Source organism: Mesoplodon bidens (assembly GCF_964165515.1).
Source record: "Mesoplodon bidens genome assembly, chromosome: 19".
Classification (NCBI taxonomy): Eukaryota; Metazoa; Chordata; class Mammalia; order Artiodactyla; family Ziphiidae; genus Mesoplodon; species Mesoplodon bidens.
In genome coordinates, this window is record NC_138179.1 from 47,491,195 (window position 1) to 47,779,552 (window position 288,358).

Below are 288,358 nucleotides of genomic sequence, written 5' to 3' on the forward strand. Positions count from 1 at the left end.
CTCAAGTTGAAAATATCTCCATGCTGTACCCCAAATTCCTAAAGCCTCAGGTTCCTCCGTTCACAAATGGAGCCCCAAGCCCTGATCATTCTATGAGAAAATGGGTCTTTATTTTTAACCGAACTTTAAGGTTGACTGAAGATAAAAGATCTGTCCAGGAGCCAATACTGAGAAACATCTAAGAAGGGACAATGCATATTTTAACAATAAGGTGTATAGAGAGCTTGATGGAATTTGAGGCAATCGGGTAAACATTCTGACAGGCCAAACCCCCAGTAAGGTGTGGCAGGGTTTGACGCAGCTACCCTGAGACCGTTACAGGTTTACACCAGTCAATGCTGGGCTTTGGGAAACTATATGAAGTATTTACGCACGCAAGCAGGAGTGCCTCCTGTGAGGTCTGGGTGGGGAGAGATGCAACAGAACAGACATCGACCTGCACCATCAATTCAACATCACTGTAGCCCAGGGACCTGCCGGTGGGGCTTCTCATGGCCCGAGGTGCCCTAAGGACCAAGTCTCATTTATTAAAAGACAGTGATGAAAAGGGCTATCTCCCCCGCTCTATAACTGGCTAAATATTGCCAGAACCTATCAGAGGTTGAGTCACACTGGATAGGACACAGGGTCTTTCTAAGCCTTTGGCTCTTTAGGCAGTTTGACCAACCATTAACTATGTGCTACGTTGTGAGGACACAGGAAAAATGCACGATGCCCATCTTCTTGGAGCTCAGTCTTACTGGAGCAGCAGGACATATACAGAAGAAGTCAAACTGAGATGACAGGAGCCCACGTGTGCCACTTAAAGGCACTTCCCAGGAGCTGAGCCTGGGGATAAGCATTTTATATTTATCTTTAATCCGCACAATAAGCCTATGAGGCAGATATTAGTAACCCCGTGTTACATGGGAGGAAACGCTATTAGGGTTCTCCAGAGAAACAGAGCTAATAGGATATAGAGAGAGATATAAAAGATATTTATTATGACAGATTGGCTCACATGATTATGGAGTCCGAGGAGTCCCACAATCTGCCATCTGCAAGCTGAGGACCCAGGGAAGCCAGTGATGTGGTTCCAGTTCAAACCTGGGCCTGAGAACCAGGGGAGCCAAGAGTATGAATCCTGGTCCAAGTCCCAAGGCCCGAGAACCAGAAGTGCTGAGGGCAGGAGAAGATGGATGGCCTAGCTCAACAGAGAAAGTAGGCCCTTACTCTCCCTTTTTGTTCTGTTCAGGCCCTTGATGCCCACCCTCACTGGGGAGGGCGATCTTCTTTACTCAGTTTATTGATTCAAATGCTAATCTCCCGAAACACCCTCACAGACCCAACCAGAAATAATGATTTACCAGCTATCTGGGCATCATTTAGCCCAGTCAAGTTGACACAGAAATTAAACCATCATGAAACCTAACCTCAGGGAAGTTAAGTGATGCCCCCAAGTTTATAGGGTGAAGTCAGTCTACTGGCCAAGGCCATGCTCCCGGCCTGCCCAAAAGAGAGGGCAACATCTCTGACCAGCCCAGGAAGTCAGGGGAATAGGTGGTCCCCAGAGCCAAGGGGTGCAGAAAAGGGCCTTGAAGGATGGTGGAGCCCAGGCAAGCAGAGGGGTGGTGGAGAGAAGGGAAACAGGGAGCCCCCACAGATGAAGGGCATGGCGGGAGCAACCAGCTAGAATGGGGTTGCTGGGCAGGGGAGCTGGGGAGCCCCCAGGCCAGGTCAGGGAGCTGAGGGTCCACACATAGGCAGCAGGGAGCCACCAAAAGCCACCAACCCAGGCAGGTGAGATGAAGAAGAGCCGGCAGGAGGAGAGGAGAGGAGAGCACGCTGTTGCTGCAGTGCCTTGGGGTGAGTTGACTCCCACTGGGGAGGTGAGTGGGAGCTTTAAAATATCCATAATAGTGTAAATGTCTAGTATATGCACCAAGGCCCCACTTCATTTCTATACATACTACACACTTCTCCATTTTTTTGGCTGCACCACGCTGCACGTCAGTCCCCGACCAGGGTTCGAACCTGTGCCCCCTGCGGTGGAAGCGTAGAGTCTCAACCACTGGACCGCCAGGGAAGTCCCCATTCTCTGCAAGGCTATGCATAGTATCCCGCAGTCCGACCCCAGCCCAGGGAACCCAGGTGTCCCTCCCCCACTGCCTCGGGAAGGGAGGCCCCAGAAGAAGGAAAGGAAAGAGGCCACTCAGCCCTTGTACTCAAAATAGGCTTCTGAAACTCGGCAGAGATGTCTCAGATTGAGACAAAGTTCTTGAGCCTCAGAGGCTGACTGTAAGATCACAGTGGGGTTCTCTCCAGTTGCCCGCTCCCCAACCTTTTTATAGAGCAGGGAGGGTGGAGGAGAAGTGGCATGGCAGGTCCTTCCCCTCTCTGTGCCTCTGTTTTCTCTTCTGTAAAGGGGGACAGTAGCACCCAGCTGATGATGTGTTCAGAGGATAAAATGAGTTAATTCATGGTAAGAATTAGTTAGAACAAGTCCCAGAGAGAGATACAGACGGGCCTCCTGCATAAGCTAGCAGGGCCATGCAATGACTGAGGGCCAGATCCCCAGACACCCCACAAGACCTCAGAACTTAGAGGTGCTGGGCAGGAAAGAAAAAAAAGCCGACTGGACTAGAAAACCTGAGCTGACCAGGATTTCCCTGAAATGGCTAAAACTACAGTCCTGCCATCAGCCAATATCAGAAGCCAGTTAATTTTTTTGCATTGACTGCCAACAATGAATCCACTTCAAGGGGGAAACGCCTGCTTGCTGCTTCGCCCCTTTCCTTTCTCCAGGGCTGGCACCCCGCCTGCTTTTCTGGACAAGGATTGAGATCTGCAGCTGCAGCAGGTCGATGCTCAGGGAGAGTCAAGTCTGAAGTCAGCCTTCCCTGGGCTTCTTGGCAGCCCTGACCCATGAGATAAAGGCCTGAACATCTGGGCACTTTCATCTCATGCTGGTCTTGCTTGAGGCCCCTCCATGTTCCCTCCATCTCCTTTCCCTTTCCCTTTCCTCCCCCTTCCTGCTTGCCTTTCTTGGGGTTCTCCCTCCAGATGCAATTCTTTACCTTGTCCCTGCAACAGACTCCAGCCCTAGTGCTCAAGGCGGCTTGGCAGGGCCCGGCCAGCCCCGTTCCCCGAGAGCCATGTGATGTGGCTGGCCGACTCACCCCGCGGCCTTGCAGCACTGCCCGCTGCGCCAGGCCAGCTCTGCCAGGACACCTGGGAGGAAGCCAACTCTGGCTTGACAAGGAGAGGTTGTGAGAATGCCTGACACCGTTCTCTGGAGAGCGGCCCGTTCGCCCATTCATTCATGGATTCAGCGAGCTGTCATGGCATCCAGGTGGCCAGAGCTGAGCTGGTTTAGCCCCGCAAGTGCAGGTTGGGCTCAGTGCCTGGGACACAGTGCCCTTTGCCCAGGCCTCTGGGGCTGGGTCTCAAGGCATCAAAGATGGAATGCAGAGGAGGTGCTTAACGCTTATTACATCGAAATGAGCAAAAAGAAAGGAGTTTCTGCCACGTACTCTACCAGAACCAGCACTGGCCTGGGGCCAGAGGCAGATGGCCCAGGGCCCAGAGCCTTCCTCCTGTCCTACAGACAGAGAGCTGCCCGGAGTCTCCCTGCCCTCCTCTGGGCAGGCAGGAGCCCGCAAGCAGAACAAGGTCTACGGGGAGCCCCCAGGTGCATGCGAAACGGTTTAAAATGCTTTTGGGTGGGGTTCAGGGCTCTGGTGAGGACTAAAGCCACCCGAGGGAAGGAGAGAGGAGTGAGGACAGGTATTTCTGGCGTGATTTAACCTCTGGACACACACCAGCTACTGCCCTCACTATTTGGGTTCTCACTCTCTCAGCTGCTCCTCCCACCCAGAGCCCGTGCCCCTGCCTTCACCCCTGGGCTTTTCTTCTCTCTCAGGGCAAAGGTCAGCTGCCAGCTTCCCAGGGGGCTTCTGCCCAGCGTGGCTCCCTGCAGCCTGGTCAGGCGACCTTTGAGCTGTAGCTAATGGCAGGGCACTTAACTCACAAAGGGAGCTGTTCCCCAGTTTGGAGAACTAAACACTTCAGGGTGAAGTGGATTAATCATTCAGGACCCAGGGGCTTCCCTGGTGGTCCAGTGGTTAGGACTTCACCTTCCAATGCAGGGGGTGCAGGTTCAATCCCTGGTGGGGGAGCTAGGATCCCACATGCCTTGTAGCCAAAAAACCAAAACATAAAACAGAAGCAATATTGTAACAAATTCAATAAAGACTTTAAAAATGGTCCACATTAAAAAAAAAAAAAATCACTGGGGCTTCCCTGGTGGCAGAGTGGTTGAGAATCCGCCTGCTAATTCAGGGGACACGGGTTTGAGCCCTGGTCCGGGAAGATCCCACATGCCACGGAGCAACTAAGCCCGCGAGCCACAACTACTGAGCCCGCATGCTGCAACTATGGAAGCCCGTGCACCTCGAGCCCGTGCTCCGCAATGAGAAGCCACTGCAATGAGAAGCCCGCGCACTGCAACGAAGGGTAGACCCCGCTTGCCTTAACTAGAGAAAGCCCGCACGCAGCAGCGAAAACCCAACAGCCCCCCACAAAATAAATGTTATTAAAAAAAAATCATTAAGGACCCGCCACAGGATTGGGGCTCCCGCCCTGAAGCTGACCAGGCCCCTCCATGTTTCCTGCTGCTGCTGCAGAGACAGAAGAGCTGGATGGAGGAGGGCCTCGGGCTTGGCCTCAGAAAACTCAGGAGCTCACAAACCCTCCCTCAGGGCTCCCCGACTCAGTAAATGGCACCCCGTTTACCCTGCTGTCCAGGCCAAAAGCTTTGGACTTCTCAATGTGTGTCTTTTATATCATTTGGGTTAGGCTTTGAACAATGTGACAGTATTACCTATTCAGAAAATTATAAACTTTAAAAAAAAAATCACGAACAAGGCAAAAATGCACATGCACACGTATGCACAGAATCTTACCATTTGCTGCAGTCCCGATCCAAAGCACCATCTGAAAAGGTCAGACTAGCTGTTCCCACTGACTTCCTGCTCTGCTTAACATCCACACTCCCTACCACTGCCCTCAAGGCCTCGGGCAATCAGGCCCCGCCCCGCTCCCCTGCCCCCCCCCCACCTCCTTCAGGTGCCAGTCTCACTGCCTCTGGTGAGATCCTCCCCAGCCACCCCGTCCAAACTGGCCCTCACGTAGCCCCCTTGGCCCGTGTTAGGCCTCCTCACGGCACGTAGTGGGACCTGGCATGGTTGACCGACCTGGGCTGGCAGGGCCTTCTCTCTGTTCATGGCTGTCTCCAGCTCAAACGCCCTGAATCATTGGGTAGATGAGTGAAGGTGGGCAGGGGGGAGGTCCTGTGATCCACTGCCCCGCCGCCTGCCGGTTCCAGAGCCCATGCTCCCCCGGGACGAAGGTGCACTCGCTTTCTCGAAGCTCAAATGCAGGTCTGACGGCTGCCTTGGAAGGATGGTGCTGTGCGTCCCCCACCCCTGGCTGACCTGGGCGCCTCACACGCTCCCCTGCGAGCTGCAGCCCAGAAACAGCAGTAACAGCTGACGCTTATGGGGCAATTACTGCACGAGCACGAAGGCACCGACTGCTTTGCACAGGTGATCTCATTTAACCCTCAGACAACCTTAAAGGAACCCTAGGAGATGCGTCCTGTTCTCCCGTCTTACACATTGAAAGGTGAGCCAAGTTGCACAAACTCACACTGCTGTCCGGCAGCTCCAGAGCCCTCAACCCTCACACATATCCCCAGGAACAGAGAGAAGGGTGTGGTCCTGGGGCCCCGAGATAGAGGCAAAATGGATGCAAGCCCCCCAAAATGATTTATCTTGAAAAGATATGAAGGACAAGGCTCACAGCAGGACAGAGCAGGAACCCTTCTCTCTCAAGCCTCTTAAAGGTGTTTTATTTGTTTGCTTTTCTTTTTTCTCTTTTTTAAAACAATAATGGCACATTAAAAAAATTAAGAACTACAAAAAAGGACCATGTCTTCGAGTCCATGTTCACATTGTCCTGGGTCGCAGCACCAGGACTGGTGATTCCTGCTGGGATTCGGCCTCTTGGAAAGGTGCTGGGTGGCTTGGCTCCACCCGCATGGGGCCACTCGGGGGACTCAGGCGCTCTTCTTCTGGGCCCCACTAGAGGGCATCCCTGGGCTCTCGCTTCTGAAGCCCCCAGGACCCTGGCCAAACACCACCTCTCTCTCCAAACTAGAGCCAGGAGCTGGAAACGTTAGGGAACTTATTTTGGTCCCCACAGGGGACTCTTTAGGGACACAGCCCTCCCCCGACCGGCAGGAGATGACACCCCAGCTCAGCCTGGTCACCCCCAGGAGGTCCGGGTGTCTCTCCCCTGTCCTGTCTCCAGCCCAGCTGACGCCACAGTGATGCTCTTGTTCTCCATCCGGCCCAGGCCCTCCTGCCATGTCCCATGGCCACCCCAGCAGGCACAGGAGTGACAAATGCTCGGCCCCCTCAGCTGACCCCCACCAAGAGCAAGAGGGCTCCCCAAACCCCAGGGCCCTGGCTCAGAAGGGAGGGCTGGGTGACAAGGGGGGCAGGGAGGGAAAGGAGCTGGCGTGAGGGGCTCAGAGCTGAGGCTGCCAGGGAAGGAGAGAAGCAACAGAGGCCGGCTGAGGGCTCAGGGGAGGTTCCTCAGACTCTGCAGCGAGCAGCAGGGCCTGGGGCCTGGGGCACAGGCCTGGGCAGGCGGGCCTGGGGAGGAAGAGGCAGAAAGAGGCTCCCGTCCTGCCTCTCGTTACCATGGGGGCACAGGCCTGGGTGACAAGACCTTAAGACCCCCACCCCAAAGGGAAACGCCACGCTGCACTCAGCCAGGTCTCAGCCCAGCCCTCGTGGGAGGGAGGGACCCCACCAGCCCCGGCCCTGCCAGCCCCAGCTCCCCACAGCAGCTCCCAAGGGCACCCCTCCACGGGCCGACGGGACTGTAGCTGTGGGCGCCCCGGGGACCCAGCTCCTCCTGCCCCGGCCCCGCCCACGCCCTTGGCACTACTCCTGCTGCTCGTTCATCTCCATGTCAGACACCAGGATGTTCTTCTCAGTGGCCTCGCCGGGGCCGGAGGAGCTGCGGCTGTAGCGGGCGCCCTCGAAAGCCCCACGCTCGACGCTCTGTCGCCGCCGGTAGAAGATCAGGGCCGCCGTCAGCAGGGCCAGGAGCAGGAGCACCGCCATCAGCACCACCACCAGGGCCGCAGGGCTCCCCGGGAGGGCTGCTGCAGCAAGAAGAACCCCCGCTCAGAAGCCCCGCTATGGCACCCACCGCCTGGAACGAGGTGGGTAGGGGGGAGGAGGAGAGGGCTAGTCTCAGCCCTGCCTGTGACTCACCTGATGGGGAGAAGCTGCTCTCCTCAGCTGCGACAGAGGAGGGACCAGTTAATGACAGTAGCAGTGATAATATAATAATAATAAGCAAACATGTAAGAACATTTTCTGCAGGCCCAGACACTTCATTTGCTCATTTAATCCTCTTATAGGTACTCTTATTACCCCATTTTACATATGTGTAAACTGAAGCCACAGAGTTTGAATGACTTACCCAAGGTCACAGAGTTGGCAAATGGTTTGGCCTGGGCTTGAACCCCATCCCTACCTTTAACCACTACAAAATGACGGGTTTGCTGTCTAGTTTGGAAATGTGCAGTGAGGCCCAGTCCTACAGACTAATTAATCCCAGGGGAAGGTCCTGGCGGGCCCCAGGCCTGTCTGTCTATTCTCTCCCACCCACTGCATTGTCTGCAAAACGAGAAGCAGTCGGGGCCCCAGCCAGCACCAGATGCCTGGGGGTGGCAGGAAGCCACGGGTGTGCCTGCCAGGCGCTCACCTCGAGGGAGCTTGCAGACGACACCCATGGTGATGTTGGTGCAGGCGCCTGGGCGCCACAGCCCGCTACTGCTCTGGATCCAGTAGCAGCTGTTGTGGCTCAGCATGCTGGGACCCAGGCCCGGGGGCCCCCAGTTGGAGTAGTTCACAGCTGTGTTGTCCTGCCAGACCAGGGTACCTCCTGTGGGAAGAAGGCACTGAGGGAGCATTGCGGGGGCGGGTGACAAACTGGAGCAGGTGGGAGAGAGCAGGCCTGTTCTAGAACCAACTCCCACCCTCCTCTGGCCCTCACCTCCACCAGGCCCCGGTGGAGGGCATCGCCCCTGCAGCCTGAGGCCTCCCCATCCTGATCCTACACACAGGGACCCACCTTTGGGGTTGAAGTTCATGCCCAGCCAGGCACCCCGACTCTGGCCCTCAGAGCTCTGCAGATGCTCCCAGACAAACACGTTCTCCATCTCATCCAGGATGGACAGGACCACTCCACCCTCTGGACACAAAGGAGGCTCACGTCAGGGCAGACGGGTCTCCCCGGGGTAGCAGAGCCCCCCAGAGAGGCCCCCACCCTCTTCCCTGGCAGCCAGAGGCGAGGATGGCGTGGAGCCGTGCGTGGATGGAAGGGGGTTACAGTCACACACGTTATGTCACGGGTGGTCTGTGCGTGTTGCAACGTGAGGGGCACTTATGTGTGAGTGCTGCCGACAGGTAGACCGCAGCACGGGGACTGCATTCACAGGGGCTTTGAGTGTCCACGAGAGGGGTCGCCACCTGGAATGCCCACATATGGCCCGCCCGGCCCACCTCTCTGGCAGCGCTGCAGCGCCTCCTTGTGGCCCAGCAGCAGCTCCATGTGGAAGGAGTAGCAGTGCTCCCGGAAGGGAATCCACGCCGAGTCCGCCAGCCCCTGGGGACAGCTGCCATGGTAGCTTATTCTTCGGGGAGGAGAGGGCCCTATGGGGGTGCAGGATTGAGAAAGTGGACCAGGGTCGGCCTACCCCCGGCCCACCCCTCGGCCCCAGCGGGTGGGCACTCACCTCTGTTAACTCCACACACAGCCCCCTGCAACTTGGTGTCACAGCTGGTGGTGCGCCAGGCCCCATCCATGTCCACGTAGGCGCAGCCCCCCGGGTACTGGGGCTCCCAGTCCTGCCAGCTCACATAGCTCAGCGGCTCCTCCGAGACCCAGGAGTACCGCCGGGAGCCCTGGGCACAGACAGCCATCAGGGTGGGAGGAAGGGGACCAGCCGGGGTGGGGGGAGCAGGTAAGGCACGGGGTTAGGGGGACGCAGGGAGGGAAATCAGGGGAGTGGGCCCAGCCCGGTGCCCACCTCCTCACTGGCCAGCCCGATCCAGAGTGGTGTGCGCAGCCCTCGGGCAGCCTGCGTGAGGAAGGCCTGGGTGTAGGGGTCGGGCACATGCGCCAGGCTGGCGTTGCGGCTCTCACACAGCAGGAGGGCGTCGTGCCAGCGCAGCGGCTTCTGCAGCAGCCGGAAGGTGCCGTTGAGGTAGGAGAGCTCAGTGCCCGGGGCAGGGAGCGATGCTGCTGGGCATGGGCTCAGGGAGGGGTCTACAGGGAAGGGGGCAGGGCTCAGGCCGGGCTCTGCCCCCATCACCCCATCCCCAGGCATGAGGCCGGGAGGGGGGAGCGCCGAGCATCAGGCAGAGACCAACTCTCCTCTGGGCACAGTGCTTGGCTCAGTGTCGGTCACTGCTGCTATTAACAACAATACGTTCTTACTAATAAAGGGATGAGCAACCTAGAGCTCGACCACGAATCCAGGGCAGAGGGACCCCTGCACGGAGCTGCAGGGGCCTCAGACACAGAACCTCAGGGCCACTGTCACCAGGCATGCCCAGTGTCTAGCTCTCCCTGGGCAGCCCTCCAAACCCCAAACCTTCCTCCTGAGACCCCTTGGTGCTCACTGCCTTTCCCTCTGATTGGCACCTGGCCTTTCTGCCCATCTGCTTCCCAAGCAGACTAGACTCTGGGGGTGGCCCCAGGGGCCCTCTGAGGTCAGGGACCATGTCTCATTCCTCCTGGCATGGCCCACGGAACCTAGTCCCGGGCTGGGGTTTCCAGGTTCCCCGGTGACACGTACCCGTGCCCTTCTGGCAGATGAAGCCGTGTGCCTCCTCCGCGCAGGTCCGATCGTCCCAGCGGCCAGTGAAGTGAGCTGAGGGGCTGTGCAGGACCACCGCACAGCTGGTCTGGGGGGAAGGAGCTGCTCAGGGGAGCCCCGGCAGCTGCCCGCTTGTGCCACTGCCCCCAGAAGGCTATACTATGAGCAAAGAAGCTGGAAGGGGGTCCCCAGGCAAGCACTGCAGGGCAGGGTGGGGGTGGAGGGCAAAAGAGAGAGTGGGGAGGGGCTTCCTCACCGGTATGTTGCCGCTGGGGGCAGGGCTAGGGCCAGAGGGCTCCCCAGGGGCCCAGTTGGTGTACCGCAGAGGCTCCTGCTCTACCCACTGGAAGTCCCTCTGTGAGGCATGGAGGCCAATCCAAAGGTCAAAGGTCACATTGGGCAGGCTGGCTGTGATGAACGCTACAGTCCCCCAGAAGAGAGAGTGATGAGCGACAGGGCAGCCCCCTCCTCACTCTGCTCTAGCCCTCTGGGGGCACGGTGTCAGAGGATCATGGGGCCTCCCCATGGGCTGGCCCTACCTTGCTCTAAGGACGTTGCAATGGTGACCAGCTGGGCCTCTTGCTGTTCACAGGAGAACTGTGCCTCTGACCACTTCACCCGGTCCTGGGGGTCCTGGCCCTGGATTCGGTAACACTGTGGGGCGGAGGGGGAGGCATGGCATCCTGCTCCACCTCCCTGTCCCACACACCCAGAAACTCCGCTGCGGAGCCGCCGCAGGCCCTGGGGAGGCTTGGGGGCTGTGAGAGAAAAACATGAGAACCAGGACATCTGGGTCTCCTTGACCAAGGCTCCGGCACCCTCTCAACCAGGCACAGCGGATTCACATACACTTGCCCACACTCTGGGGAATTTTTAAGTGGGAAGATTTCTCCGGGCCACCAAATGCTCTACTACTTATGTCGGCACCGCCTGGGCCATGCCTGGGGACAAGGTCTGGCTGGCTCTCAGCTTCGCATACTCCCAAGGCTTTTGACAGCGTTACTGTATCATTACAATGACGCTAACAAATTAAGAAAGGGACCGATTACATATATAAAATATATTTTGTTTTAAATTAGGTGGAAGAAGTCATAATAAGCTTTTGGAAAAATTTAACGACACGGGGAAATCCTGAAAATATAATACTGAGAAAGAAAAACCGGCTACAAAATTGTGTTATTTAGTATAATCTCAATTACATGGAAAAAGTCAGGAAGTGAGTAACAAATATTGATAGTGGTCACCTCTGGAGAGTATGGATGAGTTTTAGTTTCATTTTTTCTGTTTTTTTCCCCAAGATGTTAATAATACATGTCTTACTCTTTTTTTTTTTAACGCAGAAAAGGTGTAATATTCGCTTGGATATTCTGAAGACAGTGAGCGCTCCAGGACACTATGAGCAGGCTGCAAGCCAATGTATGACAAAGATTTATGGATTATGTTATCTAGTGTTAACTAATTTAATCCTCACAATAGGGGTTAAGTGGTCTTACAATGTCCTGCAAAGAAGGCATGGATCGAAGCTTATACTAATGATGCCAGCGCAAACCACAAGGAAATAGCGCCCTTCTCTTTCTGGGGTAAGCGCTTTCAGCCACTAGGTAAAAACAATGAAGGTCTAATCAGGTCTGATGAATGAGCCCCAGGGTCAGGAAGTAACCACTTTTGGAAAGAAACTCACACTCTAGAGGGAACATTTTGAAAACCTATTTAGATGCATATCCATTCTAATTCATTTTATTGTCTCAAACTTTCCTAGCTGCACATTCAAAACACTTGGGAAGAGAATTTTCTAAATGTTGTTTTTAAAAAATCTGCCAAGGATTTTTTTTAAACTCTCTTGATCAGCTCTTCTGATTAGTTTATAAGGCAGATTCGTTTAAATGCAGAAACTGACCGATTTTTAAACAAAAACCTTTGTTTAATTGGTAGAAGGACTGGAAAATAGGGAGAAGGACTTAGAAAGCCCAGCCAATGATGGATGACCTTTTTTCATCTTCATCTATTTGTCTTCGTGAGGTAATCTTTCCGTCTACAACAACCCTTCAATCCGTGTTTTAAAATAATTTGAGGGCTTCCCTGGTGGCGCAGTGGTTGAGAGTCCGCCTGCCGATGCAGGGGACGCGGGTTCGTGCCCCGGTCTGGGAAGATCCCACATGCTGCGGAGCAGCTGGGCCCGTGAGCCATGGCCGCTGAGCCTGCGCATCCGGAGCCTGTGCTCCGCAACGGGAGAGGCCACAACAGTGAGAGGCCCGCGTACCGCAAAAAAAAAAAATAATAATAATAATTTGAACTTCAGGGAATTTCCTGGCGGTCCAGTGGTTAAGATTCTGTGCTTCCAATGCAGGGGACGTGGGTTCGATCCCTTGTCAGGAAACTAAGATCCCACATGCCACATGGCCGGAAAAAAAAAAAAAAAATTGAACTTCAAACAAGACCCATGAAGTCTGAATCACAAAGCATCAAACCAAGATTTTTTCAAATAATGAAGTATATGCAATCACTTTGCTCTTATCAAAATTATTGAAATAGTAATAATTATTATAATTGATAAATTTTGAGTGAGCACAAAAGTTTTTTCATACCACTAAAAGGAAAATTTTGAAAACTTAAAAATACTATTTAAAAATCTCGGGCTTCCCTGGTGGCGCAGTGGTTGAGAGTCCGTCTGCCGATGCAGGGGACATGGGTTCGTGCCCCAGTCCGGGAAGATCCCATGTGCCGCGGAGCAGCTGGGCCCGTGAGCCATGGCTGCTGAGCCTGCACGTCCGGAGCCTGTGCTCCGCAACGGGAGGGGCCACAACAGTGAGAGGCCCGCGTACCGCAAAAAAAAAAATCTCTAGCTCATGCTTTATGTTGTTTTGTTCTTGTGTATATTTAACTATATATGACGTCAGTCACCTTAGTATGTAAGTAAATATATATTTACGTACACACACATATGTAATGCATACATACGTACTTTGTATGTTCAACATTTTAATAGGAATTCATTATCAAGGTGTTTGGGGACTTCCCTGGTGGTCCAGTGGTTAAGACTCTGCGCTCCCAATGTCAGGGGCACGGGTTTGATCCCTGGTCGGGGAACTAAGATCTCGCAGGCCGCACTGTGCCTCCAAAAAAATAAAAAAAAAAAAACAAGCAGATGTTTGGCGACCGGGATCTAGGAAACTCACCAAACTATATGGGCAACCTCATTACCTGGTGAATGAGAAGGTGTTACTACGCTGAGTTAGTTTCCAAGGAGTCTGGCCCTGGCACTGGGGCCATGCAGAAGAGAGGGTGGTGGGTACAGGCAAGAGGCCATGACTTTGATGTTGCCAAAGGGCGAGGACTCCTGAGGCTCAGCCTTCGCCTTGGGTGCCCCCTCTCCACCTCCTACCTTGTTGAGGAACTGGCTCCAGCCAGGGGGGCAGCCACCTGTGGGTGGTGGGTCTGGGGGCTGCTGCTCTCTGGTGCTGTTGCTGCGCTTGCAGATGTAGGGCAAGGCTGTCATGCACCTCTGGTCCCCCCACTCCTCTGCAGAAAGAGAAGAGCAGTCACCCCAAGGGCAGGGCATGGCTGCCAGTACCCTGGCCTCATGCCCTGAGAGGAGGTGGGGCTGGGGCTCAGGTCTCTGTGTCCAGCTCTGAACTCAAGTCCTCTGTGGCTGCTGGATCACAGGGACAGGCCCTCCCCTCTCTGGGTCTAGCCCTTCTTGGGTTGTGGGAACAGAGAGAACGAGAAGAGACCTAGGGCCCCTGTGCAGGCTCACCTCACTGCCCCCAACACCCACCCTCCCCTCAGCTTCTGCACCCTCTCTGCCCCACCTTGTGCTCACCTCGGCTGGCCATCATGTACACGCACTTCTTGTCCTTGCCGATGGGCCGAGGCTTGCCGGGTGCCCAGGAGATGAAGTTTATAACGGAACCATCTGTCCATCTGCAATGGCACCGAGCGGGGATGACTCCAGCACTGGGCACCGTGCTCCCCTGTATGCAGCAACGAGGGGGCAGGGACCAGAGCCCAACACCAGGGGCTCAGTGGCCGTAGGCTGAGGAGTGGGGCTACTGAGCTCAGTGCAGCTAGAACCCAAGGACCTGGCGCCTTCAGGTAAGGGCCGGCCTTCCTGGGCATCCATTTCTCTAACTAGAAAAGAAGTCTAAGGATCCCAGAGCAGGGGTCCAAGGGCAGCGCTATGCTCAGACACCCACGTGCTCAGGGCCTTCACACATGCCTCACACATGGTAGGTGGGCCGTGAATACAAAGAGGCCCCTCTGGACCATCCTATGTTCTTGCCCATGTCCTGAGGGGACCTTATTCATGAGTGACCCCAGCATAATAGTGAGTTGCCATTATTTAGTGCCCGATACGGTGCTGGATGCCATGCTAAGGATTCACATACCTCATTTCTAATTCTCACAATGATCCTACCAGGCAGGCCTCATTTCATTTTCAGATGAGAAAACCGAGGCCCAGAAGGGTTAACTCACTTGCTCAAGGCCACATAGCCAGTGGAGGGCAGGGCTGGATTCAAATCCAAATCTGTCTCTGTATGCTGTGCTGCCTGCCTACCTCCAGCCTGGGTTGAGGGTAGCCATCCACGCATGCGCCCCGCTGCCCATCCACACCCGCTGCCCTGCCAGGGCTCCCACCTGAAGCGCCCGTCGCTCTCTGAAGTATGCAGGCCGATCCACCAGTGCTGCTCTTGGCCCCGAGAAAACTAGGGGAAGCCGGGCAGGCAGGTGAGGGTTGGCAGGCCCTTTCCCTGGCTCCCGGGCCTGCCCTCCCTGCTCGCTAGCCTGCCCACCTTCTGCAGGTTGTGCCCCAGGAAGTCCAGCTCCGCCTGGCTGTGCACGGAGACCAGCTCAGCCAGGAACCACGTGCATATGCGCTGCGCCTGCGCCCACGTGGAATGGTGCTCGAAGAACTTATACTCCGCCTCCTGGAAACGCAGCCATTCCCGTCGGCCTGCGGGGGCGGAGGGGGCGTGGGGATGGAGGCCAGGCTGGGGCTGCCTGCCCGCCCAGCCCAAGGAGGACAAGGCGGGTCCAGGGCAGCCAAGGCAGGCGGGCCTGCGAGCCCATCCGACCTGGGCCAGTAGGATACCCCCATCACCTTTCCCTCGGCTCAAGCCCCTAAGCCCCTTCGTTCGGCCCTGGCCAGGCCCTGCCCAGGAGGTGACGCCCCTTCCCCCCTCCGGGCCGCCGTGGGGAGCGGGGTGCCTCACCTTGCGGGCTGCTGCCGTCAGGCTCCCGCACGTCCGCACCTATGGGGACGACAGGGACAGAGACGCTGCAGGGAAAGGGGACCCTCCCCTGGACCCCCGCCCCCTCCGCCCTTTGTCCCATGCCCGGTCCGCCAGCGCCGCCCCACCCAACCTCGAGGGATCTTGCAGATCCAGTCCAACTGCGTCTCGCACTGCATGGCTACCCACTGCAGGGAGGCCAGGTCGAGCACTGCACAGCCCCGGATGTCGTCATCGTCGTGCCGGCTCCGGTCGAAATTGTGGTAAGAGAACTGATGAGGTCGGAAGGGGAGAGGGGTTTCAGGCATCAGGCGCAGGCTGCACCCACCCCCAGAACAGACCAACCAGAGACCTGGCTTAAGCTAGAAACCCCCAACCTGGGCTAGACGGTCCCCACCCCCTTTCCCTTACCTGCCAGCTCCGGCCAGAGACGCTGCCTCTACTAAACCTCGCGCACCTCCAAAAGACCACGCCCACATCCAAACCTCGCCCGCCCAGGCTCCGCCCACCTGCCCCGCCTCCTCCAGACCCCCTCACCCCTAGTCCATCGCTCCAGCGCCAGCTCTGCCCCGCTCCGGGGTCTCGACGGTTCAGGCCGATCCAGAACCAGTGCTGCTCGTGGATCTCAGGCTCTGACTCACTTTAGCACAACCCGGGGGTGAAGACAGAAGACATGGGGATGAGAGTTATAGGGGCCCCTTGTGGTTGTGACCTGGGCAGTCCCAAGGACCTGGGGCCTCTCGATCTGGGCTTCACACTCACCGGGCAAAACACCGTTGGGGCCACTCATAAAAAGCTCTCCCCAAAGAGAACTGGGCTAGCTGGGCCAGGCGCCGCGCTCACTGCGGGCAGGTGGCCTGGCTCCCTTCCTTGCTTCCCTTTGGGTGGGGTTTGCCCTGCCAGCAAGACTGCAGGCTTTCACTTTAGGCAGCCGATGGGGATGGTGCATAGACCTGGGGCCGTGGAATCAGATACACCTGGATTCCGGTCCTGGGTCACCCAGGGACCAGCTCTGTGACCTTGGGTAAATAACCCAACCTCTATAACAGCCCGCAAGGGATAATGTCTACTTAGGATTGAGAAGAGTCTTGAATGTGGATTAAATGTTTAGTGCAGTACCTGGTACATGGTGAGAAGCAACTGACACGAGCTATTATAATTACTAGTCAAATAATGTAATTGTGCTGTTTGCTGGGAGGAGATATCCCTGGAATTAAGATGTCAGGAAGCCTGGATCCATTTGGATTTTTCCCAAGGCTAAGGGACTGTAGGGCTGTATGTCATAGGAACCCACAGGACAGAGACGGGGATCTGAAGGGACCCCGCAGGCAGATGCTCACTTTTGTAGTAGCCTTTCTATTCCTGTCTCTCAGAAAAAGCTGTTTATTGAGAAAGTGTGGGCTATTATGGGATGGTGTAGGGTTGCAGGAGGGTGCGCTCACTTGGATCAGCTTGGAGATTTTGCCATGAAGAAGGAGGGATGGTGAGAGCGGTTACTTGTGTAAAAGTCTGTGAGTCTCAGGGGGTGTTGCTGGCTCTGGTCAGCAACCCAGGGTCTACGACTCCAGGGAGACCAGGGTTACTTGAGGCGGGGTCAGGATGGGCCTGGCATTAGTAGCAGATGCACAGGTCATTCCAAGCCCTGGAACTGACCGCCCTGGGGTCGCCTTCACCCTGCCCAGCAAAAGCAAGAGCCCAACTCATGTGCACATGGGCCACCACCCCAGGCTCAGTACCCGAAGATCTTGTTGAGCATATTGGCCACGAAGTGCTCCTCCTCATAGCTGGCCAGGCTCAACAGCTGGGCCCCCAGCTCCTGGCAGGCCCTCTGGGCCTGGACCCAGCTCTTCTTGTCCTGCAGCCGCTCTGCGCTGAACACCTGCAGGGGCAGAGTCCAAGCTGTTCCCCAGCCCAGCTCCCCACGGGACACCTGCCCTCCCAGGACATGAGTGGGGAAGGGGGCTGGGGCCTCACTGGACCATCCTGCTCATCAGAGAGGGAGCCCCAGGGGAGGGAAACTGGCACAGCCATCTCCCAGAGATGGTCCCCCTAACCAGCGGGGCAATCAGGGCTCTTATCCCAGCAGAGCCACAGTTTGCTGTGGGCAAGTCCCTTCCCCTCCCTGGACTTCAGCTTCTTCCTGTAATTAAAAGACCCTGGACTACCTCAGTGGCTCCCAAACCCTGCAGGGTTTAGAAACACAGATTACCAAGCCCCACTACAACCCACTGAATCCCAATCTCCATAGTGACAGCCTGGAAGATTTGTTTAAATCGGGCTCCCCAGGCAATTCTAAAGAGCAGCCAGCCTGGCCCCAACATTTGGGAACCTCCGCAACCAATGGTCTCTGTGGGTTTTTCAATTCCTCAAATATTTATTGAGCACCTACTAGGCACCAGGCCTCAGATGCCACTGACAAAAGGGCTTCAACAGAAAGTACCTCTGTCTGTTGTCTGTAAGTTTCTCTGGGGCCCGCCTGCCTGGATCATGGCTGGATCCCACTGGGGCCACCCACCCTGCCAGGAATGCTGCCTCTTTGCTCTTGCTCCTCTCCCCCGACCCCAGGCCAACAGGCTGCCTACCTTAGGCCGCCTACCTTATAGCAGTGCCGGAGTTTGGGGTCTGAGCCCCAGCCCTGGGGGCAGGCGCCGGTGAGGCTGGGTGTGGGGTCTGGCCCAGGCAGCTCAGGCGTCACTGGCGTGCCCAGGCTCTGCCGGCAGATGTAGCGAGCCCGGAACGATGTGCAATTCTTCACCTCCCACAGCCCCATGGCGCTGCCCGTGGCCAGGGCCACGCAGCCCCCACGGCTGTACCCTGGAGGAGGGAGAAGGGAGATATACATGCTGAAGAGGACTCACCAGTTCTCCCTCACATCCCCGAGGGGCACCACCACGGCCCTCGCACCGGGAATCAGCTTAGCCATCTCTGCGGGGACATGCTCTGTGGAGTCGGGGCCCAGTGGGGAGGAAGGAAATGGGGGCAGAGGCCTAGCTCTATGTTTGCTCCTGTGAGACCTTAGGCAACTTGCTTAACCTCTCTGAGCCTGTTTCATCATCTGCCTCATCAGGTTCTTGAAAAGGTTAAAAAAGACGATGAATTAAAAATGGTAATAGTAGTAGCGAACACTTGTATGCTCACTACTCTAAGGGCTTTACATGTATTAACCCATTCAAGCCTCATGTCAACCCTGTAAGGAAAGTACTATTATACCCATTGGACAGATGAGGAAACTGAGGCTCAAAGATGCACAGCTAATAAACTGCACAGTCAAGATCTGAGCCGGGCAGTTTGGCTCCAGAGCCTGTCCTCCTATAACCACATCACCACACTGTACAAATGATCTGTTTCCTATGAAGCCCTGGGTCTCGGTCGTGGCAGGGCTGGTCCACCGCAGCCTCCTGGCTTCACCAAGGAAAGTCCAAGAAGTGGGCTGAGCGGGCGCTGTGGAGGAGGAGCTCACCGGGCTGGTCCCGGTTCCAGTGGGTGTACATGACCTCATCCCCGCTGAGCCAGCGAAAGGAGCCGGTGAAGTTGAGGTCCTGCAGGGCCGTCCAGAAGTACTCGCCATCCCAGTTGTAGATGAGGCTGCTGACAAAGGCCTGCTCGAACCTGTGGGAGAGAGGCTGGTCGAGGCAGGGAGCTCGGCCCTCACCACTCCCTGGGCTACAGGCCAGACGTCCTGCTCCAGGAGCCTGGGTGCTGCACCCAATCAGAAACTTGCTCAGGGGGCTCCCCGGGTGGCGCAATGGTTAATAATCTGCCTGCCAACATAGGGGACAAGGGTTCGAGCCCTGGTCAGGGAAGATCCCACATGCCGCAGAGCAACTAAGCCCATGAGCCACAACTACTGAGCCTGCGCTCTACAGGCCGTGAGCCACAACTAGGGAAGCCCGCGTGCCACAACTACTGAAGCCTGCGCGCCTAGAGCCCGTGCTCCGCAACAAGAGAAGCCACTACAATGAGAAGCCCGCCCACCGCAACAAAGAGTAGCCCCTGCTCGCTGCAACTAGAGAAAACCCGCGCACAGCAATGAAGACCCAATGCAGCCAAAAATAAATAAAATAAATTAAATTAATTAAAAAAAATTAAGAAATGCTTTAAAAAAGAAACTTGCTCAGGGAAGTGGGGACCCCTGGGGACCCTGCAGCTGACACACAGCAACTCAGCTCCCCTGCTACTGTCTTCACCTCCATGCCTTGCTGAGGAGAAAGAAAATCAGACACGGCCAAGGTCTCTTTGGGGGATCCAGCCCACACCTATGCCTGTTCCTGCCCCTGCCCAGGACCTGTTCCATGCTGGGGTCGCTTAATAAACAGGAGTCATTCTGGTGACAATATTAGAAAAAGGCCCTGGAGGCTGTTGAAGCTCAAAGGACTCGAGTCCCTCTGCACTTGATGGCAGGATGCTGCCCCGTTTGGAGGAGGGACCACATTAGGCCAGGACATAGGGGAGGGCTGGTCCCTCTCCTGTACCTGTTGGTGATGGTGACCAGCTGAGAGCCGTGGTCGGTGCACAGGCGCCGGGCCTCACTGTAGGTCACCTGGTCCTCTCCCAGCCAGTAGCAGGATGGGCTGTGCCACGTCCAACCCTGGCTCAAGAGAGTGGGCAGAAAAGGGGTGTCTGGGGGGAGGACTCTCCTCTCTCACCCATAAATCCTGGGGTGCAGGTGCCATCAGTGGCACCACTGAATTTTCTGCAGGCTTGGGCACAGAACAGAGGGGACTGGTTTGACACCAGAGCCGGCTCTTCCTGTGCTGTGTTCTGCACCTTGTCACGCCACACTCTCCTCCCCTACTGTTACCCACAACTGCCAGGCCCAGGGTTTAAGCACGGCCCACGGGTGGCTGATTGGGAGATAGCCAGTCACCCGGCCTGTGGCCTGGCCAAGAAAGATGAGTGGCCCACCGGATTCCTCTCTTGGGTGTTTGAACCAAGAGACGCAGTGGGAAAACTGCCAGTTGGCTGGGAAACCAGAGCCAAAAAGCTGGGAGAGCTGCCAGGATGTGGAGGGGGCTGGGTAATCCTCAGGGGCCTGGAAAAGCTGGAGTACACAGAGGATGCGCCTGGCCCGCGAGCAGGGGGGGACAGACCCTCGGCGAGGGGCAGCAAAGCTGCGGAAGAGAGATCACCCCCCCTACACGGCTGGCTCGCTACCCCTGCCCCCATGAGGCCGGGGAGGCTTCACCCCACCGACCCCTTGTCCCCTGGGCCACCCTGAGGGCCTCTCTGCTCTTGCCTTGCAGGTAAGGACCTGAGGCTCAGAATTACGTGGCTTGATTTTGTACAGACAGTGCAGGCGGAGCCCAGACCGGAACCCACACCACAGAGGTTGTGTCTGTCCCTGCCACAGCCCTGCTCCTCCTAAGATGACACCAGGTGCTTGCCAGGGCCTCTGCCTCCAGGAAGCCTTCCAGTGGGATCCCTGGGGGTGGGGGCTGGAGCTTGGGAGAGAGAGCAAGGCAGCCCCCAGGGCAGGAACCAGCGCAGAGGAGAAAGTGGCGTGTGTGTATGTGTGTGTGTGTGTATGCATGTGCATGTGTGTATGTGTACATGTGTATGTATACATGTGTACGTGTATTATGTGTGTTTATGTGTATGTGTACATGTGCATGTATTTGTGTGTGTGTATTATGTGTTTATGTGTGTTTATGTGTATGTGTATATTGCGTGTGTCTACGTGCGTATGTGTGTATGTGAGTGTGGCCTCTGCAGATGGAGCCACCAGGGGCCAAAACACCAAGTGGCCTTGATGAGCAGCCTCCCCATGTGTGTCCACACTGCTCACACCCCTGCTCCTCTGGGGCGGCGAGGGGTGGGGCGGGCAGGCGGATGGACGAGGGAAACAGATCCATCGCCCACCCTCACCCCCTTTCATACCTTCAACCTCCCCCCTGCCCCCGGCTGATTCATTCCCCCCATTCAGTCCTAATCCCTTCCCTCCCTGGGGCTAGAGCCCAGGGACGGAGACACAGGATGGCCCCATTCCTCCTGAGGAGACAGACAAGCACACGCTGTGCCAGCAAGTGAGGTGGGAAAATGGGGCTGGGGTGCACAGAGGGCCAGGGTCTCCCCAGCAGCCTCCACTCAGGGGATGACTGAACCAGACTGGGGGGCCCGCCCACCGCCACCTCCGGGTTCTCCGTGGCTTTCCATGGAGGGGGGCTCAGGGCTAGGGGTGGCGGGGGAGCTCTGCTTCTTCCCAACAGCTTCTCCCCCCCACCCCACCTCATCCAACATCACTCCTCCTGGGACGGAGAAGTTTGGAGAGCGGAGGAGGGGGCATGCCGAGGAAGGGACGATGCCATGGGAGGCTGCGGGCTTTCACCCGCCCTCCTGCCCCTGGGAGCCCCTCTGGTTGGCCTCACCCGGGGCAGCTCCAGAAGCACCCTCACCTTCCGGCAGCCATGGTCCTCCTCAGCGGCCCCCTGGCTCAGCTGGCCTGCTTTCTTGCAGATGGATGGCAGGGACTGGTTACAGGGACTGTCATTCCAGCGACCTTCCTAGGGACACAGGGTAAGGGGGAGTCTCAATCTATCTCCCCCAAATCTCCCAAACGCCTTCAGTGAACCTGGTTTCCAGACCTGGCCGTGCCTCTGACTTGCTGTGTGATTCTGAGCAAGAAGCTTGACCTCTCTGTGCTCTAGGCTGGAAAATGGGGGGGAGCAGGATTAGTGCTACAAGCCTCACAGGGCTGATGAGAGCACACAGAGTTGATGTGCAAGTGCCTCGAAACTTCGACAAGCACCGTCTAAGTGGAAAAAGGTGCTCTTTTAAATTACTTACAGCTCATTTCATAAACATCAAGGACAAGCTGGCTAAGACTGTTAGCAGGACAAATGAGATTCCCAGTTCGGCAAGGCGTCCAGCCAGTACCTGCAGATCCAAGGTGAGCAGGGGCCGTGTGCCCAGACCCTCACCTCAGCTGATGCAGCTGAAGAGGAACTTAGTCCTCGGCCCCTCCTAACTGCCTTAGCCCTCCTGTGTCCAGGGCATCCAGCCAGCAGTTTTTGTCTGCCTTGAGCTGCATCTGGAGGGCAGAGGTGTTCATATGTCCCAGCCCCCAGGAGAATGCCTGGCACATAGCAGATGCTCAATAAATAATTGTTCATAAAGTTTTAAATAGCATCCTCTAAGTCAGATGTCTCCACAGTCGCTGGCACTGTTGGCTGTATCTCACGGCAGAATGTCCTGTCTCTGGAGTTAAGTAGTCTGTCCCTACAGCTTTGTCCATTCTTTAAGGGCCAGACTTATCTCTGCTTGAAGCCCTGGATCCATTCCTTCATCCACCCACACTGTCTGAGCCAAAGCCATGGCAAATAGTCACAGCTCCATCACTTCTTGAGGGGACAGGACCCTGGGCTGGGTAGGGCTGGCACCGAGCAGTCCTGCCTGCGGAGCATGTCCACATAATATGAGTTCTGACGCCACCTGCAGGCGGGGAAGTGCAGCTGGCAAGAGACCAAGATCGCACCAGGCACCATCCTAAGGCTTCACAAGAATTAACTCCTTTAATCCTCCCAGTGGCCCTCTGAGGTTGGCACCGTTAGAGTTCCACTGACAGATGAGGAAACTGAGGATAGGTTTGGGGGCCCCGTGATAGGGAGAGGGGGTTCTCACCGGCCCCCAGATGGTGACACAGTCCTCCAGGCTGTCCCGGAAGTTGTTGGGCTCAAAAGGGTGCCAGTGGGTGAAGCTCACGAGGCTCCCGTCGGACCACTCAAAATTCATCTGCAGTTTCATATCGTTGAGACCGATCCACAGCTCCTCCACCTCTGGGGTGCGGCCGGGGAGAGGGGAGAGGGGACATCGGGAGGTCAGCCTCAGTCACTGGCAGGGGAGGGAGGGACAGTCCCTGAGCCTCCGGGCGGATGGGATGGGGGTGGGGGAAGCAGCCGCTCACCCTGCTTGATCTGCTTGGTGATGAACTCCAGCTCAGCCATGCTGTGGATGCTGAGCAGGTCACCCCCGCCCCGCAGACACATCTTCTTGGACTCCTGCCAGCTGCGTTTCTCAGCCTGCAGGCGGTAGCAGTGGCCCTGGAAGGGCTGCCAGCTGGGCTCGCACTCCACCTTCACATTGGCCCACACGTCTGCGGACACCAGAGAGGCCGCTGCTCAGGGACCGAGCTGCCCAGCCCGGGAACCGACCCACTGGGTGTCAACACAGGCAGGGGCCTGGAAGTCACCTCCTCCCCAAACCTGTCACAGATCCGCTCTTCCCACGAGGACAGGTCTGAATACTGAATGATACTGAAAAGACAAAACCCTCAGGGTGGCTGGAGCCCCAGGAGGTGATGGCAGATTCCACCCAAGACAGGACGGCCCCCCCAAGCTGGGGCTCTCACAGAGAGATGGACGGGGATTCAGGACAGACCAGCTCCAGGAGCCTCAGTTTCCTCCTCTGTAAATGGGGTTTCCTGCTGTAAGATTACAACTTAGCTCATGTCCACCTCACTTAATAAATGACACAGCCGTGGGCTTCCCTGGTGGCGCAGTGGTTGAGAGTCCGCCTGCCGATGCAGGGGTCACGGGTTCGTGCCCCGGTCCGGGAAGATCCCACATGCCGCAGAGCGTCTAGGCCCGTGAGCCATGGCCACTGAGCCTGCGCGTCTGGAGCCTGTGCTCCGCAACGGGAGAGGCCCCAACAGTGAGAGGCCCACGTACCGCAAAAAAAAAAAAAAAAAGAAAAAAATGACACAGCCGTCATTGTCTCAAAGAATGTCTATGGAGTGTGGCTCCATCAGTCCGGGATGAAGGCGGTGGGGAAATGGGGCCTCCGAGATCAGCAGCTTGTGAAGTCACCGCTGCCTGGCAGGCATCCCCTGGCTGGGATTTTTACTCTTGCTCCTTCCCCCCCGCCACCCCACCCCCCAGCTCCTCTCCCTGAAGCCTAGGGCTGAGAAACCAACCGGTCTTAGGCCCTTCCTCACTCCCATTTCCATGCATTTCAAGATCACCCTCTAGGGATCAGGGTCCGCAGGCACCTGATGCAAACAAGCTCTCACTTGGGTCTTGGCAAGAGAAAACAAGACTTTACCAAACCACCCACAACATCAGGCTTGGACAGGATTCCGCTGGCTGGGCAAGAAAGCATGTACCCACTTGAAGCATCGCCCCACTGGGATCCACTCCATCCTGGGAGATGCTCCAGGGTCCAACCATACTGTCTCTTAGAGACCTGGCAGAGTGGGGAAGGGCTGAGAGTCTGAGCAGGCTCCCTCCTTGGCTCAAGACCTATCGATCATCTCTTGTCAGCCGCTGAGCTAAGACCCAAGGCTGCCTACTTGGACAGAAGAGTTCAGTGGGTGTGCAGACCCAAGGGCTGTAGGAAGGAGGGAGCTTAGGAAATGAGGGCGCTTTGGGGGCGTGATGGCACCTGCCTCTAAAATGACACGCTTTGAGGGATGAGTCCCGGAAGGCAGAACCACCCGAGAAATTGCTTAGTACATATACCTCGTGCAGAGAGATGTGGGCCAGGATGAAAGAGGAAATCCACGGCTAGACACATACCTGCAGGTCCGTGAGGCCCCAGAGGAGAACTCCCCACAGCAGCCACACTGGGCAGAGGACTCGGTGAGGGGCCCGTCCCGATGGGGGCCACAGAGAGGCCTGCCCACACTGGCCCTGTGGCCCTCCTTTCAGAAAGGGAAGCCCTGGAACTGGTGCCTGCCCCAGGCTCCCCATAAGCTGGAGGTGAGGTGCCCTAGATGTGGGTGCCAATGTTTTAAACCTTTGCTCCTGACCCCCAAGGGGGTCAGGAGACACGGTGGTGGCCAGTGGCCCTGAATCAACCTTTGGCAACACTTCAATGGTCAGAAGCAAAAGTTTTGCTCTGTAAGCTCTCACTTTCTGTTCTGTGGATTTTTTTCTGGTTTTGCTGTATTTTCCTTGTGCAAATCCCGTCTTCACCCCATGGCTACTGGACTCCTGCAGTAGCCCCTCCAACCTAAGGAGATGCTCCTTTAAGCCAGGCCAGGTCTCCGGCCTTAGGGCAACCCTGCAATGGGTTTGAGTTTATCCTCAATTTGCACCTCTGAGACTAAGCTGCCGACCCAAGGCCACACCCCAAAGCGGTGCCGGCCTCTAGAGCTGTCTTGGTGAATCACAAATGTGAGCAAGACACTCCCTGCCTTAAAAGTCTGCAAAGGCTCCCACAGCCTACCCGGCCCCACCCAAATTTCACCCAGAAGCCAAGATCCTTCAGCAACTGGCTGCAACCTGCCTTTCTGAACTGTTCTTGTTCCCATGCCCTGTAATCCAGTACTTTTCAAACTGTACCTGCACATGAATCGCCTAAGGATCTTGGGAAATGCAGGTTCTAATTCAATTAATTGGGGGGGGGGGCACCTGAGATTCTACATTTATAACAATCATTTATAACATCACCTGGGAAGGTGACGCTGTGCTGCTGGAGGGCGGCCCATACTTTAAGTAGTTAGCGCCTATACTCTAACCCTTAGTTAGGGAGCAATACTCCCCGTCCTTAAAGCTGCTGTGAACTTCCGGGCCTCCGTGCCTTTGCACCTGCAGTCCCCTCTGCCAGGAATGCCCTTCCCTCACACGTCTTTATGCCTTTTTAAACTTACACTCGACCTGAAGGGCCCAAATCCAATGTCACTTCCAGGAAACCCTCCTTAAGTCTCTGGAGCTTAATCAATTTCTTCTCTAGGCCCCTCTGATATTTATTATACATGTGTTTTATAATAGCACATAACTCAGGATATTCCAATTGAATGTTGAGATGTCTGGCACCTCCGGCAGACTGTGACCCCCGCGAGGACACGGTGAGTCAGGAGGCATTGAACACTGTGCTCAACGAACGTTCCCGGAACGAATTAATGGCACCTTTCAGTTTGTTCAGACTTCAGCTGAACCATTAAAGAATAGAGGAGATCAGAGCCCCCTGTGCTGGGAGGCTGGGCCGCCGGCGGCGGCGGCCCTGAGAGCCCCACCCACGCCCCGCGGCTGCCCGGCTCACCGGGAGGCGGGGGCTCGGCGGCCGTGGCATTGGGCTTCTTCTTGCAGACGTAGGGCAGCGCGATGCTGCAGTCCCGGTTCTGCCAGCCGCCCGACGACTCCGTGCGGATCACTCCGCAGTTCTCCTCGCTCGGGTTGTCCGGCTGATCTGTGGGGAGGGCAGGGCGCCAGCGCCCCAGGCGAGACAAACTCACCCCCTGGCCGGGGAGCCCCACCCCGAACCTCGTGCTCCCTCGGGAGACCTGAGCCCGCTCGGATGCCCAGCGCCCCGCCCTCCTGCTGCCTCCCCTGGGCCCACGTGGTCCTGGAGCCTCTGCGCAGCAACCCGTTCCAGCCCCGCCCGCCGGGCCGCCCGCCCCGCCCTGGCCAGGCTGCTGGTGCGCTCAGTGCCCCGGTGCCCGCGGCTGAAGGGGTGCGTGGAGAATAAGATCGAGTCCCCCTCCCAGGCCCTGTGCCCCGAGGAAAGGGCATCGGTTCCTAATTCAGACAACACACGCCATGGACCAGTGGCGCCCAGTCCACAAGGGAGTGGAAATCTGCCCCCACCCTCACTGCTCTCCTGGAGTAGGGTACCAGCGAAGGAGTAAACAGGAGACCAAGCGCCTGTGCGGTGGTCTCCTGGCCGCCCTGCGCCCCGAACCCCGCGCCTCACCACTCTCCCAGTTGAGGTACTTGAGAGGCGAGTTGTCCGACCACTGCCAGCCTCCGCTGGTGTCCAGGTCGTTAAGGCCAATCCACAGTGTGGAGCTATAGCCAGTGAGCAGCCCTGACAGCAAGATGGCGACAGTGAGGAGGAGGCCGCCCCATCCCTGGCCCTCCACCCCCTGCCCCACCACCAGCATCCTCACCCCCACCAGCAGAAAGGGCTCAGGGCCCTCCAAAGGTGGGGCAGGTCTCAGGCGCCTGCGCCCCCCCCCGCCCCAGCCTCACCGTTGATGTAGGTCTGCTCATGGATCTCCGTGATGCTCAGCAGATCCGCCCCCTGTTGCTCACAGCTGGCCCAGGCCTCCCTCCAGGACAGCGTGGACTGGAAGTTAAACTGATAGCAGCTGTCCGTCAGCTGGTCCTTGTCCCAGAAGGTCTCACAGTCGTTACCTGCCACCACGACAGCCGAATGTGGGTCCCTCCCCAGCCCTCTCCTGCAGGGCCCACGGGGGTCCCTCCAGGAGTGCAGAGACCCCACGCAGGCTGCCCCGTGCTCCGAGGAGAGGCCACTTCCCACTCTACCCCGCAAGTTCCGCCACCCGCACGCGCCCCCCAGGGCCCGCCTCCCGCCAGCCCCGCCCGCTCCGCTCTCACTCTTGATAGGGCAGAAGCCCCAGCGCTCGTCCTTGCCGTAGTCCTGGGTGGTGGCGCACCACAGGTGCCCGTCCTCGCGGCCTGTGCTGGTGCAGCCGTGGAACCACTGGTTGTCATACTTGAAGGGGATGGTGCACGGCTTCCCGTGGGAGTTGCCCTGGATGGTGTAGACCTCTGCAGGAGAGGGGAGCCAAGACCTTGGCATCTGGACCTCAGAGACTGCCTATCCCTCAGACAAAACCCGCTATAACCCTGGGAGCCGGGGTGGGCAGGGGTCAGCAGAGAGGCGGAGGGGCAGTGGCACCAGACTGTGGCTTTAACGCTCCCTCTGCCGTCAGGTCAGCCCAGGAGCCTGGGAGAGGTCCTACCGCTCATCCCATAGGGCTGGGAAGGGGGCTCCGCAGTGCCCCTCACGCCAAATTCTATCTTGGAACTCCCAGAAAAGGACCCTTAGGATGAAACTGCCCACCAGGAAAGGCCCCCCTCACTGGGTGACTCTGGTTCCTGTTCACCCTTGCAAAATGGGGATCAAGACACCTGCGGAGGATTACCCTGGGGTCTCCCCTGAAGAGTGGGCCTGGGGGAAGGGATTTCTCATTTGATTTTACGTTATACCCTGTTGTACTGTCTGAGGTCTTTACAAGAGTGTATTAACTTTGTAATTTTTTAAAAAGCAAATTATATGCTTTGAAGTTCATTTTCTCAATTATTCCAAAATGCTTCCCATTGCAATGAAAGAGGTGACTGCCAGAGGTCTGCGGAGGCCAAGGTTTTGTCACCCCAGCCTCTGCCCTTGTGGCTCTAGACCCCGGGCATGAGGAGCCCCAGCCCTGCCCTGCCAGCAGCCTCTCACCATAGTAGGGCCGAGCACACAGATCCTCATCGCTGCCGTAGATGCGCCACTGGCCACTGCGGGTCTGATCGCCGCGCTCAGGGGTGCCAGCCTTGGATGTGTTGCTGGAACGGCCCCCCAGGAGCAGGGACAGCTGGTCACCCAGTGTGCGACAGTGCCAGCGAAGATTCAGTGCCTCCCGGTCACACTCGTACATGCCCAGGGAGGCAGTGGTGTTGGTGCCCGGCCAGCCTGTGCCCAGGCACTGCATGGTGCCCAGGTTGAAGAGCCGGTTTCGGGAGACCCACTTCCAGCGCTGGGCAGGAAGGCTGGCATTGCAGGCTGGGGAGACTCGGACTTGCCCACCTTGGGTCTCCAGGCAGCCCTGCAGTCCATGGCTGAAGATGAGGAAGACGTTGGGTTCTGGAAGGGAAGGCAGGACACGAGGCCATCACAGGGGTCTCCTGGCCGCCCTTGACGGCCAGGCCGCCGGCAGACACTGACCATGATCCTGGTGCTGGGTTGTGAGCCTTCTCTCATATGATAAATCACTCAGTCTTCACTACTGGCCCTTTGGGTGTTGGCAAGAGGCACCGCTGTCCCCGTGCCCAGTCAAGGCAGAGCCTGCGCGACCAGCCTCTGTTCTAGCCTCATGCCACCTGAAGGCAGGACTCAGCCTTCCGTCCCACCCCGCTAAAGCAAACCCAACTCTATATGGCAAGTTGAGAACTGTTGACTTTTCTGAAGATCTTATGAGGACGGTGAAAGTGTTCACATCGCACACCACGCTGCAACCTTTATCCCAACCTCCATTACACAGCGTTGTTTTCCCGCCAGAGTTCTCCAGCCTGGAATCGTTTTGTCTCACTCTTTCCTCCTGCTCCTCAGATGCCGTGGCTCCATCTTTTCCTCTCAATTAGAATCTTCCCAAACCACTCGCCACACCCACCCCCAGCAAAACCCAACCATTCACGTCCCATAACCATCTCACTCCTTAGATTTTAGACAGAGCTTAGCTCTCTGGCTTCCCCAATCCTGCATCTTCTCACCCATCACCTCACTGAGCAGACACTCTATGAAAGACATTGAAATCCAACCTGCCCCCTGCACACCTACTTTACAGATGAAGAAATCTAGATTTAAATGTATAGGAGGTAGATCAATGGTTGCCTGGGGCTGGGTTGGGGTGATGGGAATGAGGAGTAACTGGGGAAAGGTACAGCGTTTCTTTGGGGGGGGCGGTGATGAAAATGTGCTAAAATTAGATTGTCATGACAGTTGCACAATTCTGTGAACGTACTAAAACCCATTTAAAGGCACATTTTAAATGGGTGAGTTTTACAATATGTGAATTGTATCTCAAAGCTGTTGTTATATCTTAAAGTGTTGAGAGAGAGAGAAAGGGAGAGAGAAAGGATGAAAATTGACATGAGTTTGAGCTGTGAAGTGACCCACTCAGGGTACCAAACAGCCAGTAAACAAACCCAGGTCTCTGTGACACCCACGTTTCACCACCTCCTTCTTGTTCCTTAGCTGCCACTTAGTACACGACACACACATGCAGCACATCTCAATCTCCAAAGCACGTCTGAATCCACTGGCCCTTCAGGATTATTTTCATGCCTTGAGAGCATGAGTCTGACCGCTAGGGTTCAAATCCCTGCGCTGCCACTTAATGTGTGAGTTGGGCATGCGGCTTGGTTTCCTCATCATGAGACTACTGTAAAGGTCAAATGAGACAAGTCATGTAAAGTGTTTGGAACAGGGTCTAGCACACAGTAAGAGCACCATAAATGTTGATGTTGATGATGATGATGATGATGATGATGATGATTCCATATTATAGGCAAAGTCTTTGACTAGGGGTAGTAGAACAATTTGACCAGAGTCACAAGGCTGAAATTTGGCCCCAGTCTTCTGAGTCCAAACCCCAGACCTTTCTGTTCCACCATGCTGGCCTTCGCATTCCTCTATAAGTCATTCTTCATGGCCAGGCAGCATGATCTTTTAAAGATGTAAATTAGTTGTAAAAAAAATTTTTTTAATAATATTGGCGTGTTGAAGGTCATCAAGAAAACAGTGATAACTTCAATAACATAATAATTTCTTCATGGCATGAAAAATGCCATAAAAAATCAAAATTCAAGTGACAAAAATATGTGTAACTTACTAGAGGCAAATAGTTTATTGCCTAAAATGAAAAGAGCTTTATAAAAAATACAATAAATTATGAGTAAAATGGCACCCAGATAGTAGAAAATGAATAAAAGATATGTATACACAACTAAAAAAAATGAAATGCAATTGGTTCTTAAATATTTGAAATGACAGCCTCTCTCATAGTAAAAGAAAAGCAATATAAGTCAGATTAGTCTCTCTCCTGCCTTCAAAGGTAATTCATCATTCTGCAAATAAAATTCAAACTACTTACTATGAGCCACAAGACCCTACATGTTCTGGTCCTGCCTATCAGTCTGATCTCAGATCATACTACTCTCCCTTGCTCAAGTCAAGGACTTCCTTGTCCCTTCTTGAACAGGCCTCTTACCTGCCTCAGGGCCTTTGCACTGCTCCCTCTGCCTGACATTTCACATTTCAAAAAAAGTCCCATCTTTAGAGAGGCCCTCCCTGATCTCCCAATCTAAAGTGGTAACCACAGTTATTCTCTAGCATAATTCTCTTCACAGCATTTATTGTTATCTGGTATTTTTTCCAACATCTGGGTTATCTGTGAGTCTGGGCCTACTGACTATTTTTTCTGTTGATTATGCGTCACTTTTTCCTGCTGCCTGCATGTTTAGTAATTTTTATTACATACTGGACATAGTGGATAATGTTACAAGGAGTCTGGATTTTTTTTTTTTTTTTTTTTGCATATTGGACTTGTAGATGACATGTTACAGGGAGTCTGGATTTTTTATCTTCCTAAAAAGAATGTTGAGTTTCCTTGTGGCAGGCAGTTAAATTACTGGTGGATCATCTTGATCCCAGAGAGGCTTGGTTTTATGTTTTGCTAGGGTGGGGTTGTTTTGGGTTTTTCTGTTTAGTCTTAAGGTGTGGCCCTTAGCCTTGGGTTTAATCATAGATGAGGCCTTCTAGAGTTTTAAAAGAAAACCTTAGGCAATTACTAAGCTCCTCTAACTTGGTGGAACTTGAATTCCAAACTCTTGTATCCTCAGCACCAGGCAGCAACTGCACTCTCTTCCTCCCAGCTGCTGCTTCTTGCTGGGTTCCTTAAAGCTTTACTCCGCCCACGCACAGTTTACAAGCTGCCAAGGATTTGAGGAGAATTTGTAGGAGGACATCTCCTGCCTTTCCAGGATTTTCCCTCTTGATTTTTAGCTTTTCTGGTGGCCCCCCACTCTGACCAGTAAAGATGTTTGAGCTCCTCAGACTGGGCAGTGCTCTCAGGAGGAAGAGCTGCTGAAGTGAACCACTCACTCACCTGCCTCTTCTCTTTCAAGGACTGTTTCCTCCCCAGCATCTGTCTGGTTGTGACTGCTCTCAAACCACTGTATTTTATATTTTGTCTTTAGTCGATAAGGACTCTTGGCCAGAGAATTAGACTAATACAAGCTAACCTGCCATTTCCAGAACCAGAGCTCATGATCTGACATGGTTTTGTTTATTTTCTGTCTCCCCTCTTGCTCAGAAGCTTCCAAGGACTTTATCTTCACACTCTACTCCCTGGTACCTATGACTCTGCCCGACGCACGGTAATACTTAATAAAATAACGAACGAATGAATGAATTTCATGCCTAAATAACAATCACAACCAACCGGTCTAACTTTCTGCTCCTTGTCCCGGCTGCCAAATTCATTTTCCTAAAACAGAGCGCCCACATCTCCTGTCGCTGCGTGTTTGAAACTCCACAGTGGGAAGGCCAGTGGGGAGGGACACTGGTCACTCTATTCTTTGACAACACCAGGATGGGGGTCCTCTCTGGGCAAGACACGGGTGACTTCCTAAAGGACCAACGAGGGCGACTGCCACAGCTAATCCTCCCCCGCTGCCCTCACCCCAACCTTCCCTTCCGGCCCCCCTCCAGGAACCATAAACTGGCCCAGGACTTGATCCAGGCCTGTCTGAGCATTTGATTGGATTGGGCATTTGATTCTCAGAAACTCCACTCCAGCGAGGACAGTCAGTAATAACAGAAAGTGGCCCTTGGCAGGGGGTAGGGAAAGGGCGTGGGACCGGAAACAGGAGAAAGTAGTGCTTGCTTTTATAGGTGCTCTTGGAGATGGGGCTGGACATGCAGCTCAAAACGTCACAGGAGCCCACAGCAGCCCAGGGGGACAGTATCTCCCTTTCCTCCCTGACCAGAAAACCCACGCATGGTCTCCATCAGTTCTAGCCAAGCTGTGCGGTCGTAACAACTGGCAAATGAAGGGTCTGAAAGAGGTCCATGTGGTCGGGAGACGCCACCTTCTCACCACTCGGCAGATGAGGAAACTGAGGCCCAGAGGGGAAGAGAGCAGGATGCCCAATCGCAGTACCTTTCAAGGCCTCCGTTTCCTCCTCCGTCACATGGATCACTGCTGCAAGTCCCCCCTCACTCTGCTGTCCTAGGTTCTGGGTTCAAATCCACATATCTACCTGGAGCGCCTGCTATGTGCACGGTATGTCCCAGGCAACACAGGGAACGCGAGGAAACACACAGCACCATCCTAGTTAGAGAACAGTGGGTTTGGACACAGCAGGACATGAGGGCAAACGAGCCCTTCAAGTCCAGGTGTCTGGGGGTGGCGGAGAGAGCTGAGTCTTCAGAGTCTGAAGTCACTGAGGATCCGCAGGAGGCAGAAGGTGAGGAATGCAGGTCACAGGAGTGCCTCGGCGGCGGCGGCGGCGGCGGCAGCAAATGAGAAAAGGATAAGGAATCTGGGAGCGGCGGGGAGGCTGAGGGCAGTTCTCAGTGGTGGAACCCAGGGTAAGCAGGGGGCTGGGGGGCTCTAGGGAGAGCATTTTCCACTCAGAGTCGAGGGGCGGGAGGAAGGAAGCTGATTCTCCAGGGGCCAATGGAAGCAGAGATGCAGCCCAGCCTTGGCCGAGCTGGAAACGCTCAGGCGAGAGGGAAGGGAACCAGGCATTTTGAGAACTGCCTCTGTGTTCTTTGCATCCGCGGTCTCCGCGGGCACACAGGAAGCGGCGAGGGAGCTCAAAGCGCGGAGGCCTGATGCCCCCCACCTCCCAAGAAGGTCCCCTCCAGCCTCCCCCAGGCCCCTAGCCCCGCTCCACTCACTTGGGGAGCCTCAGGTGGCAGTGCAGGGAGTGGGAGTGGCCCTCACTAGGACCTTGGTAGGGTCCTCAGCAAGGACAAAGATGACCCCTTGTATCTGGATGGCAACCACACCAACATCACAACACCAGGGGCCCAGCTGTGGGCCACAATGCACTTGTTCAGGGAGTGAATGAATGAATGAGGCCAGGCAGGGAACTGTGCATCGAACACCAACTGCACGTCATTCATTCATTTGTTCAACAAATATTCCCTGAGATTCTCACAGGTGCCAGGCGGGGTGCCAGGCACAGAGGGTGTAAGGATGAGCCACCCGGATACAACCTAGCCCCTGTCACCATACGGGCTGGCGGGAGCCGGGCTCTGCGTGGAACACACGGAGACGATAACGGAATCCCTGACCTCGTGGAGCTGCCCATAGTCTCTGGTCTTTGTTTTTGTCTACCTAGCAAACTTCCCACCCTCTTCCCCTTATTATTTATAAAGTATTTTCCCGCATCTCTAGCTATGTGAGTGGGCACGAGGCTCACTACTGGCCAATAATCGTGTCCACCCCCCTGGCTACAGCGACTGGCGCTTAAACAGGGCTGATCAGAGTCCTCTCCTGGATCCCCGACGTCTCCTCTCTCTGTTCACGTGGCTAAACTGGGGCTGCCAACGGCCACGTTTCCTACCACGAGGAAAATATCTTTCTGCTGTAATCAAGGAAGCAGATAATATGGAAAGAGACGCAGAGCTGAGAGATGGAAGGAGAGGAAGTGAGTCCTTGTGGTGCAGAATGTCCAGCCCCAGCCCCTGGGTTCCTGCAGCTCTTCCTCCGCACTATGCATCACTCAGGATCATTTGCAGCCACATCCCTTTTTTTTTTTTTTTTTTGCTGAGCTGGTTTGCGTCGCGCTTTTGTCCTTGTAACCAAAGAATCCTGATAAACACATAACCCTAGGTCCGTGGACCAGTCTGGAACACTGGTCCATGCTCCTTACTCCCCTGGAGGCATCGTTCCAGAGTCCCCTCTGAGCGTCAGACCAATGATGAGCTTCTTGGGCCGGTGGCTGCATCTGGGCCACATCAGAGGAGGTGCTTGGAGGCTGGACCCACCGCATCCTCTTGATCACATCTCCGGCTGCTCCCCCAGAGACTTTCTCATTCATGACCATGACAAGCATTTATGAAACACCGGACTAGATACTATAGGGAAATTAAGGATATGGCTTCTGCCCTCAAGATGTTTACAGTGAAGCTGGAGATGCAGACCTCACAAAGCAATCCATGAAAAAGTTACAAGCAACACGTCAACAAGTGTGCAAAACAGATCTAATTTATACCACATGGTTGGGGGTAAATGGATAGAAATGGGTTTCCCAGGTAACTGAAGGAAACTTGCTGGTGTGGAATCCATACTTCCTTGCTTCTCAGACATCCAGGGCACCACCCTGGAAATTTTTTCCTGTGCTCAGAGGTAACTGGGTTTTAAAGCTCTCTGCCGTACACTGAGTAATCCCACCTCCTCCCTCCGGGTTGAGGGTCACTGTGGCCTCATTTCCTTTCCCGTCTGCTGTAAGGTACCCACAATGTGCTGGTCCTGAGGCTGAGTGCAGAGGCTCACAACTGTCTGCTTCTCAGCAGCAAACCTCTCAGCTGTCCCTGCAGCTTCCCGGACTCAGCCCAGCAGCAGAGACAGCCAGAGGTCTGACCTCCAATGAGACGGCTGTTCCCCATCACAAGCTGAAGACATCACACTGAAGGAAGCGGAGGGGAAGTTCACTCTAGCACAGTGCCTGGCACACAGCAGACTCTCCACAAATATCTACTGAACGAGGGACATGTCAAACAAAACCCTGGAAGGCGCAAGCAGAGACAAGGACATGGAGGGTGTTCCAAGTTCGGGGAATGGCAGAATCAAAGACTGGGGACCCAGCGAACAGCTTGGCTCAGCTCCTAGAGAGCTGGGGACCAGGGACCAGCTGGCGAGCCCAGGGGAGCTGACCATATTTGGTCCCAGAGGGCGGGGCAGGGTGGCCTCCAGCCGCTGAGCCTCTCCCCCCACCACCCGCCCCCCCCCGGCCGTCTCCTCCTTCAGCACCCCTCCCCAGGCCACGCAGAGGCCAGGGGTCATCCCAGGGAGAGACACGGCCGCCCGCAGGGCTGCCAGCCAAAAGGAGCAGCTGTTTTCAATGAGCCACTTGGCCCTGAGGCCAGGCCTGGAAATGTCCGAGTCAGCAGAAGCTGCCAGCTCCGCCCTGCGGAGGGGCCAACCCTGGGGACCGGGCATCCCACCCTGCGCCACCCTCTACTAGAGGCTGTGTCCATGTCCCTGCACGCACACTGGACCTGGGGGGGGGGGCGGGCGGTAGGGCATTCCTTCCATGGAGGGCAGGGGAGTCACATGCCTTCGAGGCCCAATACTCTGCCTAGCTGTGCAGCATCCCCACCAAAATCCTGAGCTAGTGTGGGCTTCCCCCTCTACCGTCCACCCTCCAGGCTTTTCCCACTCTCCGGCCTCCTCCCCAGCAGCCCTTCCACTCCAGCCAGGCCAAACTGCTGGCCCCCCATCGCTTACAGAGCATGTGACAAAACCGAACACACACAGCCCCACGGAGGCTCCGCGGCTGTCACACGCACGCTTGTGTGCAGTGTCTCTCTCAATCTCTCCAGCAGCGGTGAACCTCCTCTATGTTTCTAGAGACGCTCTTCTCCCCCCTTAAAATGTCTGTGTTGCACGATGTGATATGCTGTGTTCTATTAAGATGTTTAAAGCCAACTCTGGCAGAGAATGGGTTAAGAGATGGGCTTGTCACCTAATACATGCAAGAGGATGGTGTGAAGGGGGGATGGGAATTCGGGTAAATTCGGAAAGGCAGCTTTCACCCTCCCACCGCTCTGCCTGCGTCCCCCAGGTGGTGCCGGCTGAGGGGAGCTGGCCCCTGGGGCTCTCGGAGACGCAAATCCTCACCAGCCCTGACTTTCCCCCTGTGGCGATTTAAGAGTGTTTGATCTCATGCCCTGCTGTCTTTTGTCTTCTCAGACTAAAGCATCACGATATTTTCGGCCTGTCCTTTCCCAGGCCCCATCTTGTACGAAGGCTAGGAAGGCGGGGGGGTGCCGAGCCCCATATCACCTCTAACCTCTGGGGGGACCCGGCACCCCTCTGCTCACGGGCAGCTCCCGCAGCCTCGCTCCCCTGCCTGGTCCCCACGTCTCTTCCTCTACCGGAGCATCCCAGGGGCGGGCCCACCTTGACCCCATCCTCGCCTCCAGGACCCGAGGTGCTGGGCCCAGCCCGTCCTCGGAGTTCCGGGCCTTCGCGGCCGCAGTGCGCCCCCCACCTAGGCCGTGCGCCCTCCTTCCGTGATGCGCTCCTATCTCCGCGGCGCGGCGCGGCCCGGGGCGTTTGGGCGCAGACCCCTCCCCCAGCCCCGCCGCGGCCACGAGGTCCGCCAGGCTCCCCAGCCCAGCTCTGCGAACCCCAGGTCGGCGGCCTCCGGCGCCGTCTGTTAGCCCGCAGCCAAAATAAACAGCCCAAAGCCACTTCCTTCCCCGGGGGGCAACTTTCACAACAACGGCCGGCTCCGGTCGTGGCAGGAAGTGGCCTTCTGGGCCAGGACAATCCAACCTCACTGACCAGCCAGCGAAGGGCAGGATCCAGGACCCGCGGCTGGGGCCGGGCCCAGCTCCGCATTCGCCGCTGGAAGGGAGCGCGCGTGGGTGGGGGCGTAGCCGTCCCGGCGCAGAAATCACGCGCCCGCCGCCCGCGCCGGCCTCCGCGGAGCCACACCTGTTTCACTTATCCGTGGGAGTCGTCAGCAGATTATTTCATAAAAGCACGGATAGGAGAGCCCCAGCCCCAGCTCTGCATTAGATGCTCCATACCTCTGATTTAGGATGAGTGAAAGGATTTATAATAAAGGAGTCACCGGGACAAACTGAGAGAGAGCAACTTTTAAAAAATTTAGTTCGGGGAATTCCCTGGCTACGCAGTGGTTAGGCCTCCTCGCTTTCACTGCGGGGGGGCGGGGGGCGGGGGAGGGTTGGTTCAACTGGCCAAACAAAAAAAAATTTAGCTTTGCCAAAGTGGCTGCAGAAGTGAGGGGGGGGAGCAGTAACTTAAAGCTAAAATACTAGAAGCCCCCCCCGCCCCCCTACTGCTTACTGCAGAGTCAACAGAAAGGAAGAAAAAATCTCCTTTAGGCCTTTCTGTATTTTCCACAGTGAAGTTTTTTCAAACAAAGAAAGTGGAACGTGTGGAGAATTAAACTAAAATCTAATGATTTGTTTGTAAGAAACTGAGATTTCAAATATAAACCATTGGATTCGCAAGAACTATTTTATGAACAATTTTGTTTTCTTTTGGCTGCTTTGGGTCTTCTTTGCTGCACGCGGGCTTTCTCTAGTTGCGGCGAGTGGGCTTCTCATTGCGGAGGCTTCTCTTGTTGTGGAACACGGGCTCCAGTAGTTGTGGCTTGCGGGCTCTAGAGCACAGGCTCAGTAGTTATGGCGCACGGGCTTAGTTGCTCTGCGGCATGTGGGACCAGGGCTCGAACCCGTGTCCCCTGCATTGGCAGGCGCATTCTCAGCCACTGCGCCACCAGGGAAGCCCAACAATTTCTAACTAACAGTCTTTCAAATAACATAGAAAAAAAGGGTAGGATCCCCCCCCACCATTCACACAACACAATGAGTTCCTCACTGGCTAAGTGCCCCTTGAGGGCTCAGGTTCTATCCTTGGCCTCTCCATGTCCCCAGCATTTGCCTGCCATAGTCTGGACTCACAGTAAATGTCGAATGACAGAATGAATATGAACTGGAGGGTCTTAGAATTCATCTTGTCAGTCCTTTAAAATTTGGAAACTGAAACACAGAAAGGTTAAGTGACTTGTCCAAGGACATTCAAACAACTGGAGCCATGACCTTTCCATTAGGACTAAACCTTATTCAAGTCCTGAACAGCATCACACCAGTATCTGCTTATATAAGTTGACCATATCATTTATTGTCTCATGTTGAGAACGAGAAGGGGAGTTACTAATAATTACAGCACTACAACAAGCTTGAGCCAGGGCTGTCCCAGGCAAACTAGGACATACGGTCACCCTGCACTTACGGAAAGAGACCACAAATAATGATACAAGTTAATGTTTACCATGCACTTGGCTAGGTACCCGGCACCGGCTTCCCAGGCTTTCTCGTTAATCCTCACAGCCATGCTCAGAAATAGGTAAAATTCCTATCTCCATTTGACAGATAAGGAAACAGGTATTAAATCACTGAGATCAATCCTCTTGATAACAGTTAATAAGGGGCAGAGCAGAGATGCGAGACCAGGAAGACTGGTCAGTTCCAAACAACTATTCCAGGTACTTGAAACTGATAACCCCCAGGCAAGTTGCATCTGGCCGTCATGGTATGTGAAAGAAAAGTGAGCGAGCATTGAAAACTGGAGAGAGTTCACATAAAAATCTGCATTTCCAGCTTCTCTCAGAAACATTGGGAGGCCTGACAATGCTGAGCCAGTGTGCCTGGAAGGCGCCAGTCACAGTTCCTGGGTGGAGCTGCCCACCTGAGAGGGGGCTCACCGGTTTGCCACAGTCCCCGCCCACACCTTTTGCACCCCCCCCCACTCCAACACTGAAGTGGAAGGAGAATGGCCATATGTTATCATGTTGGCACTACTGTTTTTATCAGAGTGCAGAAACATTCTTCAATATCCTGGTCTCTATTAAGAATGACCAGAGGGTTGTGCCTATTTCAAAACCGAAAAAAAAAAAAGTGTGTTGGGGGACCCCCTCTAAATTAGGCTCCACTGCCCAGCAACCACAATGTCCCTGTGACTTGCTGCATTCCTCTCTCGAGACGTGTCTGAAACACAGCACAATATGATTCTGAGAAATCCTGACACGATTCACCACAAGCTTTTGCTCCACTCGCTGCTCCACGCAGCTCCGTGGCCTTCTGACGTGGCAGCATTCAGGAGGACTTGTTTGGTTCTCGAAGCAAAGGCATGGATGGCACTCTTCAAAAGTTGTGATGAGAAAAACGACTCCTTGGCGTTGCTGCCTCGGCACTTTACCATATGACAAACCTGCTCACACCCAGAGTCTGGACATTTAGATAAGGGTCTGAGTTTGGGATTCCCACCCGAAGTTCCTGCTTTGCTTTTCTGGGGGCACCTTTTAAAATAACCACTTAAGAGTTGAGCCCTTGAAAAATTAGTGACGGAGTAGCGGGGGGTTGTGGGGTTGACGAGCCAGTGCGGGTGTGCCGATCCCAGTGGCCGGCGGCGGATGGAGCGGCGGGGGAGAGGGCACGATGGGCAATGCCTGAGAGTGGCGCTGCGTGGAAAGTGACCCCGGGTCTTCGCCGAGCTCATTAAAGCATTCAGTTGCCGAGGAGCCCAAGTAGAAGAAATAGGGAGTTTAGAGCCTGAGAATTTTGAAAAATTAAAGCCAGTTCATAGGTTGATTTTTCTTTTCTTTTTTTTTTTTTTTGTGGTACGCGGGCCTCTCACTGTTGTGGCCTCTCCCGTTGCGGAGCACAGGCTCCGGACGCGCAGGTTCAGCGGCCACGGCTCACGGGCCCAGCTGCTCCGCGGTATGTGGGATCTTCCCGGACGGGGGCACGAACCCGTGACCCCTGCATCAGCAGGCGGACTCTCAACCACTGCGCCACCAGGGAAGCCCTAATTTTTCTTTTTTTTTAATTTTAATTTTATTATTTATTTTTGGCTGCGTTGAGTCTTTGTTGCTGTGCACGGGCTTTCTCTAGTTGGGGCAAGCGGGGGCTACTCTTCATTGCGGTGCGCTTCTCTTGTTGCGAGCATGGACTCTAGGCACACAAGCTTCAGTAGTTGTGGCACACAGGCTCAGGAGTTGTGGCTCATGGGCTTAGTTGCTCCGCGGCATGTGGGATCTTCCCAGACCAGGGCTCGAACCCGTGTCCCCTGCATTGGCAGGCGAATTCTTAACCACTGCGCCACCAGGGAAGTCCTAACCTGCATATTCTTAATTGAACACACCAGCTCTGGCTTCTCAACACAAAAGTTAAATGAACTTAGAATCTTTTTTGCTTGGGAACCTTTAGGATCTCCCTAAGACTATACGTCAAAGATTAAACACTTGCTGACTTCTGCAATGACAAACCAATGGAAGCTTCCTTACCCACATCTTCTTTGGAAGCACGGTGGAGGGCTTAGGAGGGTGGCTCTGGAATCTGGACCCACCCAGGTACAAACCTCTTCTTGGGCCCTGGGGCCAGCTGCAACACTTCTGCAAGCCTCACTTTGGGGAAGACGCCAATATGACCAATCTCATGAGTTTCTGGGAAGATTAAGGAAGAAAATGCTTACAGATGCTTTGTACCTTTAGCATTTGGTAATGGAAGGCCATTATTTTCTGTTTGTTTGTTTGTTTTAAATATTTATTTCGTTTTGGCTGCGTCGGGTCTTAGTTGTGGCACGCGGGATCTTTCGTTGCGACATGGGCTTCTCTCTAGTTGTGGTGCACGGGCTCCAGAGCGCGTGGGCTCTGTAGTTGCGGCACCTGGGCTCTCTTAGTTGCCCCGCGGCATGTGGGATCTTAGTTCCCCGACCAGGGATTGAACCCACGTCCCCTGCAATGGAAGGCAGATTCTTAACCACTGGACCACCGGGGGAGTCCCCATTATTGTTTTTTAACATTGAAGATCCTCTGCCCAGACCAGGGCTGTGAGCTCAAGAGTCTGTTTCACAGCAGAGAGCCTGGGAACCAGGCTTAGCAGATGCTGCAATCCGGATAAGAGGAAATGATAAGAGTAAATAAAGCCAAGGACTTCAGTGTTTAAGCTGCTCTTCAGAAGAATTAAAAGAAAAATAAATCCACAGTCCAGATGCAGAGTCCTCCCGCAATTCCCATGGGTGGGTCCCTGGCAACTACCATTTGTTTCTGACTTCTGAGCTTTTGGACCCTCTTCAGGTGCATCTGGAAGGGAGATGCAAGAAGAGGCCATGGACAGTGTGACAGGGGAAAGGGGGGTACTTCTGGGGAGGTCAGGGCAGCATGGGGTATGCTGTTCTCCCCACCACATTCTGGTTCTGCAGAAATCAACTCCAAGGGCAGTCGTAAAGGGAAAATGAGGTCACAAAACACGCAGCTGGGGGCTTCCCTGGTGGCACGGTGGTTGAGAGTCCGCCTGCCGATGCAGGGGACACGGGTTCGTGCCCCGGTCCGGGAAGATTCCACATGCCGCGGAGCGGCTGGGGCCGTGAGCAATGGCTGCTGAGCCTGCGCGTCCGAAGCCCGTGCTCCGCAACGGGAGAGGCCACAACAGTGAGAGGCCCGCGTACTGCAAAAAACAAAACAAACAAAAAAAAAAAAACACGCAGCTGGAAGAGAGTGTGGAAGGAGGTGGCGAGGGCCCACTCCGCTTGGGGTGGCAGATGCTGGGGCAGGAGGAGGTGGACAGAGTCTGCGTGGGCCCCTCGCTGGGACTCAGGCAGTCGCATGGCAGTGGGGCTCCAAGAATGGGAGGAGGAAAGGGTTGGAGCAGCGCAGGCTGAGAATCTAGTCTAGGAGTTCAGGTTCTGATTCTGCCATTACAATGTAAATGACCTTAGGGTACTCGGTTTTGTTACCTGTGAACTGCATTCAAAAATACCCTCCCCTTGGGCTTCCCTGGTGGCGCAGTGGTTGAGAGTCCGTCTGCTGACGCAGGGGACATGGGTTCGTGACCCGGTCTGGGAAGATCCCACATGCCGCAGAGCGGCTCGGCCCGTGAGCCATGGCCGCTGAGCCTGCGCGTCCGGGGCCTGTGCTCCGCAATGGGAGAGGCCACAACAGTGAGGGGCCCGCGTACTGCAAAAAAAAAAAAAAAAAAACCCTCCCTGCCTCTCCACAGCCTGCTGGGGAGACCTACAGGGAGAGATCTATGGCGATATTGACATGATTCTTTTAGGGTCTCTCTCCCCCATTAAATGGTTCCTTCAGAGCAGGAGAATGTCTTATCCATTTATCTCCCCAGTTCTGGGCATACAACAGGTGCTCAATACGTGTGTGTTTTGAAATTTGTTAAAATTTGCCTTATAGCACAGTATGGTCAGTTTTAAAAATGTTCCAAGTGTGCTTGAAAATAATTTGTAATTTAAAGTTTTGGAGCATAGTGACTATATATCTGATTGTTGAATCAAATTTGCTGCTCACATTATTTAAGTTTTTTATATACTTAATAATTTTTTCGGGGGGTCTCCTGGTTCTGAAAGAGGTATCCTCTATCAGTGAATGAGAGCAGTATGTTAAATCTCCTATTATGATAGTGAATTTGTCTATTTTTTCCTTGTAGCTCTGTTGCTCTATATAATTTGAAGTTAAGTGCACACAAAATTTAAAACTTCCTGGTAAATTGGACTTGTTGATATGAAGTGCCCCTGTTTATGTCTAGTAACGCTTTTGCTTTCAAGTCTACTGTATCTGTTATTATACAATTTCCTTTTGGTTTATGTTTGCACAGTACATCTCTTCCAATTCTTTTACTTTCAAACTTTTTGTACCATTATGTTTTATTTTTTTAATAAAATTTAAAAAATTAATTAAGAAAAATAACTGAAAAAGTTAAAAAAAAACTAAGAAGCAAATTCAGTGGCATGCATAATAGGTGTTCCTTGGGAGAATGCTTTAGTTCTCAGTTCATTTCCTCATAAGATGAACGTTCCCACCAAAAGCATCAGAGTAAACATCATGCCTCATCATTCCTTTCCACTGTTCATACAGCATGCATGTAGGTATAATGCTGATTAATGCAAAAAAATTACAATATTCAATGACTTTGAATAAGCAGTGGAGGAAGCAAACGTTTACTAGATTTCATGAATAAAAACCTCTCTAATAAAGCTTCTGTGGGAGGATAATGGCTCCAGCTACCCTAGCAAAGGAGGCGGAGTCCCCTTTCCTATGAATAGCTGGGCTCAGGTGTGACGTTGGGAACACAAGGCAAATACATAGCAATTGAGAAAAACAAACAAACAAACATATGTGTTGAACTGAGCTGGACCAGGGGAGGTGGAAAGGCAAGCTGTCCTGCATCCCATAGGCAAGGGTTTAACATCCTCTGAATTGCATCCTGCTTTAAAAGCAGATCATGTATGGACAATGAATAGAAGATGATAAGGGAAACATGAAATTATTTATTGTGCCAGGAGGTTGGGATGATGTGTAACTTTCTCTTATATTATTATAATGTTTCTAGAGTAAATAAAACTGAGGGAAGCGAGACACAGGGCATCTTAAGGTCTCTGAAGGAACCAAACCTCTCTGCATTTCCCACAGAACCCGACTCCTTGCTCAGTGTTCAGTGCGTTTGACTTGCTTTGCCCTGGAAGCTACAAAGGGTCAGATGTATGCACAAGACCCATCATCACCATCACTGTGACATCACTCAGACCTCCAATGACACAATAGACTTGACCTACAAAGGAATGCCCGTGAGGGTCCTCCAAACCCTTCTGTCTCTCCACCCTTTCACACCCTTTTCCTGATTTCTTCAGTATATTTTTAGGACCATATTTTTTTAATTAATTAATTTATTTATTTAATTTTTTTTTTTGCGGTACACGGGCCTCTCCCTGTTGTGGCCTCTCCCATTGCGGAGCACAGGCTCCGGACGCGCAGGCTCAGTGGCCGTGGCTCACGGGCCCAGCCGCTCCACGGCATGTGGGATCTTCCCGGACCGGGGCACGAACCCGTGTCCCCTGCATCGGCAGGCGGGCTCTCAACCACTGCACCACCAGGGAAGCCCAGGACCATATTTTTAAAAGTACTGCTCCCGCAACCATCACAGTTCCTCCCTCTCTGATATTAATTAAAAATCAACAGCATGGTTAAGAGAGCTCGGGCTCTGGGTTCAAGGCTGGGTTTGAAGTCCTGCTCTTGAACTAGTCATTCGACCTCTTCATCCTTCAGTGTCCTCATCTGCTCAGTGGAGGAAATACTCCTGTTTACGGCACAGAACAAGTACTGAGCACCTCGCATGTGCCAGGAGCTGTGCTGGTGCTGACCCCTGAGTGGCTGGCAGGACTGGTTGAGACCACGGATGGAACTCACCACACTGCCCCACACGAGTGAGCTCATGGCGACAGCAGCCCTGGGGGCAACCCTTCTGGAGGAGGATATGGCACCATGTGTCAAAAGCCTTCAGAAACACAGGCCTTTGACCCAGAGTTCACTTCTTATGAATTTAACTTAAAGAAATAATGAAGAATCTATGTAAGGATTTTGCTACACAGCATTATTTATAACAACAATGACTGGGGGGAAATTAATGTCCAACAATATGGCACTGACTGTGTCAACTGAAATACACTCACACAATGGGATACTATGCAGACAACAGTAATCAATTTATAAGAGTATTTCGACATGAATAGAGGTTCACACTGTAACTGATTTTAAAAAACTGGACGTATAATATGACCTTATTTCTATTTTCTTTTAAATCAAGTAAAGTCTGAAAAGACCTTTGTGCATTCTTGTTATTAAACTTGGGTGTCCAAATCGCCAGGGCTGCTTGTTGACAGAGCAAGTGCCCAGGCCCTACAGCAGACCTACTGAATTAGAATCTCAAGATGAAGGAATATCTGGATTGTAAACAAGGCTCCCAGGCGATTCTGAGGCTCACCAGAGTTTCAGAAACACTGTACATGCCTAAGTGTTAACAGTGGCTATCACTGACTTATGGGATACCTGGTGATTTTTATTTTCTTCTCTTTGTATTTTCTACAATTTACATGTTTGGAAATTAAAAAGAGATATGACCTGAATGTCCAACAAGGTTTAGTTACGGGACATCGGTACAACGGAATCTTACGCAGCCATGGAAGCATTGGGTGGAAATACACTGATTACATATTGACATATGAAAGAATGTTACAAATCAACACTAAAACATCTATGTAAAGTTTTATACAGAGAGAGGAAAGGAGAGGAGAGGAGACACAGTTTGGCAGGATATTCTTTAAAATGTTAACATGCCTGTTTCTTAGTGGTGAAATTTTAGATAACCTTTCTTTTTTGTAACTTTTTCTACCTTTTGAATTGTGTACTATAAATAGGTAACATTTTTTACAATCATAAAAATGTATTCTGATCCTGAAAAAATATATATGTAACACTGTCTTTCTGAGGGCCTTGTGGGAGGGAGGGTTAGTGAAACAGAAAAGGTGCCGGGTGCGTAAAAGGGGGAAGAGTAGCCTTCCAGGGAAGAAGAGAACTCAGTCTGACCCCAAAGGGCTTTGTAAACCTTACTAACAAGGCCAATTGTGTGGAGGAGGAGGGGGGATAAAAAGATACTTCAGACATAGATATAGATGCAGCAATGTGTGGTTTGAAGGACCCTAGTTCCCCAACCAGGGACTGAACCAGGGCCCTCTGCAGTGAAAGCCCGGAGTCCTAACCACTGGACCGCCAGGGAATAAAAATTTTAAATGAACAACAAACAGGGGAAAGATATTTCTTTTTCTTTTCCCCTACTTTTTGGCCGTGCCATGCGGCATGCAGGATCTTAGTTCCCCAACCAGGGATGGAACCCCTGCCCCCTGCAGCGGAAATGCGGTGTTAACCACTGGACCGCCAGGGAAGTCCCTTGGTTTTTTTTTTTTTTCCTTGTTTTTGTTTTTGTTTTTTGGGGTGGGGGGAGAGATTTCTAACAAATATGGCAAGAAGCTCATATAGGCCAATGAGAAAAATATAGAGACCCAGTAATTTTAAGCCCCTAAGACCTGAACAGATGCGATGATCAAGAATATGTATGAACAGGGCTTCCCTGGTGGCGCAGTGGTTGAGAGTCCACCTGCCGATGCAGGGGACACGGGTTCGTGCCCCGGTCCGGGAGGATCCCACGTGCCGCGGAACGGCTGGGACTGTGAGCCATGACCGCTGAGCCTGCGCGTCCGGAGCCTGTGCTCCGCAATGGGAGAGGCCACAACAGTGAGAGGCCCGCATACCACAAAAAAAAAAAAAAAAAAAGAATATGTATGAACAGACAATTCGTGAAGAAGAAATATCCATGTCTAATGGTCTAATGAGGTTATGGAAAAAATGTTTAAAAGCATTTGAAATACTGGTAATGTTCCTATTTGCTGGATCCGACCCTTGGTTACATGGGTGTGTTCAGTTTGTGAAAATTCATTGAGCTGAACATCTGAACATGGTGTGTTCACTTTCCTGTATTTATATTATACCCCAAGAATGAAAAAAATTTAAAGCAAGGCATGGATAAACACAAAATAGAGACTGGGTGGGAGGAACAGGGAGAGAGAGAGAGAAGCACATAGGTAGATATAAGTATTGTAATGTTCTCTGTCTTGGATTAGGTGGTGGATTCGCAAATGTTCATTGTATTATAATGCATACTTGTTTACAAAATAAAAGAAGACCATGCAGGGAAGCAAACTGGACTGACTGCCCTGCTCCACCAATCACTAGATATGTGATCCTGGCTCGCAGCCTATCTGGCTCAATTTCCTTATCCGTTAAATAGAGGAATGTGAGGATTAAAAATACAGGGACTTCCCTGGTGGCGCAGTGGTTAAGAATCCGCCTGCCAATGCAGAAGACACGGATTCGAGCCCTGGTCCAGGAAGATCCCACATGCCGCGGAGCAACTAAGCCCGTGAGCCACAACTACTGAGCCTGCGCTCTAGAGCCCGCAAGCCACAACCACTGAGCCCACGCACCACAGCTACTGAAGCCCGCGTGCCTAGAACCCGTGCTCCGCAACAAGGGAAGCCACCGCAATAAGAAGACCACGCACTGCAACAAAGAGCAGACCCCACTTGCAGCAACTAGAGAAAGCCCGCGCACAGCAACAAAGACCCAACACAGCCAAAATAAATAAATTTATGTAAAAAACAAAATACAGTGCATGTGGAATTGCCTAATACTGACCCTGGCAGACTCTACGTGCTCAAGACCATACGTGCTCAGTACACATTAACGCGGTTTCCATTTCTCTCACTTGTTACAGTGTTATATAGAAACGTCATAAGGTTTTCAAAAAGGAGGAAGCCTTCCAAAAGCTTGTCCCCTGACTGCTACGTTTTTGATTTGCATTCCAATCTTGTCCGTATGGACGGCCATTTAGTACTTATAGAATTTCGTGTCCTAGTGTCTCGAAATGCAAACTTGTATTACAGCGTTTGCATCCTCTCCAGCTGTCCCTTCTGTAAACGCTCCGCTGATAAGTGCAAGATCAAGAGGTTCGCGTTGGAGGGTCTATTAATGGAAGGAGCCTGAGGCGGGTGCCTACACTGGTGACCCAGCTCTTGCTGGTGAGCATCCTGAGCGCGCCTTCAGGAAACGCCGCTCTGAGGCTGACCCTCCTACACAGGCCTTCTCGCCTGCAAGTAGCGGAAGCCCAACTCCAACTCATCATTTTAAAAAAACAAGAGGGGCAGGCCTGGAGTGGCTAGGGAAAACTGTAACCAGGGTCTCGGCCAGCCTGGGTCTCAGTGCCACCCACCCCGAACCCAGGTTCCACTCACCCCTCCTGGAGCCAGGCTGTCCCCCCCGTGCTGCATCAGACCCTGCAGGGCTCCCTTCGCGCCTGGGAAAAGCCCGCCCTGCCCCCACGAGACTCTGATTGGCCCCGTGGGGTCACGTGCTACAGGCTTGGACCAGTTAGGTGATGGGAGTGGGCGGAGGGTGCGACTGGAATCACTTGGTTGGACAGAGAGAAAGTTGTCCTCTGCCACCCCATTGCTGCAAATTACAGACATGCTAAAAAGAAAAATCACCCCTGTTAAATAATCAATACATAATATAACAGAATATGACATAACTTCTGTTAAATTTTGGTGGGATCTTTACCAATTTTATCTTGTCTCTATGCCTCACACACAAGTTACATTCATTTATGTGTTACATTCACACGCACACCCAAACAAATGTTTCTGAGTCTTGTTTTTGTACTTAATATTTTAGAAAAAGGATTTCTCTGTATCTTTTAATTTTGTAGAAACCATTTTAATGGCCGGATGCTATTTCATGATGTGATATACCACATTCCATTTATTCATTCCCTAGCTATTACTGTTCTTCAACTTGTAAGCAGATTTTTCTTAATTATAAATAATATATTGACCATATTGTTACATCAGTCTTTGTTGGCACTTTGTGAAGCATATCTTGCCTTTTTTTTTTTATTGCTAGTGATTTAAAACATTTTCCAAAGGCATATTAGACATTGGTATTCCTTCTTTGTGAATTCTGTTCCCAGCCTTTACTGGCTCATGTATTCTAATCTTAGATGCCTTAAAACTAGTGGAGGTTCCTGTGTTTTTCTCATTGGCTTATGTGAGCTTCTTGCTGTAACTATTCCAGACATCTCCTCCCTGTTTGTTGTTCTTCTAAGTTTTATTTGTGACTCCCTCTGGTTATAACTTCTCCCACTAAGGGTAACTGCTCTCCTGACTTCAAACGGCATAGGTCAGTGTTACCCTCCTTTTTGTATTTTATATCGATGGGATCATATGGTATGAATGCATCTGGCTCAATATTTTTGTGAGCCTACACTGTCGCATGTGGTTGTAGGTTGCTCATTCTCATTGCTATATACTACTTAATTGTGTGGAGCCACCATAATTTATCCATTCTATTGTTGATGGGCATTTGGATAGTTTTCAGTTTGGGGCTAGTTTTCAGTTTTGGGCTATTATGAATAGTACTGCTGTGAGCAACTTGGCTTTTTTAAGAATATAGTTTAGGGACTTCCCTGGTGGCGCAGTGGTTAAGAATACACCTGCCAATGCAGGGGACACGGGTTCGAGCCCTGATCCGGGAAGATCCCACATACTGCGGAGCACCTGAGCCCGTGAGCCACAACTGCTGAAGCCCGCACACCTATAGTCAGTGCTCCGCAACAAGAGAAGCCACTGCAATGAGAAGGCCGCTCACTGCAATGAAGAGTAGCCCCTGCTCGTCGCAACTAGAGAAAGCCCGCGCGCAGCAACGAAGACCCAACGCAACCAAAAATAAATAAGTAAAAAATAAAATAAATTTATTTTTTAAATTATTAAAAAAAGAAAAGGATATAGTTTAGGGACTTCCTTGGCGGTCCAGTGGTTAAGACTTCGCCTTCCAATGCAGGGGGTGTGGGTTTGATCCCTGGTCGTGGAGCTAACATCCCACATGCCTCTCGGCCAAGAAACCAAAACATAAAACAGAAGCAATATTGTAACAAATTCAATAAAGACTTTAAAAATGGTCTACATCAAAAAAAAATCTTTAAAAAAAGAATATAGTTCCTTAGATTATCTACTAAATACAAAGGAGAAAAGGTACTTTTTTAGTGGAGAGATCTGGTAGACATCACATGAACCAATTGATCAAAGTCAGAATTACCAATAAGGGAACAAACTGACAATGTGACACGATGGGAAGGACACATTTGTGTCCCACCCCTGTGGTTTTCTTTCCAAAAATGTTTAACATGAATTTAATGGTTAAACAATCAGACAAATTCAGACTGTGAACACTCTACCAAACATTTGATGCCTGAAGTCATCAAAAATCCAGTGTCATAAAAGACAAGAAGGCCAACTATTCTAGATTAAAAGAGGCTGAAGAGACACGACACCAAACTGAGTCCTAGACTTAAACAATAGCTGACATTATTGGGACAACTGGAGAAATTCAAACACGAACTACATATTAGAAAAAACTATAGTATCTGTTATATTTCTTGGATGTTATTATGGTATTATGGTTTTATAGGAGAATGTCTTTGTTTTTAGTTGATACATGGTGAAGTATTGGTGTGATATATCACGTCTACAACTACTCAAGGATTCACCACACACACACACACACACACACACACAGAGTGAGGTAAAGCAAATGTGACCAAGGATCCTCAGATCCTTAGAAATGAGGTTAAGCATCTATGAAGTTAGAAAATCCTTTCCGGGCTTCCCTGGTGGCGCAGTGGTTGAGAGTCTGCCTGCCGATGCAGGGGACACGGGTTCGTGCCCCGGTCCGGGAGGATCCCACGTGCTGTGGAGCGGCTGGGCCCGTGAGCCGTGGACGCTGAGCCTGCGCGTCCGGAGCCTGTGCTCCGCAACGGGAGAGGCCGCAACAGTGAGAGGCCCGCGTACAGAAAAAAAAAAAAAAAAAAAAAAAAAAGAAAAAGAAAATCCTTTCCTCAGGGACCAGGACTGACTGCAAGGCCGTTTCCTATTGAATTCCTATTTGACCAAGCTGGTCTGACTCAGTGCTGTTCCCTCTGCAGTCAGACAGGTTCCCAACCCTGTGTCTGAGATTTCAAAGCAGTCTATTGCTTCCATCTTCCTTCTAACAAACTTAAAAATTGCACCTAAAATGATATCAGCACACATTTGCCTCTAGAATGTTCCTCTACATTTGGGGCTGGGGGGAGAGGTTGCTCTGAAAATATAAGCTTCAGGAAGGTAGGATTCAGGACTGGCTTGTTCACCATGGTGTCATCAGCATCAAATACCACGCCTGGCACATAGTCAGTGCTCGGGAAAACAAAACAGTTAACCAAATGAATGAGAAAATGCATATCAGTGATCAGACATGCATTTCACTTAATTATTACCCGTGTGTGTATATTAGTTTGTATGACTGCCTTGTGGTCATGATAACTTTCCTTATTAGATATATTTCCATGTACTGGCATTAGTTCTTTTTTTTGGCCACACTGCTGCACCTCATGTGGAATCTTAGTTCCTCGAACAAGGATCGAACCTGCATCCCCTGCATTGGAAGGGCAGAGTCTTAACCACTGGACCACCTGGGAAGTCCCTGGCATTACGTGTCATTATATTCTATACTTGTCATTTAGAACTATGTAAATTGTCCATCGTGTTAAGATATCTTGATTAGCCATGCTCTTGTTGTTGGGCATCTAGTAGCAAAATTTGTTTTGCTATTATAAATAGCACTTCTATGAACATTTTTTTTCTCTTTGGGATTAATGCCTTACAAATTCCCCAAGTGGAATTATGAGGTCAAAGGAGATGAAGTCTTACATATCTAGTGTCTTACATCTTGTCTGAAAGACTGAATGCTAAAAAACTGAACTAATTTAGGTGCTCCAGTCATACATATTAGTTGCCTCACAGCTCCGCCAAGATTAGGTTTTCTATTTTTACTAGTCTAATTACATATTTTTTAAAGTTGATTTATTTAATTTCTAGTGATCTTTGCACTTTCTACGTGACAACTTGCCAGCTGAATTTTCTCGTGATCAGCTGTAAATTGAAACTAAAAATGTTAAATTATAATCCTGTTGTCCAATAGTATTTACAAGTACAGATTCATTTTCCCATTAGTGTGTTGCTTCTGGTGTATCTTACATTAAGTTCTTATAACAGTCTAAGTCTACTTTTGAAATGTATTCCGGTCCACTGGACTTTTTTTCTGTTTATTTTAATTCAATGCCGTATGTTTTTCCCGATTGTGACATCATCTAAAACTCTGGAAACTCATTGCCTTTCTACTACTACAAACTCACTGCCTTTCCACTACTACAAACGAAATTCTCATCACAAGAAAAAGACTTTGTAAAGATGTGAGGTGATGGATGTTAACTAAACACTGTGGAGATCATTTTGCAATACATACAGATATCAAATCATTATGTGTACACTTTAAACTCAATACAATGTTATATGTCAATTACATTCAGTAAAACTGGTGGCGGGGGGAGCTCTTTGGAACACCTGTCTTTTTTTGTTTGGTTCAATAAATATTTACTAAATGACAGTGTCCAAGGCTGGAAGCTGTGCAGGGTTGAAAAAGCCCTGCCCCAGAGGTGCTCACAGTCTGGGAGGGGAGGAAGGGGCTCCATCAGACGGGCGGCAGTGATGAAATGGAAAAGGAGTCTGGGGAGAAAGCCTCCTTCCAGCTGAGGCTGCAGGTATGTGCGGGGACCCAGAGGCACAACTGCGGAGCCAGGCGTTCCTGGCCAAGAGAAAAGCGGGAGTGGGGGCTTCACTGGGTAGGACTCAGGGCATCTGAATTTGACTTGCTCAAGGGTTTGAAGAGAAAGGCTGGAACCTGACCATGGAAGGCCTCAAATTCTCAATTCAACTCTGTTCTGTTGGCGATTAAATCCGCCCTTTTGGACCACAAATCTGGCAACAATGTGGGCTCTGGACTGAGGATGGAAGCCAGGAGGCAGAGACTGCAGATGCAAACCACATCACAGAGGCCAGAGGGAGAGAAAATTTTCAAACAATGTCCATCAATAGGGAAGCAGCTAAAAAAAAAAAAAAAGTACATCCTTCCTACCAACTACTGAGCACCACTAAGAATGGCACAGCTCTGAAGCCTGTAATGGAAATGCCATGAATATTATTAAATAAAATTTATTGTATTATACAGTATAAAACGTGGTTCTGTGTAAAAGGAGTATTTATATGGGTGTATATGCATAAAGAACGGAAGATTACGCCGTTTAAACAACTACTGACAGTGGTTACTGTTAGGGTGCGTGTGGAGGGCAGGGAGGACCTCAGATTTTTTACGTTACCCCTGTATGGTCTGACCGTTTTCCACCGAGCATGCATCATTAAAACTGAGGTTATCAACAGCACCCATGCTGCAGGGTGAGGCCTGCAAAGGGGCACTGCATTTAGTAATTAGGAAGCCTATTTACCAGGACCGCTGGGAGGCAACTCCTTAGGAGGCAGGTTACGGTTACGGTGACGGTGACGCAGGATGACTGGCGGCTCGGTATGCACTGAAAAGGCAGAGTCCAGGGAACTCAGCTCTGAAAGGAAGTTTAGCTGAAGAAGCTTCATGATGAAGAGAAGCAAAAAAGGAGGGAAGTAAATTGAGGGGCCTAAGGGGGGGTAAGGACAGCTGAGGATGGATTTTTTTTTCTTTAGGATTTAAATTTACTTTCAGAAAAAGTATGGTTACTTTTAGGCCCTTACGGTATGTCATCAAGCAGTAAAGGGAATCAAAGACCTACTTTGATTTTAAAAAAAAAGTGGCTGTAGTTAGGGCTTTGTATGTTGAGGATTGTGTTTTTTTCATGTTTAAGTCCCTTGATATTCATGTTTTCTCTTCCCAATAATAATAAAAATAGCAAGAATTTAATATTATTTGTTAAGAAGTGACTGTCCAGCTGTACCACGTAACTCATACATATATTGTCATTTCTTATGATATCCCTACGAGGGGCTATTATTTTATTTTTCCCATTTTACAAATGAAGAAACTCGAGCCTCTGCCCGAGGTCACACAGCTGGCGAGTGGCATTCATTACAGCCCCACCGACCTTGTCCCGATTTACATCTGAGACTGAGGAGGCGGGGCGTTCCCAGCCACGCCCCCTCCAGCCTCAGTCTACAGTGGGGAGCGCCGTGTCCGCCTCCCCTTCCAAACACATTCTGAGGATGTCAGGAGAGGCTGGGAAACTGGCTTCTTGTTTTTCCCTGTAGGAGCTCCAGGCCCACCATGGCAGCTTCTCACCATGACCTTCTAGAAGTGACCCCCAAGAAAAAGAGAGAAAAAGGCAGCCCCTCCCTTCTGGGGTTTATCCCCGTGTTCGCCCTCTGTGAGCTCGTGTCCCTTTAGCCCAGGTGAGCCCAAGAGGCAGTGACCAGGACGCCTCGGTGTCCTTCTCAGGATCCTGAGTCTGGAAGGAGGGGGCAGTGGCAGCCAGGCAAGAAGAGAGGAAGGGCATTCCGGGCGGAGGGAGCGTGTGTGCACAGGCCTGAGGGAGGCCGGGCAGTGACGGTTCCGGGAGCAAGGGGCAGCGCCAAGGCGGAGCGCAGGGAAAGGGCGCGGGGGGCTGGGTGACTGGGAAGAAGTGAGGTTTCAGAGCCATCGTCCTGCAGCACAACCAAGGCTTTTGCGGGGGCAGGAGGCACAGTGAGAGGTACTCAAGTGGGGCGGGGAGAGCTGAGGACAGGCAGAGAGCCTGGGCCCAGCCAGGCAGGATGGAAGGAGTCTACACGCTCAAGGGGCTCGGGAGGGGGACAGAGGGTCCGAAGGAGAGGGGGAAGGGCAGGAAAGAAACTAACCCCTGGACTCCCACATGCAGCCACAGGTGGGGGACCAACCCAATCTGTCCTCTAAGAGGAGGAGCTGGCTGACGCCGCAGATGCCACTACACAGCCTTCATGCCCTCTGCCTTTTCAGGACACAGCCCCTAGCTGAGGAGTGACTGGGATCTGCAGTGCCCGGGGTGGGTTCCAAGAGCCGCATAACCGCTCAAAGGCCGCCCCCCAACCCAGATTTATAGGATCCAGTCATAGGAAAGCGACACCCCGTCATCTCGTGAAGGACTAAACCGGAAGGGACACTTCCTGTCAGCAATGCCCAGGCCCTCCAAGTCCAGGGACCCCCCACAGGAGGTGCAGGGGAGGTGGGCTCACAAGAACGGGCCGCAGTGACTCCTTCCCGCGGCACCGCGCAGGCTCCGTAAACATCCTCTGACTGACTGGATGAACAAATATGAATCCCTGACCGCAGCGAAGCGGGGCTCCTCCTCCATCGGGCCCCTTCAGTCCCTCAGGAGCAGGTACCTCAGACCCCTGAGGATACTGAGGGGGGCTCCGTCCCTGCGTCTGGGGCCCCTGGGGCTGGGGAAGAGACAAGCACCCAGACAGTTGGGGTGTAACAGAGGGCCGCCCACTCTACCCCCTTCCTGGGGTTCCTCTCAGGAGGACACATTGAGAGGATGTTCTGGAGGACTTGGGGCTTTGGGGGAAAAAGCCCCTAAAGCAGAATTTTCCAGCCTTTCCTCACACACACTCTGGCAAAGTTCATTTTACGGAGACGCAGCGTGGTCTGGTACCTAAGAGCTCAGGCTCAGTAGCCACACCTCTTCGAATCTCGCCTTCACCTCTTTCTAGCCGTGTGTCCTTGCGCAAACGACTTAACATCGCTGGTCTGTTGACCGGCGGTGTGTGAGATGGGTGATAACACATCCCCAGGGTTGTGAGAGATGGAAGAGCCCTTGTCCTGCAGTATTGCCACACAGCGCCCAGAGCATGGAGAATGGCAGCCACTGCTGTTACTTCCCCCCTCTGAAGGGTGCAACAGGGTTCCTATTTAACGCTTAAATTAGTGGTGAATCCACATGAATGCTCTTCTGAGAATTTCACGGTGCTTCTGAAATCATCTCACCGGCCCAAATCAACCATACCCTGCAGGCATCAGGAAACTGATGAGATTTCCCTATTGTGAACAACGGGGACCAAGACCCTGGCCTCCTCCTCCCCTGCCTGCACCCTCACCTTGTCCAGGTCAACCCAGCAGAGGGCTGGATCTCAGCACTAACCGCAGCTCAGCTGGGCACTATCTCAGCCCTGGCAGCTCACAGAAGGCAAGCGGTTGGAGAAAGTAAGACTGGGTGGAGGGGCAGTAAGAAAGCTCTGGACTCCATGACTCACCAGGACCTAGGCCAGAAGTGCAGGCCATCTGTCCGGCTGACTCTGGCAGCAGCAGCAAGTACCTGCTGCCTTTCCAAAGGGGTGCCTCCCTCTCTGTCCTTTAGACAGCAGGGTCTGTCCCCACAGCAACATCTCCCAAGGTCTCCTCACTCCTGGACCTGGATATCTGATGCCTGGGGCTCCCAGCAACCCTCTTTCCAACCTGCACCTCATTCCTCTGGTCAGAAGCTCCCAGGGGTTCTCCAGGGCTCCCCACCACCAGCCAGCAAGTTGCTCCCCAACCTTGGCCTCCCGGAAAGCTGGCCAGTTTCCTCTTCGCTCTAGCTTCTCCCCCACCCCACTCAGGAACTCTCCACCTCAGCCCAGCAAGCTTCCACAGAATCCCCAGCACAGCCCAGGCCGCCTTGCCGGTCTCGCCCTCTCTGCTCCCCTCCCGGCGTCTGCAAAGCCTGGTCCCTCCCAGCCTCCCTCCCGAAGGCCTTGGTGACCCTTTGCCCCACACAGTTTCTTTTGCTTCTCTAAGGACGAAACTTACACCTCCCCTGTATGTTCCCTCGTCCCCAAGTAGTTGGCTCAGCATGGAGCAGTGAAGGATACAAAAATGCATCAATACTGTAATTAACAAAGAGGTCTTCCAGCCACAAGCTTTGCAGGGCACCCCTCTGGGTACTCCACGGCGGGTGGACAAAAGATGGATTCTGCCATTCCACATCAAGAAGGCACTGCTGTCCTGGCGCCCCCAAGGGGCTCTGCGGTGCCCCATCCTCTCCCCTACTGGTGGTCAGGAAGCCACCACGTGCACGTCACCCCCAGGGTAAGTTTCACCCCAGCGGCACTGGCCTGCCATGCCGAATCCTACCTCCCACGAGCATTTCCTGGGGCCATCTGGAGCCTGGTGCTGATAAATTCTTCCCAGTGACCACCTAATTCGTCAGGTACAGGGGGATGAGGAAAGAATTCGGCTAGAAGAGGAGTATTCTGGGCAGAGGGAACAGCGCAGGGACAGTACCTGCAACAGTGTCAACATCCTCTTGCTCAGCTGCTGCTCTGCAGTCCAGGCTATACCCACCCCACCCCCGCCCTCACCTCCAGCTCCCTTCCATCCACGCCTGCCCACACTTAAGCTTCTCTGGGGTGATCAATGCATTGCCCTGGGGACTGGCCTCTCGGAGGCTATAGGGGATACAAGCCCAGGGACACAGCCTGAGGAAGGGCAAGGGGGGCCTGGAGGAGACCCGAGGCAGAGGGCCACTCCAGGCATCCTCCCTGACCTGGCCTCTCACCAGACATCTCCAGCTCCCTCTGTCAAAGGCTCCATAGGGGAAAAGGCCGAGTCAGCACTCTGGCCACAACTCTCCCAGGGCCTGGCTTTACAATGTGCTCTGGGGCTCTTGGAATGGCCATGCTCCTCCACCCCTCCCACCCAGCCTGCCTTCACAGAGGAGTGAGATGCAGGGAGGCAGGGGAACAGCCTGGGTGCCTGGACCTGCAGTGGATAGGGATGTACTTCCTGGTTTGTCTTTGCCTGACATTCAGTTCCGGGTGGGTCTGGAATTCAGCAGAGGGGCTCTGCCCGGTGTGAATATGCATCACCTGGCCCCCACCTCTCCCATCGGCACAATCGGGCACAATCCGAGCAGATACGTGTCTTGGTCGCCTACGTCACGCCATCAGTGGGGCAGGCCAACCCAGCAAGCACTGGCTGTGGCTAGAGGCCCCAGATCCTCCAGGCGGCTGTCTGGACTTGGCACAAAAGTGCACACGCTGCACTGACTGTCCCCTTTCACTCAGCCCCCTCCCCAAATGAAACGTAAAGCAAGACCAAGCTTCACAGGCCCAGCAACCCAAGCTTCACAGGCCCAGCAACGGGGCTGTAATAACCACACCCCCTGGCAGTTCCAGCTCTGACTCCTGCAAGCCCCCCAGGAAGTAGATCTTTCCCTTTCCCTCTGGGATTCCTGGTGAGGAGTCTGTCTGTCCCCACACTTCACTGTCATCCTTTGAAAGACCAGCAGAAAGAACGCACAGCTTCGGGTTTTTGTTTTGTGGGTTTTTGCATCTTTAGCAGCTTTTTTGCCGCCCAAGATCTGTCCCTTCTGGAGGGGTGCCAGCTTGGCCAGAGCCGCCCACACAACACTACACCACACACACACACACACACATACACACACGCACACGCACACCGTGCCCAGCCTGTCGCTGCATCCTCCTGATGGCACAAAACTGCCCCACAGAGCTGCATTCAACTGGTGCGGATGCCGCATGCCACAGGCTGTCCTTGAAGACCAAGTGTGTAAAAGAAAATACAAACATCCCCGAGGTGCCGGTAAAGGCAAACAAGCCCTTACGAATAATTCAAAACAACAGTAATCATCGGTCCTGGAGCAAAGCAAGGAGCCCGGCCTGGAGCCTCCTCTGGTTTCGTCGGACGCGCCCTGCCTGTCCCCGGGCCCAGGGTAGGGCCGGCGCCGGGTGGTCCCAGAGGGCGGGCGCGGGGGTCCTCCCGGAGCCCGCCCTCTTCCTCCGAGGCGGCTCGAGACCCCCGGGCTCCCCTCCCCCGCCGCCCGCCACATCTGGTTCCACTCAGATCCTCCCCCCACCTCCAGGCGCGCTCCTCCTCCCTTCTCCCCCGCTTTCAGAAAAGCGGAGGCGATTTTTAAAAACCCAGTCACACACGCACACACGCACACACACGCACACACACACACACTTCTGGGGAAAAAAAGAAAAAAAGGAGGGAAAAGTTGGGAGAGGCCCGCTCCCCGGCGCTCCCCGGCGCTCCCCCCGCCCGCCCCCGAAGTTGGCCAAGTTGGCAGCGCCTTACCCGAGAGGGCAGCGGCGGCGGCCCCGGGGCGGCCGAGGTGCAGACCCCCGAGGAGCAGGGCGCAGCGCAGCAGGTGACGAGGCCAGGGCGCGGGGGCCGGCCGGCCGGGCCCCATGCCCGCGGCGTGGCGCTAGGGGACGCAGGGACCGAGGGCGCACGGGCGCGGCGCGCAGTGGCGGCCCCGGCGCTGGGCTGTGGTGACCGCCCGCGAGGGGCTCGCGTCTTCCTCCGGGTCGGGAAGAAGTGATGCCTCCCGGGGCGAGGAGGGGAGGAGGAGGGAAGGAGGCAGGCCGGGCGGAGGGAGGGCGGAGGGAGGAGCGCAGAACCCTGGAGGAGGGCTTGAGGGGCAGAGGGGAAGGGAAGCGGGCAGCGTGGGAGGGGAAGGGGAGGAGGAGCGGGGGGGCGTGGGGCCGGGGCCGGGGCCGGGGCCGGGGCCGGGGCCGGGGCCGGGTCCCGAGAGAGAGCGCCGAGAGGGAGAGGAAGGGGAGGCGGGAGAGAAGGATCTGCGGGGTCGAGGAGGACCCCGGCGTGCACTCTTTCTCTCGCTCTCCGCTTCCCTGTCTCCCCGCCTCGCCTTCCCTCTCTTCTCTGTCCGGGCCTGGAGCCCCAGACGCTGCGTCACAACTCCCCGGCTGGCGCGGGCGGGGAAGCAACTGCAAAACTTTCCGCAAACTTCACCGCGTGGCGGGACGTGGGCTGCACCGCCCGACTGGGCGGGGCGGCGGCGCGCGGCTGACCCAGGCGGCCAGACCCCGGCCCCTGGCACCCCCTCTGTCCCGCCTCTTTCTGCCCACGTCTCCAGCCGCCAAGCGTCCGCTACCTCCGCGCCTAGGAGGACCCCTCCCCCGGTCTGATGGGGAAGGGGCGGAGCCCAGGGCTCGGCCACCCAGGCAAAGATTGGGGGAGGGGGAGGCAGGGTCCCTGTGCCCTGTGCGGGAGGGCAAACACTTGCAAGTGTTGTTTTAGCATTTGCGCGTCCCCCTTGTCTGCGTCTCTGGCGCAAAGCGGTGTTAGTGCTTTTGCTAGATGGGGCTGTATCCAGAAACCCAGGTAAAATCCGTCCACCGGACGTCCCGGAAGACAGACATCATCACTCTCACCAGCAACCGGACTGTTGACGGGTCGCAAAGGACCAAATGGAAATTTCATAAAAGAGAAGACAAGCCACAGTTATTTCGTATTATGCAACAGGTCACTGCAGCGCAGAGCACTGAACTGAGAGGACGTTAAGAGTCCAGCCCCACCTCTGATTCCCTGAGCGACCTTGAAAAAGTTCCTTGGGATGTCTGGGCTCAGAGCCGGCCTGAGACATTTAGAGACCCTAATGCGAAGAAGATTCACATTCTCCCACCACGAGTAATCAAATAAAAACACTATGAAACTCTAATATAAATTTTATTGTTTCCTGTACTGTCCACCTCAGTGCTATTTTTGGAAATAACAAATTCAATGTTTTTTCTTTTTACTACCCTTGCCTTGGGTAAACCTTCCCCCATTGCTGCAATGAGGGTATGGGGCCAAATATGCTCACTAGCTCTTTCCATCCCTGCTGGGCTGAGATTCTTCGCAAATATCAACCTAGAGGCTGCAGGACCCCAAAGTGAGCGCCCACTAAAATCCCCTAGAGTCCCCTGGGAAGGTCCCTACTATCCACACTCTGGCCCTAAAAAATGGTTAGCAGTCAGGCCAGCAAAGCCCTTGGCACTCCACAGCTAGCTTGGGCAGGTCTGACAGACCTAAGTCCCTTCTGGTGACTGCCTTCACTGCCCTTTAGCACACATCTTGATGTGGCATGTCCTGGGATCCCAGCGCTCTGCGGGTTATTGACCACGCTGGGGCTGCCTCCAAGATCACCCTCTTGGTGCCCCCTTTCTCACATTATTCACAAGGGGGTTCAGGATTTGCCAGCTTCAGCTAAGCTGCCCTCTCTTTATTCCTGTCTGAGCAGCCAAAACACAGGAAGCTTCTTCTCTAAGTCATCTTACAGGCTTCTGTCTGCTTGCTTATCTCTGGATGTGCTGGCCACAGTTCTCACCAAGGAGTCCCCTTACCGCTGGAAGGGAACTCAGGCAGGGCTCCCAAGGAGCCCTCCAGATTCTGGAACAGGGTTGGATCTCTCTTCCCCACCAGCCCAAGTAGGTCTGGGCATTCCTCCCACCAGGAGGACAGAAGCTGACTACCTGACATCACCAGTGAATCACGTGGGTCCAGAAAGTCCACCACTTGCCAGCACGGTGCCCTAAGCGCCCAGTACACAAGAGATGCTCTCATTTCTTCGTTCACCCATTCAACAAGCACTGGTGGCTAGCCCTGGGCTAGCTGCTGGGGAACAATGACAAGCAGAGTCGCAGTCCTAGAAGAGTTTTGTTTAGTGGGGAAAATGACACAATTTTTGCCATATTCCAGCCGGAGAAGACTGCCACGAGAGGGCTGAGGAGCACGGAAGTATGTTGCGCTACCAGCAGAGGCAGATGTCTGTTCGTCTCTGAGGCCCTGTTCTAGTCTCTGCCGAGGGTGAGGCTTCCTGCTGCAGCGTGCCAGGGTTACGCATTGTATTCTGCTGATTGTCTGGGCCCACATCCGTGGCCACCATCTGTCTTAGATCTTGAGCTTGCAGGGCAGAGAGCCAGCGACGTCTGGGCAGTTCTCCCTGTGGAGAGTCCAGTCCAGTCCCCCACCGCTTAAAGATTTTGTGCAGGATCAGTTGTCAGTGGAAGGTGGTCACAGTCTGCAGGAGTGTTGGGTGTTGTGAGGAGGTTGGGGCTTTCAGAGGGACCCCCTCATCAGCACCCAGAACCTCATCTACTTCCAAAGAAGGGCCAGTGTCCCCTGTGCCTACTGCCTCCTCACCGTTCCTGTTGACGCTCAAACAGCCGTTTATTGAGGGCCTACTGTGTCCCAGGCATCAGGCTAGATGCTGGGGACTTAGCCAGTCCAGGGGATTTTTGCCAAGATGATATTCACTATAATGGAATCGATACTGAGAAATGGCTCTCAGCAGCAAAGGCACTGTGGGTCTGCTGATTTCATCAGAACCAGTTTAGAGGAAGGAGCACAGACTTTGGAGTCAGAGAGACCTGAGTTAGAATCCTGACTTTCCCAGTTACTTGCTTTGTGACATGCAGTGAGTTACTGAAGCTCTCATTGAGGTCACAATTCATATTTGTAAATGGGGTAACAATTCCTATCTTGTCCTGAGAATGAAATATTTTGTGCAAAGGGAGGGCACGGCCCCTAGATAAAGACATTCAGGAAACGTCGTACCCTCCCTGCTTCCCATCTTCCTCTGCTGTTTGGACATCAGGGTTATCTCCCTTACTCCCTACCCTGCACCCTGCCTACCTTTCGACCCCACCCCACCGGCCACGAGAGCTGCACAGGTCAGTTTGATCAGGATTGCAACACGATGTTTTCCTTTGCCTGAGAGAACAAGACAACCTCCCCACCTGCTCTGAACATCTCCATGTTTAACTGTACGTAAAAATGGTGTTCCGAAGTGTAAACGAAACCACTAAGAAGTGGGCTCTCTGCCCACTTCTGCTGGCTAATAAAAACATGTCCAGAAGTAGTGGGACGAGGCCAGGCCTGGGGGTCGGAGTTGAGCTGGAATTCCAGCTCAGCCACCCACTATCCAGGTGCCCTCCGGGCAAGTCACTTCCCTTCTGAGTCTCAGGAGCCCTTTGAAGTACAAGTTTTGGGATCATTACTCACTGTGCTTAGGGCTCCTCTTGCATTAGTCTCTTCTTCCCTGGTTCTGGACCTCAGCAGCCTCTCAGGCCAGAGGGTGCCCAGGAGAGCAGAGCCCGTGGACACTCCTGGCAGCCGGGCCTACAACAAAAGCTTAGGAGAGAGGAACACAAGGCAGGAAGAACGCAACTGGATGGCCAAGTAGAATAGGAGAACATAAATAAAGGGAAGAGGGACTTCCCTGGTGGTCCGGTGGTTAAGAATACACCTTCCAATGCAGGGGATGCAGGTTCGATACCTGGTCGGGGAACTAAGATCCCACATGCCACCGGGCAACTAAGCCTGCACGTCCCAACTACTGAGCCCACACGCTCTGAAGCCCACGTGCCACAACTAGAGAGAAGCCTGTGTGCTGCAACTAAGACCCGACGCAGCCAAATAAATATTTTTTAAAAAGAGTTTGATCAACTAAAGGCTCTGGCTAATTAGGTGGCAAAATCTGATGAAAGAAAAAGGGAAGAGAAGAAAAGAAAAGAAAAAAGAAAAGAAAAACAAAGATAATTGCCTCAGTCCTAACCTGAGGCAATTAGACTAAGGGGGTATGAACCCCAAGGAGCATCTAAAATTTTCCCCACCCTGCACCTTTCCAAGCCAGGGGAAAAGTCTGGCCAAGCCTGGCGCTGGTCTGGGAAGATCCCAACCCTTCCACCTTCTCCCTGGGCTCCTGCACCTCAAACCCTTGGCTCTCCACTCAGGCAATCTGCCCTTTGAGTCCCCCCTTGTCCGCAGCACTGAGGACCTGAGACAGAAGGAAGAAGGCAGGCTTGGGGTTCAGACACACCCAAGTTTCAAGGTTTGGCTCCACCTCTTCCAGCTGTGTGATCTTGGGACAGTTAACCTAAAAGAAACATTATTTCTCCCAGGACTTCCCTGGTGGCACAGTGGTTAAGAATCTGCCTGCCAATGCAGGGGACACGGGTTCAAGCCCTGGTCCGGGAAGATCCCACGTGCTGCAGAGCAACTAAGCCCGTGCGCCACAACTACTGAGCCCGTGCGCCTACAGCGCATGCTCTGCAACAAGAGAAACCACCACAATGAGAAGCCCGCGCACCAAAATGAAGAGTAGCCCCCGCTCACCACAATTACAGAAAGCCCGCGCGCAGCAACAAAGACCCAACACAGCCAAAAATAAATTTAAAAAAGAAAAAAAATTTCTCCAACAACCACATTACTGGGGAATTTTATGGCTGTCTGTCTTCTCCTGGTCTACCCCATCATGGCCACAAATATAACCTAAAAACAAGTCTGCCCACTTTCCCTAGGTTCTTTCCTTTACTCCCTCTTATTGGAGGACACTGAACAGGGCTCTCCACTCCCAAAAGGGCCACTGAAGTTTGTATCCACTCACTTCGAGCCCGAGGCCTGGATTAGAAAACTTCCTTTGAAGGGACTCCAAACCCCAGCTTCTTCTTCCCCAAGGAACAGGAGATAATTACCTCATGACTCCTTCCAGGAAGCAGGACATGCAGGCCTCCTCGCCATGCATCTAGTTTGGATGTGCCTCCCAGTTGGAGGAGTCACTACAGTGATGCCCACAGCTAACAGCAGGGCCCCAGAGCAAGCTCAGAGCCGGGGGGCTCACAAATCCAATGCCTCCAGGATCCTCACTGGCTCCTGTGTCTACTCAGGAGGCTTCAGCAGGTCAGAAACAAGCTGGCCAATGGAGGCTGAGAGAAGGGTAGAGGTTGGCCTGAGGCACCGCCCCAAACGAGAGGGGGCGACAGAGCTGAGCTGAAGGATGCAGTTCCCAAAACCTTCCTCAACTGCCCTACCCAGCTGGTGCCAGAGCAGGCAGAGAGGGGTGTCGCATCACCCTGTCTGCTCTACGGGGCCCTCTCCCGACCTGGAGGTGCAGGTCCTCTTAGCCTGTCTCCGTGCACTGAGGACAGGGCGAGCCAGGAGTCGAGGCCTGCTCGGCCCCACAGCTCTGGCTGGGCCAGCAGCTTCTGCATCCCTCTCTTCAAGAGGTCACCTGAGGCTTCAAGAGGGAGGTCCTGATTCCCAATTCCCAACTCAGGACGGACAGGCAGGATGAGGTTTTCTCCAGTCTCCATACTTGACCCTCCGAATGCAGGGCTGGGCCCAGTTCCTGCCCACAGTTTTGTGTGGCCCTCCCAGATCCTGACCGAAGGCAGAGCCTCCCCTGGCGGAACAGAGCCCCGCATGCAGGTGGCTGCAACCAGCTGGCCCGGCACCCGCACTCCAGCTGCAAGAGACCGGCCAGACCCTTCCACAGCCCCCAGCGAAGCAGCAGCAAGCACAGACTGGGGCACCAGTGGCTGGTGACCAGCATTTTTAAGAGGAAGTAAAACAGTAAGTATCAGTGCATTGCACATGAGCTAAATTCTAGTCTGTGAAGTGTGCATTGGGTTGAGACGTTAAGGGTTTCTTTTTGCGGCTTGCCATCAAAGAAATTTGAAAAATACTGCTGCTGAAGACCTGGAACCAGCTACACAGTCTCCCTGGCTGTCCCTGCCCAGTTCCGATCTGCTCACTCCCTGACCAAAGACCTGCATCCAACACACTGCCCCGACCTCCTCCTCGGTCTCTCATCGAAGGTCTCTCACCCCCACCTGTCCAGCCCAACTTCCCCTTCCAGGAACTGTGCTTCAGCAGGCCAACGACCCGACATTCCTTTAGCCACGCCCTGGGTTCACACACACACACACACACACACACACACAGACATACGACAAGGAGAGAAGTAAGGGAGAGGTGTTCAAGGTGTTGTGAGAGCCCAGAGAAAGGAAGGCTGCAGGGGACGCTTGAGCTGAGTTTTCAAAGATGCTCAGATGACCAAGTCCTGGAGGCGTGAGAGAGCAGGGAGAGATCTAGGCATGACAGACACTTCACGGCAAGAGCACAGAATGGGTGAAGGACCCTTTGCGGCAAACACTGCCTTTCCTCACTCTCTTTCATTCTGCCCATCTTTCAAAGCCCAGTTCAACGCCATCTCCCGAATCCCCAGGAACCTCATCTCACTCTTAGGGAATTCATCAGCTCCAAGCTTACATTTATTACATGTAGCTACTAACTAAATGATAACACAGGAGCCAAGTCTGATGTACCTTTTTACATCCCACACAGCCTAGCCCAACGTATTAGAAACAGAAAGCTCTACAGAGAAGTGTTTTGAGTGGATGCATGAAGTTTAGAGCTGTGACAACTGTAGCTCAGAGTGTGTGAGTGCCTGGCCCAGGGTCGCAGAGTATGCAGTCTTCACTAGGAGCTCTCCTGTTGTCTTGTTTTATCAGATACCAAAACCAGGTCCAGTTTTGTCTGGGCCGAGGAGCAGGGTTAGCATTAAGGTTGTGGGTAGGGTTCTGGGAGTCTGTAGATGCGAAGAAGCAACGGCTCCTGAAATTAATTTGCATGCCCTTCTCTTAGGGCACAGGGCTGAGTCTGACTCTAGGACAGTCTTCCTTCTAGAAACAGGCCAGGGCCCACCTGCACTGGAGGCCCTCTGTGTCTTGCAGACACCTCTCCAAGGGCCCCTGTGACGCAGAGGAGGCATCTAGCAACACCCTCTGCTTTTTACTTTTTCAGTTGCTGAAAACATCTTTACATCTCTCATCCCCTTCAAGACTTACAGCGACCATGAGCAGTCAAGGCAAAGGGTCTGATTCCCACTTGTCAGTTAGGACACAGGGACAGGGAGTTACAGGATTTTTCACTTCCTCATCTACAAAGCAAGATGACACGATAAGAGGGCTTAGGGAACATGAGGCGGGAATGTTCTGGGAAACCATGGCCCCTTCTTCCCACCTAACTTCACTTCTAGATCAGGACAGCAGAGGCAGGGCTGCTGCCCAAGCCAGCTGGGTCTCCAAGTAGATTTCTAAGGGCCAGCCCTGAGGGAGAGGGGTACTCAGTGAAGGGAGCCCCGGGGCAGTGGAACCCAAGATTAGAGAAAGATATGCTTCCGGCTGGGCGCCAAGGTACAGCCTTTAGCTCCAATGCTCTCTGCCCGAAGATGGCACTCAGAGAATCCACCTCACAACATGTTCAAGCCTGCAGTCCCTCCCCTTCGATCCTGCTCTACCTACGTACTACCAGTCACCAAATCAATCTGGGCTTTGGTTTCCTCATATATAAAATCAGCGAGATGCTTCTATGAAGCAACACAGCTGAGGAACTTCTCTGCAAAGTAGCAGTGCGAGAGCCCCTTCTGTTTGCTGATACCGCCCTCTGCAGCTCCTCCCCCAAGCTGCCTTGGGGGTGCAAAGGCTGGGACAGCACAGGAGGCCACCACAGTGGCAGGCTGTGCCTGGAGGCCAAGGAGGTTGAGGTTACCACAGTTCTCTGGCCGGGCACTTACCGCCACACCCAGGCCTGACCGGTGGCCCGCTGCTCTCTGACCCCTGCACACCACGGGGTCTCTTGCCCAGCACCACACACGCCCCCTCCGCCGGCCAGCCTGTCTCAGGCCCTGCGAGCTTCCCCTGCACAATAGAGCTCTTTATTCCTTGCCCCTACCATGTCCCAGACCTGCTCCCGGGCCTGCCTGTTTTCCTAGCCTCTGGCAGGTTCCCCCAACCCACCCACAGAGCTTGGCATCAGCCGGAGTCCCACCTCCTCTCCCCACGATCTCTCTGCAACTCTCTCCTCCCCAGAGCCCTTCCAAGGAGCTGCAGCTCAGCCCCAGGATCTCCTCAGCCCGGATCCAGATTACCAGGCTGGATTCATAAGCAGACCCAGGTCTCAGTCCTCCGGCAGCCCTGGACCCCTCAGATAAAAGAAAAATGTGATAAATGAATTCACAAGAAGGAACTGATGAGTTGTTACATATATTTTAAGAGAAGGCCAAAGGTAAGAAGCTTTGCCTGAAGGAGTGAATGATTCTTGAGTATATTGTTAGGTACCAAGGCACCAGTGTAAGGGTACAAAAGGGCATAGAAATGACATCTGGTCCTAGGACAGCCCAGAGCTTAAAGCAGATTTTTAACCCCAACACAAAAAATAAAACAAAGCCATCTCCGTCTTCCAGCTGGGTGAGTTTAGACAAGTCCTGAGAGCCACCCTCCAGCTGCCCCCTTGCTGGGGTGGATGATAAGGTCAGTAGGGCTTGTGACCTTCAGGGCTTATGCCATCTGGGAGACAGATAATGGGAGGGGGGCAGCTGAGAACATACATTCTTAACAGGTTCCCAGGTGATGCTGATGCTGCTGGACTGGTGGCCACACTGGCCTATAAAACGCCTCCTCCCACACTCAGCCAGAAGCAGTCTTGGATGCAGGGTAAGAGAAGGCTGCTGACCTTGTAGGACAGAGGTTGATACTGAATCTCAAGCAAGAGAGGAAGGCTGCTGAAGGGTCTACATCATTACTCCAGACAAAATCTCCTGACAACCTGGAGAGTAGAAAGGCTCTGAACCTCAACCAGCAAACTTGGGAGTCTCACTAAATCTTGTGATCTTTTTCAAACCACATTTTTTGATTTCCCTCTTATGTGCCAGGTACTTTAAATACCTTATTCCTACTCCTCACTATAACCATGCAAAGAGATATTCCTGAAGCTTGCAGAGGGGGGATTTGAACCAGACCTAATTCTAAAGCCCAGCCTCTTAACCTCTAGGTGATTCTGCCTTAAGAAACTAAAACAGAACAGCTAGTTTGTGCACCATATGTCTCTCTCCCACTTAACCCCACGCGGATTTTAATTACAGACGAAGAGGGCTTGAGTGATTGGAATGATGAGTAATGGAGAGAAGAAAAAGATTCTCAGAAAGCAAAAGATTGCCAAAGGTGGGTCGAGTTACTTGTAAACTTCGCCTTCTTAGGAGCAAGGAGCTGGACCCAAAGCTTGCTTCTAGCTCTAGGATTCGAGGAGATAACTATGTTTAAGGAGAGTTATTTTCTAAATTAAGAAACACAGAGCTCCTTGACTGCTAATCTTCTCAGCTGGAGGAAACCCTGTCCTTCCTGGACTAGAAAGCAGACAAGAAACAAACCCTCTAAAAAGGACAGCAGATGTGTCCAGGTCAGCCACAGAGTGGGGTGCGTACGGCTCTGACTGGCGATTCTCTATTTACAGCTGCCCATGTCGTGATGGAAGATTCAGAGCCCAAGCCCTTCTCCTCGACCCCTGTATTCCACCCCTTCCTGGAGCCCAGTGCCTTTACCCCTGAATGGTGAGCTCATGCTCATGGCTGGGCCTTCCCCACTCTGTTCACTGCTGTGTCCCCACCCACAAGCCTAGCTGTTGGCACATCAGGGGTAGAAAAGACGTTGCATGAGTCCACACATTCCCATCATGCCTGCAACGTCCACTGGGACTCTGCCAGCTGCCAGGATTCCTCTAGCTATACTCTAGGTGGTAAGGGCCCCGTTTGAAGCTGGAGAACTAGAGTAAAAATCAAGAGGCTGGGAAATTCACTTCTTAAAACTTATTTTAATATTTTCCCCACCCCCCCAAATTGGGAAAAGCCAAAACAGTCTGGCTGGATTTAATTACAAATTAGTACACATTTTTCTGTCATTGTTTAAAGTAAGTCAACATTGTGGCAATGAGGGATTATCCTTGGAAAAAGTGAAACCCATATTAACAAAATATGTCATGGAAGAACTCCACTTAGTGATTTCACTGGTTACTTACAAGTCTAGAAAAGGTCAACATTCTGCATGTTCCCTGGGGCTTATCCATGCAGTGGAAAGAGGCCTTGGCCAGACTCAACCAAGCCCAATCAGCCCTAGACCCAATAAAAGCAAGAAGAGAGGGCATCCCTTCTTCAAAATGAGGGTAGAAAAGGTAGATCACCAAATAAAGTCCTACAGCTTCACTCATAAGAACTTGGGGGAAAGGAGGCAGGAAGTTAGAGGGAAGTCTTAAAGATGCAGCATTCCTTCATCCTTAAAAGAAAGTTAAAAATTAAACAAACACTTCAAGATCATTGAATGAGAGGGAAGAAAAGAGGAGCAGAACTTAAGTATCTTGAGTAAGTTTAAACATGGTCTCAACTTCATCCATCTCTTCACGTATACAGACACCATCCTTTCGGTGTTGTGCTCAACCTTTGAGACCCCATGGGTGTTCTGCTTAGCAGCTTGAAAGTAATGGTTTAGCTGACTTCCTTCCCTTCAGAGTTCCACACGACAATACATCCACAAACCTCTCTCCAATTTGGAACGCTCCATCTTCCCTTAAGATCTCCTGACACTGGGGAGAGTGGGGCAGGTCCACAAAACAAACAAAGGTCCTAGAAAATGTGTCACTACTGGCATTTTTCACATGTAAAAGAAATACTAGTCATGAGTCATTTGAGAGCTCTCTACCCTTCCTGACTGCCCTCCCCCCTGCCTAGGGAACTCAGATGCCTGAATGCTGCATCTTTAAATGTTTCTGGCTGAGCCCTTTTGCCACATATGTCAGTAACATTCCAAGCTGGCTGCCACATGTTCACACTCTGGCCTCCTTCCCCCTGCACTGTCGAGTGCGCTGCTGTTCCAAGGGCACGGTGGGGCCATGCAGCTCCCATTTCAGCTCCATCTTCAGTTGATCATACATCTCAGAAACAACCAAATTTAAGAAAAATTAGTTCCAAGAGAATGTTCATATTTGAAATACCTATTTCCTTTGAGATTATTTTTTAAGTTCACTCAATGAATCTATTAAAGTGAGTTAGACAAAGTGTGTGTGTGCACATGCACACACAGACACACACACCAGCACACACCCACAAAATTTAGGGGTTTGGAGGTTGTTTCCTGCCAAAAGATCTAACAGAGGAAAGCTTATGTGCTGATCAAGTTTTAATATCACGGTTAACAAGAAATGTACACCATTTAGCAAGCACACACGAGACTGTGGGTAGGACTCCTGATCCCTGGAGCATGGGGCTCCCCAGCCCATTTTTTGCCTACCTTTGGAACAGTTTCAATAGTTACTACATTCAGAGAATCCAAGAGGACTGCATGGACAGATGAACCTTTATTTAAAAAAATAGCACTTCAAATAAATTAAAAGGGACAACCGTCAAGTGTTCAAATTGTGAAGAAATAGTTGAAAACCTAGAGAGACTCCAAGCTGCAGAGTTCTAACCTCATTCTTTGTCCAATGGCAAAAACCCACACATCTCAGTACTCCCACTCATTTTTTTTCCCTACTGAGATGAGGGAAGCAATTGCAAACAGGAGACCAGACGGAGGAGAAAGCTGCATCTGACTGGAATGAACATTGCCACGTACTTGCTAATACGGGTTTCACTTTATGACCAAATGTATTCTTTCAAAAATAAAAAAGAGGGGAGGGAAGCTGCATGTTTTTAAAAACTGAAATTATTTAGGGATAAAACACTAACTCTAGTGCCTTTAACGGGCAATAGCAACTTTTTTCCTCCGAAGTCAAACACCATCCCCAGCCGAGCCTTTGTGCTACAAGCTTTTCAGGAGATGTTACCTAAACTTTATTAAAAGAAAAGAACAAGTTTAAATATAGACACTGGACTAGCCCAGTCTTGTATTTTCAAGTCCACATTCTTCATCTGAAGCACTGCATCAGGGACCCCCCCTGAGTCTGCATGTTTTCAAGTTCACAGTACATGGAACCAGTTTTTCTTTTAAATTTTTTCCTCACTCAGAGCAGCCACACGCAGTGGCCGTTGACGCCGGAACCCTGGGCGGGGCCTTTTCCTACGAGGCCTGGCCAGAGCTGCCCAAGGTTTCTCCTCAATGAGAATCGATGCTGTCATGCTCTATGGATGGGAAAAAAGCAAGAAAATAAAAGCACCTGGTACAGGTTTCATGAGATCCATTTGGATTCGCTATGTTCCAAACCCGCTGCTGAATGCCATTAGTCCACTCTGTGTGTGTTGAACAGTTTGTGGCTAGGAGTGGGTCTCAATTCGAAGAACTGTTATTGGACGCCCCAGAGGTTGATGCAATAGCAGCTCCAGCAGGGCTACTTGTGGAGACCGACTTTCGGATGTGAGGAAGCAAGTAGGGGTCACAGGCCAACTGCTGGACGTCGATGCGGTCCTCCTTTCGGTAGGCCAAGCATCGTCGAATAAACGCCTGAAAGGAAAGTTTCTTGAAGAAGCCTGAAGCAGATAATCCTGGCACCCCAAGAGGGAACCCAGGAGGTTCTGTAGCAGCTGCCAGGGCCCAGAACAAACGTCTCCTAAAGAGAAGGGGCTTTAGGGCCTTGCCCGGAAACCACTAGGCAGACCCAGGAGAGACGTGCCAGAAGCAGCATCTCTCTGTGGCCGCTGGCTCCTTCCCCAGCGAAGGTGCCTGAGCCATTCCTGAGGGGGCACAGGGCATGACCTCTAAAGATCTCTGTCCCCAAAGCACAAAGACCAATGCAAAACTCCCCCTCTCTGCCTTGGCTGATGTGCATGGGCACAGTCTAACTTCATAGTTCTGCATCTACAAACCACGGTCTCGTGTGAACTTCCTGAGGAAGTGGAAATTGTACTGACAAACTATCACCATGTGCACCGTGAGTAGACCAATACTGACTAACGCTACGGTGTAGCACAGATGGGTAAATGCTTTCTCAGTGTATCTCATTTTTCCCTGAAAGATCAGCAGGCAAATGATCAGGCACTACTACATCTAAGTAGTAAAGGAAAACCTGAACAGGACTTGTCTCCTCAAGAGTACTGCAGACATAAAAACTTACTGATTCGGAATCCTAATTCACTACCAACATGGAGGTTTCCTTTGTGCTAGGTACGAAGAGCTGTGTAGCCTCAGTTTCTACAATTTTAAACACAAAGGCCCTTACATAGATTATCTGTCTTCTCCTATTTCTTAACCAGACAGTTCTATTTAATCACAGCCATACAATATAATTATTTTAAATTGAATCAATTTTTAAAAATCTAAAATATTATCATCCAAAGTCCATCCTTTACATTCGGGTGGTAACGATGCCTGGATGTAGGTCCATTGATCATAGCAGATGTACCACTCTGGTGCAGGATGCTGACAGGGGGAAGGCTGTGCATCCGCGGATGGGGTGGCTGCGTCAGCAGGGAGTATATGGCATTGCTTTATTTTCCACTCAGTTTTGCTGTGAATCTAAAACTGCTCTGAAAAGTAAAGTCTATTTTAATATATCTAAAACATAAAATGAACTACTGATTTTCTATTTTTTTCATGTTTAATTAATAAAATTCCTGGTTTTTCAAAAGCAAAGACACCTACAAATAGTTGCTTTATTAGAGCATTTGGAAAATAACAAATTCACAGAAATGAACATAAGGATCCTTGGCCTTTAAAAATTAAGCTTTCTGGGCTTCCCTGGTGGCGCAGTGGTTGAGAGTCTGCTTGCTGATGCAGGAGACACGGGTTCGTGCCCCGGTCCGGGAAGATCCCACATGCCGCGGAGCAGCTAGGCCCGTGAGCCATGGCCGCTGACCCTGTGCGTCCAGAGCCTGTGCTCCGCAACGGGAGAGGCCACAGCAGTGAGAGGCCCGTGTACCACACACAAAAAAAATAATAAAAAAAAATAAGCTGTCTTAGTGAGATACCTGGAGCTGGAAGGTTTTCTTGGGATGGACACCAATCAAATAAACTCCTTTTGCCTTCAACTTTCCCTCTACACAGCTGCCAGGGCAGGCTTTTGAAACAGCAATCAGATCACAAAGTTGCCCTGATTAAAACCTTCAACTGCCTTCCATCAGTTTACAATCTATCCTGCTGCCTCTCCTACTACCCTCCCCTCTGCTCGGACTGCTCTGTGGACCTGCTAAGCTCACACTCACATGTGAGCTTTATTCACTTCTCTCTGCTCAGAATATTCTTCTCCCAAATCTATACATAGCTCCCACCTTCACATCAGTCAAGACTGTTCAAAAAAGTCACTTCATCACTGAGGCCTTCCCCGACCATGGCATCAAAAAAGGGGGTTCCTGGGCTTCCCTGGTGGCGCAGTGGTTGAGAGTTCGCCTGCCGATGCAGGGGACACGGGTTCGTGCCCTGGTCTGGGAAGATCCCACATGCCGCGGAGCGGCTAGGCCTGGGAGCCATGGCTGCTGGACCTGCGCGTCCAGAGCCTGTGCTCCGCAACGGGAGAGGCCACAGCAGTGAGAAGCCCACGTAATGCAAAAAAAAAAAAAAGGGGGGGGGGTTCCACCCTCTCTACTCCCTTACTCCGATTTGCTTTCTTTTTTTTTTTTTTTTTTTGCGGTACGCAGGCCTCTCACTGTCGTGGCCTCTCCCGTTGCGGAGCACAGGCTCCGGACGCACAGGTTCAGCGGCCATGGCTCATGGGCCCAGCCGCTCTGCGGCATGTGGGATCTTCCCAGACCGGGGCACAAACCCGTGTCCCCGGCATCGGCAGGCGGACTCTCAGCCACTGTGCCACCAGGGAAGCCCACTGATTTGCTTTCTTCAAAACATTTATCACCACCTGAAATGTATTCATTTTTAGTTACTGTTCGTCTCACCTAGTAAAATGTAAACTCCATAAGTATAGGGACCTTGTCTGTGTAGTTCACTGTCACACAGTCACAGCTCCTTTCCACTACCTAGAACAGTGTCTAGTACTTAATAGGCACCCAATAAATGTTCGTTGTGGGAAGAGATGGGGAGAAGAAGGTAGGGGTTGGACAAATTACCCAGAGAAATAATAGAGAAAGCAAAGCAGACATTTCTGCTGGCCAATGGGTCGAAACTTACCTTTGCTTCAGGTGTTACTACTGGCTTTGGCGGGAACTGCACTTCAGTAGCTTTGAGGATAGTATTTTCTTGTAGAATGTCTTGCTGGGACTGGTTATGGCCAAACGGCTATCATATAAAAACAAAACAAACAAAGGTAAGCCTCTGGTTAAAATTAGAGAGAACACAGACTTCCCAGGTGGCACAGTGGTTAGGAATCCACCTGCCAGTGCAGGGGACACAGGTTTGAGCACTGGTCCGGGAAGATCCCACAGGCTGCGGAGCAACTAAGCCTGTGCGCCACAACTACTGAGCCCGCGCTCTAGAGCCCGCAAGCCACAACTACTGAACCCACGTGCCACAACTACTGAAGCCTGCATGCCTAGAGCCTGTGCTCCACAACAAGAGAAGCCACCGCAATGAGAAGTTCACACACCACAACCAAGAGTAGCCCCCGCTCGCCACAACAAGAGAAAAGCCCACACGCGGCAACGAAGACCCGATGCAGCTATAAATTAATTAATTAATTAATTGAGAGAGAGAGAGAGAGAGAGAGAGAGAGAGAGAGAGAGAGAATACAATTCAAAACCAAAGAGAAAGGAAAGGAGAAGACACATCTCAACAAGAACTGCTAGAATGAACTTTGGAGATGATTTCCTCTAATTCTCTCATTTTATAGATAATGGATGGAAAGGCTCAGAGCTTAAGTAACTTGCTCAAATTCCAACATCTAGGTTAAGGCAGAGCTGGGACCAGAAGCAGCATCTGCTATATCACAACACCTCTGCTAAGCTTTGCTTACAGCAAAGATAAAGAAGATTCAGAGCAGGAACCAGCAACCTCTTTTGCCCTGAGTGATACCTGTGGGCTTAAGCAGTATATATGTGTGCCACTGACAGACCCGAGACACAGATGAAGAAATGGAAAGGAAGTGAAAGAGGAGAGGGGTACCGACAAAGTGGGGAAAAAAACAGAGTCGGGGCTACTCAGTGAGTGGCTTCATCTGTGCCACAAATTGCTATCTTCTAATAAACTCCTAAAAAAAATAAGTTCACACCTAGTGTCATCTCTACAGTGTTTCTACTGAGATCACGATTCTTTCTAGATAACCTCTACCACCATTATCAGCAGCACTTCCACAATATCAGAGTATAAATAATAATTAACCCCTATTAGTTCTGAATAGTTTCCCCACGTTAGATAGGTACAATAAAGAAACGAAGCCCAAGGAGAAGTTAAAGAGGAAGCTGAGATCTGAATTAAGAGTTTGGTCTGGAGATTTGAATCAAAATATTAGGAGTCTAAGGGAGTTGTAGAACTCCCAAAAATCTTAAACCCACAGCCCAATGGGGAACGCTAAAACACACCGGTAGCAGAAATAAGAATATAAATATACAACTGGATCCCAATATATACATTTATACAAGATATTATGCTCATAAGGAAAACACAAATGTGACAATTCATTAGATGTAGTTTACCATCTACGTTTTTACTTACACAAATAATATATCACCTTTACCAGAAGTAACAGACAATGAGTACTTTCTGACGTCACCTCCCCAGTACAGAAAATACAAAGCATGCTTTTATTAATAAAAGCTCTAACTAATGGGGTGGTTGGCAATAAGAAGCCTTGCAGATTTTTCAAGTTTCAATTCTTGGGACCCTTAAGAATGGCTCCTGGGAAGACTGTATACTTTAGTAAACTATTTCATATATTTCCCTGTACAAATTATCAGAATCAAAACATAGACTGGATCTGAGAACAGCAAAAAATGTATGTCTTCAACAGCCCCGCTGAATTCATTAGGTGCCCTGGGACTGAAAATTTCTGCTTATGCATAAAGCTTTTATAATTAAAGTCTGTATTTTCTTCAAACCACAACTTTCAGGATTCCATTCTGTATAACCCAATGATTAACTCCAAGAGAATAATCCACACAATGCCACCGTGTACATGCACCACCTAAGACAGAAGACACCACATCCAACTGTCTACATTACCTTCCTTCCATAAAGACACTGGTAGAAGATCACACCCACTGACCAGACGTCAACTTTATTTGAGATCTTTGGTGGTTCTTTCCCAACCACAAAACACTCTGGTGGTAAATACCTGGGACAAAAGGGAAATAAAAATTCTTAGAAAAAAGACGGTATAAATCTAAGACATTTACAAAAAGGCAAAATAAAGACCCTGTTAGAAATAAAAATATCTGAATCTTAACAGTTGAAAAGCCAACTCAGACCCATCTGGATAAAGTAGATGAAAAGACACTCTAACTTAAGGAGGCAGCAATGTCCTATTATAAAGCCTTAAAATACACGTTTCTTATTTACGGAGAGAGGTGAATATTGTCCCTAGTTCCTACTTTACCCACCCCAGCCTCCTTTCCCAGTGCTGTGCCTAATATAAGGTGTCATTCTACAAGTTTTTAAAAGGAGAGGGAGGGCTTCCCTGGTGGCGCAGTGGTTGAGAGTCCTCCTGCCGATGCAGGGGACGCGGGTTCGTGCCCCGGTCCGGGAGGATCCCACATGCCGCGGAGCGGCTGGGCCCGTGAGCCATGGCCGCTGAGCCTGCGCGTCCGGAGCCTGTGCTCCGCAACGGGAGAGGCCACAACAGTGAGAGGCCCGCGTACCGCAAAAAAAAAAAAAAGGAGAGGGAGCACAAAAGAAGTGCACTCCCTTTTATGACAGCTGCAGCAACAAACATTAAAATACAACTAGAAGTGGTGTGATTTCCTTTCAGGCTGGCAGAAGAAGACGTCTCCAAAATAAATTACTCCTTTAAAAGTCCAAATGAATTCAGGACCCAGTACAAATCTCTGAGGGGAGTGGCTATTCTGTCTTCTTAAGGTAGCCTCTTTTGGAAATCTAGACTAAAAATAACTACAATTATAGTCAATGGTGACATTAAAGTTCATATTATGAAAGGATATTTTACATTCCCTACTTTAAGGGTGATCAGGGGCTTATGGAAGACTAACAAATAGTGCATAAAAAGCCAAAAAAACTACTAGTTATTAGCCCAACTCAATCCTCATCTGAATTCCTTCCTTCCCCACCCACCCCTGGCCTCTAAGAAGACTAGCTGGACAGCCAACCACACCAAATTGTATGGTGTGGAAGGTAAGTGCCTCTTAGCATTTAGGAAACCAAATAAATATGTTTCTCCTCATTGCCTGGAGTCTTCACCATAGCACAGCTGGAAGGCAGAATTCTGAAGATAACAAATTGATTTCTGCAGATTTCATGCTGGCAAAATCAATTCTGTGAAAAACTATTATAAACCCCGCTGTGCTTCTGGTATAAAAATCTAAATGTATAGCTGGAAGGGAATCACAAGAGTTGAGAGGCAGAAAATGTTCAGATGATGGGCTTTTTTTTTTTTTTTAAAGAAGTTTAGTTTCACGTTGTTCCTTTTTATTTTTAACAGTCATTTTTAAATGATTAAGACCACTGACCTAGATTATTATTTCACAACAAAAGCTTTTAGCCAAAACACACATTGAAAAGTGAAAATATAGACAGAGAACTCACAAAGGGGGGTGGGGGAGAAAGGCAAAGAAATAAAAATATAAACAAAAGAATATAAAAAGAACCGCTCTTCCAAGTGCCACGAAAACCTCCCTGAACCGTAAGTTTTCATGGTTCTTGATTCTTTAATATACATAACTTAAATATGATCTTGGATAAATAACAAATAGAACCTTGATTCTAAAATGATTTTTTTAATGTACTTATAACTTTTTGGTGGAAGTAGTGGGGAAAAAGTAAGTTCTTGTTTGTGGTGAGGAAGAACAGAGGTTGTTGGACTTATCCAAATGCAGAGCAATAATCTGGCCAAATAGACACTGTCCCTTAATAGTACAAATCTGGCATATCACTTTCTAGGACTCAGTTTCCCCATCTATAAATGAAGAAATACACTAGTTCTTCACCCAAATAATAAGCATTCTAAGTCCCTATCAAGGACTCTGGGAGGAAGGGTAGAAGACGGTTCTAAGATACTGCACTAAATTGTGTTTAAAAAACAAACATAGGGCCTCCCTGGTGGCGCAGTGGTTGAGAGTCCGCCTGCCGATGCAGGGGATACGGGTTCGTGCCCCGGTCCGGGAGGATCCCATATGCCGCGGAGCGGCTGGGCCCGTGAGCCATGGCCGCTGAGCCTGCGCATCCGGAGCCTGTGCTCCGCAACGGGAGAGGCCACAACAGTGAGAGGCCCGCATACCGCAAAAAAAAAAAAAAAAACAAAAAAAAAACAAACATAGTTGCATACGCCATCATGATAAAATCCTCATAGAGAAAAATGATTCTCAAGGCCTAGTCTAGGGGTTACTTATTTAAAAGTAGTATTCCATGTAGAAGAATTCTGGAACAACCAAATGCTGCAAACAATCACTTAAAATCTGTTATGTCCTCCCATTGTATCTGTGTGTCTCTGGGACATAATACGAGGATGACATATTGAGGATGGTGATTATAAACACCAATATGGAGACTTTTTAAGCCTTCATAGAAACCCATAAAATTAATTTTCTCAGTAGCTCCCTCTCTACTTTACTCTTTATTATGAAAAAAAATCTTCAAATATGATCTAAAGTAGAAAGAATCGTAAAATGAACCCCAAGTAAACATCATCCAGCTTCAACAATTGTCAAGATGCGGCAAATCTTTGTTTGTATATACCCCTCTCCACCTCCCCCAGATTACTTTGAAGCAAATCCCAAACATTATATATTTTTATCTAAATTCCAACCACTGAATTTTATAGCTTAGTAAATACAGCAATAGGCAGCAATGAGATAATTTAAACATGAAAAATCTTTACCTTTAAAAAAGAACAAGCTATCAAATGAAAAGCTAAAATCCAAGTTCTGGTGAATTTATATAGCAGAGGTATAGACCTGCTTCCAGAACTTGCAACAACAGATATTTTTGCATCATTTACTGACAGGAACCCACAACAACCACCAAGTGAATAAACACTGGTAATGTAGCTTCTATTTTAAACCTAGAATCTCAAAGTTTTAATTTAGGGACGGATTTTCACTATAGGTACCATCTCCACAAACAATACGGAGCAAGGGGAAGTTGAAACTTTTGTGTACATGGTGTTTCTATCAGGATATGCTCAAGTCTTTCTTTAATATGACGGGAGTGGTAAGACCAGGACTGACGTCCCCCTCTTCTCTGTCTGTTTCAGATCAACAACCTCATTCCGAGAGAGTCACTAATCTGCTAAGGGCCAGGGCCCTTCAGTCTCAAACATAAGTGACTTGGCCAACTGACCCTGGGGTTTAACAGTATGTATTCCCCCTCCCTTAGTGCTACTGGAGTCTTTTCCATGTTCAGAATTACACATTCCAATGTATGGCTTTGTGTCACCACCGCAGAAGTGAAAAGAAAGCTCTGCTAACATGCCTTTACAATCACAAAGTCAAATGCCTGAGCTGCAGGTATCTTTTATGGTTCTCACTGTCAAAAGTAATACTCGGCAGAGTAGGATAGGGCATAGAACAGGTAGGCAGAGCTAGCTGGGGTGGGGTGGCTGGGGGTGGATGAGTGACAACAGATGGGAAGAAATGTGGCTCAAAACCTTTTAGAACGTGGCTGCCAGAAATGGACAAATTCTTGGTAAGCCATGCTCGTGTTTTCCTGTTTAGATTTCAAGGGATGCTATGGTTATTTTACATCCTAATCTTCATAACTCCTTAGCTCTTGAGAGTCCACCATCCTCAGGCAACTCTAAAAACAAATCCCTCATCCCATTAACTCATGAAGAGAGAGACCTGCATTTGAAATTCTGAAAAGAATTTAAGGCCATTCTTTACATACACATGAGCAACCTCATCCTCTCTCTACTCAATAGGGGCAAACCTACGGAGGAAACAAACAACTCAAACACGTGGCCACACATAATCCCTTCCTCAATGGTTTTTCAAGAACAGAAAGAAAAATTAAGCAAATTCATGTAAATACAAAGAGTCAAACTGTTGAAAAGATAGTAACTATTTGGAGAGGAAAGTCTACTATGGTATACAGCATTTTTGCCTAAGCAGACAGGATGTAGTTTAATTAATAATTAACAACACTTCAGTATAGCACAGCCACATCTCCATCAGCCAACTTGACAAATCTCCCAGGTACCTACCAGTAAGTACCAGCACCTTGTGATGTTAGCTCCATGCCATCCACTGAATTGTAGCTATCATCATCCATGATCTTGGAAAGACCAAAATCTGTGATTTTTATCTCTCCACATGCTGTACCATTTACTAAAAGAATATTACCTAAAAAGATAAAAAACTTCATGAATAAAAAACTTACTAATTAAAATAAACCAAGGTAATAACAGGCAAGAAGAGGACAACTGAACTGAAACTCTTACATATAACAGCAAACATTTAAATCTCTGGAATAGAACGATCTGGACTCTGGATGCTAGGGGAGAGTTGTAAGTGTCTGGCGGCAAATTTCTCTTTTCCAAGAATCACCTGCTTAATGTGCCAAAACCACCACTATGAGCAGTGGAAAAAAATAATTAACTAGCCAAAGTAAAGTATCACTTCTATGGTTGGTCAAAAATAGTGGGAAAGTTACATCCGAACTTTCAGTAAGGATCTCTTAACCACCCTGTTTAGGACAGTAGCTTCAGGGGGGGAAAAAAATCAAAGAAAACATACAAGGAATCTAAGCTAGTACCACAGTGCCACCTACAGCTCCTGGGGCAGGAAAATGTAATGGATTCAGTGACAGAAAACCCAATCACACAATAGCCATCTTTTAAAAAAATCACTTCATTGTGATGAATTTTTTAGTCATTTGAATTACACTAGAACACTAAAGAACAGTGAATAGTGAGATTTAACATGTAGCTATCAGAAGAGGAAAGCAAAGTTAACAACTGTGCCCACCAGGAGGTAAATGGGAATCTTCCCAACACCTAAGCTCAGCTGGTTAGAGCTGTCTACAGACAACACAGGCAGACTTCTAAGCAACAGCTCAGAATGACAACAACAGACAGAAGTAAGAAGTCTAACTGCTCTCTACTCGACTATCAAAGTTAGACAGTAACCATGAGAAAAGATGGAAAATTCCACTCGGAATTTAATGAAATGGGAGGCATATGTGTAAAATAATTTGTTAACGTGGGGGCACTTATCAGAAAGACTTGGAGTGGAGGAACTGCTATGCAGTGTGAGTAAACGGAGAAAACAAAACCAAGCTTGCCAGAGCAGTTCTTTCTTAATCGGACTGACATCATGAACTGCCCTGGCTCTAAGACAAGGGCATTGTTTCTCCAGAGCATTTAATACGACCCACCCTCCTAATAAACCCAGTGCTGTGTGGCTGGGACTCTCTTATTCCCACTACCCAGGCAATTTAAAGTCAGATGTTATTAGGCCTTCTTGGTCCCCGGCCAAGTCCCCTAACTTTATAAAGTTAAAAGTCACTTATAAGACCAAAGAAATACTACCAATACTGTCTCCTAAAAATTAGACATACCTGGTTTGAGGTCATAGTGTATGATGGGAGGTTTTATTTCATTTAAGTACTTTAAAGCATTCACAATCTGCATGATAATGGATCGGGCCTCTTTCTCCGACATTAATTTGTGCTGTTTCAGGTAGAAGTCCAGATCATTTCCCTCACAGTATTCCAATACTGTACAAAACCTAAACACAAATAAACCAACATTTGACCGTGGGATAAGAGCAAGCAGATTAAGTCTAAACCAGCCCCACTGAAAACGTCAGGTCATTAGCTTCTTACTTCTTTCTTCTTTGCTCCTTAAAATATTCTTCTATTCTTTATTCAGTATTAGCTAACTGAGTGGTTTACCGGAAGAAAACTGCTTACTCTTTTGGTGAAGAGCGTCTGCACCCTTCCTGTTGGAACCTGCTGTGCTCAAGTTCACCCAGGGCATACCTCTTCTTGAATCAAGACTGTAACAATACTGACAGGAGCCGTAATGTATTTAAGCTAGATACTTCTTTTACTGTCTACACAATGCTCCATTTCTAAACAAGTACCTTATGATCAAATACACAATTGTCACTGCAAACATTTTATATGACCTCAAGTGCTGACAGTGAGGAAAAATCTAGGGTTTGCCTAGGTCCCAAGGGCTGTTTGCATACTACCTCTCCTGCCAGATTGGCACATACTATGATTTCTCTTTGCTAAACACACAAGGTATAAAAGAGCTTTTTAAAGTACAGTATTGATGGTTCTAACAAATGTATTATTACACAGTATGAGTTTTTTTCTTTCACTTGTATCAGTATATCATACAGACCCCAATTTTTTTTTAACATCTTTATTGGAGTATAATTGCTTTACAATGGTGTGTTAGTTTCTGCTTTATAACAAAGTGAATCAGCTATACATATACATATATCCCCATATCTCCTCCCTCTTGCGTCTACCTTCCAACCTCCCTAACCCACCCCTCTAGGTGGTCACAAAGCACTGAGCTCATCTCCCTGTGCTATGCGGCTGTTTCCCACTAGCTCTCTATTTCACATTTGGTAGTGTATATATGTCCACGCCACTCTCTCACTTCGTCCCAGCTTACCCTTCCCCCTCCCTGTGTCCTCAAGTCCATTCTCTACGTCTGCGTCTTTATTCCTGTCCTGCCCCTAGGTTCTTCAGAACCATTTTTTTTTTTTTAGATTCCATATATATATGTTAGCATACGGTACTTATTTTTCTCTTTCTGACTTACTTCACTCTGTATGACAGTCTCTAGGTTCATCCACCTCACTACAAATAACTCACTTTTGTTTCTTTTATGGCTGAGTAATATTCCACTGTATATATATCATACAGACCCAAATTTAAAACTACATACCATTCGTGCCATTAAGGGGCATGTGTCTATCTTCCAAGGCAGTTATAAGCTAAAGGAAGGCTTCCTGAGAGATGAATACCTTTTAAACTATTCTAAGCTGTGACAATATGGGTAAATCACTCAGGGTCTAGCTGGGAAATAAAAACCAGTATTTAAAACAGAGGGGCTTTAATTCAGTGAACTAATCCCAGCAATGACGGAAATGCTGAGAAGACAAAGTGGCCAGTGAGCACCCCAGAAATCATCTAGAGCAGGAAGGCATTAGCACCCTAAGGCCAGAGGGCCAAAGGGAGGAGGTGGTGCAACCAGAACCAGACTTACCAAGGGAAACTGCAACCACAGCTGGGCGGAGGGGTCTCCACCCACCACCACCCATCTCCCCATTGGCTGAACCCCACTGAATAACAACTGACAAAGGAGCCTGGTAAATACAATCTGCAAGGGCCAACTCACCTAAGATTAAACAGGCGCAGGACTAGCACTATGGGGCTCTGGGCAATTTGAGGCCTTCACAAAGCACAGTAACAAAATGTGGACACACACAGTCCTGTGGGATCCCTAAACTGAACAACAGCTTATGCTTCTTATGAAACACAGCATGTCCTAGCATGCTAACACCCTATTTGAGAAAATATGCCTAAAATTTATAGATTCTCTGATCTGATATGCTGAAATCTGAGGCATAGACTCTCATGCTTAGTGAATTTATTCTGGACCCAACGCAAGCTGAAAATAAAATCTCACTTTTAATACCCAAACAACTCTCAGAAGACTTTCTAAAACAATGGTCTGACTTACTTTTGATAAAAATTCACCATACACACAACAGGAAGAACAAAGTAAACAACCTAACAATAGCATAGAATCAACTCAATTTCTCAGATTAGTTAAAAGTGTGTATACAATTCAAAACAGCAGATAATCCGAGTCATTGTATTTATTTTTGAAACGATTTTTTTACTTACATTTGGGCGGGGGCGGGGGGGGGCAGTGTGTCCTTCCTAGTATTCAAGGAACTTACTGAAAGCAAAATAGTAAGCCACCCTGTGGAAACCGGCTCTCTAACTAGAGTGGGGTTTTCTGAACCCCACTCCATGCTACACACATGACTGTGCTGGGTGCACCCGACTGGAAAGGGGAAATCCCTGAGTGGATGTTTCCAAAGGGAGTTATGGTCTCCCTTTGGGGCCACTTCTAAATGTCGGCCGGCTCTCTGTGCAGCAACCTCTGAGACAGTTGCTGTCTGGAACAGGCTCAACAGCCTGAGAGGCGGAGGGAAACACTTGTGGGCCAGACCTAGGTATGTTCTCCTGACTCATTTCAGACTCCAACAGAGAAAATGTTTCCAAATGCTGAAATATTTCTAAACGCCTGGATAAACCGAGAGGTCTAGAGCTTACCTATACCAAGTAATGAAATACAACAATGCCTACGGTTATTAAAGATCTCAGACAAGTCATTTAACTTCCCTGGTCCTCAAATCTCCACCTATAAAGTGAGAGGGCTGGACTGAAATCCCTATAAGCCTCTGAACCAACTTCTATGTTAGGGTGCAGCATTGCCCTACGCCACATTCATTCTCATTCTGTGATCAAGTCACATTGCTCGCACTTCTTTAAAAGGCCCATCAGTGTTCATCAGAGTCTCCAGGATGGGGCAGAGACTCTCTTGACTGGTGCTTCTCGGTGGTATGCTGGCACCAATTTGTGCCAGTTTCTGAGAGTTGATAAATTTTCAGGACTTTTGTGAGCTGGCTTTTAAGCCACTGGTAGGATGAATGGATAAACAAAAGGTAGTGTATCCATACAATGGAATATATTTAGTCATAAAAAGGAAGTACTGATACATGACACAAGAAGAACCTTGAAAAAACACCATGCTAAGTGCAAGAAGCCAGTCACAAAAGTTCACATACTGTATGATCCATTCATATGAAAGTCCAGAATAGCAAATCTATAGGCACAAAAAGTAGATTAGCGGTTGCTTACAGCAGGGGGTGGGGGTGGAAGAATAGGGGGACGATAGCATAAGGTTCAGGGTTTCTTTTTGAGGTGGTGAAAATGTTCTAAAATTGACTATGGTGATGGCTGCAACGTACGTATCTGTGAATATACTAAAAACCACTGAACTGTATACTTTTAAATGGGTGAACTGTATGTATGTAAACATATATCAATAAAGCTGCATTTTTGTTGTTGTTTTTAAATTGGACATGTTCAGAGTACTTATACCACAGAAACTGGCAAACAGTACAAACAGCCCTATGCCTCTCCCCACCAAGCTGGTTGTTAAACATTTACCAGCATACAACAGCACACACCCTGTGGCCAAGAGACGTCTTGCTGGCCCAAATCTGAATTCAAATATGCTCATTTGCCCATAAGTATATTTGGTCCCCTCAGAGAGCATTTCCTGGACCCAGATTTAAACTCTATTCCATGAGTAGTCAACACACTGCAAGAAAATAATATTATCTGCTAAGCTAAAATGGCATAGCACTTACGAGTCAGTGTCCAGTGAAAAGTAATCATACAGTTTAACTATTCTGGGATGATCCAGTTCTTTGTGAATCCGGTACTCCCTACATGCATGCCTGTAAACAAAATGGAAAATTAACATTTTGTATTTTGGCCTGTCTCTTAGAACTCCTCCAGGATACTCCTAATTTATTCTCTCACTTCTCCATTGTTCCCGAACATTCATTCCATTCAGGTCCATCTAGTCCCCTGATCTTTCTTCATCTTATTTTCTCTACCAGTATCTACCAAGCTGTTGAGAAAATAGTAGGTGCTAACCTTTTATCCCTTTCGAGTTCATTCTATGGTAATCTCATCTCTTTTATATTTATACCCAAATATCAGAACTTTAAAAATTATAGAGACAGCATTTTTTCTTTCCTCTAAAGCTGATATTTTCTATCTATAAATGTTATATATCCTGGGGTTACATCAAGGGGATCAATTTTAGCACGTAAATTCACTGGGTAGAAGGATTACCTGTTAGAAAAGGCAATTAGCAGTGCTTTGTATTTTTTGTTTTTAAATCCTACTCCTTACAAAAAAAAAAATTTAAAAGACTATCAGCTTTACTTTCTTTTAAGAAAATGCTAATTTGATAAAAAGTTTGAAATTATGGAAACCCTAGTTTTCTTATAACAAGAATATATGTATGTATGTATGTATGTATTAACATCTTTCTTCTTTAGTACTTTTCCAATTTAAAATTATTTAGTAAGATTAGGAACAAAAATGTACGATATAATCTGGCAAATTCATATACTGAATTTTAAAAGAGTAACATTTAGTTCTTACTTACAAAGAGAGTAATAGGATATTATTATATTTTAAGCAATCTAGCACCATTTAGTTTGGGGCATTTTGTTATAAGACAGGAGTCAGAAAAGGGAAACTTTCCGTAGTATGATAAAAAAAAAAAAAGTGTGTTATTTTCTGAAGTGTATTCTAGCATGTCAAAATACACAGAAAGTACTCAACCAAAGAAAAGCTGAGGAACAACTAGGGGAAGAGGGAGGGGAAGGATAGGAATCTAAAAAGTAATTAAATATTCTTCCCCAATGGAAATTTGTTTGACTAGGCTTCTTTTTCAAGTGGCCATTTTTGGCAGTTTTTGCGTCTTCTGATGCTTGATCTCATCAGCATCTTCATGTCTTTCTGAAAAGAAAACCCTTTCCAGCACTGAGGCGGAGCAGCGTTAGGACACAGGAGGCACTGGGGTCAAGAAACCTGGCTGTGAGTCTGAGCTCCATGATGCCCCCTCTCCGGCCCTGTGGGCCTGCACCATCACGGCAGCGGACTGGAAGTTTTAAAGGGAGCTCCCTAGATTTGGACGCCTCTAAAGAGAAGCTAAGCAAATGTAGCTGTGACCCAACGCCCCATCCCACCAAAGCAGCTCCACACTGTCCTTTTTCATATATCAAGATTCCACGGGTGGTGCAGTGATTAAGAATCCACCTGCCAATGCAGGGGACACAGGTTCAAGCCCTGGTCCAGGAGGATTCCACATGCCATGGAGCAACTAAGCCCACGCGCCCACAACTACTGAGCCTGCGCTCTAGAGCCCGCGTGCTGCAACTACCGAAGCCTAGGCGCCTAGAGCCCATGCTCCCCAACAAGAGAAGCCACCGCAATGAGAAGCCCGCACACCACAACGAAGAACAGCCCCTGCTCGCTGCAACTAGAGAAAGCCCGCGCAGAGCAACGAAGACCCAATGCAGCCTAAATAAATAAATAGACAAACAATAAATATAAATATAAATATATATATATTCCACGGGACAGTCCAGTGCTTAAGACTCCATGCTTCCAATGCAGGGGGCAGAGGTGTGATCCCTGATTGGGGAACTAAGATCTCACATGGCACACAGTGCAGCCAAAAAAAAAAAGATTCCATGTAATATTTCATTTGGTAAAATAAAGGTGATGCTGTTTCTAAAAAAAAAAAAAAACAAATTTAGAAACCTACGGTCTGAACAGATTACCGTTAAGTCATTTCTTACTCTCACACACTATGAATCTATAGTCCTCTGCCCTTTTAACTTTTTGATTTTGTGCATTTCAGAGTAGAGACCAATTTCTCCATCATGGTATAAAAAACAGAGGAAAATAAAGGAGGCAAAAATTATGAATCAAAGAAAGTGGCAAAGTCCTCACCAACTAAGAAGAAAACTTTCTGTGTGTCACTGAAAGCACTCCCTCAACGTCATGTCAGGCTCTAAGGCCATTCCTTATGGTTCAGCAGGCAAGGCAGAGGCTCTGCCATGCCCTTTATATGTTCAACTTTCAACTAAGCATCCAAGGGATTAATGTACTATAAATACAGAAACTTAAATAGGAGGCTGGAAGAAACTTATCCACTAAAGTGTTAGTCTTTTTTTTTTTAAGTGTTAGTCTTTTATTCTAAGTGGATCTATATTTAGACTTTCAATAATTTTATCCTAGAAAATTAGAAAAGAGTATCATACAAGAGTATACTAACTACTTTGGACTTCCCTGGTGGTGCAGTGGTTGAGAATCCGCCTGCCAACGCAGGGGACACGGGTTCAAGCCCTGGTCCGGGAAGATCCCACATGCTGCGGAGCAACTAAGCCCCTGAGCCACAACTATTGAGCCTGCGCGCTAGAGGCCGCGAGCCACAACTACTGAAGCTTGCGCACCTAGAGCCCACACTCCCCCACAAGAGAAGCCACTGCAATGAAAAGCCTGCACACTGCAACAAAGGGTAGCCCCTGCTCGCCGCAACTAGAGAAAGCCCGCGCATAGCAACGCAGCCAAAAAAAAAAAAAAAAAGAGTATACTAACTACTTCAGATACAATTATTTCTGTGGATAGCTTTATATGAAGTTTTTCATACCATAAAGTTCTTGTTATGCTATTTTGGGGAGTTAAAGAAATCGAGTAATACCTATTAATGCTTTAATAATGCAAAAGTAAAACAATCAGTTTACTTTCTGTTTGTGGGGAGAGGAGAGGAAAGGGGGTATAGAACAGAACTCAAAAATAAACAATACAACAACCTTCTATTTTCTTTGAATTTTTCCTTCTTTTTTACCCAAATAAATGTTCTGATTCCAGATGGGGCTTGGAAGTCATCCCCACAAAGGGAAAAGCAATCAAAAGACCTTACTATGCAGGGTAACAGTAGCATTTTCATATTTTATAATGTTACCACAACACTGAAGTGTACTACTTTTCAGTTCCACAACACTGAAGTGTACTACTTTTCAGTTTAACACTGAAGTTTTGAAACACTCTCTAAAATCTGTTTGGTGCCTGATATAAGCCTCCTTAATTTAAGTTCAAGGGAGTTAATAACATTTTGCTAATTCACTATTATTTGTAGCCTGAAATTCATCAGTATGATTTCATATCACTTAGCAAGCAAAATCTTTCAAAGAAAGGTGGAAGTGCTTTAAGAATTTCCCCTCAAGGATGAAGAGGTCACAAAAACTTTGCACACCCCCTCCCCAGCGTGTCTGTCAACTGGGAAACAGCTCCTGCCCAGATGGCTCCACAGAAGATGCTCAGGAGTCATGACTCCCGCCTTGGTGAGGAAACAAAGAATAGGAGGGCACCACTGTGAACCACAGCTGAACTGGTACAGAACTCAGAAAAACGAGACTGTCCCCTTCACTTGCTCTGTGACTCCATCTGGTATACAAATGTGAAAAGAGAACCAATCTACACCCGTCAGGACTCAAAACAGCTTGCCAAATGTGTCAAGGAGGTGCATGGTTCTGACTTCAATCCCTCACTGCTTCAAAAGGCTACAGTGAGCACAACCCCACATGCAGTCATTACAGTATTCGACACCAGCGTTCTCTTTAAGATCAGCCTGAAAGCTGGATACTGAGACTAGGTAAAATCTGTGTAAGTCTCTGCACAGGAACTACTTCCTCAAGGTTGACCAAGGTTGTCCCCTCGTAGAGTCAGCTGGTTTGGAGTGGGCAGTGCACACAAGCTAGAGAACAGGCTCCGAGGATAGCTGAAGGGTATTTTGAAAGAGATGCAGGAACTGTTCCTATACCCTTAGGTACTCTGAGTCTCAACATAATGAGGACATTTCTCACCGTTTTCCTAACTGGTCAGAATAACATGTGGTTTCCTTCTCTCAAGTGCTCCCTGGCATTCGCTGCCGCGTGCTATTCGTCCCTGCATGTCAAATGCCTGGAATGTACTTATAATAATGTAACTGCTCCTCAGAAGCATCTGGACTGCAGCTGCCTCTCACATAAGGGACGCATGAGGGGTGCCATGCACAGAGCACACATCATCCATTTTCCTACCTCTGCTAACCCCTATTTCTCTTAATGCCACAGGAACCTTCTCTCCCCGAGTGCTGAGCACCACTGCCAATCTGCATGGAACAGCAAGAGGTCCTGGGTCCCTGATGAACAGTAGGTATAGAGCAGGAGTTGCCTTGCTCCATGCCTGAAGAATGGGTTGATGATGTAGACATGTTTTATTTTTACACTGAGACTTAGAAGCTAACTAAAAGTTGGCTAAAATCCACTGCCTTTTTCCCTCCAAAGTACTATTTATAGGAAAAAAAACAAAACTGCTTTTATAGAAAGGAGGTAGACTGCTTTATATCAAAAGGGGCTGTTTCCTCCTTTCATGGGTAGGACATGTCTAATGTAGTACTTGTACCTATAACAAGGAAACAATATTAAACCCAGTGGGGATCCTAACAGCAAATTAAGTCTGCATGGCCTCCAAAGCAAGTGAGCCATGAACTCCAATGTTCTGAAGCTCAGAGGAGAGACAGGCAAGGCCTGACATCAGTGGAACAAAGACATTCACACCCGCTCATGTAATAACTATTCATTCTAAAGAGTCACCCTCTCACCCCGTACCCCAAGCACAGATGAGGGCCACCATGAGTGGCATTCTGAAGAGGGGAAAGCACAGCAAGCTGGACGCTGAAGACCAAGAACTTTGAGACGGGCAAACTATGATGGGGAAGGTGAGCTCAGCACTGAGGGCCTGAACAAGCCAAACAAGTACCACCGAGGCACACCAGGTGCCCCGCATTGTCTCCTTTACGACGAGGTGACTGAAGCAGCAGACAAAGCCCCACCCAAAGCTCCCCAGGGTCCCTAGACCACTGAAGAACACTCTCACATCTGGTTTCTACAGACAAGCAACAATAATTTCTGAGGCTTTACTTGTTTATTATAGCTAATTTTAGATGCGCAATGGAAGGGGATGGTTAAACCCACTGGCTTTGGATTAAGGAAAGTCTAGATTTAAATACCAGCTCAGCCATTTCTTAACTGTTACTCAAATTCTTTAAGTATCAGTTTCCTTAGCAGTAAGATGGAAAATTTATTCACTCTCCTAGGACAGTTATGAGGATTAAATGAAACAACAACAACAATGCATGTAAAGCTCTTAACACAGTGCTCAAACTACAGCTATTATTACTAAATTTTGAAAAATCAGACACTCTAATATCACTTACTTGTGGTAATTCTCCTTTTTCTCATCTCTCCAGTTTTTATTTAACTGGTGAATTTTCACAGCTACATATCTTTGTTCTGTTAGATCAAATGCCTATAAAGAAAAGGAATAAATTATATTCTGTATAATGCTAACAGGAATTACAGGCAACTGACTTGAAGCTTCTGTTTAACAGACCAACATACTCAAAGTCCAAAATGCATTATTAAATGACAACAGCAGTAGACAACACAACACACACTTGTTTCAGAGTTGCAATCATCTTTCTTGAAACTTGTGATCAGATAATTTAGAAGTCTCCAGACGCACTGGCACCAAGGGGTTTAGACAATAAAACCAAGCATACACCACAAACAGAAAGACAGCCCATGCCTAATAGTCACTTCTAAACAGTTCTCTTTCTGGACATCATCTACCTTATTTGGGACCTTTCTTCCCTACGCTGGCTCTCGTCCCTCAGCTGACACTGGGACCTGACGTTCTTCAACAGTAAGTCCTGCCACTTTTTTTTTTTTTTTTTAAGATTTTTTAATAGGCTTTATTTTTAGAGCAATTTTAGGTTCAGAGGTCCTGCCACTTTTGAAATACTAGGGACATAGACTATCTGCCTCCTTGAGAAAGAATCCCCCAGGATACACCTCTTTGCTAAATTTGCTTAATCCCACCCCTACATACTAGATAAATAAAAAGGAATTTTGGATCGCAACAATGTCTGAAGTTAGTCACACCAAATTGCTTCTCCAGCACTGTCCAAAGAAAGGGACATGCTTTCCCCAAAGACCACCACTGCTGGCAAGTTCCACATCAGCTAGGTAGTGCTATATTATGGGGTGAAAAAAGGTAACGGATAGATTTTCGAAGATGCCTCGTGTAAATCACAATTTGAAAAAAAGTAAGTGGCATTTTACAATAGATTTCCCCAATACAAAAGAATTTACTGAGGAACTCTTTTAGAATGAATAGTTCTTCCTAGGTTTTAAAGTTCAGATTAAAAATCTACTACTCCAGTTTCAACACTATTACCACCTATTTGCCAGTTTCCACAAATGTTTGAACAGATGAAGGCAACAGGCACAGGATATACAGTCCATGAATAGCGGTGATTACCGTTCTACAGATCTTTTAAGATGTAAGCTACCTCTAAGAAAGCAAAGGATACAAGAGAGGCCTGATTATAAAAGAAACTTCTAATTTATACCAAATTTAAACCAGTATTTTTAAAATATAAAAAACCATTCAATTCAAACAGAATATCTTATTTCACAGAAATGGAAACTTTTGAACTCTATTTTTCTTACAGAGTCTGAATGAAGTCCACCTGTATGCATGTATCCATCATGGCTATAAGAGAGAATCATTTCAAGCTATTAAAAGCCAGATTAAATACCCCCTAATTTGTAAGAGCACTAATGAACTACAAGTGTCATTTTCTCCAATTACCAAACCCAATTTCTGAATCCAAGGCACTGTGATCCACCACTAATCTAAGAAGGGCTTTTGGAGAGTGGAGAACAGCAAAAGAATAACTACATTAATGAACACATCGTCATAAGAAGCATTTAGATTTCAGAAGTGTTAAAATGTCTGAAGAATACATTAGGAAAAAATATGAAGAAATCACTAACAAGTAACTGGGAAGCCCCAAGAACCAATTTTGATGATTTTAAAAAAGGAATAGTCCCACTTCTGGGAATACAGCCAAAAGAACTGAAAGCAGGGTCTCAAAGAGACATTTGCATATGTTCAAAGCAGCGCTATTCACAACAGACCAGAGGAGGAAGCAACCCAAATGTCCACCGACAGATGAATGGATAAAGAAAATGAAGTATATACATACAACTGAGGGTTATTCAGCCTTAAAAAGAAGAAAATCTTGTCACATGCTTCAACATGGATGAACTTCGAGAACCTTATGCTAAGTGAAATACACCAGTCACAAAAAGACAGACACTGTGTGATTTCACTCGTATGAGTTAACTAGAAGTAATCAAATTAATAAAAACAGAAAGCAGAATTGTGGTTACCAGCAGCTGGGGAGAGAAGGAAAAGGAGAGCTGTTGATTAGTGGGTAGAACTTCAGTTCTGCAAGATGAAAAAGTTCTGGAGATCTGTTTCACAACAACATGAATATACCTACTACTACTGAACCATACACTTAAAAAAAGTTAAATTGGTAAATTTTATGCTATGTGTTCTTTATCACAATCAAAAAAGTTACCAAAAATAAAACATAAACTAAGTATATGACTTAAGAATGAAAACAAAGAAAGCAGAAAAAAAGAAGGAGGGTTTGAAAGCAGAAGTTAATGAAATAGACAACAAATCAAATAGTAGATCCGATCAACAAAAATAAAAAGCTAATCTCCAGAGGAAAAAAGAAACATTGACTAATCTCTGGCCTATCAGTCAAGAGATACAAAAATAAACATTTCATAAGAGAAGAGAAATAACTAAGGTATGCATGATATTTTTAAATCGAGATGAAATAGGATGATTTTTCAGAAAAAAATGAATTACCAAAACCGACTTAAGGAGGGGGAAAAAATCTGAATAGCTCGATATTTGTACAAGGAATTGAAAAAGTTGTCAAATAGTTTTCCTCTAAAATGACACCTACCCAGGTGATTTTATGATTTAGCTCTAACAAACTTTCAAGTAGCCAACATGTAATGCAAAGCATTCCAGACATGGGAAAAGAGTAATTTCACAACTCATTCTAGGATAACTATGACATCAAAGCTAGACAATGCTGCTTGCACATAAAAGACAACTATAAGCCAGTCCCACTTATGATCACAGATTAAAAATATGAGCAAAATATTAGAAAATCAAACCCAGCAGTACACTAGAAATATTATTATAGTTCTGGAACATTCACAACATTGTGAATGTACTTAATGCCACTGAATTATACACTTAAAAATGGTTAAAATGGCAAATTTGTGTATACATCATCACAAGAAAAAAATTAACATTAAAAAAAGGGAAAACAGTAGAACTAGTTTTTATCTGAAATAAAAACTTTTTACTCAAAAGATTTCTTATATAAAAATTCATATGGGCATAATATAAATCATTAACAGTGAAAGCTACACCTTAGAAAAGAGAGAATTACCAGGGTCATGCAGTAAAGACCACTTAATAAACCAATTCAGCATTTAAAAGCCAGGTGCCAGAAACATCTAGAGAAATTTAAGGAGGCTGTGACTGGTGAACATGTTATATATCTACAACTATGTTTAAAACAGGCCAAATTCCTCATTTAGGGAAAATCAACTGGAGGCTTAGTATTAGTAGCCTGTTCTTTGCTGGCCCAACTGAAGTACTCTAAGCCAGGACAATCCTTCAGAACACCAGTGCTACTAAACACTCTGACTTAGAAGATGAGAACATTTTCAAAGCAAAAAACAGGTTTTCAAAGAATTAACTTTTTAACACATCCATTTTGTAAAAACAAAACAAAAACTTATGAGAATAAAAGTAACACTCATCTCTAACAAATACAGATGAGGCAGAAAGATTCTATTATCCAGAAATGAGTGTTGTTTTCCCTTCCTGTTTTATTTTTTTTAAATCTGTCTAATTATTTACTTTTCAAACTTGAAAACAGGGTAAAATATTGAAGCCTGCTTTAGTCAACAAGTTTACTGGAAGTAGTTCTCCCAAAGATACAGGTTCTTAAAAGTTTTGGGAATTTCAACCAATAGATATCAACCCAGAGTTATATCACTATTCTAAGTGATCTCCAAGTTTGTAATAACCAATAATTTAACCCTCAGTCCCTGTACGCAGTTCCTCATACTTACCTTGTAAACTTCACTGAAACCTCCTCTACCCAAAAGATGTAACAACAAATATCTGTCATTTAGCGTTGGATGATCTTTAAATCTGTGGAAACAGGAGATATATAACAACATCCTGAGGTCAAGTACTACACAATTTTCCATGTTTGCAAAATTTCCAGAATATCTAACATGTTATACACATGATTACAGATGCTGCCAAGAGTTTGGCAATCATCACAATATAGCTAATTCTGAGCCTAAAATAAGTTCTATAGTTCAAAGAGACAGCATAATTACAATGAACAGCATTAGCTGCGGAGTCATGAGACACAGGTGCCAGTCTCAGCACAGCCACAATTAGACTAGTGACCTTTGTTGACTTCCCTCCCTTTCTGCCCTGCTGTAAAGGTGGAGGGCGGCGGGGAGGAGATAACACTAGATCAGGGGTTTTCAAACTGTGCCACTCGGGTCCTCCAAACCATTCAAGGACCACTCGTTCCCACCATTCCACAACTACATACAATAAAATTCCAAGATAGTTTACACGGCCTTAAAAACAGATTTCATTATAAAGTGAGTCACATGTTCTATGTGCATTCATTTTCTCTCTTTAAGTCTTCATGACATAACTGTTTTCCCCATATAGGATTCCACTTCTAACAATAAGACAAAGAAATGAGAGATTCTGGCAAAAATAACTTTTAGAGTATTTCTACCTAGTTCCTCATCAGCCCCACTAATATTCCTGAAATTACTTTATTTTTATTTTGAGACAGTGGCATGCCTGTGGAGAGAGGTGATATTACTGTATGGGAGTTAGCTGTGGAGTCAGATCCACACTTCAACTCTTTGTTTGGTCACACTAGTCCCTGGACAAGTTAACTTAATTTGTCTAAGCCAGTTTCCAGATCTATGTATTGAAGATGACCTACCTCATTAGACTACTGTGACAATTAAGTGATAGAACACAGGGACACTTAGCACTCAGCCTGACACAGAGAGTGTGCAGTAATGGTAGCTGCTGTTGCTTGCCACTTTACAGAAAGCAAAGTCCATGGCTCACTCTGGTCAAACAAAAACACACAAGCTGTAGCCATGCTAAAACCCCCATGTTTCAGAGTCAGAAAAATGTGGGAAAAGAAAGGATTATGGTTAGAAGCCATTTCCCACTTGCAATCTACTTTTCACAGTTTCAGTTCCTTAAATAACTTACAAACAAAGATGGGCATTTATCTATAATTCATGTGCTGAACTTAAGAGAGTCTTTCTTAAAAATCTCAACACTTAAATGGCCCATAAAGGTCATTCAGAAACCGAGTGTCATCTCAACCCAGTAATCTTTCCACAACACCACATTGTCATCCCATGTTTCCCTTTAGTAAGGCTCTGAGGGTAAATCTGAATACACAGTGTATCTAAACCATTTGCGACTACAAAGTTGTATTGTTTTAGTGACCTCTACTTGTGTAAAAATGCTATAATATATGTATAGATGTATACTTAATATATAAACCTAACATATTTATATGTATTTAAACTAACGCATATCAAAATTTTATTCATAAAACTGTATTACACCCACAACAGAGCTAAATACACAGTGGAATGGTTTACCAAATTTACATTAAGCAAAAACATCATTCTAGACCATTCATGTCAGAAAGTGCTCAGCAATCTCCAACCCAACATACTCCCAAGTTGCTTACTGTGAATTATCTTCATTATGTATCCTTTTTAGTTCCCTGATATGTAGATTTCTAACCCTTTCTAGCCTTTCCAGCTCTGCCTGGATCTCTGCTTCCTCCTAAAGTGAAAAAGAAAGAATCAGCTCGGAACACAGGAAACTTTACCGTTTCAGAATCTCATTTCAAAAACAAAAGCAGACATTTCTCTTATGGAAAGCTAAGATGTTTTACACTGAAAAAGATATTTTTAAGAACTAGAATTTTAATCATAAAAACGCGCCCACAACACGGGTTCGTGCCCCAGTCTGGGAGGATCCCGCATGCCGCGAAGCGGCTGGGCCCGTGAGCCGTGGCCGCTGGGCCTGCGCGTCCGGAGCCTGTGCTCCGCAATGGGAGAGGCCACAGCAGTGAGAGGCCCGCGTACCACAAAAAAAAAAAAAAAAAAAAAGCAAAACAAAACCAAAAAAAAGCGCCCACAGCAAAACAGTAAATAAAATTCAAATCATAGAAGTACAGCAGGAAAAGTGAAAGTCTTCTGTCCACCTCCATGCCAACTCGCCAGATATAATCACTGTTAAGTTTCTTGTGTAAGCTTCCAGAAATATTTTGTGTGTATACATACAAGGTGTGCAATCTTTTTTTTTTCTTTTTTAAAAAACAAAAAACACGTTCTCTATCTGGTTCTGTTCTGTAAGGAGGGATTATACTTGGTGCCTTAAGTTCCACTGATTTAACAGGATCTGAGAAAGGGAAGGAGGAAATGACAAACACACACCAATAGCAATTTATTAGACACTTACTTATCATCTTCAGAATAAGCAGCATCCACCAAAAAAGCTACCAAAAAAGTACAGGCTGCTGATTTTTTTTTTTTTTTTTTTTTTTTTTTTGCGGTACGCAGGCCTCTCACTGCTGTGGCCTCTCCCGCTGCAGAGCACAGGCTCCGGACGTGCAGGCCCAGTGGCCATGGCTCACGGGCCCAGCCGCTCCGCGGCATGTGGGATCCTCCCGGACCGGGGCACAAACCCGTTCCCCTGCATCGGCAGGCGGACCCTCAACCACTGCGCCACCAGGGAAGCCCACAGGCTGCTGAATTTAAGAGATGAGTGACCTACATCTAAGATACCTCCATGAACACTGTCAATAACAAATTCTGTGTAGATGCCTTTGTGTTTCAATATGGTTGGTGCAAGACCTTCTCTTCTTAGCCAGTTTAGCAAGAGATAAAAGCTGCTATGTGATTTAAAACATCGCAATAATTTAAATATCAATTTTAGAACCATCTGCTCTTATTTTATATTTAATTTTTACTATAAACATAATCACTTGTGGAGCCGAATGAGGTATAAAGAATTAAGTACTGGTACATCATTGATGGAAAAGGCACTCTCACCAGGTGGTTGGAGTTGACTTGCAACTTGAAAGATATGAACTCCACCACTAGAATACAGGTGTGACAGAGCAACTACTGAAGATTTCCACAGGTATGTAAAGCTATTAACTTGCCCAAATGACCAAAGAGCTTCAACACCAAATGTAAACTAAAAATTGCATTTCTCCAGACATATTTTCTCATTACACTTACCTTTTTAAGATGACCCAATCTGAGTTTGAAGATTTCTTCTTGTTCGTGGTATTCTGCTAATGTTAACCTGGAAAATAATGATAAAAATTTCAGGAAATTGTTTGAAATCACAGTGTGCCTATTTAAAGAGAAATGCCAAAGCATGCTATACCATATGTTAAGTCTCTTAGTTAAAATGACCAAAAGATAGATTATCTTGCAGTCCTTTGACAAGAGAAAACTTCTGTGATTTATCAGACGTGATGTGAAGGAAGGACTTCAAAGCCAGAAGTCTAATTTATTAAAAAAATGAGAAAAATAAATAAGCTAAATTTTCACATTACTTATGAAATGAGTTTTGTCCCATACCATACTCAGAAAAAATCCATTAGGAGAGGTAGCCAAATTATATGTCTAAAAGTTTTTATAAAGGGGATGTTAATAAGCCAACGTATTTGATTATTTTTGATAACTCTTGGACTTTGATACAAGGAGAAGAACCTAGAGGACACAGTACAGGATCTGGAGTCTGAGGACTAGGGTTCAAAGCCCAACTCGGGCCACGTGAACTTGGGCAAGCAACTTTAACCTCAATTTCCTAAAAACGCAGTAAGTAATGATACCTATCTAAAAAAGCTGTTGTGACTATTAAAATGAGAATATGAAAGGAATCTATAATTTGTAAAATGCTATTTAACACAGTTCTCAAAGGGCTTACTTGATGGGTAATCACTCATTTCATGTTCCACCTACCCTGATTGCATCCTCCTATCTCAAGAATGAGCATGTAAGAAGTGATATCTTACTCCTCCATCTTCACCCTCTTCACATTCTAGAAGCACACACATATACTTCAAAGTTTTAGGTGTCACTGTTTAGATATATTCTAAAGAGCAGGAGAAAGAAGAAACAGCTATCCTATCAACCAGGAAGGGCTACAAAATAGTGTCTCTGAGGTCTGACTAAAAGAAGATAAAAAGAGCAAGAAAAGGGCTTCCCTGGTGGCACAGTGGTTGAGAGCCCGCCTGCTGACACAGGGGACGTGGGTTCGTGCCCTGGTCCGGGAAGATCCCACATGCTGCAAAGCGGCTGGGCCCGTGAGCCATTGCCACTGAGCCTGCGTGTCCAGAGCCTGTGCTCCACAACGGGAGAGACCACAACAGTGAGAGGCCCACGTACCGCAAAAAAAAAAAAAAAAAAAGAGCAAGAAAAAAATACAACCATTAGGGCGGTTACACCTATCATTTCACAGCTGCAGAAAAACTGACATCTATTACTCTATATCACACCAGTAAAAAAGGGAGGAATGGAAAATCAGAGCTTAGAATTCTCTCTGCCTGAAATAGGTTCAATGCCAGGAAAGGACAATGTAACTCACTCCAAGACTCTAGAGGACGTTTTTGGCTTCTGGCCGAAGGAATGAGCCAAGTCACAGATACTCTAATTATTAAAGACTAGACCAAAGGCCTTCCAGCTTGGATTTTACACAGGACTCCAGATGGCAACTGCTTACTGACACACTACTGGCCTAGACTGAATTCTAATTATTATTCTATGGCAAAAAAAACAACCTATGCCTACTTTATTACTCCTAAGCCAATGGTTTTATGCACTAGCATGAAATAATTTTCAAGTAACACTGGAAGGAGAGTCCCTACACAATAAATATAGGAGTCATGAAAGAAGACAATAATCAGATTAACGTGTACAACATTTGCCTGAAGAATTCTTCGAATCTGGGCTCCTACTTGGACTTTTCGAAAGGAAATATTTTTTACTTAGAATCTAGTTTTTAAAATATTTGTGAAGTGAAGATGTTTTCCAAACTTATTCACTGTGTATACCTTTATCACAACACTTAATTACTAGTTTATTCATCTGTTCATTTCCCCTAAATAAACTGTGAGCTCCTAAGACTGGGCTGTATCCTTCAGCTCTGTACCCCAGTCCAGAACAGGGCCGAATATATAATAAGCATTTAACACAGACTTACTAAATTAATGTCAAGGAAAAGGCTCCCCAATACATCAGATATGTATGGGGTGAGGACTGGTGTTAAGCCATCTTTCTCACTGGAATGAAGAAAGATACATTTCTGGGATGTCATGAACTTTTAACAATGGTGTAATATAGTATTATTATACTTGAGGTGGATTATGGGTTAATATGTTTTTGTGAACTAATATGAAAACATTAATGGAAAAAGACATATTAGTCAATAAATTATATAATATCATGATCTCTTATTTGTAGCTATCTTTAAATCCCACAATGACAGCTTTACAAAATTTCTTTTTCCCTTGAAAAACCAATGTAGCCACTATGGAAATACTGATTACAATACCAATGACTGTTTCTATGAAAAAATATATTTTAAATTTCAAACATTCAAATATCCAATTCAGGAAATGACTTCATGGCTACCATCAATTCTGTAGAGATTTTCTACACCATTATTTGTAGATCTTTTTTTCCTTTTTAATTGGAAAGCCTCTTGAAGACAGAGGTGATGGTTTAAATGTCTTCAGGGTATGCATAAGAAATATTTTAAACAGGTAAAGTAACATATAGGTTTTACTTCCTGTACCAATTCTAACTGTTTAACAGTCCTGCCTAGTTGGCAAACTACAATCTGTGGGCCGTTCAACTCACAGTCTATTTCTAGAAATAAAGTTTTACTGGAACACAGCCACATCCATTCACTTATGTACTGTCTATGGCTGCTTTCAAGCTGTAACAGTAGAGTTGAGTAGCTGCAACAGAGACCCTCTAGTGCGCAAAGCCTTAAGTGTTTATTAACTGGCCCATCAGAGAAAAAGCTTGCTAACTCCTGTCCTAGAGGAAGATTCTCTTAGTGGTCAAGAATTCAAAAATCAATTAGGGAAATCTGACATGGGGCTGGAGTGAAAAAGGAAGGCATTTGTACTCTGAATATTCTACTCCTCGTATTCATGGTAGGCTATGGAATAATTGTTGACTGGCAGTGAAATAGATGACTACACTGCAATTGAAGATACTGGTGTTTTCCTTAGGTTGCCAGAACAGGAAAAAGTACTGGGAATGTCAAGATTTGGTTTACTGGGAAAATGTCCTTTTCCTAAAATAATACCTATTTTTTTCTTAGGTTACACCTGAATTTGTGAGTGTTAACTAGTGTTCTTTAGACTACTGAATAGCATTCTTCAGTTGTGCATTCTTCAGTCTGAAACAGAGTCAGGTAATCGCCATAAGATGAAGCCAACATACCATAACCTGGAACCACATGTAAGCAATTATATCATTTGAATACCTAATGACTTCACATTTGTTATAAGAGTGGCCAAAGATCACGACATCAAGTTAAATGACATTTTTTCTCCCTCTCATATGAAACTCCTTATATAAGATCATGACTAAGAAAATGAGTTAATTTTAGATGGCTTTTATATGAGTTGAGCAAATCTATTAATGTAACTAAAAAGAAAATTTAAGCTCTAGAAATCTCCACCATCTATCACTTTTTCCAGTGGCACTCAATAGAAGGTTTGTATCTCAGGGAAGAATATGGTATCTCAGTTCACATTAATAAAGAACATACGTTTCATTCTCAGCTCCGTTGGTTTTGCTTTTCCGCTGTTTCTGCTCATTGGTTGCTGGAGGGGCCTGTCCCATGGCAGGAGGTTTCCGCTTTGCTAACATTTTTCGTTGTCTTTCTATCTCTTCCCTCTGTGAATTTATCCTTTCCTGTTGCCTAGAGATACAAAAGATGTTGCACAGAGGAAGAAGGTCAATTTTTTGAACATAGCTGTGGAATAAACATAAATATATTTGTTACCTGTATATTCGATAGACTCCAGAAAAAATAAACCCCTTTAAGTAGACATTTGACTTTAACTTCAGGTTGGAAAAGCCGAATATTTGGTGATAGAACTATTTTTCGGAATGAATCTGTACTTTTAAGACACTAATTATGGTAATTCTCAGAGTAGGAAAGTGGGCAGGAAGAAACAATATCAAATTTCTATTGTGATCTTATTTTCTAACTCAAAAGGAAAAATTTTCTGATTGCTTTTTAACAGTTAAGAAAACAACTCCTGGCAATGAAGCCATTAAAGAACAGAACTGTATTTACATAAGAAAGTACAAAAGGTTCCAAGTGCCTTTTAATTTTTTTTATTGGATTATAGTTTCCTCAAATTCTATCTAGAAAGATACCAAATTTGAAGGATGCTAAACAAAGTAAAAAAGATTTTCCTTCTAGACCTATAATTTATTCTAGTCTAAGTGAGGCATTACCACAGCCAAGTCATTCCCAGTCACTAATATGGTAAAACCTAAACTAAGTTTTTTTGTGTGTGTGTGATACGCGGGCCTCTCACCATTGTGGCCTCTCCCGTTGCGGAGCACAGGCTCCGGACGCACAGGCTCAGCGGCCATGGCTCACGGGCCCAGCCGCTCTGCAGCATGTGGGATCTTCCCAGACCAGGGAACGAACCCATGTCCCCTGCATCGGCAGGCGGACTCTCAACCACTGCGCCACCAGCGAAGCCCTAAACTAAGTTTTTTAAGAACGAGGATGTACATTTAGAGAAAGCAAAATGAAGCCTTTCAACTAGTAAAAACTCCTTAGGAAACAGTACACAAAATGAATTAATAAAAAACATATATAAAGACTCAAGATATTTAACACCATTTTCATTAGAGTATTTCCTAATAAGATGTCTAATTTTTTAATAATAACTAATTTACAAACTAGGAGTCAATAAAAATACCAATATAAGTAATCCACTTTCTCTCACGTACCCTACCTGAAAGACACTAAGGTTTATAGACTTGGCATATAAAAGTATACCAAGACTTAACAGACTAAAGTCTTTAAATCACCCAACACAGTTAACCTGACAGTCAAATGCTAGCTTCCTTCACCTTCTCTTTCTACCATGCTTTTATCCCCCATCTCCTTTTCTCAATCCAACTTCACTTTTGCGGAATGATACAATCTAATTTTTTAAACCTATGTTCTAAAATGAACTGTACTCGACCCTCTTCCCTGAACACTGTAGTTGTCAGTCTCTAGACCTTTTCCAGATTCAGTATATCTTTCTTGGAAGAATGGCAACCAGAAAAACAAGACTATATACCCCAGAGCAGATGCCCATAGTGCAATTTACCCTGCCACATCTAATATGGCAACACCGTAAGCAAGGTTAACCTGATCAGACAGAGTACCGCAAATAAATATCCATTCACTTGATAATACGATTCTCTTGGCTTCAAGATGAGCTGGGTTATTGATTAGATGTCAATTTAACAGCAGGGTAGAAATTTTAATTCAAGCGTTGTCTACTTGTGTAAGAAAATCTTCTAACTATTAGAGATATGCCTTTCCCTCCAAAAAATATATATATGAATAATTCATGCATTGAAAGAATTCTGGATTAAGACACAGAATCCTTAGGTAAAATCACAATCTTCCTTCTCACTTAATGAATGTCCTTGAGGAAAACATTTATCTTCTCTGAATATGAGTTTCTCAATCAAAAAAATTGGTAAAATAACCTTAAGCTCATTTCTACCATTTCAGGGGCCTCACTGAGTTCAAGGCACTCTGAACTCTCTGAAGATAACCATACAATATATAGTTTAAGTATAAACCACAGTGTACTAGTGGAGTACCACAACATTTTGTCTCTGAAGACTAACTGCTTTGGAAGATGGAGATTTTAGCAATTACCCTTATTAAATATAAAATAAAACTAATTTCCTAATGTTTTCAGGGAAAATCCACACTTTTAAAAAAAAATTTATTTATTTATGGCTGCATTGGGTCTTCATTGCTGCACACAGGCTTTCTCTAGTTGCGGGGAGCAGGGGCTACCCTTTGTTGTGGTGCGCGGGCTTCTCACTGCGGTGGCTTCTCTTGTTGTGGAGCACGGGCCCTAGGCACGCAGGCTTCAGTACCTGTGGCACACGGGCTTCAGTAGTTGCGGCGTGGGCTCTACGGCGCACGGGCTTCAGTAGTTGTGGCGTGGGCTCTAGAGCGCAGGCTCAGTAGTTGTGGCGCGTGGGCTTAGTTGCTCCACAGCATGTGGGATCTTCCTGGACCAGGGATAGAACCCGTGTCCCCTGCATTGGCAGGTGGATTCTTAACCACTGTGCCACAAAGGAAGTCTCAGTTCTACTATCTTTTACAAAAGTATTGATGACCTGATAAATTTATCTCATTCAAATCTAAATAACTCTATTTAAAAAGCCATTATTTGTAAACGATAAGAAGACCATCAGCTTTAGGTACCATTATCAGCTGAACTGTGTCACCCAAAAAGATATGTTAAAGTCCTAATCTCCAGTACCTCAGATTATGACCTTTGGAAACAGGGTCATTGAAGATTTAATTAGTTAAAATAAGGTTATACTGGAGTAGGGTGGGCCCTTAATCCAATATGACTGGTATCCTCATAAGAAAAGGAGAGAAGACACAGAGACACATAGGGGAACACCATGTGAAGACGGAGGCAACTGAAGCTATGCTCACAAGCCATGAACGCCAAAGAAGGAGCCTCCCTAGCGGCCTCAGAGGGATCATGGTCCTGCCAACACCTTGATTTTAAGGTTTCTGGCCTCCTGAACTGTGAGAAAATAAATTTACGTTGTTTTAGACTGCCCAGTTTATGATATTTAGTGACAGTAGCCCTAGGAAACGATTACAGGCAACTTCAATAGCAAAACTGTATTATAACTAGTAGGAGAGGTATTAAAAAAACAAATGCACATATTTTCAGACATTATTTTAACCACAATAATTTTAGTGGTGATCTACAGATAGTGTCTAAATATCCAAGATAAGAATTTTTAAATATTCCCAGGATTTCATATGTTCTGTGTGTACTAGAAACTGTAAAATGGTACATACTACCCAAGGAAAATGTGGCATTTATAAAATCAACAAAAAGAGTTGTCTCTCCAAATATCATATGATATCACTTATATGTGGAATCTAAAAAAAATGATACAAATGAACTTATTTACAAAACAGAAATAGACTCACAGACACAGAATGGAAACTTAGGTTATCAGAGGGGAAGGACAGGGGGATAAATTTGGAACTTGAGATGAACAGATACACATTACTATATATAAAATAGATAAACAACAAGGACCTACAGTATAGCGGAGGGAGCTATATTCAATATCTTGCAATAACCTATAATGGAAAAGAATCTGAAAAAGAATACATATATATATGTATAACTGAATCACTTTGCCGCACACCTAAAATATTGTAAATCAACAATACTTTAATAAAAAATTAAAATTAAAACAAAAGAATTGTCTCTCATTATGGATCATGTGACCAAGAATCAGATGGTTCAGGAGAAATCACTTTAAAATCACTATGATTCCTTACACACCAGAATAATTATGTGGACTAGCATAACAATGCTATAAAGTTTAATTTACTCCCTCTGATAATCCACATCTTAAACAACCACGATTTTGTATACAGGTCAAATTCCATTACTTTAATGTGGTTTACTTTAATATAAAGAAAATCTTAATAAAAAGTTTTTATTGCCTTGCCATTGATTATTTGAGACTTTAAGACTTGTTTAAATAAAAAAATTGTGTCCTGAATAACAATAGTGTTTAATATAACTACTTTCTCAGAACTATAAAATAAGCTACTTTTTCAACAGATTCAAACATATTTTTAGGGAAAATTACTAACCTGGTCAAAAAACATTACAAATCTGTTATGATCTTCCTATTAGACAGTAAATCTTCTGTTTTAGGATCTTAATAAAGATCGTTAAAAACAGAGCCAAGGAACAAAGTGAGAACAAAAGAACTGTGTTGAGGTTCCTACTGAGACTATATTTGATTATCTGATTAAATTTTTAATGTCTTGAGGTTTGCCTCTTCCTATAAAACCTAGTACTCCTGCCTTGTGTTCACCAAATTATGTGTCATGGAGTTTCTTTTTTTTTTTTTTTTTGAGGTACGCGGGCCTCTCACTGTTGTGGCCTCTCCCATTGCGGAGCACAGGCTCCGGACGCGCAGGCTCAGCGGCCATGGCTCACGGGCCTAGCCGCTCCGCGGCATGTGGGATCTTCCTGGATCGGGGCATGAACCCGTGTCCCCTGCATCGGCAGGCGGACTCTCAACCACTGCACCACCAGGGAAGCCCCATGGAGTTTCTTATACACAGAAAATTATCATTTGTGAGGATATCAGCTACAGCCTTTTACAACTAAAGAACTTCAATTCTGCATTAAAATTAAGAAAGGGAATTAATTTATTAAAGCGCAACTTTAAAAAGTAAAATACTTATAATTAATAGGTATCAGCCAGGGGACTTCCCTGGTGGTTGAGTGGTTAGGACTCGGCCCTTTCACTGCTGGGGTCCGGGTTCAATACCCAGTTGGAGAACTAAGATCCTGCAAGCCATGTGGCGTGCCAAAAAAAAACAAACAAAAAAAGTTATCAGCCAGAAATAGCTTCCCAAGAGAACAGATGGATAGTCTGCAATTTATGTGACTTAAAACCATGAAAAAATGCTATCCACTTAGGAGAAGCAAACCTGGTTAGGGATCTCATTTAGATAGTCCCAGTTTCTCTGGTCCGATGGCTCTACAACAAAGTCACTGTTTTGTCCTCTAACTATATAAGATTTCCAGAACCTTCTGGGCATCAGGCTGCTTATAGAGTAAAAAGATAAAACACCTGCTACTATCAGCAAAAACTGTAATCACTTCTTAAAAGTAATTACATTTTACATCTCTATACAAATCCACTAACCTTTTGAGTTTAAGTCTTTAGACATTTTAAAAACTGCCATCTGGGGAGTAACCATTGTCATGGGCTGGTAGGAGTCATTATCACATCTGGGGTTCAGTGTGAACATTAGGTAGCTCTGGTCAATAATGGGGGGGTATAAGTTTTATCTTCTGTCCCATTCTAACAAAATTGGATGGTGTGCCCCTTCCAGGGCAATCTGCACATCAGTCAGGGTGTTAAGAGATAGATATCATGCCTCCCTGCAGCAGCCGTTTACACTGCCCTAGTGCAACTCTGCTATCATCTATGCATAGAGCTCAGAGTGGATGCCACTCTGAGCCTCTGGCATCTGGCCTAATTCAAAAGTCTGTTCTCTTCCACAGTATTATATCTCTGACTGACAGCCTCTCATCACACCCAAATATACATACATAAGGTGCACTTGTGAGGCAAAAACACAACTAAACCAAGTTGGAGATTAATGTATCACATATAAAGCACTGACTACTAATATGTAATCCAGAGGTTGGTTTTAACAAAGCTTTTTTTTTTTTTTTCCAATTTGGCCGTGCAGCATGGCGTGTGGGATCTTAGTTCCCTGACCAGGGATCAAACCTGGGCCCTGGCAGTAAAAGTGCCAAGTCCTAACCACTGGACCACCAGGGAATTCACATTAACAAAATATTATTAATAATATCAGTATCTGTACTTTTCTTTCAGACATAAATTTATTTATTTATGTTTCATTACTATTCAAAAGTAGTTCTACCCTCTCCAATCGACGCTCAATAAGTTATTTCAGCAAGAAAAAAAAAGTAGGAAAGGCAGTCTATGGAATCCTTCAACTCGCAGTGATCTACAGATCAGAGGTTTGAGAGCCCATGATTAAAAATACAATGGGCCAGGGGTTTCCTTGGTGGTGCAGTGGTTGAGAGTTTGCCTGCTAATGCAGGGGACACAGGTTCGTGCCCCAGTCCGGGAAGATCCCACATGCCACAGAGCGGCTGGGCCCGTGAGCCATGGCTGCTGAGCCTGCACGTCCAGAGCCTGTGCTCCGCAATGGGAGAGGCCACAACAGTGAGAGGCCCGCGTACCGCAAAAAAAAAAAAAAAAAAATTACAATGTGCCACTCCTGCCCCCTTCAACCCAGTCTCAAATGGAAATGATCTATCAAATCAAAATAAATAAATAAGATACAATAAAAGGTACTACAACTTGAAGGGTTTTTTTAAGTCCTGAGCTAATATTACACAGTTGGAATTCTAGGATTTTAAACGTTAACTCTCTCCTTGGAGTAAATACTTGAATGTTTCAAACCAAAGTTATAATAAAGTGAAGGAATGCTCAAGATTCTAAGCTGCTGAGAGGCACAGGCAGTGGGGCTGGTCACCAGCCTGACCGATGGCTCAGTCCTTGCCTCCAAGGAGGTGATTATCTCTGCTGACTGGATACTCTCCCCTTAAAGGGCCCCAGAGACATGTCCTATAAAAGTTCTTCCTAAGCTTTATTTTGTTTTATACCTAACTCAGGAAATCCTTCCTTGGGTCTTTGCCTATTTCATTTTCCTATGGACCCAGAATAAATGCTGACTGTGGGTGTACTCCTCATGAAAATCAATTACATAATTAAAAGGATATCAAGTCAGGTCCAGATTTTTCTTTCTTAGCTTTGTTGATTCTGATTCTTTTAAGCTTTAATATAGAACTTGTTTTTTATTCATCTGATTATTTGTCATTTTTTTTCCAGGACTTTATCTCCTTCCCTACATTTCTTAACACATGTGGTAACAAAAACTGAATGAAATGACGACTGCCACTACTAAGATATTAATGACTACAATTACAAAAAAATTTTTAAGTCCAAACCAACTTTTCAGTTCTCAAGTTAATCATCACAATTCACTTACTTGATAAGGTTCTGGAAAGCATAACCGTCTGTCCACTGTTCAGTGAACGAGGCCCCATGTCGGACAGTGGTAAAGTGGCCCAATCTCAAGCGATCTTGCATGCTTTTATCTCTACATGCCATCTTCTCTTGTTTTGACTTAGGGGAAAATGACAAATAGAAAATAATTTTATTTTCCTATGAAAACTCATATACAGCATTATGTTTATTTTTTGCACTATACTGCTCAAAGTTTAGGACAACTGGCTAAATCTACATTGACTTCAGGAAGTACCCTAAAGCTAAAAACATTCTATATAACCCATAAATGTTCCATGTTAACATATACCTTGTTATTTCTCTTATAAATGTGGAAAAAAGTGATTTCCTTTCTATAAAATTAGTGGATTAAGAGATGAAGCAAAGTTCTCCACAGTATCTTTGACATCAATAAAATAATTCACTTCACTTTTATCAGTGTTCCCTGTCTTTTTAACAGCATTTCAAAGATTTCAGCAAAAATAACTGCTAGTCTGGGACTTCCCTGGCGGTCCAGTGGTTAAGCCTCCAGGCTCCCAATGCAGGGGGCCGGGTTTGATCCCTTGTCAGGGAACTAAGATCCCAAATGCCGCAACTAAGATCCCACATACCGCAACAAGCCGCAACAACGAAGACCCAGCACAGCCAAAATAAATAAATAAAAATTTTTTAAAAGAAGAAAAAAAAAAACCACTCGTCTGTCTCAAACCTCTAGCTTGTAACAATTTCATTAGGAAGTACTGTCATCTTAAAACTTTCACTATAAGATAAATAAGTACTGGAGATGTAATATTTTAAAAGTTTTCAAGAAATAGTTACTTATATTTATTAAAGGCAAGTTGCAACTAATCAGTTACTATAATAAAGGAGACATCAGCCAATTAAAGTAATCATATACAAGTAAATGCCAATTTAGTTTTTTAAAGCACAAAGCACTGAATTATCACATTATTATATACATAAGTTACTCCAAATACCATATCTGAAATAGACATAAAACTATTGCTAAATGTCTGTAATAGTAACAGGACACATGCTTTAATTAATAGGACGAATGTAAGAATTTTGGAGAGCAATACCCTGAATAAACTCAACTAGGACAAGCTGCCCCTGTCCAACCAACACCATTCTCAAAGCAAAGCACAATCAGAAAAAATATCCCAAATTATCACTCTGGATACTTGGTTCAGTGTCCACACAAGAAAGAATTCTAATTGTCAAATCATGAGAAGTCTTTTCCTAAGAAGCCCCACTCTGAAATACTTTCATTTCAGGTAAAGAGTAAGAAGTCACAATAATGACACACACTAAGCATCTTGGGGTACAGAGTTCAGGGCACCACTAATCACTTACCTTTTCTATAAGGAGCTTCTTGCTCATTGTCACACATCGATTTAATCGTTCTTTGTATTTCTCTAGCATCTTTTGCTGTTCATCAATCTGCCGTCTCAAATCACAGTTGGCCTTCAATGGAAAAAAAATTTTTTTAATTAGCTCCAAGGAAGATAGATTAATACAAAAGCAGTTTCTAGGGAGTCTGAAAATCATTCGTTGTTAAATTATAAGCAAAATTAAGGTTCAAAGAGGTAAGAGTAACTATGTCTTTTTAAAAAAGAAGGTACATACTTCGTTCCTTGATTCTCTTTAAATAAACTTATCATTTATTAAAGATGAATTCTGTTACTAGAAGTGGGCATGTTTTTCTACTGATCATATTTTATTCCTCCCCAAAGCCAGTTACAGATAAATCTAGTACATCACACATACTTAAATTGTCACAAAATAAAAGAAAAAACCTACAATGAATGAGATGTTTAAAATTCATATAAAGAGCAGTTTTTAGCACTTACAGATTAAATATTTCCAAAGGGTGATTAAGCACTACCAAAAAATTACAGAATTTTTTTTTAAAAAACCACATAACGTTCTTTATGTTCAATTGTTCTTTGTTTTTCTGTTCTTGTTTCCAAAGAAGAGACATGGATTTATATAAATGTTCCTTACCAGAGAAGCCAGGCACACCCATGCCCGCCTAAGACAGAACTAACAAAGAAGTTGAATACAGCATCTTGGTTCAACAACACCAGAATGTAAATACACAGTTACTTTAGTTGTGGTCAGAAGGGCTAAATACTTTGAAAAATTCAATACAATAACAGAGAAGGGAAGAACCACTAACCCAAGGTCAACTTTGACTTGCAACTCCTGAATTTATTCTTGTGTTAAACAAAAGATATCTACTCTTTTGGCAAATAAATGATACTTTATAATAACTTGCTTGAATTATGAAAAAAATACAGCATTTCCCAATCAAATGATATGTGTTTCTGAAACAGTAAAAAGCACAAATGGAAGATACTATAGCACACTCAATTTTTGAGACTTCTCAGCTTCATTTTAAAGTGACCACTGTACAACAGCTTCCATCTCCAAATTTCTACTCTCCTCATAAACATAATTTGTTCTCATTAGTTCTTCTAACAGAGCCCTAGAGTTCTATGGACCACGTTACCGAAGGCTAAGTACAAGTACATTTGGGTAAATGTGACTAATTCATACTTAAAAATCTACAAGGCAAAGATCATGTAATGTTGGGACTTCCCTGGTGATCCAGTGGTTGGGACTCTGCACTCCCAATGCAGGGGGGCCCGGGTTCGATCCCTGGTCAGGGAACTAGATCCCGCATGCATGCTGCAACTAAGAGCCCACATGCTGCAACTAAGAGCCCGCATGTCACAACAAAGATCCCACATACAGTGTGCCACAGCTAAGACCCAGCGCAGCCAGATAAATAAATAAATAAACATTAAAATAAACATAAAAAAAAACAAAGATCATGTAATGTTTATATGAAATTCAATCTACTTTTGGAAGGTGAGCATTGAAATTTGTAATCAAATTTATGGCATCAATCAATCTCTGGCAGCTTATTTAAACTTTTAAGAACTCAATTTCTGTGGTTTCTAACACTAATGATTTTGTATTCAGGTTTAAAATAGCACCTGGCTAGCACCTGGCTAGCAGCTGATGCAGCTGGTAAAGCAGCTGATGCAGCCTTACCCAAACATCTAACTAAAATGGAAAAACTCAATGAATGGTCCATGCCTGCCTGAAAGGAGATATAAAGAGCAGTGGTCATTCCCCCTGTCCCTCCAAATCAGAAACACAAGCTCTCATCAACTTGAAAAAATGGCAGCTGTCCTTTTGTGTACTCTTTTTTGACATATCCATTCCACTGGCACTGCTCTATACCCAAAGAAAGACTACAACCTTCAGAAAACAAGGCAGTAGAAAGAGGGTAGCGGTGAATAAAGAGAACATACCACTTCCTAGAAAATTAAACCAGACATTTTTTTAAACCCCCCCCAAAAAGAGTCCTAAGTTAGGATCAGTTTGTCACTTCATCTTCTCAATCTTAAGAAAGTCAGGTGATGAAGGAAGAAGACAAGCCAATGATTCTTTTTTAGTCCAGCCGAGCTACCCTGGACAAACACCTGCCAACACTGCAACTAGGTTAGGAACTTTTTAAACCCACATATCTAATTATAAATCTTGGTAATTCAACGAGCACCCAAGTGTACAAAAACAGGAATAAGAGCAACCCCAAGCAAGTATGGATGCTAACAATGAAAGATGGAAAATAGATACTGAGTCCAAACATGGCTCTCCTCATTGAAAGATGGAGAAAAGCAAACAAACAAACAAACAAACAAAAAGGCCTAAGGAAAAATATTTCTGAATAGGAAAGGGAACATCAGCTTGAGAACAATAAAAACACTAGAGAAGATTAAAATGTTAGCCAATTTTATTTATAAATTGGTAGTATTTATGTATAGATGCATTTATATATGCTACAGGGACTTCCCTGGCAGTCTGGTGATCAAGACTCCGTGCTTCCACTGCAGGGGGCACAGGTTCGATCCCCGGTCAGGGAACTAAGATCCCACATGATGCGCGGCGCGGCCAAAAAATAAAAATAAATAAATAAATAAATAATTTAAATTTATATATATGCAACAAATGCTCAAAAAATTACTGAAGTAAATGTACCAAATGTTTTACCTCAGTAATGGAATTATGGGTGTCATATTATTTTTTTTTACTATTCTCTAAATTTATTATAAAAAGCATGTATTGCTTTTACAATAAGAAAACAATAAACCTTAAAAAATTTTGTAAAGAATGGGTCAGTCAATATGCCAAACTGTATATTAAAAAATTATTTCAAGGGCTTCCCTGGTGGTGCAATGGTTGAGAATCTGCCTGCCAATGCAGGGGACATGGGTTAGAGCCCTGGTCCAGGAAGATCCCACATGCTGCGGAGCAACTAAGCCCGTGCGCCACAACTACTGAGCCTGTGCTCTAGAGCCCATCAATCACAACTACTGAGCCCGCGTGCCACAACTACTGAAGCCCATGCACCTAGAGCCCGTGCTCTGCAATGAGAGAAGCCACTGCAACGAGAAGCCCGCGCACTGCAGAGTAGCCCCTGCTCACCGCAACTAGAGAAAGCCCACACGCAGCAACGAAGACCCAACACAGCCAAAAATAAATAACTAAAATAAATAAATAATTTTTATATATATATAAATTTATTTAATAAATAAATTTATATATATATAAAAAAATTATTTCAAAAAATATCATGGTGGGGCTTCCCCGGTGGCGCAGTGGTTGACAGTCCGCCTGCCAATGCAGGGGACATGGGTTTGTGCCCCGGTCTTGGAAGATCCTACATGCTGCGGAGCAACTAGGCCCATGAGCCACGGCCGCTGAGCCTGCATGTCCAGAGCCTGTGCTCCGCAACGGGAGAGGCCACAGCAGTGAGAGGCCCGCGTACCGCAAAAAAAAAAAAAAAAAATCATGGTATTACTGTATAGCACAGGGAACTCTACTCAATATTCTGTGATAACCTATATGAGAAAAGAATCTAAAAAAGAATGAATATATGTATATGTATAACTGAATTACTTTGCTATACACCTGAAACTAACACAACACTGTAAATCAACTATACTCCATTAAAATTTAAAAAAACCATTGTATATTTTCTAGAGGTATATTTTTAATTCCATATTAGTTATTTTTCAAGTTTCTCTTGTAAGCACAAAAAACTTTACATGAATAGGTTATAAAATATACAAAATGCAAAACCAGGGCTGAAAAGTACTTGTGAAATAGTTTTTAAAATTCAAGGACATTAAAAAAAACAATTTTCCTGAAATGGGAAAACATTTTATACCTATTCTCACAGTTCCAAATGAAATACAATAATAATCCACACATATATTCTTCTAGTATATATTTAAATATTAAAATTCTATAATTGAGATGTCCAATTTAAAGACAGAGTTTAGAATATAGGTTTGATCCTCGTTCCCTACTCAGATTCCCTCAGATTAAAGGAAAATATCCAAATGTTTACTTTTTAACTTTACTATTTGGCTATGGTAATTATCTCTATGATATGTACATAATTCAAATATATATAAAATCAATTAGTGCTGTTATAAAATCTCTTACGACATTTTGATACTTACTCTTAACAAATCATCTATTCTTCCTTCCTTCTTCTCTAAGTCAGAATTCTTACTGTTTTCTAGTGCAGATATTTTTTCTATTGTGAGGTCAGACTATAAAGAGAAAACAAATTTAGGATTAGTCTCAAAATACTACATGTCATCACATTTTTCTCATTACTTTTCTGAACAAAAAGCACTTGACAACACAACCAGCCTGGAATCACACGGCTCAACAACTTACAACTGCTTTCCTCATCTCATTCTTTAAGCATTATGTTCTGCTGCACCTGCCCTTCAAAAATATATTAGCTCTGGAATCGAATATATGAATTTTCAAACTGCTGTGCACTGAACAGCACAGAAACATACTACTCTAGAAATGAAACTAACTTTGAATAGAAAAGGCCATCAGAGACAGGACCCAAATCTCTAAACGACAAACATGCCACCTAGTGGAAACAAAGAGTAACCAGAAGGGAGAGATGAACGCTCAACTATCTAAGTCTGTTCAACTGTTCAAAAAAAATCTGTCAACTATTCAAAAGCTTAATTCAAATAAAATTGAAAATCTGCTACTGAGGGTTGTTTAGCTCCTGCATCTTAAGAAATTCTCCTAGATTGCCAAGCATCCTGTCTTGAAGGCAACACAGTGCCAACGGGCTTCAAGAAAACCAGGTATAATATTTGGCTAGCTCAATACCACAAAATGGAGGATATATCTATCCTTTTCAGATATTATCTTTGAACATTCACAACATTCCCTAAATTAAGGAGTTTCTGAAGACTAAGGAGAAATTATGTTGGTGTGCCACATGTTAAAGAAGTTTAAAACAAGAATTTACTGTATAGCGTAGGGAACTATATTCAATAACTTGTAAAAAACTACAATGGAAAAGAATTGGAAAAAAAGAATATAGACATATACATATATATGTATAACCGAATTACTTTGCTTTACACCTGAAATTAACACAAAATTATAAAATCAACTATACTTCAATAAAAATTTCTAAAAAAGAGAAGTTTAGCTAGGTCTTGCTAAATGAGTATGTACAAGGAAAAAAATAATTACTTTCACAAAGTAGGGAATTAAGATTCACTGAAGCCTACCATAAGCACTGTCCCAACAAGCGTTTTGTATACACTAAGATAATGATAATCAACCACAGTTTTATAGATGATTTGAACTGAAGAAAACTAAGGCCCAAAAAGATAAGGTATAAGTTGTAGAGCTAGAGTTTGAATCTATGCCTAGAGGTCTTTTCCTTAACATCATGCTGCAGTATAATCATTTCTGCTGCAATACACCAGAAAGGTAAACAAACACCTCAAAAAGTTAAATTAAAAGCACCTTCCAAAAGACTCTAAATATTCATAATGCAAGTTCTGAATACAACGCACACAAATAATGAGGTGAAGTCAGAGAAATAAAGGGACAACAAAGGGAGGACCTAGATTTTACATGTAGTTATTAGTATTTATTCCTCGGCCCCTCTTTTCCTCCTCTGTTTAACACTCACTGACCTACCTGGGTCTGTCTGTGCTGGATGGAGATCTGTTTTTGGGAGCTGCAGGAATGCTCTGTGTTGCCAGATCCCGTAGATGAGGGACTGTTTTGCTGAGCCTGTAATAAAGGTCCATCACCAATCACAAGAAAGTTTTGCATCTTTCTCCACAAACATTTGTATGAATGCAAATGATTAACTCTGCTGATGAAAGTCAAAAGTCAGGGCCATGTAGCCAAGATGAAAGTATAAACAATTCAAATGAAAAGTAGGGGCTAGACATGGTAGCTGAGACTACGTTACTGTAAATAGTTAAAAGCATCAAATGCTTATAAATGAATTTTTAAAATATGTAAATTATCAAATATGTAAATGCCCTTTTCACTTGTACAGTTGATACCTGAACAATGCATGGGTTAAGGGTGCCGACCACCCCACCCACCCCACTGCCCACAGTGCAGTGAAAATCCACGTATCTAACTTTACAGGCGGCCCTCAGTACCCATGGTTCTGCATCTGCAGATTCAGCCAGTCTCAGATGGTGTAGTACTGTAGAATGGATTTGTTGAAAGACAATCCACATATAAGCGGACCTGAGCAATCAGTCCAAACCCATGTTGTCCAAGGGTCAACTGTATTTTAATATGCTTTTGCAGGAAAGGCTGGTGAAGCATCCAAAGCACAGGGGATGCTTGTGACTCCAGGCAGAAAGGACTGTGAACTACTATTCAGAATAGCGTCCTAAATCCTCAAACATTATCCATGAACATGCAGTTTTCCAAAAAATCCTGGTTGATTTCCAATACTGTCACTTGCTTACTGTGACTTTTACACATAAATGATGGGGCATTCTAAGGCATTTTCAAATTTATAAGGTTTAGGACTTAATATAATTCAACTGTTCAAGAATATGCAATCATTATACAGATGGTCCCCAACTTAACAATGGTTCCACTTAACGATTTTTCAACCTTAAGATGGTGTGAAAGCAATACACATTCAGTAGAAATGGTTACTTCAAAGTTTGAATTTTGGTCTTTTCCTGGGTTAGCAACATATGGCACAATACTTTTTCATGATGCTAGGCAGCAGCAGCGAGCCACAGCTCCCAGTCAGCCACACAATCATGAGGGTAAACAACCCAATACACTTACAACCATTCTGTACCAGACAATCATATTGGGTTTTGCTTTCACTACAGTATTCAATAAACTACATGAGATTCAACACTGTATTATAAAACAGGTTTTGTGTTGGGTGACTTTGCCCAACTGTGGGCTAATGTTAAGTGTTCTGAGCACATTTAAGGTAAGCAAGGCTAAGCTATGGTATGTTCGGTAGGTTTGGTGTATTAAACACATTTTGACTTACGAATGATGTTTTCAATTTATGATGTATTTATCAGGACCTAATTCCCATCATAAGTGGAGGAAGACCTGTACTTCAGAAAGTCCTTTTAAAAACAAAATTGTACCCAACACAGTACAACCCATCATAGACATAATTAGAAAACATTGGATATTCTGGGGATTATGGGCTAATGGCAATATAGTATTATCATTTCATCAGAGAATACAGTGTTTCCACATATGTAAATTTTTTGATACTTCCTATATATTCCTTTAATTATTTTCTTATTCGTGAACATTAAAACAATGTATAACCACCACTTATTGAGCAATTATCACCATGATCACACAGTCCTTACAAAACTGTATAAGGTAGTTATTATTTCCACTTATACATAAAGAAAATGCAAATCCAAGATATTAAGCACCTACGTGCAGTCAAAGCTAGTTAGTGGGGGAACAAGAATAGAGGGCTATCTGCATCCACAATAACCGATCTCTATGACCACGGTACACTGACTGCCTCACATCAACAGTTACAGGTACTGTTGTGAGCAGGCCACAAGCAAGCTAAGCACTTCATACACATAATTACACTGAGGGCTCACAACAGCCTTGTAAGGTAGGCAGTATTATCATCTCCATTTTTATTTATTCATTCAACAAGTACTCACTGAGAACACCCTACGTCTAAGCATTGTGTTAGGTGCTAGGGACACAGTGGCCAAGAAAAACAGAAACAAAACCCACAGACCCAGTCATTACTCTGCCTTATAACGCTTACAATCCAAGAGAAGATGTATTAAGTACTCGATAAATACCTGTTGAAAGAAATTGTTAAATAAACAATCATATAATAAATGCAAAATTGCAATTAGGATACGTGCTATAAGAGTACACAGCAGGGTACATAACCTAACTTAATGAGTTGGGGATGAATTCCTTGAGAAAGTAATATCAGAGTTAAGATTTGAAGGAAATAAGCAATCAAAGAAAGGAGATGATGGGGTCATTCCAGGTTCTCACATTCCATACAAGAACCTTAGGGGAAGAGAGAAGAATGATGTGACGATCAAAGAAGTAAAAAAAGAGGAGTCAGTCTCTAAGAGGTTAAACAATGCGCACAGCCTGTAAGTCAGAGCAGCGACTAGAGCCAGGTCTAGGAGAGTCTAAATAACTGAAAATGTTCCCCATTCTTTCTACAATGTGGCAAATCCAACCTTGTCTTACTGATTAAGGGTCATCATTATAAAACTCACATATATTGGGTTTCCCTGGTGGCGCAGTGGTTAAGAATCCACCTGCCAGTGCAGGGGACACGGGTTCAAGCCCTGGTTCGGGAAGATTCCACATGCCCCGGAGCAACTAAGCCTGTGCGCCACAACTACTGAGCCTGCGCACCTAGAACCCGTGCCCCACAACAAGAGAAGCGACCTCAATGAGAATCCTGCACACCGCAACGAGGAGTAGCCCCCGCTCGCCGCAATTAGAGAAAGACCGTGCGCAGCAACGAGGACCCGACACAACCAAAAAAAATAAATTAATAAAATAAATTTATTAAAAAATAAATAAACTCACATATCATACTGCACTATGATACAAGCATTACCTCCTTCAGTTATCATTAGGTTGCTCTTACAACCCTCTCCTTTTAAAATCTGTCCCTAAACAAACATGACTTTGAGCAGCTTTTATAATAAAAGCCAATAAGAATCACATGACCGGCTAAAAAGGCCCTTCTATGAACTTCTAGATTTTGGTATATGGGCTTTGTTAAAATGCTTTTTTAACATGTGCTCATTTCTAAGTTTTCTTTCAGCAAACCAATATTGCTAGAATGTGATTCAAGAGGATGTTTCCAAATTAAAGCTCTCTGTAAAAATGTACATATAAATAGCCCCATGATAAGAAGTAAAAATGTAGAAAGTTAACTGAGGAAGTGGGACAGAGGTAAGGAGGTAGCAAATCCTCATGAAAATGAAAATACTACTTTCAAAAGGTAAAAGAACTAAAAAATATAAGGACCTACTGTGACAAGTGAATCCATGGTAGAAAAACATGCTCTAATTCTGATCATTCATTAGATATTAATTATGAACCTCTGTGCCTGGTCCTGTGTTAAACACTAGAAGTGCAACACTGGAAAACAAAGAGAGCTTACAGTCTCCCAACAAGTCCACGATTACAGAGTCATGTCCTCGAGAAATGAGAACAGAAGTCGATGGCCTTGCTAAGCGGGCCACTGTAGCTGTAAATTTAGTCCAACTCCTACTTTGCAAAACATTCTCCCCAGACTTCCGAATTCTTTGTTCCTATTATAAAAGTAATATTAGCTTCTAATTCATGATTACAGGCTGGATCTCCCAAAGTCCTACTGATATTCAGAGATTTTTAAAAAATAAAATCATAATAGCTCTAAGAAACAAGGGAGAGTTGAGAATCAGAAATTTTTTTAAACTTTAAATTTTAAGAAACATTCAAAAGCAGTTGGGATCAGACTGATAGAGAAAGTGAAATAAAGGAATTCACAGCTGAAAACATCAGCAGTAAAACAGGCTGGGCCTTTTCAAGAGAGCTCCTCCAAAGCCTCACAATGAGATTTACCTTTAAAAAAACCAGGAGTGACCCATGGGACAATTATCAGACATTTAAAACCTATACGGGGCTTCCCTGATAGTGCAGTGGTTAAGAATCTGCCTGCCAATGAAGGAGACACGGGTTCGAGCCCTGGTCCAGGAAGATCCCACGTGCCGCGGAGCAACCAAGCCCGTGTGCCACAACTACTGAAGCCTGTGCTCTAGAGCCCACGAGCCACAGCTACTGAAGCCCGCGCACCTCGAGCCCGTGCTCCGCAACAAGAGAAGCCACCGCAATGAGAAGCCTGCGCACCGCAACGAAGAGTAGCCCCCACGCGCAGCAACGAAGACCCAATGCAGCCATAAATAAATAAACAAACAAATAAACAACATATTTATTTATTTGTAAACAACTAAATACATAAATAAAACCTATACTGTCCAATAGGGTCCTCTCTTGATCTCTTTCTAGCATAATGAGGGCCCTGGATACTACTGCTTCTGACCCAGGGTAAAGCACAAGAACTGGTCTCTTAAATAAAAAACAAACATGTAAACATTTAAAAATGGAAAATAAGTGGGTCCAGGGGAGGGCTCCTGCTATAAGTACAGTACCCCTGCCCTCCACAACTGACACAATGGAGGAAGAAATGGAATACATCACTAAGAGTGAAATAGTTACCTATCAAAACAATGCCCTCATTTCCATTTTTGTAAAGGAGCTGGTCTTTCTGCCTACAGTTTGCGAGATGCTTACACAGGGAAAACAGTCACCGCCTCCCAATCCCCAGAATGGTGGGCTATTTGCGAAGCAGTACTATGCCACTGCAGGGAAAAATCCATGCCAACAACCTATGTTAATTACCCTAATAGTACTGCATTCAAGTAAAGCTAAACATACATTTTCAAGAAAACAAACAGCACAAAAGGGAAGATCCAACATGAAAAAACAAAACCTGATCCAAAAGAAAACAGAGAATTCAATAAAAACAACTTTAAAAATAAAGTATGCTTTCAGAGAGGGTCGAAAGCATACTATATCTATAAAAATGAAAAAGCAGCAAAGAACATGAAAAATAAACTTGATAAAATAAGATTACCAAAATTTTAAAAACTGAATAGATGAGCTAAGTAACAAAATGGACACAGTTGAACACAGAATACCTGGAAAACAATGTCAAGAAAATCTCCCAGAAGATAAAACAGAAAGTCAAACAGAGCAGGAAAGAAAAGTTAAGAAACATGAACAGCAAGAGGCTCCAAAACTATCTAACAGGCTTTTAGGAGGAAAAGAACAGAGGGAAAGATATATTCAAAGAACAGTAAAACAAAGTTTCTCTGAGGTTGAAAGGTAAGTTTTAAGACTGAAAAAGCCTATGATATGACAAGCAACATTAATGGAGAAAAGACAAATAGTGGATGGACCTCAAGAACAAAAAGATACCATCTGATCATCTCAATAGATGTAGAAAAAGCATCCAACACCCTTTCATGATAAACTCAACAAACTCAGAACAGAAGGGAACTTTTCCAATCCTGAAAGAGGCTGCCTCTGAAAAACATTTGCAATAGCATGAAAAAGAATAAATTCTTAGAAATAATTTGAACAAAACAAGGGCAAAATCTATAGATCAAAAACTCCAAACCTGGGCCTCCCTGGTGGCGCAGTGGTTGAGAGTCCGCCTGCCGATGCAGGGGATACGGGTTCGTGCCCCGGTCTGGGAGGATCCCACATGCCGCGGAGCGGCTGGGCCCGTGAGCCATGGCCGCTGGGCCTGCGCGTCCGGAGCCTGTGCTCCGCAACGGGAGAGGCCACAGCAGTGAGAGGCCCACATACCGCAAAAAGAAAAAAAAAAAAAAAAAAAAAAAAAACTCCAAACCTTATTAAAAAGAAATGAAAGATACCTAAATAAATGGACAGCTAACTCATATTCATGGATTGGAAGACAATATTTTTGTGAAGGCAATACTCCCCAAATTAACCTACAGAGTTAGCGCAATTGCTATAAATTCCATCTGGTCTGTTTACAGAAATTGAAAAGCTGATCCTAAAGTTCATATGGAAATGCAAGGGATCCAACAGCCAAAACAATCTACAAAATACATTTTTTAAAATTAAGGGTTTTAAGAACATCTTGTATAATGTTAAAAGATGTAGCTTTCAAGGAAATAACAGACCATGTATTAAAAAAAAAAAAAAAAGATCAGTTAGACCTTGACAACTAGAACTGTCTCATTCAACCAAACTAATTCAATGACTAGGACTGTCTTCTTCTTCTCAGTGAATCCAATAAAATCATTTGGTTTTACAGTGCGCAGTAATGAAACAACCATAATACTGTAGGTGCTCCTTAAGTGTTTTCAAGTTTTAGAAAAATTTATAAAGCAGAAAAACTCAATTATAGTTAAAATAACAAACAAAATACCACACACAATGTAACAATAACTAAAAAAGTGGAAGATGAAAAAGGAAGCTGGGTGATAGTATGTTAAACTCATCTCTTATAATGGGGAGTAAACAGACCTTGTTTAAAGTTGATTATTCAAGAGGGACTTCCCTGGTGGTCCAGGGGTTAAGAATCTGCCTTCCCAGAAGACCGAAATAGACATTCCTCCAAAGAAGATACACAGATTGCCAACAAACACATAAAAGGACGCTCAACATCACTAATCATTAGAGAAATGCAAATCAAAACTACAATGAGGTATCACCTCACACCAGTCAGAATGGCCATCATCAAAAAATCTACAAACAATAAATGCTGGAGAGGGTGTGGAGAAAAGGGAACCCTCTTGCACTGTTGGTGGGAATGTAAATTGATACAGCCACTATGGAGAACAGTATGGAGGTTCCTTAAAAAACTAAAAATAGGGCTTCCCTGGTGGCGCAGTGGTTGAGAGTCCGCCTGCCGATGCAGGGAACACGGGTTCATGCCCTGGTCTGGGAAGATCCCACATGCCGTGGAGTGGCTGGGCCCGTGAGCCATGGCCACTGAGCCTGTGCGTCCAGAGCCTGTGCTCCACAATGGGAGAGGCCACAACAGTGAGAGGCCCGCGTACCGCAAAAAAAAAAAAAAAAAAACCTAAAAATAGAACTACCATACGACCCAGCAATCCCACTACTGGGCATATACCCTGAGAAAACCGTAATTCAAAAAGAGTCATGGGGCTTCCCTGGTGGCGCAGTGGTTGAGAGTCTGCCTGCCGATGCAGGGGACACGGGTTCGTGCCCCGGTCCGGGAAGATCCCACATGCCGTGGAGCGGCTGGGCCCGTGAGCCATGGCCGCTGAGCCTGCACGTCCGGAGCCTGTGCTCCGCAACGGGAGAGGCCACAACAGTGAGAGACCCGCATACAGCAGAAAAAAAAAAAGAGTCATGTACCACAATGTTCATTGTAGCTCTATTTATAATAGCCAGGACATGGAAGCAACCTAAATGTCCATCAACAGATGAATGGATAAAGAAGATGTGGCACATATATACAATGGAATATCACTCAGCCATAAAAAGAAACAAAAGTGAGTTATTTCTAGTGAGGTGGATGGACCTAGGGTCTGTCATACAGAGTGAGTCTGAAAGAGAAAAACAAATACCGTATGCTAACACATATATATGGAATCTAAAAAAAAAAAAAAAAAAAGGTTCTGATGAACCAAGGGGCAGGACAGGAATAAAGACGCAGACGTAGAGAATGAACTTGAGGTCACGGGGAGGGGGAAGGGTAAGCTGGGACGAAGTGAGAGAGTGACATGGACACATATACACTACCAAATGTAAAACAGATAGCTAGTGGGAAGCAGCCACATAGCACAGGGAGATCAACTCGGTGCTTTGTGACCACCTAGAGTGGTGGGATGAGGGGGTGGGAGGGAGATGCAAGAGGGAGGGGATATGGGGATAAATGTACATGTATAGCTGATTCACTTTGTCATAAAGCAGAAACTAACACACCATTGTAAAGCAACTGTACTCCAATAAAGATGTTAAAAAAAAAAAAAAAATCTGCCTTTCAATGCAGGGGATGCGGGTTTGATCCCTGGTCAGGGAACTAAGATCCCACAAGCCCACGCGCCACACCTAAGACCCGACGCAGCCAAAAGATATAAATAAATATTCAAAAAAAATAAAGGTGATTACACAAGAGATAATTTGACGTTAAAATGGTATTCAGTAGAAAAATCTAAAACACAAACAAGAGTGGTTGTCTGAGGAACACAAAGGAAAGAATTTTACTCTTCTCCATCACTTTAATTTTTTGTGGGCCATGTGCATGTATTATTTTTACAATTTAGAAAATTATACGCTTATAATTTTAAAAATTAATTTCCTATGTTAAAATATATAAAATTATGTAACAATACAATTTTAAACATTTAAAGGCTCAAACTCATAATATGCTGCCACCTATTTTTATTTATCAATATCTATCTATAGATCTTTCATTGTTAGCACATATATATCTATCTCACTTCTTTGATCAACGGTAGAGCATTCCACTGTATATATGTATTATATTTTATTTCACTAGTCCTTATATGAAAGATGCTCTCATTAATTCATACGACATATAATTACACTGAGTGTCTATGAGAGCAGATCCAGTTCCAGCACTGGAGATACAGAAGTGAACAAGCAAAGTCCCTGACCTGATGGAGCTTACATTCCAGTGGAGGGGAGGTAGTGTGGGAATGGGGAGTGAGACAAAGAAGTAAATTATAGCAGGTCAGTTGGTGATAAGACCAAGAAGAAAAAATAGGGCACAGGAGCAACACAATGTGTGGGGTGGGCAGGAAGTGGTGATATTTTATACAGTGCAGCCTCTCTGATAGGTTATAAATTTAAGCAGAGACTAGAGAGAACTGAGGGAGCAAGGCATGCTGGTATCTAGAGGAAGAATGTGAAGGCAAAGCCAACAGCAAGCACAAAGGCCCTGAGGTGAGAGCATGTCAGGTAGTATTTGAGGCAGAAACGTAGGCACTGTGGATGGAACTTGGTGGGGAAGGGAGGTGGCAGTAACAGATGTCAACGTGGTGGGAAGGAGGCCATACAAAGTGCTATGTGCCATTTTAAACACCCGTGAGCAGAGGGGTGGCATGACTGGACGTATGTTTCACTAGGATCACTCTGATCTGTTGAGAACAAAGGCAGAAGCAAAGAGTCCAGTTAGGAGGCTGCCACCATAATCTCAGCGGGAGATTAGACTTGAGTGGTAGTCATTAAGGGGGGTAGAAGTGGCAGGATTCTGAACATATTTTGAAGGTAAAATCAGTAAGACTTGCTGATGGGTTTGGAATTGGGGTGTAAAATAAAGAGATAAGACTAGAAATGGCTCCAAGATTTTTAAACAATTAGAAGAAGAGAGTTGACAATTACTGAGATGTGGAAGAAATGGGGGTCTGGAGTGGGGGAACAAGATGAAGAATTCAGTTTCAGTCATGTTAAATCTGATATGCCTATTAGACATAAAGAGGCAACTGACTACACAGGTCCGGAATTCAGGGCACGGCTCTGGGTAGGAGATATAAATTTGGAAGTCCTCTGCATATAGGTGATAACTGAAACAAAGAAACTAAATGAGATTCTCATTACAGAATGAAGGTAGACAAGAGGTCTGAAGACTGAGCCCTGGGGCACTCCAGTGTTTGGAGATCCGGGAAATGAGGAAGAACCAAAAGAGTAGAAGCCAAGAGAAGACCATGTGCTTGGAGAAGAAGGGACTGTGGCTAATGAATTATATACTGAATAAGTTCTGAGAACTGATTGCTGGATTTAGCAACATGGAGGTCACAGATATCCTTGTTCTAAGTTCCTCTGAAACACTGTGGGGGGACACTGCTTCCAGATGTTTGCAATTTATAAACAATACAATAAATATCTTTGTGTAGTTTTATGGGAATTGAATTTCTGGACCCAAGGATATGTAAACTTAACACTGAGACACATTACCAACTTGTCCAAATGACTGTACCAATTTATAGTCAGTATAAAACTGCATGTGTATCTAAACTATTACCTGCACTAGGAATTACCAAATTAATTAATCCTTGCCAACTTGATAATTCAAAAGAGTTATTTTATTGTGTATTTCTCTATGGCTGAAGTTAAGCACTTTTTCTTGTTATTAGTCATTTGTCTTTTCTTCCTCCTGTAAGACTGCCTGTTCACAGTCTTTGTCGTTTTTTTTAAAGGAAACTGCTTGTTTCTATCTATTAATTAACATTTGTTATATATTAATGTTAACTCTTTTGCTTTTTTCCTTTTTTATATCACTAAGTTTACATCCTGGCTAGAACTGCAGAGAAGCAAAGAGAAACAGAACTGGACTTCCCTGGTGGCGCAGTGGTTAAGAATCTGCCTGCCAATGCGGGGGACATGGGTTCGAGCCCTGGTCCAAGAAGATCCTACATGCTTCAGAGCAACTAAGCCCATGCGTCACAACTATCGAGCCTGCGCTTTAGAGCCCGTGCGCCACAACTACTAAAGCCTGCGCACCTAGAGCCCGTGCTCCACAACAAGAGAAGCCACCACGAGAAGCCCGCACACCACAACAAAGAGTAGCCCCTGCTCTCCGCAACTAAAGAAAGCCCGCATGCAGCAAGAAAGACCCAATGCAGCCAAAAATAAATAAATATATTTATTTAAAAGAAAAAAAGAAAAAAGAGAGAGAGAAACAGAACTATACCAAAGCTTCTAGGCCTTTGATTCTTATACTGCTTCCATGTTTCTTCTTCAGACATGATTATTTTCTCACTCCTCTGTCATCTCTCTTCCACATGAGAGCAATCTGGCTGTAGCATGTGCAACTCCTCTGACAGCCTGAGTACTAGGTGACAGGACTGAGCAGGTGGTTGTCCTTCATGTGTACCCGCCCCCAGCCTGCATGCCCATACCTCTGACGGAAGGCTCGCATCAGGGGAACGAGTTCTTGCTAATCAAAATCCTGTGTATTTGACTATGTGCCTGTCACACAATGAAATATATACATACATAGAGAGACAAACATTCTCTAAAACAACATTACTGCATTCTCACACAAACTATTCCATACTACTGTCAGGCGCACTCAAAATATTATACTGATCAATTCTCCCATTTTACGTTTTGTCTCCTTTGCCACTGAAGCACAAAATTATACTGTCTTCACACAAGAAGTTTCTCCATTCTTTCAATGTTAAACAACAACAAAAAAATTTGTACGTTTTTAAAAAGCTGTATTACCTCTTTTTTGAGGGAAAGCAGTAATAACTACAAGAAAGTATTCCAAAGCAGAGAGATGGTGGGCCATTGTGGTGGCAGTGGAGATGGTAAGAGATGGTCAGATTCTGGATATAAGTATATTTTCTGATGGATTAGATGTAGAATGTGAGGAAAAACAGGCATTAAGGATAAAGCCATGTGTATTAGTCCTCTATTGCTCTGCAACAAATTACCCCCAAACTTACAGAACTGTGAGGTAATAAATGGGTGCTGTTTTAAGCTGAGGAAGGAAGGAAGGGAGGAAGGAAGGGAGGGAGGGAGGGAGGGAGGAATCGATCCAAATAATACACAATGATCCCTATCTAATTATATTATTTTTATCTCCTTTCCTTAAGACACCCACCATTCCATGGCCTTTCTTAATACAATCGCATGTGGGTTAATACCAGAGATTAGAAATTTATTTGCTCAGAATCCACAGAGCAAATAAAGAGGAAACAGATTATTACTGGAGAAAATGAACCAGTAAGAGGGAAAGAAATTTTGATCAATGGTGACATCAGCTCTAAATGATGCCCCTAAAAATGGAGGAATAGGGCAATGGGGCTTTCTCTTTCTTTATACCATCCTTGGCAACAAACAGGTACTTGGTAGGGCAAAGAAACCAAGAAACGCAACAACTTTTAAGCCAAACTGCATTATAATTCGGCAAGTAAAACATGGGGGTCAAACATTTATAATAATCAAATTCTTGTTCTTCAAGGAAGAAGAAAGAAGCAAGCTGAAAGGAGCAGACACGGAGCCAAATCTTCCTGGAAAAAGTAACTGTGCTAACACTCTGAAGAAGTGAGAGCAGGCAAGCATGTAGGCTGCCCAAGTACCACACGGGGGAAATGACTGGTGAGCCTGCCCATCCCCACACTAAGATTTTATTAACTTCAATATTACTTTAAATAAGTGATGGCTGGAGTTTGGAGATTTTATTTTTAATTCTAATGGAATTTGATTCCATTATTACAATTATTTTCTTTTCTTCTTTGTCAACCTAAGATTGTGTTTTCCTTCCCATGGTACACTCAGACTTTGACGGAGCAGTCTCTCTCAGCCCCCTTGAACCAAGCAGGACTGAGTACAAACACATACCTTTAGAAGTAACACAGAGTTAGAAATCATCATCTGTCCACCAAAATAATTACTCAAACTTCATCTCAGAGCTCCAGGAAAACAAGGATCTGCATAAACTTGGCCTTAGTACTCACTGAAACAAAAGTGAAGCAGAGGCCAGCTCCCCTCTGTGCCAGCTGCTCTGTGTCGAGCCGCGGTTTTGCCAGCATCACTGACATCAGGGTTGGCAGAGCAGACTGCTCCTCTGGTACCTCCTTTGCAGCACTGCCATCTAAACCATAGAGGGGCTGTTCTACTCGCCGCTGGAAAACATTAGAGAAAACACACAAATTACATGAGAAAGAAAATCTGATACTGCCAAAACATGCAACAGATTAAAACACGGTTATCAGATATAAGGATTTTTTTAAGAAAACACCTCGGCAAACAAATATGGAAAGCATAACAACATTATCACTGGATTATGACCTATCTAAAAACCTGAGTTAGTATCTTACTCAAATTCCATAAAATTACATTTTAATGGTTCTATATTTACATAACTCTGAATTTGCAGGTTACTTTGTAGAGTTCAACAAACAACTGCATAATACCCTCAGTTCTACAAAGGAAATGCTATTTCTCTCCTCTAGATTAACAAAGATTAAGGCATTTGTCCCCTACTCTACAGGAAGAACTTATTTTCACTCTATTCTATTCTCACCCTACTATACCTATATGCAAAAATATAAAATAAATACAAACAAAAGAATATACCACAATCATGTACGGTTTATTCCAGGAATGTAAGGATAGTTCATTATTCTCTCTACTGATGTAATTCATTAAATTAATTTGGGGGGTGAGGGTGGGCAGAGAATCAAAATTCTTTCCTTTAGACCCCAAACAAGATTTGCACATTGTTGGGCAATGCGTAAAAAAAACCCCACAGAAACTGGGAGTATCCCTGTTTAACACAACAAAGAGTATTTTTTCAGAAATAAACAGAAATATAATTAATGGTGCTATACTCGAGGCACTTTCATTAAAATTGGTAACTAGTTAGGGGTTAATACATTAATATCATAATCATTCACCATTATCATAGAATTTTTAGCCAAAGTGATAAGGAAAACAATATGAGGTATAAATATTAGAAAATATTAAACATTAAAAAGTGTCACTTTCGGATGATATAACTATTCACAAAGGAAACCAAACAACGCAACTGAAAAATAAGAAATAAGTGTTCAGTAAGATGGCCAAGTATAAAATAAATACACAAAAATCAATAACTTCCCCATATCACAACTGATTATAATCTGAACAAGTAGTAACAGAAGAAAAAGCAGATTCAAAATATCTGTAAAATACTTAAAAGGAAACTTAAGAAATATGCAGATTACACATTTAAAAAAACCCCACAGCTTCACTGACAAATATAAAAGATGACCTAAATTAAATGGCAATACCATGCTCCTGAGTTAAAATTTTACACATGTCAAATTTCTCTAAAAGCCAATGCTTACTTAGGGCTTTTTGTGTATTTTTGCTTCTGTTTTTGTAAGAGAAGGTGTTGTGGTAGTATAGAGATCATCTAGCTTCTCTCTTGCTCTTTTGGGGGATTGTTTTGTGGATTTTCACGGGTTAATTTTGAGGTCCACTTGGAAAAATAATCAAAATTAGCCACATAATTTTTGATAAAGGGTATCAGGGAACCTGACCAGCTATTAAAACTTACTGCAAAGCAACATTAACCAAAGGAGCATAACACTGGTACAGGAACAGACAGATTGATCAGTGGCACAGAAAATTCAGAAACAGACCCATATAAAATGGATGTATAATTTGTGATTATAGTGCATTTCTAATTAGTGGGAATTTATTACAAAGATGATAGGATATGTGTGTTGATATTAGAAAAAAGGAAAAGTAGATTGCTTCCTTATAGCATACATAAAAATTATAAGAAAATATAAACAAATGCTTTTATGACTTTCTAGTGGTGAAGGACTTTTTAAACATGACAGTAAAAATACAAGCCATATAGAAACATCTAAGAGTAAGACAAAACCAGTAAGTCATAAAGGAAAAACACTGATAAATTTGACTACTTCAAATTTTTTGACTTCTGAATGGTAAAAGTCAACATAAAAAAATAAATTACAAACAGGCAAAAAATATTTACAATATAAATGACAATGAGTTAACAATCTTAATAAATAACGTGTTCCTACCCATCAGTAAGACAATACACTAATAAATAAATAGGCAAAGGAACTGAATAAGCATTAAAAGAGAAATCCAAAAGGCCATTAATCATATGAAAAGATGTTTAATATCACTGATGAAGAAATGCAAGTTAAAACAAGGTATTTTCTCACTGGCAGAGATTATAATGATAAAATTCAGTACTAGAAGGGTAGGCAGAAATTGGGGCTCTCAAACTGCTGACAGACAGCCTGCTAGCAATTATGTGGTGATATTTATTTTAAATTGACACATAGTTGATTTACAATGCTGTGTTAGTTTCAGGTATACAGCAAAATAATTCAGTTATATATATATATTTATTTATATTTATATATAACTGAATATATATATTCTTTCTCAGATTCCCTTTTAGGTTATTACAAAATATTGAGTACAGTTCCCTGTCCTATACAGTAGGTCCTTGTTGGTTATCTATTTTATATACAGTAGTATGTTATATGTTAATCCCAAACCCCTAATTTATCCACCCACCCTTTCCCCTTTTGTAACCATAAGTTTGTTTTCTATGTCTGTGGGTCTATTTCTGTTTTGTAAATAAGTTCATTTGTAACATTTTTTTTTTAGATTCCACATATAAGCTATATCATATGATATTTGTCTTTCTCTGTATGGCTTACTTCACTTAGTATGATAATGTCTAAGTCCATCCATGTTGCTGCAAATGGCAATATTTCATTCTTTTTATGGCTAATATTCCATTGTGTGTGTGTGTGTGTGTGTGTGTGTGTGTACACACACACTACATCTTCTTTATCATTCATGTGATGACATTTTTTTTTTTTTTTTTGCGGTACGCGGGCCTCTCACTGTTGCGGCCTCTCCCGTTGCAGAGCACAGGCTCCAGACACGCAGGCTCAGCAGCCATGGCTCACGGGCCCAGCCGCTCCGTGGCATGTGGGATCTTCCTGGACTGGGGCACGAACCTGTGTCCCCTGCATCGGCAGGCGGACTCTCAACCACTGCGCCACCAGGGAAGCCCCATGTGATGACATTTTAAAGTGAGCATATTCTTTGATTTGGGAGCTATACTTTGGAAATTTATCCAAAGGAAAAACATGCATAAGTACAGATGTATATACAAGGACATTCATTATAGCATTACTTACAGAATACAAAATGTTTAAGGCTATTGATTAAATAAATACAATGAAAATGAGGAAATCTACTACATGAACATACATATATACACATATATGCCCACTAAACTCTTTAATAATAGCTCTTGTGGAAAGGACTTTATATTTTACCACTCCTCAACTGCTGGACTTTCATAATCAGCATGTATCCCTTTATCAGGGAAAACTATTTAACACTTTCATTTTAGAAAATAAAAGTAAAATAGACTAATCAAAATGATCCTGACAAAAAATTTATTTTTTAAAAAATCTATGAGTAGAATCTACCACTTTAAAAATAACACTCCTGCCCTAACCAATAAAATGGTTTAAATTCAGGCTCCAGAATACCTGTAATACTCATTCACAATATTCTCACTACTTGGGAGACTATATCATTGAAGCTGAAATATTAAAACAAACCATTCTGTTATACATTCAATAAATATTTGCCAAGGGCTGAAAGATCTTTAAATATCTCTGGAAATACAGCAGGCTGGGATGTTTGTACCAACCTCCCCTTAGAAAACAACTGTAAAGACAGGACAAAATATAAAAAAAAGATATTAAAAGCAATGAAAAGTTGATAAAACAGTAGGGGTCTGTCATGGCAAAACCTAAGGGAAACAAAGTCACATCTGCCCTAAGAGTACCTGCAGATCTTGAATTTCCATTTCTAGGGCACCATGTTGCCAACTGGATAGTCATAAGCCAAAGCCCACCCAGAGTAGGGGGTTCATTATGAAACCCTTCCCACTTTAGCTACACTTCCAAAGGGTTACAGCCTCAGGGAAAATGTAAGCCAGAAGAAATATTTCCCCTGCCCTCAGGGAGCTGCAGTGAAGTTGCCTTGGCCATGCAGCGGGTGGAGGCTCCCCTGAGAAATGTTAACATAATCGGAATCAATAATGCCTGGGTGGTTGAAAGAAAGAAACAAAATAAGCAAACCAAACAGACAAAATGCAAGCCATGAATTCAGTATTTTGTAGAGATGGGTAGAATCTCTAGGCACTTGAAAGAAGCAAATAAAAATTCTCCCTGGAGGAACATATCTTATTCTTGATCTCAAAGAAATTTCACAAATAATTTTTCAAGAACAATGAGCAGCACAAGGACAAAAAACCAAAAGTATAAAAGAAAGCAAGCCCTGGGCTTCCCTGGTGGCGCAGTGGTTGAGAGTCCGCCTGCCGATGCAGGGGACATGGGTTCGTGCCCCGGTCCGGGAGGATCCCACATGCCGCGGAGCAGCTGGGCCCGTGGGCCATGGCCGCTGAGCCTGCGCGTCCGGAGCCTGTGCTCCGCAACAGGAGAGGTCACAATAGTGAGAGGCCCGCGTACCGCAAAAAAAAAAAAAAAGTAAAGAAATAAGCCCTAAGCAACAACTAGGAAAAAGAGGAGACAGCAGAAACAGGTTCAAAAAAAACTTCAGGGCTTCCCTGGTGGCGCAGTGGTTGACAGTCCACCTGCCGATGCAGGGGACACGGGTTTGTGCCCCGGTCTGGGAAGATCTCACATGCCGCGGAGCGGCTGGGCCCGTGAACCACGGCTGCTGGGCCTGAGCGTCCGGAGCCTGTGCTCCACAACGGGAGAGGCCACAGCAGTGAGAGGCCCGCGCACTTCAAAAAAAAAAAAAAAAACAACAGCAACAACAAAAAAACCCTTCAAATACAAGAATTAACAGACAGGTTATAAAACAACTATGTCTACTAGATTAAAAAAATAAAAGACAAGTTTGAATATATCTGCAGGGAACATAAAATAACAAAAACTAAGAATTCAATAGGGCAAATTAGATACACCAAAACAGAGAATTTGGGAACTGAAAGGCAAGAACTATCCAGAATGGAGCATACAGAGACCAAAAGAAAAAGAAGTTAAGGGGCATGGTGATAAAGTGAGACAGTCTAACATACGGTTAACTGATATTTTATAGGTGGAGGAAAAAGGAACAGGGCCAAGATAATATCTGAAGACAATGGCAAATAATTATTCAGAAATGGTACAAGACACCAACCCACAAATACCAGAAGCCCAACAAATTACAAGAGAAAATAAAAGGATGCATCATAGTAAAACTGCAGAACACCACATATAAAAGTGTTAAAAGCAGCTGGGGATGGGGGGAAGCAGAGCAGATACTTTCAAAGAAATAACAAGTAAATGAAAACTGTTTTCTCAGTAGTAACAATGGGAACCAGAAGATGGTAATGATATACTCAATTGTGTGAAAAGATAAAAAATGCCCATCTAGAAATATACAGAGCATAAACATCTTTCAAGAATAAGGGCAAAATAAAGTTATTTCAGCAAACAAAAACCTAGAGAGTTAACCCCCAGCAGATAAACACTGTACTAAAAGAATACTAAAGGACCACTGAAGGCAGAAGGAAGTGACCGTAGAGTGGAAGGTGTAATATGTAAAATGGGAAGAAGTGCAAAGAGGTAAGTATATAGATAAATCTAAATGAACACTGACAGTGTAATAATGATGTTTTATGAGACTAAAAAAAAATTGGCAAAATATAAACCTACACCACCACCACCAAAGCAGTAGCACATAAATGGAATCAAGGTTATCATATATTTGGGAGGAGGGCAAAGATACTATTAACATCAAACTTTGGCATATTAAAGATACCTGTGGTAACTTCTAAGAGAAACAACACATAGGACCTACATACTAGTGGAGGAGAAAAATATGAAATAATTTTTTTTAATCCAAATGAAAACAAGGAATGAAAGAAAAAGTAACATAGGACAAGATAAACAGAAAATACATTAAAAGCTGGTATATTTAAAACCAATATAGGGGCTTCCCTGGTGGTGCAGTGTTTGAGAATCTGCCTGCCAATGCAGGGGACACAGGTTCGAGCCCTGGTCTGGGAAGATCCCACATGCCACGGAGCAACTGGGCCCGTGAGGCACAACTACTGAGCCTGCGCGTCTGGAGCCTGTGCTCTGCAACAAGAGAGGCCGCGATAGTGAGAGGCCCACGCGCCGCAATGAAGAATGGCCCCCGCTTGCCACAACTAGAGAAAGCCCTCACACAGAAACGAAGACCCAACACAGCTATAAATAAATAAATAAATAAATTTATTTTTTTAAAAAAAACCAATATAATGATAAGTTTATTAAATGTAAATAGGATAAATACTGAAGCTTAAAAAAGATTTTTTTTTTTTGGCCGTGCCGCACAGCTTGCAGTATCTTAGTTCCCCAACCAGCACTCGAACCTGGGCCCCAGCAGTAAAAGTGCCAAGTCCTAACCACTGGACCGCCAGGGAATTCCCTAAAAAAGATTTTAGACTGAATAAAGAAAAAAATTTCAACTATATGATATTTGTCAGATACGCTGAAAACAAAATAATGAAAAGTTGATAGTATAAAAATGGAAGTATTTACACCATACAGTGGTTTGGATATACTAAATATCAGATATACTGCATTTAGAGCAAAAAGTATCAGAAGAAATGAAGAGAATCACTTAGTAATACATAAAGCAAAAATATATATACAGGGGGAAACAAACTACTCCCACAATCATGAGAGTCATAAATATACCTCTCTTAGTAACTGACAGAACAAACAGCCAAAAGTCAGAATACAGAAGATCTAAACACTGTGATTAAATGCCATGTTTAACAAAATTATGGTAATGACAAAACTAAACTATTGTGTTTAGGTATGCATATGTGGTCACACTATAAGGAAAAGCAAATGATAATCACAAAAATTAGAACAGTGGTTGTTTCTAGGGTATTGGGAGGGGGTTGTGACCAGGGAAGGTTTCCAGGGTGCTGGAAATATTTTACTTTCTGACCTAAGTGATGATTACATGGAGTTAACCTCATAATGATTTCCTGGAAACATTTTTTGTGAAGGGTCAGATAGAAATATGTTAGGCTTTTCAGGTAACATATCATCTCTGTGATATATATTCTTCTTTGTCTATACAGCTCAAAAAATCTAAAAATCATTCTTAGCTTGCTAAGTGTGGGCTGTAGTTTACCAACGCCTGCATTAAAAGGCTCACGGTTTATGTACTTTCTTTTTTTTTTTTTTTTTTTGCGGTACGCGGGCCTCACACTGTCATGGCCTCTCCCGTTGCGGAGCACAGGCTCCGGACGCGCAGGCTCAGTGGCCATGGCTCACCGGCCCAGCCCCTCCGCGGCATGTGGGATCTTCTCGGACTGGGGCACGAACCCGTGTCCCCTGCATCGGCAGGTGGACTCTCAACCACTGCGCCACCAGGGAAGCCCTGTACTTTCTTGTATTTAATAAATAATATAAAAGAATCACTTGGGGGAAAAATGCTAAAGGAATTCTTTATCCATTCTTCCCTTTTGACAAATAGTCTTGAGCCCCCACGGTGTACCCAACACTGCTTTGGGTGTTAAGAAACTAAAAATTGAACAAGATATCTATTCCATGTGAAGGGTGGCGGGGGGGAATAGTTAAAATGATTGCATCTTTATGTAATAAATACTGTAAGAGATGGAAACAGCAGTAAATAAAACAAAATCCCTGCTCTCTTAGGATTAACATTCTGGTGGGAGAAGCTGGGCAATAGACTAATTGTATAGTTAAAAATTAAGATATGTAAATTATTAAATAAAAATACTAAAATTATACCACACAACGACAATGAATGATCTACAACAACACACAGTATGGATGAATCTCACAAAAGTAATGTTGAACGAAAGAAGCCAGACACAAGAGTATATACTGTATGATTCCTTTTATACAAAGTACAAAAACAAAAAAACCCACCTGTACTGTGAGAAGTCAGGATAGTGGCTATCCCCAGTGGCAGGGAGGGGGCTAATGACTGGAAGGGAGCATAAGGGGGTTTCTGGAGGGCCTGGCATTTTGTTTCTTGTACTGGTACACAGTTTGTGAAACTTCATCAAGCTGTAGACTTACATGTATACACTTCTATATGTATAAATATGAATCAATGAAAAAATTTACATATATATCAAAATTTAAATACATATGTCAGGTAGTAATAACAGAATTAAAGCAGGATTAGGGACAGAGTTACAAGGTGAGAGGGACTGATATTTAAAGAAGTTGGCCAGGAGAGACCTCTCTGATAAGGTCATTTTTGAGCAACAGCCTGATGAAGAGATTGCTAATCATGCTATTCCTGGAAGAGGGAATAGCAGGTACAAAGGCCGTGAAGCAAAAGAGTGCTTCACAATGTTCAAGGGACTTCAAGGAGGCCAGCATGGCTGGAGTGGTATGAGGGTGAGGGGGGAGCAGATGGAGTCAGGCGGATGTGGGGAGCAAAGATCATGTAGGAGCTTCTAGGCCATGTAAGCCCAGAACAGTCAGGACTAGTCCCTGGACAGTTTTGAGCAGGATCTGTCTTAATTTTTTCACAGAATCATTCTGGCTATTATACTGAAAATAGGTGAGACACAGGCAGAAACAGGGAGACCACTTTGGAGATTTAATGCAGAGAACCAAAAGAATAGAAAAGAGGTTGGGATTTGGGTATTTTTTTAAAAGAAAACAGGATTTATTGACAGGTTAGATACGGGGCATGAAGTTATGATCTGAAAAACTGGACAGAGTAAACTGTCATTTACCAGGACAGGGTAGACTGCAGGAAGAGCAGTTTGTTGTTGTTTTGCTAGTGAGCAAGAGTTCCTCTGTGGATGTTTTTAAGCTGTCCATTTAGTTATGTAAGTGGAAATGTCAAGTAGAGTTGTATATGTAATTTTCAGGGAAACCAGTGCCCAAGTAAAGGGCTGGCAAGTTCTTTCATCCTAAAATGCAGATATGGATAATGATACAAGTAACTTGGTAGATTTGGCACAGGTGCATGTGAAAGTTCTCTTCTGATTGTTTCTACTTTCTCAGGAAAATAAAAAAGTAAAGCCATCAGTTGAAATAGTAGAGGAGGAGGAAGTGTTGCTGGAGGCTTGCAGGAAATGACAAAAATATGAAATATTCATCTAGGAAAGGGAACTAACTATGGAAATATAATAGGACTGGCAGCAACTAGGGGGTTCATGAGGTTGGTGGTCATGAACTTAAAGTGAGATCCGTCAGCATGGGTATATGTGCTTTCCTCTAACCATGCTGAGCTGCTTATACAAGGAAAAGGTGGAAAATTAGATAACCAGGGATGAGTTTTTTCAGGCAGATGTGATGGAGACAGAGTGGGGAAAGGGAACTGAAGGGTATACACAAATCAGTAATTATAACAATGAAACACAGAATCTAAGTTAGAAGGATAAAGAGCTTCTCAGTGCAATGGAAAAAGGAAATTAAGGCTTGGTTCCTATTTTAACACCCAAGATATACTTAGATTTGCATAATAATGATGAGGCCCCACCACCATTCATACAGGTGGCAGAAATGTTTACAGATCATTGAATCGTCTCTTTTGTTTTCAGGTAAGACCTGACTTAAATGGACACATGATAGATGGGTGGTCACACTACTAAAAACCAAATGAAAAAAAAATCTTTTTCAGGAAGAGAAGAGTAATAGACAACAAAATTCTACAAATCATATTCATCCCAAATAGATAATTCTGCAATCTCATTTAACATTTTAAAACTTTAACTGGTTTAAAACTTAATAAAAATATAGATATAGGCCTCCTCGAAAGTTATCTAACAAACCTCAACCTAACCAAACAGATCTACACATCAAACATTCCTAAAATTTTTAAATATGACAAGGATGACAAAATAATAGCAAAAATTTCAAGTTGAATACATTTTCCTAAGTGCTTTAATAATTATAATCACCCTAATGAATGCATGTTTTCATGAAAGAGAAGAGGGGAAGGATATTTTAAAATACTTTAACAATACAGAAGACTACATCATTTAGGAAAAAAGTAGTATTAATCAACTCTGCTAAGGCAGAGAAAAGCAACTTTCCTAAACAGAGACCTAGGATGAAAAACTCCTGATCTCCCTTTTCCCTTGGATCCCACAGCAATACCTGAGGCATCAGCAGATATAATACACTCTTAAGTACAGAGTTCTTACCGGTATCAACAAATTATCCAAAGGCACTTGAGCAAATTAACACAAAACCCTACATTAGCTAGCTCAGGGATTCTCAACCTTGGCACTAGTGTCATTTTGGACTGGATCATTCTTTGTTGTGGCACCTGTCCTGTGCACTGTAAGATGTTTAACAGCATCCCTGGCCTCTGCCCAGTAAATGCCTATGGCATCCTTCCACTCACCCTCTATTTCTGACCAATAATTACTCCAACACTGCCAAATGTCCCCTGAGGGGACAAACTACCTCCGGTTGAGAACCACTAACTTGGCTATAATGTTTTTAAGAGTTTCAGATCTCACTTATAGGCAGAAAACAAACCTATCCCAAATTTGTGTAGCTTTAGCTTCTCTACTACATCACCGAGTAAGCCTTAAAAATAATTCAAATGCCAGGAACTGACCAAATTTTTTTTAAGGAATTTAGTTATAGGAACATTTAAGTCTGGCAAGGATAAAAATCTAATGTTTGGATTGGAAATCATTTCCTTGACAGAACAATGAGTTGCAGGCCTAGAAGTAATTTATTATACTGGGAGAAAAGGGTCAGCTCTTATAAAATGTAAATTTACTGATACAGATTTGAATCTAAGTTAAGTGATTCATAGGTAATGCTATGAACGTTTCTCCTTAATGCCTCATTCCCCTTGGGTAATTAAAGGAAGAGAAACTTTTGCTCTAGTGTTCCTGGGCTTCTTGTCTCCTACAACAGGTGTCAAATTTCTCCAGGTGAATGCTTACCGGTAAGGGATTGGATAAGGAATGTTGCGGTGAGGATCGTGCAACTGGTAGAACACTTCTGCCAGGGCTGGTTCCTGGCCCGCTTCCCCCAGCAAACTGGCCAACAGGGAAAAATGGATATGAATAATTCACAACAGTACTAGGCTTCAGATAAGGAGAGTAAAAGATTAATACACAAACAGGTCTTAATTATATACGGCCCCTTTAAGTCAATATATCTTATTCTAGAGAGAAAATGCCATATAAGTCAAATTCTGCTATCTTTTCAACGAGATTTTAAGGAGGAGCTCCAGCAGAAATGTACCAAGATATAAAGAAAACACGGCTAGAAAGCTGAAGGTACACATGGTTTTGAAAGGACATAAGAGAAGAATGTTTTCCCTTCTTGTCTCAAAATACACGAAGCAGGAATACAGTGGTACAGTGGATGTTAGTGTCTTCTTCAGTAACCACTAAGGATGCGTCAGTGAGCTTACTACAGGTTCCAGTGGACTAAAGGGAAGAGGACAAAACAAGAGTCCAAGTCATTTCACTTCAATCTTTGTAAGACACGAAACCTAGCCTGGCCAAGAGAAAAATCACCTCATTTGTGAATTTTTATATCATCACAGAAAAGACACATCATAAACAAATTTAAATTTAGGAAATCAGCAGCTGTTTCCTCTTATAGAGACGGGGCAGCATAGGGTTGATGAAGATGGGGAGGAAGGGGAGGAGAGCACAGTAAAGGCAATATATTCCTCTCTAAAGCCTTAAATGAACAAAAGGATTTAGGTTTTTTAAAAAATCACTATAGATTTCTTTTTCCAAAAATTTAACTTACCTCAAAGTAATCACTAATTTTATGTCCCCTAGGAGTGCCTTTCCCTGAAAATAAAACCAAAGTAAGTATAGTTTTTCCAGTAACACAAGTAAACCATCATTCGCTAAAGTGTACTATGTATTCAGTAACCGCCTATGTTGTTATCAATTCAAATGTTAAGCTTACTTTTAACAAATGAGCCAAAATACCTGTATCATAAGAACAGAAGACAGTTTCCTCCATAAAATAGAAGACAGTTTCCTCCACGAAATTAAAGACCGAAATAAGCAGTGAAAGAAAGACTTTTTCACAGCTCGCTTTCCTTTAAGATTCACTAATCTTTCTTTTACAAGTACACTAACAAAACTCATGCCACAACTGTGCATCAAAATAAAACTAAACTATAAACTACACCCCCAACTAAGAGGATAAAAAATTCAAAACAAATTCATCAGAACAAAAGGGTTTATTCTATTTCACAAAAAACTTTATGTGACCTTGTCACTTCGGGAAAATTTTCTCCCAAAAAAGTAAAAATTGATTTGCAGATTAAAAGAATATGGAAAAAAAAAAAGACTAGGGTGTCCATTTCTTGGAAGCCCTACCATTTCATTTATTCTTTCTTTAATTATTTACAGAAATTTGGCATTATTACCATCACATTTACAGATTTATTCCACTGGGCACCGATGTACAACTAAATAACTGACATGGAAGAAGGGTAGGTAAAAGGACAGCCTTGTGACTGAAACCATTTCTGCTTGCCTATTATTAACAAATCACTGATCTAGTGCAAGACATAGTTAAAACTCCAATGTAATCTCTTTTCTGTACAATAAATGCTTACTCTGAAGACAAACCCATGGCGAGAAGATCATTAACTTACAACAGGGAAAACCAGAGTCCCCAAAGAACTGACACTGTTTCATCAAGTGTGTATCAAATGGCAAGTCTATAATAAACAGCCTGATATTCCCTTAAGGAATAAAAATCTCCACTGTTAGGAATCCCTGTGCACAAACTAATTACTTAGTGTGAGCTGGAAATTTTCTATCTAAGTACATAAGAATCTAGTATTTTTACTGGTGTGAAATTATTACTACCTTGGCTAGTTTCATATGGTTCAGCTTTTCTTTTCCGGTTTCGCTGGTCATTCTGTTTTTTCTCAGGAGTCTGTTAAATATCATATACATCACAATTAGCATTTTGTTAAAATTTTCACATTATGAAAATTAGAGAGTATGTACAAAATATCAAATTTATAAGGGTATTTAACTTGCTCAGACAAGTCCTAAATGAGTGTCCTACTCTTAGAGCAGGGTCATGGAAAGAGTACAGGATCTGGAACCAAGCCACCTATACAATTTTTGGCAAACTGCTCAAAATATCAGAGCTTCAATTTACTTATCTGTAAATCAGGGTTGCTGCAAAGATTACATGAGCTATTTTACAAAGCACAAATGTAGTACAAGCATCTAGCATATAGTAGGCTCTCAGATAGCAGCTGTTACAATATTTCTACTTTTTTTTTGTTTGTTTTGGCCATGCCACTCGGCTTGCAGAATCTTACTTCCCCAACCAGGGATTGAACCCGGGCCTGGCACTGAAAGCGCCGAGTCCTAACCACTGGACCAGCAGGGAATGCCCACAATATTTCTACTTTAAAAGAGCTTAAATCTAATCCTTTTTTCCAAACAGGAAAGATATGCATAATCAACTGACTAATTTATTGAAAGTTTTATCTAAGTGCAAAGTAAGTGGTTACCTATCTATGCAGCTAGGTTGTATGCCTTAAAAAAAAAAAAACTTCAAATTTTCTTACTAAAGTCTGTCGGGCCACACTAACCCACTCTGTTGAAGTACCGAAAAATGCTAAAATTCAATGGCACCTAGGCTAATTCAGCTACAGCTGCAAACCTCTACCCTTTATTGATGGTTATTATTATCATAATAAAAACCCATCAAGGCCACATCACAACTGTACAACAAGCAAACAACTCAAAGGGGAGTCATTCACACAGACCCTAACAGGACCCCAGAGTTTGCAGTGCTATGGTTTAACCCAGACCAAAAGTGTGGGAATATGAGAAGTCTTGCAATGGATGTGGCTTCTTACCTCTACTTCTTTATCACTCAAGGACCCCACGCTGCACAAGCTCTGGTTGGAAGACTCACTATTGAGTGGCCCCTGAAAAGAAAAAAAAAAAAAGGAATCAAAAGAAACTAATTTAAGGATGACAGCAAAAATGAAGGAGAAGCCATTTGATTTTGATATCTAAGTCAGGTCAAAGAAGCCAAGAGTTAACTGCAACACCTCTGAGCCAACTTGAAAAGAACTCAATCAACCATATAGTACAGGGCCCTCATGTTAAAATTCTCTAGCTAATATTATTTTCATTTCCTTTATAAACTCTTAACTCGTGCAAATTTTCCCTTCTAGAGTACTTTCACATGTAGCAAGTTCATTCTTTAAGGAAAATAAGCAGGGGAAAATCAATTCTCTTGGCCTCTTGTATCACACAGGCAATATCTGAAAGTTGAGGTGTTAAGGGGTATGTCAAGGGTTCCTCATGAGGAGGCAGTCAGAGACCATAATGAAGGAAACACTTTTCCAAATCATGCTTTATTATTATTTTTTTTTCTGTACACGGGCCTCTCACTGTTGTGGCCTCTCCCGTTGCGGAGCACAGGCTCCGGATGCGCAGGCTCAGAAGCCATGGCTCACGGGCCTAGCTGCTCCGCGGCATGTGGGATCTTCCCACACCGGGGCATGAACCCGTGTCCCCTGCATCGGCAGGCGGACTCTCAACCACCGCGTCACCAGGGAAGCCCCCAAATCATGCTTTAAAAGAGGCATGACTGCTAGCTCAAAAAACAGTTACAAGAGATTGACTTCTCGCCTAATGGCGTGAGGATCTCTGCTAGCTCACTCCTCAGGGAAACTGATGCAAATTATTTTTAAAAACCACCATTCAAAGCCTCTGACAATGGTCCCTAAGGGCAAACAGCAAATGAAGAGACAACCATTCAATAAAATCTATGAAAATTCAGCCTGAAAGGTGAAAATCTGTGGTATTAGAACCAAGACCACTCTCCCCACCCCACCCCGCCCCCCCCTCTCAGCAAGGCTCCAGACTGCTGCAGCCAAGAGCACAAGGTCCCCTCTTCACCCAGCTCTCAGTCCAAGGGCTTTCTTCCTGGGAGGAGCAGGACTTCGGCCTTCTCAACCCGTCCCCAGCCTCCATTACTGAGGCTAAGTCCCAGGCAAGTACATCAAAGACAGGAGGCTCTCTTCTGCCCAACACCGACTTGTGGAACAGAGGCTCTGCCTTAGGCATGGTCCTGAGAATACTGGGACCCCAACAGCCCCCTCGCTCAGCTCATGAGACAGTGGTTCAACACCAGGACAGACAAGCTGCCGTGGTGCCCCATCTCCACATTCTACCTCCTGGCACTCAGTTCCTACAGCCTGAATGTCACTCACAGAAAAGTATTACTCACTGTCCCCACCCCCCAGCTCCAGAACCCTGGCTTAGATATTTTGCCAGGGGGAAAAGCTGGAACATGTAGTACCAAATCTTTTCCCAAAGGACTTGACTTCATTCCCAACAGAGTGTGGACAAGTTTAAATCTAAGGGAGGTTTGGTAAAAGGCAAGCGGAAAGAGATTCGTGTAATGAAGATACAGTCTAGACCGTAGGTCAGCTAGTTTGCAGGAGAGAATCAAGAAATAAGACACCAGGGAGGAGACCTCCTGGGGTCGGAACAAATAGCAAACATTGACCTCAGAAACTTTTCCTTCCAAGGAGCCCCAATTTGATTGGATTAGTTTGTAGAGGAATGTATGCCTCAGGGCACTGTTGAAAACAAGAGAGCAATCTGGACAACTAGTGTAGTTTAACAGCTGGGTTGGTCAGGAAAAGAGAGTCCTACTGAGTACCAGTCACCACAGGGTACCTGCAGGCTTACCTAAAGCCATGCCTCCCTGAGGAATACCATGAGGCTTAGCTCTGGGGGGATGGGTGGTAGAACAGACTTCACTAAAATAATCCAGCCAGTCACTAAACAAATAAACAAGCAAATAACAATAACAAGGCCCCAAAGAACAGGATGAGAAATCAGTACCCAGAGGTGCTACAATGTATCATCTAAAATGACCAATTTCCAACAAAAAATCATGAGGCATGCAAAGAAACAAACAAGTACGACCTATATACCAGGAAAAGAAAAAAAAAGCAGGCAAAAGAAACTGCCGGTGAGAATGACCAGATGCTGGATTTAACAGAAAAATATTTCAAAATAGCCATCCTAAATATGTTCACGGACCCAAAGGAAACAGTAACTAAATAAGTAGAGGAAAAGGGACTTCCCTGGTGGCGCAGTGGTTAAGAATCCACCTGCCAACGCAGGAGACACGGGTTCGAGCCCTGGTCCGGGAAGATCCCGCATGCCGCAGAGCAACTAAGTCCGAGCGCCACAACTACTGAGCCTATGCTCTAGAGCCCACGAGCCACAACTACTGAGCCCGCATGCCACAACTACTGAAGCCCGCGCGCCTAGAGCCCGTGCTCCGCAACAAGAGAATCCACTGCAATGAGAAGCCCATGCGCTGCAACGAAGAGTAGCCCCCGCTCACCGCAACTAAAGAAAGCCCACACAACAACGAAGATCCAATGCAGCCAAAAAGTTCCCTTAAAAAAAAAAAATAGGGGTAAATCCTCATGACCTCAAACTGGGCAAAGAATTCTTAGATATGACACTAAAAGTGCCAACAACGAAAGTAAAAAAAAAGATAAACTGGACTTTTTCAAAATTAAAAACGTTTACGGTTGAAAAGACACTATCAACAAAGAAAACCCACAAAAGAAGATATTTGCAAATCACACATCTGATAAGGTACTTGTATGCTGTATAAAGAACTCTTACAATTCAGAAATAAACAGATAACCCAATTTAAAATGGGCAAAAGGTCTAAACAGACATTTCTCCAAAGATGAGATACAAATGGCCAATAAGCACATGAATAGAAGCTCAACATCATTAGTCAATGGGGAAACACAAATCAAAACCAAAGTGGGGGGCTTCCCTGGTGGCGCAGTGGTTGAGAGTCCGCCTGCCGATGCAGGGGACACGGGTTCGTGCCCCGGTCTGGGAAGATCCCACATGCCGCAGAGCGGCTAGGCCCGTGAGCCATGGCTGCTGAGCCTGCGCGTCCGGAGCCTGTGCTCTGCAAGGGGAGAGGCCACAACAGTGAGAGGCCCGCCTACCGCAAAAAAAAAAAAAAAAAAAAAAAAAAAAAAAAAAAAACCAAAGTGGGGTACCACTTCACACCTACTAGGATGGCTAGATTCAAAAAGACAACAGGAAGTGCTGGCAAGAATGTGGAGAAACTGGAATCCTCACACCTCACACACTGCTGGTAGGAATGTAAAATAGTGCAGGTGCTTTCAAAAACTGTCAGGCAGTTCCTCAAACAATTAAACACAGAGTTACATATGACCCGGAATGCTACTCCTAGGTACATGCTGAAAAGAAATAAAAACATGTACACACACAAACCTGGACACAAATCTTTACAGCAGCATTACTCACAAAAGCCAAAAGGTGGAAACAATCCAGATATCCATCAACTAATAAATGGATACACAAAATACGGTATATTCATACAATGGAATATTACTTGACCATAAAAAGGAATCAAGCAGTGATACATGCTACAAGATAAACAAACCTTGGAAACATTTTGCTGAGTAAAAGAAGCCAGTCACAACAGACCACATATCAAATGACTCCACTCATGTGAAAATCCAGAATAGGGAAATCTAAGACAAACAGAAAGTAAACAGTAGTTGCTTAGGGGAGGAGTTGGAGAACATGGGGGTCATAGCTAAAGGGTATGGGGTTTCTTTTTGAGGTGATAAAAATATTCTAAAACTGTGTTGATGGTTGTATGTATCTGTGAATATACTAAAAACCAATGAATTGTGTAATTTAAATGGGTGAATTGTATGGAATATGAATTACATCTCAATAAGGCTGTTAAAAAAACAACAGTTACTAGGCTTAGCGTCAGAAATAATTTACATTCCTTTAAGGGTGTATTAAGTTTTCTTTTCACTGTGTCCTTAAAGCAGTATTTTTAAACTGTAATCAACACAATATACCAGAGAGCTTCATAGATACTTGTGAAACTGCAAATAAAAAAAATAAAGTGAAACTAGGGATAAGAAATAAAATCAAATCATGTATTCCCAGTGACATAAATCAACAAAGGACTTATTCCTTTAAAGATATAATAAGAGTTCCATGATGTTTTAATTGAAAAAAAAGAGCTTTATTTACATAAGAATTCTAGAATAACTTAAATTGAATCTTTCTATGCCTAAATTCTTAAAATATTCCATTTGTGAATTATCTTTATTGTAACCATTATGAAGTATTCCCACCCCCCGTATAGTAATAAAACCGTACACTATATTTTAACTATCCACTTTACCCACCAACTATCCCTCATTTTCTTTTTTTTTATAAATTAATTTATTTTATTTATTTATTTTTGGCTGCGTTGGGTCTTCGTTGCTGTGCGGGGCTTTCTCTAGTTGCAGGGAGCAGGGGAGGCTCTACGTTATGGTGTGCAGGCTTCTCATTGCAGTGGCTTCTCTTGTTGCGGAGCACAGGCTCTAGGTATGTGGGCTTCAGTAGTTGTGGCACATAGGCTCAGTAGTTGTGGCTCATGGACTCTAGAGCGCAGGCTCAGCAGTTGTGGCGCACGGACTTAGTTGCTCCACGGCATGTGGGATCTTCCCAGACCAGGGCTTGAACCCGTGTCCCCTGCATTGGCAGGCGGATTCTTAACCACTGTGCCACCAGGGAAGCCCTATCCCTCATTTTCAAAAGGAAATGGCGGGGCTTCACTCATCACACTTGCCATTTCCTTTTTTTTTTTTTTTATAAATTTATTTTATTTCATTTATTTTTGGCTGTGTTGGGTCTTTGCTGCTGTGTGTGGGTTTTTCTCTATTTGCGGCGAGTGGTGGCTACTCCCCGCCGCAGTACATGGGATCCTCACTGCGGTGGCTTCTCCCGTTGTGCAGCACAGGCTCCAGTAGTTGTGGCAAGAGAGAACTGAAGAACCTATTTTTTATTACCAATTACTGATAATGACATAAACTGTAAAGTGTGCATAACAGTGGTGTACATTGTAGTGTTTGAAATATCAATGCAAGACGCACAAGGATCCTTGTGGTTTCTTGGGTATGCGTGTCTAACGAAAAGAAAAAAAGGATTAAGAATTACTTAATCCTGCCTTTCCCCATCCTTTTCTGATGCACAGCATCCCAAATTATTAAAAAATCATTAGATTAAATTTAATTAGCAGGGATAAATGACATACATTCCCTGTTCTAAAACAGCTTACTGTCTAGTAAGGGAGCTAACCAAAGGCTTTTAGGCAAACAATGTTATCTTTCAAAAATGTCACTATCATTAAAAAACAAAAAAGGCAGAAAAAAACTGAACTAAATTACATGAGGACAAAAAGCCACGACTAAATTCAATGTATGATCCTTGATTTGACTCTGGATAGCAAAACAGAGCAAAACCAACAAAGGACATTACTGGGACAAAGGCAGAAACTGAATATGGACTATACTAGATAATTAAGTTCCAATCTATTATTATCAGTCCTTCAATTGTAAATTTTCCTATTTGTTGCATCTTTTTACTAAGGTGCTTTATAAGTTTTGTATGAGTTCATATTCAGCTTTGGGGGAGTTCTCTACATTTCAGGGGTTAAGAAGCAGTCAGTCCCAAGGGAAGTTTAATGGTCACCTCTGCCAGTGCCCTACAACATTCATCAGTTCCAAACATATTTATACATTAGCTTTCCTGCCCAGGATTTCCACACAAAATTGGAGTTTCCATTTCTCGTGGCTTTTAACAGCCACAATCCAAAGTTAGGCAGCTCACTTCCATCCTATGTCCTGGACTGGTGGGCAGTTTTACTAGTCTTTTTTTTTTTTGGTACGCAGGCCTCTCACTGTTGTGGCCTCTCCCGTTGCGGAACACAGGTTCCGGACGCGCAGGCTCAGCGGCCATGGCTCACGGGCCCAGCCGCTCCGCGGCATGTGGGATCTTCCCGGACTGGGGCACGAACCCGTGTCCCCTGCATCGGCAGGCAGACTCTCAACCACTGCGCCACCAGGGAAGCCCTACTAGTCTTAATTCATAGACAGGTTTGCCCCTTCCCAATTCCCAGCCTTATACAGTTCCAGTTCAAGCCTTTGGTCTCAATTACTACCCCCAGGAGGAAATTAACCCCAAAGGCATAAAAGCTTATGGGTTACCAAAGTTTAACTCCCATTCACCACCGTGACATCTTCGTCTTCATCTCCCAAGTTAAAATAACTGGGATTCAATTTTTCCTATTTTTCTGATACTGCTGACATTCAGGAATTATATAATTTTCATATACTTCATTTAGCCAGTTATCCTTTCTAATCATCTCGCAGTTTGTTCCTCTTGAGTTTGTTGTCTAGATATAAATCATAGCATTTATAAATAATAAGCTTATACATTCCTTTCCGTAATTTATATCTCTTATTTGTTTCATATTTTACTGCTTTGAATAAAACATAAATAATCACCATAAAGAACACTGTTTTGTTCTTCTTTTTTCAAGGTGGCTCCTCTAGTGCTTTACCATTAAAAACTGTAATAAGACTGCAAAGAGCCAAAACAATCTTTTAAGAGTTAGAGTTGGAGGTCTCCCACTTCCACTTATTACAAAGCTACAGTAATCAAAACAGTATGGCACTGGCATGAAGATAGACATACAGACAAAGGATATAGCATGTTCTTAGATTGGAAGAATCAATATTGTCAAAGGAGTAGCAGGAGAGAGTCTTGTTGAAGCAGTTCTGCATCTTGATCGTGGTAGTGGATACAATAAGCTACACAAGTGATAAAATTTCACAGAAGTACATGTACACACACACACACACAAATGATGTGCATATACATGAAATCTGAATGAGTTCTGTGGATTTCACCAATGTCAATTTCCTGATTTTAATATTGTACTATAATTACATGAGGTGCTCACATTGGGAGAGAAGGGGTACATGGAACCTCCCTGTACATTGTTTTTTGCAACTTCCTTTGAATCTAGAAGTACTTTAAAGTTTTTAATATATTATTTATTTTACTTTTTGCTATTTATTTATTACTAATGTGAATTCTATAACTACTTGCTATAGTTAAGAAATGATAATGGTAAACAATACTTAGGTAGTGCTTGCTACACGGTCAGGTATTCTATATTAGCACATTTAATCCTCCTAACAACCTGTAATGGGCTCAACTGTGTCTTCCTCAAATTTATATGTTGAAGTCCTAACCCCCAAAACCTCAGAATGTATTTGGAGACAGGGCCTTTGAAGAGGTAACTAAGCTAAAATGTGTCATTAAGGTGGACCCTAATACAATACGACTGATGTCCTTATACAAAGTGGAAATTAGGACATAGAGGCACCAGACATGCACGCACACAGAGGAAAGACCATATGAGGACACAGCAAGAAGGTGGCCATCTGCAAGCCAAGGAGAGATGGCCATCTGCAAGCCAAGGAGAGAAAGCCTCAAAAGCAATCAGTCCTACTGACATCCTGATCTTGAACTTCCAGCCTCCAGAACTGTGAGAAAATAAATTTCCGTTGTTTAAGCCGCCCGGTCTATGTTATGGCAGCCCTAGCAAACTAATGACAACCTTATATGATAGCTATCAGTAGTCTCATTATTAGATGAGGAAACTATAAGAGAAGTTTAGTGAACTCCCCAACGTCACACAGCTGGCAAGAAGCAGAGCCAGGATCTAGACCTAAGCTACCTGGCTTCAAAATACGTGCTACTAGGCATTCAGTAGCACTATACTCTAGATATATTAATATAGAGTCATCTCTACATATATTAATACATTTTTAAGTGAGTGCTACATATATATTTTTAAATAAATTTATTTATCTATTTAGGCTGCATTGGGTCTTTGTTGCTGCGCGCGGGCTTTCTCTAGTTGCGGCGAGCGGGGACTACTCTTTGTTGTGGTCTATAGGCTTCCCATTGTGGTGGCTTCTCTTGTTGTGGAGCACAGGCTCTAGGTACGCAGGCTTCAGTAGTTGTGGCTCGCGGGCTCTAGAGCGCAGGTTCAGTAGTTGTGGCACACGGGCTTAGCTGCTCCACGGCATGTGGGATCCTCCCAGACCAGGGCTTGAACCCGTGTCCCCTGCATTGACAGGCGGATTCTTAACCACTACGCCACCAGGGAAGTCCTATTAATACATTTTTAAAATATTGAACTTGTCCAACATTCTTTGGATAAACTCCCTGAAACAAAATAATTAGCCATTCGCAAGTATTTTTACTTGAATTTAAACATCTATATATTCATAAATGAAATTAGGTTACACTTTTACTTCCTCATATCTGTCAGGTTTTGCTATCAGAGTTTATTATTCCTATGTCATTATTTAACATGAGAATTATCTACTTCTTGAAAGGTTAGGAGAGATCACCAGTAACCAGGGAGTGGATTTTTTTGCACTGCTTCAAAGGAGTAGGAGGAAGAGGAGGAGGAGGAAATAACTTTATAATCTTGATTTTTCCTTGGTTATAGAAGTCTATTCTGATTTTACACCTTATTTTTGTCAACATTAATTTCTACTATCTTTGAGTGAAATTATCTAATTCACTGAGATTTTCATATTAATCACATAACTAACAGCATCCATTTCGTTTTTTCTCTAAGTCCTCACTTTTGTTATATTCCATTTACTTCCTCCATTTTCCTCTTCATTTTCTAATTTTCCAACTCTAGATTGATTCATTCCTAATCTTCAATCTATTGAAAGTCAGCCTTTGACACAACGGTTTATTTTTTAAATAAAGATAAAAGAAAAAAATTTTTTAAACAAAGTATGATAATAAGTTAAGACTCCTCAGTAAAAGCCCTATTTTCTAAGCTAACATTTAAGCTGATTACCGTCTCCTGCTAATGATTTTTTTTTAAGTAAAACACCAAATGGACAATTTAAAAAACAGACAAGAGTCAAGTTTCTCGTTTTAAAAAAAAGCAGGGCTCCCCAAAACAAAATAAAACACACTTTTAATATACTTAAATGCACTTTTGGGGGGCTTAAAAATACTTCAGTAACAAGCCTAAAGAAAACCTTGTGGACAAGTTATAAACTTATGAAAACTGAGGTTAAAATACGAATGTTGACAACCAGCCTTTAGCACATGAATGAAGCCTATATGAACTACGAAAACCTTGTAGAAGTGGGGGTCAAAGGTTAATCTTTCACTCTTGTAAAAATTTAAATGTCAACATTTGTTTAGTTTCTAAAGTCTTCATTTCCTCCTTGAACTAAATTGGCATCTTAAAAGGGACTGAGAACAGCAGACAAAAGTTAAACTTAAGTATAAAGGAGCACAGCTGACAACAGGGTCAAACTACCTGAGCTAGTTAAAAGATACTCCATTAAAAAAAAAAAAAAAAAAAAATACTCCAGGGCTTCCCTGGTGGTGCAGTGGTTGAGAGTCTGTCTGCCGATGCAGGGGACGCGGGTTCGTGCCCCGGTCCGGGAAGATCCCACATGCCGTGGAGCAGCTGGGCCCGTGAGCCATGGCCGCTGAGCCTGCGCGTCCGGAGCCTGTGCTCCACAACGGGAGAGGCCACAACAGTGAGAGGTCTGTGTACCGCAAAAAAAAAAAAAAGATACTCCATTAAAGACTAGACCTAATGGGTTAAAACTAGGGGTCTCTGTACTTTTTTTAGTCATTAGTTAGCACTACCTTTTCACCCCATAGCAGAGTCAAATCAGTGGGGTGATTTTAAATGAATGACTTTGTGTTTTAGCAAGCAAACAAAATATTACAGTATACTGTCAAGAAAATCCTTAACTAATATTAATGATTTTTAGTAGTATTTCAGTCCTAAATAAATGGCAAAATCCTAACCATGTGATTTATTAACATCCATTTCCAGACAAGCAAGTCCAACAATAAGAATAAGAAATTCTTTGTTTTTTCTCCTGGACAAACCTGCCTATGGAAGTCTATGTATTTACTCAAGATCTGGCACATATAACCAACAAGACAGATAATACGACGTTGGCAAGGATACGGAGAAAGTTTAACCCTCATATACTGCTGGTGGAGAGGTAAATGGCACAGCCACTTTGAGAAACAGTCTGGCAGTCCCTCAAAGGGTTAAACTAATGACTAAAAAAAAATGGACAGATCCTTAGTTTTATATTATGTTCATCCTTTAATGGACTATCTCTTAACCATAAGACCCAGCATTTCCACTCCTAGGAATATACCCAAGAGAAATGAAAACATATGTGCACACAAAAACATGTACATGAATGTTCATGGCACATTATTCATAATAGCCAAAAAATGGAAACAACCCAAACGTCCATCAACTGAAAGAATGAATAAACAAAATGAGGTCTATCCATACAATGGAATATTATTTGGCAATAAAAAGAAATGAAGTTCTGATACAGGAACAAACCTTATAAACATGATGCTAAGTGAAAGAAGCCAATCACAAAGGACTACATATTGTATGATTCCATTTATATTAAATGTTCAGAACAGGCAAAATCTATCGAGACAAAAAGTAGACTAATGGTTGCCTAGAGCTGAGAGAGAGAGGGATTTTGAGGGTGAAAGGTAAGGGGTAAGGTTTTTTGGTTTGGGTTTTGGTTTTTGAGGTGAGGAAAATGTTCCAAAATTGACTGTGGTAATGGTTTCACATTTCTATAAATACACTTGGAGCCATTGAATTGTATACCTTAATTGAGTAAACTGTATGTTGTGTGAATTACATCTCAATAAAACTTAAATCAGTGCACTCGGGCTTCCCTGGTGGAGCAGTGGTTAAGAATCCGCCTGCCAATGCAGGGGACATGGGTTCGAGCCCTGGACCGGGAAGCTCCCACATGCCATGGAGCAACTAAGCCCGTGTGCCACAACTACTGAGCCTGCGAGCCACAATTACTGAAGCCCGCACACCTAGAGCCCGTGCTCCGCACCAAGAGAAGCCACCGCAATGAGAAGCCCGCGCACCGCAACGAAGAGTAGCCCTCGCTCGCCGCAACTAGAGAAAGCCCGCGCAGCAACAAAGACCCAACACAGCCAAAAATAAAATAAATAAAATAAATAAATTTTTTTAAAAAATCAGTGCACTCTTGCTCAATACAGGAAGGACTTACAACCATGGGACTGTACTGCTACTGTGGTGGATACAGAAGAGCATCAAACATAATCCTGCCCTCCAGAGCTTCCTGATCATCTATAGAAAGGATCAGGCTACCGTTTTCTCCTTCTAATTTTCTAATCCCTTATCTAATATTTCTTTAAGTAAGTGACAAAACACCATTCTACAAATGTGTTTACAGGATGATTATTTAAACAGTGATCTAAACTAGGTCTACATTTAACAACTTCTTCATGGTAGATCTCAAAATCATCTGCTGTGTGAAAAGTAAGTTCAGAACAATAATGATAAGTTCTGAATAATAATAACAATAATGTTTGCAAAAGTCACAGAGAAATCAGTACTGTATGTTTTCTATGGGTAAATATGTATGCAAGTGGATAAGTACAGTATTTTAAAAATCTAGGTGGAAACATACCAAAGTTTTCTGAACAATTACAGTTCTCGTTATTATAAAAGTATGCATGCATTCCTTATACAACTGAAAATTAATCATTTAAAAAAACTAATCCTAAGGGAAAGGAGTATGACTTCAATTCACATAAAAGCAAGTCATATGGACTTTATAGCTTATCATAAAGCTTACAATTTAGCCTTTAACCTTACTCCTTATGCTGAAAAACAAACAAAAAAAACCTCTCCTTTATTGATTAAAAACTACAAATTTAATATTTACAGATAGAAAAGGGAAGCTATGTACAAAATCATGGGGCACATTCACAGTAAAGATAACACAGAAGAAATGGTCATAAGAACAAAGATTAAAAGATCAGCATAATCTTTCATAAGAAAGATAATCATAATCAGAATTAAAATATCCAAGGGATACATAACCCTAAAGAAAGTTTGATGACCAGTAAGTTTAAGGTTCCTGGTTTTTATTGTTTTGAAGAGATTAATTAATCTGTAAGAAACAAACTCACTGCCCTCTCCTACAGGAAACAGTATAACAAAACTCCTACTGCAGGGCTTCCCTGTTGGCGCAGTGGTTAAGAATCCACCTGCCAATGCAGGGGACACGGGTTTGAGTCCTGGTCCGGGAAGATCCCACATGCAGCGAAGCAACTAAGCCCGTGCGCCACAACCACTGAGCCTGGGTTCTAGAGCCCATGCACCACAACTACTGAGTCCATGTGCCACAACTACTGAAGCCTGTGCACCTAGAGCCCATGCTCCGCAACAAGAGAAGCCACCACAATGAGAAGCCCGTGCACCACAATGAAGAGTAGCCCCCACTCACCTCAACTAGAGGAAGTCTGAGCGCAGCAACAAAGGCCCAACACGGCCAAAATAAATAAATAAATAAAAGTTTTTCTCTAAAAAAAAAAAAAAAGGAAGATTCAAACTTAGCACTATAAAAATTAATCTCACTTACTCACATTTCCTGAATGGGCAAGAATGGGATGGCCCAGGGGTGTGACCAATAGAAAAATGAGAATAGCTGGTACCGACAGTTTAAAGTCAGGTAGGTGTGGGACTGAATCACTGAACCACTGAATGAAACTAGGCAAATCACTTAAGCTCTATGAGCTCTGGTCTTCTCATCTGTGATAAAAAAGGAAAAACCACCCACCTTAGGGATATTGCAAGGATTAAATAATACTATATATTGGGGAGGTGGGTAAAATACTGCCTGAAATAAAATTGGTGCTCAATGGGAGTACGGGAAGATATGCATGGACCATCCTTAACACGAAACTTTAAACAACCAAGTCAACCAGTTTTAACCACTCTATAAACTGTCAGGCGTATATTACAATAAAATAGTTTGCCTGCATAGAGGCCAGATTATTCAACAAGTCACAATATTTAAAATCTAACTAAAAGGTAATGGCTTTGAACCACTGATCTAAATTTAAAATGCTAAATCAGGGCTTCCCTGGTGGCGCAGTGGTTGAGAGTCCGCCTGCCGATGCAGGGGACACGGGTTCGTGCCCCGGTCCGGGAGGATCCTGCATGCCGCGGAGCGGCTGGGCCCGTGGGCCATGGCCGCTGAGCCTGCGCGTCTGGAGCCCGTGCTCCGCAATGGGAGAGGCCACAGCAGTGAGAGGCCCGCGTACCACAAAAAAAAAAAAAAGCTAAATCAAGGCTGGGAACGCAGCACCCTCAATCTATTTCTCCCTGCAATCTCCACTAGATCATAAACTCCACGAGTGAAGGGATAATCTTCTACTCACTACTATATACTATGTCCCCAGCACAGTATCTATTACATAACAGGTATTTAACGAAGGTGTGCTCATAAACAAATGATATTTTTTAATCCTTTGTACCTCGATGTCCTCATTAATGAAATGGGAATACAAAGCAACTTCTATTACAAGGAACTCTAAGAAATATTCTCACTCTTCTTTTCTTGGGGAATGTTTTTATATTTATACTATTTGATGCTATTGTAAATTGTATTGCTTTTCAAATTTCAATTACCAATTGTACATTGCAAGTTTACATAAATACAATTGATGTATTTCAGAAATTGAACTTGTAGCCTAGCTAAACTTAAATTCTAGTAACTTTTTTTTTACACCAATTACTCAGAACTTTCGACATGCATAATCATGTCATCTATTGGGTTGGCCAAAAAGTTCGTTCGACTTTTTCCCTAAGATGGCTGTAGTGGCACTTAGTTGTCTTTAACTTCATTCAAAACAATTTTGTGAGACTGTATTGTGACAGCTGTCATATCAGTGTGCGTTTTAAAAACACATCAAAATTGGTGAATTTTTGTGTAGCCGTTTTAATACTGAAGATGGAAGAAAAAAGCAACATTTTCAGCATATTATGCTTTATTATTTCAAGAAAGGGAAAAATGCAACTGAAATGCAAAAAAAGATTTGTGCAGTGTTATGGAGAAGGTGCTGTGACTGATCAAACGTGTCAAAAGTGGTCTGCGAAGTTTTATGCTGGAGATTTCTCGCTGGACACTGTTCCACGGTTGGGTAGACCAGTTGAAGTTGACAGCGATCAAATCGAGACATTAACTGAGAACAATCAGCGTTATACCACACAGGAGATAGCCGACATACTCAAAATATCCAAATCAAGCACTGAAAACCATCTGCACCAGCCTGGTTATGTTACTCACTTTGATGTTTGGGTTCCACATAAGCTAAGCGAAAAAAACTCTCGACTATATTTCTGAATGCAATTCTCTACTTAAACATAACGAAAAGGTTCCGTTTTTAAAACAAATTGTGACAGGCAATGAAAACTGGATACTGTACGATAATGTGGAACAGAAGATATCGTGGGGCAGGTGAAATGAACCACCACCAACCACACCAAAGACCGGTCTTCATCCAAAGAAGGTGATGTTGTGTATATGGTGGGATTGGAAGGGAGTCCTCTATTATGAACTCCTTCTGGAAAACCAAACGATTAATTCCAACAAGTACTGCTCTCAATTAGACCAACTGAAAACAGCGCTCGACGAAAAGTGCCTGGAATTCGTCAACAGAAAACGCATGATCTTCCATTAGGATAACACAAGAAGACCACATGTTTCTTTGATAACCAGGCAAAGACTGTTACAGCTTGGCTGGATGGTTCTGATTCATCCGCCGTGTTCACTAGACATTGCACCTTTGGATTTCCATTTATTTCAGTCTTTACAAAATTCTCTTAATGGAAAAAATTTCAATTCCCTGGAAGACTGTAAAATGCACATGGAACAGTTCTTTGTTCAAAAAGAGAAAGTTTTGGGGCTTCCCTGGTGGCGCAGTGGTTGAGAGTCCGCCTGCCGATGCAGAGGACACAGGTTCGGGCCCCGGTTCGGGAAGATCCCACATGCCGCGGAGCAGCTGGGCCTGTGAGCCATGGCCGCTGAGCCTGCGCGTCCGGAGCCTGTGCTCCGCAATGGGAGAGGCCACAACAGAAAAAAAAAAAAAAGAGAGAAAGTTTTGGGAAGATGGAATTATGAAGTTGCCTGAAAAATGGCAGAAGGTAGTAGAACAAACAGTGAATATATTGTTCAACAAAGTTCTTGGTGAAAATGAAAAATGTGTCTTTTATTTTTACTTAAATAGCAAAGGAACTTTCTGGCCAAAGCAATATAAGACATCTAAAAAATAAACATAGTTTTACTTTTCCTTTCCAATCTATAAGCTTATTCATTTTACTTGCCTTAATGCATCTGGCTAGGACCTTCAGAACATGCTGAATTGAAGCTGTAAGAACAAATATCCTTGACATGTTCTGGACATTAGGTTGAAAGCACTCAATCTTTCACCATTTAAGTATGAGGTTCATTGCAGGTTTTTAATAGACGCCTTTTATCAGACTGAGGAAGTTCCCTTCTATTCCTAACCGGCTGAGAGCTTTTATCACAAATTAGTGCTGAAATCTGTTCAAGTGCTTTTTATACATCTATTACAAGATCATTTAACTTTTCACCTTTATTTTATCAATATGGTAGATTACATTAACTTTTAATGTTCAATCTACCTTGCAATTGGGATTAAACCCAATTGGTCATGATGTGTTATCATACATATAGGATACATAGAGAGCTAGATTCAATTTACTAACATTTTGTTAATGATTTTTGCATATATATTCATGAGGGATACTGAGCTATGGTTTTCTTTTTTCATAATGTCTTTACCTGGTATGCTATCAAGATAATGCTGGTCTCATAAGTGTTTTCTGAAATTTGTGAAAATTTTGTTATTATTTCTTCCTTAAATGTTTGATAGAATTCACCAATAAAGCCATGTGGGCCTGGACTTTTCTTTGTGGGAAGGCTTTTAATTACAAATCCAATTTCTTTAATTAATATAGGGTTATTCAGAGTTGCTTTCTATTTCATTTATTTCAACTCCTTATTTCTCTCCTACTTAGTCTGCTCTTTTTCTAACATCTTAAGCGGGAAGCTTCGGTCATCGATTTTAGATGTTTCTTTTGAAACTGTTTCCTTCTAAAGCACTGCTTTAGCTGCATACCACAAATTTTGATAGACTGTGTTTCATTTTCACGCAGGTTAAAAGATTTTCTAATTTCCCCTGTGAATTCTTCTTTGATCTAAAGTTTATTTAGAAGTATGTTATTTAACTTGCAAATATTTGGAGATTTTCCAGGTATCTTTTTCTTTTTGATTTCTTATTTAATTTTGTTGTAGTCGGAATACTCTCTATATAATTTTAATCCTTTTAAATTTGTTGAAACAAGTTTTATAGCCCAGGATATAGTCCATTTTGGTAAATGTTCCATGTGCGCCTGAAAAGCATGTGGGTATAGTGTTCTATAAATGTCAATTAGGTACAGTTCACTGACAGTATTGTCCAAATCTTTTATATCCTTGCTGATTTTTTTGCCTGCTTGTTCTATCAACCATTGAGAGAGAATACTGCAATTTCCAACTAAAGCTGTGGATTCGTCTACTGCTCCTTTCAACTGTCAGTTTTTGCTTTGCTCTGTTATTGGATGCATAACATTTACAACTGCTGAGTCTTCTCAATGGATTGATCCTTTTTTCATTATGAAATGCCCTTCATTACCCCTTGTAATATTTTCCTTGTTCTGAAGTCTCCTTTGTCTAATACAACTATAGGCACGCCAATCTTTTTATACTTAGTGTTTTTACAGTATCTTTTCCCATCCTTTTAAATACAAAGATGCAGGTTAAAAATAAGGTGGGTTTCTTGTAGACAGCACATAGTTGGATCACATAACAATGATCTAACCTGGCACTCTGAATTGGAGTGCTAGACCATTTACAAATTTATTTAATTATCTGTGTTTAAACCTACAATGTTACTTTCTTTTCCTATCTTTTGTTTCTTTTCCTCCTCCCCATCCTTCTTTAGAACTGAGATACATATTTTTTCAAGTATTCCATTTTATCTCCACTAAGAGATCATGAGCTATTATCTCTGTTTTGTTATTTTCTTAGTGGTATGCATATTTAACTTATCATAGCCAACCTCCAAATAATCTATAGGAAAAGAATCTAAAAAAAGAGTAGATATATGTATATGTATAACTGATTCACTTTGCTGTACTCCTGAAATAACACAACATTGAAAATCAACTATACTCCAATAAAAAGAAAAAATTCATTGTACTCAAAAGTTTGTTAGGGCTTCCCTGGTGGCGCAGTGGTTGGGAGTCCGCCTGCCGATGCAGGGGATGCGGGTTCGTGCCCCGGTCTGGGAAGATCCCACGTGCCGCAGAGCGGCTAGGCCCGTGAGCCATGGCCCCTGAGCCTGCGCGTCCGGAGCCTGTGCTCCTCAATGGGAGAGGCCACAACAGTGAGAGGCCCGCATACCACAAAAAAAAAAAAAAAAAAGTTTGGGGCTTCCCTGGTGGCGCAGTGGTTGAGAGTCCACCTGCCGATGCAGGGGACACGGGTTCATGCCCCAGTCCGGGAGGATCCCACATGCCACGGAGTGGCTGGGCCTGTGAGCTATGGCCGCTGAGCCTGCACGTCCAGAGCCTGTGCTCTGCAACGGGAGAGGCCACAGCAATGAGAGGCCCACGTACCGCAAAAAAAAAAAAAAAAAAAAAAAAAAAAAAAAAGTTTGTTAGTAAAAGCAGATTCCCATTATAGCAAATGTCACTATAAAAAGTTCTGTAAGGATAGCCCATAACAAAAATTTTGTTCTAAATTTCTATTCAGAAATAAATAAAACTTTGGAGAACTAGATAAAATAAGTTATCTACAACAAACAATTCTGTACAACAAACAGCTCCTCAGGTTCTATTCCAGAATATGTAACAATTTTTTTAAAAATTGTCCTAATTGAGTGCTATTAACAGGCAAGACCTTTTAACTTTTGCTCCAGTATCTAGTATGGCGTACAGATTCACCTCACTTTTCCCCACATGAAATATTCTAAATCATCCCTAGAAAAATCCCCTTTCAAAACAAGCCACCAAATAATAATATAGCATCAAAAAAGAGAGGGCTTTACATAACACCACCAACTATCTCTAAATAAATTAAATCTTTTAACTTTCTAATTCATTTTAGATAGCTCCTGTTTTTTTCTCCAGGACTTAACAGAATTGTGACTTTCAATAATATGCATACTGTAATTACAGATTAATTCCAAATTATTCCAAAATATGAAAGCCCTCTGGAATCTGTTATGGGGAGAGTTTATTTGTAACAGCACTTGTATTAGAACTTAATATGGGTCCTCATCAAAACCTCAGAATATGTACTGCTGATACACAGAACGCAAAAGGGCCTTGGAGATTATCTGGTATAGAGATTTGTTCCTTAGATCCCTAATAAGTCCTAAAGATAACAGTGTGGGTCCTGAACTATTTTTCACCTATACAGCCTACTTAAAATGATAAACTGACTTGACTTTAGCTAAAATTTCATCAACTCAGTATAGATGAAAGGATTAACTCTATGTAGTAAAACTCACCTCATACTGCCCTAAAGCTCTAATTAATAAAACTGGGGAAATAAGGTATTGCTTAATAAATTCAGTTTAATAGAAAACAGGCTTTTTAAAACATGGCCTTCCAGGGAGTGAAGGGAAGGATAATAAAAGATTGGGAATTAGATTTAGTCCATTCTCCTACACAATAACTTTCCACGCAACATCTCTAATAATTACTTACATGCTTCTGCTCAAATACTTCTGTAAAAGAGAAATACGATTCAAAGTGATGTGTTCTAATTTGAAACAACTAACTTCCAGATAGTGGGGTTTTTTGTTGTTGTTGTTGTTGTTGTTTTGGGTTTTTTTTTGGCGGTACGCGGGCCTCTCACTGCTGTGGCCTCTCCTGCTGCAGAGCACAGGCTCCGGACACGCAGGCCCAGCGGCCATGGCCCACGGGCCCAGCCACTCCACGGCATGTGGGATCCTCCCGGACCGGGGCACGAACCCGTGTCCCCTGCATCGGCAGGCGGACTCTCAACCACTGCGCCACCAGGGAAGCCCCAGATAGTGGTTTTTAACCCTATTTTTTTTTTAAGATTTAATTTTATTTATTTTTTTTATTTTTGGCTGTGTTGGGTCTTTGTTGCTGCACGCGGGCTTTCTCTAGCTGCAGTGAGTGGGGGGCTACTCTTCGTTGCAGAGCACAGGCTCTAGGCGCACAGGCTTAGGTAGTTGTGGCGCGCAGGCTTCAGGAGTTGTGGCTCGTGGGCTCTAGAGCACAGGCTCAGTAGTTGCGGTGCACGGACTCAGTTGCTCCGTGGCATGTGGGATCTTCCCAGACCAGGGCTCGAACCCGTGTCCCTTGCATTGGCAGGCGGATTCTTAACCACTGTGCCACCAGGGAACTCCTTTAACCCTATTCTGAATCACTGAACTTTTTAAGAATGTAGTGAAAACTGTGGACCTGTCCCCCCGGAAAAAGACACGGCCATAAATACATACATACAAAGACTCCACGCTCCCAATGCAGGGGGCCCGGGTTCGATCCCTGGTCAGGGAACTAGATCCCACATGCCACAACTAAGAGTTCTCGCGCTGCAACTAAAGATCCCACACGCAGCAACGAAGACCCCATGTGCCGCAACTAAGACCAGGTGCAGGCAAATAAATAAATGAATATTAAAAAAAATAAAACCAAGCTATTCTACACTATCATTCTGTGACATTCATAATAATATTTTATCTGAATTTTTCTTAGGTTGTTTAGCTATAGTGATCTTACTGTGAAACAAAAAGTCTCACCCTTCCACAATCTGACCCCCAAGCAAATTAATTACTACGCTCTCTCCTTTTCGGCTCATAATACCTTCACATCTCCATATTGTTTTTAATGGAGGGGAGTGAATATAAATATGTACTTGTGCCCCCTTCTTTTAGGTTCATAATACCTTCACATCTCCATATCCACCACCAGCTGTGTGCCATAGACATATGGGTCCATGCCTGCCTGATTATAAGTGCCTCAAGAGTATGCAGTGCATCTAGTTGTTTAATCCTCTGTAACGCCTATACATAGTACAGACTCAGTAAGAGTTAGCTGAACTCAACTGCTGAAAAATTTGGGCACTAAAATTTCAATATAGCTATTATGTTTCTTCTCCTTCATCTCATCCAGATTATCACACAGCAGGTCAAACAGCTTTTCATTAGAAGCTGATGGAATATTTTGTGCCTTGATTCTAGCTAGTCAATTGTTAATATAATGGAGATTGGACAAGTTAGTTTTGGTTTGATACTAGTAGCTTCTGCCAAATTTGAACATTAAATCTGCCTGCTGAAGTTAGTTAATATAACAGAATATATCCTGAACTAGAGGCACCATCTCCTGAGATTAGCTGGCCCTTCAGATTACATTTTAATTCCACAATTAATCCTTAGTATTCCTGTGGAGACAGACAAAACAGAAATTAAATCAACATGAACCCTGGCAGCAGACTATGTGATAAAAGTCACATACTTACTCTTTATAAAAGCAAAGTTATCAGTCACACGGGTCACATCTATTACAACAGATACCATCACCTTGTTATCTTTATGTAGGCAACATTAACAGTCTTCACAGGACTTAGTACTTGAGGTAATACTGGTTAAAATAAAATTCTAGGGCTTCCCTAGAATTTAGTGGTTGAGAGTCCGCCTGCCGATGCAGGGGACAGGGGTTCATGCCGCGGTCTGGGAAGATCCCACATGCCGCGGAGCGGCTGGGCCCGTGAGCCATGGCCGCTGAGCCTGCGCGTCTGGAGCCTGTGCTCCGCAGCAGGAAAGGCCGCAACAGTGAGAGGCCTGCGTACCGGAAAAAAAAAAAGAAAAAAAAAATTCTAGTACAGCAAATTTGGATAGCCACTTACTGTTACCATTTTAAAACTAAACTATGCTTTGGTTAAAATAAAAGGCGTTGAAATAGACATTTCTCCAAAGACATACAGATGGCCAATAGGCACGTGAAAAGATGCTCAACAATGCTATGTAACTCACCAAGTTACTTACTTTGTCAACATCCTGGGCCAATAATACCATTTGCAAAAATAACTGCCATTTGAGTAGTATTACTAGTTGTGCAGATGCTAACAAAATTTTCAAGACTTCTAGGGCTTTTGCTAAATGTGGACTAAAAGAAAAACAATCACCATTTTCTGACTGCGCTTTGTCAACGATACGGGATGAGAGGAGGTCAAGCTTCAACAAAAGAGTGAGTTTAATAAAATCCAATCATTCCACTTCCGCCTATACACCCAAAATAACTGAAAGCAGGGACTCGAACAGATATCTGTACACTCATGTTCATAGCAGCATTGCTCACAGTAGCCAAAACACAGAAGTAACCCAAGTGACCACTGACAGATACATGGATAAATAAAATGTGGTACATATAATATTATTCAGCCTTGAAAAGAAAGGAAATTCTGACACATGCTACAACACGGATGAACCTTGAGAATATTATGCTAAGTAAAATAAGCCAGTCACAAAAAGACAAACACCGTATGAGTCCACTTATATGACATTTCTAGAGTAGTCAAATGCATGGAAACAAAGTAGAATGGTGGTTGCCAGGGACTAAGGGGAGGCATAAACGTGGATTTATTGTTTAATGAGTACAGTTTCATTTCTGCAAGATGAAAAAGTTCTTGAGAGGGACGGTGGTGATGGCTGTACAACAAAGTGAACGCACTGTACACTCAAAAATGCTTAGAATGGTAAATTTTATGTCATGTATATTTACTACAATTTTAAAAAGAGTGAAGTTCAGCAAAGGACACCATAAATAAAACTTAAAGACAACCTATGGACTGGGAGAAAATATTCGCAAACGATGCAACTGACAAAGACTTAATTGCCAAAATATACAAAGAGCTCATACAACTCAATAACAAAAAAACAAACAATCCAATCAAAAAACGGGCAGAAGACCTAAACAGACATTCCTCCAAAGACATACAGATGGCAAACAGGCATATGAAAAGATGCTCAACAACGCTAACTATTAGAGAAATGCAAATCCAAACTACAGTGAGGTATCACTCACACCGGTCAGAGTGGCCATCATTAAAAAGTCTCCAAATAACAAATGCTGGAGAGGATGTGGAGAAAAGAGAAACCTCCTACACTGTTGGTGGGAACGTAAATTGGTGCAGCCACTATGGAGAACAGTATGGAGGTTCCTCAAAAAACTAAAGAGTTGCCATATGATCCTTCAATCCCACTCCTGGGCATATATCTGGAAAAGACGAAGATTCTAATTCAAAACGATACATGCATATGAATGTTCATAGCAGCACTATGTACAATAGCCAAGACATGGAAGCAACCTAAGTGTCCATCAACAGATGAATGGATAAAGAAGTTGTACGTATATATACAACGGAATATCACTCAGCCATAAAAAAAGAATGAAGTAATGTCAGTTGCAGAAACATGGATAGACCTGGAGATTATCATACTAAGTGAGGTAAGCCAGACAGACAAGGACAAATACCATATAATATCACTTATATATGGAATCTAAAATATGGCACAAATAAACTTACCTACAAAAAAGAAACAGACTCACAGACATAGAGAACAGACTTGTGGTTGCCAAGGGGGAGGGGAGGCAGGGGACGGTTGGACTGGGAGTCTGGGATTAACAGATGCAAACTATTATATATAGAATGGATAAGGGAGGTCTTATTGTATAACACAGGCAACTATATTCAATATCCTGTAATAAACCATGATGGAAAAGAGTATGAAAAAGAATATACATAGATAGGTAGATAGATAGATAACTGAATCATTTTGCTGTACAAGAAAGACTAACACAACATCGTAAATCAACTATACTTCAGTTTAAAAAAAAAGAGCGAAGTTTGATGACCAACCTCTTTCTTTATCTCCCTCATCTAGTTAGAATTAGGAAACAGACATCACCCTTTTTTTTAAAGAATACTTTTAGAAAAACACTCCACCTCTATCTTCCTTGCCACTGTCTCAGACTATACTTAATGGGCAGAACAAAGTGCTTTTCTTGTTCCTTTGGTATTTGCAATCCAAATTCCCAGAAGTCTATATACACATAATGAAAGGGTTAATAAGGAAAGAATTTTGGCAAGATTTTTTTCTAGCCTTTGTTCCTGAGGGTTTTGTATTTTAACGCCACTACTCGCTCTTTGATAGGATTAATGTCTAAATGGAATTTTTAATTTTTGTTTTCCCCTTTCTCAAATATGGATCCCTCTTTTGGTGCAGATCATCAAAAATAATTTTCTTAAACTGGAAGTACCCAGAATTAAACTGACTTCCAAGTCATACAGTTAATTAACTTCTTAGAAGGTACTAGAACCAAAGCTAGATTATTCCTATTCCAGTACACTTTGCAGTATATGCAGTTAAAAGGGGAGAGAGTGAGGTTAAGTTAAAAGCGTAAGATAGGACTATAACGAAATGCCATTCTTAGCTCTGTATTCCAAATTGCACAGGAAATTACCAATTAGGTTTCTAAAATTATCAAAAACTGAACCAGTGACTTCCCTGGCGGTCCAGCAGTTAAGACCCCCTGCTTCCACTGCGTGGGGGAAGGGTTCGATCCCTGGTTGGGGAACTAAGATCCCAGATGCCGCACGGTGCGGCCAAAAAGTAAAAGAACAAAAAACAAAATTCTCTTACTGTGAGCATCTGACTGTGAACATTCCTCAGCACAAGGTATATCTGTGAGGGGAATGATACTGCTTGTATCTGATGGCTAATACAGTATAACTATGTTCTATTGTTAAACAGTAAAGATAAGATTCTACAGTGTATGAAAAGTGGGAAGAAAGCAAAGAGCCTGACTTAGTCGTGAGAACCTTGGAAAACAGGCAAAACTAATCAACCAAATGAGAAGAAGAGCTTTTACTAGTACTCCAGATCCTTCAGACTGCTCTAACCTGCAAAGGAGTATTCCTTGGGTAGAAAGCAAGAGCAGTCCAAATTATGAAATAAGATTCCCCATGAAAGTCTCTAAGAGCAAAAAAAAGCTGATCAGGGGGCAAGCAGGTGCTAGGACAAATGACCCTACAATAGAAACTTTGTGGCGCCACACTAAGTCAAAGCCTAGCCTCAAATGAACCAAAAAGAACAGAGAGATGGGAAGGGCAACCCTCCTGCAGGGCAAAGTCACCAAATACTCCAGGAATGATTTTTTTTTAAATATGCCTAAAGTCTAAACAAGGTAAATTTGGGACTAGAAAAAGCCAAGTCTCTTTCTGGATTAGGGAAAAAGGGAAACTGGACTGTAAAACATCAAAAAGAACAGCCTAAGAAGTGTTTAAACATGGCTAACATACTAGGAAGCAGATTCTAAACTAATCCATCCCATTACACACAGTAGTAGTTAGGACCAAGTGAAACCTACCATCAAGAGGGACCTAGCAAAAAAAAAAAAAAAAAAAAAACAAGGCTTCCCTGGTGGCGCAGTGGTTGAGAGTCCTCCTGCCAATGCAGGGGATACGGGTTCGTGCCCCGGTCTGGGAAGATCCCACATGCCGCGGAGTGGCTGGGCCCGTGAGCCATGGCCGCTGAGCCTGCGTGTCCGGAGCCTGTGCTCCGCAATGGGAGAGGCCACAACAGTGAGAGGCCCGCGTACCGCAAAAACAAAACAAAACAAAACAAAAAAAACACATCGCAACAGATCTTGTTTAAAACAATTTATTACAAACATTTTTAGGATGCAACTTTATAAACATTAGCACTGAAAACAAAAGAGGTACCTAGCAATTTGAGACCCCGACAAGGTAAAGAGGATGAACAAGACTAACCAAGCCAAACCATCTCTAGACTCAAGCTTGAAATAAGAAATCATTGCTAGGACTTCCCTGATGGCACAGTGGTTAAGAATCCGCCTGCCAATGCAGGGGACACGGGTTCGATCCCTGGTCCGGAGAGATCCCCCATGCTGCGGAGCAACTAAGTCCGTGTACCATAACTACTGAGCCTGCGCTCTAGAGCCTGCGAGCCACAACCACTGAGCCTGTGTGCCACCGCTACTGAAACCCACATGCCTAGAGCCCGTACTCTGCAACAAGAGAAGCCACCACAATGAGAAGCCCACACACCACAACCAAGAATAGCCCCTGCTCGTGGCAAGTAGAGAGAAAGCCCACAGCAAAGAAGACCCAGTGCAGCCAAAAATAAATAAATAAATTTAAAGATAAATAAGGTAAAAAATAAAGCCTTAAAAGCATTCAGAAAACGTAAAAAAATCATTGATAATACAACCTTACTTGCTTTCTTTCTTTCTCCTTGCCTTAAAAAAAAGTTAAGAAATACTTCAATTTAATCTTTAACTAAAAGTAAACAGAAAATAAGAAGTAACATAACTGACTAACAGCCAGGTGTAATGACAATACTGACCACATATAGGAAGGAAGGAAGCAGATGAAAAGTGAAAATCACAAGGAGGAAAACTAGATATGGATATGGATTCTCTAACCACTGTGGCACAAGAGTTCATGTACACTTTGTTAAGCGTCAACCAAATTTATATTACTGACTGCGAAAAAGAGAAATAAGGTATTACTGCACCAAAATCCCTAAGACAAGAATTCAGAAAGGTAAGATCAGCACTCAAAAAACAGTATTTCTATTTGAGGGCATTTGCTGGTTTAATTCTAAAGAAAAAGCTTTGAAACTGAGCTAGCTGTACTTTAGGAGGCCCGAGTGTGTCGAGAAAGAAGAAAGTCAAAGCCCAGGACCTGCCCAATGAGGGGATTCTGGGAAATCTACCCTATACTTTAAACAAAGAGCACAGGGCTACCCTTTCAGGGTAACAGCCACCTAGGAATACACCAGCCCTCATGAAAACTCAATGGATAGAATTATGGAGATTACACAAATTTAAAGAGAAAATAAAGAAGTGGAGGTATCAGAAGAAATACAAAAGTGCAAGGAAATTTCAGAACAACCTACTCAGTATTCAGCCGTGGGAAATAAAGACCAGCAATCCAGAAGATAGGGTAAGAGGCAGAGAAAATACAGTAAGAAGGTCTAACATATGTTTAAACGGAGTGCAAGAAAGAGAAGACAGAGTGGAAGGCAGAGGCAATATATGAAGAGACAATGGCTGAGAATATTCTAGAACTGATGAAAACCAGCAACCCACAGATTTAAGAAATCCAATAAATTCCAAGCAGAATAAATCAAAATAATCCAACCATTCATAAAAATCTGCATACAGATGTTTATAGCAGCTTTATTCATAACTGCTAAAACTTGGAAGCAACCAAGACACTCTTTAGTAGGTGAATGGACAGATAAATAAACTGTGGTACATCCAGACAATGAAATACTATTCAGTGCTTTAAAAAAAATTTTTTTTAAAGAGGTAACAACCCATGGAAAGACACAGAGAAAACTTAAATGAGTATTACTAAGTAAAAGAAGCCAATCTGAAAAGGCTACATACGGTATGATTCCAACTACATGACATGCCAGAAAAGATAAAACTATGGAGACAGTAAAAAGATCAGTAGTTGCCTAGGGTTAGGGGAGGGAGGGATGAACAGCTGGAGCACAGAGGATTTTAGGGCAGTAAAACTACTTTGTATGATAGTATAACAAATATATATCATTATACATTTGACCAAACCCATAGAATGTACAACACCAAGAGTGAACCCTAATGTACACTATGGACTTTGGGTGATAATATGTCAATATAGGTTCATCAGTTGTAACAAATGTGCAGGGCCAGGAGGTATCTGGGAAATCTCTGTACCTTCCACTCAATTTTTCTGTGAGCCTAAAACTGCTCTAAAAACTAAAATCTATTTCTTTTAAGTGTATTCTCAGGTTCCCCAAAAATATTCAGATGTAAATAAAGCTCAGGAAAATAATAAAGAAAAAAAGTAATCCAATCTAGACATATCTCTCATCCCTACATTATACTGCAGAAGATCAAAGACAAAGAGAAAATCTCGAAAATGGGCAAAGAAAAGATAGATTACCTTCAACAGAATGGCAATGAGACTAAAAATAAAAAGAGTATAATGGAAGTCAGTGGACAATAGTAAACAATGTACTGAAAGGAAATAACAACCAACTTAGAATTTTAAACCTAGCAAAAATACCACGATTCAAGAATAAAACCAAAAACAGACATTTTAAAGCAGACAAAATGAAGAGACAATCACTGGTAGATCCACACTAGAGAAATTCCAAAGGATATATTTCAGGCAAAAGAAAAAATATTCCAGATAGAAGGGCAGAGATGTGAAAAGGAATGAATGACAAAGAAAGCGGTAAACACATAGGTGAACGTGTAGGTTAGGCAAAAAGAACGTAACTATAAAACAGGTGCAATAATAATCTGTGGACTCTTAAAATATATATACAAATGATGAATACATGACTTTTTTTCATGTATCAAAAGCCATAGAACTGTACAACACGAAGAGTAAATCCTAATGTTAAACTATGGAGTTTCGTTAATAATAACGTATCAATACCGGTTTATCAATTTGTAACAAGTCTACCACACTTAAGCAACATGTTAATAATAGGGGAAACTGGAGGGATAGGATGGTAGTATATGACAACTCTCTGTACTAACTGCTCAATTTTCTATAAATATAAAACTGCTCTAAAAGCCTACTAGTTAAATATATATACATATACAATTAAATACAGAACAATAGCGTGTGAGGTGGGAGAGGAATAATGGAGTTAAATGTTCAAGGTCCTTATATTGACAAAAAGGAGGGCAAATGTTAATGTTTAATGTTAATGATTTAACATTAATCTTTGATAAATTAAGGATACATATTGTAACTTCTGTGGTAACCAATAAAAGAGTGCATAACTTTCAAACTAGAAGGTGGAAAAATGGAATATTAAAAATAAATAATAATATAACTGACAAAAATTTGAAGGTAGGGGGGGAAAATAGTATGAGAATGTTTGTCTTTCATAGCAGATAATTACTCAATAAATTACAAAAAAATTTCAAAAGAAGGTAAAAGAAGCATAAGAAAGATTTTAAAAGAAACATAAGGAAGACTTAAGCCCAAATATATGTCATTGCTTTAAATGCAATCTTAGACAAGAGTTTGGAGCTAGATTAAAAGAAGAAACATGGGGGATTCCCTGGTGGTGCAGTGGTTAAGAGTCCGCCTGCTGATGCAGGGGACACAGGTTCGTGCCCCGGTCTGGGAAGATCCCACATGCCGCGGAGCGGCTGGGCCCGTAAGCCATGGCCGCTGAGCCTGCGCGTCCAGAGCCTGTGCCCCGCAACGGGAGAGGCCACACAGTGAGAGGCCCACGTACAGCAAAAAAAAAAAAAAAGAAGAAGAAGAAGAAACATGCCTATATAGGTGACAATTAACTCTATTTTCATCTGCTCAATACTCTTTTCCAATTCAACAAAGATTTATTCAGTGTATACAATGTGCTGAGCACTTGAATAGTCAGAAATAAAGGTATCACCCATGTTCTCAAGGAGACTAATGGGGAAAACAAATGTGTTATAATAAAAGTAGGTTATCAGGCGCTAATAAGGTAATGCAACTAGATGGTGCAGCTATCTGGAAAAGCTATACAGAAGGGATATCCAGATTAGGCTTTGAAAAGTAAACTGTAAGTTCATGTGACCAATAAAAAGGGACGGTACAGGAGACAGCAGAACCCTGTTTACTAACATTACAGGTTAGAAGATCAGTCATGGTTTGAGGTAGCAGCGCCCAGCAGTGGCGGAGCAGACAACGATCCATGAAGCTAAAAAGTTTGGACGGGAGTTTTAACTCTATCCAGTAGGCAATGTGGAGCCTTTAAAGCAAGGGAGTAAAACAGTAATACTGGTATTTTTAGAAATATAACTGGTGGCAGTTTACAAAAAGATGAATGGGATAGGAGAAACTAGCTATTACAGTTATGAATGAGGAAGGTCTGGATTAAGGCAGTAGCAGTGGGGCAGACAAATACTAGGGAAAGAAGAGAAATGAGTTGATACTTGACTACATGTGAAATGAGGGTAGAATTAAATAAATACTAAAGTACAGATGGTCCCCGACTTATAATTGTTCCACTTAATGATTTTTCAACCTTATGATGGTGCAAAAATGATATACATTCAGTTAAAACCATACTCCAAACTTTGAATTGTGATCTTTTCCCAGGCTAGTAATATGTGACACAACACTCTCTCATGACGCTGGGCAACGGCATCAGCACAGCTCCCAGTGAGCCATGCAATCACGAGGGTAAAAGAACCAAGACACTTACAACCATTCTGTACCTAGACAATCATTCTGCTTTTCACTTTCAGTACGGTATTCAATAAATGACATGAGATATTCAATACTTTATTATAAAATACACTTTGTGTTAGATGATTTTGCCCAATAGTAGGTTAATGTAAGTGTTCTGAGCACGTTTAAGGTAGGCTAGGCTAAGTTACCATGTTCAATAGGTTAGGTATGTTAAATGCATTTTCAACTTCTGATATTTTCAACTTACAATGAGTTTACCAAGACATAACCCCACTGTAAGTCGAGGAAGATCTGTAATGAAAAGGAGAAGGTAACATAAAAGCAAACATAATAAATTTATCAACAGTTCCTTAAAACTAACCAGTATAAATGTATACTATTTTTCAACATTTATGCTTATTGACCATCTAACTATGTACTAAATATAAACACCTAAACACATTCTTTAAAATTACTGGCATTGGTATGTGAAATAGCTAACACTAGATACTGATAACTGACACCTTCTAATTGATGCAATTCACTAAATGACAGGAGAAAGGTATTGGCTGGTTAAAGGTCTTTTCAGAAACCAAATGTGATCATTTAAAATGTTCACATAGGGCTTCCCTGGTGGCGCAGTGGTTGAGAGTCCGCCTGCCGATGCAGGGGACACGGGTTCGTGCCCCGGTCTGGGAAGATCCCACATGCTGCGGAGCGGCTGGGCCCGTGAGCCATGGCCGCTGAGCCTGCATGTCCGGAGCCTGTGCTCCGCAACGGGAGAGGCCACAACAGTAAGAGGCCCGCGTACCGCAAAAAAAAAAAAAATAAATAAAATAAAATAAAATAAAATAAAATGTTCACATATCAGACTCACAAATTTATAAAAGATAGGAAAAGAGATCATTTTTCTTTAAGAAGACATAAATAATCTACTATGTGATACTACCTAAAATTACATGATCTTGCTTCAGGCTCTATAAAGTGAAGGTTCTTACTGTGCCAAAAGAGATAGTGCCACTTTTCATGGCTTCTCATTTTGCTCTTCTTGTCAATACCATCAACACACTGCATAATCCATTTCATTCAATACAACTGAAACCAATGACATTAATCAAAAAAGTAAGTGATAGTGGGGAATCCTAAAAAAATAACACCTTAAACATCTTCTTTGAACTTAAAACATAAATGTTTATTCTGTTGCCAAGCTTTTGATACAGGCCCTTTGAGTTATAGATTCACTATAGTTTCACACTGTCTTACACAAACCACATCCATAATGCATCATCTACAATTTCCAGTTTCAATTTCTTTAAAAGTGAAGCAAGAATTTTAAAGATACTTGTCAAGGATCTAAATGAAGAATTCTTCCAGATTAAAAAAATTTTTTAAATAAATTTTTATAGTTATCTCCTTATTGACTCATTTTATATTCAGTCTTTCCAAGGCAGTTAACTTAGTTTTCACCGAATCGACAATTCTTTCATTTTACAATCATATGTCAATGGTTAACACAATTTTGTATTGAACTATATGATTATAATACAAGTGCAAGCTGTCATAAAGTGACCCTCGGTAAGTCTATAAATCAACTGGTGGGAGCAATGCAGTGGGCATCAGTTAGTGTGTCTTATAAAAAGAGAAGGAATGTTTATTAAGACTAGTATCCCTGTGGGCTTCCCTGGTGGCGCAGTGGTTGAGAGTCTGCCTGCCGATGCAGGGACACGGGTTCGAGCCCTGGTCCGGGAAGATCCCACATACCGCGGAGCAACTAGGCCCGTGAGCCACAACTACTGAGCCTGTGCGTCTGGAGCCTGTGCTCCGCAACGAGAGGCCGCGACAGTGAGAGGCCCACGCACCGCGATGAAGAGTGGCCCCCGCTCGCCGCAACTAGAGAGAGCCCTCGCGCAGAGACGAAGACCCAACACAGCCAAAAATAAATAAATAAATAAATAAAAATTAAAAAAAAAAAGACTAGTATCCCTGTTATGAAATATCTAAATTCACTTATTGCTTTTATTGTACTCAGGACAGTATCTGGCACACGGAAGAGTATTTGTTACTATCTTAGCATTAAAATTCAACTAGGTACAGTTAACAGTGCATGCAAGGGTGGAAATCCACCTACTTTACAGTCTTGAGAATCAGAGACAAGACTACCTGTATTTAAGTTGTCAAAAGGGGAGAGAGTAGAGAATATAAACTGCATCAAGTCCTCATTGAAAACATATGAATACAAGGTACAGTCAGTTTCACATTACTGGAAGTGGATTATCTAGCACTTAAAGGAAGAGAACTTAAAGAAGGATAGCTCGCATGTCAAGTCAACAAGAAATTAAGAAGTAGGTCCGTAACCCAATTAATCTATCACCTCAAAAATGCTAAGAGTATGGCTACAGGTCCTCGTAAACGTGGCAGATAGACTAGAGGAGGGAAGTCAGCTATAGATTAGTGCTCATCAGGTTACCTTCCTCTATTATCAACTCACTGATGACAGAAAGCACCAATCTCTTAAACAAAACCACATGGTGCATCCCAAAGCGCAAAACAAATGCCTTTGTTTTACCAATTATTATAAGTTAAATATTATACATAAAATTACATAAAATTAATGCATATAAATGCAATGTACAAGAAAATTTTTAATTTGCCAATAACCTAAATATAAGTAAAGAGCAACTTAAATACTATAAGTAATAAATGTGGTGGCTTGGCCATTTTCTTTTAGCCTAAGTTTTGTGATGTATATCCAATTTGCAGGTACAAAACACTCAAGGCAACATGACAGAATATCTATAATAACCAGGAAGTTCAAAGACTGCAGCTACTTAAAACACCCTGTCCACTAGGAAAGAATCCACAGTGGCACTGACCTTCTTCCTTCTATGGATATCAAAAAGTACTGAAAATGTTATGAATAGTTAGCAGAGACTCAAGAGACAGCCCATGAGGCTGCACCAGTCCCACTAGATGGCACTATCACAGGAAAGTCACTCTGCTCTCCCATTTGGAGCAAGGGCTGAAAGCGCTCATGATCTCTGTAAAAATGAAAGCTGTCATCAACACAGTGACATCCTCATTGAGAAATTATGACACATAATGAGGAATTCCAAGCTAGAAGGAGTTTATCCAAAAGCACCTTTTCTTCCAGTATTGTGGCCACCTCCCCACTCCTATTTCAAATCAGTGGTCTGAGAGATACAATGTCTTGCAGGCAAAAGAAGTCCTGCAAAATGGAGATTTTCTTTTTCCTCTTCCTAACTCCACAAAACACAGGATAATTTACTTGCCTTTTTTTTTTTCTTCCCAAGTTTCTTTGCTATGGGTAAAAATACTCTCCTGCTAGTCCATGAATAACAAATTTATTGTAATCAATATACTTACCATGATTGGAAACTTCAAAATGACATACAATTAATGGCATAAAAGCTTTTGGATATAAAGTAACTTCTTTCTATGTATCAAACGGAGAACTTGCTATTAAACAGATAAAGTTTTCTGACACCTTAGTTACATGATTTTAGGTTGGGCCTGGGCAGCAGAATTCACAATGTTACTCATTCCCGTAACTTACGCTCTACCCCAAGGAAAGTATGCTTGGATACAGCTACCATGAACCTGAAAACAGAAGGAAAGAAAAGCATCCTAACAAGGAAGCCCAAAGAGTTTAAACCGCATACAATTTGAATACAAACTCACTTTTACTCAGTAGGTGGCCATCTGAACAGACAGATTTGGATAAGAGCCTTTTGCTGAATTCCCCAGTTAAAAGACACAACACAGGTCATTATTAGGTAATCAATTGAATCAGAGATCAACTTAATACTCAAATATACTGCTCACTTACAGTTGAAGCTACTTCACCTAGATCAGAGAATTTAGATTTACACATGTAACTTTAATATACAGCAACAGTCAGGAGTATAGCTGCTCCAAAGTGCCAAAGAAATCAGTTATTTAAAGAGGCCAAGAAACCAAGAATTACAAAATGTGTAACAATTCCTGTGTTCCCATAGCACCTTACCACAGCTCTAATACAGCTCTCATCACAGCATCAGCTCTCTGTCTAGAGCACTTGCCCACTCCACACTGCGGGGAGGCTTGGAAGCACTGTACTGAGGCGTCATCCCTAACACCCTGCACAATGCCTAGTATGCAGCAGGTACTCAGTAGCCGTTGAATGGACAAAAACTATCAGGCTATTCCAGCTCACCAAAATTATGAGACTCCTCAAAGCAGCCAGTTTTTCCAACTAAACCCTGACAAACACCTTCTCCTTTAAGAAGCTACTGGGGCTTCCCTGGTGGCGCAGTGGTTAAGAACCCGCTTGCTAATGCAGGGGACATGGGTTCGAGCCCTGGTTCGGGAAGATCCCACATGCCGTGGAGCAACTAAGCCCATGCGCCACAACTACTGAGTCTGCGCTCTAGAGCCCACGAGCCACAACTACTGAGCCCAAGTGCCACAACTACTGCAGCCCGCATGCCTAGAGCCTGTGCTCTGCAACAAGAGAAGCCACCGCAATGAGAAGCCCGTGCACCGCAACGAAGAGTAACCCTCGCTCGTGGCAACCAGAGAAAGCCCGTGTGCAGCAACAAAGACCCAACACAGCCTAAATAAATAAATAAATAAAAATTAAGAAGCTACTGACCAAAGCATGAGACTAAGATCTAAGTCACCATGAGAAATAAGATTTCTTGAAAAGCACAGGAAGGAATGTATCACATGAAGTCAAAGATCAAAAATTCTCGAGTCTCAAGCCCAAGGAAGCAACATCTTAGATTGGTAAAGATTTTAAATAAAACATCATAAACATATTTTATATACTGTATTAAAATCATAAATATGTTTTACATTTGTACTAAAGCCATCCTATGAGAGTAGGGGGTGAAGTAGCAGGTATATAAGAATGCATAGGAAGCCATAACACTGCTTAACTTAACACCCGCCCATTCATGAGGCCTGATCTTATTTTATGCTCCTGGAACAAAATAAAGAATGAACAAGAAGGAAAAATAGAAGGAGAGAGAAAGCAGTCTGGGGGTACAACCAGGAGGAATCTGCTGAACTGGAGATTTAGAGAACTGACAGACTTAGCAGAGGCAGATTTTTCAAAACTCTACATGTAACTATCCAGAAAGTCCAGCGTAACGAAGCTATGCCAATACCTTTTCATTAACAGTTTTTTCTGAGTGACTGAGCTTTGACAAAATGTGGCATAGAATCTACATACACATCCTGTTAATATCCTTGCAACAGACCCATGGGAAACCTCTCCCATATTAGAGGGTAAAAAGAAGTATATCCTCCCATAGAGAGTACCTTCAAGCATACTGTTAAATGACTGGAACAACTGGTAGGATTTAAAAGCTCACTGGAACCGTAAGCCAAATCGTCTCCCCTTCAGTGTATCTGTATGATCCACCCAAATTGCTCTTTGTTTTTAAATGTGTTTACATTTGACTGTAAGCAGTGTTTGTTATCATCATTTTACTCACCTTACTAACACCAACTCCAGTAAACCTGGCCTCTAATAATTCCTGCCGTCGGGGGTCCAGGCTATGCAATTCTTCCATCATTTCTACTGAAAAAGAAAAAGAACCTGTGAGACCATAAAAGCTAAAACATGAGGAACCAATTTTTAGATATAACAAAACTCAGAGTAATTATTTCACCAAATGGTCACGTACAGGTAAACCTCAAATAAATATGGCATACAAGTAATAAACTACAATGTGCTGCATCAAACAGTAACACATTTAAAGTTATAAAGTGCCTCAAAAGTCCTCTTCTGAGCAGTGGTTAAGAATCCGCCTGCCAATGCAGGGGACACGGGTTCGAGCCCTGGTCCGCGAAGATCCCACGTGCCACGGAGCAACTAAGCCCGTGCGCCACAACTACTGAGCCTGTGTGCCACAACTACTGAAGCCCGCGCGCCCAGAGCCCGTGCTCCGCAACAAGAGAAGCCACCACAATGAGTAACCCCCCACTCACCACAACTAGAGAAAGCCCACACGCAGCAACTAAGACCCAGTGCAGCCACAAAAAAAAAAAAAAAAAAAAAAAAAAAAAAAAAACAGCATGAATCAGAAGCTACTAATAACTTAAAATAATGCTATTATATGCCTCCTTGCTCTAAGGAGCAGATAGTAGCTCATGAAAAAAGGAATTACTTTAAATTTAATAGAGAATCCATGGTAAAACCGTCAACCGGCATTCACTCAGGAAATTGGTATAGCTCCATAACCATCCCTTTACAAAATCTTTCTCTGCCACTCCCTGGAGCAAGTAGGTTTCTCTAGACATCTGCTTTTAGCACTCCTTCTAAGCAGGGAGGGGCAGGAGGACACCATTTTTAAACTCCTTCCACGACCAATTAATGCACAGGCTACTCTCAGCAAATACCTCCATCGTTTGCAAGAGATCAACTCTTGCAGAACCCATTGGAAACCTCCCCAATGTTAAAAGTAGAAGAGGTGCATATACCATTACATAGAACCCCTTTGAACATATTATTAAATAGTTATTGGAACGATTGGCATGATTTAAAAGTTCACTGAAAACATGAATGAAACATGCTCCTCTGCAATCTAACACCTCCACAATTTCCAGTAACAACCCCTACAAAGTCCTCCAGTTTCATTTCCCTTCCTGGATTGAGAGCCTGGGGCAAAGGGGAATGAAAGGGTGGCAAATTAAAGTTTCACCCACACAGACAAGTGCAGGTTAGAGAGGGAATTAGGAAATTCTCGGAAGGGTAGAAAGGCATCTTAAAAAAGAAAAGGAAAGAAAAAAAGAAGAAGAAAAGAGATTGAGAGAGTGTTTCCCTAAGTGGCCTTCCTCGCGTCTCGCCCTACCCTAATCGAGGCCAGAATGGCAGAGGTTGCAACCTCCCTTCAAGACCCAGGGTCTCTCGGCACGTTTCCTAAACCTCCATCCTCAGGCCTGGCCCGGAAAATGACGCCCCAGCGGTTATTCCATTTAATGTCAACTCATGTTAAGGAAAGATCCACTCTGTTCCATTCCAGCGGGGCCTTAGACTGGGATCCTCCCTGTAGCCCACAGCCAGGAAGCAGGACCGATGGGGCCTGGTCCCGGCGCCCCTCGCCTCCCGCCGGCTCCAAACTTTCCCCAACTCCAGGCCCACCTGTCACGGAGGGAGGGCGGGCCAGCTCTCGAGGGCGCCCGGGAAGCTGCCGGGGCCTCCAGCTGCCCGGGCGCCCCCCTCTCCCCGCCGGCCGTCGGCCCCACTCCCAGGCCGGGGCCGCCTGGGCCTCCCCCATCTTCGGCCCGGCCCCTCAGCGACCCGCAGCCCTCGGAAAGCCCCTCCCGCCTCAGAGCCGAGGAGCTGCGGCCCGGCGCCGGCCCCCGTGTGGGCCCGAGCCGCAGCCTCCTCAGCCGAAGGGGTCGCCCGGACGGTTAATGCCTCAGGCCCGGCGCCCTCCCCCGCTCAGGGCTCAGCCTCTCACCTGCCGCCGCCGCTGCCGCCGCTCCACGCTCCTCCCGGGAGGGGCCCCGACCCGACCCGGCTGCGGACCGCTCTGCTCTCCCCCTGGGCAGGCCCGGGGCGGAGCCGGGGCCTCTCCTGAGCACCGCAACCCCCCGCCCGGGCAGCCGCCGCCGGCGCTGGGCTCCACGAGAGGGCGGGCGGGGGAGGGGGGCCTCGGAGGCCGCAGATCCCCGGGCTCGCGTACAGAGCCAGGCGCCCGACGCGGGCCCGGGCCCGGGCGGCCGCGGGGGGCGCGGGACCGGTCTCCTGGCGCCGGACAAAGGCCAAGGGAGGCACAGAAGGGCCCAGGCCCGGCCGGGAGGTGGGGGCCCACTCGGCTAGGGGCCACTCGGGTGCGGCGTGGAGGGCGGGGGGGGGGGTCGGAACCGTTGGTGCCCACGACCCGCCTCCGGCCCCTTAATCCGGATCGGTTCGGTCCGGATTAGTAGTGATCGGTGTAAACACACTAGTGAAACCGCGTGTTTCCTCGCGAGATTTGCACGGCTGGGAGGCAGGGGGGGTCCAGTGGGGGTGGGGGAAGAGCCGACAGTGGGGGAGGAGGGGGAGGGGACGAGGAAGGTGGGGGGGTCCCCGCTGCCCCGGCGCCCCGCCTCCTCCAATCAGCGGCCGGGCTGGCGGGCAGGGGTTAACCAGGGGACCCCGCGCCGGCTGAGGAGGCCGCCGCCTCGCCGGGCGGCTGAGGGAGGGCGGGAGGGCGGCGCCGGCGGACCCGCAGCGACGCGAGGAGAGGTCGGACCGGTTCGGAGCTCCGGAGACCCCACTGCTGTCTCCGTAAAATCGGCCCTCGCCCCGCGGGACCGGCCCCAGCCGAGGAGGTTGGGCCGGCGCCCTGGGTCGCGGACCGGAGCTAGAGGGGCCTCGCCGCCGGGGCCGGGCGCTTCCCCGATCCGCCTCGTCGAACCCCGCGCCAGCCTAATCCCTGGTCTCCACGAGTTTGGGTGAGAAGTGGGGTTGCTCTGCCCGGGATGGATTTTAGAGGAAGAAAGTCCGTGAGCCGGCGAACCCCGCCCGAACTTCCCCGGAGACGCCCAGTTAGTGAGTTGGCTGTGCCCACCCGTGTTGGCTGGCTCCCACGCCCCGCCACTCTCCAAACTCACCCTCCCACTCCCCAAATCCAAGCCGCCTTGGAAAGCGGACAGCGCTTCACCTCCACGTACCTGGTTGGCAGGACGTCTCCAGAGACAAGAGGTCCTCTGGGATCAAGGCTGAGTCCCCACCCCCACCAGGATGCTGCCCCAAAGGGATTCTCTCGGTGCCCCCGGGGGGAGGTTCCATTTCAACCTTTGATTAAAAACAAGGCCCTCCTGGGTACTTAGGAGGCTCGGAGAGTAAGGGCTAGAATGGAGAAAACAGGCCTGCCCCTCAGTGTCTGCTGAGGAATGGGAAATGTGAAAGGGTGCAGTAGCTCCCGCAGCTAGGAGGGCTTCCTGCACAGAAAAAGCCTCCCATTTTGATCACCCAGCACCAGAGAAAAAATCACGTTCTCCACCGACTTCTATGAGCCAGGACACTGACTTCAACGCAAATACCCAACTTTTTATTTTCCTTTGATGCTGCCTTGATCAGATGTCTGAAGATGACTTAAGGACTACAGGCAAATCACTTGGGAAAAATTCAGATAATGAACAAGAGCCTTGAACTTTTCCAGGGGGTAGGCAAGTACTTCAAGGGGAGTTTCTGCCTTTCTTTCTTCCTTATTCTTAATTCATCCTGTATTAATGGAACACAGACCTGCTGGAAGGGCAAAGGATGGCAGGCAGTTAACTTTTTGTTAGTTGCCCAGCCTTCCAAAGCCTTGGACAAATTCAAGCACTGTGGAAAAACTCCATTCAACCAAGAGTCACCTTGCTTCGAACCCAGCCAGGTTGGGCCCTGTGCACACACATATTTCCAAAGATAACAATGTTTGAAGGGGAGGGGGAGAGCAAGTTCCAGGCAGAGGAGGGTAGGAAAAAGGGCAAGGTGAAGGACTATCAAGAGAGCAGGAGTACCTTCCCCTACAACTCGAAAAGCAAGTGAGGCAAGCTCTGTCATTATAGCGAATGATCAAAAAAGTAACTCCTCAAAATGGCACTGGAATGTCTCAAATGAGAAGAGTTTAAAAGGAAGAACACTGGACAGAGTTGGAGCTGAGTTCCAGCCAGCTCTTTCACAGACAAGCTGCATGGACCAGTTAGCTAACCTTTCAAGTTTCGCCAACCTCATCTGTGAAGGAGTTTGGACTAGAGGATAATAAGATAATAATAAGGCTATGATTCTATTTTTTGAGCTAATTTTTTTTTTTTTGGCCGCACCATGTGGCATGGGAGATCTTAGTTCCCCCGACCAGGGATCAAACCCCTGCCCCCTGCATTGGGAGCACGGAGTCTTAACCACTGGACCACTGGGGAAGTCCCTGAGGTAATTTTTTTTTTTTTTTTTTTTTTTGCAGTACGCGGGCCTCTCACTGTTGTGGCCTCTCCCGTTGTGGAGCACAGGCTCCGGACGCGCAGGCTCAGAGGCCATGGCTCACGGGCCCAGCCGCTCCACGGCATGTGGGATCTTCCCGGACCGGGGCACGAACCCGTGTCCCCTGCATCGGCAGGCGGACTCTCAACCACTGCGCCACCAGGGAAGCCCTTGAGGTAATTATTTTTAAAAAAAATAAAAGTAGTTACTGAAATACAGGAAAAGATGAGATTTTTAGTTTCACTTTGCCTAGTGCGTTTTCCTCTGCATGTCAAAGAACTTACACTGCCATAGGTCTGTTCACAGCCCCACTCCACATTTAACACTCATCCCAACAGAAATTGCTCATAGGAATTTAATGAATTTGCTTACCACAAAAAGGAGGTGCTTCTGTTTATAAGCATCATATAAATGAAAATATCAAATATCAACAGTAAGGAAAAAGAACAATAGATGGATAATTTCAAAATAAGCTTTGTTGTCAGATGGTTCTCACAATGTGATTTAACCTTGGGTTCATGAACCAACTTGTTTAAAGTGTGTTTACTGGGACTTCCCTGGCAGTTCAGTGGTTAAGACTGTGCTTCCAATGCAGGGGGTTTGGGTTCGATCCCTGGTCGGGGAACTAAGATCCCACATGCCACATGGCCAGAAATAAATAAATTAATTAATTAATTAAAGTGTGTTTGCTCACAGGGCAACTTTGTGAGACTCAACTTGTCATAGACTGGCAAATGGTGACACTCCCCATGCAAAGGCCCAATTCCCATCAGCTTCAGAAGGCTCAAACATGGATTCATCTAGATGTGCACATTGATCATCTGGTCCTTCCTGCCTTCAGTGTATGACAAGTCCTCCAGGTTCATGTTCCTAGTCACAGACAGGACCAGGGCGCTGGTGTTCCCCAAGCTGTGCTCTGCACATCTCGATAGGTTAAACGCTTTAAAGGAAGTAGATGTACATTGGACCTCGGGAAACTCTAGGTTAAAGTGGAATCCTTTATTTCAGTACTACTTAGAGCCTAAAATGTACAGTAGGCATATGACAATCTCCAGGCAGGGGATCAGGGTATTCAGTGGTTTCCTATTTGATGTTTGGAGCCACCACCCTGGTTTTTTGTTGGCTGGTTTGTGGTTTCAGGTACTCATGGCAGAGGTGTTTTGAGAAAGACACTGGGAAAAACTAAAGTAGCTGTAGCACTCTTGCCCTTTCACCTGTACCACACTAAAGAATGTCCAGCATCTTCTTAAATGTTTCATAATGTCCACCATCTGGCATATATTACTGAGCAGGGCACCTTACGTGCACCTTTTCTAGAAGGGGCCTGCAGTGTGGTGGCTAAGAGGACAAACTTCCTAGTCAAGGGCCCTGGTTTTCATCTTGGCCCTGCCTCTTACCAGCTGTGTGGCCTTAGGCAAGATATTTCACTTCTCTAAGCCTGTTTCTTTATCCATCAAATGGTGTTAAAAACCTCACAGGACTGTTGGAAGATGAAATGAGATAATGTGTGTGCCTGACAGAGTAATCCCTAAATAAATGGTCCCCAAACCACATTTCTACCAAGGATGTAGACGTTTGTCATTAGATTGGTTAGCAGCACACAGTTTAACTTCGGAAACCAGGCTGCCAATGTACTGAGTTGTTTGTGGGGCTATTTTCTTCATAACAGAAAAAGGACTTGATGTCCCTTTAAAGAAAGCATTACCAAAAAAAAAAAAAAAAAGCATTACATTTTATTGGGGGGGGTGCGGGTAAGTAGAGAAAAATGTAAAAGTCATCTGGTCTGTTTATGTTCTTCCCCCATCCTGGAGAATTGAAGGGTTCTAATGGTGAGAAGAAATAACAAATTGTGTGAAGGCAATATTTCCACTATAAATTCTGGTAGGCAGGGCCGTGTAGAACGTCAGGGCGCTGGTGCTTGGAAAGAACTAGGTCCTAATGCCGTCTCTTCACCTGTCAGGTTCCTCATCTGAAAACTGGCCAGCACACCTAATCCCATGAGCGGCTTTAATTAAAGTTGAAATAGTGATGGGAAATGCCTTGTAACTGTGCCTGACATACAGTAGGCATTTGGTCAGTGTTATTTCCTCCCTTCTCCCCATTCCTAACAAAGTGGAAAAGCATCTGATTGCCATGAAAGTGCACTATAGATGAAATAAATTCAGATCTCAGCCTGCATAAGAGTCTCTGCCGGGCCTCCCTGGTGGCGCAGTGGTTGAGAGTCCGCCTGCCGATGCAGGGGATACGGGTTCGTGCCCCGGTCTGGGAGGATCCCATATGCCGCGGAGCGGCTGGGCCCGTGAGCCATGGCCGCTGAGCCTGCGCGTCCGGAGCCTGTGCTCCGCAACGGGAGAGGCCACAACAGTGAGAGGCCCGCATACCGCAAAAAGAAAAAAAAAAAGAGTCTCTGCCAATCTCTCCCCTATCTCTGTGTTTTTCATACCCTCCTTCTGCCCAGCTTGCTTCAGAAAGCCTTCCTGAGCAAGTCTCCTTGACACACTTTACTTTCTTTATCGTCATGCTTTCTTCCCCACAGCCCAGTGATGCTGGAACAATATTCTTATTCTCCTGGAGAGTACCTCCCTTCTTTAATTTCCTCTTTCAACTCTCTCCCCAAATGTTACTTTTGAATACTAGTCTTCCCTGACTTGTGTGTTCCTTCTTCCCAGCAGCTGAAATGTAAAACAGACAAGTAGAAGAGCAAAGAGAATAAGTGCCCCTGAAAAGGAACAAGCCCCCTCCCCTGAGCTATTGAATCCTCCATTTTGGTCTTTCTCAGAAAACGTCAAGATAGGGAACAACAGCAAACACACTGCATTTGTGGAAGCTGGCAAAGTGTATTTTATGAATCTTAGTTCTTCCACTGACCTTTCATATTAGGCTTAAGTAATCAACCTTCAGACACAGTGACACAGGTCATGAGGGAAAGGGGGCCCAAGCCCACAGAGGAGAAAGTAGGGGATCATTCAGCTAGTGGCCTTGGGCATGGTCAGCCCAGAAAGGCAAGTCAGAAGAGGGATGTTGTATAGCCTCTGAGTTAAGAATGAGTTTTACTTTTAATGGCTGAAAGAAAATCAAAAGAAGAATAGTACTTCATGACGTGAAAATTACGTAAACTAATTTTGGTGTCCATTAATAAAGTTTCATTAGAACACAGCCACACTAATTCCTTTACATACAGTCTGTGGCTGATTTTGCACTACAGATGGCAGAATTGAGTAGTTGTGACAGGCAGGCAAAGCCTAAAATGTTTACTATCTGGTCCTTTACAGAAAACGTTAGTCAACCCCTGCTCTAGGCCAGGGCTTCGCAAATTGGACCAAGCATACGTATCCTTTGGGCATCTTGCCAAAATGCATCTGGGATGGGGCCTGAGAGTCTGCATTTCTGACAGCCCCAGGTGATGCTGTTGCTGCGGGTCTGCAGCCCACACTGGATTTCAATGCTCTGAAGTCTTGTCTGTTACATTAGTGAATGCTTTATGTGAATGCTTTGTTAAGTACAGTGAGCAAATCTTTAAAAATATGAAAAATTGGAGTGTAACCCATGATAAGAACCTCAATCGAATCTTCCACATTTCATTCCACTGTTTTGGCATCAGGTGACAGCCTGAATAGCCGTGGAAATGGATTTGCCAGCCACCTTGCTGAGGCCAAAGGGATGGCAGCCCCAGCCCTCTTGTGATGTGGTGCTTCCTTTTATTGGCCCTAAATGTACCAGTCCAACTACAGAAGGGCCTTCTGTGTCCTGGTATTGCAGAATTTGGAAAGGAGATCTGAGTTCACCTTATGCAAAATACTCGACTCTTCCAACGGCAGGCAAGTAGTCCTCTCCCAGCTCTTTCTTCAGTGAGCAGTGCTTCTCAGGGTGACAAACCCTTGCAGAAACAGCTTGGATTCAAATCCCAGCCCTTCTACATACATGTTCTGAGACCCAAGGGCACGTGACTTCTGGAGCCTCGATTTCCTTATCCGTGCAGTGGAGATAATGTATGTAAAACACCTGGCTTACTGCCGGATTCCTGCCAGGTGCTTCCAACCTGAAAGCATCATAAAACTTACATCCCAAACCTGCTCCTCCCCCTACCTAACTCATGTTAGAAAATGTCATTTCCATTCTTTCATTATTTATATCAAAAACCCTGGAATCATCCTCTCTTACACCCTTATCCCCCGCACCTCCACTCCAGCCTCACTGGCCTCCTCCCACACCTCAGGGCCTTTGCACTTACTATCCCTCTACCTGGAACACTTTGATCAGACACTTAGCAGGTGTGGCCACATGTTACTGCATTGCACGGAATGTGTCCTATCTTCTGCGTATGTGTGATAATGATACGGAGCTGGCAAGTGGCTGCCTTTCCATGATAGAGTGAGAAGAACCTCCAGGCCGTTTCAAGAGACAACCATGCTAGGCTTTTGAGTAGAAATAAGTGAGGAGGGCAGTTTGAAAAGAAAGACCATTTCATCACAAGAAAAACAATTTTTGGGGCTTCCTTGGTGGCGCAGGGGTTAAGAATCTGCCTGCCAATGCAGGGGACACGGGTTCGAGCCCTGGTCCGGGAAGATCCCACATGCCACGGAGCAACTAAGCCTGTGCGCCAGAACTACTGAGCCTGTGCTCTAGAGCCCATGAGCCACAACTACTGAGCCCACGTGCCACAACTACTGAGCCCGTGCGCCTAGAGCCCGTGCTCTGCAACAAGAGAAGCCACTGCAGTGAGAAGCCCGTGCACTGCAACGAAGAGTAGCCCCCTGCTCACTGCAACTAGAGAAAGCCCACACGCAGCAACGAAGACCCAATGCAGCCAAAAATAAATTTAAAAAAAAAGAAAAACAATTTTTTTCTACTTCTTTAGTTTTGTATCTATATGTGATGGTGGCTGTTCACTAAACTTATTGTGACAATCATTTCATGATGTACATAAGTCATTATGCTGTACACCTTAAACCTATACAGTGCTGTAGGTCAGTTATATCTCAATAAAACTGGAAGATAAAAACAAAACAAAAATAAATAAAAAGAGTAAATCCCAAAACCAAATCCTTGCTCTCAGGTGCATGCCAGTGAAAGAGACAAAAAACACAAAACTATATGTCAGAGCTGCTGAGCGTCATGGAGAAATAGAAAGCAGGGTACGAGGATAGAGTGCTAGACCCCAGTGGTGGCAGGGATGCTACTTTATATAGGGAGGTAGGTCAGGGACAGCTGTTCTCTGATAACATGACGTCTGAAACGAAGGTGCAAACCTTGTCACCGTTTGGGGGAAGAGCCTTCCAGGCAGAGAGAACAGTGAGTGAAAATGGCCTGCGGCCAGAACTAGCTTGTTTGCAGAAGGATGACTTGTCAGGCAAAACAGCAGAGTCTCTCTGGGCCTTCTGGGCCTTGCATGACAGGGTGAGAAGATGCCTGCTGCTGAGCCGGCACAGGTGTAGGCCACAATTTCACCAAGGTTTCAACATAATAAGGTGCTTTATGCTGCAGTGAGATTCAGTGTCTTGAGCCTGTGTTTAATGCCTGATCCCAAAGGGCAGGGATTATAACAAAAAGCATTTATTGAGCATTTATGGGGAAGGCACTGGAATGAGAGCATGTTCATTATCACCTTTAATCCTTTCAACCTTGAGGGAGGCCCACCATACAGAGGAGGAGGAGAAAGTGGAGAGGAGGTGAGGGAGTTCTCTGAAAGGCGGTCTGGCTCCAGGACCGATGCTCTCTGCCCCGCCACGCAGGGTTAGCCTGGGCCAGGCGTGCAGTGCTTGATCCTGCCCCTCCTGGCTGACTCCAGGCTCCACCTGCTCCTCTAGTTTGCTTCAGTTAACACTAACTTTCTGTCACCTGCTTCTGGCTTCTTGCTTCATTACCCCATATTTATTGTGTTTCACAGCTTTCCTCCCTGGCCATTAGTTTCCACCTCCTCTGAAGGTGTGGATGTGGGCAGCTGGTTAGTCACTTAGGTAAGACTCTTACCAAACTCACCGTCGCACAGGATCTGGTTCTCAGGTCTTCGGGTCCCCCTGGCCCCAGAGTTAATACAATTTGGGAAGAACCTCATCAAAATGCTGAGAATGGCACATAACCCTGTGTGCCAACTCGTTCACAGCCCTGGAGGCCAACTCGTTCATTTCAAAAGGGGAATGTGACTGCCAAGCAGCAACATTTGACCCACAGACGCTGCTCCCAGGATAGCTGCTCGGAAGGCTCCTCGGTGAGCAAGGGAAAGGGCATGGCCTTAATGGCTCCACCGTGCACAGCTGTGTTAAGCTGCCGTTCCCAATTCCTCGAAATAGTGCCCTGTCTTCTAAAGGGACAGGACGCTGGGTCTGTCCCTCTCATGAAATCACACCAGAGCCCTGCTTTTTAGACTCCCCTCTCTTGGACTCTCCTCTTCTGAAACCACAATATATATATAGGCTTACATTTTCTTGGAAATTTGGATAACCCATTTTTAGCCAAAGCTGCTGCTTTGTAGGTAGCTGATCTCCTCCATCACCGTGGAGTCTTCCAAGTTTTGTTCTCTGGTTTTGCAGGTATCTTGGTGAGGCCTCATGTTTGAGACTCTGCTTTTTTTTTTTTTGTTTGTTTTTTTTTTTTTTTTTGCTGTACGCGGGCCTCTCACTGTTGTAGCCTCTCCCGTTGCGGAGCACAGGCTCCGGACGCGCAGGCTCAGCGGCCATGGCTCACGGGCCCAGCCGCTCCGCGGCATATGGGATCCTCCCAGACCGGGGCACGAACCCGTATCCCCTGCATTGGCAGGCGGACTCTCAACCACTGCGCCACCAGGGAGGCCCAGAGACTCTGCTTTAATATTCATTAGCATAAGACTTTCAGAAAGTTACTTCAACTTCCTCCTCTATCAAACCAGGAACTAACACCTGTTCTCCTCCCAGCGTTGCTCTAAGGATTAAGTCAGTTAACACAATAAAGTCTTCTGAAATTTAGGGGGGAAAAAAGTGTCATGTAAATGCAAAACAGAATTACTCTTTCAGGGCAAGTTTTCCCTAAAACAATAGTTTAAGCAACAGGGAAAGACGGTGACAGTACAGCTGGCCCTGCACATGATCTGCAGCCTACACTGCCCATTCACGCAGCAGCCCAGCATCCCTTGTCAATGGGAGTGTGGTTCCATCAGGTCCAAGAACCACTGCCCTAATAAATACTACCTCAATGTGAAGCCGTCCACAGACTCTGGCTATTGTGTTTCCCTGATCTCCCTGTGCTTTGTCCAGATTTAGTTTTTAGTTGCAGAGTAAATGTGATGCTCTGAAAGGAATATAAGACACAGAGTCACAAGCCCTGGGTTCAAAACTCAGCTCTGCCGTGCATGCTGGGTGACGCTCAGCCAAGTGTCCTCCCCTCTGCCTGAACCCCCCGCCCCCCCACCCCGTAAAATGGGGCTGCTCACATGACCTGCCCTTTAGAGCTGATGTGAGGATGGATGAGGTAACCGAGGTTCAGACAGATTAGCGTGGTGTCTGGCATGCAGAAGACACTCCAATGATGCTTGTTTAAAATAATTGTCATTGATTTGTTTGACGAGAGAAAGCAGTTTATCACTAGTCTTCTCAAAATGCTTGCTTTCTTCAGAGGTTTTAACTTTTGCCTGACAAACCAAGCTCTTTTGTCTGTTAAGAATGTTTTTTATCTTCCTATTCTAACAAAATATTTGGAAGCCAAAATAGATACTGCGTATGTGCGTGGGGGACAGACTTTCTTGGTCACCGTTTTAGCCACCCAGGCAGTGGTGTTTTAGCTCCCCCGTTTCTCAGATGGTAGCAAGGCAAGATTTTACTTTCGCTGTTTCGATCACCCGCATCGATGTTGCAACATCACGTAGTAACAGGTTCCCCAATCTGATTACTGGCTTAGTATCTTATTGACCAGCTGACCCTTTCCACTCCTGTGTCAGAGCAGGAAATACCCTGATAGGTTCTTTTCTTCTCCCACAGATACAAGACTCACCTAAGTTACCAAGTCCTTCTTCCCTGGGGCGCCCCTTATACATATCTCCACACTGACAATCCAGGAGCTGGACAGAAGGACCTGTGGGATTGGAATGTGGGGAAGGGGCTGCACTGGGAGGCCTTTGGTGGTCACACTGCCCAGAGGCTGCATCCCACCTGGCACTGATTCAGCATTTGCATGCTCCCACCTGCCCCATTTGGCTAGAACAGGTGAGAGCTGGTCCTGTGTCCTTGTGGGTCCTACATCTCCTGCCCTCCCCTCGCCGTGCTCCCCATAGGACTGGACACCTCCAGGATGTAGGCCTGGGTTGGCTTCTCCAGCCCCTGGTGACTCATCTCCCCACTGGAAAAAGTATGAAAATTGTGCTTGTTACGTTAACAGATTCCTGAGAGCTGCCCCCGTTGTCCATTGAGGGAGTTTCCATCTTATAATTGGGAAAACAGAGGTGGTAGGTGTGAGGCAGAGAGCCTGAGCTGGGAGCAAAGCTGATCCAGGGTGCAGTCCAAGCTCTCCTCTCCTGGGCTCCGTGAACTTGAGCTGGTTACTTCATCTTCCCAGCCTCACCTTCCACATCTGTAAAAGGAGGATACAAAGCCCATCTTAGAGGGTGGAGTTAGGCCCTTAAAGCATCAAGCACAGCACTGAGCACAACAGGGAGTCAGTAACCGGGGGCTTCTTTATATTTTGACTGTTTAGTGTTTTCAGCAAGTCCTCAGACTAGAGCTGGGTCCCAGCACTGAGCTGACTGAAGCATGACTGCAGAGGCCCTAGCAGCACCGGCCACAGAAGGGGGATTCAGGTGTCTCCACCCGACTCCTTGGGGGCAGCAATTCCCCCATCCCCCACCCCCCATAAAGCCCAGACAGTAAATATTTTAGGTTTTGCAGGCTATGTTGTCTCTGTTACAAGTCTCACCCTGCCAGCACGGCAGGAAGATAGCCACAGATGATATGTAATTGAATGACTGTGGCCGTATTCCAGTTAAAGTTTATTTGCAAAAATAGGCAGTTTGCCAGCCCCTTCATGACTCTCAAATTTTGGCTCACACCAGAATCGCCTGGGGGGTGTCTTCCAACACACCTTGCTGGGCCTCACCCCCAGTGCTTCTGACTCTGTGGGTCTGGGATGGGCCTGCATTTGCGTTTCTAACAACTTCTGGGTGACACTCCTGCTGCAGGCCTGGGAACCATTTTGAGAACCACCAAAGCTTTTCCCTCTCCCTTCTTTCTCTGTGCAGCTGAAACACTTTATTCCTACTGCAAAAGAGCATTTATTGTGTTTTACTATGGTTAGCGGTTTGTGTGTGGGTCTCTGGGATCCGTTCTTAATCATCTTCCTACCCGAATGCCCGACAGTAGCCACTGCTCATCATGAGCACTGGACTCAAGGGAGGTCACGGGCACAGAAGCCCTGGGTCCCAGCTCTGGTCCTTGGTGGACATTTCTCTCTGGAGCTCTGTGCAACCCCCTGTCATGGAGGAGAGGAAAAGGGACTTTGCCCCGCTGCCTGTCCAGAAACAGATCAGGAGAGGAGACATTCCCTGCTCAGACTAGACCTTGAACCTGCACTGTTTTCTAAGGAAATGAAACAAGGGTTGGGGGTTTGGTTTGTTTTAATTTTGTTATTTTTTGCTTTGTGATGTATGAGTGTGGGGGGTTGAATCCAGACAGCTGACTGCTGTGGAAAACCACTATTTCTGAGTTGCAGAGACTAAGAAGGCATTTAAAATGACCTGCAGTCAGGGTTTTTCCTCAGATCAGGCAGAATCCAGTTTGCTCCTGATAAAAATAAATCATATTTGATGGGCTTCCCTGGTGGCGCAGTGGTTGAGAATCCGCCTGCCAATGCAGGGGACATGGGTTCGAGTCCTGGTCGGGGAAGATCCCACATGCCGCAGAGCCACTGAGCCCCTGCACCACAAATGCTAAGCCTGTGCTCTAGAGCCTGCGAGCCACAACTGCTGAGCCCGCGTGCCACAACTACTGAAGCCCGAGCGCCTAGAGCCCGTGCTCCACAACAAGAGAAGCCACCACAATGAGAAGCCCGCGCATCACAACGAAGAGTAGCCCCCACTAGCCGCAACTAGAGAAAGCCTGCGCGCAGCAACAAAGACCCAACGCAGCCAAAAATAAATAAAAATAATAAATTTATTTTAAAAAATAAAAATAAATAAATAATATTTGAAACCTTCCCTATCCTGAGTGGCATGAGTAACAACTCCTGGGTCCAACTCCCTCTTTTGGAACTTAGTGCCTTACAACTGGTTTTTATCCTGAGGACGCTGCGAGTAGATAAGAGGCAGGTGTGGACCCACATGTGCTTTCCCACCTCTTCTTGCTGGTGGGCACAGAGGAGGCCCCGCAGGAGCTCACCAGAGACAGGGAGCCACTTAGTCCTGGGCTGGTGTAACAATGACCCTCCTCTTCCCAACTCCCAGGCCTCTCCGATGCAAGCTTACATGGGAATTCCTTTTGATCTGTGAAGTTTCAAGACCATCCATACCTAACCTTCCGTGCCTCACTCTCTCCTTTCCAAACTAACAGACAAACAGGGAGAAAGGACTCCTTCCCCTCCCCATCTTGATGTGCTCTGTGAACACTGCCCAAGGTCCAGACATTTGCTGCTCATCTAGACTGCAGTGCAGAAAGCTATGAACTACGACCCAGTAACCTGGAGCACGTGAAGTTAGCACGGCAAGGGAGCAGGAGTGACCCGAGTGGCTTAGAACTCCTTCTGATATTCCCTGTCCCTGCCACCTCGTTACCCCTGCCTGCCAATCAGTTTTGCATCAATAAACTTTATGTTCCGGGCTTTGCCAGATGAATGAAAGGCGAGCAGCTAAAGACTGATCTCTGACCTCAGCACGTAAACAGCCTACAGATTGGACTTGACAGTTAATAAAGGAAAGGCCTCGCAATTCTCTGATGCCTTTTTGCCTTAATTAGATTGAGCATTCATAAGCTTTGGGGAAATCTTCAATTTGAAGAGGAAGACCCCACAAGACAGGAATTCACATCTCTACGCATTCATCCGTTCAGACTGCCTGCCCCTCAGTCTATACTCACTGACACGGGTGCCACCTTATTACCTGTGCTCAGCGCTGTGCTAACGGCTCTCGAGCACAGGGGCTGTAAGAATGCCAGAAGTCCGCAACCATACTCTCCTGGAAGACAGCGTCCAGCTCGGCAGTCAAGCACATGCTTCGCTTCAGACAAATCTAAGCTTGAATCCTGATTCTGCCGGGTGACCTTTGGCAAGTTATTTAACCTGTCTGCCCTCAGTTTCCTCTTGGGGTTAATAATACCAACTGCCAAGGGTTGTCATCAGGACTAAGTGAGACCATCTGTGTGAGGCTTGCAGCACAGAGCCTGGTGCTTAGCAGTCACGCCAGACGTGGAAGTCCCAGCACAGCGCTCGTGGCCCGCCGGGCCGGCTCGCAGGGGCTGAGAGGCTCCTCCCCTTGCCCTGGCCTCCTGCCTGCCTCTGGGGAGCCCGTGATGATACGCATGGTCTCTGCCTTCAGCGGCCTGAGAGGCCTACTGTTGACAATGCTTTTAGTTTCTTCATCTATAAAATGGGGTAGTGGTGATAATCCTCCCTGGAGGATCAGGGAAAAGCCTAGCACAGAAGCCTGCAAATGCACTTTGCCGAAGGAAACGACTCTGGGAATATTAGATGCCGGTAGCAGCCTCTGGCTTGTCATCGGATGCCACGGCCCCTGCAGGCTGTCTTTAATAATAGATATTTTAAAATTCCTGAACCCGCTTCAAGCTATATTTGCTCACACACGGAGGTTTATTCAGTGTTAATCACATTAATGTGCTGTTTCATTTCACGCTGTGCAATGCCAGCTTCAGCGAGAGCCCAGAGACAGAATTTACGCTCAAAGGGACCTCGTACTGCGTTTACCCAAGTGTCGTCAAGGCATCTCAGCGCCCCAGCAACCTCCGGGCCACCCCCCTGCTCCCCCAGGGGTGCCCTCGAGCCTTAAGCAGTCTTCCTTTCAAGTGTCTCTCTGTATCTCTTGGTTTTTACCCTCAATTAGGAACCTCTTAGGCAAGTGTCCAATTTTTACTAGCCATCTTTAATCCTTTGACAACCCAGACACGTGCTATTCAGTAAAAGCTCTCCATCAGGTATCATAAGGGACCCTGAGTGAACAGGAGTTTGCAGGGTCCTTTGATTGCCCCCGGTTCAATCCCCTCATGTTACAGATGGAAAGACTGAGTAGCAGAGGGGTAAGGACTTAAACCTCTCCCCTGTTGGCTCTTTCCCTAAGCTGATGAATAATCGCCATTCAGATCTTAAACACCAAACAAATCTGCCAGTTTTTCTTTGGCTCTGTGCCTCAATCTGCTTGAAACAACCACTTGCCCTCCTGACTCTTGTCAGCTGAGAGCCTCAGATCCTACTTCCTGAGGGGGTGCCCCCCCCGCACTGATCCCAGGGCCCAGCGCAGCACCTCAGTGCGGTGTCCCCTCCAAGCTCGGGGCCACCCGCCAGCCAGCCTTCCCAAGGACTTTTTCCGGCACCTCTCACCCCTTTCTTACAACATCAATTTCTCCCTTTCCACGGGAACATTCCTGTCAACATACACGCTTGCTCTCATTTTAAACATTTTTGTGTAAAACCCTCCCTTGACCTCACGATCCCCTCCAGGTACTATACTATTTCTCTCCTTGAAAACTTGGCTGTTTCCACTTCCTCTACAGCCGCTGTTAACTTTTTTTTTTTTTTTTTAGAGTAAACGGTGTTTATTTTTTGTTGAATTTTTTCAATCAAATGGAATTGCTTAATTTAAAAAAACTTCTCTCTTTTCTCTTTAAATACTACAGACAATTTCATTTTACCTCAGCAGACACCTAGAAACAAAACACTGGACCCACCAGAGAAAACAGGGCAATAAAAGCATCAGAAATTCAAGTCAACTGTGGAAGACCTACTGTTAGCTGGCAGCTCTCAATTCTAAACAGAAGTGTCCCAGAACCTATCGGGTTTGACAAAAGTTTCTTAGAACTCGGGATTTGGGAAAGTTGGACTCCAACTGAATTCTATTACAAAGAGGGAAATTAAGGTCGATGCATCAAATGAACACCCAAAGAAACATTTAAAAAACGTGTTTGAGGGACTTCCCTAGCAGTTCAGTGGTTAAGACTCTGTGATTCCACTGCAGGGTACATGGGTTTGATCCCTGCTCGGGGAACTAAGATCCTACATGCCATGCGGCCAAAAAATAAAAAAATTTTTAACAAGTGTTTGACTAAAACTCAGTATGTGAGATTATTAAGTAATAACGTGTCCTCCTAGTTACTTTGTCCTGGAATATATATAGGTTATTTGTAGCCGTCACTGCTACAATATTTTCTGAAAGATGCCAAGCTGTATGCAAGATTTTTTCGCTAAAGTCCAGACTGTCGACACTGATCTCGTCCTTTCTCTGCTTGCCCCTCATGCACACTGCTCAGTTTTAGGATAGCTTGGGGTTGGCTGTTTTCCCTCGAAGCCTCAAGAGTAACATCACACTTGCTATTTTGGTCAAACATCCTGAAGAAGTTGTTGTAGGAGCCCGTCATGATGACACTGTCTGACCCATTCCACACACACTTAGATTTATCAAAAATGCAGTCAGTTTTGTAGAGGGAGCACAGCTTGCTGCAGAGGTAGCTGTGAACCAGGTAAGTCTCAGTGGGGCGGTTTTCCATGTTGAGATCCCAAACTTTGATGGTCAGATAGTCTCTGGTCATGATATACCTCCCACTGTGGCTGAACTTCACATCCGAAATCGGAGAGATAATTTCAGAGAATAACGACCTGTTGCTTGGATCTTCCGGCTCTTCAAAAACTGGTCATGGGGCTTCCCTGGTGGCGCAGTGGTTGAGAGTCCACCTGCCGATGCAGGGGACATGGGTTCGTGCCCCGGTTTGGGAGGATCCCACATGCCGCGGAGCGGCTGGGCCCGTGAGCCATGGCTGCTGAGCCTGCGCGTCTGGAGCCTGTGCTCCGCAACGGGAAAGGCCACAACAGTGAGAGGCCTGCGTACCGCAAAAAAAAAAAAAACTGGTCATGGAGGGTCTCCGGGGAGGCAGGGGGTGTGGGGGGCAGCTGTGGCTCACTGTGCGGGCAAGGACACTGGTGGCAGAGGTACTGGGGCCCAGTCATCTGTGTGAGCTCTCTTGGAGGCCGCCACCCCCGCGCCACCCAACAGCCTGCAGGCTCCAGTGCTGGGACGCCTCAAGCCAAACAACAAACAGGGTGGGAACACTGCCCTGCCAGTTCACTCTTTCTAATGTTTTTTCCTTTTTTTTTAATTTTTATTTTTAAAATTTATTTATTTTATTTTTGGCTGCCTTGGGTCTTCGCTGCTGCACGCAGGCTTTCTCTAGTTGTGGCGAGCAGGGGCTACTCTTCGTTGCGGTGAGCGGCTTTCTCATTGCAGTGTCTTCTGTTGTTGCGGAGCACGGGCTTTAGGAGCGCGGGCTTCAGTAGTTGTGGCACGTGGGCTCAGTAGTTGCTGCTCGCGGGCTCTAGAGCGCAGGCTCAGTAGTTGTGGCGCACAGGCTTAGTTGCTCCACGGCATGTTGGATCTCCCTGGAGTGGGGCTCGAACCCATGTCCCCTACACTGGCAGGCAGATTCTTAACCACTGCACCACCAGGGCTTCTGCAGTGGAAATGTGGAGTCTTAACCATCCGACTGCCAGGGAAGTCCCTAGGAAAAATTTAAGCCTACAGGAAAGTTGAAAAAGTGTTAAAACAGCCCCCCACCTAGATTTTCCAATTAGCATTTTGCCACATATGTTGTATCTCTCTAATAGATAACGTACCTATATAAAAACTATGTATATACCTATATATAACATAAATACAATTTATATAAATATTACATATATTATATGTAATATATACAGATATATATGTATAGTTTCTTATTGTTGAACCACTGGAAAACTTTCAGGCATCTTGCTCCCTCACCCCTAAATACTACAATACTACAACATGTGTCTCCTAAGAACCAGACCTCTCTTACGTAACTGAAACTGCACAACTCAGATGGGACTCGAACCCATGGGCTGGGACTCAAGCCCACTGTCTTTTTTTTTTTTTTTTCCCACTGTCTTTTAATTGAGATCACACACCTGGTCTCAGGACTTAATGAAGCTCAGATTCTTTATGTCTCTGTGCAGAAGTAATTCAGCAAGAGGCAAAGTGATAGGTAAGAAGTGGATTTATTTAGAGAGATACACATTCCATAGACAGAATGCAGTCTGCCTCAAAAGGCGAGAGCGACCCCAAAATATGGGGTGGTTAGTTTATTTATTTATTTTTTTTCTGCCGCATGGCTTGCAGGATCTTAGTTCCGCGACCAGGTATTGAACCCAGGCCAAGACAGTGAAAGCGTGGAGTCCTAACCACTGGACTGCCAGGGAATTCCCTGGGGTGGTTAGTTTTATGGGCTGGATAATTACATAGGCTAATTATGCAATTACCCAGCCCATAAAAAGTGGGAGGATTATTCCAACTATTTGGTGGGGGAGGGCAGGGGTTTCCAAGAATTGGGCCCCTGCCCACTTTTTGGCCTTTTATAGTTAGCCTCAGACCGATCATGGTGCCCACGAGTGTGCCATTTAGATGCTAATGTATTACAATGAGCATATAATGAGGCTCAAGGTCTACTGGAAGTGGAATCTTCCACCATCTTGGGCCTAATCAGTTCTAACCAGTTTTTGTGGATCTTCAACAGCTATGTCATTCTTTTAAAGGTTGTGCCCTGCCCTCTTCCCTCCTGTTTCTTGTTTTTTGCCGCACCACATGACATGTGGAATCTTAGTTCTCCCACCAGGGAATGAAACCCCGCCCCCAGCAGTGGAAGTGTGGAGTCTTAACCACTGGATCGCCAGGGAAGTCCCTTCCCCCTGTTTCATAACCACAGACCATTATCACACCCAAGAAATTAAATGCTGATACAATAATCTAATATAAAGTCCATTTTCATATTTCTTCATTTGCCCCCAAAAGGTCCTCCACAGCTACTTTTTAATCCAGCTTTCATTCAGGGAAGAGGCCCAGCCCAATTTAACTTCCAGATCCACCACTCCACCCAGAGTGTTCAAAGTCAGGGTGACTTCTTTACCAAATCTAAAAAGCCCTCTCTGGCCTTGGCAGGGGGGTAACCCAGGGCAGTCTGCAATGTGCGCTTCTGGGTCAAAACACATTCAGTTTCCCCCCTCCTTCCTTGCTCCGTCCCCTCTACCAGTCCTGTGAATGTTGGGGGACCTCAGGCTTTTGTGCTGGGCCCCTCCTCTCCAGTTCCCAGGTGGTCTCATCTAGGCTGGTGGCTTTAACACCAGCTGCACGCTGATGCCACCCATATTTCCAGCATCCAAGCTCTGACATCCCCCAACTCCAGACTGATGTAACCCACTGCTTTCTTCTCAGCACCTCCCCTGTGACGGGCCATCAACACCTCAAACTTAACATGTCCAAACTGAGGTCTTAACGTCATCCCTTCTCTCCCATCTCAATAACAGCATCCCCTCACCTATCATCTGCCCTGATTCCACCCTTCCCTCACCAGCCCCCCAACCACTGGGTCTTGTCTGGACCCCTGCTCCCTGCATCTTCCCCACCGCCTCTGACGTCTGGTCCACCCTCAGGGGTCTGCATAGCGCGGGAGCCTCCAAACTGCTCCTTACGCTTGCCTCCCCACCCCCCGCCGCCCCCCAGCACATTTTCCAGCATTGCTAATCTTTTAAAATTGTAATTCAGGTCAGACCACTCCCTCTTTTAAGACCCTCCAACAGCTTCTCCTTGTAATGAGAAAACTCCCAACTCAGCGGGGTTTCTGAGGCCCTTGGTGGTCTAGTCCTGGCTTTCTCCAACCTACTCCACCATTCTTTCCGGTGACCCTACCCTGGCCTCCATTTAGTTCCTTAAATGCCCAGGCATTACCCCCTTGGGTCTTTTGTTTCTACAGGCTCTCGCCTCTGGCTGCTACGCCCTTACCCTGGGTCTCAAGGTCGGCCTGCCTGGCGTAGAGCGGCCCCCGGCTGTAAGCTCACGCCGCCCTCTCCAGGCAACCTCCTGGGGAGGGCTCTGATTGGCCTGGCTGGTGTCACATGAACACCCTTGTCCAATCATCTGTGGCCAAGAACAGGTCACTGGGAGGAAAACACAGCTGCCAGGAGTTGCACTGGTTCCCTTGGGGGTTGGAGGGTTGGGGCGGAGGAGCAGTTTTGGGGGAAGAAGGTGGGCAATGTCTCTAAGTCTCTGCTCAGCCTTCAGTGCGCTCGGCCTCGCAGCAGCGCTTAACCTATTGGGAACTACCCCTTTTATTTTTCCAATAAAATGTTGTCTATTTTAGCCAAAAAGGGCAATATATACTTACTGATAAAAGAGTTAAAAAATACAGAAAATGACAAGGAGAAAAAAAACAGGATTACACCAGCTGAGGACAACCACTGTTAGCCTCCATCGGCTCTCTTGTCGCCTCCCTGGTCAATCTCCAGCCATGAACCTTAAATGGATCCTCACCTTCCACCGCTTCTGCCTTTTGTGTATCTGGATTCTTTCTCCCATTTTTTTTTTTTTTTCGGCTTTCACTGAGATATCACCCACTGCAATGGCTTCCACCAACCACCACATTTATGCTGGTGATTCCCTAACTGAAATCCTTTCCTACCAATTTATTGGTTTCAGATTTGTATCTGGCTGCTGGATGGCTCCACAGGATGGCCGTGGGTGGCTCAAACTGGGAGGCTCTCCTTCCATACCCTGAAATCTCTTCCTTCTTCTCTGGATTGAAGCCCTAATTATGGCATTGATGAAGTAAAATTCATATTCTCTGGCAAGACGAGAAAAATTTAAACAAAATTTTTTCTTTGCCTATTTGGGCCTCCTCTCTCCCCTTTAGTGTGTAGTATGCATCTGCATTAACCAGACCTTCTTAAGCGATAGCCTTCCTTCTTAATCTTGTAAGGGGCCACAGTGACCCATGACTCACTACTCACTTTGCATGTATAGGTCTGGATTGTGTCAACTGTCAATAATACATCATTTGATGTAGGACCCTTTGTCTCAAAAACTTACATAACTGTGCTTTGACCTCTGATGGAATAGTCCTCAGAGATTTCTGAAAGACTGTCTCCAGGGTTATAACCCTCAGGTTAGCTCCAATAAAATTTTCCATTTCTTTCTCAGAGAACTGTCCCATGTACCATCCTTCCAGAACAGCCATGATCCTGTCCATTTGCTGATCTTCCCCCATAAGTGGGTCTTTGTGAAATTCCATTTCTTTGGCTGGACACCATCATCCCATCCCCGTCCACTTGGTAAACTCTTCATCTTCCAAGACCCTGCCCAAGGGCTACCTGCTCTGTGACATCCTCCCGAGAAGTCCTGCTCTTCTGTGCTCCAGGAAGATGCCATTTATGGAAGTCATTTCTGTACGAATAAATGTAAAAAGCCTGGATTTTGTTCCTCGATGCCATGGATGCCACCATTCCAAATTCCTGACCCACTGAGACTTTGCTCAAACAGTTAGACTGCCCTATATGCATACAGAAATGCTAAAGACTTTACACAACAATTCTCTCCACAAATGTTTCCCTGAGATAGTGTGGGTTGGGCAGAGGGGGAAGGTAGAGTGAGGGGTTCACCTCCATCAACTCTGCCCTCCATCTGCGAGGCTGATGCCACCTGAGGGGCCTAGTCACATTGTGACTTTCATGGGCTCTGGGCACTTTTGATTTCATGAGCCCTTTCCTCCATTCACTAAAAAAAATTTTTTTTAAATAAATGTATTGGTATAAAAACAAACATAACCTTGGCTGCCTTCATTATCATATATTCATTACCAACTATTCATTTTTTCCGTTTTTTTTAAATTTATTAAAAAATTTTTTTTTTATCTTTGGCTGCACCAGGCGGCTTGCGGGCTTTTGGGATCTTAGTTCCCCGAGCAGGGATTGAACCTGGGCCCTCGGCAGTAAAAGTGCAAAGTCCTAACCACTGGAAGACCAGGGAATTCCCCTCTTCTGGTTTTAAAATAAATCAAATTAAAACGTTTTCAAGGGCCCCTAAAAGTACTGCGGGCCCAAGTCAATGCACTGTAAAGGAGATTGTGCCCTGTGCCTCATGAAGAAGCTGACTCTGGCTGAGGGCAACAACCTGAAACTCACTGAAAGCTCGAAGGTTTTATCTCCTCTTAACTGTTCTTTGAGACTTTAGAGAAGATGTAGGTTAGTGCTTCTTGCTACAGTCTTATCAAGACTCAGGAACACATGGTTATTCTCTCTAGGCAAAAGTTGCCAAGGGACATACCATCTATATAACTGCTAAATACACAACATATGATAAAGCGTGCCTTACGCAAACTAGCCTTATAAATACATAATAGCCCACAGAGGTTGGCTTTCAATGCTGTCCCCTCAAGGAGTTAGGATGGAGTTATGGGGGCCGCTCGGGCTGCTGGATTATTATTGTTCATACCTGATTGACAGTTGAGGAAACTGAGAATTAGAGGAATCCGGTAACTGAGCCAAGATGATGCAGAGAACAAAGGAATTAGTGACTCCAGGATTTCAATCCTGGTCTGTGCTCTTATGAGTTGCTTTGGACAGACAGACAGACAGACAGAGTTTGAGGTGCCTGAGGGCCTTCTAGGGGAGAGAGACATCAGGAGGTATTTAGATAAACTAGTTCAAGGCTCAAGTGAGATCCTTAGCTCGTGACATAGATTTGGGAATTATCCAAGTGTTGGTGGCAATTAAAGATTCAAAGTGGATCAGCTTGTTCACTCTGTTGCAATCTCTGTACCATGAAACCACCCTGAGTGGGCCCCCTCCCTTGGGGAGATGAGCAGCTTTGCTCTCTTGTGGACTCTTACTCCATACTCTTTCCCAGGTATGCCTGGCTCCTGAGAAACATTTACAGGGCAACTTCCACAGGCCCTGGGCTACCAGCTTGGGCTTCCATCTCCAGCCCCATTATTTCCTGCTGGATTAGATGCCAGAACTTGACTTTCCTCACTTTGATGCCTGATCTCTCTGTGGAACCTGCACCTCTGTGCACTCACACACAGTAAGTATTTATTGAGCACCAACTATGTGCAGAACACCACTGTAGGTACTGAGGATACCTGTGCACAAAGTTGACAAGGTCTCTCGAACACAAGGACCTTATAGTCTAGAGGCAGGAGGCAGACAATAAATAAGAATAGTTCCAGGTGTCAGGATTACGATAAAGCCTCATAATGTGGCGTGAGTGAGGGCACGGGAAGGCTCTGAGGAGTGGCGGTGACACTGGTCAAGGTTGTTGGTGGGAAAGGAGTCTCAGAGGGGGGATGCTGCAGCTGAGCCCTGAATGAGGAGATGGTAGCGGCTGTGAGGAGATAGGGTGCACGCAGGGCCCTTCCAGCAGGAGCAGTGAGCTGTGCGGGTCCAGGCTTGGTAAGGCCCTCCTGATGGGGGGGAGGGGCTTGGAAAGGCAGAAAGAGCCAAGGCAGGCAGGGGGTCCTGCCCGGGGTGAAAGGCCCAACCCAGGGCCACCAAGGACCAGCTGACGAGATGGGAAGAGAAGACCCCTTTTTCCTGGGGAAGGAGAAAGAGGGAGGAAGCAGCAGCAAGGAAGAAGCAGCAGCAGGATTGGGGCCCTTGTTAAAAAATTGTTAAGCCTTTCAAGATGGTGACAGCGGAGCACTGAACCCGGTGAGGGCCCTTCTGAGCACCAAGCATGGTGCCACTCAACAGGACACGGTCCATGACACTGGCCCCAACCCAGTGGAGACCCTTGGGAAGATGAGGCATGGAATCCAGGTCCTCCTTTCACCCCAGGCTGAGCCTCACCTCGCAGGCAGGGCCACAGGACACAGGGTAAAGGTGGTGGGTTAAAAGTTTCTATTTTGATGAAAATGTTGCAAACTGTACAATGTTGCAAAACCAACATAATTTATGTAGCTGATTTCATGGGCTTTAGATTACACTTCTGACAGCTGCAGTGTTCTTCTTTCCCTTGGGAGATTTGGGGCAGATGGGGCCCGGGAATCTCTGCTCTCACAACAGGGTAAACCTCTGAGCAGGTGTGACATGTTCCCGGGCAGGGCACAGTTGGTTGGAGCCAAGAATGTTTAACCCCCTCTATTATGTCAAATATCACATATCAAACCACCCCTCCTTAATCTTAGGCTAATTACCTTACGATTCACACTAGTTCTCTGACCTTGGTAAACCATTTATTCTCCCTGAACTTCAGATTTCCTCGTCTGTAAAAAGGAGATAATTACACTTCACAGGGGTGCTGTGAGGATGAAACATATGAAAAGCCTTTTTAGAGTATTAAGGTCTAAACAAATGCCAGGTAGTGTTACTACAGATCTGCTCAGGGGTTGCCTCACCCGCACAGACAGGGGATTCGGGACAGCCACGGCCTGACACAAGCCTCTTTTTGTGCCACTGACTCTGAGGGTCTGGTGTATTCTTAGCAATCAACTTCTGATCTTCAGTTTCTCAAGCAGCTTCCTTTCCTGGGGAGATCCCCTTGGCTTGTCAGGTATGTCTCACATCACAGATCAATAGTCCTGGTTTATATAACAGACTCTGGTGAGTTGGGCTGCCTTCATAATTTTAATAGTCCCTAAATGAACCGAGAAGAATCCAGATCCTGGACCTGAGGGTCTGAAGGAGACAAGTAATCATTCTCGCTAATCTCTTAGTGCATTTGGGTAATACTCTTATTAGTTTTTTAAATTAATTAATCGGTAGTTGTGGCATGCAGGGCTCTCTAGTTGTGGCGCGCGGGCTGTAGAGCACACAGGCTTAGTTGCCCCGTGGCATGTGTGATCTTAGTTCCCTGACCAGGGATCGAACCTGAGTCCCCTGCATTGGAAGGTGGAGTCTTAACTACTGGACCACCAGCGAACTCCCAGTAATATGCTTATTAAAAGGTGCTAAAGGCAGATACTTTTATTACAGGAGTGAGCAATGGTCCCCTAAGCTTCTATTTGTGATGCAGTGATGCCCATGCCGTGGGGTGGAGTCTACCAAGATCCTTAGGCCTTTGCAGTGGCCGTTCCTTCTGCCTTGAAGGCTCTGCCCCCACACATCCCATGAAAAATGTCACCTCCTCCAGATCTTCTCTGCCCACCCCATCTCAGAGGGCCCTTTCCCCTGCTCCCCGTCACCTCTCTATCCCCCCTACCCTGCTCGATTCTTCCTGGCATATGCCCACCTGACTCATGTTTTATGGGTTTACTGTTGGAAGCGCCCCATTTAAGTGTGAGCTGCGAGAGAGCTGTGACTCTGCTCTGTTCACTGTGTTGTTTCCAGACCTGGGGCTCAGAGCTTTTGACCAGCAATTGGATCCAGCTAGAACTTATATTATTCTCTTGTTTTCATTTTATTTATTTTTTAAAAATACTTTTGTTGGGCCTCCCTGGTGGCGCAGTGGTTGAGAGTCCGCCTGCCGATGCAGGGGATACGGGTTCGTGCCCCGGTCTGGGAGGATCCCATATGCCGCGGAGCGGCTGGGCCCGTGAGCCATGGCCGCTGAGCCTGCGCATCCGGAGCCTGTGCCCCGCAACGGGAGAGGCCACAACAGTGAGAGGCCCGCGTACCGCAAAAAAAAAAAAAAAAAAAAAAATACTTTTGTTCAGGACAAATGATACTTATTTTATATTTATCACAGTGATATAAAGTTTCCTTTAAAAATAAATTTAAGAGTGTAAGTAATTTAAAAAGATCAAGTAAATAACGGTGGTGCCCAGATGTCACATAAAGGGTGCTCTGTGGATGCCTTTTGGGGACTCTGCTTGGTCTACAAACCCATTCTGGCAACTGCTTACTCCTAAATGTGTGTGTGTGTGCACACACACACACACACACAGAGAAACACACTCATATTACAGAGACATCAAGACTTAGGGTTGATGGTTGCCTCCTACAAGTGGACCAAGGAGCAGGGAAGGTCCTTGGCCAGACTGGGGAGTGCTGGTGAGTACACACTTCCCAGGGCTCCTGAGGCCCCTCTACTTTTCTGCCTGGGCGTCCAGGAGACACTCTGTGTCCTCCTACCTTCTGTTTTCTCCCTTAGGCCAGCTTGAGCTGCTGATACTTGCAACCACAGTCCTGTACACTATGGTCTTCTGAAGTTAAATACAAACTGTGTGCCAATGCATGTCTGTTGTCGGGGGTGGGGGCACGGCAGGAAGAAGCTATTTAGTCATTCAGTCCTCATGCATCGCGCACGACCGTGGGCCAGGTGCTGGCTACTCGGCTAAGTGCTCAGAATACAAAGTTCCCCCAAGGAATTCATCATTTCCTGAGCTCCACTGAGTGTCAGCCTTAATCACCCAATAAATGCTGAGCAATGGGAAGCAAGGCTGAGCAGGGTGGGTGGGGGGGCTCACTGGCAGCACAGTACGTGAGGGCTTTCTCCAGTCCTGCTCCTCCCCGTGGAAGTGTTTAAAGTGTGGCTCCTTCTAAGGATAGTTTTTTTTTTTTTTGCTGCACCATGGGCTTAGTTCCCCAACTAGGGATTGAACCTGGGTCCTCAGCAGTGAAAGCGTGGAGTCCTAACCACTGGACCACCAGGGAATTCCTGGATATTTTAAGTTTTAATGGAGAAAGGAAGGCGGGGGATGAACGAATGAACGCAATTTGGGGCCTACCTCAGGGTGAAGATGCCAAGTTTGAGCCCTTGGTCAAGGTTACTGGCTACTGTGTCTCAGGGCCCCCACTGGAGCATGGAATCTGACTGTGGCTGTTTGTCCTGTAACTTGGTCATGTAGTACATTCCACTGACTACAGTCAAGAGACAATCAATATCCAATCTTGCACCCAGAAATTCACTGGAGTAAAGTGAGGTGGCTGTGACACACCATTTTGGTGTTTTTACTTGCAAAATTCATCCCAGCACTCCTCCCACCTCTCAACCCAGGCTCCCAAATCAACCTGCACACCGAATTAAGCATATAAAAATGTGCAACGCATCGATGCAGCCCGGCACTGAAAATAGCAGCTGCAGCCACACACCAAAAAAAGGCCTTTGTGAACAGAGTGAAAGAAGCTGTTTGTCCTGAGTTCATCTTTGGAGCCACAGATAGAACCCCCTACTATTACTAAAGTAACGTCTTTAATCAAAGATAGGAATCAGTTAGAGGAAAGTAGGATGTCTTAGGACATTAGATTTTCCTTTTCCTACTAAGTTTCCAAGGCCCTAATTTCCTAGTCAGAGCCCAAGAGAGTATGAACTCACATGAAGGCAGGTCGTGGACCCACTGCAAAGCATAGATTTGACAGCATTAGCAGAGGCCAGGTTCAAGGTGACGCACACGGAATCGGGACGAGGTCTAAGAACCCATGGTCTCCAGGTGACAGTGTTACACCCTGACCCTGGGCACCATCTTCAGGAACACGGCTTCTAATTGCTCTGGTGCATCTGTCTCAAATTAAACTGTCCCTCATGTTTCAAACAACGTTGAATTTATCTCCTCAGCCAAATTAACACCACTTAGGAAGATCAGCTTCAGAAACACTTCTCTACTGGACTCGAATCTAAACCACACAACTTCCTGAGCAGTTTCACATGTGGAGCTACGTTCCCAGCCAACACAGCGCTTTTCTTGCTTTAAGAGTACTGAGTCAGACAGACATAGAGAACAAATGGATGGACACCAAGCGGGGAAAGTGACGGGGGGTGGGGTGGGGGGTAGTAGCATGAATTGGGAGATTGGGATTGACACGTATACATTAATATGTGTAAAATAGATAACTAATAAGAACCTGCTGTACAAAAAAGTAAATAAAATAGGGCTTCCCTGGTGGCACAGTGGTTGAGAGTCCGCCTGCCGATGCAGGGGACATGGGCTCGTGCCCCGGTCCGGGAAGATCCCACATGCTGCGGAGCGGCTGGGCCCGTGAGCCATGGCCGCTGGGCCTGCGCGTCCGGAGCCTGTGCTCCACAATGGGAGAGGCCACAGCAGTGAGAGGCCCGCATACCGCAAAAAAAAAAAAAAAAAAAAAAAAAAAGTAAATAAAATAAAATTCAAAAGCAAAAAAGAGTATCGAGTCAGACTGGAGTCAGACTTACAGTCCAGGCAGTCTGTATTTTTTTGAGTGGCGCCGAGGTCATCCCTTAACCCACCCTGACCATATTTAATTGTCCTCTGCCCCCCATGAGTGATTCCAAGCCTGAAAAATTATGCAAAGTCCCTTATAGAGTTCAAGTTAGCTTGACAGATAAAGAGTCAGAGAGCTTGGCAGATGGCAGACAGGTAAAGGGAGCAGGAGAGGGGGAGGAAAAGGCTCAACGTTTATACCTAAGCCCAAGGCACAAGGCAGGTGCTAGGATGATGGAATAAAAATTGTTCCTGTTGCTCTGAAACGCTTCAGCAATGCCAAAGGAAGGTGTTCTTGTTCTGTTTTTGAAAGCTACAAATCATTATTCATCAAATGAAGCCAATGATCAGGTGTACCAAATTAAGTGTCCCCAAACTATAATTTTTCTCTTGTGAGGAAAGCTGCCATAACTGGAGTGCGCAGACCAAAAGACAGAAAAGCCTTTTTGTGACTAGCTGAAACTTCTTATAGAAACCTAATTTTTTCATCTCCTGGCACATGGGATATGCTAACTCTTTGGCTTTTGCTGACCCACCTTGTAAAACCTTCTCTAAGTGGTCCTTGTTCATCTTCAGTTTTTCAATTTCACTCTCAATTGAAGCCAATTTCTCAATCACAGCATCTGCCACCATCAGCTTGTAGCGAGCGGTGTTGATGCCAGCACTGAGGCAGACCACCTCCTCCACTGGGAGTCCCATCACTGCTGCATGGATGGAGACCTTGTTGGAGACGCCCCCTCGGCTGGCCGGGCGTAGGTGACCTCTGAGGAAGTCTATCACAGCCTTGTGGACTTTTGCAAGGAAGGTCTTTAGTGGATCATTTAATATAGCTGTTCTTCATTTCAAAAGACAAATGAAATACGTTCCAGTGACTCAGTGTTTTCTTTTTTTTTTAATTTATTTATTTTTGGCTGCACTGGGTGTTTGTTGCTGCGTGTAGTCTTTTTCTAGTTGTGGCGAGCGGGGGCTACTATTCGTTGTGGTGCACAGGCTTCACTGCAGTGGCTTCTCTTGTTGCGGAGCATGGGCTCTAGGCACATAGGCTTCAGTAGTTGTGACTCGCGGGCTCTAGAGCGCAGGCTCAGTAGCTGTGGCACACAGGCTTAGCTGCTCCGCAACATGTGGGATCTTCCCGGACCAGGGCTTGAACCCGTGTCCCCTGCATTGGCAGGCGGATTCCTAACCACTGCGCCACCAGGGAAGCCCCAGTGTTTTCATTTTAAATAAATTCATTACAATGGAAAAGATGGGAGCTCCTTTCCTCCTACCTTTTAAAACTCAACAGGTGAAACCAAGCAAGTGCGGGGGCAGAGGCGTGATGGCGGCTCTGTGGGGTGCTGAATCCAGGGCAGGAGGGTGTCTGGGTGAGGTAATGACGGAAACAGTGGCTTGGAGAGGATGTCAGAGCCCAAGAGGTGAGAGGGCATCCATGTGTGGTGACAAAAGAATGGTTATATATGACTGGATTATTCCAATATGTTGAGGATTGTGGGCGTTTGGGATCGTTGGAAAAGAGAACAAGTACAGAGAGAAAGAATAAAAATTAGAATAAATCCTGTGGTGTTGGATTGGAATCAAAGGTACTGGTTTGAACTGGTTTTCAATATATATTTAAGTACAGAAATATAGATGCAAGTATGTACACATATACATATATCCTTGAGCTCCATCCACTGAGGGGGCCTGGGAATAGGCACCACAATAGCAATGAGCACCCTTGGCTTGGCTTCTAAATACTTTGCTCTATTAAAAGAAACTAGAACTCCTTGGGGGAAATAGCTGGTTCAGACTGGGGCAGAGAAAGTACAAGGTGAGCCTGGAACAACTTGTGCTTGAAGTGCTGGAATGGTATTTCATTTGTCCTTTGAAACGAAGAACAGATATATTAAAACGATCCACTAAAGACCTTCCCTTGGCATCTCTAAAGCATTCATAACAACAGGAACAGTTTTTTTTTTTTTGCGGTACGCAGGCTTCTTACTGGTGTGGCCTCTCCCGTTGCGGAGCACAGGCTCCGGATGCGCAGGCTCAGCGGCCATGGCGCACGGACCCAGCCGCTCCGCGGCATGTGGGATCTTCCCAGACCGGAGAACGAACCTGTGTCCCCTGCATCGGCAGGCGGACTCTCAACCACTGCGCCACCAGGGAAGCCCAACAGGAACAGTTTTTATTCCACCTTCCCAGCACCTACCTTGTGCTTTGCCCTTAGGTATAAAACCTGAGTCTTGGGACTTCCCTGCTGGCGCAGTGGTTAAGAATCTGCCTGCCAATGCAGAGTAAATGCGTTTGAGCCCTGGTCCGGGAAGATCCCACATGTCGCAGAGCAACTAAGCTTATGCGCCATAACTACTGAGCCTGCGTTCTAGAGCCCGCGAGCCACAACTACTGAGCCTGTGTGCCACAACCACTGAAGCCCGTGTGCACCTAGAGCCCATGCTCTGCAACAAAGAGAAACCACCACAATGAGTAGCCCCCATGCATCAACAAAGACCCAACACAGCCAAAACAGAAAACAAAAAAAACACAAAAGCAGTCTTTTCCTGCTTCCTGCACATGTCAAAAGGTCACAGAAGCATTTGAAGGGGCTCCCACTGGCCAAATCTGGGACAATATGAGCATCAATATCATAATCAAAGTATCAAAATGGTAGTAATATATAATAATCATTGAGTAAACCAGAAACCCGTGAGTCCATAAGCAAATGAATAGAGAAAAGAAAGACTTCCTTATGGTAGAAATGCCAACCAATAAGTATAGGAGGAATGTGGTATTCAAAAACATTACTTGGCTGCCATCATAGTAGTAATTCAGCCAAGAAACAGCAATAGATGCTGAAACTAAGGGGTAGAGTTTAATAAGGAACGGGATATTTAGCCTCAAAGCACTACCCTACAAAATAGTTATTAGGAACTTTTCAGTGGAGAAACCCAGCAGGCACCACCCCAATTAAATGATCAAAGTTAACACCACCACCACCAGGGTTCATCAAAATCATGGACCACAATAGCATCACTTCTGATATTCCTGCCCAAAATACGTACTTGAACCAAATCATGAGGCATTAACAAACCCAATTTGAGGGCAGTCTACAAAATAGCCTGTAATCTTCAAATGTCAAGATCATGAAAACAAACCTCAAGGATTGTTCCAGACTGAAAGAGACTGAGAAATGACTACTATATGCAACAGAAGGCCTTTTTTTTTTTTTTTTGATGATAAAGGATATTATTGGGACCATTGGGAAAACTTGGTTACCTGTGGATAGTAGGATTTCCATGTTAATTTCTACTTCCATGTTAATTATCCACTTCTGATGGATATATTCGGTGATACAGGAGAACATCTTCAGTTACACGAATTACACAGTATAAAATATGCAGCAGTGTTGAGATATCACCTTGCAACTTACTCTTAAAAATGATTCAAGGGGGGCTTCCCTGGTGGCGCAGTGGTTGAGAGTCCGCCTGCTGATGCAGGGGACACGGGTTTGTGCCCCGGTCCAGGAAGATCCCACATGCCGCGGAGCCGCTGGGCCCGTGAGCCATGGCTGCTGAGCCTGCACGTCCGGAGCCTGTGCTCCGCAACGGGAGAGGCCACAACAGTGAGAGGCCCGTGTACCGCAAAAAAAAAAAAAAAATAATAAGTAACAGGGATGAAAGGATCATATTCAGAAGTGAAATGGCTAAAATGTCTCTCAGTCAAACATTTAAGGGCACACACAGAAAGACAATTTGCTAAAAGTGAAGATCCTTTTAATTTTTTTAGATGCAGGTTACTTAGATGGGGAAACAGTACTTAAAATTCCATGGAACTAACGTCAATCAGAGACCATGACCAAATACTTAACAAGGACACCGTATTTTGATGCTCTTTTTTTGAGTCAGAAAAATATCCAAAGACAGGTGATTCTTCCTAATTTGCGTCCCTGATGACCACTGAATGAGACCTTTCGTCATCTTTGTATCAATTTCTTAGTCTAGGCATTTGAATCCCCAACTAATTTAATGCAACTTAGTCATTCACTTCATCATATATAATACTTACACATGGAAATAAATTCTTTTATTCCCACGAATAACATTTCAACTATTAAGTTACAAAATGGCAAGAAAGATTCTTTGAGATCTCCAAGTAAGAAAAAAACTTGAGAAAAGTATATATCACAGGGCTTCACAAATATGAAGCAAAAATGGTTAGAACCTTTTGTTGTTGTCGTTTTTTTAAAAACATCTTTATTGGAGTATAATTGCTTTAAAATGGTGTGTTAGTTTCTGCTTTATAAAATATGGTTAGAATCTTGATATAAAATAATTCTTCCTAGGTTCAAATCTGTTGGAATCCTTGAATGGTTTAATATCTACAAGACACCATTTGTGGGTGTTCTTTTTAAAAAGCCCCAATGACCTCGCCTGTCAGGAGCAGGTGCCTCTCAGCTGATGTTGGACAGAAGAGGCTTACGATATTTGCACTGAATCCAAACTCGGTACATTGTCAGTTGTTTCCCTCGATTCACTTGCAACCGGCGATCCACCAGGTTCTGAACCTTTTCCAGTCCAGCAGTAGTGAAAAGTGTGTCCAGTTCATCTAGTTTGGAAAGAGATGTTTACATATTTTCCCCTGAAGAAAAAGCATTGTGCCTACCACTTCTCATGTTAAACGGCACTCTGTGAGATTGCTGTCCTTATTTATAGATTTTAAGTGGCTTGAGCAGTATTGTTGAGTTACACATGCAGTAGTGGCTTGGTAGCAGCAAGTCCACAATTAGGGAGGGGAAGGCCAACCACGTGTGAAGGGCAGCCTGGAACCCACAGGGAGAACCTCTTAAGAGTCAGCTGATGGGAAAGAATTTTCTAGGGTTCTATGCACACCTTACCATTATATGCAAAAATGGACATATATGGCATGTCAAAGCCATTTTTTTTTTTTTTTTTTTAAGGAGAGAGGTTCCATCACTAACTAAAGGCTCAAAAAAGTATGTGACCTGACAAACGGCCCAGGAAGGAAGTATTCATAAGGCACTGGAGGAGGAGGAAACGGGCAGCAGGACAAGCAGCAGAGGAGAGCAGTTCTGAGTTATACCTGGAACCCAGGGGGCCATGAGGTCACCGTAACTCAGGTGCACCTAAGGTACGACCCGGCTTAGAGGCTGAAACAGCTACAGTGGAGTCTTGCAAAATGGGCAGGTTCCTGTTCTGGACAAAGTGATAGAGAGGAAGAGCGGCCAGTAGAAGAGCAAAGGAGGAACAGAAGGATCTGACAAGCTGAGCCTACTTGGAGAACAGTGAGTGGTTCAAGGTGGCTGAAGGCAGGCTGAGAGGTGGGGAAGGGCAGAGAAGAGGCTGCAAAAGACAGAAGCGGCCAGATGATTGCACGTCTGAAAGCACACGGTGAACGTGCAACCTGGCCCTGTGGGGGCGGGTCAGCATAAAGACGAGTGCTTTCCTACCTTGTGTGAAGAAGTACACTCTGGTGCCATCGCCTCTCACATAGAAGTTTTCAGACAGACACTGACCTGCAGAGTGATGTGGTAAAGACCAGAGAAACTTTAAAGCACTTCGTTGAATTTCACTGCCAATCAAATGTGCATCAAGATATCAATTTCTTGGGCCAAGAATGGATCCTTTTCTTGGTTACACTGGTACTTTGCAGGCGTCTGCAATTTCTCCTACAAAGGAATGGTGCTTTGGAGAAGAGCAGCCCAAGGGGAATAATCAAACTTCAGTGTTAGCTAACACATGCAATTCTCAGCCCCCTGTTCTACAGTTCCGTTTCATGATGAAACCCGATGAAATAAATAGCGCATACACTTTGTTTAAAAACAGAAACAACTTTCTAAATGGCCGTCTGCCCCTCTAAAAACACGTTTAAAAAACCTCAAGGAATATAGCTAAGTTTAAGGAAATTTGAGACAGCCACTATTCCTATTTTAGTGACTGTCCTTTTGCATGTTTCTCCACGTATCCACATGCACATTCATAAATATGATCACATATATACTGTTTTTATCAAGGACACTTCCCCTCCTGCTGCTAAGCCCCCTGACCTTATCAATTTAACAACCTGACATGTAATCAATCCTTCTATACCTTTTGAATGTCCAAATAATCTTATTTTTCTCCAGTTACTGTTATACATGGGATTAAGTTTAAAATACCATGTGCACATTGCTTTTCTCACTTGGTAATATAGCATGGAAACCCCCCAAGACCAGTGGTATGGGGTCTATCTCATGTGATATGCACAACATTCCCCTATCCAGAGGCAGTCACTTTGTTTCCAAGATTTTGCTTATTACACACATATTATGTGCTGGTTCTTGAATAAATCCCAAAAGGACTGTTGGATAGGATAGATAACCCTAGGATGCTTAAAGCAAGGCCATAACCGTTCCTATTTCTACCAATAATGGAAGAGTGTATCTGTTTCTCTGAATCAGCAAGCAATAGGTATCTCATTGTTATTTTTATTTTCTTGAAGTTTTGGTTTCGGCCATTTGGATCTGCTCTTTAGTATATCAACTCTAAAACACGTCTTGTCTGTTTTTTGGTGGGTCACTGATCTTTTCCCTTATCAATTTGCCAACAGTCCTGCTTGAAGAGCACTGACACTGTCTTTATCTGTTCCTTTAACTGAAGATATTTGTCCTCAATCTGGCATTTGTCTTTTAACTTTTTTTTTTTTTTTTGCGGTATGCGGGCCTCTCACTGTCGTGGCCTCTCCCGTTGCGGAGCACAGGCTCCGGACGCGCAGGCTCAGTGGCCATGGCTCACGGGCCCAGCGGCTCCGCGGCACGTGGGATCTTCCCGGACCGGGGCAAGAACCCGTGTCCCCTGCATCGGCAGGCGGACTCTCAACCACCGCGCCACCAGGGAAGCCCCTCTTTTAACTTTTTAATGGCATCTTTTGCCATACCACACTTAAAACTATTTATGTAATCAAATGCCTTTTTCTAAAAAAGACCTCCCTAATACCTAGATTATACAAGTCTTCAAAAACATACCACCCTTATCATGTATTAAATGGCTTTATGTATGGAGCTATATAATTCGAGAGTCTCTATTTTATTCCACTGACTTGTATGACTATTCTTATGGCAAAGCCGTTGTTTTGATTATAGTGGGAAAATACCTTTTTTAAACCGAAGCTGAGCCATGTCATAGCGGCCATAATCTCGCAGAAGCATCATTCCTCCAGGCTTCAGAAGCCTGCTTAGCCTGTTGATAGCCTTTTGCATCCTGTGGGGCAGCAGGGAACGAAGATCAGATCTCTTTAAGAATAGGGATCCTCTCCCCTGTAGCATATCCCGAAAAGCCCTGAAATTTACTCCACTCTTGTTTCAGTTATAACCTGAGCACACGCCCAAACCTCTGATGTGCCTTCTGCTGCCTGCTCACAACTGTGCCTTCAATCCACTGCCTTCAGTATGAAGAGGTCTGAAGAGGCCTGCTTCTTCAGCAGAGGTCCACCGTGGGGGAAGTTACGTGCTCTCTGCCTGATTCACTTCCTACTCCTCATGGGGAAGCCAATCCTACACCAGGCTCCCACGGAGCTCTGAGAGGACCCCTGACCACCCGGTGTGGAGACTGCTAGTTGACCCATCTGCCTGCCCCACTAGGCCCAAGCTCTTTGAATGCAGCCTGCATCCTTCCATCTGTTAAATGCAGACTGAACCTCAAGAACTTACAATTTACATGGTGATACAGTCTGTATGCAAAATGAGTACTCTGGGCAGAGTGCTTTACACTTCTGACTGCACTTTCCATATACAGAGTCTCAGTGCAGGTTTCAGCTTTTTTTTTTTTTTTTTTTTGCGGTACGTGGGCCTCTCACTGTTGTGGCCTCTCCCGCTGCGGAGCACAGGCTCCGGACACGCAGGCTCAGCGGCCATGGCTCACGGGCCCAGCCGTTCCACGGCATGTGGGATCTTCCCGGACTGGGGCACGAACCCCTGTCCCCTGCATCAGCAGGCGGACTCTCAACCACTGCGCCACCAGGGAAGCCCAGGTTTCAGCTTTAACCATTGCAAAAGTATAAATGCTTCAAACTTACAAAAACCGTTTGAAAGTCTATTTAAATATTGAATAATGAATTTTTAATTTTAATGTTTTGTTTCAGTCCATATCAGTTTTTAAAAGTATACAGCATGTAAGCTTCTGCAATTAATGTTTAAAACCATGCCAGGCTGTTTGGGCTGCCCTCCACCTGCCTTTATTTCTCACTCACAATATCCCTGTCAGGTCAGATGACACAGTGCTATCCTAGAGGACATGCGGGCTAGAGAAAGTCAGTCACCCCCACCCCCCGCAACTGCCCCGAATGCTGCCTCCTTGAGACCATATTTCATCTTCATCGGGACAACTGGCTGCCTGTCTAGGAGACTTTAATGGTATCTCTTAGGATAAACCAACTGACTTTCCTTTTATGTAATCGCGATTTTACGGAACTCTCCTGTACTACTTTTTTCCGAAGAACTTAAACAGAGAACACCTGAGTTAAACTTCACTGTAAATTTTGTGCGATTAATAAGCTTGTTTTTTGAAAGCATTTAAAAGGCCAATAATGGGATGTTCTCTAATAGGTGGGGCATCCACAGTTCTAAGACATCATGCTATGTGATGGTCAACAGGAAATTTCCACACACCCACTAAGACAGCCCCCTCACTCTCTGGGGATGTTAAACCATAATCATGAGAAGAACCGAGCACTGCAGTCAACAAGCAGAGGTTTAGATGCTAAACCAGAAGCTGGACTCCAAGACAAATTTAGAAAAATAGTTGAGAAGCTCCTACTACTTCTAGGATGGAGGAGCTCCTTCCTGTCTATCAGAACATTAATAAAATCCTTCTTATTTAGGTTCCAACTCTGATATCCAGGTCCCTGACCAAAGCTTTGTTTTTGCTATGCTACTGGCTAAGGGATCTAAAACTTACTTGTCTGGAATGATTGCTGAGAGAACAAATATGAGGATGATGACATCAAGACTATCCCCGGGCACTGGGTAACTCTTATCTTCATCACACAGGTCGTGAACAAAGGCAAAACACCGAGAAGGATCATATGCTGAATTTGTCTGCAGACAGATGGAAGAGAGGACACAGGCTAGAAAATGTTCACATAGCCTCAAGAAAAGCTATCTTGCTTTAAACGTAATCACCGCCTCTTCCCACTGAGGAGATAGTTCTTGCCATTATGGCAAACATTCTTACTCTTAGAGTAAGAATCAGGAACAACTCTAGGACCCTGTGGAATCTAACTGGTATGTTTAAAATGGAACGTTCCCAACTCCTCTAATTTTAGTCTTTATTCTGATGCGGAGTCAGATCTGAGGACTGGAAAATGACCAGGAAGGTAAGTGACCAAAAGGGTAAAGAGAAACCTCATAAGGAGGAAAACAAAACATACTGAAAAAGCAAGATTTAAACTCCTACTACAGCATATTACACAGATCATAGAATTTTCCAGGAAAATCTCTCTCTCTAGATGTGGAAGATTTAACCTACAATTTATTATCATTAAATTAACTAAGGATAAGCCTCAATATTCGTCTGGTATAGGTTTGCAAGAATAGTTCCAGAATTGGGAATTCCCTGGTGGTCCAGTTAGGGAATGCTTTCACTGTTAGGGGCCTGGGTTCGATCCCTGGTCAGGGAACTTAGATCATGTAAGTGAAGCAGTGAAGCAAAAAAAAAAAAAAAAAAAAAAAATCCGGAATTATTACCAATTCCTGAGCTCCTACCCTAGGAGCATCGTACATTATTGTAACACGCACATTTTTAGGATAACTTCCCTATCCACATCTCTCTTCTCCAAAAATGTGACTTTGTTCCTCATTGGCCACAGCTAATTGAAACAGGGCAAGTAGACTGTCAGCTGGGTTGGGTCAATCAGACTTTCTGGGGACTCTGGAATCAAGACACTGTCATTCAGGGGAGGTTCTGGGAACACGTGAAGAGGAGAGACTTGTAAGGGACTGGGAGGGGCAAGTAGGTTGAGGCCAAGGCCAGGAAAAACCTATTAGAGAAAGCTGGTCTGCAGAGAAAAAACAAAACAAAGGGCAAATGGGCAATGAGAGATAAGACACTGTGAACTTGAGGGAGGTGTTGTGATAGGAGGGGGCGGCAACGTCTCACCATCCAGCCAGTTTGCCTTTGGTACCTGACACCTTTTCAGGGCTGAGTTTTAGTCCTGGCTACACTTTACGCCCTTGAGTTCCATGACATTCCCTTTAGCTGAGTTTGTCTAGAAGTTTCTGTAACTTGTAACTCAAAGAATCCTGAATGAAATCATCATCTCATTTTAGTCCTTAAAACGTGAGTTTGGGTAGGTCAAGAGACCCGCCCAAAGTTTCACAGCGGGCAAGCAACAGATTCTGTATTCACATTTGGCCCTTTCCTCTACGCCATGCTGTTTCAGTACATCTTTTACTTTCAGACCACAGTACAATAAGAAAATAGCTAGAGACCTTGATTTTTAGCAGACCCTTTCCCCCTTAAGTCAGTGAAAATTAGTGATAGGAGCACTGCACTTACCTGGACCAGTTCTACAGCTGTGGAAGAAAAATCACAACAGTAAACAAAGAGCCTTGGGTCACTGAAATGGGCAGAAAAAACAGCAGAACAATTAGATTACAAACTGTACTATGTCTATTCTCTTTCCTATGTAGCAGAGTTAAAATATGAAGGCACCATATATTAACAATGCAACAGGTTTAATACCCACTAATTTACCTGATGACAAAGATAACATAAATAAAATTAAGTCAAAACAATCTGTAAATGGATAATGCAGACATCTAATCTCCTATAACCCACAGTTCCCAATAACCACTATTACCACTTGGATGCAGTAAGAGTTCTAAGAAACAACAACCCCTCACTTTTCTCTTCCTTGCTGTCATGTAGTTAAACTTTACCACAAACTTACTTGTTAGTTTGTAAAATTGGAAAGACTGTGTTTCCCACACCACAACCAACCTGTAGACAGAAATGAACTATTAATCACAGAACTTTCCAAAGAATTAATTCCCTAAAGCTAGATAAAAATCAACAACGGATAATCTTGTCTAATTGTATTAGGGAAGGTGCAGTGACCAGAGCTAAATAGTACCCATGACATTTCCTGCCCTTGACCTCAGGAACCCTTAAAGAGGTAGCCATAAAAGATGAGAGCATGGGCTTTCATTAGCGGGAGGGAGATGGTCTGGAAAAAAGGGCATGGGCTGCTTTTACTTTCTGAGTTTTGGCAAATGGTCCTGTAAACAAAACATTTTCTTACTGAGCTCCACTATATCATTATTGGAAAAATGTTTCTAGCAGACTGGGTTGAAAAATTCATGAAAGGAGGACCACGGCAACACCGTCCTAAATTCAGTGCTGGGTGTGGTAATAATAAAAACAGCACCATTTACTAAGGGCTTACTGCGTGCCAGACACTATTCTCAGTCATTTTACATACCTTATCTCAATTAACCCTCATAACAACTATGAGGCAGAGAGAGGAAGAAGTCCCATTCTGCTGGGTAAGGGACCAGCACAAAGTCATGCCAGAGGACTCAGTCCCAAAACTAGTCAGCTTCCAGTGGAGTGTGTAGTCACTTCTGTGGATATTTGTTACAGTGCCCACCCTAGACACTTTTTCAGGTCTAGCCTAGCCTCTGACACATATCCAAACTGAGAAGACAAGAATTCTCCCACAATTGAGAGTAGGTACCACCCCAACTAACCTCTCCATAACTACCTTAGAAGTAACAAAAGTTGTCTTCTGACCTGGGACTCTTTACTAGATGGCAGGTACAGCAGGATGCTACAACTTCTGGATGCAATATAATGCTCCCAGATAGCAGGTGATCTGTCTTTTTTTTTTTTTTTTTTTTTTGTGCGGTACGCGGGCCTCTCACCGCTGTGGCCTCTCCCGTTGCGGAGCACAGGCTCCGGACGCGCAGGCTCAGCAGCCATGGCTCACGGGCCCAGCTGCTCCGCGGCATATGGGATCCTCCCGGACCGGGGCACGAACCCGCATCCCCTGCATCGGCAGGCGGACTCTCAACCACTGCACCACCAGGGAGGCCCCAGGTGATCTGTCTTTGTTTGCCATGACTACCAGGAATCTGGTCTGCATCTAGGGCATTTCATTAGTTCAAAACTGGACGTGTTTCCAGGCCAACATAAGGGTCCAGTCTAGTCAGGTTCATCAGTCACAAGTTAAGACAGCCTCGCTAACCCCACTACCAGGACAATAAAGGGAGGTTACCTCCAGTATTCGGTAGGTGGCTGAGGATCCAGGAAACTCATCAGCACAGATTTCCAGGTGACGGAGTTTATGAGTTACATTCTCTTCCACAGGAGGTGGCTGTGTTTTACACCCAAGGCTGACTGAAGAACAACTGTGCTGTTCTTCTATTATTAAGCCAGATCCATCCTCACTGCTTCTACATGTAGGTACTTCACTCCCCTTGTTCTCTGAGAGCAACTCCTTCACGTGATTTTGGTTTTGGCTAGGTGCCAGCTCTGGGAATTCAGTAAAAAGCCAATGTCTATCCTTGAAAAACCCATTTTCGTGGATTTTGTAGAAGTCATTCCAATATTTGTTGGCATTGATCTCATAATCAACTGTAAATATTTAAGAAAGAATTTTAAGAGCCATCTCTCAATATTTTATCTGTATATAGTGTAAATCACCATCCTGCTTCACCAAAATTTGTACTAAAAGTTATACTCAAGTAGAGCCACAGTCTCAGAGCTGGTGGTCATTTAGTCCTACCACCTATCACACTTGAATTTGTTGTGTATCTTGTCCTTCCAGGGAGTTCAACTTCTGCCAGAGAACTTACTACCTATCAAACCTCCCCCCACATCTTTGGATGGCTCTTAACCATCCCAATAGGAAATCCCAATATTAAGCAAAAAATCTGTCTAATCATTTCTGATCAAAAGGTCCTACTATTTCTCAGGGCCAAAGAGAACAACTCTTTTGTATTTGAGGACAGTTATTTCCCCTTCTAAATCCTCTTTTACAAGCTAAATGTCCCAGGTTCTTCAGTTATTCCCCCTGTGAAATCAATGGTTATGATACAGGTAGCTCTTTACATTACGTTCCTCTGTCAGTGATTCTTTAGAGTGTGGAGCCCAGAAATGAATTCTCTACTACTAATAGATACTAAAAATGGAAATAGAAAATGCTGACAAGAGGGGAAAATGTCTTCAGATGAGAAGAGATTTGATGCTAGAGTACAGGAGAGACTAAGGTATGGACTATTTAAAAGAAAGCTGCTGTTTAAGGTGATTGAAGCAGTCCTAGATTTCAGTTTTTCCTTTTTATTAATTTATTTTTTTGAGATAACATTGGTTTATAACTAGAGTTCAGTTTTATGCTCTTTGCCAATACAGGGCCTTGACTAGTGTAGTAGGAGAATAAAAACCCGAGAAACTGGATTTCAATTCCACCACTACTAACTGCTTACCTCTGGGCAAGGCACTTAATGTCCTGAGGTCCAAGATTCTTTAACTGTAAAAAGAGGATATTGCACTATATGATTTTCAAAATCCCTTTCAACCTTAACTTGCTTTGGTCTAGTCTTTGTCAAACTATGTAGGGTGAATATTTTGTAACCGGAATCTTCTAATTGTTGTTCAGAACTCTTTCAGTGGGTACTACTCTCCCATTCCTAGTGCTACCTTCAATTGTCACTTAGGACACAGGCCCAACCAGTCCTAGTTTTTTAGTATCTAGGGATATGTTGCAGTGAAATCATCCACCTCTGAAGAAGGGGCCTCTTTTTCGTTGGCCAGACTTATTTCCACTCTGCTTCATCCATCTTTCCTTGGCAGAAGCCCTAAATCCTCATAGCCATCAAATAAAGAAAAGGCACATAATTCACTACTCATTAGCCATCCCCCCAACAATATTTAGAATCTGACCACTTGAATCTAGCTTTCCTCAGGCGAAGTGTAATGATGTAGAAAGTACCGATACACCCTCTAAGACAATCATGTGACCACACGGTTGCCACACGCCAGCCATATTAACAGGGATCTAGTCAACATAACTAAAGACTTAAGTCACTAGAAAATACTATCAAGATGGTTATATTCTTCCAAACAAAAAAACAAAAACAAAACCAAAACACGCTCTACGCCCTAACAAGATTTTAAGGCGCAGCCCTTTCCCATCCTTGCCCATCCCCTCCACTCCCGTTCTACCCCCGAGTTCTGTATCAGTCTACTAATAAAGACCCGGCGGCCTCGGTTCTCTGGCCTCTCCGGGAGAGCACGTCCAGCAGTACGCTGGCTCTATACCACTGTGGGCCCACCTGGGCGCACCTTGCTTCTCCTGGCACACCCGCTGGGTACTGTTCTCCTGGACTTTTCTTTCCGCCGCCGCGGCCTGCTCTTCTGACCACTCCACACTGTCCCTGAGAAAATCAAACGGGTAGCTTAGGGGCCTCAGGTTCCCGCTGTGGGTAGGTGAGTCGCTGGCCCTGGAGCGCCTCTCCCGTGGGAGGAGAGCGCTTCGAGCAAGGCAGCGGGACTCTGGCCGGCGGTCAAGGGTTTCTCGGAGCGCTCCGCGGCGCCGGGACAGAGGGCGAACCGCAGGCCGGGCGAGGGGCAGGGCGGTTACCAGGCATTGTGGTGGAAGACGCGCGCCGGGTCGCTCAGAAACCGGCTCCCGAACTGCTGCCTCTTCCCGCAGACCGCGCCGTATGCACCTTCAGGGTAGGAACCGTCCATGACACCGGAGCCGGAAACCCCTACCCTTCCCTAACGCGAGAACTTCCTGCGAGGTCACGCCCCCTTCCGGAAGGCGAGCGGTCTGGGCGGGAAAAGACGGAGGCGGGGCTAGGCGGGGCGGCCCTGGGGGCGGGGCGGCCAGGCGGCGCTCGGGGTCCGTTGGGTCGCGCGGGGCTCCTTGGGGAAGGAGAGCTGGCGGGGTGTCTCCCCAGAGTCGTTTGTCCCTGAAGAGGCCTGAGAAAAAGTGGGAGACGTTCTACTTGAGCCTCCTTTCAATGCTGGGATCCTCTAACAGGTTCCCTAGTTTCCCTTAAGTTGTAAGGCTGGAAAAATATAGAATCACTTTAAGAATTAAGGGTACCTAGTTCCACTGTAGAGCTAATGGCCAAGATAACTGAGGAAGGTAGCAAGCAGGGTGACGAAATAGGGCAGTTTTCCAGCTTCTGTAGTCAGATTATCACAGTGTGAAAAAGGAAAAAAAAATGTGTATACATGTATATTCAAAAAGTATATATATAATAGTGTGGGACTATATATTTTTTTTTCTGGGGGAGGATACGTAATGAATTCTGAAAACACGAGGTTTATTCGTCAAATGAAGTCGAGTATCCAAGGACAAGTTTAAAAATATTTTATAACTACCTTTTTGGATTATCTGTATGAGAGCTTATTTGCACAATCAGAATTGTAATACATACACATATGTAGTTATATTAATGCATTTTCAGCCTTACATTTCTATTTTGATAATTACTACGAACTGATTCTCAAAAGAAAGTGTGCTGTCAACATAAGGTAAGGTTAATTGAGAAGACTTGCAGGAGAAGAGTGATGACTACCATTTGTAAGAAGAGAAGAGAAGAGTTAGTTATTTAAGTAATGTAGTACTAGGTTTAGCATACTGGTAACCAGTGATAGTTTAACTCCACTGCTTAGTCTTTTCATAGGCAGAAGGGGAGCAATGAAAGATTCTATACCTTTCCCACCAAAGAAATGGGAACAAGCTCTAAACCCTCTGTAATCACAAAGAAAAATACAGGAGTGAATCAAAAAGATAAGATAGTAAAGAACTTGTAATACTTTATTTGAAGACAAAATGCTTTTGCCATTCTCAAGGTCTTTTGAAACATTTTTAACAAAAGCTCCTTTCCAAAAAACAAGTACAAGGATTTTTATCTTTTCTCAAGGCCTGCTGTTTGCAGATACGGTGGTTGGTTTGTATTTATTTTTGGCATCTTGTTCCCTCATCTACAGGCTGTTTGTGGTCCCAATCAACAGCCCCACTGCGTATCTTCTTGCAGTTAGCTCACTCTCTGTCTTCACTTGAAGTTACTTGCTGTATTAGTTCCAATAATTAGAGCCATTTAAAATGTCAAGCAACTTGGGCCTTTTAATAAAATGTGATAGAGTATCCTAAACTTAACTTTTATACAATTATCTTTGGTTGACCTGTACAACTCATTTTTCTCCATCTTTTAAAAAAAATTTATTTATTTATTTATTTATTTACTTGCACCGGGTCTTAGTTGTGGCTTGTGAGCTCTTAGTTTTGGCACGCATGTGGTACCTAGTTCCCTGACCAGGGATCGAACCGGGACTCCTGCGTTGGGAGCGTGGAGTCTTATTCACTGAGCCACGAGGGAAGTCCCTTTTCTCCATCTTTTGAAGCACCTAAAATAATATTCCGGAAGGAATTTGGAAGACATATCTGTGAGTCCTCCGTGGCATCAACTGGACTGTAGGGTCAGCAAGCACTACCCTTTCAGAGGAGCTAAGGGTCCCTCTGCTGGTGAGTGTTGAGAACTCTTCCAGCTCAGTGGGTGGCATGGGTTCAAAGCATGGAAAGGTTAAGAACTCTCAGTCTGGATTATTGCTTTGAGTGTTAACCCTAGACAGGGGTAGTTAATTGTTTCAGGCTTTCTTTCAATTCCAGTCAGTGGAAGTTCTGGGCTGTGTAAGCATGTGCTCTGGAACTGAAGGACTGGTGAAAGTATCCTAGTGTCCTAATTTGCTCTCCTTAACAGTTTCATAGAACCTGGACAGCCTTCATAGCAGCGCTAGATATTGAATAAGCTGGTTTAACAACATTAATTTTAAAGCAGCTTTTGTGGTTTTTTCCTTAGTGCAAAATACATATATGTTTATTGTAGAACATTTAGAAGATATAGATAAGACAAAAAAAAGAAGAAAATATCCCATCCCACCTTTAATTTAATCCATTAGACACTTTGGTTTATATACTTCCAGTGTTTTTTTTCTAATTTATTTATAGAAATAATTTTTAAGTTAAACAATTTCAGAACAAACTGCTTTGTGCCCTTCTTGTTTTACAGTTTCATTGAAGTATAATTTACATACAATTAAATTCATCCATTTAAAATGGAAAGTTTGATGAGTTTTCATAAAAATCTGTATTTGTGCAACCACCAACATAGTTAAGTTTTAGAACAACCCCATAACGTTCTCTCATGCCTTTTAGCAGTTGTAGTCTGCCTTGTAATTGTATTATTCATTTGTTTGAAATATGCTTTTTAAAAAAAAGTTATTTAATTAATTTATTTTTTATTTTTGGCTGCATTGGGTCTTCGTTGTTGCGTATGGGCTTTCTCTAGTTGTGGCGAGCAGGGGCTACTCTTCATTGCGGTGTGAGGGCTTCTCATCACAGTGTCTTGTTGCGGAACATGAGCTCTAGGAGCGTGGGCTTCAGTAGTTGCAGCACACGGGCTCAGTAGTTGTGGCTCATGGGCTCTAGAGTGCAGGCTCAGTAGTTGTGGTGCATGGGCTTAGTTGCTCCGCGGCATGTGGGATCTTCCTGGATCAGGGCTCGAACCTGTGTCCCCTGCATTGGCAGGCAGATTCTTAACCCCTGCGCCACCAGGGAAGCCCTGAAATATGCTTTTACAACATAACTTTAATGACCCTCGTATTGTTTTGTATAGCTGTATCATAATGTATTGGACAATTAGGCTACTTTAAGTTTCTATTAAAAATTCACCATGAGAAAAATCCTTATAACTAAATCATTTTGTACATTCATAATTCTCTTTCTTTCTTTTTTTTTTTTTTTTGCAGTTCGCAGGCCTCTCACTGTTGGGGCCTCTCCCATTGCGGAGCACAGGCTCCGGACACGCAGGCTCAGCGGCCATGGCTCACGGGCCCAGCTGCTCCGGGGCATGTGGGATCTTCCCGGACCAGGGCACGAACCCGTGTCCCCTGCATCGGCAGGAGGACTCTCAACCACTGCGCCTCCAGGGAAGCCCTTTTCTTTTTTTTTTTTAAACATCTTTATTGGAGTATAATTGCTTTTCAATGGTGTGTTAGTTTCTGCTTTATAACAAAGTGAAACAGTTATACATATACATATGTCCCCATATCTCTTCCCTCTTGCATCTCCCTCCCTCCCACCCTCATGATTATTTCTTTAGGATTAATTTCTAGAAGTGGAAGTGCTGAATGAATGGTTATAATTAGCTCCGTTACTAAGCTCTGGGAGGTCAGAGCATTTTATCTGTTTGCTCACTGTTAGATATCCAGGTCTGAGAACAGGGTCCACCACACAGTTTGCAACTCAGGAAATAACTGGTGAATGAATGGCTGAGTACCTGTTGCTATACTGTATTCCATCATAGAGAAGCCAATTTATGCTGTCATCAACAGTGTGATAATTTAATAGAATGTATTACTGCACATTTAAAATTTTCCAAGACAGATCTACTTAAAAATATTCTGTCCTGTTATCACATTGATCCAAGGAAATATTCCAGGAATTCTAATGTTTTGGCATCCAAGTTAAATCTCTTAGGTTGCCTGTTATACTCACAGCCATACCAAAAAAAAAAATCTCTTGTCAAACCATAAATTTTGTCTTTTTATTTAGAAAATGTAGTCACTTATCTATAATGTTATCTATTTTTGTCCCAAACATAACATTATAAAGACTGGCAAATATGCTTAGAGAGTTTTGAATATTCAAGGTAACACAAAATTACTTCAAGGTTATTTCATTAAACAGTTTTGGGATCCTTCACTATCTTCATTGTTTCTTCCTGGCATGTTATAATTTTACATTATAAGCCACTGTCTCCATCAATATGGAACATGTATTTTCCTTTTTCTAAAAGGAAAAAAAAAAGTAATGGATTATATACACTTAAGTATGATAAAATAATAAATTTTATATTATTTATATTTTTCCACAATAAAAAAATTGCAACCCCTCAAACTTGTAATACAGTTATACATGTGCTCCTTTATTAAATGCATTAAAGAACAACAACAAGCATAATGGATGAGATCACCTTTAAAGAATTTTTTTTTGGGTAAATACCTAGGAGTGGGACGGCTGGTTTTCTTGTTTATAAAATTCCTATCTAGCTATCCTTCATTCTGGGAATTTTTCTCCAGGTGTACATAGCACTGATCAAAAGTAACACTACTTTTGTTTAGCAATGGCCAGAAGTCTGGTCTGCAACCTTTTTTTTGAGTGATAAAACTTGAAAAGAATATTCTTTCCAACCAAAATCCATCTTTAATCACAACTACTACAAAACTGTTACTCCCTCATTGACCTTAACAGTAAAGAGGGAGTGAAATCAGCTATTCTTTGGGGTAATCCAAGAGATCAGTCTGAAAGTGTGTGGCTAAGGAGCCTTAGGAAAACCCAAATCTAATCAAGGTTCCTTGGGGGATTGTGAAATTATTCCCTGAAACTGAAGGGTCATTGTCATCTGCTGCCTCTGGCTTCTTTCACAAACGATAAAAAAACTAATGCCACTTAAGTCACATAAACTCAGATGCTTATTGCTGAGAGGGCTGTTAGGAGGTCAGAAGGGCAGCCCTGTGCTGAGTTAAGTGCCAGCTTTGCTTTTCTCCTTCCTGCTGAGGCCCAGGCAGTTTTGAACCAGGTAGGGGCAGCGGAGTGCAGCTGGTTGCTAGGGAAATAACCGCAAGGCATCTATCTACTAGCAAGAATTAGGAAAGGGAAACCATACTATGACTTAAACTTTTTTACTGGTCAGAATTCCAAAGATGTCAACATTTCCAGCTGCTAAGAATGTATTAGACAAAAGCAAGAATAATTTTGATATCTATGAAAAAGTAGTTTGCAATGAGCTGTTTAGAAAATGTAGAAATTTCACTGTCAAAACCCTTTCCGTTTTCTTTTTCTTCCTGTGTCACACTCACTGATATCCGAAGAGGAAGAGAATGCAGAGTTGTGGAAGGAATTTCTCTTCACATAGGCATCATATGACCTTAAGTCCTCTGGAGAAAGTAATTCTTGGCAGACATTCCCGGACCATGTATAAGTAGAAAAGGTGTCATAAAAGGACTCATTTTTACTGTCTATCCCAATCACATCTCCTCGGATCTTCCGCCAGAGGTTTAGCATTTGTTTCCGGTGCTCAAGGGCAATTCCCAAGTTATAGTTATCTGTAGCTCTCTTTACCTGCAGTGAGAGAGCAGAAGTTTACAGTAGTTACCTTAAAATGTCTTTGGTTTGTGGACCACAATTCTAGATATCCCAAGAGCTATGTTCCTAGGTTACTTGAAAGTCACTGAATTTATATATTGGGTAGTGTCTCTTGAGGACATGTGAGTTAGGAGTTGATAGACAATGAAAATGTATTCCTTGGGAATAATGAGATTTTAAGAAATTTTATAAGAATTTAAAAACACAGTAGGCTAAAACAGGAGGGAATGTGGGATGGAGATAGGCTCTGGATATAATAGGCGTGCCAAGGATGGCACTCAGTCCAGCCTAGGGCAGGGAGGGAGAAGATGCTGAGCTGAGTAGGTCCTCAAGGACTTGATTAAATCGAGGGAGTGGGTGGTGATGGGAAGGTGTTCCAGGGAGAGGGCATAGCATAAACAACGGCTCAAAGGCAATGCATCCTGGAGCTGGTAGGGGGAGTCCAGGCACTTTGGAATTGCTCAAGTGTCAAATTTGAGGAGAGGCAGGCCAGGTGTTGTTGCTGTAATCAGGCCCTGAGACTTGTTCTCAGTGAGGTTGGGGAGAGCCCTTTCATCAGTGAAAATCATGCTGTAGTGAGACACTTTTCTGTTGGAAGTGAGATAAATCCCTCAGTTGTATGGAGCAAAAACTATAGTTGAAAAACCCTGCCATCTCTGAGAGGGAAACATTCATTTCCTAAGCAGGACAGTGACAGGCTGGATCGTCTTTGGATTCATTCCTCACAGCAGCTGTGTGGAGAATGGGTGGTGCTCTGAGGAAGGGATAACAGTTGGAGGTTGCTGTCCAGGGAAAGCCTAAGGAGGACCTCAGGTGAGGCAGTACGAACAGGACGGAGTCAAGGGGACAGAGGTGAGACATCTTTGGGAGGACGAGAGTAGCCGGACATGGTGATCGGTGGATGTGAGGAGTGAGGAAGGAGTATACATGAAGGATGGCTCCTGGCCTTCCAGTTTCAGTGCCTGGGGAAATGGCAGTATCAACAACTGAGATATGGAATCCTCAAGCGAGAGCCAGTTTGATATGGAAGATGATGAGTTCATGTTTGGACATGTTCAGTTTGACATGTGGTGAGACGGCAAGGTAGAAATGTTCGTCAGGCAAACTCAGTGAGAGGAGGAAGAAGTACTGGAGAGAAGTCTAGGCTAGAGACAGTGAAGAGTTATCAGGTATGTAGGTGGCGGCTGAAACAAGGAGGGCAGATTGAGATAGCTCAAAGAATACTCACCCTAGCTGTTCCTTCACTTAATGCAGAGATCCCCAATGTTCTGTTGCGACTGGGTTGTAGGGATGCCGAATTATTGGTCTTCTCAAGTTTCCTAGCCCTTGAGGCAGCTAGCACCTCAGGGCTGGAGCCCTTTGGCTATAAGCGACCTCCATGTACGCCAGTGTGAATTTATGCCATGATGAGACAGAGGCTGGGAGTCCACTCCTTTGCATTCTTGTGGCATGCCGGACTGACCTCCTGCAGCTCCATTTATCCCAATGTATTAGTACTGCTCCTTTCCTTCTCCGTGTCCCCCACCTTACTGCTAGCTCAGTGAGGGTAGGAACTGTGTTTTTTATTCTGTGGTAGCTCATAATCTCAGAACTTTGTTAACACTGGATAAATATTTACTGAACAAATGAATGTATATAATAATAAGAGCAGTAGGGTGAGACTAAAAAACTAGGAACTATCAGGACTTAAGGAGGGACATCCCTGGTGGCCCAGTGGTTGAGAATCTGCCTGCCAATGCAGGGGACACAGGTTCGAGCCCTGGTCCAGGAAGATCCCACATGCCGCGGAGCAACTAAGCCCGTGCGCCACAAATACTGAAGCCCGCGCGCCACAACTACTGAAGCCCGCGCGCCGAGAGCCCGTGCTCCGCAACAAGAGGAGCCACCACAATGAGAAGCCCGCGCACTGCAACGAAGAGTAGCCCCCACTCACCACAGCTAGAGAAAGCCCGCGTGCAGTAACGAAGACCCAGCACAGCCAAAAACAAAGACCCAAGGAGCCTAAATGTCCATCGACAGATGAATGGATAAAGAAGATGTGGTTTATATATATATACTATGGGATACTAATCAACCATGAAAAAGAATGAAATAATGCCATTTGCAGCAACGTGGATGGACCTAGAGATTATCATACTGAGTGAAGTAAGTCAGACAGAGAAAGACAAATATCATATGATATCCCTTATATGTGGAATCTAAAAAAAGATACAAAGGAACTTATTTACAAAATAGGAATAGACTCACAGACGTAGAAAACAAACTACGGTTACCAAAGTTTGAAAGAGGAAAGGGGGGAGGGATAAATTAGGAATTTGGGATTAACAGATACATGCTACTACATATAAAATAAACAACAAGGACCTACTTTACAGCACAGGGAAATGGAAAAGAATCTGAAAAAGAATATATTTATATGTGTATGTATAACTGAATCACTTTGCTGTACACCTGACACACTGTAAATCAACTATACTTCAACTATACTTCAAAAAAAAAAGACTTAAGGGATGAAACTTCAGGAAAGAGAAGAGAGAGGAAAGGACACAGAACTACAAGGAGAATTAAAGATGCAGTATTGTAAATGTTAAGGAAGTAGCAAGTGTCTAGGAGAGCCTGATCATTAGTGTCAAATGCAGAAGGGAGGTGGCATAAAATAAATACACCCCAGTCTGTCTCTAGAGGACAAAAGTTGCTAAGAAGTCAGGGCACAAAAGTAGACAGGTGGCACACAGTTGTGGTTAATCCACAGTTGTGAATTCTGAAGCCAAGCTACCCATGCTTATAATTCTGGCCCTATTACTTCCTAGCTGTGTGCCTTTGGGAAAGTCACTTAACCTCTCTGTGCCTATGTGTAAAATGACAAGGAGTCAGTGCCTACCTCAAAGATTTGTTGTGATAAGTAAATGAATTAGTACCTGTAGAGCACTTGTAGATTACTTATAGAGCACAGTGTCCAACACCTAGGAAGCATACTTAAACTACTATTATTACAATTATTCTTTTAGCTGCCATAATAAAGATGCACTCACTCGTCACAATTCCCTGATTACACCACTCACTGTGACCGTTGGTTTACTACCTTAATTAGTTGCTATTTCCAGCATGAAACAAATGAATGTCCCAGAAATGATGCTGGGTATGACTCCATAGGTGATTAGCAGGATGAATTATAACAGTTAACACTTGAACCCATTTGATTACAGAGCAAGAAATATCATTACAATGGATGAAAATAAGAAATGATCTGGTCTTACTTTAAAGACATAGTTGTCAATGGTTTCTCTGAAGGTGTTGAACAGTGAATACTCACATGCTGTTTAATAGCAGCTGCATCAGCCACTGTCCAATTCTGCTTTCTCTTGAGTATTTGGTCAATGGTGAGGATGTCAGTTGGGTAGCCTGAGGTAGGGTCGATAGGCTTTGTATTTGCTGCCTTTATGAACATTTAAAAAGGAAGGTTAGTAATATATTTTAGTTGAATTATAAAACAAAGACAAAAATACACGGAAGCATATTGTATTATGAAAGGGTGTGTATATGATTTACAAGGTTATTTCTACAGCACTTGTCAGTTGTTTTGGGGTACCTGGTATAGTGCCATGTGTAAATAGGCATCTAGCAAACTCTCTTTCTTAATAGTGAAGCTTACTCATAAGAGGAGTATAGACCACAGGATGGTTTATGTTTGGGATGGATGTGGAGGGTAGAGAGGAGTCAACTCCATCCTCACCCAAACTTCCAAAGCACTAAAAATGAATGTGCCCTCCACAAAGTACAACCTATACTACTCCCAAAATTCTCACAGGGAACCAGCCATCTGTTTTTTTTCCTGTTCCTTCCTGGGCTACTGAACAATGTTGGTGGAAATCATGTAAATATGCAGATTGCTTTCTTTGAAAATGCATATGACCCAGTGTCCTCCAGGCCCTCAGTATTGCTTGACATTACTTTTCGTCATTTGTTGTAAACTCTCTTACAGTCCTCATAGCGGCTGCTGGAAAACCAGACCTTCAAACTCCCTTAGCTGCGCTGCACCAGCTTGTGGGATCTTAGTTCCCCGACCAGGGGTGGAACCCAGGCCCTCGGCAGTTGAAAGCACAGCGTCCTAACTACTGGACTGCCGGGGAATTCCCCTAATATGAATTCTTTCAGCTCTTCTTTCCACCTTATGATTTCTCCATCCTTTAACCCATTTTTTCCCTCCTTCCCTCTTATATCTGAGAGCTTTTCTTAATTTCCAAGGTCTCCTCCTGAACCTTATCCCTTCAATTTTCCTCTTTCCAGGGCTGGCTTCATGGGTGTGTGATCTGTGCAGTTACACAGGACCTTATACTTAGAAGGGCCCTAAGTCTGGTTTAATGTTTTATCGTTGCTGTCTTTATTTTTATTAAAAAAAATTTATTTATTTATTTATTTGGCTGCACTGGGTCTTAGTTGTGGCATGCGGGATCTTTATTTGCAGCATGCAGACTCTTAGTTGCGGCATGTGGGATCTAGTTCCCTGACCAGGGATTGAACCTGGGCCCCCTGCATTGGGAGCGTGGTCTTAGACACTGGACCACCAGCGAAGTCCCTGTTGCTTTCTTTAAATTCTTAATTATTTTGGGACAAGGGGCCCTACATTTTCGTTTTGCACTGGGCCTAGCAAGTTATGTAGCCAGTCTTGCCCCTCTCCTACATCTTCAAACATCTTCAGTTTCTCTTCTCTTTGAGCAGTGGTTTTCAGCTTTGGCTGCATGTTGGAACTTAAAAAAATACTGAGGCCTGGGCCCCATTCCCAGAGATCTGACTTAACTGGACAGGGTTGTGGCCTGGGCACCAGGATTTTAAAAGCTCTCCCTGGTGGTTCTGTTTTGTAGCCAAGATTGAGAACTGGAGTTCTAAGGGTTTTTCCTCCTGGCTACAAATTGTGCTCATCTCTTATGTCCTGAAACAACTTAGACTCTGATTCTACATCAAGCTATAGTTTCATGTTTCTGTTAAACTTAAATTTTTGTGAGAGGATTTTATCCCCCCAACCGCTCCTTTGCATTATCAGTTTCTGAAGATGCATAAAAATCTCCCACTGTACTTATGGATTTACTTATTCATTTAGTATTTATTTTTACCATGTATAATGCCTTAAAAAGTCTAAAGCCAATCCTTATTATTCTGTTAATTATCACCTTATCTGTTAATTTGCTAGGTGTGTACAGATTCAGAATAGTTATATCTTCCTCATGATTTAAATTTTTTTTTCCAAGAAGTAAAGGGACTCCCCTGGTGGTCCAGTGGTTAAGAATCCACGCTTCCGGGCTTCCCTGGTGGCGCAGTGGTTGAGAGTCCGCCTGCCGATGCAGGAGACATGGGCTCGTGGCCCGGTCCGGGAAGATCCCACATGCCGCGGAGCGGCTGGGCCCGTGAGCCATGGCCGCTGAGCCTGCGCGTCCTCCGCAACGGGAGAGGCCACAACAGTGCTCGAGGCCCGCGTACGGCAAAAAAAAAAAAAAAAAAAGAATCCATGCTTCCACTGCAGGGGGCATGGGTTGGATCCCTGGTTGGGGAGATAAGATCCTGCATGCTGCATGGTGCAGCCAAAATAAAAAATAAAATAAAAAAGTTGAAAAAGAATAAAAATTTAAAAATATGTATTTTTATTTTATTAAAACAAATTTTACATTGAAGTATAGTTGACTTACAATATTATATTAGTTTCAAGTGTACAAACAGTAATTCAATATTTTAATAGATTATGCTCCATACAAAGTGATTATAAAATATTAACTATATTCCCTGTATTGTACATTACATCCTTGTAAGTTATTTGTTTTGTATCTGGTAGTTTGCACCTCTTAATCTCCTTCACCTGTTTTGCCCCTGTCCTCATCCTTCTCCCCTCTGGTAACCACTAGTTTGTTCTATGTGAATCTGTGTCTGTTTTATTTGTTTGTTTCTTTTATTGTTAAGATTCTCCTGATGATTTTTAAAAATCATTAGACAGCATCTCTATCTTTAGTTGTATTTTCCTTAAATTTTCTTTTCCCCACACTAATGTATGGAGAACAACTTATTTTGATTCGTATTTGCGTGATATATCTTCTTCTGTCCCTTTGAAGTTTCTGTGTAATAACTTAGGTGTCTCCCTTAAAGAATATACATCTTAAAACCAGTTTTAAAAAAATCAGAATCTTTTTTAACTTGAAAATGATCCTTTCTTCCTTCCTCCCTTTATTTTTTTAAACTGGTGAGTTTAATCTTTTATTGTGATTACTGATATATTTGGATTCTTCTGCCTACTTTGTTTTGCACTTTCTATTTTTTCATGTTTTTTTTTTCTTATTTTTTTCTTCCTCTACTGTTTTGGCAGTTATTCATTTTAGTTTTTAGTGACTGTCTTCACAGTTTTAATACTTAAAATTAATGTAACAAATTATAGATTTAATCAATATCATAAGCCTCTCCCCAAACAATAAAAGGAATTTAGAAAGCTTTAATTCTGGGCACTGCCTTCCTCATCTTCCATGTTACCATGGCGTACTATTTTAGTTCTTATTGTCTAATACTCTTCAAAACAGTACTTCTTTTTTATTTCAGGTATTTTTTTTTTTTTTTTTTTTTTTTTTTTGCTGTACGCGGGCCTCTCACTGCTGTGGCCTCTCCCGTTGCGGAGCACAGGCTCCGGACACACAGGCTCCGCGGCCATGGCTCGCGGGCCCAGCCGCTGCGCGGCACGTGGGATATTCCGGGATAGGGGCACGAACCCGTGTCCCCTGCATCGGCAGGCGGACTCTCAACCACTGCGCCACCAGGGAAGCCCTATTTCAGGTATTTTTAGAGGGTAAAGCATGCACATGGTTCAAAATTCTGAAAGTATGGTGAGTCTACCCTGCGATCTCCCTGGCACTTTTCTCTCCCAACCCCCTAGTTTCCCTTTCTACAGGCGACCAATGTCATAATTTCTTGTGTTTCCTTCCAGGCCATTTTACAAGAAGAAACTGTCCATATTTCCTATTGACTTTTCCTCCTTTTACACAAATAGCTGTACTATTCATACTGCCTTGTGTCTTGCTTCTTCCACCTGGAGATCTTTCACATCACTGCACAAAGAGCTTCTTAGTCATTAACATGGCTGCGGAACATGGCACTGTGTGTTTGGAGCCTAACGTAACTAGTCCCTATTAATGGTTATTTAGTCTCTCCCCCACCCCCCCACCAATCTTTTGCGAGCAGAAATGACCCTGTAATGAATTACCCTTTTATGGGTGGCATTTGGAATATGTGTAAGGATATCTGTGTATCTTAGGTGGTGTCCCAGGAGTGGAATTGCCAGGTCCTGAAGGTGACAGAATATGCCACCCCCAAATACGCCACTTTGGCATAAGGATTATTTTGAGCTAAAGGCACTTGAAGAACAGCAGGTGTAAGAAGGGTACACTGAGTTCTCCTTTTTTTCCCCTAAATACAGGAGATAAACTCCCCGTATGGAAGATGTCCTCCCTATACCAGGAGGAAAGTAACATGCATATCATTAGGGACAAGGAGTCAAGGCAAAGAGAAATCTGTACAAATTTTGTTTTTTTATTTTATTCTGTTTTTTATGATTTTTTACATTCTTACTTATTTTTGGCCACACTGTGCAGCTTGTGGGATGTGGGATATTAGTCCCCCAACCAGGGATTGAACCCAGACCCTCAGCAGTGAGAGCATGGAGTCCTAACCACTGGACTGCCAGGGAATTTTTTATGATTTTAGAGAAGTATTTTATTCTTATGCAGTTACTCTTAACATACCTTGTTAAACTAATCCTTATCTTCCTACTCACTTCTTCACCCACTTAACTACCCTAGCCCAAGCCTCTTTGTCTGGATACTTTTTCATAATTCACTACTCTGTCCATTTCAGTACATAAGTGTTCAATTCTAATTGCTTCTTTGGGTCTTCATTCTCCCAGGTACGTGTAAAATTTAATAAAATGTGTTTGCTTTTCTCCATTTTAACTGTCTTATGTCGATTTAATTCTCAGGCCCTGCCAAAAACCTTAAGAGGGTAGAGGAGACATTGTACCTCCCCTATAGTCAAAAGGAACGAGGTCTGTCATTCTGGTAAATATTACCAAATTTCCTCTGTAGAGGTTGAATCAATTTAAACTCGTATCTACAATTTAGGAGTGCCCCATGTGTTTTTCAGCTTTTTGGTCTTGGGCAATCTAATATGGAAAGATAATATCTCAGGGTAGGTTTAATTTGGATCTTTTATGAAGAGTGAGATTGAATATCTTTTCATGTTCCTGAAAACTGTTCATATCCTTTGCTCATTTTTATATAGGTTAGTTTTTTCTAATCAATTTGAAGCTCTTTGATGTATTAGAGAAGTTAGCGCTTTGTGTTATGTGTTGCAAATGTGACTTTTTTGGCCATGTAGGGATTTTTGATCTTGAAGTACTTGAATTAGGATCTTTCTATTAAAAATTACTTTTGTGTCATTGTTAGGAAGGCCTTCCCAGAGTTTCAGTATTTTAAAGATTTCTTTTATTCTCTTCCTCTTTCCATTTTTTCCTTTTACCTATATATCTTTGATCCATTTGGAATTTGTGGAAGGTGTAATTTATGCATCTCAATTTTTTTTCTCAGATGGCTAACTAGTACACTGTTTATTAAACAATCTATCTTTTCCATGTTGTATTGAAATGTCACTTTTTTTTATTGATTTATTTATTTTTGGCTGCTTTGGGTCTTCGTTGCTGCGCACGGGCTTTCTCTAGTTGCAGCAAGCGGGGACTACTCTTTGTTGCGGTGCGTGGGCTTCTCACTGCGGTGGCTTCTCTTGTTGCGGAGCATGGGCTCTAGGCGCACGGGCTTCAGTAGTTGTGGCATGCAGGCTCAGTAGTTGTGGCTCGCGGGCTCTAGAATGCAGGCTCAGTAGTTGTGGCGCACGGGCTCAGCTGCTCTGTGGCATGTGGGATCTTCCCCGACCAGGGCACGAACCTGTGTCCCCTGCACTGGCAGGAGGATTCTTAACCACTGTGCCACCAGGGAAGTCCCAGAAATGTCACATCTTTTAAAAATTAAAATTCTCTGTATATTTTTATCTATTTTTGTATTTTGTTCTTTGGATCTATTAATTTGACAATAGCTCCACTATTTTAATTATTCAGACTTTTAATATGCCTTAATATTTGGTAAAGTTACTCTCTGTGTTCATTAAGTTTTTCTTTCAGATTATTCTGACTGTTCTTATTTTTTGTGTATGAACCAGATTAGTTAGTTATAAAAATCCTTTGGGTAAATTCAAAAAATCACATTAAAGTTATAGATCAAGCAAGAAAGAACAACATCTTTATGATGTCAAACATTGTAAATTGAGAACATGGTCTGCCTTTCTGTTTGTTCACATTTTCTTTTGGGTCCTTTAGGAGCATCTTAACCATTTCTTTATATAGATATTTTATATTTCCTAAGTAATCTCTAGGAGTTTTATCTCTTCTGTTACTATTTTAAATGAGGTCATTTTATCTTCTTATGTCTCCTAACTGGTTCTAACTGGTGGTTGTTTGTGTTGCACCAGGGGACTCCTCCTTTCACTAAAAGGGCAGCCCTTCCAGATTCTGGTTTTGTAGAGGTTTCAGTCCTAGCTGCTCACCTACAGGGTCCATATCTCCTGACCCTGAACAGTCATCAAAACCCCAACCCCTTAGGGAGGGTGGGAGGGAGGGAGACGCAAGAGGGAAGAGATATGGGGACATATGTATACGTATAACTGATTCACTTTGTTATAAAGCAGAAACTAACACACCATTGTAAACCAGTTATACTCCAATAAAGATGTTAGAAAAAAAGACATGAAAAAAAAAATTAAAATAAATAAATAAATATTCATTCCCACTGGGGAAAAAAACCCCAAAAACCACAACCCCTAGCCATCAGGGCCTAGATCCATATGAAGGATCCAGATCCATGTGAAGCCCCATGAGGGCTTCACCTCTCACCTCTCCCTCAGCCACTCACAGGGTCATTTATGAACATACCATTCTAGCCTTAGGTTCTCTCTTCTTTCTGAAACAAAGGGGTCCCTTTCTTTTGAATGCATTTTTATATGTCACTCTATTTCATTTGGTATTTTTATGTGGTCACATGAGTCTGTGTGATGGGTTGGGCATGGTGAGTGAGTAGATTGGTGGGGGTAGTGTTCATGTTAGCTCAGTTACTTTCATTCTGAAACCTGAAAGTTCCATTTCTTGGTTTCTAATTGACATTTATTGTATATTAGATTAGATGTTGTAATGGACTAGATTAGAATGATAATATTATGTATTTTCAATAAGTTAAACTATTTGTTGAAATTAAATGAAATATTTACACCTGGGCTTTAAATTTAGGAACATGGCTATGGAATCTGGTTTGAAATATCATGATTGAAAATATTTGTCATTAAAAAGCACATTACTAGTTCTGTTAAGTTAGAACTTAAAAACCTAAGTATTTAACTGATATGACATAATCTAAATCTCACCTGTGTTTTCCAGTCTTTTTTATGGAAAAAATTGTTCTCAGAGAAATTCAGAGGCTCCTTTCTCCTTAGCATTTCTAATTTCTGTATGTCTTTGAATGGCTTTCCCGTCACCACCCTATCCACATTAGGAAGCAGTGGAAAGATGGGTATTTTTGAATATGGGCTATCTGAAGGAAGACTGCATCCTAAGAAGATAAAAAAAAAAAACTGGTATCACAAATAATGTAAGAAGAAATTCACATAAAAGACATACATGTGGTACCTATTTTGCTCTTTGCCTATTCATTTCCTCAGGGGCCATGCCACCCCTTCTTTACTCTCCTGCTCCTACCACCCAAGCATCCACAGACTTTCAGCTTCATACAGGTGTCTGGGGATTCAGGTACATTTGCTTTCAAATGATATCTGTGTGACAGAGACCAGACACTCAGCATAGGCTGTGGCCCTACTCTTTTGTTTTTTTGCACAGGCTCCAGACGCGCAGGCTCAGCGGCCATGGCTCACGGGCCCAGCCGCTCCGCGGCATGTGGGATCTTCCCAGACCAGGGCACGAACCCGTGTCCCCTGCATCGACTCTCAACCACTGCACCACCAGGGAAGCCCCGCCTGTGGCCCTACTCTTAAAGCACTTGGCATCTAGCATTTATTTCTGACCAGTAATATATAAATAAATCCTTTACAACAGTGGGGAGAGGACAAATGGCTCTTACTCTTGAGCTCTTCAAGAGATTTAAATAAATCCTTTTCTTTCATTATTGCAATCCGGGCAGCATGAGCAAAGGTGGCTGTGCTTGAGCTTGCAGGTGTGCATGTGTCTGGCTTAAATCTCCTTTTTCCATAACTCGTAGCACAAGGGCTCCACACCGTTTCCGAGGTGGTTTCCTGGAATTTTCTTTGGAAATAGCTAGGAAAAAAAAAAAGTAATTCACAGGTGGTTAAAAAGTGCTACAGTCCTACTGAAAAAAAGTGCCATAGTCCTACTGAAAAAAAGTGCCTGAGTGTTGGACAGAAAGAAAAAAACGTCAAGTTACAAGTTATATATGCTGAATGCGTTCATTTTAAATTTAATTTGTATATTCACTCAATACTATTTATTGAGGGCTTGTTTCTGTGACATTTATAGAACATCTACTGATATTTTCCACAGGCCATTTAATTACTTTATATATGCATTCCCTGGGCTTTGCCTTCCTTCCTCTTCCCCAAGACTTCCCAGTCTTGTCTAGAAAAATACCTATCGATTATGATCCATGTTAGGTTGCTTCTATGTCTTGGCTATTGTAAATAGCGCTGCAATGAACACTGGGGTGCATGTATCTTTTTGAACCATGTTTTTCTCTGGATATATGTCCAGGAGTGGGATTGCTGGGTCATATGGTAGCTGTGTTTTTTAGTTTCTTTAGGAACCTCCATACTGTTCTCCATAGTGGCTGTATCAGTTTACATTCCCACCAGCAGTATAGGAGGGTTCCTTTTTCCCCACACCCTCTCCAGCATTTATTGTTTGTAGACTTTTTGATGATGGCCATTCTGACCGGTGTGAGGTGATAACTTACTGTAGTTTTGATTTGCATTTCTCTGATAATTAGCGATGTTGAGCATCTTTTCATGTGCCTCTTGGCCATCTGTATGTCTTCTTTGGAGGAACGTCTATTTAGATCTTCTGCCCATTTTTGATCGGGTTGTTTGTTTGTTTGTTTTGATATTGAGCCACAAACTAGGGTCCTTCCCTAGCCTTGAACCCATCCACCCACAATGTTCTCACTGGCCTCTGAATATAGAGTAATAGTCGTTTCTCTCAGTGTAATTTACTTCCTACTAGGTTCTTTAAGGCTCACCTTTTCTTTCCTTCAGAGTATTCTCTACAGACTCTATGGCTCTGGGTGTGGTCCTAAAATCAGTAGCAGCAGCAGCAGCAGCACTGGGAACTTGTTAGAAATACAAATTCTTGGGTCTCACACAAAACTCCTGAATCAGAAACCCTGGGGCCCAGCGATGTGTTTTAACAATCGCTCCAGGTGATAATGATGAGTGCCCAAGTCAGAAAACTGCTGGTGTAGTATAGAGTCTCTCCCTTCCCTGAAACTCTAATCTTTGTTTGATGATTATATACCAGGTTATATTTATAACTGTTTCCTTTCCTCCCTCCCTCCCTCCCTTTCTTCCTGTTTTAATCTTTCTTTAGTAACACAGGTTTTCCTTAAATATCTCTTGATCCTTGGATGTCTATTCATCCTTAAGAGAGTAAACACTTTTTTTTTGAATTGTATTTTATTTATTTTTTATACAGGAGGTTCTTATTAGTTATCTATTTTATACATATTAGTGTATATATGTCAATCCCAATCTCCCAATTCATCCCACCACCACCAACACCCCGCCACTTCCCCCCCTTGGTGTCCATACGTTTGTTCTCTACATCTGTGTCTCTATTTCTGCCTTGCAAACTGGTTCATCTGTGCCATTTTTCTAGATTCCAGGTATATGCATTAATATACGATATTTGTTTTTCTCTTTCTGTCTTCAATCTGTATGACAGTCTCTAGATCCATCCATGTCTCTGCAAGTGACCCAATTTCGTTCCTTTTTATGGATGAGTAATATTCCATTGTGTATATGTGCCATATCTTCTTTATCCATTCATCTGTCTTTGGGCATTTAGGTTGCTTCCATGACCTGGCTATTGTAAACATTGATGCAATGAACATTGGGGTGCATGTGTCTTTCTGAATTATGGTTTTCTCTGGGTATATGCCCAGTACTGGGATTGCTGGGTCATATGGTAATTCTATTTTTAGTTTTTTAAGGAACCTCCATACTGTTCTCCACAGTGGCTGTATCAATTTACATTCCCACCAATAGTGCAAGAGGGTTCCTTTTTCTCCACACCCTCTCCAGAATTTTTTTTAAAACTTTTTAAACATCTTTATTGGAGTATAATTGCTCTGCAATGGTGTGTTAGTTTCTGCTTTATAACAAAGTTCCAGCATTTGTTGTTTGTATATTTTCTGATGATGCCCATTCTAACTGGTGTAAGGTGATATCTCATTGTAGTTTTGATTTGCATTTCTCTAATGATTAGCGATGTTGAGCAGCTTTTCATGTGCTTCTTGGCCATCTGTATGTCTTCTTTGGAAAAACGTCTATTTAGGTCTTCTGCCCATTTTTTGATTGGGTTGTTTGTTTTTTTTAATATTGAGCTGCATGAACTGTTTATATATTTTGGAGATTAATCCTTTGTCCATTGATTCATTTGCAAATATTTTCTCCCATTCTGAGGGTTGTCTTTTCATCTTGTTTGTAGTTTCCTTTGCTTTGCAAAAGCTTTTAAGTTTCATTAGGTCCCATTTGTTTATTTCTGTTCTTATTACCATTACTGTAGGAGGTGGGTGAAAAAAGATCTTTCTGTGATTTATGTCATAGAGTGTTCTGAATATGTGTTCCTCCAAGAGTTTTATAGTGTCTGGTCCTACGTTTAGGTCTTTAACCCATTTTGAGTTTATTTTTGTGTATGGTGTTAGAAGTGTTCTAATTTCATTCTTTTACATGTAGCTGTCCAGTTGTCCCAGCACCACTTATTGAAGAGACTGTCTTTTCTCCATTGTATATCCTTGCCTCCTTTGTCATAGATTCGTTGACCACAGGTGCGTGGGTTTATCTCTGGGCTTTCTATCCTGTCCCATTGATCCATATTTCTGTTTTTGTGCCAGTACCATATCGTCTTGATTACTGTAGCTTGGTAGTATAGTCTGAAGTCAGGCAGTCTGATTCCTCCAGTGCCTTTTTTTCCCTCAAGATTGCTTTGGCTATTTGGGGTCTTTTGTGTCTCCATACAAATTTTAAGATTTTTATTCTAGTTCTGTAAAAAATGCCACTGGTAAGTTGACAGGGATTGCATTGTATCTATAGACTGCTTTGGGTAGTATAGTCATTTTCACAATATTGATTCTTCCAATCCAAGAACATGGTATATCTCTCCATCTGTTTGTGTCATCTTTAATTTCTTTCATCAGTGTCTTACAGTTTTCTGCGTACAGGTCTTTTACCTCCTTAGGTAGGTTTATTCCTAGGTATTTTATTCTTTTTGTTGCAGTGGTGAGTGGGATTGTTTCCTTAATTTCTCTTTCTGATCTTTCGTTGTTAGTGTATAGGAATGCAAGAGATTTCTGTGCATTAATTTTGCATCCTGCAACTTTACCAAAATCATTGATTAGCTCTAGTAGTTTTCTGGTGGCATCTTTAGGATTCTCTATGTAACGTATCATGTCATCTGCAAACAGTGACAGTTTTACTTCTTCTTTTCCAATTTGTATTCCTTTTCTTTCTTTTTCTTCTCTGATTGCCGTGGCTAGGACTTCCAAAACTATGTTGAATAATAGTGGCGAGAGTGGACATCCTTATCTTGTTCCTGATCTTAGAGGAAATGCATTCAGTTTTTTACCATTGAGAATGATGTTTGCTGTGGGTTTGTCATATATGGCCTTTATTATGTTGAGGTAGGTTCCCTCTGTGCCCACTTTCTGGAGAGTTTTTATCATAAATCGGTGTTGAATTTTGTCAAAAGCTTTTTCTGCATCTATTGAGATGATCATATGGTTTTTATTCTTCAGTTTGTTAGTATGGTGTATCACATTGATTGATTTGCATATATTGAAGAATCCTTGCACCCCTGGGATAAAGCCCACTTGTTCATGGTGTATGATCCTTTTAATGTGTTGCTGGATTCTGTTTGCTAGTATTTTGTTGAGGATTTTTGCATCTATATTCATCAGTGATATTGGTCTGTAATTTTCTTTTTTTGTAGTATCTCTGTCTGGTTTTGGTATCAGGGTGATGGTGGTCTTGTAGAATGAGTTTGGGAGTGTTCCTTCCTCTGCAGTTTTTTGGAAGAGTTTGAGAAGGATGGGTGTTAGCTCTTGTCTAAATGTTTGATAGAATTCACCTGTGAAGCCATCTAGTCCTGGACTTTTGTTTGTTGGAAGATTTTTTTAAAATTAATTATTTATTTATTTGGCTGCGTTGGGTCTTTGTTGCTGCATACGGGCTTTCTCTAGTTGCAGCGAGTGGGGGCTACTCTTCGTTGTGATGCACGGGCTTCTCACTGTGGTGGCTTCTCTTTTTGTGGAGCACAGGCTCTAGGTACACGGGCTTCAGTAGTTGCAGCTTGTGGGCTCTAGAGCGCAGGCTCAGTTGTTGTGGCGCACGGGCTTAGCTGCTCTGCAGCATGTGGGATCTTCCTGGACCAGGGATCGGACCCGTGTCCCCTACATTGGCAGGAGGATCCTTAACCACTGTGCCACCAGGGAAGTCCCTTCTTTCAATTGATATTTTAAGCTCCTTAAATGCAAATGCCACCTATTAAATACTTCTGATCTCCTTAGGAACCAAGTATATGATAAGTAACTACCACAACCATAATAACAATAAAAACACCAACATCTGCTAACATGTCCTGAGCACTTACTGGATATAAGCAGCAATACAAGGAGGTGGAAAAGAGCATGGTTTCTGGAACCAGACAGTTTGTGCTAGAATCTAGGCACCCCTACCCCTTTGGGCAGGTTACTTAACTGACCTGTGCTTTAGCTTTTTTAATCTGTAAAGTGGGGGTGATAGGGTATATCAGTAGGTGAGGATTAAAGTAAATAACGTGTGTATTCTATGTTTATTCTAGTTACTTTCACATAATAATAATAGCTAACATTTATTGAGCTCTTATGATTTGCTGAGCACTTTACCTGCATTATCACATATCCTCACAATTTCCCTATAATTGTGTTATGGGTATTATTATTCTCATTTTATAGATGAGGAAACTGAGGCTGAATGGTTAAGGAATGTGCCAAATTTGTGTACCAACAGCAGGCATTTAATAAATGTATTTGACTTGGAATGAAATGTACCATGTTGTGCACCCTCTGTTCCACATCTGACCGAGGTGTAGGATAGTATAAAGAGATTACCTGTTGAGGAGCAGAAGGATATTTTACATTGTTGTTGGCATTCTGTATTTTTAAGTCTCTCTAAGTGGGATAGTAGAATGCTTTGAGAGAGTAAGAGTTGAAAAGATTGATAACAGAAACAATTTTTGTAATACAATGATAGACATAGATTGAGGAAATGTATCTTTAGTGATATTTGCTGGAATAAACCCATTTGGGTGTGAGAATGTTTCCTTATCCTCTATTCTCAAGTCTAATTCTGGCTCCAGTCCAAAGACTACTTTGAGAAGTATGAAATTGCTGTACCTCATCCCAAAGGACCTTTTGACAGCCCCTGGTAGATCCAGTGTGAATGGGAGTATCTTGTATTCAAACTAGATTTCCAAGCTCACCCAAAATCATTCCTGGAAAAGTCTCTTTCCTCTGGGATTCTCTAGCCTAGGGTAGGAGAAGCTGAACTTTTGGCTGTCTTAGGCTTTCAAGGGGCACTGAGATCGTCTGAATCAACCTTGCAATGTCAGAACTAGGCAGTGCAGTGAGGATGAAGGAATACAGCCTCATGCTGTGGCACATGACTATTTATTTGCCTATACACCTTCTCCTTCGTTTTGGAGCAGATCCGTGGAGTAGGATGTTAGGGAGAGGTGGCTGCCTTGTTAATATCCTCATAAATGCTGCCAAGAAGGTCGTTTTTGTTCTTTCTTTGCCACCTACCTTACTATTTCCTCTGTAGCCTTATTGGGTAAGGCTGAAGTCTCTACAAGCTTTGATAGGATATCAAACAATAGGCTCCCTGGGTTGCCAGCTACATCTAAACAGCTCTCCGTTTCTGGAACTATGGAGGGAAAAAAAAAATTCAAAATGCCTTCTGAAAAAAAATCTATCATAAAAAGGATTAAAGTTACAGTTGTTTTACTGTATATACAATATTAATACCAAGTCAAGAAATAGAGAATTACAGAAAAACATTCGAAGTCTGTTCTATTTGGTAAAAAGGTCATTTTGATAACTGAACAGACAAAATAATCATGGAATTTTAAATGAAATACTTTTAGTTCAGTGACTTCTAAGTAAATACAGTAATACATTTAACATAAACATGAATTATGTGTTAAGGACTATTGTTCTGTTCTTCTATGTAAAGGAATTGTTGATATACACACTTCTGGTGTGCAGGCAAACCCTTGTTACTATAGTGATACTTGAAATAGTAACTTCTGTTTATACTAAAACAGTTCATAGCTTATGAAAGGATGTATTTTTCAAAACTGTATACAATATTTGGAATTTGGAATGCATTTATCCTAGAAGACATGATATGAATAGGGTTAGATTTTCCAAGGCAGCTTGTTAAACTCATAAACAAACCATTAGAGGACTAACAGCAATAATTTGAGTACCTCCACTTCATTATAACCTTGTGTGAAAACATGCTCTCGAACCTCCAGCAGACTCTCCAGCCCTCACACTGAGGGCAGAGGCTTCACCAGGGTGAGGAAGATATTTTTCAGGAACAGTGAATTATCTATACCCAAATTTGCCTGAGAGAGAGAGAGCATTTTTCTTTTTCTAAAAAGACAATTTTTCTTCTGTAGGAGGAGTACCTCCCAAAGTAGCACAGGTACTGGTAAAGAATTAAAGTACTATAAAAGGTGACCAAAATTTTCTACACCACTGCCTGAGTGTTCTCATTGGAGTCCAAAAAGCAGTGTCTTCTGCAGAAGGACTTGATGCATTTAAGTTAAAATTCTAAAACGGTATCAATTTCCTTAGCAAATTTTGTTTTAGAGAAGCAGTACAATAGTAAATCACATCCAGGCTACACCTTCCGGATTGGAGACCTAAATGAATAATCTTTACAGTGCCATGAATTGCAACTAACCATCTGCCATCTATTCAGCAATATCTCTACTCACCCACAGCCTTAAGGAAGCGGTTGTTATCTGTTAGCACCTTTATGAAGTCTGAGAAATTCACCTTCCCGTCTTCTGCAACAGAGATCTAAAGCTCAGAACAAGGACATATTTACCTTCCCACTTCACTCCCACCTCTATATTTCTATTATTAGAATATGCCAGAGTTTTACCCTGTTTCCTCTAAAATTAAAAGATAGCGAGTGCTATTAGAGTGTTTGTGTTTCAATGAAAGAATAAAAATTTGGGTAGAGTTAGTAGAAACAAGTGACACTTTAATTAATGGTGACTGACACACATGGGATGCTGCTTATTGAATGGGGCACTGGCAGGTGGGTGAGGAGTGGTGAGATGAGGTACTGTGCTGAATATATATTCCACACAACACACCAACTTGGGCTATTACTATTAGTCACTAAATCAGTATATTCAAAGAAAACATTACCTATATGCTTTAAAAATATCAATAAAAATGCTGTGGCATTTAAGATTCAATATAGGTGGGCTCTAATGATGGAAGGAAGATTTGTACTAAAATGATTCAAACAGAAACAAAGGGCTTGGATTTCCTTGGCAATGTAGGCAGATAGGGTAGGGGGTCCCGGAGGAAGAAAACTAGGCATAACTTTCTTGACATAAGAGAAGCCATTTTAGGCCTAAGCCATTTTGTCATCTAAGCCTGGCCACAGTGCTTGTCCTTGCAGAAGAATACGCCTCAGAGTTAATGAGTTGAAAGGAACAAAGAATGTAAGAACAGACTGGTATTACCAGCCCAGGAAAATAACTTAACCATATTGGAAACAATATATCAGTTGTAAAGACTCCCAGTTCTGTTTTGAAAATTGAGGTTAGCCTGAAGCACATTCTTGAGCTGTTTTACAGGATCCAAACCCCCTTGAGCACACTCAACCTTTACCAAAATACCTAGAGCCTAAGGAATGATGCTGCTGACCTTTGCTGACCCTCATAACCTCAATCAACTAGAGCCTGGACTCTGTCGACCTTTGCCCCAAATCTATGCTGAATTCTCCTCTGCTCCAGCCCCTTCATGAATATGCATGTACCCTTAGTTTAAAACCTCCCCATTCTTGCTGTCTGGGGAGACACTGCTTTGGGAAAGATCCTCAGCATTCTCCTTACTTGTTGCAAGTAATAAATCCTTCCTTCTGCTCTTTGGCTTGGTTGTGTCTTTTGCCTCAACACCCACCAAGAGGTGAAGCCAACTTTGGCTAACAGTAACAGGTAATTTTTGAAATTGTCAATGCCTTTGTATCTGTTATTTCAAGGCACACTCCAAAATGTACATTAGGACAAGTAATCTGAATTTGATATTAAATACGACAGTCACTTTTCGTTTCCACACGGGCTTTTTCAAAGACTAGCCCATTTTATAGCATTAATTTGATTTCATAACTTGTACACTGATAACTTTAAAGAGAAACACATATATGTGCTTTTGGCAAATGAATGAGGTTTACTTCTCATGTTTATGTAGTCTGAGAAAAAATATATATTTATAAAAATTTTTTATGAAAAAAATAATGACAAGTCAAAGTACTCACGATCAATATCAGCACATATTAGTTCATTATAGACCTCATGCTTGGTTAGATTCACTCCCAACTTAGCTAAAGTGCACATCATTCCATGTAAATCAATACAGCCAGTTTTATCCTTGTTAAAGAAGTTGTAGGCATCTTGGAAGGCTGGGGAAATGGAATTAGGTTAGGACAGTTATTTAAGAATAAATACATATTCTTATGGAACTAGAACAGATATTACCGTTGATTGGAGGTCATGTTCTGAAAAACTAGAGAAATTTGAGTATTTAGTAGACATTTCTTATAAAGGACAGTGTCCTTCCATGAGATTTGAACTAGAATAAACTAATTGGTGGAAACGCAAATATGTAGGCAAAATGGCTCTTGAAAGATGTTCATACCCTAATTCCTGGAACCTGTGAATGTATTACTTTACATGACAAAAGGGATTTTGCAGATGTAATTAAGGTAGATTACCCTGGATTATCTGAATGGGTCCCTTATGAAGCAAGAGAGATGTGGCAGATGAAGTGAGAGATTCAAAGCAGGAGAAGGACTTGACTCACTGTTGCTGGTTTGAAGATGGAGAGGGCATGTGATGTGGAATGCAGGCAGCCTTAAAGGTCTGAGAGAGGCTCCTGGCTGACAGCCAGAAAGGAAATGGGACCTCAGCCCTATACTGCAAGGAACTGCATTCTGGCAAAAACTTGAACAAGCTCAGAAGCAGATTCTCCTCCAGAGCCTCCAGATAAAAGGCCAAGCTGGTCAACACCTTCTTTTCAGCCTTGTAAGACCCAGAGAAGAGGAACCAGGTGAGCCCACCTGACTTCTGACTATAGATCTATGAGGTCTGAATGTTTTGTACAGACTTAAAGATTTTTAAAGAAATACTCAAGGCATTAACTGGAGCCAGAGTTAGACATGTATTTTCTAAAATTAGCAAATGAAGAGGTGAATCCAGAACAAGGTATTCTCCCAAATGGTACCAGTATAAAACATTTCATATCATATTCAAATTTTAGCATCTCTGTGTGTAAGAATGATTAATTGTATAGAAATAAGATACATGCCTTATATTTGTGTGAAAAGTTAACATCTTTCTCCCTTGATATAAGGCTGTCTTCTCTAGGGATGGAACTATCTCTGAAGTGTTTCTTTTTTTCTCCCAGTATTTCTGGCATGTAGTAGGCTTTCATGCAGCTTAATCAACAAATATTTATTGCGTGCCTTCTATGTGCCAGGTGCTGCTGTAAGTGCCTAGGATACATTAGTGCACTAAACAGACAAAGATTCTGCCCTTATATAAATGTAATAAATAGGTAAGATAGAGAGCATGTTAGAAGGTTAGAAGGTGGTAAGTGCTATGGAAAAAGAGAATAAGTAATACAGGGTTGGGGGGGGGTTGGGATTTCTAGGGATTGAAGGATAGGTTGCTTGTCTTAAAATGTAAGATTTGAGCAAAAACTTGAAAGGTGAGAGAGTGGATATCTGGAAGAAGAGAGGACTAGGCAGAGGGAAGAGCCAGAGCACAAAGATCGTAAGCTGAACGGGCCTGGCATGTTCCAGGAACAGCAAGGATGCTAGCGTGGCTGGAGTAGAGTGAGCCAGAGGAAAGGAGTAGGAGAGGTCAGAGAGGTAATATGTGTGTGGTTATGTTTTAAAATTTATTTCAAATTTTATTTCAGATTGGTTTTAGATGTAGTTGCAAAGATAGAACAGAGAGTTCTCTCACCCAGTTTCCCATAACATTGACATTTTACATTACTATGGTACATTTGTCACATCAAAGAAGCCAACACTGGTGTAGTTCTATTAACTAAACTGTAGACATGATTCGGATTTTACTCGTTTTTCCCTACACCCTTTTTCTGTCCAAGATCCCATCCAGGACACCATATTACAATTAATCATCATGTTTTTTTAACCTCTTCTCTATAACAGTTTATCTGACTTTCCTTTTTTTCTGATACCCTTGCTAGTTTTTGTTTCTTTGTTTTTTGTTTTTTTGGCTGTGTTGGGTCTTTGTTGCTGCGCGCGTGCTTTCTCTAGTTGCAGCGATTGGGGGCTACTCTTCCTTGAGGTGTGCGGGCTTCTTATTGCGGTGGCTCCTCTTGTTGCAGAGCACGGGCTCTAGGCACACGGGCTTCAGTAATTGCGGCATGGGGGCTCAGTAGTTGTGGCCTGCAGGCTCTAGAGCAGTCTCAGTAGTTGTGGCACACGGGCTTAGTTGCTCCACAGCATGTGGGATCTTCCCTGACCAGGGCTCAAACCCATGTCCCCTGCGTTAGCAGGCGGATTGTTAACCACTGTGCCACCAGAGAAGTCCCTCCTGATGGATTTAGAGGTAGGGTGAGAACGAAGAGTCAACGATGAGTCCAGAGTTTTTCCAGAACAAGTGGAAGGATGAAATATCATTATCTGAGATGGGGAAGGCTATGGGTAGGTCAAATTTTAAAAGTAAGAGGCTGAGGGGAGGGGAGGATGGGGAGTTACTGGTTAATGGGTCTGGAGGTTCAGTTTGGGATGATGAAAAAGTTCTGGAGGTGGATGGTAGTGATGGTTAGAGGACAGTGTGAACATATTTAATGCCACTGATCTGTGTGAACTCTTAAAAATGGTTAAAATTGTAATTTTTATGTTATGTATATTTTACTACAATAAAAAAAAAAGAGTAAGAGGAACATATCAGGAGTTCAGTTGTTTTTTTTTTTTTTTTTTTTTTTTTTTTGCCACGCCATGTGGCTTGCAGAATCTTAGTTCCCTGAACCTGGGACCCCAGCAGCGGCAGCGTGGAGTCCTAACCACTGGATTGCCAGGGAATTTCCCAGGAGTTCAGTTTTTGACATGTTGAGTTTGAGGTGTCTATTCGACATACAATTGGAGATGTCAGGTAGGCAGTTAGATATGAGTCTGGAGCTGGGGAGAGAGACCTGGCTGGACATATACATTTGGGAATTGTTGGCATGTAGGTATTTAAGGCCTAAGACTAGATGAGATCACCACATGTGTGAGTGGGATGAAGAAGAGAAGAGGATCAAGGACTGAGCTCTGGGGTGGTCTAACATGAAGAGGAATCAGGAGAAAGGGAGAAACTAGCAAAGCAGACTGAGGAGTGACCAGTGAGGTAGGAAGAAAACAAGAACGTGTAAATATCTAGGAATGGGAAAAATAGTTTTGGAGACAATGAGTATAGACACCTCTTTCAGGGAATTTTTCTGCAAAGAGGAGCAAAGAAATTCTATAGTAGCTGGAGGAGGAAATGAGGTCACAATATATTTCTTAGGGGCAATAATAGTAAATTTGTATGATAATAGGAATGATATAATAGAGAGTGAAAAAAATTGGTGTTGGAGAGGGGGGCACAGTTTCTTTGGTCATATCTTTGAATTTGAGAGAGGAGATGTGATCTAGTCCACAATGGAAGGATTGACATTAGATAAAAGTATAAAGTTCATTTGTGGAAGAGGGAGGAGGGCAGAGTTTGTGGGGACAGATGCTGGTGGGGGTAGATATGGAAGCGGGAGTCTGTGGAAGTTCTATTCTGACTGCAGAATCAGAATTCTCCGATTATAAAGGGGTAGGAAGCAAGGATATCAACTGAGAGTGAGGATGGTAGCAGATGTTGGGGATTTGGAGGTGTTCAATAAATATTTGTAAATTGAACAAATTAACCTCTCATAGAGCTTAATCCTCACGACAACCACGTTTTCTAGTTTCTGTATTTGATGCTTTGATATCTGGGGCCTTGCTGATCCTGGAGGGCCTGCCCCTCCCATAACTAGCCAGCTCCTAGCGATAGTAAAAGACTTGCCTGTGAGCATGTTCTTCATATACAAACCAACCAATCCAGAGACCGTATCCCCAGTCACCAACTTTCTTAGGCTCTTAAACTCTGGGCTACTGTTCCTCTGTCCTAATCACTGCAGGGCCAGGTATCAGACAACTAGGGACAGCCCTGAATACCCAGAGCTCACTGAAATGATCTAACTAGCCAATCCTAAACCTGCTTATCCTGCCTTGTCTATTCCTTCCTGCAGAAACCAAACTAAGGCTCTTGCCCACTTCCCTCTACCCTTTGCCTTTTGACTGACACTGGTACTTCCCTCTACCCTTTGCCTTTTGACTGACACTGGTGCTTCCCTCTTCATGGTGTGCTGTGTCTCTTATTTTTAGGGATCTCTGAGAATAAAATACTTCTTCCGGGACAGTTGTTTCTATGTCTGTATGTACAACAATACCTGATTAAAACAAATAGTGGGTACCCTTAAAGCACCAATGTACATTAATTTACTTCAGAAACCTTGAAGTATTATAAAGCCATAAACTGTTATTATTAAGGCATTTAGTTCAGTTTTACAGTGAAAAATGAAGTTGTGATTCTGCCAATCTTTTGTGTTTCCCAAACCAGCTTTCCCAGCAATAAAGGTGATTTTTGATTCCTGTCTCTTGGAGGAATTTCTTAGTTGGTTCCAAACTTGGAGGGGTGAAGCATTAATCTTCTCAGAACCCAAACACAGCCATGCTTGATTTTTTTTTTTTTTTTTTTTTTTAGTTTTTCTAGTGTGTCATGTTTTCCCTTTTCTCTGGGCCTTTGCAGATTTCACTCTTTCTACACAGAACCCTCCCTTCTGTGCTCTTTGTCTGATTTACTCATTATTCAGCTTTCGCTGGGACTTCCCTCCTATCCTTACTAAGTTAGGACACTTTCTTTTATGCTCCTTTAACTCTATACTTTCCCTATCATAACTTGTGTCATGTTGTAATTTAAATGGTTCAATCAACAAATTCATGGTTTAACTGTCTTCCCTGTAAGACTTCCTATTAGGGCAGGGAACATGTCTGACCTGTGTTTCTCCTGGCTTTAAGTATTTGTTGTTTGGATGAATGAACTGTAGCGAGGGTAGCTCATTTTATCCTTATAAATTTTTTCTGTGATAAATTCTGGGACTTTAGTTGTGTTGATACTGCTTTGCTACATAATTTCTATTTGACCTTGTATTTTTTCTTCTGCACACCACAAGTTCTCCTTGGAATAAAAATATTTGGCCAGGACTGTCTAAATTCTTTTTTTTTTTTTTTTTTTTTTTTTTTTTTTGCTGTTCGTGGGCCCCTCACTGCTGTGGCCTCTCCCGTTGCGGAGCACAGGCTCTGGACGCGCAGGCTCAGCGGCCATGGCTCACGGGCCCAGGCGCTCCGTGGCATGTGGGATCCTCCCGGACTGGGGCACGAACCCGTGTCCGCTGCATCGGCAGGCGGACTCCCAACCACTGCGCCACCAGGGAAGACCTGTCTAAATTCTTAAAGATGTCTATTTGAAAGTAATCCCCCAGGACTTCCCTGGTGGTCAGTGGGTAAGACTCCATGCTCCCAATTCAGGGGGCCCAGGTTCGATCCCTGGTTGGGGAACTAGTTCCCGCATGCATGTGGCAAATAAGAGTCCTCATGCTGCAACTAAGAAGTCCGCATGCTGCAACTAAGAAGTCTGCATGCCACAACTAAAGATCCCACATGGTGCAACTAAAAATCCCACCTGCCACAATGAAGATCCCATGTGCCGCAAGTAAGACTTGGCACAGCCAAAAACTAAATAAATATTTAAAAAAGTAATCCACCTTCTTTCCCACAAATTAGACATTGTATCATAAAATATAGGTATTTTTTGCTTTTAAATAACAGAGTACTGTAGACAACCTTTGAAATCCCAGATCTCCCTTAGAGGAAAAAAATGAACAGATATATTAAGGGGCTTTTGTTTATGCTTCTATTTTGGGATGGGTCTCATTACCTCGTATTTGTGAAGGGCTCAACTTCCTTTCTTTGTGCTGTAATTGGCTTGGCAGAGGTCCTGGTAAATCTTTATCCCTGAGAAAAGAGATACCTATTGAAACCAGCAAATATTAGTTCCCTTCTTCAGTTTCTGCTGACTGGAGTGACTGTAAGCATCAAAATATATCCAGAGTCACACCACCTAAGGGCCCTGTTACTGTCAATTGCCAATAGCTACAGGATAGACACTGATGTTGGCCACCGAGGTCCACCTCTCCCCTATACTTGCCCATCAACCTTACCCCCTTAAAAAAATCTGATTTCTCCTATTTTACAAAAGAGGAAACTGAGGCTCAGAGGAATTAAATAACTTGTCCTGAGTCACACAGCTAATAACTGGAAGCCCTGGGATCCAAATCCAGGTTTATTTGTTGCCAAAATTGAAGAATATAAGTCTCACACTATTCCGATTGTTGGAAATATAAGTTGTTTCAAATTTTTAACTAGTTTAAATAATCTTATGGTGAATATACTTATAGTGAAATTTTGTATTCACATTTATTTTACAACTTTGCCAAATTGTATTTTTACCAGCATATGAGAGAGCGAGAGCGGTAGATCGATCTCTTTCTCTCTTTCTCCCTCTCTCTGTCTCTCTGTCTCGATGTCTCTATATCAACCATATCTATCTATCTCTCATCAAGAGAGAAAAGTTCTGGAAAGTTTGGAACCCTAGGTGACCTTTTATTTCCTCAGGAAAATAAAATATGGAAAAAGAGGAAAATATTAATACTTTGGGGATATTTTGTATATATCTGCAGCAATTTATTAGTTTAGGAACATAAAAATGTATTATGCAGAACTGAGTTTACTTATAATATGGTAATTTAATAGTAAATTTATAATCATAATTTTATGGATTAATTTTATTTAAAATACATTTAGTTTTGATACTAGTAGAACTAAAAGCTTTAAGAAATATGTCATCTCTCAGGTTTTGTGCTTTTACAAGAAGCAATTTAAAAAGTAAAACTATAAGAAATACTAAACGTGGTAGTTAAATAAAAAAATTATAGCTTATGAATTTAGTATCCTCTACAGTGTCTACTAGATTCAGCCCATTTTTAAAGAGGACCTGGTAAAATAGGAGGTGAAATGCACCATTCTCAATTTTTCTGACATGGAATTTGATCTAATTAGTCTTATTTTTCTCAGCTTTTACTAACATTGATATCTTCTAGTGTTTGCTTTTCATTACCAACTTGATGCCTTTACTCAGATTGGTTATTTTATATTTGTTGTATTTCTAAATATAAACAGATTTCTTTTGCATGATATAAAAGATGCAGTGGATGGAGAAATATGAAGTTCTCAAGAAGCAGGAAGAAAGTAGAAGCCCAGGCAATGCAAGTTCTTTATTAGCTACATTTAAAAAACCATACTCTTGGCAGAATTTCAAATCTTATCTTGGATCAAACATGGGAAATAGTTTTTTTATTTTACAGTGTTTCAAAGGTTCAAAGAACTTTAGGTTTGGAATGAACCCAGTCTTAGCCTCTCATCTCATGTAGGAATTCCCTCTACATGTGGTATTATCTAGTCTTTGCTTGACTACTTTCAGTGACAAGGAAGTCACTACTTCAAGAGATAGTTCGTGATGAAGGGTAAGGGAACAATGAGATCAAGGAATTTGGCTGCTATAAGGTTGTGTTACCCACATCCTGATTAAAAAGTCCGTCATATATTCCTGTAGAATGGCATAGTCAAGGACACCACTCAAAGTGGCAAAGAAAATGGATAATTGTGAGAGATGAGAGACTTTTCTTTTTATGATCTGATAAAATTTGCATCAGGCTTTCATTTTCAGTCATTAGTGGCTACTGTTTATTGGAATGTATAGTTATCAGATTGAGAAAAAGCTATTGTTAATGTCACAGGCAAACCTCCCTTCCCAATTTTAGCTCAAGGTTAGTCATAGCTAATTTATCAGATTTCATTTTACTGGCCATTGTTGAGCTACATACTCTTTCTCTATATTCTGACGCTTAGGGGTTTATGATCCTCTGAGCTTATTCTCCTGTAAACCGGCACTTGAAATGTCTTAATGTGTAACTGACAACTCCTTTAGCCTTCTGATAACCCTCTTCTTCTGGGGTATTCTGTCCCCTCACACAAAAATAGCCTCTCATTTGGGAGAATAGGAAGGAGAACTCTTTGTTTCTCTAATCAAAAAGTATCTATCTATCTATCTTTCTTTTCATAAAAGAATCTTTATCTTCAATTCAGATGTTTTGTTTTATAATTAACTTTAACACAGAATAGATATTTGAAGAACATTCTAACTTGTTTCATTATAGCCTTTATGAGCATTTAATATATTCATCACCTTAATAATTCTTTATCTTAATATATTGATCACCTTAATAAATTCATTACTTACCTCCTGCCATGGAAGTTGGGTATTTTTGTTGAAGGATTCAGTTTAAGTTTTGCTTTAGTATCAGAAACTGCCATGTGGTCAGTAACTCTGTCTGGAATTCAGAAGATACAGTTAAGGATCAAATCACAGATTAATTTGTTTATATTCTTTTACAACTTTCCCAGCTCGAGACCTGGAGTTTGAAGTCCAGGACCTCATGGAATGGAAATATGTGCAAATGCAAGTTAGAGGTATGTGCCAAGTTGGAAGGCCATGTGGACGGGGTCCCTTTACTATCCCAAGATCTCTAAGCCAAACTTCTTGCCATTGCTCCTCCTGCAAATAGTATCATTCTGGTCCTATATAAAAATAAGTGGTAAAGCATTCTGAAAGTATGTAGAAAAAGTTATTTAAACACAAAATTTATTTTTAAAATGTATTTTTCATCTCATAATTGACAGAGAATAAAATGTTATAGCATTTGCAAAATATTTACCTAATTGTTTATATCTTGGATAGCTGCCTGGTAGTAAGTAGATTTTCCCAGGGTTTCCTTCTGGGAGGTCCACCCCTGCCCTATCAGTTCTTATGAACCCACTGGTCTTTTTAAAAAATAAGAATAGGGCTTCCCTGGTGGCGCAGTGGTTGAGAGTCCGCCTGCCGATGCAGGGGACACGGGTTCGTGCCCCGGTCCCGGAAGATCCCACATGCCACGGAGCGGCTGGGCCCGTGAGCCATGGCCGCTGAGCCTGCACATTGGGAGCCTGTGCTCCGCAACGGGAGAGGCCACAACAGTGAGAGGCCCACGTACCACAAAAAAAAAAATAAAATAAAAAATAAGAAATAAAAAAAATAAAAAATAAAAAATAAGAATAGGGGTGGGATCTAATGCTGTTTTGCTACCTTAGATCCCCCTGAATGGACTATTAACCACTAAGGACTCCCTAGTCATTCCTTTCTACTTCTGCATAGTTTAAGAATCAGAACCTATGGACCAGAAGCTGGGTTGGTAGGGCTTCTCCCTTTTATTGTTGGTCTTATCTCTCTAATTATCCTTTTTTTAATATAAATTTATTTATTTTTATTTATTTATTTTTGGCTGCATTGGGTCTTCGTTGCCGTGCGCGGGCTTTCTCTAGTTGCGGTGAGCAGGGGCTACTCTTTGTTGTGGTGCACGGGCTTCTCATTGCGGTGGCTTCTCTTGTTGCGGAGCACGGGCTCTAGGCACACGGGCTTCAGTAGTAGTGGCGCGCAGGCTCAATAGTTATGGCTCGCAGGCTTAGTTGCTCCGTGGCACGGGGGATCTTCCTGGACCAGGGATCTAACCTGTGTTCCCTGCGTTGGCAGGGGGATTCTTAGCCACTGCCCCAGCAGGGAAGTCCCACCCTTGTCAGTTTTGAGGAGTGTTGTTCAGGTACTTTGTAGAAGTCCTTCAATTTGGGTTTTTCTGATGTTCTTCTCATGGTTAGCCTGAGATTATGGGTTTTGGGGAGGAAGACCACAGAACTGAAGTGGTGTTATCATCATTATATTAAGGCTATCAACATGACTTATCACTGGTGATGGCAACCATGATTAACTGGCTGAGGCAGTGTTTGTCAGATTTTTCCACTGTAAACTTCCTTCCTTCCTTTTTCATATTCTACTCTTTGGAAGCAAGTTGCTAAGGGTGGTCCAGACTCAAGGGACAGAGGGCTCAGGGGAATGGGGATTAAGCTCTACCTCCTGGAAGAGCTACTATCTACACACATTATTTGGAATTCTCTTGTAAGAGAGATTTGTCTCTTCTTCATTTAAAAAATGCAATCATGGGACTTCCCTGGTGGCGCAGTGGTTAAGAATCCGCCTGCCAATGCAGGGCACACGGGTTCGAGCCCTGGTCCAGGAAGATCCCACGTGCCATGGAGCAGCTAAGCCTGTGCGCCACAACTACTGAGCCTGCGTGCCACAACTATTGAAGCCCGTGTGCCTACAGCCCAAGCTCCACAGCAAGAGAAGCCACCGCAATGAAAAGCCCGCGCACCGCAACCAAGAGTAGTCCCTGCTTGATGCAACTGGGGAAAGCCCGTGTGCAGCAACGAAGACCCAACAGAGCAAAAAAAAAAAAAAAAAAAAAATTCAATCATTTATTTCTATCACTTGGGACTTATCGATATTTATTTTATACTTTGAGTTATAATCCAATACTATTCTATTTATTTTTGTTGTTTAAACTGTTCCAGCTTTGGCTGTTGTGAGCTCTTTCAGGTTCATTTCTGTATCTCCTTGACATGCTCTTGTCCTTTTGTATTTTGAGCATCTCCTTACTTTCTGGCACTGCAAGATATTCCAGGTTCATTTTGTATATTCTCTGCCAAAGCCCTAGAATCAGCCATTTATCCAAGGAACTCTGATTCTTTCATAGGAGACTGATATTGGAAGTCAAGATCTGGGTGCTGGGTATGCTTGTTGCTGTGGGGGTGTCAGTGCTTTTAAGTCCTCTCAGCAAACAGAGCTAGGAAATATATGCACATATACTAACCCATGTATACACACAGATCATATTATTTCTTGATCTATCCATCTGCATCCATATTAAGTTAAACATGAGTTCACACTAATGTCTCACTCTAATCCAGTTCCACTGCTTCACTTTAGCCTTCTCCCCTTGTTTATCTGAAACTTCCTACTCCAACAGAGAGAAACCTGGCTCCCACCATCCACCATTGAGTCACTTATTTATTCAATTGTCATATACATGTACAACAGTTTCAGAATTGTTAATCCATACCCCTATGAGAAACAACTTTACTAATTAGAGTATATTGTGTGTTGTTTATGTATAGCTCCTTTTGTGTTCAGTCTTACATTTTCTAGTCAAAATGTCGTTTTCAGAGTTACGTAGGTCAGCGCCTCCCTCTCCCCGACGTGACTTATATTTTAACAGGATCACTGTGGCTGTTGTTAGAACAGACTTTTGTAAGGATTTGGGTAGAAGCAGGGAGACTAGCCTCAGGTAGGAGGCTACTGTGGGTGAGCAATAACAGTGCTTTAGACCAGGGTTGTAGCAGTAGAGGTGGTATAAATCTCCATCTATTTTAAACGTAGAGCCAATGAGATTTCCTGATGGATCTTATTTATTTATTTATATATATTTTAAAATACACATTTCTTCATTTATTTATTTATTTATTTATTTATTTATATTTTTGGCTGCATTGGGTCTTTGTTGCTGCACGCAGGCTTTCTCTAGTTGCCGCGAGCGGGGGCTACTCTTCGTTGTGGTGGGAGGGCTTCTCATTCTGGTGGCTTCTCTTGCTGCGGAGCATGGGCTCTAGGCACGTGGGCTTCAGTAATTGCGGCATGGGGGCTCAGTAGTTGTGGCCTGCAGGCTCTAGAGCAGTCTCAGTAGTTGTGGCACACGGGCTTAGTTGCTCCACAGCATGTGGGATCTTCCCTGACCAGGGCTCAAACCCATGTCCCCTGCGTTAGCAGGCGGATTGTTAACCACTGTGCCACCAGAGAAGTCCCTCCTGATGGATTTAGAGGTAGGGTGAGGTAGGGTGAGAACGAAGAGTCAAGGATGAGTCCAGAGTTTTTCCAGAACAAGTGGAAGGATGAAACATCATTATCTGAGATGGGGAAGGCTATGGGTAGGTCAAATTTTAAAAGTAAGAGGCTGAGGGGAGGGGAGGATGGGGAGTTACTGGTTAATGGGTCTGGAGGTTCAGTTTGGGATGATGAAAAAGTTCTGGAGGTGGATGGTAGTGATGGTTAGAGGACAGTGTGAACATATTTAATGCCACTGATCTGTGTGAACTCTTAAAAATGGTTAAAATTGTAATTTTTATGTTATGTATATTTTACTACAATAAAAAAAAAAGAGTAAGAGGAACATATCAGGAGTTCAGTTGTTTTTTTTTTTTGCCACGCCATGTGGCTTGCAGAATCTTAGTTCCCTGAACCTGGGACCCCAGCAGCGGCAGCGTGGAGTCCTAACCACTGGATTGCCAGGGACTTTCCCAGGAGTTCAGTTTTTGACATGTTGAGTTTGAGGTGTCTATTTGACATACAATTGGAGATGTCAGGTAGGCAGTTAGATATGAGTCTGAAGCTGGGGAGAGAGACCTGGCTGGACATGTACATTTGGGAATTGTTGGCATGTAGGTATTTAAGGCCTAAGACTAGATGAGATCACCACATGTGTGAGTGGGATGAAGAAGAGAAGAGGATCAAGGACTGAGCTCTGGGGTGGTCTAACATGAAGAGGAATCAGGAGAAAGGGAGAAACTAGTAAAGCAGACTGAGGAGTGACCAGTGAGGTAGGAAGAAAACAAGAACGTGTAAATATCTAGGAATGGGAAAAATAGTTTTGGAGACAATGAGTATAGACACCTCTTTCGGGGAATTTTTCTGCAAAGAGGAGCAAAGAAATTCTATAGTAGCTGGAGGAGGAAATGAGGTCACAATATATTTCTTAGGGGCAATAATAGTAAATTTGTATGATAATAGGAATGATATAATAGAGAGTGAAAAAAATTGGTGTTGGAGAGGGGGGCACAGTTTCTTTGGTCATATCTTTGAATTTGAGAGAGGGATGTGATCTAGTCCACAATGGAAGGATTGACTTTAGATAAAAGTATAAAGTTCATTTGTGGAAGAGGGAGGAGGGCAGAGTTTGTGGGGACAGATGCTGGTGGGGGTAGATATGGAAGCGGGAGTCTGTGGAAGTTCTATTCTGACTGCAGAATCAGAATTCTCCGATTATAAAGGGGTAGGAAGCAAGGATATCAACTGAGAGTGAGGATGGTAGCAGATGTTGGGGATTTGGAGGTGTTCAATAAATATTTGTAAAATGAACAAATTAACCTCTCATAGAGCTTAATCCTCACGACAACCACGTTTTCTAGTTTCTGTATTTGACGCTTTGATATCTGGGGCCTTGCTGATCCTGGAGGGCCTGCCCCTCCCATAACTAGCCAGCTCCTAGCGATAGTAAAAGACTTGCCTGTGAGCATGTTCTTCATATACAAACCAACCAATCCAGAGACCGTATCCCCAGTCACCAACTTTCTTAGGCTCTTAAACTCTGGGCTACTGTTCCTCTGTCCTAATCACTGCAGGGCCAGGTATCAGACAACTAGGGACAGCCCTGAATACCCAGAGCTCACTGAAATGATTTAACTAGCCAATCCTAAACCTGCTTATCCTGCCTTGTCTATTCCTTCCTGCAGAAACCAAACTAAGGCTCTTGCCCACTTCCCTCTACCCTTTGCCTTTTGACTGACACTGGTGCTTCCCTCTTCATGGTGTGCTGTGTCTCTTATTTTTTAGGGATCTCTGAGAATAAAATACTTCTTCCGGGACAGTTGTTTCTATGTCTGTATGTACAACAATACCCGATTAAAACAAATAGTGGGTACCCTTAAAGCACCAATGTATATTAATTTACTTCAGAAACCTTGAAGTATTATAAAGCCATAAACTGTTATTATTAAGGCATTTAGTTCAGTTTTACAGTGAAAAATGAAGTTGTGATTCTGCCAATCTTTTGTGTTTCCCAAACCAGCTTTCCCAGCAATAAAGGTGTTTTTTTGATTCCTGTCTCTTGGAGGAATTTCTTAGTTGGTTCCAAACTTGGAGGGTTCGAAGCATTAACCTTCTCAGAACCCAAACACAGCCATGCTTGATGTTTTTTGTTGTTGTTTTTTTTAGTTTTTCTAGTGTGTCATGTTTTCCCTTTTCTCTGGGCCTTTGCAGATTCCACTCTTTCTACCCAGAACCCTCCCTTCTGTGCTCTTTGTCTGATTTACTCATTATTCAGCTTTCGCTGGGACTTCCCTCCTATCCTTACTAAGTTAGGACACTTTCTTTTATGCTCCTTTAACTCTATACTTTCCCTATCATAACTTGTGTCATGTTGTAATTTAAATGGTTTAATCAACAAATTCATGGTTTAACTGTCTTCCCTGTAAGACTTCCTATTAGGGCAGGGAACATGTCTGACCTGTGTTTTGCCTAGTACACTGTTGGCTTTAAGTATTTGTTGTTTGGATGAATGAACTGTAGCGAGGGTAGCTCATTTTATCCTTATAATTTTTTTCTGTGATAAATTCTGGGACTTTAGTTGTGTTGATACTGCTTTGCTACTTAATTTCTATTTGACCTTGTATTTTTTCTTCTGCACACCACAAGTTCTCCTTGGAATAAAAATATTTGGCCAGGACTGTCTAAATTCTTAAAGATGTCTATTTGAAAGTAATCCCCCAGGACTTCCCTGGTGGTCAGTGGGTAAGACTCCATGCTCCCAATTCAGGGGGCCCAGGTTCGATCCCTGGTTGGGGAACTAGTTCCCGCATGCATGTGGCAAATAAGAGTCCTCGTGCTGCAACTAAGAAGTCCGCATGCTGCAACTAAGAAGTCTGCATGCCACAACTAAAGATCCCACATGGTGCAACTAAAAATCCCACCTGCCACAATGAAGATCCCACGTGCCGCAACTAAGACTTGGCACAGCCAAAAACTAAATAAATATTAAAAAAAAGTAATCCACCTTCCTTCCCACAAATTAGACATTGTATCATAAAATATAGATATTTTTTGCTTTTAAATAACAGAGCACTGTAGACAACCTTTGAAATCCCAGATCTCCCTTAGAGAAAAAAAATGATCAGATATATTAAGGGGCTTTTGTTTATGCTTTCATTTTGGGATGGGTCTCATTACCTCGTATTCGTGAAGGGCTCAACTTCCTTTCTTTGTGCTGTAATTGGCTTGGCAGAGGTCCTGGTAAATCTTTATCCCTGAGAAAAGAGATACTTATTGAAACCAGCAAATATTAGTTCCCTTCTTCAGTTTCTGCTGACTGGAGTGACTGTAAGCATCAAAATATATCCAGAGTCACACCACCTAAGGGCCCTGTTACTGTCAATTGCCAATAGCTACAGGATGGACACTGATGTTGGCCACCGAGGTCCACCTCTCCCCTATACTTGCCCATCAACCTTACCCCCTTAAAAAAATCTGATTTCTCCTATTTTACAAAAGAGGAAACTGAGGCTCAGAGGAATTAAATAACTTGTCCTGAGTCACACAGCTAATAACTGGAAGCCCTGGGATCCAAATCCAGGTTTATTTGTTGCCAAAATTGAAGAATATAAGTCTCACACTATTCCGATTGTTGGAAATATAAGTTGTTTCAAATTTTTAACTAGTTTAAATAATCTTATGGTGAATATACTTATAGTGAAATTTTGTATTCACATTTATTTTACAACTTTGCCAAATTGTATTTTTACCAGCATATGAGAGAGCGAGAGCGGTAGATCGATCTTTTTCTCTCTTTCTCCCTCTCTCTGTCTCTCTGTCTCTCTGTCTCGATGTCTCTATATCAACCATATCTATCTATCTCTCATCAAGAGAGAAAAGTTCTGGAAAGTTTGGAACCCTAGGTGACCTTTTATTTCCTCAGGAAAATAAAATATGGAAAAAGAGGAAAATATTAATACTTTGGGGATATTTTGTATATATCTGCAGCAATTTATTAGTTTAGGAACATAAAAATGTATTATGCAGAACTGAGTTTACTTATAATATGGTAATTTAATAGTAAATTTATAATCATAATTTTATGGATTAATTTTATTTAAAATACATTTAGTTTTGATACTAGTAGAACTAAAAGCTTTAAGAAATATGTCATCTCTCAGGTTTTGTGCTTTTACAAGAAGCAATTTAAAAAGTAAAACTATAAGAAATACTAAACGTGGTAGTTAAATAAAAAAATTATAGCTTATGAATTTAGTATCCTCTACAGTGTCTACTAGATTCAGCCCATTTTTAAAGAGGACCTGGTAAAATAGGAGGTGAAATGCACCATTCTCAATTTTTCTGACATGGAATTTGATCTAATTAGTCTTATTTTTCTCAGCTTTTACTAACATTGATATCTTCTAGTGTTTGCTTTTCATTACCAACTTGATGCCTTTACTCAGATTGGTTATTTTATATTTGTTGTATTTCTAAATATAAACAGATTTCTTTTGCATGATATAAAAGATGCAGTGGATGGAGAAATATGAAGTTCTCAAGAAGCAGGAAGAAAGTAGAAGCCCAGGCAATGCAAGTTCTTTATTAGCTACATTTAAAAAACCATACTCTTGGCAGAATTTCAAATCTTATCTTGGATCAAACATGGGAAATAGTTTTTTTATTTTACAGTGTTTCAAAGGTTCAAAGAACTTTAGGTTTGGAATGAACCCAGTCTTAGCCTCTCATCTCATGTAGGAATTCCCTCTACATGTGGTATTATCTAGTCTTTGCTTGACTACTTTCAGTGACAAGGAAGTCACTACTTCAAGAGATAGTTCGTGATGAAGGGTAAGGGAACAATGAGATCAAGGAATTTGGCTGCTATAAGGTTGTGTTACCCACATCCTGATTAAAAAGTCCGTCATATATTCCTGTAGAATGGCATAGTCAAGGACACCACTCAAAGTGGCAAAGAAAATGGATAATTGTGAGAGATGAGAGACTTTTCTTTTTATGATCTGATAAAATTTGCATCAGGCTTTCATTTTCAGTCATTAGTGGCTACTGTTTATTGGAATGTATAGTTATCAGATTGAGAAAAAGCTATTGTTAATGTCACAGGCAAACCTCCCTTCCCAATTTTAGCTCAAGGTTAGTCATAGCTAATTTATCAGATTTCATTTTACTGGCCATTGTTGAGCTACATACTCTTTCTCTATATTCTGACGCTTAGGGGTTTATGATCCTCTGAGCTTATTCTCCTGTAAACCGGCACTTGAAATGTCTTAATGTGTAACTGACAACTCCTTTAGCCTTCTGATAACCCTCTTCTTCTGGGGTATTCTGTCCCCTCACACAAAAATAGCCTCTCATTTGGGAGAATAGGAAGGAGAACTCTTTGTTTCTCTAATCAAAAAGTATCTATCTATCTATCTTTCTTTTCATAAAAGAATCTTTATCTTCAATTCAGATGTTTTGTTTTATAATTAACTTTAACACAGAATAGATATTTGAAGAACATTCTAACTTGTTTCATTATAGCCTTTATGAGCATTTAATATATTCATCACCTTAATAATTCTTTATCTTAATATATTGATCACCTTAATAAATTCATTACTTACCTCCTGCCATGGAAGTTGGGTATTTTTGTTGAAGGATTCAGTTTAAGTTTTGCTTTAGTATCAGAAACTGCCATGTGGTCAGTAACTCTGTCTGGAATTCAGAAGATACAGTTAAGGATCAAATCACAGATTAATTTGTTTATATTCTTTTACAACTTTCCCAGCTCGAGACCTGGAGTTTGAAGTCCAGGACCTCATGGAATGGAAATATGTGCAAATGCAAGTTAGAGGTATGTGCCAAGTTGGAAGGCCATGTGGACGGGGTCCCTTTACTATCCCAAGATCTCTAAGCCAAACTTCTTGCCATTGCTCCTCCTGCAAATAGTATCATTCTGGTCCTATATAAAAATAAGTGGTAAAGCATTCTGAAAGTATGTAGAAAAAGTTATTTAAACACAAAATTTATTTTTAAAATGTATTTTTCATCTCATAATTGACAGAGAATAAAATGTTATAGCATTTGCAAAATATTTACCTAATTGTTTATATCTTGGATAGCTGCCTGGTAGTAAGTAGATTTTCCCAGGGTTTCCTTCTGGGAGGTCCACCCCTGCCCTATCAGTTCTTATGAACCCACTGGTCTTTTTAAAAAATAAGAATAGGGCTTCCCTGGTGGCGCAGTGGTTGAGAGTCCGCCTGCCGATGCAGGGGACACGGGTTCGTGCCCCGGTCCCGGAAGATCCCACATGCCACGGAGCGGCTGGGCCCGTGAGCCATGGCCGCTGAGCCTGCACATTGGGAGCCTGTGCTCCGCAACGGGAGAGGCCACAACAGTGAGAGGCCCACGTACCACAAAAAAAAAAATAAAATAAAAAATAAGAAATAAAAAAAATAAAAAATAAAAAATAAGAATAGGGGTGGGATCTAATGCTGTTTTGCTACCTTAGATCCCCCTGAATGGACTATTAACCACTAAGGACTCCCTAGTCATTCCTTTCTACTTCTGCATAGTTTAAGAATCAGAACCTATGGACCAGAAGCTGGGTTGGTAGGGCTTCTCCCTTTTATTGTTGGTCTTATCTCTCTAATTATCCTTTTTTTAATATAAATTTATTTATTTTTATTTATTTATTTTTGGCTGCATTGGGTCTTCGTTGCCGTGCGCGGGCTTTCTCTAGTTGCGGTGAGCAGGGGCTACTCTTTGTTGTGGTGCACGGGCTTCTCATTGCGGTGGCTTCTCTTGTTGCGGAGCACGGGCTCTAGGCACACGGGCTTCAGTAGTAGTGGCGCGCAGGCTCAATAGTTATGGCTCGCAGGCTTAGTTGCTCCGTGGCACGGGGGATCTTCCTGGACCAGGGATCTAACCTGTGTTCCCTGCGTTGGCAGGGGGATTCTTAGCCACTGCCCCAGCAGGGAAGTCCCACCCTTGTCAGTTTTGAGGAGTGTTGTTCAGGTACTTTGTAGAAGTCCTTCAATTTGGGTTTTTCTGATGTTCTTCTCATGGTTAGCCTGAGATTATGGGTTTTGGGGAGGAAGACCACAGAACTGAAGTGGTGTTATCATCATTATATTAAGGCTATCAACATGACTTATCACTGGTGATGGCAACCATGATTAACTGGCTGAGGCAGTGTTTGTCAGATTTTTCCACTGTAAACTTCCTTCCTTCCTTTTTCATATTCTACTCTTTGGAAGCAAGTTGCTAAGGGTGGTCCAGACTCAAGGGACAGAGGGCTCAGGGGAATGGGGATTAAGCTCTACCTCCTGGAAGAGCTACTATCTACACACATTATTTGGAATTCTCTTGTAAGAGAGATTTGTCTCTTCTTCATTTAAAAAATGCAATCATGGGACTTCCCTGGTGGCGCAGTGGTTAAGAATCCGCCTGCCAATGCAGGGCACACGGGTTCGAGCCCTGGTCCAGGAAGATCCCACGTGCCATGGAGCAGCTAAGCCTGTGCGCCACAACTACTGAGCCTGCGTGCCACAACTATTGAAGCCCGTGTGCCTACAGCCCAAGCTCCACAGCAAGAGAAGCCACCGCAATGAAAAGCCCGCGCACCGCAACCAAGAGTAGTCCCTGCTTGATGCAACTGGGGAAAGCCCGTGTGCAGCAACGAAGACCCAACAGAGCAAAAAAAAAAAAAAAAAAAAAAATTCAATCATTTATTTCTATCACTTGGGACTTATCGATATTTATTTTATACTTTGAGTTATAATCCAATACTATTCTATTTATTTTTGTTGTTTAAACTGTTCCAGCTTTGGCTGTTGTGAGCTCTTTCAGGTTCATTTCTGTATCTCCTTGACATGCTCTTGTCCTTTTGTATTTTGAGCATCTCCTTACTTTCTGGCACTGCAAGATATTCCAGGTTCATTTTGTATATTCTCTGCCAAAGCCCTAGAATCAGCCATTTATCCAAGGAACTCTGATTCTTTCATAGGAGACTGATATTGGAAGTCAAGATCTGGGTGCTGGGTATGCTTGTTGCTGTGGGGGTGTCAGTGCTTTTAAGTCCTCTCAGCAAACAGAGCTAGGAAATATATGCACATATACTAACCCATGTATACACACAGATCATATTATTTCTTGATCTATCCATCTGCATCCATATTAAGTTAAACATGAGTTCACACTAATGTCTCACTCTAATCCAGTTCCACTGCTTCACTTTAGCCTTCTCCCCTTGTTTATCTGAAACTTCCTACTCCAACAGAGAGAAACCTGGCTCCCACCATCCACCATTGAGTCACTTATTTATTCAATTGTCATATACATGTACAACAGTTTCAGAATTGTTAATCCATACCCCTATGAGAAACAACTTTACTAATTAGAGTATATTGTGTGTTGTTTATGTATAGCTCCTTTTGTGTTCAGTCTTACATTTTCTAGTCAAAATGTCGTTTTCAGAGTTACGTAGGTCAGCGCCTCCCTCTCCCCGACGTGACTTATATTTTAACAGGATCACTGTGGCTGTTGTTAGAACAGACTTTTGTAAGGATTTGGGTAGAAGCAGGGAGACTAGCCTCAGGTAGGAGGCTACTGTGGGTGAGCAATAACAGTGCTTTAGACCAGGGTTGTAGCAGTAGAGGTGGTATAAATCTCCATCTATTTTAAACGTAGAGCCAATGAGATTTCCTGATGGATCTTATTTATTTATTTATATATATTTTAAAATACACATTTCTTCATTTATTTATTTATTTATTTATTTATTTATATTTTTGGCTGCATTGGGTCTTTGTTGCTGCACGCAGGCTTTCTCTAGTTGCCGCGAGCGGGGGCTACTCTTCGTTGTGGTGGGAGGGCTTCTCATTCTGGTGGCTTCTCTTGCTGCGGAGCATGGGCTCTAGGCACGTGGGCTTCAGTAATTGCGGCATGGGGGCTCAGTAGTTGTGGCCTGCAGGCTCTAGAGCAGTCTCAGTAGTTGTGGCACACGGGCTTAGTTGCTCCACAGCATGTGGGATCTTCCCTGACCAGGGCTCAAACCCATGTCCCCTGCGTTAGCAGGCGGATTGTTAACCACTGTGCCACCAGAGAAGTCCCTCCTGATGGATTTAGAGGTAGGGTGAGGTAGGGTGAGAACGAAGAGTCAAGGATGAGTCCAGAGTTTTTCCAGAACAAGTGGAAGGATGAAACATCATTATCTGAGATGGGGAAGGCTATGGGTAGGTCAAATTTTAAAAGTAAGAGGCTGAGGGGAGGGGAGGATGGGGAGTTACTGGTTAATGGGTCTGGAGGTTCAGTTTGGGATGATGAAAAAGTTCTGGAGGTGGATGGTAGTGATGGTTAGAGGACAGTGTGAACATATTTAATGCCACTGATCTGTGTGAACTCTTAAAAATGGTTAAAATTGTAATTTTTATGTTATGTATATTTTACTACAATAAAAAAAAAAGAGTAAGAGGAACATATCAGGAGTTCAGTTGTTTTTTTTTTTTGCCACGCCATGTGGCTTGCAGAATCTTAGTTCCCTGAACCTGGGACCCCAGCAGCGGCAGCGTGGAGTCCTAACCACTGGATTGCCAGGGACTTTCCCAGGAGTTCAGTTTTTGACATGTTGAGTTTGAGGTGTCTATTTGACATACAATTGGAGATGTCAGGTAGGCAGTTAGATATGAGTCTGAAGCTGGGGAGAGAGACCTGGCTGGACATGTACATTTGGGAATTGTTGGCATGTAGGTATTTAAGGCCTAAGACTAGATGAGATCACCACATGTGTGAGTGGGATGAAGAAGAGAAGAGGATCAAGGACTGAGCTCTGGGGTGGTCTAACATGAAGAGGAATCAGGAGAAAGGGAGAAACTAGTAAAGCAGACTGAGGAGTGACCAGTGAGGTAGGAAGAAAACAAGAACGTGTAAATATCTAGGAATGGGAAAAATAGTTTTGGAGACAATGAGTATAGACACCTCTTTCGGGGAATTTTTCTGCAAAGAGGAGCAAAGAAATTCTATAGTAGCTGGAGGAGGAAATGAGGTCACAATATATTTCTTAGGGGCAATAATAGTAAATTTGTATGATAATAGGAATGATATAATAGAGAGTGAAAAAAATTGGTGTTGGAGAGGGGGGCACAGTTTCTTTGGTCATATCTTTGAATTTGAGAGAGGGATGTGATCTAGTCCACAATGGAAGGATTGACTTTAGATAAAAGTATAAAGTTCATTTGTGGAAGAGGGAGGAGGGCAGAGTTTGTGGGGACAGATGCTGGTGGGGGTAGATATGGAAGCGGGAGTCTGTGGAAGTTCTATTCTGACTGCAGAATCAGAATTCTCCGATTATAAAGGGGTAGGAAGCAAGGATATCAACTGAGAGTGAGGATGGTAGCAGATGTTGGGGATTTGGAGGTGTTCAATAAATATTTGTAAAATGAACAAATTAACCTCTCATAGAGCTTAATCCTCACGACAACCACGTTTTCTAGTTTCTGTATTTGACGCTTTGATATCTGGGGCCTTGCTGATCCTGGAGGGCCTGCCCCTCCCATAACTAGCCAGCTCCTAGCGATAGTAAAAGACTTGCCTGTGAGCATGTTCTTCATATACAAACCAACCAATCCAGAGACCGTATCCCCAGTCACCAACTTTCTTAGGCTCTTAAACTCTGGGCTACTGTTCCTCTGTCCTAATCACTGCAGGGCCAGGTATCAGACAACTAGGGACAGCCCTGAATACCCAGAGCTCACTGAAATGATTTAACTAGCCAATCCTAAACCTGCTTATCCTGCCTTGTCTATTCCTTCCTGCAGAAACCAAACTAAGGCTCTTGCCCACTTCCCTCTACCCTTTGCCTTTTGACTGACACTGGTGCTTCCCTCTTCATGGTGTGCTGTGTCTCTTATTTTTTAGGGATCTCTGAGAATAAAATACTTCTTCCGGGACAGTTGTTTCTATGTCTGTATGTACAACAATACCCGATTAAAACAAATAGTGGGTACCCTTAAAGCACCAATGTATATTAATTTACTTCAGAAACCTTGAAGTATTATAAAGCCATAAACTGTTATTATTAAGGCATTTAGTTCAGTTTTACAGTGAAAAATGAAGTTGTGATTCTGCCAATCTTTTGTGTTTCCCAAACCAGCTTTCCCAGCAATAAAGGTGTTTTTTTGATTCCTGTCTCTTGGAGGAATTTCTTAGTTGGTTCCAAACTTGGAGGGTTCGAAGCATTAACCTTCTCAGAACCCAAACACAGCCATGCTTGATGTTTTTTGTTGTTGTTTTTTTTAGTTTTTCTAGTGTGTCATGTTTTCCCTTTTCTCTGGGCCTTTGCAGATTCCACTCTTTCTACCCAGAACCCTCCCTTCTGTGCTCTTTGTCTGATTTACTCATTATTCAGCTTTCGCTGGGACTTCCCTCCTATCCTTACTAAGTTAGGACACTTTCTTTTATGCTCCTTTAACTCTATACTTTCCCTATCATAACTTGTGTCATGTTGTAATTTAAATGGTTTAATCAACAAATTCATGGTTTAACTGTCTTCCCTGTAAGACTTCCTATTAGGGCAGGGAACATGTCTGACCTGTGTTTTGCCTAGTACACTGTTGGCTTTAAGTATTTGTTGTTTGGATGAATGAACTGTAGCGAGGGTAGCTCATTTTATCCTTATAATTTTTTTCTGTGATAAATTCTGGGACTTTAGTTGTGTTGATACTGCTTTGCTACTTAATTTCTATTTGACCTTGTATTTTTTCTTCTGCACACCACAAGTTCTCCTTGGAATAAAAATATTTGGCCAGGACTGTCTAAATTCTTAAAGATGTCTATTTGAAAGTAATCCCCCAGGACTTCCCTGGTGGTCAGTGGGTAAGACTCCATGCTCCCAATTCAGGGGGCCCAGGTTCGATCCCTGGTTGGGGAACTAGTTCCCGCATGCATGTGGCAAATAAGAGTCCTCGTGCTGCAACTAAGAAGTCCGCATGCTGCAACTAAGAAGTCTGCATGCCACAACTAAAGATCCCACATGGTGCAACTAAAAATCCCACCTGCCACAATGAAGATCCCACGTGCCGCAACTAAGACTTGGCACAGCCAAAAACTAAATAAATATTAAAAAAAAGTAATCCACCTTCCTTCCCACAAATTAGACATTGTATCATAAAATATAGATATTTTTTGCTTTTAAATAACAGAGCACTGTAGACAACCTTTGAAATCCCAGATCTCCCTTAGAGAAAAAAAATGATCAGATATATTAAGGGGCTTTTGTTTATGCTTTCATTTTGGGATGGGTCTCATTACCTCGTATTCGTGAAGGGCTCAACTTCCTTTCTTTGTGCTGTAATTGGCTTGGCAGAGGTCCTGGTAAATCTTTATCCCTGAGAAAAGAGATACTTATTGAAACCAGCAAATATTAGTTCCCTTCTTCAGTTTCTGCTGACTGGAGTGACTGTAAGCATCAAAATATATCCAGAGTCACACCACCTAAGGGCCCTGTTACTGTCAATTGCCAATAGCTACAGGATGGACACTGATGTTGGCCACCGAGGTCCACCTCTCCCCTATACTTGCCCATCAACCTTACCCCCTTAAAAAAATCTGATTTCTCCTATTTTACAAAAGAGGAAACTGAGGCTCAGAGGAATTAAATAACTTGTCCTGAGTCACACAGCTAATAACTGGAAGCCCTGGGATCCAAATCCAGGTTTATTTGTTGCCAAAATTGAAGAATATAAGTCTCACACTATTCCGATTGTTGGAAATATAAGTTGTTTCAAATTTTTAACTAGTTTAAATAATCTTATGGTGAATATACTTATAGTGAAATTTTGTATTCACATTTATTTTACAACTTTGCCAAATTGTATTTTTACCAGCATATGAGAGAGCGAGAGCGGTAGATCGATCTTTTTCTCTCTTTCTCCCTCTCTCTGTCTCTCTGTCTCTCTGTCTCGATGTCTCTATATCAACCATATCTATCTATCTCTCATCAAGAGAGAAAAGTTCTGGAAAGTTTGGAACCCTAGGTGACCTTTTATTTCCTCAGGAAAATAAAATATGGAAAAAGAGGAAAATATTAATACTTTGGGGATATTTTGTATATATCTGCAGCAATTTATTAGTTTAGGAACATAAAAATGTATTATGCAGAACTGAGTTTACTTATAATATGGTAATTTAATAGTAAATTTATAATCATAATTTTATGGATTAATTTTATTTAAAATACATTTAGTTTTGATACTAGTAGAACTAAAAGCTTTAAGAAATATGTCATCTCTCAGGTTTTGTGCTTTTACAAGAAGCAATTTAAAAAGTAAAACTATAAGAAATACTAAACGTGGTAGTTAAATAAAAAAATTATAGCTTATGAATTTAGTATCCTCTACAGTGTCTACTAGATTCAGCCCATTTTTAAAGAGGACCTGGTAAAATAGGAGGTGAAATGCACCATTCTCAATTTTTCTGACATGGAATTTGATCTAATTAGTCTTATTTTTCTCAGCTTTTACTAACATTGATATCTTCTAGTGTTTGCTTTTCATTACCAACTTGATGCCTTTACTCAGATTGGTTATTTTATATTTGTTGTATTTCTAAATATAAACAGATTTCTTTTGCATGATATAAAAGATGCAGTGGATGGAGAAATATGAAGTTCTCAAGAAGCAGGAAGAAAGTAGAAGCCCAGGCAATGCAAGTTCTTTATTAGCTACATTTAAAAAACCATACTCTTGGCAGAATTTCAAATCTTATCTTGGATCAAACATGGGAAATAGTTTTTTTATTTTACAGTGTTTCAAAGGTTCAAAGAACTTTAGGTTTGGAATGAACCCAGTCTTAGCCTCTCATCTCATGTAGGAATTCCCTCTACATGTGGTATTATCTAGTCTTTGCTTGACTACTTTCAGTGACAAGGAAGTCACTACTTCAAGAGATAGTTCGTGATGAAGGGTAAGGGAACAATGAGATCAAGGAATTTGGCTGCTATAAGGTTGTGTTACCCACATCCTGATTAAAAAGTCCGTCATATATTCCTGTAGAATGGCATAGTCAAGGACACCACTCAAAGTGGCAAAGAAAATGGATAATTGTGAGAGATGAGAGACTTTTCTTTTTATGATCTGATAAAATTTGCATCAGGCTTTCATTTTCAGTCATTAGTGGCTACTGTTTATTGGAATGTATAGTTATCAGATTGAGAAAAAGCTATTGTTAATGTCACAGGCAAACCTCCCTTCCCAATTTTAGCTCAAGGTTAGTCATAGCTAATTTATCAGATTTCATTTTACTGGCCATTGTTGAGCTACATACTCTTTCTCTATATTCTGACGCTTAGGGGTTTATGATCCTCTGAGCTTATTCTCCTGTAAACCGGCACTTGAAATGTCTTAATGTGTAACTGACAACTCCTTTAGCCTTCTGATAACCCTCTTCTTCTGGGGTATTCTGTCCCCTCACACAAAAATAGCCTCTCATTTGGGAGAATAGGAAGGAGAACTCTTTGTTTCTCTAATCAAAAAGTATCTATCTATCTATCTTTCTTTTCATAAAAGAATCTTTATCTTCAATTCAGATGTTTTGTTTTATAATTAACTTTAACACAGAATAGATATTTGAAGAACATTCTAACTTGTTTCATTATAGCCTTTATGAGCATTTAATATATTCATCACCTTAATAATTCTTTATCTTAATATATTGATCACCTTAATAAATTCATTACTTACCTCCTGCCATGGAAGTTGGGTATTTTTGTTGAAGGATTCAGTTTAAGTTTTGCTTTAGTATCAGAAACTGCCATGTGGTCAGTAACTCTGTCTGGAATTCAGAAGATACAGTTAAGGATCAAATCACAGATTAATTTGTTTATATTCTTTTACAACTTTCCCAGCTCGAGACCTGGAGTTTGAAGTCCAGGACCTCATGGAATGGAAATATGTGCAAATGCAAGTTAGAGGTATGTGCCAAGTTGGAAGGCCATGTGGACGGGGTCCCTTTACTATCCCAAGATCTCTAAGCCAAACTTCTTGCCATTGCTCCTCCTGCAAATAGTATCATTCTGGTCCTATATAAAAATAAGTGGTAAAGCATTCTGAAAGTATGTAGAAAAAGTTATTTAAACACAAAATTTATTTTTAAAATGTATTTTTCATCTCATAATTGACAGAGAATAAAATGTTATAGCATTTGCAAAATATTTACCTAATTGTTTATATCTTGGATAGCTGCCTGGTAGTAAGTAGATTTTCCCAGGGTTTCCTTCTGGGAGGTCCACCCCTGCCCTATCAGTTCTTATGAACCCACTGGTCTTTTTAAAAAATAAGAATAGGGGTGGGATCTAATGCTGTTTTGCTACCTTAGATCCCCCTGAATGGACTATTAACCACTAAGGACTCCCTAGTCATTCCTTTCTACTTCTGCATAGTTTAAGAATCAGAGGGCTTCCCTGGTGGCGCAGTGGTTGGGAGTCCGCCTGCCGTTGCAGGGGACGCGGGTTCGTGCCCCGGTCCGGGAGGATCCCGCGTGCCGCGGAGCGGCTGGGCCCGTGAGCCATGGCCGCTGGGCCTGCGCGTCCGGAGCCTGTGCTCCGCAACGGGAGAGGCCACAACAGTGAGAGGCCCGAGTACCGCAAAAACAAACAAACAAACAAACAAACAAACAAAAAAAAAGAATCAGAACCTATGGACCAGAAGCTGGGTTGGTAGGGCTTCTCCCTTTTATTGTTGGTCTTATCTCTCTAATTATCCTTTTTGTAATATAAATTTATTTTTATTTATTTATTTATTTTTGGCTGCATTGGGTCCTTGTTGCTGTGCGTGGGCTTTTTCTAGTTGCGGTGAGCAGGGGCTACTCTTTGTTGTGGTGCACGGGCTTCTCATTGCAGTGGCTTCTCTTGTTGCAGAGCACAGGCTCTAAGCACATGGGCTTAAGCAGTTGTGGCGCACTGGCTCAGAAGTTATGGCGCGCGAGCTCAGTGGTTGTGGCTCGTGGGCTCTAAAGCGCAGGCTCAGTAGTTGTGGTGCACGGGCTCAGTAGTTATGGCACCTGGGTTCAGTAGTTATGGCTCGCGGGCTCTAGAGCGCAGGCTCAGTAGTTGTGGCACACGGGCTTAACTGCTCTGCACCATGTGGGATCTTCCTAGCCCAGGGCTTGAACCCGTGTCTCCTGCACTGGCAGGCGGGTTCTTAACCACTGTGCCACCAGGGAAGTCCTCTAATTATCTTTTTAATATAGAGAGTGTATTAAGTAGTTCACTGACAAGAAAACTGGGTTGCTGACTTAGGAACAGCAGACAATCATACACTATTAAACCATGAAGAAAAAGTCTCTGAATGTTTGGTTAGAGTTCAGTCAATTTTCCTAAGTCTTTACCTCAGACTCTGGAAAACTGTTGCTTCTAAACAACTCAATTACATGTGCTCAAAATCTGGAAACCTACCACAGAGCTGGGAACTCCGGAGAGGCTTGACAATGTAGGCAGTTGAAAGGTGTTGTTAAGTCACCCTCATGGCTCAAAATAATCATTAATTTAAAAAACTACCTCCAATCTCTCACTGAAATGATAGATTAAAAAAAAAAAGGACTCCTTGTAGATTCCTACAAAATCTGGACATTTACCTACTTCTAAGTGGGTAAGCTTCTAAGTGGGTACAACTTCTGGGCTTCAGTCAGATCAAGAATGCAATAAAGGGTTTGTTCCATCACACAACTGTGACCTCATTCAGTTCTCAGGCTCAGGTCCAGGTAGGAATGACCCACAAGCTCCTTCCAGCTTTAGAGTAACTGTGATTTCAATGTGGTTCATTTGGCACCCTCAGGGAATGTGTGGTATGAGTTACAGAATCAGAATATTTTGACACTGATTGGATTTCGGGGAAGGGGAAGTTTTTAAAAAAATTCTGTATTAATATATTTTCATGTTAAACATTGGTGAATTGAAAGTTGTTGAAGTAAAAAATTTTACCCAGTCCCCTTGGTTGAATGCTGATTAGGAACCATTTCATTGTTTACATCCAGAAAGAGGGAAAAATCAAACTCTCACAGGTTTTAGTCTGTAGTGTTATTGAAAAGAGTGATTTTAAAAGAGCAATTAAGGAAAGTATTATGATTGTTTTAATCAGAAATTTTCAAGATCTGACAGGTCTCACGGTATTTAAATCATCTAAGCACAGAAGTTAGGAGTGTCTCTAGTCTTCATGATGGCTAAGCACAGATACCTCTGGCAGCAAAGGCTTAGCTTGAGCCCCCCAAGTTGTTTCAGGCTTCACTTGTTAGCTGCAATTCTAGAGATTTTCTATTCCTGCTCTGGGGGATTTATTTATTATGCACATAATTTGACTTTTCCCTAGTCTGTCCAAACTTGGTATATTACCTTTCATTCTGGCTAGGGACACAGAGGAAAGAAAGGGAAGGTTTAATTTACAAATTAAACAAATATTTAATTAGGGCCTACTATGTGAGGGGCTACCAAGACTTAAAATGAAGTTAATGACCACCATTCTACTTTCTGTTTCTATGAATTTGACTACTCTAGGAACCTCATATAAGTAGAATCATACAGTATTTGTGACTTGCATATTTCACTTAGCATAGTATCCTCAAGGTTCATCCATGTTGTATCATGTATCAGAATTTCCTTCCTTTTTAAGGATGAATAATATTGCATTATATGTACCACATTTTAAGATAATAAGATAAAGCACTTATTTATCTGTTGATGGACACTTGGGTTGCTTCCACCTTTTGGCTATCATAAATAATGTTGCTGTGACACATCGGTGTACAAATATCTCTTCAAGACCCTGCTTTCAATCCTTTGAATATACACCAGAAGTGGAATTGGTGGATCACATGGTAATTCTATTCTTAATGTTTTGAAGAAATATTGTTTTCCATAGTGGCCACCATTTTACATTCCAACCAACAGTGCATAAGAGTTCTAATTTCTCCACATCCTTACCAATACTTGTTTTCTGTTTGATAGTAGCCACCCTGATGGGTATGAGGTGATATATCATTGTGGTTTTGATTTGCGTTTTTCTAATGATTAGTGATTTTGAGTGTCTTTTTATAAGCTTGTTGGTTATTGTATATATACTGTAGAAACATGTCTATTCAAGACTATTGCCCACTTTTTATCACTTGTTGTTGTTATTGAGTTATGGGAGTTCTTTATATATTCTGGATATTAATCCCTTATTAGATATGTGATTTGCAAATGTTTTCTTTCTGTAAGTTGCCTTTTCACTCTGTTGATTGTGTTCTTTGTTGCCTATGCTTTTGGTGTCATTTCCAAGAAATCATTGCCAAACCCAATGTCATGAAGCTTTTCTCCTATGTTTCCTTCTAAGAGTTTTAGGTTTTGTGTGTAGGGAGAAGTAGAATTTTAACACATAGCATGTAGCTCCTAGGGAAGAGTAGTCTAGAGTGAAAGAAGAGCAAAAGCACGTAGAGAAATCATGGGAGCTTAGGAGACAAGGAACTGTTCAAGACTGCATGAAGTGAGATAATGGGAGCAAAAATGATTAGGTATTTGGGCTATATATAACAGAGATTGCAAATTTGATCCCCATACAAGTTTTATTTGGCTTAAATAACATTAAAATTTTTTTTGAAATTCATAAATGAAAACATGGGTAATTTAAAAGTTATCAGTTTATGACTTCTGAAAAACTCATAGATCAGAGAACACATGGCCCCCATTCCTGCTTAGCAATAATTGGCAGGAGCAGAAAAACTGTCACCCTTTTAACTGGAACCCAAGGTTTCCTGATTGCCACAGTCCCCCTCATTTTTTCTAGTCTCTTATACCCAGCATGTCACTCATTTAACATGTTTTTTTTAAAAAATAAACTTATTTATTTATTTATTTATTGGCTGTGTTGGGTCTTCGTTGCTGCACATGGGCTCTCTCTAGTTGCAGTGAGTGGGGGCTACTCTTTGTTGTGGTGTGTGGGCTTCTCATTGTCGTGGCTTCTCTTGTTGCGGAGCATGGGCTCTAGGTGCACAGGCTTCAGTAGTTGTGGCACGTGGGCTCAGTAGTTGTGGCTTGTGGGCTCTAGAGCTCAGGCTCAGTAGTTCTGGCGCATGGGCTTAGCTGCTCGGCGGCATGTGGGATCTTCCCTGGCCAGGGCTCAAACCCGTGTCCCCTGCATTGGCAGGCAGATTCTCAACCACTGCACCACCAGGGAAGCCCTTAACATGGTTTTTGTGTATACATATACATCTTGATTGTTAAGCTAAGGGAGTCTAGACTTTAGCATTAGCATTAGCATTGGGGAATTCTGAAGATATTTAAGTAGGGATGTTGCATAAATATAGCTGTTTTCTATAGGAATTAATTCAACCATATCAATCTAAGAATCGCCTAGGCTCATATTCCCTTCTGATTTTATGAAGAATAAAAAGGAAGTGACTATTCGATGAGGGAGAATATCTAGTATTAGGCTTCTTCCTATGTAGTACTGTTCACCAAAGGAGAAAGGAGCTTTATGGGAAAAGGTTGTGTCTCAATGTGATTTATAATTTGTGGACTCTGAAAACCTAACATTTCAGGGTAATGCCTAATTCATCCTGTATAGTTAAAGATATATGAGCCTTAAGGAGAAGAGAATCTTACCAGTTACTTCAGTTACCAGAGCAATGGGAACTGGATTTTTCAGGGGGAAAAAAAGTAGCTACCTCACTCTTAGAGATGCTGTAGGCGAATCAGGCTTCACAGGCAGATGCCCTTCACTTCTCTCCCTGGCTCTTTTGCTTTCACTAAGTGTGTAAGTACCTTGAGGTCAGAAGCTTAATATTCTATTTTCCCAACATTGGCTCTGTCCATTGAACATAGGTAGTCAATGAATGACTAGGGAAGGGCAAGATGTTCCTTCCTTTTGGGGCAGAGATTTTGTGCTTCACCATTTCTCCCTCCTCTTAGGCTTTTCTCAAACTCCATCACCCAGAAATCACCAGGGTATGGCAGCGTGAAGGAACTGACTATTATTTCCCACTTCAAGTCTGGTAACCTGGGTAGGCAAAATTCTCTGGGTTGGCCTAATCCTGATGAGCCCCAGTTCCTCTCTTGCTCCCTCCTGACTAGTCTAGATTAATGATGGAGATATTTGCAGAAATTAGAAGGCTTACTCCTGGGACTTCCCTCATGGTCCAGTGGGTAAGACTCCATGCTCCCAATGCAGGGGGCCTGGGTTCGATCCCTGGTCGGGAAATGAGATCCTGCATGCATGCTGCAACTAAGAGTCTGCATGCCACAACTAAGAGTCCACATGCTTCAACTAAGAAGTCCACATGCTGCAACTAAGAAGTCCGCATGCCACAACGAAGATCCCATGTGCCGCAATAAGACCCAGTGCAGTCAAAAATAAATAAATAAATAATAAATAAATAAATTTTAAAAAAGAAGGCTTACTCCTCTTTACACAATACCATTTAAGTTATTATGCATGCAAACCAACTAGTTATAATTTTTAAATTTAGTGTACACCAACATGGATGGTTTTTGGAGCAGCAACTATGTAAATGTACAGCAAAAAACCCTTACTCCCATACCACCCAACCAAGTCAGGGAACGCAAGGATGTGAGAGGGCTTACAAAATCACATATAGAGGCAATAAGAGGAAAAGATAGAGAAATATGTGGCAACCACTTGCTCATCCTCATTGATTTTTTCTTGAGAGTCAATCCAGAATGTCAGAAAATTTTCCTAGCATCAACTTAATAGCAAGTTATAATAATAGATTGCTGAACCCATGTTCTGCAGATCACTAAATACTCAGATTTTTAATATCTCCTCTTTATATAGTATTTGAATCCATATGGATTTCATTTAGTTTCTTCACTAGTTCAACAAATATAATAGCATTTAACCAGTCTCTTATTCATTCAGCTGTTCATCTCAGGAAATGATAATTCCATCTTTCCAGGCCTATGCTCCATCCTCTGTTGAAGCCAAAACACATGGAATATGCTTCAATCCTCTTCTTTTGTGTTCTACATCTAATCCAATTCATCCATTTCATAAGTACATTTTTAGTGCCTATTATGTTCTCGGCCCTGGGATATCTATCAGGAAATACTGCTGATTCCATCTTCAAAATATATATGTAACTCAACCACTCTCACCACCTTCACCTCTACTTCCTGCTCTGGGTTACTGCAAAGACCTCCTAACTGGTCTCCCTGCTTCTGCTCTTGCTGTATTCACCCCTGCCAAGTCTCTTCTACACAGGAACCAGGACAGTCCTTTAAAAACTTAAGTCAGATCATGTCCTATCTTTGTTCAAATCCTCATTTTCCTGTGTTACTCAGGAAAAAAACCCAATCTTTACAATAGCCTTCAGGGTTCATATGATCAGCTACTCCCCACACCTGCACCACCCCCTTCCCCCAAAAGGAACATCTCATTGCACAATCCTGGAATTGTACTGTGCATAGCTTATGTGGTTCAATGTGGTGGTCCCGTGCCCTACCTCTATGACCTTATCTCTTCCTACATTTCCCTTGCTCACTCTGTTCAGCCACAATGGCCTCTTTACTCTTTCTCAAATATTATGAGCAATGCCCTTGTATAAGGGCTTTTGCACTTGCTCTTCCCTCTCCGTGGAGTGCTCTTGCTCCAGATTTCTGCTCCCTGGTCTCGTTAGCTTTTTGCTTAAATGCCCTTTATCAGTGAGTCTTTTCTTGATTAACTTCCTCCACTTACAGTATCCCCTATACCCATTTTCTTTGCTTTATTTTCTCTGTAATCTCTGTCATACTATTATTTGTTTATTGTGTATATCTCTTCACTAGAAAGTAAGCTCCACGAGAGTAGTGAGCTTTGTCCCAAGCATGTACAATAATACTTGGCACACGGTAGACTGTGATTGTTAAGTGAATGGATACACGCATCCCTTCATTGCTTCAGCAGACACCTACTAACTGCAGGTACAGAGAATAAAAAGACTTACAAGATGGCATGTCTGTGTAGGAGATTAAGAGGTACAAACTACTATGTATAAAATAAATAAAGATACATTATACAGGAATATAGCCAATACTTTATAGTAACTATAAATGGAGTATAATTGATGAAAAATTTGAATCACTGTGCTGTGCACTTGAAACTAATATAATATTGTAAATCAACTATACCTCAAAAAAAAAAAAAAGATGGTATGCCTACCCTAAAGTAGCTGACAGGGAAGTGGGACAAGTTCATCCAAATTCAGGTTTCTATTATCTGTGAGTGAACAGTGGAGAAAAGACTAACGAGTAGGCTAGAAGAAGAGCAGCTGCGAGACAAGTGGGACTGAATGTTTCTTCCATGACGCCACCCAGTAAGAGAAGGGGCAGAAAGGAACCCTGGGTGGCACCTTCAAGAATTCTGATAAAGAAGTAATTTTTTGAGTCTATAAAATGTCACACACTCTTGTTTCAAGACTAACAGCATACATCTCTTTCTCCCTTCCTCTCTCCAAAACTCTGAATATATTTCTAATGTTTCCTCCTCAGCAACAAAATGGGAGGCTGGAACTTGAAGAACGGAAACAAAAATGAAAATTCCCCTAACGTAGGAATAGTGGCAGAATCTATGAGAATAAGGACATCTATTATTTAATTTTAAGCAGTTGCAGCAAAATAAGCTACCAACCCAGGCTTGAGTTGAGAAATGACGGAATTAGGCAGCGTCCAGGGGAGTAACAGAATAAAAAAAAGACAACAGCATAGTAGAGGAATGCAAACCAGAGAATTCAAAGTAGAAAGTCAGAACCATTGGTGAGTAGGAGAAATATATGTCTCCCCTAACCTACCCAAGAGTCCCTAGATATTGGGGAGTTGCTGGGTTTCGTCTATACATGATAGTATGACAAATCAGTTCAGTGCTGGGAAATTCGTTTGCTATGGGGAAAAAAAACCCCAAGTGGGATCCCTGTCTTACCATATGCAGAGGTGGTATACAGATGAATTAAAGATCTAAATGTGAAAGGTAAAATTATATAGTTAGTAGAAGTAGTAAAGAACAAGAAAATGAAGCGTTGGCAAATCTGGTATTCATTACTGGGGCAGTGATTAGGTAAATTATGGTCATTGTATTGAAGGGATATTATGCAGCAGCCAGAATTAGATTGATTTATAGAAACATGAGTAAGTCTAAAAAATATAGTGTTGATTCACATCCATTAGGATGGCTAGAATCAAAAAGTCAGATAGTAACAAGTGTTGATGTGGGAGTGAAGGAATCAGAACCTTTATACATTGCTGGTGGGAATGCAAAATGATGCAGCCACTTTGGAAAACAGTCTGGCAGTTCCTCAAATGGTTAAATGTAGTTACCTTATGACCCAGCAATTTCACTCCTAGGTATGTACCCAAGAGAAATGAAATATGTCCACGTGAAAAGTTGCACACAAATGTTTATAGCAGCATTATTCATAATAGCCCAAAGGTGGAAACAATCCTAATATCCATCAACTGATGAGTGGATAAATGAAATGAGATATATCCATACAACAGAATGTTATTTGGTCATTAAAAGGAATGAAGTACTGATACATGCTACAACATGGATGAATTTTGAAAACATGCTAAGTGAAAGAAGCCAGTCACAAAAGACCACATATTTTATGATTCCATTTATATGAAATGTCCAAAAAAGGCAAATCTATAGACATAGAATGTAGATTAATGATTGCTTAGGGGTGGGAGGATAGGGAGTGAAAGCTAAAGTGTACAGTGCTTCTTTTTCAGGTGATGAAGATGTTTGAGAATGACGGTGGTGATAATTGCACATATCTATGAATATTAAAAACCATTGAATTGTACACTTTTAGTGAATGAGTCATCTGGTATGTGAACTATATCTCAATAAAGCTATTAAAAATAATGTTGAGTGAAAAAAATAAATAGAGGAGTTTTATAGCACAATACCCTTTAAGTAAATTAAATACCACACACACTGAATTTTTAAAGGGATATGTGTATATCTAAATAAACATGAGGAAGGTAGGTTGGAAGGACAAATATTAGATATAATAGAGAATGGACTTATGATGGGGGAAAGGAAATAGGAGTGGAAATAGGAGGTAAAGAGGAAAAATACAGTAAGTCCTCTAAACATCAACCTTCAAGTTGCGAATGTGTGTTCGCATGTCCAATCACATAAGTCAGTTTACGTGTCTGGTGTACACTGTCACATGTGTACATCCTCTACAAGTGGTTGTGCTTTTCTGTACTTTACTGTACAGTAGGGTATAGAGTACAGTAGTATAGTATCTTTATTACAAGCCTAGGATGTCTGGAAGCAAGTGTAAAAGCAGTGGTGATGTGACTGGTACTGTACTATACTTTTCAAGGCACTGTACTGTAAGAATAAAAATGTTTTCTTTAGTTTTTGTGTTTGTTTTTTATGTATTATTTGTGTGAAAAGTATTATAAACCTATTACAGTACAGTACTATATAGCCGATTGTGTTAGTTGGGTACCTAGGCTAACTTTGTTGGACTTACGAACAAACTGGACTTACAAATGTGCTCTTGGAATGGAAATTGTTCGTATGTAGGGGACTTACTGTAATAAAATAAAACACAAAGGAGCTTTGCATGGACCAATGGTGATAGTATACCATACTGATGAGTTCGATTAACTCAACTGTGTGCATCTGATATTTAAGAAAAAGTTCACCCTTCCCCTGCAAAAGAAGTTTAAGGTGCTGGTGAGATATGAAGGGAGAAGTATCTAGCAGGCAGCTAGAAACACAGTAGTGACAATAAATGATTCAGAGAGCAAAGGTTCTCAAACATTTTGGTCTCAGGACCTCTTTATATTCTTAAAAAATTTTGAGGACCTCCAAGAGTTGCAACTATGGATAATTACCCTATTAGATAGTAAAACTGAGGAATAAAAAAATAATAATTCATTTAAAAATAGTAATAATAAATCCAGTATATGGTAACATACTTTTTAATGAAAAACATATATCAATTGAAAATGAGAAATATAAATAAATTTCCCCAAAAATTTAGCGGGAAAGGTAGTGCTATTGACTGAATATTTGTGTCCCCCCATCCCCCCAATAAAATCCTATTCCCAATATGATGGTATTAGGAGGTGGGCCTTTGGGAGGTACTAGGATTAGATGAGATCTTGAGGATGGAGCCCTCATGAGTGGGATTAGCGCCTTATGAGTCAGAAGAGAGCTTGCTGCCTGCTGCACATCACATCTCTGCATGTGATGATATAAGAAGTTGGCAAACTGCAACCCAGAAGAGGACTTTCACCAGAACTCAACCATTCTAGCACCCTGATCTCTGACTTCTAGTCTCCAGAACTAGAAGTGAAAAATAAATTTTTGTCATTTACAAGCCACCCAGTTTACAGTATTTTTGTAATAATAGCCCAAGCTAAGACAGCATTGTTTTACATTTTTGCAAATCTCTTTAATGTTTGGCTTAATAGAAGACAGCTGGGATTCTCAGTCAGTTTCTGAATTTGATTTACTGTGATATGGTCACAGAGTTATGTAGTTGGAAAAGAAATATTTTAATAGCTTTTTCAGATATATCATGGGTGGGGGGTATGTCATGTAGCTTATGAAAAATGCTACTATACACTTGTGAGTGAATGAAGGCGATAAAGGCAAATAATGTCTTAGTGCTATTTTAAAAATAGTTTTGCAAATATTTTCAACGGACAAGGGATTAATCTCCAAAATATACAAACAGCTCATGCAGCTCAATATCAAAAAAAACAAAGAACCCAATCAAAAATGGGTGGAAGACCTAAATACACATTTCTCCAAAGAAGACATACAGTTGGCCAAGAAGCACTTGAAAAGATGCTCAATATCAGTAATTATTAGAGAAATGCAAAGCGAAGCTACAATGAGGTATCACCTCACGTTGGTCAGAATGGCCATCATCAAAAAATCTACAAACAATAAATGTTGGAGAGGGTGTGGAGAAAAGGGAACCCTCTTGCACTGTTGTTGGGAATGTAAATTGATACAGCCACTATGGAGAACAGTAGGGACGTTCCTTAAAAGACTAAAAATAGAATTACCAAATGACCCAGCAATCCCACTACTGGGCATATACCCAGAGAAAACCATAATTCAAAAAGACACATGCACCCCAATGTTCACTGCAGCACTCTTTACAATAGCCAGGTCATGGAAGCAACATAAATGCCCATCGACAGATGAATGGATAAAGAAGATGTGGTACATATACACAATGGAATACTACTCAGGCATAAAAAGGAACGAATTGGGTTATTTGTAGAGATGTGGATGGACCTAGAAACTATCATACAGAGTGGAGTAAGCCAGAAAGAGAAAAACAAATATCATATGTTGACTCATATATGTGGAATCTAGAAAAATAGTACAGATGTAGTACAGATGAACCTGTTTGCAAGGTAGAAACAGAGACACAGACATAGAGAAAAAAATGCATGGACACCAAGGGGGGAAAGGAGGGGTGGGATAAATTGGGAGATTGGGATTGACATATATACGCCAATATGTATAAAACACATAACTAATGAGAACCTGCTGTATAGCACAGGTAACTCTACTCAGTGCTCCTGGTGACCTAAATGGGAAGGAAATCCAAAAAAGAGGGGATATGTGTATACATATAGCTGATTCACTTCGCTGTACAGTAGAAACGAATGCAACCTTGTAAAACAACTATACCCCAATAAAAAAATAGTTTTGATCTCATAGACCTCCTGCAAGAGAGGGGTGTTCCTGGACCATGATTTGAGAACTGCTGCCCTGGAGAGTTGACAGCTCAAGCAGTGATCAGGAAGTAATGTGATTAAGGGAGGGAAGGAATTAAAACTGAGAAGACTGAGAAATAAACCCTGGATTGTTTCCACATTAGGAAATTAGAATAAGTGGGGCTGGCAAAGGAAGTTACCGGTGATTTCTGATTCTCAGAGCTACGTCAGTAGAGTTGGGGATTACGTGAGTGGGAAAGCCAATGGCAAGGATTCAAAGAGAGAATGTAAAGTGAGGAAGCAGAAGCAGCACCTAAAGACCAATTAAAAAGTGGGCTGAAAGAAATGAGGGATGAATTATCATAATTATAAGGCAAAAGAACCAAGTCAACGTTAGTTTTTAAAAGGAATGGGGGACTATATGCTACTTTATAGGCAGGGTAGACAGAAATAGGTGAAATTGAATGTGGTGAGTTATGAAATAACTTTTATACAAATATTGAATCATTATGTTGTACACCTGAAACTAATACAATATATCAATTATCTCTCAATAAAAAATATTTTTTGAAGAAGTGGGAGATGATCAGGTCAAGAGGAATGGATTTGGAAGGGTGAAAAGAACCTCTTAAATTGAAGAGAGGAGAGGGACATAGTATATCTTCCTGAATAAGAAGAAATGATTAACTGGAGAAAACAGAAAATGGAGATGTTTGCAATGAATAGGTTCAAATTTATTAAAACCATGATTTGAGAACATAATGGTTGTGTTTTATTTCTTACTTTCTGTTGGGTTTAGCAGAGAAAGTCAACTATGTATTCCCTTCTTCATCCCTTAGTATAGTTCCTGGACATATTCAGTGATCAATAAATATTTGTTGTTTGAATAAATCAATATACAATCTTTTCTTTCAAGGCCAGAGCTGTACAGAAGCTTTCTAGAAACATCATTATAGTAAGAAATGCTAATCCCCAAATGCTCCTAGATCATCTTTTTTTGTATCAGAACAACAAAGAGAGTAATAGAAATAAAAAGACGAGTCTAAAGTAGTTATATAACACAAGAGCCAGCAGATAAGTCATGTATGTAACTAGACTCAATAAGCAATAATAAAAATCTCAATAAGCAAACAAATCAATCAATCAATCCCTAACTCCTTCTGCTTCCCCTGTGTCTCTCCCTAATACTCATTTTTATTTGCTAATTTTAATTACTCTAATATTTTTCCTTCTTAGTTTGGGGATGGAATCATGCCCTCAGGCACATAATATATTGGTTGTACTTGTGATTTAAGAAATGAAAGGCCAGGCACAATCTTAATATATCATTTCTTCATCTTTTAGGTCTTAGATAGGCAAAGCGTGGACCTTGGACCAGCAGCATTGCCACCATCTGGAAGCTTGTTAGAAATGCAGAATTTCTTAGGCTCTGCTCCAGACCTGAATCATAATCTGCATTTTAACAAGACGCCCAGGTGATTCATACGCACATTCAAGTTTGAGAAGCATTGTTCTAGGTGACACAAGAAAGATAAGGATCATTTCTGAGAAGCTTATATACAAGATAACAAAGGTAACTTCTAGGAAGACAACAGAATTAAAAAAAAAAACCTCACCACTGACTGTCAAATGAGGCATTAGTTTCTCCATTTCTTCTTCTTCGGGCTCAACCCCCTCATTTGCTGGAAAGTTGTCTAAGTCCTGGATATCAATCACCTCTCCTTAGAAAAGGTGAGAAATAAATTGCAGAAATATTATATAACTGTCTACAAAGGATGAAAAACACTATTTGTGCTTATATATAACATTACCCATGTATACCCAGAATTAACAGGAGGATCAGAAAAAAAAATCCTCTGTTTCAAATTCTGGTTCAGAAAATCAGAAAGTGGCTACAAAAAAAATAATTCACTGGTGGGTTATTGCAACCCATAGCAAATTAAGCTACATATAGGTATTTGGCCTTATTTTTTTCTCTTCCTCCTACCCCACTGGAAAATTCAGTTTTTTCTATAGACCAGTTTTTGAAATTTTATTTTTATTTATTTAAAAAAAATGTTTGCCTAGTTTGCTTCTCTGAGCACTATGCATTCCAAGAATTTCATCCATCTCAACACAGTCAGAAGTAATTTTTCCTCATTCATTGTAAAAATAATATAACAACATTTAAGATTATTATAAAGTGGGAAAAATTAATTCCACCACCCTACCACAAAAACCATTTTTAGGTTTTCATATTCCAGCTTTCCATTATGAAAGCTGTACTTTCATAATGTAGAAATCTAATATACATACAATTTTGTATTCTGCTTTTCCAACCTAATATAATTACTTCATAAACTTGCTTCCAAGTTGCTACATAATTTTTACAGTTAACATTTCAACAGATGATATCCCATAAGCCTGACTTACCATGATTTATGTGGTATTCCCATACTGTTAGATATTTAGGCTATTTCAAATTTCCCTGAAGGTCTTTAGGAAGAGATTTTTTTCTTTTATTCAATTAAATTATTTCCAGAGGATAAATTTCTAGGATTGGGGTTAATGGGGAAAATGAACAGTTCTGTGGCTCTTGAGATCTGTAACTATGTTGAAGAATTCTTTTGGGGAAAACGTCAGAGAATATTATGGGTATTGATATATAAGTACAGATTAATTACTGTTTACCCAATTTCAGTAGCATCCATAAAGATGGAACATATATGAAAGAATTTAAACATTTATAAGGGGATATATTTTTCTCCACCAGTTGCAAAATACTAAGACACTATTTATAACATCTTTTCATCATAGCTCGCAACTCACCCTTGATATAACAGAGAGCATCCATCAAATCATTTAGACCATATTATCACCTGTAAGGAAAGGGAAATAAACCTCAGAATCAGATAAGCAAATATTACTGAGACTCACAAAATTTAGGACGCATAAAGTTCTGAAATTATGAAGACCATAAGAATTCACTAATTTTTTTCTAATTTTTCTTAGAATTTTATGATCTTATCCTTAGAGATAACAGTATTATCTTAGAAACAAAGCTTTCAAACTGTAATGAATCATCCCTGTATCTTCCTTTTTTCTTTCCTTTTATAGACTACTAGAATAAGATTAAATTAAGAAGTGATTGGTTACAGGTAAGTGTAGGGAGACAGGACAAATAAACCTGACCCTGAGTATTTTTATTTAGTAACTAATCAACAAATACTTAGGAGTACCTTCTATGTGCCCGGCACTTTGCTAGGCTTTGGGGATACAAAAGTAAACATGCTGGCAGTGTTCTTGCTATTAAGGAGTGTACAATCTGGTAGAGGGAAACAGACGAGCATGTAAACAAATGAGCAAAAAGGTACTGTTGGGCTTCCCTGGTGGCGCAGTGGTTGAGAGTCCGCCTGCCGATGCAGGGGACACGGGTTCGTGCCCTGGTCCGGGAAGATCCCACATGCCGCGGAGCGGCTGGGCCCGTGGGCCATGGCCGCTGAGCCTGCGCGTCCGGAGCCTGTGCTCCGCAACGGGAGAGGCCACAACAGTGAGAGGCCCGCATACCGCAAAAAAAAAAAAAAAAAAAAAAAAAAAAGGTACTGTTGTTTTGAGGTATT

The 288,358-nt window shown here is 43.9% G+C and overlaps 4 protein-coding genes and 1 pseudogene across 12 annotated transcripts; all 5 read right to left on the minus strand.

Moving 5' to 3' along the window:
- Window positions 1-5,862: 5,862 nt before the first annotated feature.
- Window positions 5,863-59,364, minus strand: MRC2 (mannose receptor C-type 2). Of its 2 annotated transcripts, none has more exons than XM_081218554.1 (30): window positions 58,734-59,364; window positions 28,300-28,701; window positions 27,447-27,620; window positions 27,078-27,242; window positions 26,800-26,913; window positions 26,149-26,295; window positions 23,072-23,260; window positions 22,789-22,943; window positions 21,564-21,671; window positions 19,644-19,759; window positions 18,632-18,780; window positions 17,768-17,985; window positions 16,908-17,050; window positions 15,709-15,811; window positions 15,305-15,443; window positions 15,154-15,192; window positions 14,734-14,894; window positions 14,579-14,646; window positions 13,764-13,864; window positions 13,326-13,462; window positions 10,483-10,597; window positions 10,200-10,363; window positions 9,923-10,031; window positions 9,152-9,390; window positions 8,858-9,026; window positions 8,625-8,774; window positions 8,194-8,313; window positions 7,825-8,004; window positions 7,329-7,355; window positions 5,863-7,213 (listed from the first exon to the last, which is right to left on the minus strand). In XM_081218554.1, the coding sequence occupies exons 1-30, from the start codon at window positions 58,846-58,848 to the stop codon at window positions 6,993-6,995; spliced, it is 4,437 nt and encodes a 1,478-aa protein (XP_081074680.1). In that variant the 5' UTR covers window positions 58,849-59,364; the 3' UTR covers window positions 5,863-6,992. The 2 variants fall into 2 exon arrangements, with proteins under 2 accessions (XP_081074680.1, XP_081074679.1); XM_081218553.1 differs by having other exon boundaries at window positions 5,863-7,216.
- An 11,014-nt stretch (window positions 59,365-70,378) lies between these two features.
- TLK2 (tousled like kinase 2) lies at window positions 70,379-181,146 on the minus strand. Of its 5 annotated transcripts, none has more exons than XM_081218556.1 (22): window positions 179,899-181,146; window positions 176,730-176,812; window positions 141,970-142,041; window positions 140,957-141,026; window positions 139,875-139,918; window positions 139,052-139,147; window positions 128,043-128,210; window positions 115,684-115,779; window positions 114,174-114,266; window positions 109,987-110,097; window positions 108,617-108,753; window positions 101,531-101,683; window positions 97,975-98,041; window positions 96,411-96,508; window positions 94,726-94,807; window positions 90,921-91,012; window positions 85,444-85,533; window positions 81,593-81,762; window positions 80,238-80,376; window positions 76,088-76,199; window positions 74,102-74,209; window positions 70,379-71,488 (listed from the first exon to the last, which is right to left on the minus strand). In XM_081218556.1, exons 1-22 carry the CDS (start codon window positions 180,014-180,016, stop codon window positions 71,315-71,317), a joined length of 2,373 nt encoding a protein of 790 aa, XP_081074682.1. In that variant the 5' UTR covers window positions 180,017-181,146; the 3' UTR covers window positions 70,379-71,314. The 5 variants fall into 5 exon arrangements, with proteins under 5 accessions (XP_081074682.1, XP_081074681.1, XP_081074685.1 ...); XM_081218555.1 differs by having other exon boundaries at window positions 176,730-176,815; XM_081218559.1 differs by having other exon boundaries at window positions 178,701-179,988.
- An 11,390-nt stretch (window positions 181,147-192,536) lies between these two features.
- LOC308607670 (serine/threonine-protein phosphatase 2A 55 kDa regulatory subunit B beta isoform-like) lies at window positions 192,537-197,891 on the minus strand (annotated as a pseudogene). The gene is made up of 3 exons: window positions 197,780-197,891; window positions 194,466-194,996; window positions 192,537-192,752 (listed from the first exon to the last, which is right to left on the minus strand). The product of its transcript is annotated as a serine/threonine-protein phosphatase 2A 55 kDa regulatory subunit B beta isoform-like (transcript).
- Window positions 197,892-209,991: 12,100 nt separating this feature from the next.
- On the minus strand, window positions 209,992-221,003 carry METTL2A (methyltransferase 2A, tRNA N3-cytidine). 3 transcript variants are annotated; one of them, XM_081220148.1, is made up of 9 exons: window positions 220,879-221,003; window positions 220,581-220,672; window positions 218,512-218,870; window positions 217,186-217,235; window positions 216,792-216,852; window positions 215,193-215,332; window positions 213,391-213,497; window positions 211,709-211,774; window positions 209,992-210,846 (listed from the first exon to the last, which is right to left on the minus strand). In XM_081220148.1, the coding sequence occupies exons 1-9, from the start codon at window positions 220,986-220,988 to the stop codon at window positions 210,692-210,694; spliced, it is 1,140 nt and encodes a 379-aa protein (XP_081076274.1). In that variant the 5' UTR covers window positions 220,989-221,003; the 3' UTR covers window positions 209,992-210,691. The 3 variants fall into 3 exon arrangements, with proteins under 3 accessions (XP_081076274.1, XP_081076275.1, XP_081076276.1); XM_081220149.1 differs by having other exon boundaries at window positions 220,571-220,672; window positions 220,879-220,988; XM_081220150.1 differs by lacking the exons at window positions 209,992-210,846; window positions 211,709-211,774 and adding an exon at window positions 211,791-211,927.
- A 5,038-nt stretch (window positions 221,004-226,041) lies between these two features.
- Window positions 226,042-272,942, minus strand: EFCAB3 (EF-hand calcium binding domain 3). The gene is made up of 13 exons (XM_081218269.1): window positions 272,779-272,942; window positions 270,350-270,426; window positions 263,665-263,755; window positions 261,236-261,312; window positions 254,552-254,642; window positions 252,131-252,207; window positions 246,367-246,510; window positions 244,808-244,879; window positions 243,606-243,726; window positions 237,660-237,853; window positions 236,950-237,134; window positions 229,772-229,894; window positions 226,042-226,434 (listed from the first exon to the last, which is right to left on the minus strand). The coding sequence occupies exons 1-13, from the start codon at window positions 272,850-272,852 to the stop codon at window positions 226,129-226,131; spliced, it is 1,632 nt and encodes a 543-aa protein (XP_081074395.1). The 5' UTR covers window positions 272,853-272,942; the 3' UTR covers window positions 226,042-226,128.
- Window positions 272,943-288,358: the final 15,416 nt, after the last annotated feature.

Excerpts from the sequence above, each read along its gene's own strand:
- MRC2 (XM_081218553.1), bottom strand. The coding sequence starts at position 58,848 with ATGGGGCCCGGCCGGCCGGCCCCCGCGCCCTGGCCTCGTCACCTGCTG. Across the intron at positions 22,944-23,071 it reads CACCAAGCAGATCAAGCAGG|AGGTGGAGGAGCTGTGGATC; the intron begins GTGAGCGGCTGC and ends GCCGCACCCCAG. Across the intron at positions 15,812-16,907 it reads ATGCTCAACAAGATCTTCGG|TGAGTCAGAGCCTGAGATCC; the intron begins GTACTGAGCCTG and ends GTTGTGCTAAAG.
- TLK2 (XM_081218555.1), bottom strand. The coding sequence starts at position 180,016 with ATGGAACCTCCCCCCGGGGGCACCGAGAGAATCCCTTTGGGGCAGCAT. Across the intron at positions 141,027-141,969 it reads TGAGTGATAAAGAAGTAGAG|ACTCCTGAGAAAAAACAGAA; the intron begins GTAAGAAGCCAC and ends GATATTTAACAG. Across the intron at positions 139,148-139,874 it reads AAATTAGTGATTACTTTGAG|TTTGCTGGGGGAAGCGGGCC; the intron begins GTAAGTTAAATT and ends CCTGTTGGCCAG.
- METTL2A (XM_081220148.1), bottom strand. The coding sequence starts at position 220,988 with ATGGACGGTTCCTACCCTGAAGGTGCATACGGCGCGGTCTGCGGGAAG. Across the intron at positions 220,673-220,878 it reads GTCTTCCACCACAATGCCTG|GGACAGTGTGGAGTGGTCAG; the intron begins GTAACCGCCCTG and ends TGATTTTCTCAG. Across the intron at positions 213,498-215,192 it reads TCAGCAATCATTCCAGACAA|GATGCAAAAGGCTATCAACA; the intron begins GTAAGTTTTAGA and ends GCTGCCCCACAG.
- EFCAB3 (XM_081218269.1), bottom strand. The coding sequence starts at position 272,852 with ATGGCAGTTTCTGATACTAAAGCAAAACTTAAACTGAATCCTTCAACA. Across the intron at positions 261,313-263,664 it reads CCCAACTTCCATGGCAGGAG|GGATAAAGATTTACCAGGAC; the intron begins GTAAGTAATGAA and ends CTCTTTTCTCAG. Across the intron at positions 237,135-237,659 it reads ATCTCTTGAAGAGCTCAAGA|GATGCAGTCTTCCTTCAGAT; the intron begins GTAAGAGCCATT and ends TTATCTTCTTAG.